The 288,358-nt window shown below is 37.0% G+C and overlaps 9 protein-coding genes and 1 long non-coding RNA gene across 19 annotated transcripts; 5 read left to right on the top strand and 5 right to left on the bottom strand.

Moving 5' to 3' along the window:
• Positions 1–90,987: 90,987 nt before the first annotated feature.
• Positions 90,988–99,799, bottom strand: LOC114152632 (uncharacterized). The gene is made up of 3 exons (XR_003597190.1): positions 96,954–99,799; positions 92,612–92,717; positions 90,988–92,470 (listed from the first exon to the last, which is right to left on the bottom strand). It is a non-coding gene; the product is annotated as an uncharacterized LOC114152632 (long non-coding RNA).
• A 37,467-nt stretch (positions 99,800–137,266) lies between these two features.
• Positions 137,267–142,114, top strand: ccni2 (cyclin I family, member 2). The gene is made up of 5 exons (XM_028030757.1): positions 137,267–137,622; positions 138,613–138,769; positions 139,408–139,542; positions 139,649–139,723; positions 139,813–142,114. The coding sequence occupies exons 2-5, from the start codon at positions 138,656–138,658 to the stop codon at positions 140,140–140,142; spliced, it is 654 nt and encodes a 217-aa protein (XP_027886558.1). The 5' UTR covers positions 137,267–137,622; positions 138,613–138,655; the 3' UTR covers positions 140,143–142,114.
• Positions 142,115–142,423: 309 nt separating this feature from the next.
• Positions 142,424–180,100, bottom strand: septin8a (septin 8a). Of its 3 annotated transcripts, none has more exons than XM_028030753.1 (10): positions 179,946–180,100; positions 169,387–169,501; positions 167,984–168,179; positions 165,003–165,189; positions 159,861–160,022; positions 158,528–158,624; positions 152,594–152,762; positions 152,305–152,437; positions 150,355–150,521; positions 142,424–143,081 (listed from the first exon to the last, which is right to left on the bottom strand). In XM_028030753.1, the coding sequence occupies exons 1-10, from the start codon at positions 179,973–179,975 to the stop codon at positions 142,910–142,912; spliced, it is 1,428 nt and encodes a 475-aa protein (XP_027886554.1). In that variant the 5' UTR covers positions 179,976–180,100; the 3' UTR covers positions 142,424–142,909. The 3 variants fall into 3 exon arrangements, with proteins under 3 accessions (XP_027886554.1, XP_027886555.1, XP_027886556.1); XM_028030754.1 differs by having other exon boundaries at positions 142,424–143,078; XM_028030755.1 differs by lacking the exon at positions 142,424–143,081 and adding an exon at positions 147,470–148,520.
• Positions 180,101–183,432: 3,332 nt separating this feature from the next.
• Positions 183,433–187,022, top strand: sowahaa (sosondowah ankyrin repeat domain family member Aa). The gene has a single exon (XM_028032395.1). It carries the CDS (start codon positions 183,566–183,568, stop codon positions 184,913–184,915), a length of 1,350 nt encoding a protein of 449 aa, XP_027888196.1. The 5' UTR covers positions 183,433–183,565; the 3' UTR covers positions 184,916–187,022.
• Positions 187,023–191,235: 4,213 nt separating this feature from the next.
• Positions 191,236–221,177, bottom strand: shroom1 (shroom family member 1). Of its 4 annotated transcripts, none has more exons than XM_028031686.1 (9): positions 220,989–221,177; positions 201,252–204,089; positions 200,975–201,161; positions 200,783–200,838; positions 199,571–200,113; positions 198,883–199,455; positions 198,324–198,432; positions 196,850–197,122; positions 191,236–194,107 (listed from the first exon to the last, which is right to left on the bottom strand). In XM_028031686.1, exons 2-9 carry the CDS (start codon positions 203,882–203,884, stop codon positions 193,853–193,855), a joined length of 4,629 nt encoding a protein of 1,542 aa, XP_027887487.1. In that variant the 5' UTR covers positions 203,885–204,089; positions 220,989–221,177; the 3' UTR covers positions 191,236–193,852. The 4 variants fall into 4 exon arrangements, with proteins under 4 accessions (XP_027887487.1, XP_027887489.1, XP_027887490.1 ...); XM_028031688.1 differs by having other exon boundaries at positions 198,883–199,452; XM_028031689.1 differs by having other exon boundaries at positions 200,783–200,835.
• A 3,281-nt stretch (positions 221,178–224,458) lies between these two features.
• On the bottom strand, positions 224,459–256,814 carry aff4 (AF4/FMR2 family, member 4). Of its 3 annotated transcripts, XM_028030469.1 has the most exons (22): positions 247,543–247,779; positions 242,009–242,147; positions 238,933–239,134; positions 238,346–238,860; positions 238,066–238,104; positions 237,814–237,900; positions 237,552–237,579; positions 237,384–237,435; positions 237,118–237,207; positions 236,306–236,450; positions 234,544–235,183; positions 234,276–234,400; positions 232,967–233,052; positions 232,406–232,646; positions 232,205–232,293; positions 231,855–231,918; positions 230,401–230,537; positions 230,131–230,202; positions 229,844–229,937; positions 229,656–229,699; positions 229,060–229,277; positions 224,459–228,221 (listed from the first exon to the last, which is right to left on the bottom strand). In XM_028030469.1, exons 1-22 carry the CDS (start codon positions 247,557–247,559, stop codon positions 228,094–228,096), a joined length of 3,252 nt encoding a protein of 1,083 aa, XP_027886270.1. In that variant the 5' UTR covers positions 247,560–247,779; the 3' UTR covers positions 224,459–228,093. The 3 variants fall into 3 exon arrangements, with proteins under 3 accessions (XP_027886270.1, XP_027886269.1, XP_027886268.1); XM_028030468.1 differs by lacking the exon at positions 247,543–247,779 and adding an exon at positions 256,522–256,814 and having other exon boundaries at positions 238,346–239,134; XM_028030467.1 differs by having other exon boundaries at positions 238,346–239,134.
• Positions 256,815–258,505: 1,691 nt separating this feature from the next.
• zcchc10 (zinc finger, CCHC domain containing 10) lies at positions 258,506–262,175 on the bottom strand. Of its 2 annotated transcripts, none has more exons than XM_028030472.1 (4): positions 262,003–262,175; positions 261,056–261,217; positions 260,713–260,757; positions 258,506–259,159 (listed from the first exon to the last, which is right to left on the bottom strand). In XM_028030472.1, exons 1-4 carry the CDS (start codon positions 262,041–262,043, stop codon positions 258,943–258,945), a joined length of 465 nt encoding a protein of 154 aa, XP_027886273.1. In that variant the 5' UTR covers positions 262,044–262,175; the 3' UTR covers positions 258,506–258,942. The 2 variants fall into 2 exon arrangements, with proteins under 2 accessions (XP_027886273.1, XP_027886274.1); XM_028030473.1 differs by having other exon boundaries at positions 260,713–260,754.
• Positions 262,176–263,237: 1,062 nt separating this feature from the next.
• On the top strand, positions 263,238–276,108 carry hspa4a (heat shock protein 4a). Its single transcript, XM_028030471.1, has 19 exons — positions 263,238–263,545; positions 265,438–265,495; positions 265,621–265,761; positions 266,315–266,437; positions 267,218–267,317; positions 267,538–267,671; positions 267,895–268,139; positions 268,589–268,665; positions 268,952–269,103; positions 270,492–270,598; positions 270,759–270,892; positions 271,001–271,182; positions 271,620–271,703; positions 273,261–273,416; positions 273,631–273,756; positions 274,012–274,119; positions 274,670–274,789; positions 274,907–275,068; positions 275,165–276,108. The coding sequence occupies exons 1-19, from the start codon at positions 263,439–263,441 to the stop codon at positions 275,363–275,365; spliced, it is 2,517 nt and encodes an 838-aa protein (XP_027886272.1). The 5' UTR covers positions 263,238–263,438; the 3' UTR covers positions 275,366–276,108.
• A 953-nt stretch (positions 276,109–277,061) lies between these two features.
• On the top strand, positions 277,062–282,807 carry rnf14 (ring finger protein 14). 2 transcript variants are annotated; one of them, XM_028031215.1, is made up of 9 exons: positions 277,062–277,182; positions 277,763–277,921; positions 278,004–278,134; positions 278,298–278,487; positions 279,521–279,906; positions 279,981–280,209; positions 280,409–280,581; positions 280,697–280,827; positions 281,586–281,643. In XM_028031215.1, exons 2-9 carry the CDS (start codon positions 277,771–277,773, stop codon positions 281,641–281,643), a joined length of 1,449 nt encoding a protein of 482 aa, XP_027887016.1. In that variant the 5' UTR covers positions 277,062–277,182; positions 277,763–277,770. The 2 variants fall into 2 exon arrangements, with proteins under 2 accessions (XP_027887016.1, XP_027887015.1); XM_028031214.1 differs by lacking the exon at positions 277,062–277,182 and having other exon boundaries at positions 277,771–277,921; positions 281,586–282,807.
• A 1,122-nt stretch (positions 282,808–283,929) lies between these two features.
• On the top strand, positions 283,930–288,150 carry endou2 (endonuclease, polyU-specific 2). Its single transcript, XM_028031221.1, has 7 exons — positions 283,930–284,078; positions 285,216–285,435; positions 285,646–285,751; positions 286,496–286,617; positions 287,129–287,241; positions 287,530–287,683; positions 287,792–288,150. Exons 2-7 carry the CDS (start codon positions 285,331–285,333, stop codon positions 288,044–288,046), a joined length of 855 nt encoding a protein of 284 aa, XP_027887022.1. The 5' UTR covers positions 283,930–284,078; positions 285,216–285,330; the 3' UTR covers positions 288,047–288,150.
• The last annotated feature ends 208 nt before the right edge of the window (positions 288,151–288,358 follow it).

Genomic DNA, 288,358 nt, shown 5'->3' with positions numbered 1-288,358 from the left:
CGTGTCGGACACAAATGCTTTGTCAGATATATTACTGGCGATTACTATTTTGTATTGCCTATTTTTCGTAATTCTATCTAACTATGTAAATGGCAAATTTATTCCTTATTTTTAAACCAAAAAGGGGAATGTTTGTGTTACAACAGTGTGCTCTATGCCTTGAGTGTTCATTGTTATAGGACTTTTTCATTTATTATGTTACAACTACAAACTGCAATATATTTTACTACTAGATAGATAGATAGATAGATAGATAGATAGATAGATAGCATTTATTGTCATTGAACAGAATTCAACGAAATTTCCATTGCAGCTCCCGTGCAAAAGGTCAAATATATACAGTATAAATAAGCAAACACACAATAATAATAATAACAATATATACAACTAAATTAACTAAAGGAACTAAAGGCACTCAACCACACCAAAGAAGTAGCAGCAGGTCCAATTATGGCAAAGTACAGATAATGTGACAGTGCAAAGTGCAGAACAATATGGCTGTGTGGGGGTGGGGGATATGTATGTGTGACTGCGAGGTTAAGATATGTGTGGGAGGGGGGGGCGGCAGGGAGTAATGGCTCTGACAGCTGTGGGGAAGAAACTGTTTCTCAGTCTATTTGTTGTAGTCCGTATATTCCTGTACCGCTTGCCTGATGGCAGCGGCACAAACAGTCTGTGGCCCGGGTGGCTGGAATCCATCGCTATGGATCCAGCTCTCTTCTTGACCCGGTCTGTGTAAATGGAGTCCAGGTCTGGGAGGGGGCATCCCACAATGCCTTGTGCTGTTCTCACCACCCGTGTCAGTTGTTTCCTCTCCAGTGCTGTGCAGCTACCATACCACACAGTCATGTTGAGGCAGAGGATGCTCTCGATCATCGCCCTGTAAAAGTTCACGAGCAGCCGTGAGGAAAGTCCAGCCCGTCTCAGTTTCCTGAGGAAGAAGAGCCTTTGTTGTGCTTTCTTCACCAGGTGGGGGGTGTTTGTGTTCCAGGAGAGGTCAGACGTGATGTGGAGGCCCAGGAACTTGATGTTGTCCACACGTTCCACCACTTCTCCATCTATGAGAAGGGGAGTGTGAGCCGACCTCCTGGACCTTCTGTAATCCACAATGACCTCCTTGGTCTTCCCTGTGTTCAGCACCAAGTTGTTGGCTGAACACCACTGAGTGAGCTGCAGAATCTCCTCTCTGTAGTGGGTCTCGTTGTTGTCTGAAATGAGACCCACTACTGTTGTGTCGTCCGCGTACTTCACGACTGTGTTGGTAGGGTGGATGGCCACGCAGTCGTGTGTAAACAGGGTGAAGAGAGCTGGGCTGAGCACACAGCCCTGCTATTATATATGCATGACACACAAAGTACTGCATAGCTGAAGTTGAAGGAAAAATATACATGGTTTTCAAATTTTTCTACAGATGATAATGTGGCACAGTTGCAGACCAACCAAGATGTGGCTATCAATGACAACTGAGAGGCAAGGCAAGGAGAACAATCAAAGAAACTGCCAAGAAGCATATGCCAAGTAGCTGAAGAGAAAAGGTTTTGGTGGGAGCTGGAGCAGAGGTTCACTTTCCAAAAGTACGACAACCTTAAACAGTCAGATCTATGTTGAAATGGCATAAGTTAAAGAATATTTATGCATTACGATGGTTCAGTCCAAGTCTAAAACTGAATCAAATTAAGATTCTATAACAAAACTTAAAAGTGCTGTTTTCAAAAACTCACTATCACATGTTTTTATCCTCTATTTCCCCCCAACCTACCATCACATTCAGTCAGAGAGTTCAAGCTACTTTTTAAAGAAGAAAGTTCAGACAAAAGCTTGTTCGTTTTTTGAGTATAAATGCATGCCGCACTTTGAAGATTATTTCTAAAGAAAAAATCCTACGGTTAAAAACAATCTAGTTTTTTTGTTTTTCAATGATTTTACATAACAGCAGAAATCTTAAAGAGAAACAAAACCTGCTATGATGAAAACTGCATCATCATCAACATCAGAGGCTTCCTAAGACCATAAATGCCCATTAATTCTTAGTGATCTGATTAATGAATAATACGGTTCAGACTACTAAGAGTCAAACAGTGAATCAGATCATATGAGCTGTGGTCAGCCCTCTTGTATCCTTCCATTTTTAGTTCTGTTATGATTGTGTCATCAGGCTAAAACCAAGCATCAGTGTTAAAAAGAGACAATCTGAAGCTAATTAGGACCCCATTACTTATTTAAAGGAAGCTTGTTTGTGCTAGAGTTGAGGTATAAATTATCCATGAGACAATGTCTTTGGGGTATTTTGTTCAGCTGAGCTTTATTAACAGCAGCTGACGAGGGCAATTTAATGGCCTCCCAATTATTTTGAGAGTCCCAAGAAGTAATTTGGATGAGCCTCTGCTGTCGCCAGTGCCAGCTAGAGCACCCATTTAGGGACGCAGGAGAGCTGTAGGATTTAATGACACTGTTAAAATGATTCTCTGCGGAAGGGTGGGCATTTTATTGTAACCAGGAGACAGTTTTATTGTAAAATAAAAACAACTTAACTGTGCCAGTGGAATTTTTGTTTGGAGCGCAGCTAAACAAAGCATAAAGATCTTTTATTCCATTATGAGAGCCACATATCTGTGCCTCTCCAAGAAATATCATTGCCTTTGGCTTAAGGATGAAATTTAATTAGAAGACCTAAATGAGCCCTCATTGTGAATAAAGAAATAATCATGAGAGATAAACTTCTAGGTTTTCAAGGTTTCAAATATTATTATTGGTTCTAATAGAATGCTAATAGAAACTATGACGTAAAGTAATTCAGCTCTCTTATGAATTCATATTATTTTCAGATTGGTTGTTCAGGAGATTGCCTTGTGGAAACAAAACCGGGGGCAGCATCACACTAACAACCTGTTTAATTAAGTGTTTCCTTTCATAATTTACTTTACTGCTGGTCTTGTAGAATGCATTGTATTGAACAGTTGATTTTAGTGTGTCATCTTTAGAAATAACATCAGTTTAGACAAAGAACATATGTTGATATATTCAGAGGTTAGTTATAAGTATTTTTTTGGTCTCTTTAATTTAATTTGATTCTGCACAGTCCTACAAGGAAGTCGTTCCTCTTTTCATCTTTTTTCTCTCTCCCTACGGGTCACCAGCTCTGTTTCCTCCTTCCAACACCTGCTCTGTCAGTACTCTTGACTTCCCCTGTTGTTTTTTTCACTTCATCTGAAAACTTTAAAGGTCCTCCAAACAGCTGCTGCCACTTCTGCCCTGAAGAAAAATAAATTTCAAAGCAAAATAATGTAAATGATCCACTCCAAAGTAGTACTGCTCAAAAGATTAGTAGACATTCACCTTTCCATTCATCTTGTCAGTTAATACCGCCAACAGTTTTGATATTTCATTTATTTATTTTTTTACTAATAGTGTAAAAATTTTTAAATATTTGACTGCATTAATAACAAAAAAAATATTATTTAGAAATTGAAAGCAGACATTCAGGTGTGATGAAAGGACATTCAGATCTGTTTTGCATCTAAAGAAGCTCTTTGTGATCATTTTCTTACCCTGAGAGCTGAAAGATAATACTAAAGAAATTACTGTCATGAACCTTTATGAAACATTTCTTTATTTATGAATTCACAGAGTTAAAATGAATGGCATATCTTTCAAATGGAAGTTTATGTGTACTACCACAGGCAGGGAGGAGCTGCGACATTTTAATGTTTAAGCACATTAATACAACAACACAGAGCCTGCAGAACCCAACCTTTCGGTGGTTGCTATCCTTCATTTATTGATCAGAGTGCCTGAGAAAAATAGTGGTAGACTATACAATAATAATGAAACCAACCAAAATGAGAAAGTGATAGGTAGAAGGAAAGAGATCAGATGTTGCCCGACTTAGGAGAGATTTTGATTATTCAGCTGGTTGCACCTGAATAATACCTTCTTAATGTTTTTCAAACTTGGTGGAGGCTGGAGAGAAGTGAAGAGAAGTGAAAGAAACGAAAATCAAAATAAACGTGAATGTTCAGAGCCTTTCTTTGATTGGTTTGCCATGATTGGTGCACAAACAGCTTTTGAATTTTAGTTGGGGACTAACTTAAACTTAGATTTGTTATCAGAGTTATTTTAATTATTCTACTTTAACTTTGGTGTGTGCTGTGTCATGCAGGCCCATGCATGGTGCTTCAAGGTTAGTTTTAATGTGACATTAAAGGTCCTTCGTGAATCTGTTCAGGGCCCATAGAGAGGAAAATCCATCCACAGTAAAGACATGCTGAGAGGGTAATTTGGCAATTCAAATTGATTTGAGCAAAGACACGGCATGGAGGACACCAGTGGCAAACTGGAATTATACACTATAGCCTGATAAACTGAAGCAGAAAAGCAATATGTAAAATACAAAATCTGCCAAAATTCACATGTATTTAATAGTGGTGGGACTCGAATAACATTTTTAAAAAGCCGGATTTCAGTCATGTGATTTCAGATGGAGAGCACGAAGTAAATAAGTCAATGAAGGCAAACATTTCAGAGATTCTGCATGGTAGAGCTTTACATGCAGTTTTAAGACAGATATAAAAAATCTAATTAACAAGTATGTTGGATGTGACATGTACAGTACAGACCAAAAGTTTGGACACACCTTTCTAATTCAATGGGTTTTCTTTATTTTCATGACTATTTATAAGGCAAGAAATCCCACTTATTAACCTGACAGGGCAAGTTGACCTATGAAGTGAAAACCATTTCAGGTGACGACCTCTTGAAGCTCATCAAGAAAATGCAGAGTGTGTGCAAAGCAGTAATCACAGCAAAAGGTTGCTACTTTGAAGAAACTAGAATATAAGGGGTATTTTCAGCTGTTTTACACTCTTTTGTTTAGTGCATATTTCCACATGAGTTATTCATAGTTTTGATGCCTTCAGTGTGATTCTATAATGTCAATAATCATGAAAATAAAGGAAACTCATTGAATTAAAAGGTGTGTCCAAACTTTTGGTCTGTACTGTATCTCAAAAGGAGTTTGAAAGAATCTAAAAATTTGCCAAAAATTGAGGCTGTTTATATCACAAACTATCTGGTCCTTTAAACACCAAACAGCAAATGAAATATTAGAAAGTCCAGAGGTGAATAACTTTTGTCAGTGGATGGGTCCACAACCTTCATACCAAACAACTCCATTATAAACATTGTTTGGTCTAAGTGTTAATTCATATAACTCAATGTATATATAAACTGATGTTCATCTATTTAGTCTAACTACTCTAACTTTTTAGCAAAGTAGAAAATCTCAGTTTCTAAATTTGCGGCCCTATAGACACACTAAAAGAAGTTTTTTACTTTCAAAGGGTCACCTTTTCAATCAAACTATGCTGTCCACTAAATCTTTTGAATTTATGCATCCATTTTAAAACATGTACTTTTAACTTAAACACTGTTAGGTTGACACTCCTCCTAATGTAAATGGTAACTAAACCCCAAATCAACTTTGTTTTTGCAGATGAACTGTACAAATTGGGGTTTAAAGGTACTATGTTACTTTATGCTACTGTGCAAATTATGACACTTGAGTGTGAACTTGCTTAATTTTTCAATATTTGACCCAAAATTGTCTCAGTGTTGGCAGGTTGGAAGGTTGCTACTGCAGTTGAATTTTACTGTTGGTTACAAAAAATGCAGCTTGATCAATGTGTACACCTCAGCCCTGAATTCGGGTATAAAACCATCTCACTCATTCATGCCCCACATGAAATTTTAGTCATCTACTGACACTTTGCCCAGTAATGTCCAACCCAGTACGATCTTTCAATTTTCACTCAGTCGATGCACTGCCAGATCTCAAAAAAGAATAACTGCACAAAAATGTCATTGATCATTCTTTTTAACATCTTGGTATGGTGGAAGAGAATGACTTGGAAAATCCTTTCAGGCAGACTGTGCTTCTTGCTATCTATGTTGAAAGTAGAGGGTGTAATAGTGTATTTTCTTCTCTTAACTGGAAACATGAAAAAAGAAAAAAGGTTTCAACAGATATGGAAACTGATCCATAATTAATAGGAAAAGGGAAATCCCATATATTCTTCCCTTCAGTCAAAATATCTGCAAGCAGTTGTATATATTTCTGAAAAAGTAGATTTACAAAATCAGGATAACAAGCTTTAAATGACTGCTGGGACAACAGTGTGGAAACCCGATGTATCTGAGATCCTTAAATCACATGCAGTAGTTACAGTATTGAGTTTTCAAAAGATACTGAAACCTGAAGAACCAATGCTGAGGGGAGAATTGGACTGTGGGACTACAAAACCATAACAGAACCAGTGTTTAAGTTCTGCCTCGTAATGCGCGAGTTTCTGGAACTTATTGGTAAACCAGATAATTTACTCCGAGATATAGACAGTGACATCAGTGCTGCTCAGCTCATCAAAATCAAATAGATTATCTTTTATCCATTGAGGAATTACGAAAACTTTGGAACAACAGTACAGATAACAGTGTTCCTTTTTTTTAAAGACAGTCATAAAACTGTCACTTTTCGCTACATGGTAGAGACATTTGGTCACCAATATCAGGATAATAAATAGGAAAAAGGCTTTTCTTCTATCCTTGACACATGGGATGTGTATTTCAAAGAAAGGAATCAGTAAGTAAACGCTTTAAAAATTTCTCTCATCTTTTCTAAAGATGGGGTTTTTGGAACAGTTAAAATAAAATCATAATTGGATTTAAACAAAACTAAAATGACTCTGGGTTTATTGTTGCTAATGAATTTTTCAGCAGCCGGTTTGGAGTACTCATCTAGACATAATGCAGGTCTTTGGACAGTGAGAGAAGGTCAGAGTACCAAGACCAAACCAAACGCAGCAGCTGCTTTTACAAAATTGTTTGCTTTCATTAAAACACACGTATTATATTTGAGTTCTCTCTGTCTCTGCTAAACTGTTTCAGAAATAATTAAGCACACACTGTCATACACACCAGATAGCACGAACATGCCATCCTCCCTTTAGAGAATGCATACTGTGTTGATGGAGCCAGTCAGACACATTTCTCTCTTAACTAAAATCAAACAGCAATTAGCACAGCCTGACTTCTATGCAAATTAAGCTTAGTCACTGTCTCTTCTGTTTAACTGCTTCATTTTGAGACAATCAAATCTAGCAACTGGTGAAAATGTCAAAAACCTTTGCTTAAGAAAAGATGAGTTGTCCAAAAAAAAAACAAGGAAGGATGAGGGGAACTAAAGCCCCTCTGGATCAGTAGCTGTCAATACTCTACATACACTGTGACTTTTTCAAAAATGAGTTTTCAAACTACAAATACATCTTTAAATAAATCAAACAATCATATGCTGTGCTTTATGAGCACACCTAGTTGAATGGTACACTGACACAGCCATATTTTACTGTCATGATGTGTTCTTTACTTTTCCAAATTAAAGCAAAATCAAATCTTTTGGAAGCGAAAACAGAAGCAGCACCATACTTCACTTTAAAAGATTTTGGGTGGTTGTAAAGTGAAATAGGGTGAGCTTCAGTTCTAACTCTCTGTAAGGCTGCAAGAGGAGGGGGAGGAAAAGGGTCTAAGAAGTCTTAGTCTGAAATTACTTACTGCTCTGTCAGTCATGGCTCTGAAAGTTTGCACAAAAAATCTAAACATACTGACAAAAAAAGAGCATTTTCTTAAAACAGTCAACATGTGGTTGACAAATCCACTATCGTGTTATGGTACACTTGAGTTTGTTGATCTGGGCAGTGGTCATTATTTTGGACTAACATCTTAAAATTAATTTATTACAGCTGGAGAACTCATATGAAAATCTTGCAACGAATTTTGTGCTAAAATGTGTATGAAAAAACTTTATGAAAACCTGCATTAACCTGGATCAAGATGTCAAAGGTCTTCTGTGAAAAAACCTGAGAATGTTCTTGAACCAACAAAAACAACATGTTATTTCTTGTGCCATTACCCTCTGTATCCGTTTCACTATACATGTTTCGTCATCAGAAAACTCACGGAAGAAAAACAGAAGTCAAGTCACCACCAAGAAGAATAGAATAGAATTACTTTATTCATCCCAGCAGGGAAATTATTTTACATTACATAATAACATTGTGAATAACATTGTGAAAACATAAAAAAATGTAACAAAGTTTAAATGAAGTCTAAGGAATAAATCTAATGAACCTTTAAAAGCACAAATGAACAATGAGTTTTCAAAAATATTGTCCTTATTTTGAAAGGTCTTTTGAACGATGTTTCATATTTACCCAATTTGTGCGATAAATATATCTATTTCAGTTGTGTATAAATAATCTGGTTTTGAAAAAAGCATATACACTCGATAAAAATGTAATTTGTAGTCAATATAACTAGAAAATATTTTGAAGCAAAGAAGTTGCAATGGGAGCTTTGGGCTGATGAAGAAATTTCAATCTGGAGAGACTCAGACGGAGATGAGAAGACAATTAGAAGAGTTTATTGACAAACAGAATTTAAAGTCTTTGGCGCTCGGGCCCCGGCTGGGGATAACGGTTATCGCAGCGTTAGCGATAGGCTTCAGATGAGCATCCCCGATGCTGTTAGGAACGTCTTCAATTAACGGGTCCCGGTGGGGATAAAAGAGTCTTCCAGTTTGAATTTGCGCCTAGGCTTCATGAGACAAAACAAAACAAAGTTATCTCTAATTCTAATAAAACATTCTTAATAGAAATGTTCCATGCTGCTGCTTGGTGATTTAAACAGGTATCTGAGGACAGACAAAGTCTATGGATAAGACTTTTCTAATTAAAGGTTATAGCAAAGACCCAGTTAAAAATAGTCCTTGATCTATTTTGGAGACACAGCTGCTCAGTGTGTCCTCTCCTCAGTGCACAAAACCTGCATGGACAGGACGGTTCATTCATAGAACTTAACTCGTAAATTCTATGAAGTATGAATTCATCACATTTATTAGTACTAATGATAAAAGTGATGGAGGAAAAATCATGTAAGTTTTTTTTTCTGATTAGGTTTTATGACATATGACAAGTAGACCAACCTATTGCACGTGTTTTACTATATTTAGCCGGAAAACAAGGAAGTTGCTTGTTTGTAATGGTCCAACAATAAGTTGTAATTTATATCACCTAACAAAGGTTCATTTCAGAAGCAAATACGACCATCACCTCAGTAAACCAAAATGAGCAAATACCTACAACTTATCTAGCCGCAGCTCTGATATGATGGCCGTCAAATGAAATGGCCATATGTGTGGGTCACCTCTTTATGAAATCCTTGGGGTGATGGAGTCTGGCAGGGAAGGGTTTATTGGTAAAAACAGATGGGCAGGAAGAGAAAGAAGGAGCCGTCAAGCTGAGAAAGCCCTGCTGGGCATCTCCAGCAGAGCTGGAATGAATTCCACACGAATGTCTGTTGATGCTTGGTATCAAAAGGCAGCACATTATTTTAATGTCATTATTTCATGTTGACAAGATTGAATTAGTGGTGGGACTCGATTAAAAATTTTAATCGAGTACATTGCTGGGTCTGTAATTAATCATAATTAATTGCTTTTTAATCGAAAACTATACATCAACAAGAAGAGCAACTTTTTCAGTTCAAAAACTGAAAGCACTCTTTTTGCTGCTAAAGAATTACATAGACATGAGCTCAACAGCAAAGATATGTTTTATTTTTTATCTGTTATTTAGGTTATTCAACCATCAGGTTGGTGTAAATTGTTATTATTCCTATTCAGCTTTTAAGTTTTCAGGAGTCTCTGATCACTCATGTAACTTTTCTGAAAGAAATATTTCTTTAGAAAAGTGGACAGTGGCTTCTGACGTTAGCTTTAGGGACATTTGTGCTGCTGCAACATGGTTTGCATCGAGATGGAATTTTGGCTTGAATAGCTCTGATAATAAGCCAACTTATTTTTGAACAACTTGCACACGACTGTCTTTTCCAAGGTCCCATTAGATCATTTTTTTGTAACAAAAATGAAACCCCAGTGGGCAAAGAGAAGTGGCTTTGTCGTCCATTGCTGTTGCTTGTAAGTCAGATTTGTTTTCATATCAGAAATGTGTGAATATAAAAAAAGCGAGTTTAACTTTTCAGCACATTAAAATATATACATTTAATTAAATGAAATAATAGATTGAAGTCTAACACAGGCTTAAATCAAAGTATGCAAAAAAATCTATGATGAAAAATTGCAAGGTTGATGATTTTACACCTCAGTCTAATTGAGTACTGATTGGAAATTTATTTTCTAAGAACTTTAGACCTTTGATTTTTGCTTCTTGTCAAAGATGGATAGGACTTTATTAAAAATTTTACCTGTAACTGAAAGCCCTGTGAGCTGGCATGATCAAAATGTGTTATGCGCAAGAAAAACGAAATCCAATTTGTGCATATTTGTTTTCCATATCAGCCAAGTTGTCCATTCATTTCATGAAATGAACACCCACAACAATAAGAAAGAAAAGAGAAGCCAATCATAAGTTAATGAGCAAAACAGACTGAGAAAATTTCATTTGTTTTTTTTATGTTCATTAATGAATATTGAATTGTTTTTCTTCTACCACTAAATCTCTTATAGCCTTTTTCTTAATTAGTGAATACTCACTTAAAGTTAATATTTGCTGTATGTTAATCTAACTTTTGGGGGATGACAGTAATGAAAACTCTTATTTTCAATTATAAGGCAGCTTGATTTCATTAACTTTTATTTTTATGTGTTTTCTCATCAGGACCTCAAACAAAATTGGAATTTGAAGAAAATAACAGAGGCTGGTCTGAAAAATGAATAGAAGTGGAATGTGCATACCATATTCAGCCATGAGCTGATAAAGTTACTTGTATGTAAACAAATAAAATGACAGCTAAAGCTGGCTCAGATTAGAGAACTAAAATTAAGTCCTGAAAATGAAATTTAAAATTTATCACATTATCTATATAGCCTGTAGATAGGAACATACGGGGTCTAATTTGTTTTAATTTATGCTCAATATAAGTTTTAAGTCATATCTTAAGTACTGTGAAAAATGTTAAATTAAAGTTTAGACTTTGTCTAGGCACCTCCAAAGTGTGGATTTCTCTTTTTTGAATGGTTGTCCTTTTCATGCCACACTTGACCTTGAAGACTCAAGCTTTCAGGTGGACATTTGGGTTCAGGATTTCCCAGAGGGGAGCTGAATTTATTATTCCATCAATTATTGCAAGTCATCTCTGTTTTGAAGAAGCAGAGCAACACAAGTTTATCACAATTTGATCACAAGTCTAGATAAAGTTAGCTTCACTTTGGATAGTAAAACAACTTGTTTTGAATAAAATTTTACAGACAACAAACCTGTGATCTACTGTCATGCACATCATACACGACAATGGCATGCTCTATTGAGACTCTTCATAATAGTATCCCAACTTTAGCCACATTTGTTTACCAGCAATGAGTAAATATTTGCTGTTAAAGAGACCTTTTCCACAGTTGTGGTGGCAGCCAGAGGTTTCTACAGCACCTGCAGATCCCTGAAACAATGAGCATAATGACCTGGCAGAGTATGACCATGTTAGCATTTAGTCAGCTGTTTCTGCATTGTTGAATGATAAATAGTCATCAGCTTGCCTGCACACTGCCTCCTAAATACTTATCTATTTTCAGTGAAAAGGCTGCCCACTCCTTCAGGGATAAACAGGAAGGAAATGCTGCTTTGGCATTTTCAGTGCAGAGCTGGATAATTTTGCTTCCTGTTTATGAATTATGTGTAGCCCTCTGGGTTTTACATCACAGAGTATGTAGTTTTTTGTTGCATGTTAGAGATTATAAATAATCATGAAGCAACTGTTTGACAATGACTGTCAATTACTAACATTGCTTTTGATTGGTATATGAGAGTGTAAATCAGCTTCAATACACAGTTTCTCTCTCCTGTAGTTTTCTGGAATACACATACTGCATAGCAACTGTAAAAGTGCAAACTGTAGTTCAAATTCAACTTTAAATTATCTGACATGTAACTGAATTGTTAATGCCCTGCTTTGAGTCATATTAAGAGTATGTAAAATATTGTAAGATTAAGAGAGTAAATCTGTCATTTTATGAAAAAAAGATAAAAAGTAGTAACTATAGAAACATTAATTTAATAGTAGCATTTTTTTGGCAAGCTGTTTTCCTGCTGTCAGCACAACCTGCTTCTCTCAGCTCTAACAGCAGCCCAATTATTAATGTTATTATATTACTTAATGAGAGAAACTACCCTGTGCTGGGCCTGGGAGACTAAAAACTATAAAAGCAAAGACAGAAGGAGAAGACATGAAACAGGTGCTGAAAATTATCTCCCATTTTCTTCCTGCCAGTCCACTGAGAAATGTATAGTACTGAAACATGCTTTCACATCAACATCAGAGCTGCTATTGTTAGCATCTGATGTCAAGTTCTCCTCCAGCTCACCTTCTGGGTTTAGGGAAAATATGGACTTTTCTATTGTTCACTGTGCAGAAGGGTGAAAAAGCAGTATGTGTCATTATGTAGTAATCACTTTTACAGACTATTGCAAAGTATTTGTATCCCTTTTTAAAATCTAATTCACATTACAATGCAAACATACTTTTGAGATATTTGTGAAATCCTTTAAATCCTAAATCTCAAAAAACAACATGAATGACATTTTCAAAATAAGAAATAATAAAATTAAGTCATGTGGAGTCAGTCAGTTTATTTTAGGCTTGTTGCCTTGGATCTGACAGAAAGTGAGTAAAATAAAATGGCACAAAGTTTTTACTGAAAGTGCAAAGGAACGGTTATTCTTTGCTTCAAGAAATGCAGCGACCAAATTAATATCTAAAAGCCATCATCAACATTAAATATCATAAACATTAGCTTAAATTTGGGTACAAGAATGGAAGGAAAGACATACAATGGAGACCATGAACATACAAAATAGCCAGTGGTAAATAATACAAGGGCTCAGTACAGCTTGAAGTTCCTATCTTAAAATAAGCTGCAGGCAAAATGACCTCAAAAAGACTTTTAACACGCTACAAATCGCCTCTGGAGCAGAAGCAGTTCAGTCTGCTGTGAACGTTTCCTCCGGTGGATATTCATCTGACTTCCGGACAGATTCTCCTGCCAGCTACGAGACAAAAGAGATCTATCTTTGAAATGTGCTTTAATCTCATCATGCATAGAAGTGAGACTGTTATCAAGGAATCTATATTTTTCAATTGATTTGTTTATCTGTTTGCTTATTGTGATGCATGTATTAAGAACACATCTATTTTAGGATATTCATTTAATTAATGCTAATGCTTCATGTCTAACTACCTTTTTCTTTGGTATTGCAACATAGTTAACTCTTTAAATTTCACCAGCAGCATTTTTCATCCAACATACTGCAATTACAAAACACTTTTGTGTTCACAATATGTGGATAAGCATCAGACTCCCCAGAGACTCTCTTACTTAGAGATGAGTCAGCAAAGGATAATTTCATTAATCTTTATGGGTAAAAACATAAAGAGTCAATATAGCTCATTACATTGTAGACATGCAGAGGACACAAACATGCAGATAATGTACACTTCTGTTTGTAATCGAATCTAATCTAATGCTAATCCATCACAATTATCTACTCAGAGAGCAGGATTCCATTACAAGTACATTGTCTCCATTACCACATGCAGCCTCTCTGTGTCTGTAGGCATGTGAGAATGCCTAACCTCATATATGTGGATGTCTGTTTGAAAAGTGAGGTCCTCTCAATCTCTCTACAGACTGTTTGAAATTCAATTATATTTTCAATACATTACTGAGGGTTGCTTTGTGTATGCTAGGTCAATAATGTTCCAAATCACTTATGGGGTAAAGAAAAGCAGTAATGATATGCTGGCTGTAAGCACCATCAGTCTAAAGTGCATGAACAAAAAGCTTGATTTAAAAGGGCAAAAAGAAAGACCATGGAGTGTGGAGGCAAATTGAACATTACAAAAACAGCAGTGCATAAATTGAATTTAAAATAAGTTACATCTCGGATATTTAATCAGCAGATGAAGGACAAAAGCTGTTAAAGGTTGTCAGCATTTTCAGACTGAATTGAAATTCCATCCATTCATTATTGATATCAGCGGGGGGTGAGGGAGTGGGATGGGGCTAATTAACCTAAGATCATGTGTTTGGGCTGTGGGACAAAACATACAAACTTCATACAGAAAATCCTCATTTGAACCCACAATTTTCCTTCTGCACGGCAACACCAACTGTGCCCTTTTTTGTAAACAAAGAATATTAGATATTATTTTCATAACTGGTTAGGTTTTGTTGTACAAAACTCAAATGAACAGATGACGTACAGTAAATGGTATTTAAATAAACAAAAACGAAAAAGCACAAAGTCATAAGAATTCTTTGAACAAAGTGCAGTTTATAGGTAAAACATGAGTTTCTTTCAAATTAAGCTGAAGAATCTTGACAAAATAAACTCGGTAAGCTGAAGAATAGGAAATTAATAAATGACATAAAGATAGAGTCAAAAACTAATACAGAAAAACATTTGCTGCCTTTCTGCAGCTCATTTTGAAAAAAAATGACATGACATAGTTATCAGCAGCACAACTTTGATCTTCAAATCAAGTAGACAAAAAAGTTGAAATCATTCAGTGTTTAGAAAACAGTTAAATGAGAATGCTTTTGAACATAATGAGCTTTTATAACTGGCTGAGTGACAGGAAGCACGGCGCCATCAAAACAAATGCCACTTTAAACAAAGGAAAGTAATAAAAACTTCCAAAACTGCAAATAAAAAAAAAAAGCAAATTAATATGGAGTGTGACAAAAGATGTTTTTGAAGTCCCAATCTTCTATGTCTAATAACATACAGTATAAATAAAATGGAAATGGGCAACATAAAGGTAGACTAAGGAACAAATCAAACTCATCATCTTGCCTCCAAAAGGTGTTTGAGGAAAAGAAATGAAATGCAAATGTGCAGAAATAACAGATGAAAAATCAAACAAGGTTCCTGTGAGTGAAGGAGAGGTAGTCATAGACTGATGATATCAGATCAAAGCAGAATCCAATGATGAATTGAAAATGATGCAGTAATGTATCTTTTATGTTATTATGAAATATCTAAAGATTAGCACTGTATGATATTAGAAATTCATGCCATAATATTATAGTTGTTAAACAGCAAAGTCAATAAGATTTTCTTGCCGTCATTTCAATGTCTGACTGTGAACCCTCCAATTCTCTCTTTGACCTTCTCCATATTGAACACTTTCTATTTAAGCTGTTCAATAAGAATCCACACAATGCATGCCAACCTTTTGGCATGCATTGTGTGAATTTATGGAACATAGATTAAAATTGCCCACAACATCAGTATATAGACTGTAGTACCTCCAACCCACAGAGTTACACCTATGCCTGGCAGCTTCTTATTGTCTGTGTCATCATGTAATGGTGAAGAAAATGACACAAATGCCAGGAAGAACCAGACAGATGAAAATAAACAATTTTACTTAGTTTACAAAACCTTAAAAAAATTTAACAATATATTGCAAGAAGATCACAAAAAACATGTTAGTGGGAATAACAAGATTATCTGGCTGAAAGAAGTGACAGATATTTAAACTGGGGAATTGATTACTGAACAAGGAGCAGATTGTTGATTAGAAACAGGATGCAGCTGGGAGGGAAGGTAAGCAGAACTGAGAAAATGGGGGGAAATGGCTGATGGAACATACAAGGAGCAAAGGAGGAGAATATCAGTACAATGATATACAAATGTAAAGTGTAACACAAGTTCCACAAATCGTGACAGTTTTTTCTTGTGGACAGTAGCCTGCATTGCTCTTGGGCTACTATGATTAGTGCCTCTTAGCTGTAGCTCAGTCCTTTAGCCAGTCATCGGTAGTGCTTACTAATACAAGTCAAAGAAACATTTCTTTTCCTGAACTTTTTTTCTGTAGTTCCTGAGACGCTCATTTCATAGTTCATATGTTTTTGATATGTTGCAGGATCTTTGATCCACCCCATGTCTTACTAGTCTTTAGCCTTCCAAGGACTTGTCGCTGTCTGGGGTCTGGAATGTTGGCTTCTAGTAGTTCAACACTTTGGTTGTGGTCTCCTTCCCTCTTCCATATGGCCACAGTTGGCTAATTTCCATGACATTGTGGCGTGCTTGTAAATCCAAGTTAAGTGGATCAGAGAGAGAATATCTCTCTAATTCTTGACATACAGTTCAATGTCCTCCATGCAGATGAGCTGACTGATAGAGACTTAATTTTAAAATCCATATTCGTACTGTTTTTATGATCTGGGTGATGGATTTTAGACCTATGGAGAAAAGTGACATATGCAACCTTGCTTTCTTGCGTTCAATCTGAAGATCAATCTGAAGATCTCAAAAGCCTCATATTAATTGGATTATTTTATTATTGTTGCTGCTTTCCTAGTAAACAACAATAAAAAAAAGTTATAATATACTTATTTTTATCTAATTTAATGTCAGAGGTCTTGTAATCACACATAGTTCTACTTCCATGTTCATTGTACTTGGGAACAGCAGACTTGATTATAATTTTGTTTTTCTTGACAACTCATGAACTTTGAATTCATTAATTGGATGCAAGTGGTATCAAATCTAACAGCTTGTTTGACAACACATTGTAGAGGATATGTGACATTGCCTTCCCGTTTTGCTTTTCAAGTCGGTTTAACTGATGGGATTAGCATAACACAGACATTTTTACTAAACTGCGATGGAGTGGCTACTTGCCCATAGTGTACCTGGTCTCTCGCCCAATGCGTCACAGGGATGCTGAAGTGGGAATCAGCACCCCTGTGGCACTCCAAGGAAGAGTAGGAAGATGGATGGATGGATGGATGGATGGATTTCTACTAAGCAGCAAAGATGCTTGTAACACTTTTATAAAATCATTACAAACTTTCTGTATTGATTTTCAAATTGATTTTTGTTTATGTCTGTGGGTTTTGAGTGTTGTGTTTTTCTACGATGGTACTTTACCCACTCGTGTGTCACCATTTGCTGGATAGGCAGGAAACTACACATCAACTATAACAGTGATAGATAAAGCAAGTAAAGCTGCTCCCACAAAGCATGTTATGAGTACTGCTGTCGGTTTCCAAAATTATCCATGTGTATAGTTTGTGCAAAAGCAGAGTGGATCTGTGCTGCCCATAACATTCTCTATCCCCTCAAGGTTGTGTTGGAGTGATTGGAAGCCTGAAGTTACTTCTTATTTTTTGTGAGTCTCAGTGTCACACAACATGCCAAAAAACTGTCAAAATTCTCTCTACACAGTCTGAAGTAGTCCTGCAGCTGCCGAACAGACCTAAACTCTCCACAATTCTGGGGAGATGATGAACCCACACCTTCAATTCTGTGGCTCATCTCTAGCTTCTTTTCATTATAATGCCAGGAATTTCCCGTGACAGTTTGACACATACAGTATGCAGCTTGTAAAACTCTCCATTTCCTGGATATTAAAAAGAGATTAAAATATAGAATATACATTACATACAAAATTGCAAAATATATCTAACTTAAAATACTTCTGAAAATAAATTTTTTCTTGTCATATATTTTTTATAACTATGTATAATTTTGCTTTCTGTGGTATTTCCAGAGATTAACAAAATTTTACAATTGCTTAAATATTGAACTTAAATTTTCCATCAGGTTTTAATATGCTCATGTAAAACTCTAGAAACTGCTCTGTAACCTGCAGGTGTAGCTTCAAAAACACTACTTACTCACCCTGTTGGAAAAGTGCTGATCTAATAGTATCTCCCTCAAAACGAAGCATACTTGAATATTTATTTTGACCCATATTCTAAAATAAGTTACCTGTCCGAAGGGAGGACAGACTTGCTAAGGAGAACTCTTATGCAAGGTCCATTGGACCAGCAAACTCTGCAAAACTTTTTTGCCTTACTTTGCAAATAAGAAGGAAGAAGGCAAGCAACCCACTATCACATACTCACTAAGGGTGCATGGTAGCTCTTGGGCTGGACTTGGGCACCATGACCGTAGGCAATAATCTGTTAGGGGCAAAAGTGATAATTTCAAGTTTCACCCATGCTTTAAGGAATCTGTGCACCTGAGCAAGATATTCTGCTCAGAAATTTATTCAGGGCTCCCGAGATATAGAACTAAATATAATCTGCGTAGCACTAATGAAGAATATACTTAAATATAATACTGGACCAAAAATAAATGTATTAGGGACATTACCTGCTAGTGACTGTGTTTTGCATCTTTTCATTCGGATAGATTTTTATCATAGAAAATGCCACCTCTTTTACGTTAGTCTCCCTCTAACAACTGATTAAAGACTAAAAAAAGACTAAAAAAGATTCCATAATTCCAGTCAAATTCATAAAAGCAAACACAAAAACTTTGTCACAGAACAGAGCTGTGATAAACTCAATGCTTACTAATTGCATAACTAACACAATTTCTGTAGATTGGTGTTTCCAGTTTTGCAGGAGATGAAAGTTTACAATTGGCAGCTTCATCTAAATGACTCCCTGCAGTTTCTTGATTGATCAAACTTCTACCTGCTGACTTGATCAATTCACAGTTGATGTTCTATGAAGTGGAAAATCAAAGGATTTGACAAATCCACTCTCACAGTCTGAATCTTGAAACAGAGCACAGGTTTTAGGCAAGTAAAACTTTCTCTCACTGAGCCTTCTTGTAAATGTCTCTGAATTGAGTGAAGTACAGCAGTTAAATCTTTTAAAGTCTACTTAAGACTCAAGTTCCGTTCAATAGCCTACAGTACTCTTTGGGGGAATATTATTGGTCATTTGTGTTAGTTATATCAAACGTCTTAGGCTAAAGCCATTTGCTAAGAAGCACAACTAGACCTTTTGTAAAATTACAAACTTGAATACAATCATGAAATCCAACCTCTTCAAGAGTTAAATCTCTTGAAGAGGCTGTGAGTACAAGTAGAAAAAGGTTCAGAGTGCAGAGTAAGAGTAAATTAACCGTGTTAATGGTTTACAGGTGTTAAGGAGAGGAGGCACTTACAGACCTGATGAGGCTTCAAAAGGCTGTTGAAAATAAGAGGATGGGCTTTTCTCTCTGTTATCATCTGTTGCTTAGACTTAACCTGTTGTTAACTTGTCGTTAACCTGTTGTTAACTTAATCTGTTGCTTAGACTTAACTTAACTCTGGTGTTTTTTTGTTTTTTTCATGAATGTGGAAGAAAATCCACACATCAGATTAACTGAGAGATCAACTAAATTGATGTCTCAACTAACCTGAGACATATTCATAACAAAAAGTTTTATTGTTCAATGTTGTGTCTGCCATCTTGATAAATTGCAATGAGCCATATCTGGATTAATAGTTGACAGGGAAAATTCTACACAAAAACCTTGGTAGTCAATCTAAACACTATTCTGGAATTAAACTGAGCAGTTTTGAATAATGTGTCAGATGTACTTTGGGTTCAGGCCTCTAATTAGTTAATTAGTTGGGTTGCATCATTGTTGGACACAGTGTCTATTCCGACCTGATTCAGTGGCAGGAAAGCCAGTCCTCCTTGGCTCTGACTCTCTCATTCCTCATTCTAAGAAGTTAGGTTATTCCCAGCCATCTTTGTAATTATACTGCTATAAACAAGAGCTGCTGGAAAACAAACTGATCACCTTACCTCATTTTCTTCTTCTCCTACTCTCTAACTTCCATTAATTGCTGTTATTTCAACTGTTGATGCGTCTCACCACTGATTCAAGGTCACCACCTGAGATTTTTTTTTCCCCACAGCGAATAAGTGAGTGTAGAACCAGCATTCTGGTGACTCAGCATGCCATTTCTACTGTCTGTCTGAAGCTTAGCTCATGATCTGCTGCCCACTGGAGGCTGAAGCTTAATTTTTTTTCAGGGATTTGGACAAAGGACCCGAGGGAAATCAAATGCAGGCATTTTCCAGTTTTCTCCTCCGAGTACCCTGGTGTGTTCCTGGTGGTCAACATTCTCTAAGGCCTTCATCTAGTAGCTCTCCAGTGTTGCTAAGATTGCACAGATGGTTCATCACATAAAAGGAAAAGCAAACTACCAATCCAAGGATTCTTTTTATTATTGTTTTGCTCTATTTCTGCATTACCATTTCACTATGACATGCGTGTTTCCTGGTAGTGTCTTCCATCTGCCCTTCTCTGTCTCCCTCTTTTGCCTCACGCTGACTTGACTTATCCTGTCTCACCTAGTTACATCTTGTCTCTGTTGCGGTTTCATCTGATTGTACAGCTGCTTCCCTGCAGCCTCCAAGTATCACTTTAAATTTAACTGTATCCAAAAAATGGCACAACCCAAAGCAGCTTATTAGCATAGTCTAAGGGAAATGGCAGCAACCTCAATTTCTTCACTTACAACTAAGTTACAGATGGCACTTTCTTTTTATTGTTCCATACAGAAAATATTAAGCAGCTATTATGACAAAGGAGTTTTGAAATAAACCTTCAGGCTTTCAGATATTAGGTGGAAATAAATGCTAAGCCTGATAGGTCTGTATAATGTGTTTCTCCTTGGGCTACAGGTACTTTCATAAATATTAATTTCAAGCCTCAGGTTGCCATGAGCTGTAATTTTTTTTATTCTGCCAAGTATTTGTCACACCAATCATGCCGATGAATTAAGTAGCCCAGGAAACATCTGCATACTGGATAAATATTTTTAGGTCTTGCAGCTTGTCTTTTCTGCTTGATTTAGTTGCATTTAAACTAGCTAAAATATATATAAAAAACATTGTTTTCTGTAATACTTCAATTACCTTCAAAAACTTTAATTTAACATTGAGTAGACAATGGGTTCAGATATTTGCTGAAGTCTAGCAAATGTGGCTCGGTGGCAGAGTAGCTGCCTTGCTATTATTCTAGCTTAGTTCTGTGTCAGACATAGATCAACAGTATGGTTCAAAAAGGCAGTCTGTGAGAGAAAAAATCAAAGTAAGGGAAAGCCTTTGACATGATGCTTGATTCAAACTACCCAAGCTCAGTTCAAACAACAGCAAAGAAGAATTTTGGTTAAAGAAACACAAAACAGAAGTTTAGAAAGCGTAAGACGTTTAGGACCAAGAATTTGTTCTTGACACTTTGAAAGTTATAAACCTTAACTCTTCCTAGATCTTCACTCCAGGGGATGAATTTCTACTGCAGAGCACTTTGCCAAGTCAGATCCAAATACTCTAGAGCCCAAACTCTTTCTTTATCATTTCATTTGCTCTTCCTTTCTAGCTTTGGTCCCGCTGCTGTCCTTAACTTGTTTTCTCACCTACGAAGTTACTTTGTGTAAAATAGTGTTGAAAGCATAAAGGTTAAAAGGTGAATGAATGCTCCTCTTGGTAAATTATCCGTGAAGGACAGGATGAAGAGATATAGAGAGAAAATGGGAGATTGAGTGAGAGTAAGTGGAGACTAAAGAAATCCTGAGTAGAAAGTAAAAAGTGCAGTGAAACAGTTAGACACAAGAACAGAGGCAGAAAAGTCTTGAGAATTTATTATATAGAGATTGAAAGATTAAGCATATTTAGAAGAAAAAAAACTGAAGAAGATGAGCGAGGAGAGAATGATGTGTCAGTCATTTCTACCGTCTTGGATCGTTGCTGCCTTCAAGGCCCAGGCATAAAATAGTTTAAATCAGAAGGAAATAGAGAATTGAGAGCTCTAGGGACATTGAAGAGTAATGTGAAAATGCTGCGCAAAACTCTTACTCAGGTAGTTGAACTAAAAGTCAGAGAACCTGACGAATACAACTCTGGAGCCTAATAGGACACTGAAATATTTATAAAGCTGGGTTTGCCCAAAGCATAAAATAAGAATGAGAACAAGCATTTGGGAATTCTATATTGAAAAATAATACTGATGGCAAACAATATTTTTAGACTGGAAAAAAAGTCCCTTATTTGGATATTTATCTTACATGTGATCATTCGATTCTGTACCATCTACGGAAAAAAGAAAACCGATCAAAGATTATATATTTTTTATTATGCAGACTACATTTTTTACAAAAATGTAAATTAATTTTTTAATATTTCTATGTTCAGATCAATCATTTAACTTTACAAAATCTCTTTAATCATGTAAGTCTAGCCTGAAAATAATAACTTTTCTAATAATCAGGCTCTCAATTACCAGATCTTTTCCAGTAGATTTCAATGTACATAGTGGATAAGAAACAAATGAAAAACAGATTTTTTCCATGCAAACAATTTGAAGACATTGTTGTATTTGCAAATGTAAAATCCTTGATTAAAAAAATCCTTGATACACAGTGAAATTCAAGAAAATGTGTCTGTACTATTTTGAAAAGAGAAAGGGTTTTGAAGCAATATCTGAAATGTTTATTTACTTCAGCTGCTGAAGGGCCTGTCAGCATGCATTTCTGATTACCATCTGACGTGGCAGGCATAGCCCCGCAGAAAAAAACATAAAGTAAACAAACTTGGGGGCCAGCTTTCAATCTGTTTGCCATGGTGACCAAGTTGGTAATTAAATAGGCACAAAATACTTTAAAGCGTCAGCAGGCTGGTTAATTAGCTGAAGGACTGCTCATAATTACCGACTGTTATGGGATGTCACAGGGTAACACTATGCCTACAGATTTCAATTTTTATTTCATCTGGCTGGCTTACAGTGTTCTTTAGCTCAGTTGTGTTATGTTGCACTATAAGTGTAACTATTCTAACATTCAGTTATAGTAGCTTCTAAAGCTACTTGTACTTTAGTAACTAGATTACAGTACATGAATTTAAAACTACCTGTGCTTTACACACAATAATCTGTATGAAAACTGTTACTGTGGGACACAAAGCTAGCTATTTTCAGTATCATGATGGGTCTTAAATTCGAAGTTAGACAAAGCACAAAAGATGCAAACAAGAGCATAAAAAAATTAGTTTTGTAACAGAAGCATTTGTTTATTCAAAGTGATGAGGAAATTATGGGAAAAACAGGAAGATAATTTTATTACAGTTAAGATATTTTCTCCTTTAAATTGGATATTCTGGATTGATAACTGATAATTAATTACTCCTTTGTTGCCTTAACACAGCCTTACATTGTCAAATGCAAGGTAAATACATTTCTTATAATTAGAAATTGATAGCCGTTGATAAAGATGATTTAGTATAGTCCTGTGTCACCTTTAATTCTTTAAAAGGTTTCTCTTTTCCTTCAGCAGCTCTTGTTTCAAAATCTGAAGCCACACTGTCCCTGTTAATAAAATAAAGTTTGCATATACACTCACCAGACACTTTATAAGGTTCACCTATTACTGGGTCCGATTCATTTTTGCCGTCAGAACTTCCTTAATTATTCATAGCATAGACTCAACAAGGTGTTGGAAATATGAATTGGAGATGTTGGTCCATACTGAAATGACAGCATCACACAGCAGCTGTAGATTTGTCAGTTGCACATCCATGATATGAATCTTTCCTCCTCCTACAAAACCAAACAAACCAGTTTTTAATGATCTGAGCTTTGTAACATGATGATATTCTACTGGAGGTAGCCATCAGGACACTACAGTCATAAAAGGACGGACATAATCAGCAGAAATACTCAGGTCTGGCATTTAAACAATGTCTAATTGTAGCCCAGCATGTGCATATTTTCCCATTACCATTATACCACAAGCACTAAGCTAAACCATAATAAGGTAGGTTGGATTCATGTTTTCACAGAAAATTACCAATTACACTACATTAACTTCTGAATATTGACTGACGAGATCAGGTCATATTTTGCACTTTTACTGTCTAATTTTGGTTCAGCTTAGTGTTGTTCATTTAAAGATGATGCACTTCACACATTGACTGTAACAAGTGGCTATTTGAGCAGCTGCTGCCTTTCTGTCATCTTCAGCCGGTCTGCCAATTCTCCTCTGACCTTTGACATCAACAATACATGTTTGTCCACATCACTGTCACTCACTGAATATTTTCTCTATTGGACAGTTTTCTGTGAATCTCAGAGATTGTGAATATCCTGAAACATCAGCAGTCATCACCAATGCAAAGAGGTATACAATTGTGAAGTAGAAAGAAAACTGTACATGACTCAAATATTTTTACAAATAAAAAGCTGGAAATGTGCATTGTGCAAAAATATTCAGCCCCCTTTTCTCTGAGTTCAACCAATTGCCTTCAGAAATTGCCTGATGACTGAATTTATCCTCTTATCGCAACATCCCAGCAGATGTCTGTTTCTTATCCAATAAAAATAAGTTAGAAGTGACAAAAAGGCATTCTAAATATTAAGTAATTTCTTTAAGCAATGCCAAGATGTTACAGTAGGACAGTAGTGGAACAGCAAAGGTTCTTTTTAATTATCGCCCATTCCTCCCAGATAATGTAAGATTTTTCAGACACCCAGCGTGTAATATGATTTACAGTTTAAAGTACGAAAGCCGATGTGAGGAATGATGAAAGATAACAGAGGTGAGCAAAAAGCTGTTCAGCCCTGGCAATACTGATATAATCTCCTCTTCTCTTGTCTCTACCATATATCTTCTGAGTCTGCTTTTGTTCCCAGGTGCTATATTTGTAACACTGCCAAATCTTCAGAATGTAGTCATACCTACATAAAAATTTTGCTAAATCCAAAGGTCACAATACACTGTTCTCACTTTTAAGACCTTGTCCTTTATATGTCTTGACGTACTGTAAAGGTTACATGCAACATAACAAGGGTTTCACATTTAAATCGTTATGTACACCCTTTAGAACATACATAATGCACTGAAGTTGCATTACTTTTACTTGCCCATTTATTTATTAGTGATTCTAAATATCACTTTGCTTAGGCACAATGCCATTTTTACAACCTTTGAAACACCTGACTGTTTTAAGAGGTGTGTTTGTGAGGCAGGGGGGAACAATGAGTAGTTTCTCACTCTATCTCATGTTTCACCTCCTGTCCTTTAGGGTGTGCAGCTCTTTCCACTATCGGCACGTCTTCACTCCAGCATGGCAACTGCTGAGTGTGAACCCTGGGGGAATGTCTGCTGAACTAGACCTAGCTGACTCAGACACAGCAGTGGGACGAGTCTGAATCAGAAACAACAAAGAACCTGAACAAGCTAGCAGTGGTGCCCAAAGTCAGTCCTCGAGGGCCGGCATCCTGCATGTTTTAATTCTCTCCCTGGTGGTAATAACAACCTTTTCAGCATGTCAGTGTTCTCCTAAGGCCTCTAATGAGCCATCATTAGATCCAGGAGCGTTATACCAGGGAGAGAACTAAAACATGCAGGATGCCAGTCGAGGATCAACTGTGGACACCCCTGAGCTAAAGGATTGCTTCTTCGAGGTAAAATTAGGTTGTATTACATTTTGTTTTTTTGGATAGACCTGTATTTTTCTATACAAGTGTTGTGGGCTGAAGTGCTTCAGTTCAGTTGCTATTCAAATGTCCTTCACTAATATAATAATATATATACATGTAATTGACTTTGTTAAAGCAAAAGAATGACCACAAACGCATCTTTGTCTTTCAGCTTAATTATCTGCACATGACTTCACTGTTGTTCAATGAATGAACACAAGGTAAACTGGTAATAAAAGAAGACCTAATAAAAGTTTGGACTTGCATTCATCTAAAAGTCTGTGGGAAGATAGAAAATTGATGTTTAATGTTTACAACACTCTTCCCATTCTGACTAAGCTTGTATGATTTATTTCCTAGAAGAATGGGCAAAAGTTTCAAACTACAGATGTGCAAAGCTGAAATAGCCCCAAATATCTACAGGATTAATTGCAACAAAAATGATTGTACAAAGTGCAGATATACAGTACATGCCTCAATTTTTTTTTTTTATTTGCAAAAAACTGAAAAACCATGCTTAGTTTTTTTATTTTTTTTAATTTCTGAATTATTTTTGTTGGTCTAAATACAGTATGTTGTAGGTTGAGTTTGCAACAGGAAAGACATTAAAAAAATATTTGGGTGTATTATTACTTGTGGAAGACACTGTGTACTGGCATTTAAAAAAAACATTTAAAAAAATGCATGTTTTTAGGCGTCACGTTAGATTTACAAGCAGGATGGGGAACAGTTTCTACCTTGCAGAAATGCTTGCCACACACAAACTTCATTGTCTGTTTTGTATGAAAAACACCAATACAGCTACCATACCCATATCCTCTCGCCAAAAAAAACATAAAAACTGTCTCATGGGTGAGTAAGTTTTGATGGAAAGCCAGGTCACGGTTACTTGAAAGGGCTGGGCACAGATTAAAGGATAAGGTGACATCTCACCAGAAGTGGATAAGAAGCAGCTTCCAGTTGCCAGATAGACACACCAGTGTGTCCTTTAGTATCTCCATTAAAATCCACCCATATATTCAATGAAAAAGCCTCATTGTTTCAATCGATATTTACAAATGAGAAAAACATATATTGTAACATATTGTTGCTGACATTGTTGGGTCTTTTTATTTTATATAAACAATATTGACAAAGTTTTAAAAAGATCAGATACTTATATTCTGACACCCAAAGCAAAATTCCCTCTGAACACTAAGCGCTGTGAGTGAATCTGTACATGTCTTAAAAAATAAAGTACCATTTTATATGGATTATTAAAGAATCAACAGAAATCATCTGAACTATCATCACAGGAAAAAACTTTGACTTGTATTTCATCTTTTTTCCCCTCACTTTCATCACACAGCTGACCAACTATCAGGCTGACAAAGGGTTACCATCTATTACAGTGAACTTTAGGATTTACTTAATAGAGAATCAGAATGACAGAGGCTGTTTGAAAGATAAGCTATTTGAGTGATCTGTTGAGCATGAAGGAGCTTAGTTAACTTTCATGACTTCCATCATCACTTTTTAAAGGTCCACATTAATCTTTCACGTCTACCTATAAGAAGATTCAACAGGACTTATCATAATCCCAGAGATTTTTAAAATACTTCTCCTCCGCCAGCTGACTTATCTGATGCCAGAGGCTGCGAGATGTGTCAAATGTACCGAGACGCATCAGCCATTCCCTGTGCACCTCTTATCCTCACATATACAGACTCCTTCCAAAATAACATCGTACTGCATCCACATTTATCTGAGCTTTATTCTTTTTGCTCTCATTTCTTTTACCTTGCTCTGACCCAGTTATCAAGCCTGTCAGTCACGCTGAATTTAAACAATCACCTCTTATAGCACAAGAGAAACATTGCTGTTGTTATGCCAGGATTTATTCACATGAATTATTTTTTTCACACAAATCTCAATCTGTAAGTAAAACAGGTGCATCATTTTTGCAAGTAATACTTCAAATGAATTGTGTATATTTCATTGCATATCAATTTCATTTAAAAGTGGAGATCCAGTAAATGCAGGTGATTTACTGGTGCATTGTTACTGGTGCATTAGCACCAATAGCACAAACAGCTGTTTCAAATGAAAGGTTTTTATACAATCAACCGCACCATTACCTTTGTCTAATGGTTCATAATTTCCTGACCTGTTTTTTGGGGGGTTTAAAAGATTTTTTGTTTATTGTGACTCTTGGGATTTTGACTACATTCCCTACCCTTACACTAACTAACTTCATGTCTTCTTTCCCACATCAATAAATCTACGATTCACTCTTCCTGGCTTCTTCCTGACTCCAACCTCAGCATCCTTCTAACAATATAATTATTGTCTGCTCTCTGAACCTCATCCAACCATCTCAGTCTGGTCTCTCTGACTTTGCCTCCAAAACAAAAAGGGGCTTATAGCCAATCCTTAATGCTGCCCCACCTCCAACTTGAACTATTTTGTCACTCCTCCATCACACCTCACTGCTGTCTCACAGATCTCAGACATGTCCTGCACCACTCTAAGATAGTTCTCATGCAATGTCATGACTCCTCTTTTAGCACTGTCATATGTTTTCTCTAAATGTCAAAAGATGCAATGCAAAACAAAATCATCAAGTTCATCTGAGAGAAATTGTTCAATTTGGGAGATATTTTCTAGTAAGGATGATAAAAAAAATGCATAAAATTTGACAGATTTTGAGAACTAGTTCAACATTTGTTTGTGATGAATCAAGCAATGAAATGAGGACGATTAGTTTAAGAGAGAATGACTATTCAGCACTCATTACAGTGGTTCATGACAAACATGGCAAAGCAAATGTTATAAAAGAATAGAGTGTTGTATGAAAGCAATTGATGCAGGTCTTAATGATTTTCAATTTGTTAGAAAGAATGAGAAACTGCTATTATGATGAGCACAAAGGGTTAGATGTGGTGGAGGTTGAACTGACAGTTATGAGACTTTTTATTAGATCAGAGAAATGCTCCAAAGAAATGAGAAAAAACTGCATCAAATAAAGGGAAATCCACTCACAAATTTCAGAATATTATACATTTCCAGTTCAGCATTTGTGCTTACGGATCCAAAAGACTAGCAATAGCCTAGTACAATGAAAAACAGTCCTAATTATATCAAGGTTATTTGTTCTTAATTGATGTTGACTGACAAGCAGGAGTAAAGGACACAATGGTTCATTACTTATAGGTACAGACATCCGATAGCCAGAAACAAATATGCATGTTGGTGGACACTTCATACTTCCTGTTGCATCAGTCTGCACTGAGAATCTAGTGAGATTCATTTTTAAGTCAGCAGTTAGGAGAATTGTTTTTACAGCTTGAGATAGAACAGTCACGGAGCCAGAAAGGCTTTATTTTAAGAAACAGCAATGAAGTGAAGGGCTTGGTGCCGACATCCAAATCTGCTTGTGTAGCAGCAGAACGGCCATCTTATCCAGAGCCTCCATAATACATTACCAGAGAGCTTTAGTGACCAAGTCCACCTCCTCGTCTGGGAATTAGAGAGGGAAGAATGATTTTGGCAGGTTTTGAATTATTGTCTTTTCCCAACTGGCTCTTTTTTCTCTTTTCTCCCCCACTTCTGTTGGCCGTGAACAGAAATCCCACTTGCTTTGTCTTGCTGGCTGATATATTTCAGCCATGTAGAAAAAGCTCCATAGAGCTTAAACGGATGACTTTGTCTGACTCAGAAATTAGGCATATGGCTCATGCCAGGCGAAAAAGATGTGATCATGATGACAGTAACAACAAAATGTGCCAGTAAATAAAAATCCATCTCGGCATCTGCTTGTTTCTTTCTCAGTTAACATATGAAGGAGTACTTAGTGAATTAAAGTTTACAAAAGAGGAATCAGCAGATGGAAAAATAATGAGGTTTGTGCACAACATTGTGTGGTTTTGTGATCTTTTATTTTCAGTGGCATTTAAAACCTCAGTACAGCTTAGATCCCATTAGACCAAATGAAGCTTCAACAGTTCTTACAAAACTTTTTTTCATATCCCATTAAAGTTTTACATTTTTTCTTTTGTCATTTGTTATGTAATTTTCCCAAACATTGTCCAGAAAAGATTTTGTGAGCATCCCAACTGTGGAACAGGACAGTTAGATCAGCAAACACTGCAACAGTGTCCAGTCGACTGAGATCTCACTCAGTGACAGAGATTTTCTCATCATAAAATAAAAAGCTGTGATTTTCAGCATTAAAACTGTAACCAATCACAAAAAGTATTTTCTCGTAGATCTTGTTAAGATCATTATGTCATGCTTTGTGATCTGAATGGTGGATCAAAATATAGACACGAGTGTGGAAATCACATGGTGGTTTAATTAAAAGTCAAACACACCCCAGACAAATTACAGAAGATCCTGAATACGTATATATTTATATTTAACATGTAACTAAAAAGTTAAAAACAAATAAATATATTTTAAAATGGGGCAATGGTAGCTCATGCAGTAGGAGTTCACCCTGTAACCGGTAGGTTGCCGGTTCGACCCTCTGCTTTATATGTCTGTCATTGTGGGCAAGACGCTTCATCTGGTGAGGTAAATTATTGTTCAGTTTATTCATAAACCACCAATTTACAACAAATATAATTTCACGTCCCGTCACAAGATGGACAGGTAGAGTTAAAATAGTATTTGCTAATTGCGTCATTTATGAAAGCAACTGAAGCTTTTTCATGTGTATCAAACGGGTTACATCAAATGCTGTCCACACTTTTCAGATTTGTATTAGTGAAAGAGTTCAGATGGAGTGAATACTTTTGCAAGGCACTTTATTCTAAAATCGTTACATAAAGAGTATTGATTTGCAATGCACCTAAGAGAGAAGAATTATTTATTTCACCTCAAGCTCACTGCTGCTACTTTACAGTAATCACTTTCCAAGATAAACTTTTTAATTTGCACATTTGTCCAAGCACTATAGACACATCTAGAAAGGCTCTTTTGGTGTTTTATTTTTTTTGGCTGTGAAAATGACACTGAGGTTTCATATTCAAATAGCCTTGGATGGTAGCTAAAAGTGAAGAGGGAAGCTGGGCTTCTACGGTTGTGCATGCGCGTGTGTTAAAGTGTGTTTGTGGCATCACTGCTTGAGTGCCTGAAAGTGTGAGAATTTGCATGCTGTCAGTGACTATGTCCTGAGCATGCGTGCATATTCACCCCTTTTTATATTCAGCGCAGTGCCTCAACATGAAAAGAGAAATCCTAATTGGATACTGCTTTTTATGCAGGTTCTGTTCCATGCTGCCACATTAGGAATTGGAGGGGAAAATAAAAGCACAGAACAGTAAAGGAGAAGAGTGATAGTGTTTGCATGCTTATGATGGAGAAAACTAAACAGAATGAGAAGTAGAGAAAAGGAGGCAGAGAGCGAAAAACTGAAACAGCAGATGTGATTATGGCTAAACTGTCCTCTTCCATTTTCAATCTGAACGATTCCATTATCTTCATCTGCTTATTCTCTATTCCAACTCTGAAAAATTTCACAGTGAAAGAACCCATTTCAGCCACTGCATCTCAATCAGGTCATTGTCTTACTTTTCAAGGGCAAGCATGTTTAGCCATCGTCAATAAGAAGCAACTATTGGCCCTCATACTGCTTGAATGCTACTTGGAAATGCTGATTGTATAATTCAATTTACATGTATATGAATACTGTGTATGATTATTCTTTTAATTATTTTTGCACAAAAACAATGTGACACCTTTGAGAAGTTGCATTGTTGTATGTCAGTGGGATTGCTTGGACTCTTCTGATCCTCTGAAAAGCACTTCAGTTTGAAGGCCAGCTAAGGTAACGGATTGGTCTCTGCAGCTTAACGCCTGCCAGGTGCTTGGTCAGATATTGGAAGATGCGGTTTGCATGCATGAGAACAGCAAACCATCCACCCAGAGAAAAGGAGGAAAGGGAAAGAAAACAACAAAGGGGGTTGGTAGGCAGAATAGTTGAGAATGGGAGCATAAAAGACTGAAAGAGAATTTGCAAATGACTGGAGAGAAATATGAAGAAAGCAGGGAGAATGGGATAGTTGAAAATGAAACCAAGAGACAGGGGCATAACAGGGAGAGGGCCTGAAAGAAAAAAAGTGGAATGAGGCATGTAGGGAATGGAGGCGAATGTGAATAGAGCAACAGAAAAGGAGGAAAAAACAAGAAAGGAAAAAATGTGGAAGCCTCTAGTTTAAAACAGAAACACAAAGGAAGAATGTCACCAGAGGCATGGATTGTCTATCCAGAACATTTTCTCTTTAACACCATCAAAGACAGCAGAACTTGCGAATGCTGCGCTTTTTATCTCTCCATTCTCCAATTTTCCTTCTCTCTTTCAGATTTGTTTCTGTCCAAAAAACCTCCTTAATGGCTGACTTTCAATGGTGACCTCACTGTGAAATCCGTACAATATTATTTTCTTTGTGTAAACCAAATTTGCAGCACCATCCAGCAAGACCCGTTGTAAAACTTCACTGATCTGGTACAAAGATTAATGTCCTTATCACTTCTAACAAGCCCAGGCCTCGGGGTTTGCATATTATTAGCTTTTAGACATTTACAGTTTAATATAATTTCAGCAGATATGACTTATCATTCGAGACAATGATATGCAATGTCTTTAGTTCTATGTGACAAAGAGATGATAGTCTCGTCTGTGAAACCCATCAATCAGACATGAGCAATTAGGCAGTAGATACAGGACAGGTTAAAAGTAGATAACAGGCTTTGCTTTTGAATATGGTAGGGGTGTGTTTAATAAATCACACCATTTTTTATGTGGCTGCAATTTGTGTGTGTCAAATATGTTTGAGTACAGAAAAACATCTGTGATTTGTGTAACTCGCTCTCTCCTCAAGCTAGTCCATCATTACAAATGTGACACATTCAATCTGAAGACAGTTTTCTTGACAGTGTGTGAAAGCACAGATGACTGGATTGATAAACGTCAGCAATCATTCTTTCTGACAGATGGTGTTGTGTGGATATTATTCTGTCTCAAAACACTAGTCTCAAGAGAAATTGGTGAACTGAAATTGTGTCTAGGAAAAATATTGTTTAACAATTAGAATCAGTGATTGACTTTTGATTGCATTTTGAAATTTGGCTATTGTGTAGATTATTGCAGTTGTTTGTGAAGTATCTGATAAAGTTCCTACAAAGTCCAGTAGTTAAAAACTGTGAGGGTCATTATTTAAAATGGACTATTTTAAATTTATGTCATATTATAATGTTATTCTGTCATCAAAAAACATACCTGGTTTGTTGTTTTGACTCTTTCATGCATGTTTGAGGTATCTTTGAATCTCCCTTGGCAACCATCTTTTGTTGCCTAAACATTTTCTCATACACATTTTTTTTGTACTAATCTTAAAGTTTTTGTGTAGTAGGACACCTGTGGTAATAAATTAGAAGTTCAACTTTTTATTTCTTAACCTTTATGCCATACAAACTAAATGCAACAAAAATGGCTTTTTCATAACAAATCAGCAGATGTCTGAAGAAGTTTAAGTAAAATGATATAGTAAAAAAGTGCAATTCTAAATAGTTCAGCTAAATAACTAAAACAAAACTAGGCTGACCAACTTAAATTACATTAGTCCTTTGAAAAAGCATTTTCCATTCTGACAGAAAAGAAAGTATATTTGTAAAAATGGGTAACGGAAATAAATCGACAAACAATTACAACCATTTTCTTGGAGCAGTTGAGCACCAATCATGAGCATCTCTGGGGCAATGAAGCAGAAGTAAGATTACTCTGCCTGTCTTTACTGTCATTACCATTATCGAATATGTGACAGCTCAAACTGCACAGAACCTTTTCAAACTACTGCTATGGAAGGAAAAGAGTTGAGAGAGAAACACATGAAAAAGCAGAGTGTTAGGGATGAAAAAGAAAACTGAATTTGAGTATGAGCAGCATCTGTTTTTCTTTGCCTTTCATTGCTACAAGTAGTTTAAAAAGTGCAGAACAATTGCTAAGGAATTAGGTAAGCAGAAGACACAACAGCTTCCCTAAATTATGCACCTGCATCTTTTTAAGTATATGAAGGAAGTGACTCAGTGTATTGTGTTTACAGTGAATTCATGCATTTTTAGAGTAAAGATGCAAAGCAGCCTCCATTATAATGATTGCTCATGGGTTGTGCAATTCAAAACCCAAGAACATGATTACTTTTAGATGTATTCTGCCAAACCTTGACTTCCAGCAAGGCAGACAAGCAGATAGTCTGACAAAACCTGCGGGAAAAGAAAAACTGTCTCTGACAGGAGCTCCATTCCTTCTGTCTTTTCTCACAGAGACATTTAAGAGTTTGATCAGACTCAAAAAATTCTCTGCAAGGCCTTTGTCCAGGCCAAGTGTTCGAGGTTAGGCTTCTCTTGTCCTGAATTCTGTTAAGATTTTTATTCCTTTTTTCTTATAGATTTCTTTGAGGCTGGAGAAAGTTGGAGTTAAATAACTAAAATGTAACAATAGTGTTTGTTGGCAATTCTGAGCTCATTTCTGTTAGACTACAATTTGTTGCATAGATTTAGATAAATAAATAGTTTTACCCAAAATCTAAATATATTCTGTTTCATGACCATTTGGCTCCTGAACTCTTGTGTGAGGTTTGATCCTCCAACAGTCCAATATCCCATGAGAAAAGTTTAACAGACAATATACTATATTTCAATTTACATTATGTACATTTATATTCTTTCCAAACTAAAAGTAAGTCGGTTATGCATTTACTGGCATATAATACCATCTGTAATCCGATTGGTAAGGTGGTTTGTGTGTGTGTGGATGTGTTTTGTCTCTCCTCTTTCTCTGTTCTTTTTTCTTTATTTGTTCATTTTCTTCTTGAGGGTTGGACTGTTCCTGCTACCACCCGCGAGCCGTCAACTCCTTGAGCCATACTATAGGAGAATCAGCCAGGTTCTCTGCCTTCATAGCAATAACATGCCTGGAGGTTACTTTGTACCACTATATGATTTTCTTCTCAATTTTCTTGGTTCAATCCACTACTGCAACACTCACCTGGGAAGCTTTCTCACCTCTGCAAAAGTTTAGTTAGTAAAGTATGTACCTACTCTACTTACCAAACCTGAACTGGGTATCTACACCATCTGCTGACATAGATGAAGATACCATGACCAATCACTCACTGCTGTTTTATAGTTTTATAGTACTGAAACAGTACATTTCCTGTGTCAGTAATTGTCTTCCTAACTTTTGATAACAGTTCTCAGATTAATGAGTTCTATGAAACAGAGCATCATTCAAACTTTACTTTACACATCTGTCTTGGTGTTACAATTGATAATCACAAGTTTAAACAGTCCAACGTAAGTGGTCAAAGTGTTATGTAGAATCTGTTGGTAAATGTATGAGCTAGTGGCATGGAAGGGGTAATTGCATGTCACAAATGTGGAGGGTCTCACACAGCATTTGAATGCAACACGCATCTGTTTTGTTTGCACATATGCAACCCAAATCCAACTTTTTCATGGTTGTCTAAACCACACAATTCTGATCTTTTCACCCCCAAAATATCCAATTTGTGCCACTTCCATCTGTGGTTCTACTTCGGAAATGTATCCGACTGTTTTCAAAGCGTTTCCAGTTTGAACGGTCATGTTGCATTTTATGCAACTTTTATTTTATTGATGTGAGACATTCATCATAATTCTGCACCAGCAGAAGCCAGAAGCAGTGAATTCAGACAAACACAAAGGCTAAAAATTATAATTGGGAAAATTGTGAACTTATAGCGCTTCACTTCTCTTCACATCACATCACAATCCTACCACTCCTGGCTCTGAATACACATCCAAAAAGACTTCAATACAGATGTCGCAGTCAATGCTCCACAAAAGGCCGTCTCTATTAGCTGTACTTTCTTTTATTAGCTTCCTTGGTGGTGTTATAATCTTGTGACAATACTGTTGGCTCCCATTGCTGAATAACTTTCAATTGATCTATTTAAGCTGGCATCCATTATTACTTTTGTAAGTCGTATGCTGCTGTGTGATGTCAACATACTTCTTCTGCACATGCATTGCAGTCACATTTAATTAGTAGCACAAATGACTAACCAGTCATGTCTGTCTCAAAGTGCTAACTCATTATTGTCTGCATGAGGTTACCTGGTGCAGTAAGTTCAAAGAAATATGACTACAGGATATAAAAGAGAGGGACTTTACCTTGAAACACTGATATGCTCATGTGAAGTTAAAATGGAAATACTTCCTACTTTGCTTTCTTGTATTGACAGTTTGCTCTTGTTGCTCCTTAAGCTGGTTATTACTGCTTTTCAGAAGTACTGAATAGCACCCACCAGTTATGTCTGGCAACATTTTAGGTACTTAGGTGAACTAAGAAACAATGATAGAATGACAGACAAGTTATGAAGCACAATGAGAAGAGCTGCCTGAACAGGATACTGAAGAGATAGTCCTTAAAACACTATTTTTGATAAATGTTTTTCCATTTTAAAGAAATGGTATTAGAGCCACTTTAAAATTGGACAAGAGAATCTCATATCAAAACTAATATGTTTTAAAAAATGTTTTGCAATTCATGCGAACAAAATAGTTTTGTATCTAAATATACAATCAGCCCTGTTATATTATTTTGGGCAGAGCTCTGTGTGTGTAAAATACATCAGAAAATGGAATTGCTTCCTTTGTCCAAAGACCACAAAAGACTTTTATTTACAGGCTTTTTTATTTTGCCATGAAGGTGTCATTAAAAGCATATGCATAATTTAAAAAGAATCATTTATATTACCAAGACTTGTTTACTTGTAATATTTTTTTAGGAAATATGTCAAGAATATTGACATATTCAGTAATGAACATCATCTCCTTCAACATAACTTCTGACCTTGTCCTCTATTGGGGAAAAAATCAGCTGCCATGTACTGTAAGATTCATTACTTTTCAGTCTTCACTCTTCCTCTCTTTGTGACAGGGTGCCCTTTTCCCACTTAGCCACTGAGCCTGGGCCCTCTTAGGAGCACCTTTTCATATTTCTGTTCACTCTTTGAAGTTATTTCCATTGACAGGTCCCTGTAACAGAGAAATCCAATCAGTCCGCTCGCCTGCACAATGAGAGATATGGACCTTTCTTTTTTTTACAAAGAGACAGAAAGAAACTTTGGAGTATATTTTACACATTCATACAGAAAAGAAAGGAGGCAGAGTGAAACTGAAGCTTCATATTTTGCTGATATCCAAATAGCTTAATGTAGAAATTTTCATTGGTAGATGTTGAGGCTCTCTATCTGCTTGTATTCTTCCTTACAACATAGGATCATTAATAAGTGAAATATTTTCAGAGAGTTCAGGCAGGAAAGGAAATACCTTTATGTTTTCATAAGGTAAGAAGAGATCATAGCTTTCTCAATAACATGACAATAGCAACCTTCTCCAAAAACGTTTTCTAGCAAACCATTTTTTTAAAGGCAGCCTCAGGATATATGCGTTATTACAAATCGTAGTACTTCTTACCTATAAATTGTTTTTTATAAATGGATGTGTGTCGTTTCTTGGCTTTTCCCTTTTGCCACGTAGGATATAAATATTGCAAAAAGTTGTAGAGCAAGTGTAAGACTGTGAACTGTTGTGAAGAGCTGCAGGCAACAGCCTCTTATTGTTGTTTGCGTAATCACCAAGAAGTTCAACACAAATAAATAATAAGTTAATGGGAATAATGCCATTAGATGAGAGAATATATTTTTAGAAGTCTAAAACTAATACAAGTGTGAATTATTTCATACATGTCAAACTAGTAATATAACAACTTTATACTATATATAAAAAACAAATTCAACTTGAGGTTAATGCAGGTTAATTCATAAAAACAGGGTTGCTCTGTGGCTTTAGACAAAAATACTCTGTGAATTGGAGAAATATTCACCAAGAGATTATTAAACAATTCAGTTGGCATTCAAGTCTTCGTTCACTGGGAGATGATGTGTCTGTTCTTCCAGTGAACATCAATTAAATTGTCTAATTTAACTAGACACAATTGAATTTACATGCAAATTCAATTGTGTCTAAAAAAATGATGTTACTGTATATTAAGTCACCAAACTCTGGGGGACATTTATTACTGTAACTCATTGACATTAATGTTTCTGTATACCATAATTTATTAATCATATTTAATAACATGGTAATGATTCAGGGAAGTCTGACCACGTAATTGCAAAGTTTGAAATGGTTTTCTTTAAAGAATGATGTTTCTCCTCTCAGCCAATTGACTATGACATAGTTTTACCACAAATGGTAATGAAATTATTTTGTTCCATCAGTATAAAACCAAGGATCAGGGGAAAAATGTAACTCAGCAGTTTTGAGAGTGTAGAAATTAGTTTCTGCCAGGGATTGGAGGGAGCCAACTTTTGTCACCAAAGTCTTCATGTGAAAGAGAGGTGCAACTAGGTCTATATTTTTCTGAGCAGGAATCTTGACAAATTGGGTTCCCATTTTTTGGATATCTTGACAAGTCTTCATGATGATTTGGTAAAACTGTAAGAAAATGATGCAACAAAATGGGGCTATTTGCTATCTTTTCTTTTGTAATTATCTTTTTCTAAAAGGAAATTAGTTCTGTTCCTGAGAATCACTGAGCTTTTTGAGATGTAATTCAGACATTTTCTATGAACATCCAGCTGCATTAGAGAAAGTCCCTGTGATCATTTATTCACTCTGGCTTTCCTATTTTTGATTATCATTCTCTGAGAGTCTCATCATAATTTGAACCCCTTACTTCTCTCAAGCTAATTAAACCTTGTTCCACAGTTTCAGGTTAATGCTCACAAAGGACTCTGGCACACGTCTCTACACAACACCCGCTTCACCTGTCTGCACTAAAATCTGTGCTCATCTCAATTTCACTCTTCATAAGTCAGCACTTTGCCTTATCTTTTTAAAGTTTCAAACTTTTTTTGCTCTCATCCTATTTTTCCTCTTTCTTCATAGATGAATAATAAATGGAGCATCATGCAGTTGGGCTTTCAGATGAGCAGCTGTGTTTTGTGAGTCAAATGGAATAAATATATCAGATATGTACAGTTAGAGGCAAAGGTTTTTAAGAAGATTAGTTCTGAATGGCTAGTTAAATCTTCAACATGTGGTGCCACAGGAATTTCTTTCAGGGTAAAATTTGTATTTACCAAGAGTTAAGAAATGAATGGTGATTTAAAGAATTGTACATGCGGCATGCAGGGGTCACGTTAACGGAATATTTTCTGTATTTGACCGGTTATTTTTTTTAAATGACCGAAAAATTTAAGGCCCGTCCGTCATTTGACAGGTTATAATTAACACCCCTGACTGGTGCAGTTGGGTAGACATTATAGACTTTACGCAAAGATTTCATCGCAGAGACAATTAAAATCAATTAATTTTAAAAAATCCTTTCTGAGTATCATCTCATGGACACTGAACTAAATGCGTCTTTCTGACCGGGAGCTGACAGCGAGTTGAAGAGTTATGGACCGGACGCTTTGGACCAGACCTCTGGTGGCATATAGGATTTAGATAATATTAAATTTAATTTGAGGTCAACTATTAAACACCTGCTACTGGAGTAGCAGGTGTTTCCACACCTGCTACTCCAGTAGACATGGTTTGAACGGGGGACAAAATTTCCAACATTTGTTACTTTTTCAGCTGGTGCTCACATGATCTAACCTTTCAAAAACTTATTCATCCCCTTGCTTGTAGTGGCATTGCACCAACAGCTATTGAAGGAAGTCATTTGAAGACCTCTGAGGAAGACATGAGAGCAACTTCCTTTTTCACAAAATGTAAACAAAAATGAAATGACCTCATAATTTAGTGGTTATAGGATTTCTCTTCTGTCTTTGGCTAAAAAAAAAAGTTATCTCTCCAACTAGCATTAGATTCACGCGTTTCTTTGGGTTGCATGATACTGTCGCCCTTTTTAATCAATTCATGATGGCCGACGTCCTGTTTGGAGTAAAACATATGTAGGTTTTGGGAAGTATCATCTGCTGTATTCTGCTGTGTTTGTTTTCGCCTTCAACTGTCTTGTTCAAACATAGAAATTCCCATATGAGTATTTTGATCCATTCGAAATTGTCATGGAAATATTCACTTTGATTTTCTGGAGCTTCCAGTGCAGCCATCAGCATCCAAGTTCTTCTTTAGACTGATCACAGGTTGATCCTGTGGAGAAGTGGTTGGAGCTGAAAGAACAGATTGGAGTCTGTCAGCCGTTATGGAAATAGCCAGAAGATCTTTGATATACCATGAAGTGTTTTGTTCACTCTGGTGAAGCACTTGACAAACCATTGTGTATTTGTATTTTTTTCCATCAAACTGCTTGAATTAAAGCCCAAAGTCAATTTCCATCTTGACAACCATGCAGGGATGATGTAACTCCTTTGCCCTTCATCCGTATCTGTCTCAAACTCTTCTACTTTCTGAAGGAACAGATAATGCTACAATGATGAAGTAGACTCGCTGTGCTCAGAGCCATGTCGGTTTGATGGGTCTGAAATCACTAAATAGATCTGGTCATTACAGCCAAGGATTATGGATATATGTTGGGCCTTGTTCTCTCTGTAATTAGTCGGGAAAAAGCCATAGAGTCTGGCTTGAACTGGAGGCTTTTGTAAGATCAGATTTATCTTTGTCACTGAAGTTAATTTGGATTTGACAGTGTTTGAGTTATTCAGGTCACTGTTACCACATGACTAGATTGTTCAAATAGTCATATACAGGGTTTGAGACAGACTGAAATACTGATTCTGTTGCTAACTCCTAATTTTTGTAGCCTATTGTCTCTTTGTTTTTTTAATGATGATTCATTGAAATCTTTTTCGAAAAGTTGATTCAACCTGACCTTACGTGTTTGTAGAGAAAGTTTATTTCAATGTAAACTTTTTCACAATTGCCTTTAATTCTTATTTTATGCAGAAGAACTGAAGACAATTTAGAGTTATTACAAAGCAGTGATAATGTGATTTAAGCTTACTCTGAGTTTGTGTGCCATTTTTTCTTTTATGTAATGTTTTATATCTGTCCTTGTACTGTATGCAGTAAGTTGTCAGTGGGCGAGAGGTGATGTACACCCTGGATAGATCACCCGTTTACTGGAGCGCCAGCACAGAGAAGCACAAGAAAGCTGTTCAGCTCACAATTACTGTAGAATCATCAATTGACTAAACATGGACGTTTTTTAGATTTCAGAAAGAACCCAAAGAACACTTTTCCTATTCTCTGCAGATTTTCTCTAAGAGTGATGCAAAGCACACCAGCAAATTTGTTTTGTTAAATAAGATTGATGTGTGTGATATAAGCTTAAACAGGCTCTTCATTCATTGAAACAATCCAGTCAATTAAAGTGATTCTTTGCAGAAAAGTGGGACAATATTCCTATACAGCAACGTAAAAGACTCACTGTCAGTCATTCTGAACCCTTTAAGATAGTTGTCTATGCCAAATATGGCTCAATCTGTTATCAGGGTTAGGGGGCAATTGTTTCTCTAAAATAAATTGAATCTAGCATTTTTGTTTGTTTGTCCATTAGAAGTTATTTAATGGTCTACAACATTTACGTATGACCAAAAAAAAAAAAAAAAAAACTAAAACAGAAGAAATCTGTAAAGAGCTTTTCACAGCATTGTACAATAAAACAAAAATGTAATTTCTGATGTTAAAAACATTTAAATTTTATATCAAACATCATCAGAACCTTTGCTATGGTGCTTGTCTAAACAAAAGTACAACAATCTGTTAGTTGTATGTGTACATGCAGCATGTGTTCTTCCTGCTGCAAATAATCCATCCTGTTGTCCAAGCAAGACCACCAACAAAAAAGGCTAACAGTGTAGTTTTATGCAGCTAAATTCCAAACTGTGCTTGACTAACACTTCAGGGGTCCAGACTTTGTCTGAAAGCACATCACATTGAACGCAGCATTACCCTGTCAGCTATTAGTGACCCTGCAGTTTCCCCCCCCACTGCAAACCATTTTTTAAAGTTAAAATATTTTTAAGCATTTTTGTTATCTTCATCAAAAACTGGGGAAAAAATTCTTCTTTGTAGTATAAGCAGACAAAATGGCTTTGATTAACCAGCTATTATTAACCAAGAGCAGATGATGATCAAAAGCAAAAACATGGTTAAAAGTAAATAGATTCAAAAGGCAATCCTCTGATTTCAGACGTTACATGAAGGCGCAGTGAATATTTTAAGAATGTTGCATGGTATCTTGTTTACCTTTAAGCAGATGTAAGCATATAAAAAGTAAAACAATTTTTTTAAAGACTGCAAGACTTCCATTTAATTATTAAATTATGAGCTAATTTAAATATTCATTGACTGATCTTTGAAAGTGTGAACTTACGCAGCATTGCACAGCATTGTGGGTGTTAATTCAACAGTCATCTTTTATGAGATCACAGTACACCTTGTTTGTTTGTGAAATAACTTTTAGTGCAACTCAGAATGTCCAGTCACACCTTTTTAGTTTGTGTGTTGAATATTTTATTAAAAAGTGGAGATGCTGGGTTACAGTTTATGCCACCAGTACAAACCCTGAAAGTAAATATGAGCAGGGGGTGTGTTTGTGTGTGTATATTCAGAAAATGAATCATACTCCTCTCTGGTGTCTGAGTGATGTGAACCATTCATAAATTTTGTATGGCAGTGCCACTGTGGACAAATTGACTTGTTACTTTGTTACTGCAGGCCTTACATGAAGTCAGTGTGAATAAGGAGTAATTCAAATGTCACTGTTTGGCCTGCAAAATCTCACACCACAGTCCAGTAGACAGGCAGACTGAAACCTAAACACACTCCATTACCTGGACTTTAAAGATGAATGACCCTCTGAAACACCTCAACAGCTGTAATCTCTACACAAATGAGTACATTCCAGAAATAGATGCTACATTTTTTATGTTTCATATTTTTCTTCCAGGCTTATACCACTTTTCCCCTCATCATTACTCCAGATTAGTCAGGATGTCTTGCCATACTGATCATTACACAGATGCCTGTCTCGGGATGAGGAATCTTTCATCTTCAAAATTAACAATTGTTGAATGACATAAAATCCAAAGGAACACCTTAACCTCATCATTCCACATCTTAAACTTTAGATCCTGGGATTACAGTTCAGTTTGGATGCTTAATAAACTGGTTTGCAGGAAGCTAAGATGTGAATATACTTAGAAGAAATATTCTTTGTTTTAGCTTTTAAAATAAAAGATAATTCCAATTAAATGTTTTTTTGTTGTTGTTTGTGTTTTTGAATTGTGCATCAATGCATATCTGACAAAACTAGATAATATTTCATGTTTAGAAGTCATGCTTAGAGAATATTACCACATTCTGCTGGTTTCCAAAATAACTGATGACAATCTATAGTTTTATTCTTTCACTAATCAATCTTTGTAAAGGAAAAATTTAATTATTTAATTGCATTTTGTTTGACTTTACTCAGAAACACTTGAAATATCAAACCAACTTGTAAAATCTGAACTTCTTTCTTAACTGTAGAACATTATGAGCTATCAATATAACTTTTTAGCAGCAAAATACATTCTGTGGGAGCATGTATATTCACACAAACATTTATAAAACATATATTTACAAAAACAACAAGAACAAGAGGTTCTGGATTGAGGACAGAGGAAGAGGATGCAAAAGATTGACATTAAGCAAAAACTCACTCTGCAGCACCACCAACCTGAAATATCCTGGTAAACAGTTTAGATTAAGGCACATATTTTTAATTAGTCATATCAAATTCCAGACCTAAATCAAATTTAGAATCTTGAGCAAGACTTGGAAAAGTGATGTTTAGAGAAGCTTTTGATCCAGTTTGACTGAGCTTAAGATATTTTGCAAAGAAGAATGTGCAAAAGTGTAAGTCTTTATATCTCCAGCCTGCACAGGGGACTTCTGTTACAAACCTCCACCACATAACTCTGATAAAGCTGGGCTTTTTTCTCAAATGCTTTCAAAGATGAGCAAGACATCTTTGACTATTAAGAAGCCGTCTATTTCCAAGGAAAAGGCTTTCTGGAGAATGAGCACAGTAAAAGGTGTGCATCCCATTTACAGTTCACAGCATGTTCATCTCAATGTGAACTTTGTACACATGTATCTGCTTCTGTTTGGGTCAGCACCCTTCCACAAGTAAAGATTTGTATGTGCATCATCTTGCAAGCCACGACAGGCTATGCAGGCTATGTGTAATATGAAGCCAAAGTGAGTCTACCAGTGCATACAGCCTTGAAAATACCTATATCGTAATGATATATTCACTGAAGTGAAAATTCATATCCAAGATAAGCCTCAGCTCTTGTGTAGCCTATCTACCTTTTCAGAGTTTTCAAGGCATGACAGGGGAGAGCCAATGAGTGAGGGGGAGTGTGACTTTCTGATATCTCTGAGCTAAAAGACCAATCTGTTGAAACTAAACCTTTAAGATCAGTCCTTATTTTTTTAACTTCAAAAAAGAAAAAATATGTCACCACGTTGTGTCTGATCTCACCAAACCCACAAGTCTTAGTCACATTACTCCACAGTCCACCTACAATCTTGTATGTAGGTGCAAAATATAAATAAGGATTTGACCTCAGATGTTGTGGTTAATCACATACTTATTTCAGGCTAAAAAAAACCTTTGTATAGACACAATTTATTTTAGGTTTGAACTGTATTGTGTTTTTTGATAAATTTTTCAAGTTTTAACAACTAAGTTTCAAAATTATTACGTTGTGTTTATGATTTAAAATGTCATGTTTTTCATCTTCAGTCTTCAAACTTTGCATAAACAAATTTTATAGATCTGCAAACTCTTAACCTACATATGCCCTGCTTCATACTGAATTAAGGACTGCTTATGTTTAAACTTTGCTGGACCACAGTAAATGTGTCGAACCTCGTTTCAGTGTGAAAGGAAGTGTAATACTGCTGTGCTCTTATCGTCACACAAAGGTTTATTCCCTCCTGCTTCCCCAGCCATCAAACAACAGTGATGCTCCTTCTGTTAAACACATTTGCACTCGGATGTTTTCCTGACAATCTGGGAAATGTTTCTTTTTATACGGGAGGTTTCTGCACCTTCACCATCAGTTTCAGCCTTACAACTTTATACTTGTTGTGTCTGTCCTTAGTTCTCTGAAAGATATTTTCAAACAGTATATTCTGTTGTATTTATTGATTCCACATTCCACATTCCTATTTTTGTAACTTTGTGCGTGGTGTGAGTGTATGCTCTGCAAAACAGGAAGATCAGCATGCTGGAGGCTGAAAGCAACTTAAAACGGTTTTTGAATATAAACACAAAATAACTATTATAAAGTGCTATAGACACTGAAATACTTAAAAGTAGTTTTTTTAAGATTGGACCTTTTCATTAGAGTAGGCAAGCAATTTTCTTTGGTTAGCATTTTTTCAATAGAGTTGCATTTTATCTACTCCAAACTATTTATTTAAGAATTGCTGTGAATATTGTGTGACAGAAGACAAGGTATAAAATTTCATTAGAAATATTTCTGATATCTGGAGAGTGAAGTTAGACTCTGAAGATTACTCTGGAGGAGGAAGCACCACCCAGAGTTCATGCAGATAAGATGATGGAGCTGAATGCAGTTTTTCATAGCATTAGAAATACCAAACTCATGTCTTTGAACTTATTATGAATGTGCAGCGGTCAGAGTCTCCCTCGTCAGGAGTCTTCTATAAAAAAAACTACTGGATCTCTAATAAAAATGCCCTCATTAACTTTGCCTTTACGCTTATTTTCCGGTGGTGATTCTCGACATTTCTTATGAACCATGAAGGGAGTCGCTCTGTCAGACAGCCTGTATAAACTGCTGCAGAAAGTGTATTCGCATCTCAGACAGATTAGGAATTTTAAGAATTATTAGAGGTGGAGTGAAGAAACAGAAATTATGATTATCCCTGCAGGACTCCTCCTGTTTTTCTAATGCACATCAATAGTGTTAATAATGTAATCAAAATGCTCCTCAATTACAATAAAACAAAATATTACCCTGAATATATACTTCTTTTTTTTGCTCCTTACATGTTAACATAGCATTTTGTGGCTTTTTATTTATTTTATTTCAGATTCGGACATGATTTTAAAACTTTTTACAAGACTTCAAAATGAGATGCTTGTAAGTTCAGATGAGTAACAGCACATGACTTATTACAGCATGTCATTTAACACAAGGTGATCCAAAATACAAATGCAGAGCGTAAAAGAAAGTGAGGCTCATAATTACTTTTTCCCTTTATGGTCTGTAGCTATCTCCAAGGTTAAAGGCTAGTTTATTTAGAGTGAATGATGTATCGCTGTGCACCGTCATGAGAAAATACATGGACTCTAAAACTGTCAAGAGTCCCACTGGGATCCTCATCAAGATGAATTATGCTAAGCGAATATTTTGAGCCTCCAGGGCAGAGAAACACAACTACTCACTGACACCTACATGCTGGCTAGACGTGTTTTGACCAGCTGACACCCAGCACAGGCTACAATGCAAAGCTAATGGGTTTATAAGAGTTGTTTTTTCTTTCTCTTGGTCCCTTTAGGTCTAACTTTGTGACATGCTGCTCCAGTTCATAACACAGAGGCTGAGATAACAGCAGCCGCCACATCTGTAACTAGCCATGTTTCCTTGTCTTTCAATAATGAGGCCTGGGAAAATGTAAGGCATGCTGACAAAGCTCCGACATGGACAGCAACACACACCCCTGCAGATAGCTGTCTGTTAGTCTTGTTAAAGCAACACTCCGTAGCTACCAAAACATTTCTGTAACATTTTATTGCCGTTTTCACAGTTTATCGTGTCCCAGCTACCAAACTAAATGTATTGTATTGTAAGAAAATGTCAAAAGTTTAAACATCTCAAAGATTGCTGTTAAATCCATCACCTAAAAATAATAGGAATGACAGTTGAAAGTCTGCGAAGACATGGCAGTTCAGCTAAGCAGACAATCTAAGCAAAGACGGCACTAATTAGAGATGAAGCCAACAGATTGATCATAACTGTGGGGGAGCTGCAGAAAACCACAGCTCAAGTGGGAGAATCCTTGGACTTGTGCATTTCACCAATAAACCTCTTAGGTAAGATCTTTAAGAAGAAAGTGATTGTTGAACGTTATAAGAGGTTCAAATATACTATCATTCATTCAAAATGTTATATATGGGTGAAACAAAAAGTGCACATCACTCTGATTCAAGTGTCATTGGCTTTCATGTGTCGTATATTCTTATCATGTCCTCCACTTGACTGTTTTCATCCCTTCTCGACAATCTCTCCTGAAGTATCTAAATTCATTCTCCCGATTTCCTCCCTTTTCTCTTATCACTCCACTAGATAGTTGTTTCCCCTTCTCTCCAAACACCCACCTTCTCCTCTGTCGTAGCTGTCTCTGAGCAGATTATCAGTCTCAGAGCTTCCTATACAGGTGTAAACACAACATAGACTTTAATAGACTCAATTTGCCACAGCAAGCGAGCGGCCCTCTCCTGATTCATGAACACAGAAAAATTTGGCATGTGCAGTTGAACAAAACACACAAAAATGGCTAGATTACCAAAGCCCACATGATCAAATTTTCACAGCTATTTCAACTGACTAACATTAAAATATATAGCTTAAGAATTTGGATAATTAATGCACCACATATTCCAAAAGAAAAAAAGCAAGCAGGGACATATAATGTCAGCTCCTTTTTCCAATTTTCTGTTCCTACTCCATGAAGACATGTAACCTTCAGGGTGCTTACCAGCAAGGAAATCAAGTTTTCTTTTTCCTTAAACTGTAATTTCCGGGCTGGACTGGCCCATGGCGCTCAGAAATAAAGAAAACATGCTGCATGTGCTTTGCAGAACTTCAGCAAACAGTTTACAATTTCCATTATGCCTTAGAATGTTTTTAAAGAAAAACTGTACTGGTTTCAAGATTAAATTAAGAAAAAAACGGGTCATGAAATTGAATTTTGGGTCCAGTAGATGTTTGACTTTTTTACTCTAACAGAAGTTTTTGCCTATTTTTCTTTGAAATAGCTCACATTTGGCTAATTTTTCAAGTTTTTTCAAGTCAATTTTTTTACATTAGATTTACGTATATTTGAGCTCTTACCCGGCCACACTCGTATGAATATGCTTTGATCCATATTCATATTCTGAGCTAATTTATTGTAACTCTGGTTTTTGGTTTTAGACTGTTATTCACCCCATTCTCAAACATTTCTCTTCCTCTAACAGATTTTCTGTTGGTTCTGTACTTTATTCCATCTATCTTCTAATTAACTTTGGTCAGCTTGCCTTTCTCTGCTGAAAAAAGGATCTTCATGGCATTATGCTGCCATCACCATGTTCTAAAATGGGGTCTGGTGACGTGACATTCACAAATGATCCAACTCTTTGCCTTGAACAAAAGGACTCAAATCTCAGTTGGGAGCTGTTCTTAGTTTTATGACTTTGCTTGCTTATAGTGTGCTACCTCCACTACTACAGCTATTATTTTTATTTAATATAAATTAATATTTATCTAACCAGCAAATAAATATAATACAAAAAAGGGTGGACATATGAGCACATGCTCGTTGCTCACTGTTTGTTTTTGTCACTTGTTGTGGTGACAGACACGTATATTAATGGTGCAGAAGAGTTATTTTGTATAATATGTATAATCAGCTAAAGTCCATTAATTGATCAAATGTTACACAAGTGCTTTACCAAACTAAGCAAACAAGAGGAAACAAGGCCATAAATGGGGAAATGGAAATTACATCTGAATAGTATGCTATAGAAACATTAAAAACAAATTTAACCATAATACAAATTGAGACAAAATATGCAATAATATGTGAAATCTAATTAATCAAAACATTGCTCAAATAAAGCTAAAAATTACCCAGAACAACACAAAGGTAAACTTTCCAAAACAGTTTGTTGTACAGCTTGACAAAATATGAAATGCTCAAGATGTAAAACTACTTAGTCTTAATACACATGATCGTTTTCCATTGTTAAACTTTGAATATTTCATTACTGAAGGTTCATTATTTGAAACTTATATTTGTAGTAGTTTACATTGATCACCACACCCTTCTGCAAACAGCAACCACATTTATTTACTACTCATGTTTTTATCTTGCAATTAGCACACTTCTTTTATTTAATTTGATCTCTGGAGTCTTTTCTTATGATCCCACTCTGAACTATTATCTGAATATGTATAACCAAAAACTGTTAAATAAATTGTAATACTTCACCAAACAAACCTTTTAACTCAAAATGTCCTCCAAGGTAATAGAGTGAAAGAGTGTTTATGCTGTTTAACTTATTTCAATGTTTAAAAAACCTCTGCACTCTTTTCAAAATGATGTGGCATATTGGATGTACCACATTGTGCAGAGGAGCTTATAGGATCGCTGTAAGTTTTCGGTAAGTTTAAATGTGAGTCATGACTCCAAACTAACTTTTCTGCCTCCCCAGCAAGGACCCAGTGATCATGAACTGATTCCCAGCAGCCTGTGCAGCTGAATTACTCCGAGTTGTTTTTGATGTCCCGAGAGTGGAGATTTTGATTGGCCTCTGATTGGCTGCTTTCTGCTGCAGAGTCAGAATGATGACTGATTGCTCTCTTCCTCTAGGTTCCTTTCTGTCTCTCACTAGGCATTTTTGCAGAAAGTTTGTCCGTCACCACTGCAGCTCCGTAGCTCTCAGAGCTTCAAAGCAAAATTCCACAGTCTTCTTCTGGAGTTCACACTGTAGCCTCAGAGTACAGGCGGTCCCCGAGCAGCAGCAGCTTCCCTCCGTATCGAAAGCAGGTTGCTGTCACTGCGCTTAATGAAGGCCTTGCATTCCATTTCATCAACCTCTTTCTTCCTCCTGTACCAGTCCTCTGCTACAGATTGCATATGGTGTTTTCATTATTAATATGTGCTCATCCTTTTCACTAATGAGTACACTCATTCCAGTGTTGCTTCATTTGGAGTGTCATGTTCCTGTGACATGAAAAGGAGAAATTAGAGCTTTGATTTTATTTCATGTGTTGTTGAATGTTAAAATTTAATAACAGTCAAAAAACTGAAAAAACCCAGAAGAGAGCTGGTAGTCAAGATGTGATGGTTTAGTATTGCCACTGGATTGCTTGGTGACCTTTTAAGTGAAAACATTTGCATTCATTCATGTGTACCATTTAAAGCTAATTGCAGTGACAAGAGTAAGTTTCTTTTCTCATATGTCCTCTCTTGCCCTTTTCTCTCTTTAGTCTTGTTTCATCTAAATCCCCCTCTGCTCTGTTCATCAATCTTACGCAGTTTTATTTCTCTCTCCTCTTGTTTTCTCTACCTTTACCTTATCTCCTTACCAGATCCGGCACATCATAGCTGTCAGCACACTGACACTATTTATCCCCTCTCCTCGTGTTTGCAACAGCTCTTAGCCCTTCATCCTCCTGCAAGACACTGATAGAAGTGCTGTGTTTTCCTGCTAGTGTTAATTATGTAACCCAATTATACCATCACAGAGCTGACGCAGGGAGGCTAAATTAAAAGTGATTGGCTTCATTACAGTCGCCCGAATGCAGCACTGGGTGCTGTCGGGAGGCCCCATGCAAAGTTACTTCCTTTGCTGGAAAACATGTTTGATGTTACAGAGGATCTTCTGAGCTATCTTAGGAAATATGATGCATATGTTCAGCTGAACTTTTTTTTGTTAATCTCCATAAGGATTTATAGTGAGTGACTTAGACCACCTTGTAAATAACCTGATTTTTTTCCTTTTATTCTTCTCTTGTCTGTGTTATTTTACAACCAGAGGAATGAATAATTTCTGCAGGGATGAGCTAAAGGTTCTTAATTTCTCTCACTTATGAAAACAGTGGAAAAACTCAAAACAGAATGCTTATTTTCTACATAAAATTTCTACATCCAAAAAATCCCAAAAGGCATGATTCTCAATACACATTAGTCAGAGTGCTAAATATTTAAACGATTCCTAACAGCGTCATTATGTTGTTATGTAAAAAATATGTTTATCAATACAACATTAATTATTAATCTCAGTATGACTAAAGTTGTTCTGTGAAGGCCTCAGAGGTTTCTCAGAAAACATTAGTGAACATGAAAACAGTACACTGTATGGTCAGGGATAATGTTTAGGAGAAATTGAACCATTTGGAAAAAATATACATTTCAAACGGCTTATTTGTGTTGGCAAGTTCTATCTGATGTCAGTGGAGTGTTTTCTATTGAACATAGCACAAAAAGAACTGATAAATTTAGATATTTAGTATGAAAATAATGGGCATTACTATGCTCTGTTATGCATAATAATGGCCAATTGTAGTCTGTGGCAGATTATTGAGATGGTGACAATATGATCCTTATTATGTCTACAATATGCATCAATAGAAAATCAGTGGTGCAGTAAGCCATTTTTGCTGGGTGGTGGTTAGGTTCAATCATGGTTAGGTTATAAAATAATGTCTCACACAAATCCTTCACCAAACAATAAACCTTCTAGCCTTCATCGACCACTGCATTTCACCCTGAACACATTATCCCTACTGTAAAACAAGGAGGTCGCAGCATTGTGCTTTGTCAATGCTTTTCTTTAGCAGGGACAGGGAAAGTAGGAAAAGTTGATAAGGAGATGGATGGAGCTAATGGCAGAGCATATACTTGGAAGAAAACCTGTTAGAGACAGCAAAAATAAATCTCACAGGCAAACCTACGTAGGTATGGTTTTGTATCAAAGTATATTCATGTTAATAAACGGATTGATCAAAGTCCAGACTGAAATCCAAAGGAGAATCTGTGACAAGTATTTATATTTGACATCTATATATACAGTATATATACACTCTCCATTCAATCTGACTGAGTTTGAGCTGTTATTGCTTAAGAAAATTGAGAAATATTTCTCTTATTCAAAACCGGACATCCCTCAAAAGACTTGCAGCAAAAGGAATGTTTTCAATGTATTGTCTCAGTGGGGCTGAGTACAAATGCATGCCCCTCTTTTCAAACTAATGTTTTTAAGTATTTTGAAAATTAATCATAATCTTTCTTCTACTACACTATTAGTAATGTGTTTTGTTCCACAGGATAAAATCCTAATAAAATACATCAAAGTTTCAAATTGTTATGTGATAAAATATGAAAATGAGCTCATGAGGACTTTTGCAAGAAAATAGGGGATTAAGACAACATAAAAATGTGAATCAGTTCTTCATATCCTCAAAACATGTTTATGAATATCATGATGTACTAGCTAACAGCAACAGTCTTAAAGATTAACTACAACACCATGACAATGTGGTGTGGTTGCTTAACTACTTTTCTATTTTCTTACCTTTCGCTCTTCTCCTTTTTAACTTCACTTACCCAATTATTACCTCCTCCCCATAAATGCGATGTTGATTAGTCACCCTATAATTATTTTTTATGTATTCCCCTTGACCTACTTCTCAAGACAAGGCTTCCTGACTTTTAATTTTTTTTTTCCTGAGAAAATTAATTTTGCTTAATTCAACATCAACTTCACAGCTTGACACTGACGCAAATGCCTTCACTTGATCAATGACCTTATCTACCTGGAGAGACAGCAGAGAGGAGAGTGTATCAAGGGAGACGGGCGCAGAGGGATGAGGAAGGAAGCAACGGATGAGAAAAGGGACGGCTAAGCCGCGCAAAGAGATTGTGTTCTTTTCAGGAAGTTTGACTGCCACACTCCACTGCATATTCAGCCTTCATTCAGAGAAGGAGGCATTTTTTGAATGGCAAAAACTGGACTTTCATTTGGAGTTTTCTACAAATAATCTTGTGTGCTTTACATTTTTGCAATCGGGAAGAGATGTATGTGCAGCAATGTTCAACAGTGGGAGAAAAAAAACGAAATATTTCTAATTAACTTTCTAACTGGTTGTGTTAAGAAGTATAATAGAGTAATGGTAATAATTGTGGAGCCTTTTCAAACTCAGCTTTCCTCCCATGTTCTCCGCCCACCTTTTTGTACGCATCTGCTTCTTTCTTTTTTATTTTCTTCTAGATTTCCTTCTTTTTCCAAACTCCTACACTTCCCTGCCTCCTCATCTTCAGCTGTGCTCACTCTTTCCCTCCTACATGCAGCAGTTGTACGCTCTTCCAATGGCTATGAAATACAAGGTGAGATATGAATCAACACTGCCCCCTAAAGGCTGTAGAATTTGGACAAAGAGGAGTCTTTGCAAATGGTTAAATCAGAGGCTTTACGTAATTTTTTAAAGCTTTTTATTGCAGTGAACTGAAAATAACATCCATGGGCTCTGTTGGTCATAAATAGTTGAAATTCTTACTGCCACAGTCACAAAATCTTATTTGATGAATACATAGCTGATTTATTTAATCAGTCCTTTATGTTCCTTCAGAAAAAGAAAATTTTGACAACTTGGGAATTGATACATTACTTGGATCACTTGTGAATTTCTTTCAATAACTGTGCTCTAATTTATGCACTTTTTACATTAAGGATCTCTCTGTAGTCTTCCCTCACGCTTCACTGATATGCATGTTCCAACTCTTACTTAAAATATGCTTAAGGCAGATTCTCTGTCAGGATTTCAATCAATAAGACTCATAAATTGGAAGTGGAGGCATCACTTTTTACTGCCTATAAAGACTGCTTTAATAAAAAAAAATGCTGATTCTCTGAATGACTTGCCAGGCATGGAAACAGCTGCAGCTGTGTGCCAACATCAGTGACAGCAGGAAAAAGCAAGTGCAATTAAAGATTGCGATATCAACATATCTTGTCTTCTGAAAGAGAAAGAAAACAAAAATCTGAAAACATCAACTTGTTCACCCAGTGTGATCAAAGAGGAGTCCAGATTAAAGGGCCGGCATTATGTAAGATCAACTTTTTTGAGCTTTACATCATATTATAAGGTTATTCCCTCATCAAAAGCATACCTGGACTGTTGCCTTTATTATTTTATGTATGTTTGATAAATCCCTTAATCTCCATGGCAACCATTCAGCTGTGCAAAACGCCTTGAGGAACCTGGCACCGCTTTCGAGTTTCCAAACTTCTGAGCTCCTGCCTCACAGAATAACCCCTCCCCCCAGCCCCCTCCCTCAGCTCCTTCAGACTAGCCAGCAGCAATTAGCAAACATCTGGTGGAACTGCTAGCTGCTGAGCTCATTATACCAGTTACTTCTCAGCATAACTCTGCTAAAAATGATGTTAAAAGGCTAATAGAAGAGCGATGTTATGTCTCCTGAATGTGGAGTTACATAAAGAGCAAGACTTTTTATAGTGTTAGAGTCCCAATTTAAAGTAAAATTTTCTTTGTCATATTTGATATATACAGTATTTTTATAACAAATAAAGGTAACACAGTTACTTGATTGTGCTTTAAAATGGCAGTCTGTGCCTGGAAAGCATGTAATTCTGCCACCTTTAATTCAAAATCAAACGTTTTTTGTTTTTTTAAGTCTACATAAGATACTGTATTTCTGATTCAATGAGTGTTTACAGTGTATTTTTTACATTTTGCCAAGTTACAACCACTATAAAAAATATAACATGAATAAAATTCAGTGCAAACCAATTCTCAAGTCAACATAAGAAAACATATTGGCAACAAATAGTAAAATAAATAAAAAAATCCGCCTGTGTGCAATTTATTCTGAATGTAAATACAGCTGTTCTGTCTTCTGTTCAAGCCTCAGGCATTTGTTAGAGAACATTAGTGAACAAACGGCATCATGAAGGGATAATAATGGGGAGAAGCTTAAAAGTGTCAAACTCTGAATGTCCCAATGGTCTCTGTACTGTAAATGAGTTACTTTAACAGACATGTGAAAGAAGGCATTTCCATCAGATGACACTGAAATGGAACTTTTCGGCTTCATACAAAACATCACTGTAGTGGCAAACTTTGTGGTGGCAGCGTCATGCTGTGTTGTGTCTCCATAGTAAAGCATGGTGGGGGTAGTATTATGCTTGGCCCATGCTTTTCTTCAGCAGTGACAGAGAAGTAGTTCAGAGAGGGTGAGGAGATGAAGGGAACTAAGCAGGGTACTGCTTAAAGAAGATCCGCTAGAGGCTGCAAGTAACTTGAAACTTGGGTAAATTTTCATCTTTCAGGAGGACAATGACACTAAAGATGCAGCCTGACTTGAATAAATATAAGCTTATTCATGCCTATAAGAATGACTCATTCAGATGTCAAACCTAAATCTATTACTGTTCAGACATTCTCCATTCAGTCTTTACCACTTTGTAAAGAAGACTGGATGAAACGTTTGCTCTGGATACGTGCCACCTGAAGATGTGTGCAAAATATTTGCAGCACTGAGTGCTGTTAAATGTTTTTGCATCAAGTCTTGACTCAGGGCAGCTGATTACAAATGCTTGCTGCACATTTCAGATTTTTATTTGTAAACAGTTGTAAAAAACATATATCAATTTTCTTTGATTTAAATATTATTGACTATTTTGTGGTTCCATACCACATAAAATTGTAATAAAATCCTTTAAAGGTTGTAGGAATACCTTTGTAATTCATTGTATTGGTGGTGAAAGTGAATAGATTTGTTAGTGAAGTCGTTCGATATATGATTGTGGATCCACTTTTAAATCTACATTTAACAAGATAAATCAGGTCTAATGGATGTGCAGTTAAATAACAACCGCTTGTTTTTACTTTTCCACTATAATTTAATAATCATGGTTGAATCGATCTATTGTGGTGTAATGTCTGGGTGCCACAAGTGCAGCAGCAAAGGGTGGCCGCTGACGGGCAAAGAAACTGGACGTCACATCTAATAAGGATGCAAAACAAGAGATGGGTGTCCTTCCTTATGATGTGAAGAAGTCTCATCTTTAGTTGTTCATGTTGTGAGGGAACACATACCTCTGAGAGTTTCATGAAAGCACCATTGTGACAAGATATTTATTTGCAAGCATTTATTTTTGTAGTGCTGCAGTGCAATCAAAACCACCAGCTTTTCTATTACCACTGCATGGAAATTAGCATATGCCCCTCTGCGCAACGCACTGCTGTATACTTTACACTGAACCTTGGCCACCTACAAGTCATTAAAATTCTGACTTCAGGCAAATGTCTGAGCTGCATGCAGAGTTAGCAAACTCCTTCACTCTCAGTAGCACCCGGGAGTCTATCAGCCATTTGACGTTAGTGGGATGTGCCATTATGCTCTATAGCAACTCATACAGAATAGATGTCGTCATATTTTTATAGATTTTTAAGTATGAAGCACAAATAAAAATATCTAGTGCATGGCTATATTTTGAAGCAGAGAAGTGATTATAAAGCATACTTTTCTAAAAAGAAATGAGTGTTTGGTGTCATTCATCTAAGCAATACATTAAGGATGACCTTGTGGATGGAATAGTAGAGCATCACAAACAATTTATTTCATTGAAATGTATTTATTTTGTAGTCCATAAAAGACCTTCAAAATAGTTGTATATACTTGTAGAGAGAACTTACAATATAAGACATAATATGAGAAAAATATTTGTTTTATATTATGTTTTCATCCTTCAAGGTGGTATGTCTGCAATTCTTCATTTTTGTTTCTCACAATATCAGTTTGTTAATGAAGGTAAAGGTTTAGAATAAGATAAAGGTTTAGAATAAGATTAATACACTGCATGAAACTTTTTTGCGTTACTTCTTGAGTCGGGTTTAAAAGTTTGACCAGTTTAGTTATCTTTCCTGCTATTCACTGCAGTGGTTTATTCTCTGTTGTGATCTTAATGACTCTGACTGATGGTGTGAGCAGAGACAAGAATGTCAGATGACTCATCATGAAGATGCAATATTATGTGCATCATGTAACACTGAGTAAGCCTACCAATTAGTAAATCCACATGAATCTTGCTGGTGGCAGCGGGTATCAAGCATCCCAGATCAAGTTCTGTGAATAAGCAATTTGCATTTGTACTCGCACTCATTAGCAAATCACAAGAACATCTGAATTTTACAACCGAGTGAGTTTTGTGGCATTTTGTTTTGTGAGGAGACAGTTAAGCCAAACAGTGATGCTGATTCCTGATTGGATGCGCTAATTAAAACCCGGTGTAACAACCATGAACCAGTGATTGTTCATAAAAAAGCACTGAAACATATAGGATGATGAAGAATGCATAAATCTAAATGACCTGTCAGCACCTCCAGTGGCCTTTTGACGCACATTCTTAGTGGAACTGAAAATGTGAACTTTTAAAGATGTACTTATATAACGTAGAAATATTAATAAACAGCAATAGGCTGGTTGCATAAACGTTCATATTAATATGAACGCATTATGCTGCCACCACAATATTTTAGAATGAGCTTGGTGTTCTTTATGAAGATGTACAGAGCTTTTCTGTTGGAAACATACAGTATGTCTGTGATTGTAGATCACAGAAAAGGTATTTCAACAAGAAGATGGAGGACCTTTCCCAACAAAAACAGTCTCTTTGTTCATTTAAAAATTATTATTTTTACCTATTAATTATAAAGTTTTATTGGAAGGAATAACCCAAGGCTGTGCAGTTAATGCCACTCATATGACAGAGAGTCTACAAACTCCTGACTGGTTTCTGTAAGTCAGAACACTTTCTTCTAGGTTTTGTTTGACAGAAAGGCTTCTGTCAATCCTACTTTTTAGTCCAGAAATATGGAAAATGTAGAAGACTGTTGTCACATGGACAATACAACCAGTACTTATTGGAAAGTGGTGGAGCTCCTTCACCATTTTCCATCTTGTGAGTGTATTGCTTTTAGAGAAGCAGCTTTTGCAATGTCACTATTGTTTCTTTTTGTGTTTTTATGTTTGAAAAGAGTTTCAGTCCCTTTTCTTGCTTTAACTCAAACACACAGAAGAACAAATGTCAAGACAATTCTACAAGGACAGCTGAACCTTATCTCTGGTTTATTCCTTTATTCCAGATCAAATATTTTTGCTCTGTGATGTGTACCGAAGATAACTGAATGGCAGCACTGAAAAAGGTGCTTTGACAAAGTTTTAGTTTAAGGTTGTGAACAACCACCAAAAAGTTGCAGCTTTATTTTCCCAGTTAGATTCTAAGGGGTGAATGCCACATGAAAGGAGGAAAAACTTTGCCAATGATTTAAAAACAAAGTAAATGGCAAAATCCTGGAATTTAAGATCAACTGCAAAGTGACACCTGCAAGGTGAACACAAACATAATTCACATAAATTTTGATAGATGTTAACAGAATTGTAATATTCTGGTAAATCATTTGGTTTCTCACCCTGCAGATGTAGATGCAGTCCATATCCTTTTTTCTTTTAATAGGGTAGATGTCAGGGAATCCAGAAGCTTAGTGTTAGTCTGCTTTAACCATTCCAAAATCAGCATTAATGTGTCTTTGGGATCATTGACTTATTGGAGCCGTCAAATGTGCTTGCACCCTAATTGTTTTTGTACCGTTCTTGGTGATTCAAATTAATCTATTTCCCCCCTGAGGGTGACAAATTAAGCCAGGTGGTTGAAACTCAGATTTGGGTTTTCCCACAGTTGGTGTTAGAATACATGTTTAAAGGATCCTAACATTTTCGACTAAATGACTACATTTAAAAGTCGGGTCTGTGGCAAGAAAGCAAAACAATTTAAATGAGCTTTACCAGTTCTACAAAGAAAGGTGTTGTGGATATGTGATTGAAATGCAAGAAGCTAAAAAGTACATATATGTATATATTATTGTGCAACATGGCCCAATAAATACATTTATTTATGTATTTATTCCTACAATCTATACATGTACATTTGAGCCTACGTTTGTAGCTTTTTTCCATGTTTATAAACAAAATCTAACTTGTGCATTTAATTCTACTCATTAAAACTCAAAACTGTAGTTATCTAACCATTTCATTGTAAAGAGAACATTTCAGTCAGCATAAAATTGCTGACCTTTTACATTTGTAAAAAGGTCTACAATTGTCTATGCTTATAATAAGTATGTAATATTGTCACTGACTCATATGAAGCTGACTTGTTGATGACTTGTTAGAATCAAGACTGTAGTTGAGTCGAGCTACTTTACAGCTTAAGAGTTAAACAACCTAGCTTGGTTGAGTTAGGTCACAACATACCTGGATTCTTTCCTTTTGTTTCCACATGTATCACTGCACATTTCCTGTAATGCTGTAAAGTTTGGCTGTTTAACACTAATAGTAACCCTAATTATCAACTCCCTACAGAAAACAGGGACCTGTGTGCTGTGTCATCTGTTCTCTTTGTAGCTATACGCAATCCCTAGAGGATTAATAGGTGACCTCTTCCACAACAATGTCACTGAAACACAGCCTAATGAGACAGACTCAAACACAGAGAGAGATACACACACACACCCACACACACGCACACCAATATAGAATACTCTGATACAGTCAAGACATTGGAAGTTATGAATACCATACCAGATATAATATATTCTCAATTACGTTACAAGAGGTGAAGCTCTGTGATGTAAACAATGTTAACACAAATGTCTTCTTAATTTTCCATATTCTTTCCTAACCCAACTCATAAACTGATCAAATGAGACGGTATATCAGAACCAACCATTTGTTTCAATTCAGCCTGATTCTAATATGATTTACAACGAGTTTTAGCCTTCAGTCTGTTGAGCATGACTGTCTGCATGAGTTTTTGCAGGAGTTTAATAAATTGACATTTAACCCATGCAGATATGGAAAACAGCTGAGAGTAAGACAACATTGTTTGTCATTCATTTGAGGAAATGTTTAGGAAAGTAAGATGAATGAATCTACACAGACTGTAACTGCAGCTTGGCATAAAGAAAGTAGCTTACACTAACAGGCAGCAATTCTTTTCCTCTATGGAACCGTGATAGAGGGGCATGGAAGCAAAATGTTTAGTGTATTAAAAATGTATTACTTATGCGACCCATATTCCACTATCGTTTTTTTTTTTTCAGTTTTTCTTTTCAGAGTTTGTAAGACTCTGCAGCATGAGTTGCATTGAACACCCAACTGAAACATCTGTATAAAGGAGACAGAGCACCATGACCTCTGGCAGAAAAAAAGTAACAACCCATTTGCAGCGCAGAGCAAAGCTTAGTCTGTAGTCCTTGGATCATTGCCAACACCACAAAACCATGGAAACAAGTTAGTCACAGGACAGAGAAATTTAAAGGAAAAAAGGACACTGCTGGTGAAGCGATTCTTTTTTTATATAATATCACAAATGAAATATCTGTTTGGAATTTGTCACAAAAGCACCAGGGAGAGGCTGTAAATGTTGAACTATAATGTAAGGATTACAACATGACAAAATGAAGTAGATAAAAAAAGATGTTACATTTCTGAATGAATGGAACAAAAGTTGCTTCTATTGTGATGTTTTCAGTTGATTGTCGCAGCTAGCTTAACGGTGAGATAATATCTGAGGTAATTTATTTTCATCTTGTTTCCCTGAAGATCCAAATTCTTATTTGGGGGGAAATTTGCATGGTCATTATTGTGAAGCTGCATCTAACATGAACAGATTGCAATAAGCCATTAGCAGAGCATATTCTTCCAACATCACCGGCCAAAATTCAAACTCATCCTTTCACAATAAAGCAGCAGCTGCAGGCTGTAACTTTCATACCAGCTTCCTGTCCCTCTTTAGATTAAAACTGCTCATAAGATTTGAGTCTCAGACCTGGAGTCCAAGTAAAATTCAAGTCTCAAACTCAAGTTTCTATCTCTGATGGACAGACATGAAAGACCATATTAGACACACCATAAACAGCACTAGGATTTCTCAAAAACTCTTTTTATAGACTCACCTTTTCATCAAACCATTATCCTCCATCTCTGCAGAGGAACAGGGCTTTTGCAGTAGATCTGGTTTCCATTTGTTCAGTTATGTTCAGATTTAATATAGTATTTGGAAAATTAAAATATTGTTTGTTTAACATCAGATATTTTTGAAGAAAGTCTTGATTAATGAAAACATCAAAACTTAACAACAAATCAGTTGCAGGAGTATTTAACCTTTCTTGAGGGTACATTTTTTTTCCAACACTGTCGTCTTATGAGATTGTTGATTTTGAGTAATAATCCACCACAGTTTTAAGCTGTTAATGAAGCTCCTCTGCCCTGGGAACCCAGCTCCACGACGTCCATGCCTGTTGTAGCCTTTTTTCTGTTGTTTTAGAGCACATATGGTGTTATCAAAAGGTCTCCTCTCTTTTATTTTTACTGCCTGAACTTAAGCGGATTTTCACCGCCTGCATTTTGCAACTGCTATAGAGAGTGTCCTTGTTTTTAAGTTCAAGTATTTTACCTCTCAAACCAAGGACAATCTTCCAGAAGGGCATCTCTGACACATTACTTGTTTAGAATAAATCAAATAAAAAAATTCTAAAATGACTTTAAAGCTATCTACTTGATGCAGTTGGGGCATGTGACAAATGCCTCGGGCGAAGTTCGCTTGCGTTTCTGAAACTTTAGAAAAGCAACCTCTATGAGCAAGTGAAAAATAATGAAGGATTGACCAATAAATGGGTGTATATGGAAGAAGTAGATCTCAGTTTTTATCCTATATATAGTATGGGACAAGATGCCAAGGAAGATCAGAGATGATAATAAATGAAGCAATAAGGAAGAGGACTAAACTAAAACAATCGGGGTGATAATTATTTAATAAATAGACCTTCTGAAAAGAAAGTTTACTTACCTTATATTACTGATAAGTGAATCAATTTCAGTAACTTAGTTCAAAGTGAAACATATAGATTTGGTTCAGTTATCAATTTAGTGCTTTTTTTAGTTCATTTTGATTAGAACTAATAAAGGTTATAGAAAAATAGCTTCTCATAGAATGAGAATGTGCAGTGTGATATGGAGGCAGTGGCTCTGTTAAGGTGGTAAGAAGATCGTAAGGAAGACTTGAACTTCACAGATTTGCTGTGACTGTCATTTTTTGTGTCTAGATCCAAAAGCAGTAAGAATAAGCAGAGTCCAAAAAAAAATATTTAAGGCAAAACAAAATCCAAAACCTGCCACAAACAGAAAAGAAAGTTGAAAACCAGCAACTAAGAGAGAGAATCTAATGATTCTGCAATGATTGGAACTAGACTTAAAAAGCTGAGGAGTGTTACCAGTGGCAGAGGAAGTAGGTGAGTCCAGTTAACTGAACATCCTAACAGAGAAATAGGCTTAATAAAAACTATGTTCAATGCCAGCTCAAAGCATGTTATTTTCAAAAAGTACATTTATTACATCAAATGAGTCTTATCACAATGTGTTTTCTAATATATATGTTGTTACAAACAAACATGTTTTGTAAGAAAATCAAATCAAAAGTAAACCAAAACATGAAAGTTTTACAAAACAAATATCCTGAAGAGTATTCTGAAAATGTATGAATGTGTTCTGGATTAAACAAAGTGGTTGATAGGTCATTCATCCTTTTAATCATCATCTCAGCATTCTGGTCACCTCGACAACAAAGGGCATCAGCCGATAATAAGAATGAGATGTGACATCGCTATAATGGGAAAGATCAGTTGTTCCAGCTTATTAAAGTAACATTCATCTCGCAAGGGGAAAAAATAGAAAGCAAATTAATGAATGAAAAAACAGGAGGAGAAAGTGAATTAAAATGTCTAACAGTAAACAGTGTAAATGATAAAAACAATCTGGAATGACTTACTTAACATTTATTGATAAATATGATGACTGGATAATAAAATCATTGAATATAGATCACCCGTTGAGCAGTACTGTAGGTCAAATCTTGATGTGAGTGCAAAACAAGTAAATATGCTAAGTTAAAATGGAACCGGAGATTTGGTGGAGTTAAATTTAAAGATGACAAAGAATTGACATGCACAAAATTGCACGTGAACCATATTTGACCATGTCCTGGGAAACTCTTTCTGTCTGATATCTGAGTTTCCTTATTTCTAGACAAGACTGTGACATCTGATATCTGACACAATTGTCTGCAGTGTCAAAGTGACCCTAATAGCTAAAACACTAAAGACCTCTTCAGAATCGTTATTACAGAGATATCAACCACAGCACTGGTTGCCAGGAAACAGTCTAAGGAAAGATCCTCTGCAGTGATGTGTGCAGCTGTGCATCATGTCAGAAATACATTAAATCAATGTCAGTGGCTCATCCTTCTGAACCAGAAATAATTTTAAAAACATAACAAAACATTGGGATTCAATGAGGGCTATATAACACCCATGGAAGGACTGTTATTTATATTTTAATAATATACTTAGATCTGTTTACTGAGCTTAGTTTATTAATACATTGGTTTACTTCTTTAATTGTCAACTGCAAGTTGTAAAAACAGTCGAAGCCTGGAGCGCTAATGCTATATTAGTTATTGTCTGATTTTCTTTACAGTGACTCTGGAGAGAACCTGTATGGCATCTTGAAGCCCAATCAGTGGTGCCTGGGTAAGGCTCCTCTTTCTGACACCGTCAATCACTCCAAATACAGGAAATTGCCAGAAAATCTTGGCCAAAATAAAATGCAGCTCAGTCCTACACAGAGCCTGTAACCCAATCTCCTGATGCTGCAGAGCAAAAGGTTTCCTACTCAACACTCAGGGGCGGCAACTTCCCATTGACGGTAAATTCATAAAAGCAGAAAACTTGTTTAAGGCACAACTCCCCTCTAATGGTGCCCTGGGCAATTGCCCATGTGGCTCCTATAAAAAAAAGTAGTTATGCTTAACTTTCAAAAGAATGTAATGTGTATAATGGTAAAAGCTGTTCACAAACGTATTAGGAAAGACTCAACACAAAGCAGGCATGGTTTCTTGTAAGCAGATTGTCAACCTTTTTTTTAAAATCAATTGCAGAAGCAGCCCAGCATGTTGCAATTTTTTCTCACTTTTGTTAAGCAATAAAAAAAAAATTATGTAGCTAGTTAATAATTTGTCTGACATCTAAAACAACAAGCAAAAATGTCTATGAAATGTGTACCAGTGTCTCATGGTGAGATTTCTTTGAGTAGAATCAGTATTTCTATTTAGAATTTTTATTTAAAACTCACTGAAACTAGTTTACTGTTTTTGGAAAGTGTAACATTTTCATAATACAAGCCCTAAATACCTGCACTGAAGTAGCTGAACACTTAATAGTCAGTAATTTCCTGTAATTTTGCTGGTGGGAGAAGAGGAAGTCAGAAAGAGGTTCTTCACAAAGTAGGTCGACTTCAATTGAATCACAGAAGTAGAAAAAATGGGTTTTATTTGTTCATCTAGAGGGAACACATGAATGCTGCAAATTATTCCACTAGGGATGGCTGTCCTGTTGAAGACTGCCTGTGACTTGTTTAATAATTTTGATATACCTCAACTGTAATCCTGCAGTGAGCGCTGATGAGCATCCCAGTTTAGATTTCCTGTCTCCTCGGAAAAAAGAAAGCAGGCAGAGATAATTCATTAGTGACTAGTTCCATGTGAGATTCCGAAGTAATATAGATGAGGTGTGGCATTTACTCAAGTCGATAAGATGCCAAGCGATGATGCTTTTGTTTCTTCTTCAGCTTAATATATTTTTATGAAAATATTGACTTTACAGCATATAGCTAGCAATGTACTTTATTTTAGTGAACACAACACAGTGCAATCGTAAAAAAAAACACAACTGGAAAATAAATGACAATTTATTTCTACACAATGTTACAAAAACAAGTATTTAAAAAGCAAATCTTATTTTTGGACATTAAGTCAATAATGTCAGGGTTGGTCATGAAAACTCAAAGTGAACAGATGGTAGTAGTATATAAACACTACTTTCACAGTGTTGGTTTTCACACAATGATGAACAGCTGACTTTATTCAGAATCTGATGCAGAATTTTCAGATTTTCTCTAAGACAGATGTTTATATTTCACATGATTCATGACATGTCACTAAGTCAAACAGAAGTAGTAAAGATTTGAAGTCAGAATCATCCAGTTAACAGAAGAAAAATAGCTACAAAGTGCATCAAAGGCTCTGATCCAGCACAATTGGAGCCTAAGAGAAGCTATGATGTTAAAATAATCTATATTTTGCAATTAGGTGCATGGAGACCTTCAGTAGAAGACCAAGTTCTAACCAACGTACACAAGTTTTTGCTTGAGTCCAAGTCACCATTCCCCCTTAATTTATGGTGATGAACTTTATTTCACAACTCTGACTTAACCTGGCGAACAGTGGATTGTGCCTCACACCGCTCTTGCTCTGCATTAGCATGGGTGATATGACAGCCAGGGAAGTTACCTGAGCCAGTGAAGGATGAGGGTGTCATTATTGACTTCCAAAAAGTAGCCTCTGCACTATTAGTGGTAATGTTTCCAATCTGTATTCGCCAGCACATTATCACTCTCAGCTCATATTTCTCACAGTTATTCCCCAGGCGAAAGGAGATCAAATCCTGCCGTGGCAGTGATGGATTGCAAGGAAGATGCTTACATATTTCCTCACTAATAACAAAATAGATCTCAACAAAGATATGAATTATTAACTCATAACAGGATAAGTGTTATACTGGTGCCAATTTCTAGCATCATTTAAAATATTATCATTTTGTTTATTTTGTAATTTCAGTCCAGTGCTGTCACAAACTGCGCTTGGCTTCATGATAGTCAGCATATTCCTTTGGTTTCTGAGCTGTGCAAGCAAGCAGGATGAGGAAATTTGGGCATTTTGCAAGAAAACCAAACTGTGCTAATATTAGCTGAGCTTCATGCTGAAAGTACTACTTTCCTAAACAAATTAGGAATCAAATACTGCTGATTCAAACAAGGTTTTCAAGAAAACTAAAGGTTTGCCAAGAAAGCTGCTGAGAAACACTTTGATGCAGGATTTTCTCTCTTCTCTTGTAAGTCTCTGACAGGACGAACAACTTTAACTAAATCTGGTGGAAGGGGAAAAAATCCCACGAGAGACTTAAGAGCAGAATTTCACCAAAATTAAATAATGAAGCTGACGACAAGTTTAAATGTCAAGGCAAATCCCAGACTGCCCTTTATAGCTGCTGACTTTACCCTCAGCTGCTGCATTGTCTGGGCTTAGTGACCAATAAAATGAATAATGGTATTTGTAAATCTGCTCTTATCCTGTACTTTAAATGCAATGTCTCATTGATCAAAGGTGCTAAAAGTCTACCACTTGTGTTAGTTGCCATTAGGCCCATTATAATATTTGACAGGCTAATTACAGTGTTGCAGTGGCCAGTGACCGATGGCCATTGAAAAGGAGTTACATCTTAATGGGACCCATACGAGAATCGAGCTATTTAGTGTTGTGCTGTGAGAATTTCTCACTTTACTGTTTATCTGTCCTGACAAAGATTAACCACCAGGATCACAATTTAAAAACAAAATTGATTTATTTTTTTATATATATTTCTTACAATTTGTACATAATATTGCAAACATCAAGCAAGACGTTTGTTCTGCCCCTTGCAATGGCACAGCTTTTATTCTCATAGTTTTATATATTGTGCACTTTTGCTATTTTGTTTCAGAGTTGAATACCTGTAGGAACTTCTCTGTCATGTTTAAGGTAAATAATTTCAGAATTTCACTGGAACTTCATTCTTTTGTCTTGAAGATTAATTAAAAAAAATATTAATTAATCAATTATTCCCTTGTATTTATTTATGGTTATTAATTTTATAATCATATTTATTTATTTACTGATGTTCTTTCTTTCACTTATTATGATTTTTCTCTAATAGTCACTGTTTAAGACAACACATGGACACACACGTGCCTTATTTATAGAGACCAATTAAGGAAGCCAGAATACCCAGACAGAATCCAGGACCTTCTTGCTGCATGGCAACAATGCTGCCAACTGCACCAACATGCAGCCCTTAATTGCAATTTATTAATGACGAATAATCTAATTAATTTGATTACTTCAACTCATCCCACTCTTGATTTCTTTTCTGTAAACATAATGAAAATTAACAAGTCTTGCATTCAGCTGCCTGGTAATGTACAGCAACAGGTGGGGAATGGGCAGCTCTGGTCAACCCAGCTTTCCCTCCTGCACTTTCTCTGGCATCTTTAAAGCGTATAGGAATTGTAAAATGTAGAACGTTTGTTGACTATAAATTTTTCAAACTATAGTAAAACTGCTCAATGGCAATCCCATAGGATTTAAGATCAGAGGATGCTGTGGGTGAAAATGTCAGCCCAACTACAACAGTGAAACGTTTGTTACAACTCATTCAGGATGCCCTTCTGTTTCTCTCCAGATTTCAACAAACAAAAGCACTGCAATAACTCTACTGACTTGAATAAAAGGATTTAGTCCCAGTAACCAAAGACTATTTGATGTTTTCAGGCTTGAAGAATAAGATTTTGCAGGATGACACGTGTCACACTCGCTTTCTTATCATTTTACTTTTAGAATCCGCTGTGAAGGCGAACAGTTTCCTCACTGTTTCAGATGAATTTGAATCAAGCAGGAGTTTTTCATACCAAAGAACTGGGAACGAAAGGTGTTTGGTTCTTTCATAAGAGGCAGAATTTACTGGATGATTTTTTCCAACAACCCTCCAGGATAACCTGCAGGCAAAAAAGCTATCTGAAAATGTATTCACTGTTTAGATTTTTCCTAACTTGGAGTTATTTGCCATCCAACACATAGCTGTAAAATGAACTGAGAAATTTTGACAACTCAGATTTAAAAGCTGTCTTGGCCTAAACACACATCACACAAATAAAATTCCTTACCTTCATATGCAAGGCGAAGGATTGTAGCAGCACGCTGTTGGTTTTCAGCTACCATGGGCAATACCAGAGGCACATCTGTGCCACTTTAATACAGTATTAGCAATGCAAAGCATTTCTGCCATGTTTAAGAAAAAAATGGGATGCTTACTGGAGGTTTCTGTTTGAGTTGGTCACTGCAGGGACAGGAATGTTCAGCACTGAGCTTTTGATGACTGTGGTGAAGCTGTGAGTGTTTTTCATCTTCAAGAAGACGTTAAGCTTTAGGAGCCTCAGCCATGATGCCTCAAAGGAGCCCCAGATTTTGTCAACAAAGTAGCAAGAATAACAGGCTTTCCTGTCAAATCCGTTCTTACCCTTCAGGTATCCCCTGGTTTATGGTTGGTACTTGACAGAAGAATGAGTAATAATAGCCCTAAAGAATATTTTAAAATTTTAGAAGAATTTGAGGAAGTTATAAATAAAGAATGTAAGTTCTGTGAAAGACATGAGACTCTGGTCTGAGTTTCAAGGTCTCCACGTACAGTTCCTTATAAAAGTTTCATACTTCTGACATTGTCATGTCACGTCTACAAAATTCAATGTATTTTTCTTGACTTCATGTTACTTGTATTTTGTTCTGTATACCTGGTTTAACTACATAAAGGCTACTTTCCACTCAGGATAAATCTATTCTCAACCAGGGAAATATTTTCCAACCTGTGAAGCTGAGCATTAAGCAAACAGGAGCTGCTCCTCAAAGCATGGAAGTTAGATCTGATAGCGCCGCTTCATTTTAAGCAAACTATGGTGATTAATGCAAAACCTTTTACACACATTAAATATTTTGGCAATTAGATTTGAGCAAATAGAGCTTTAAAATCGAATTTTGAAGCTATGCATGCTGTTCTAACAAAATGTTCCGTTTTGTCAGAGATGTAGAAACATTTACATAGAAACATTGAACAAAACTTTATTTATGCGTCTGATTGACATTTAGAAACAGATAAGGCACACACTGCACAAGGTTCTGAGCTTAAAAAAAATGTTTGAGCATCATTTCTACTGTTCTGCTAAAAAACAAAAATATGTAAAGTCCTTCCTGTTCACAATATTCAAATACAGGGTCATTCAAAAAAGAAAGAGATAGTACTTTTCATTTTAAATGCAGACAGAATATCCAGACAATCTACATATTGTGAATCTTCCTTTCACCTTTCAAAGCTGAATAAATAATAACTTGCCTCAATCCAGAGTTTTAAAAGAAAATCATCCATCTTGACATGTGACGTCTTCCACTGACATGCTCTGATCTCCACAACAAACACCGAGCACGCTGCCTGTTCTTTTAGATGTGCCTGGCAGGGAAATTACTAACAACGCAGTCAGTCAGAAAATCATCTCTGTGCCAAATAAGACACTTGTGGATGAAAGTAACCTCACAGACAGATAAGAAACCTCCCCTTGATAGAATTACACACACTGACAAACACAAATTTTCTCCATTTGACACAGCCTGTCTGTGCCCATTCTTACATACACACATATGTTAAAGCATACAGTGGCTGAGCCAGAGAAACACAAGAGAGATTTTTCCAAATGAGCCGCAGTGAAAGATGAGTGCTGAATGTAATCCCTGCAGAAGGTAAATAGACCCGAGGAGGTTTTATAAAGCAGAGCTGCAAGTGTCACCTTCTGCCATGGCTTTGAAGACTGTGGCCGGAGAGGACAGAGCTAAATAGAACAGAGAGAAAGCATGTTCTCTTTTCAATGGTTCGGTTCGCTGGGCTTTTTTATCTGTCTATCAGCTGGGCTTGCACCATCTTTTCACTTTTTTTGTCTTGTCCCATTTTCCACATATCTTTGTCTGCATTGTTCCCTGTCAGCATGACGTTTTCTCTGTGAAGATAAGATAAATCTTTAATGATTCACGGTGGAAACTTTTGCTAGATGCAAAAGTCGTAAAATAAAGCTGAAGGGAAATATAAACATGAAAACAAGAGTGTAAGAAATGATGGTTCTGTGAAGCTATCTGAGCTCCTAAGTGCGAAGTCAAAATGTTTGTGTACTTTTAGAAACTTGTCATAAGCCAGGAAAAGTTTCTATCTCATCAAATATTGGTTTACAATGTCACACAGTTACAAACTAAGAAGGAATTATTCAGCTCCACAGAACATAATCTTCTCTAAGACCTAAAAAGTCTCTCTGAAGAACATAACATTTGTAAAGTGCACAAGCCAAATCTATGAAAACATAAAGCATCTTGCTGGTTTTATTGCTTTTTCCACTTCATTCTGTGAGGTTAAAGCAATAAAAATGTATGTATTAAAATCTCCATGTAAGTAAAGAAAATATACACAAAATCATTACATTTTGTTAATGTAATGGAGTGATAAGTTAACATGGAAAAATACTTATAATGAATGCCATCAAATAATTGGTATAAGGTTTATATGTTAATGTATAGAGCCCATTGTCAAGCACTTTACATGCAGCCACAATATCAAGCTTAACTTTTCTTGATGAAGTATGTCTAAATGATTTAGTGTCTAAATCATTTAGATATAAATAATTTAGACATATTCATAAAAACATACAATTGTTTTCATGACTCGTATGTTCTCCTTATAGTTTTATGGACTGGAAGATAAAACAGGTCACTGGCTAAAGTGTTAACATCTAAAATCATTTTTTATCAGTTTGTTGTTGCAGTTTGTTATCAAAATGCATCTTTTCTGTGTTATCCCTCTCTCTCTCCTGGCCTCTTTTCTTTTACCCGCAGTGCTACACTTTAACCCCATTTCCCTATGCTTCAAACACAGCCTCTTGGATCTTTTCCTCTGATCACCTCTTCCCCCTTCATCTCCCACGTTGTCAGCCTCCACCCCACACCGCCATCTCTCACTTTGTCAGCACTGAGATCAAAGCATCAAGACATTGGGTATTTAACCCATCAGTGGTCCTGCTGATCAGCACCTTTTAAAGTCCTGCTGGCTGACTGACAGCAGCTGATATTAATCCAGACACACACGCGTCCACACGGTTTTCAGGAAGAAGTGGAGCGATGACTGTAAAGTAAGTGATAGAACACACAAAGCGATATATGTTTTTATGGCTGAACAGCAATTTATCTTTGCCAAACAGATGTTCATATCCGGCATTTCTTTTCAGTTCATAACACTCCGAGACATTAAAAAGACATGCATACACAAGCAGAAACAGAGGGCAGGTCACTGGCCTTTAAAACTTAAAAAGTGCTGATGCATGCCATTGATTGATATCTTGCATCTGCTGAATGGAGAGAATGCATGCATAATCATGATCACAAAAGGCTCCAATCTTTAATCTAAGGCAGATCCATTTTTGTCAAAAGCCCTTCATCTATATTCATCAGTTCTTTAAATCTGAAAAGTTTGATTTCTTTTGCACTAGTAAGGTCAAATGCTGCTTGCTGTCATAAAACCCTTTTTAACAGACTGTTACACTCTGACCACTGTTCTGTATCTGTGTTTGTTGATGTTGTCCTTCAATTCAATCTTTCCACAGATTGAACAGGTCTGTGAGATGTTACAATGTTTTATAACCTAAACCTGCTTTATACTTTTACTCAGTGACTCCAGAAAGAAATCTATGGGTATGAGAGAAATGAGGATTAAATACAAATGTGTGGCACAATTTTGAGGTTTTTGCTTTTCCTAAAATCTTAAATGATTTTCTCTTAATTTCACAACATACACATAAAATCTCATGAAATAAATTAATGTATGTCATTGCAGACAAACAGGGAAAAGGGCCAAGAGGTATGAATACTTTTGCAAGATGCAGTGTATCATAGTTTTACTAAGTATATCGTTTTTAAAGTAGAATCTATGCTTTGCAGGTAAAAATAGCTACATCATCACATTTCTCCTGCAGTAACATTAATGCAATTTCAGAGTAGTTTCATCATAAATTGAGTGCCTTTGTAACTCCTAAAAGACCTGCCAATGGGCCACAATTTAGCACATTTTAACTCTTTCAACAGAGGTTCTAAAGTAAGCTGATGTTTGATAGTGACAGGAGAACTGGCAAGAAAGACACCATCTTCCCAGGAGGGACAGAAGTAAAGTAAATGAGAACCCTTGAGGTCCAACTAATTGACCTCAGCTTTTGAAATGTAATGTTTAAAGATAGCTTTTGTTCTTGTAAGATTAAAACACAAAAACAGAATGTCTTTGCTTCTTTTGAATGAATTAAAATTTAAATGCAAAGTGATGGATTCAAACTTTAAAAACTTGGACAAGCTTTCTTAAAGATCTAAGCACCAGTTATCAACTCAGACCTTTTCTGTCTTTTTAAGTCTTTCAAGTCAACCTCAACTCTGACGGATTTAATTTTTAAAAGCCTAAAACATGAAACTGTACTTGAAAAACTGCCTTTGTACTCTGAGGTTTGCAGGACGGGTGTTTGTGTGTAAATACTACTGTATTTTGCACAAGACCTCAAACATATTTCAAAGATTTCAACAGATAGACTACAATGCCTAGAAAATATCGACAAATCCATTTGGCTGTGATGATTGAGCTATTGATGAGACAGTAAGGAGGTGAACAACTTGGAAAATCTTTTAACAGATCTCCTTGCTTACCTTTAACCGTTACTGTTAACTCAGTTTTCAGATACCCAAACACAGACATGATGCATATAATATTTCACAGCTGAGTTTAGTAAACTGCCAATAGGGATAGCATCGTTTTTAGATCCCTGAAAACAACAACACCCATACTCCCCCATGGGGTTTTTTCTGGCAAGAAGAAATGTAACATCAAAATTTTAAAGTTTCTAAAATAAGGATTCTTGATTCCTTCAGGCATCCTAACAACTAAAACTATTTATCTCACTTTTAAAATATGTCCTTTGTGGAAAAAAGAATGGATGTCCAAACTCAAGTGGTCACTAAAACCATTATCAGCTTGACAGCTAGAAAAATAATCTTTGAGGGATCAGGCATTGCAAAAGGCACCAGAGAGTTGATTAGGAGTGAGAAACACATGACAGAGAAACATACCGAAAGACACCGAACGAGGCATTTATAATTCTGTCTGTTTAAACTGCATTCATCAATGTTTATCCACTCATCATTTTCTTTTTTTATCCCCTGTTTTTACTCAACACTTATGACTCAAAGAAAAAACGGGAAAAATAGGCAGGACCTTATTAACTGCGTGCAAGAATTTGTTAGCATCAGGTTCATGAGTTGTCAGATCCTTTGTTAGCAGATGTGAGAACAGACTCAGCACATCACCAATTAGGCATTGTCAGCAGGGGGCTGGACACAACTTGTTGTTGCAGGAGAAATTAATTACAATGTCTAACCAAGCTTAACAATGACTCATAATTTTTATAATCACTGTTCATGTTGTCATGGTCCATTCAGAAGTCTTCTGTTGTAAATGACTTGTCAAGATCTGTATCCAAATTTCCTTTTTCCAGTAACTTGACAGCACAGATGCACTTTATGACGTTTTGATTGCAAAAGTAATTACTGTTTTTCACAATAATTCGTCAGTAAATTAGCCCCGACTACACGACAAAAACATGGGCTGATTTTAATCATTTCACAACATTAACCTTTTGGTTGTTAACAATTATGAATTGTTCAGGCTGAGTGACATTAAGAAGCAAAGCTTGCTGCTAAATTTTAATGCGTATCAAAGTCATGTTTGCTAATGTTTGGCCTGAAAAAATGAGATCACACATAAGACGAAAAACACATTTTTCTGCGTAACTTTGATCATACACTTTGTTTTCTAAACCAGAAATATTTTAAAGCGTAAAAAGCCCAACATATTCATGAAATATATAAGACAGACTGTGGAGTGTCAGCATGTGTATCACACGTAATAAAACATGTATATTTAGAAAGTTTCATTCACTGTGTATGTCTGAGATACTCCATAAAATATTTTTAAATGTCCCACAGTCGTGTACAATTTTTCATCTACATATAATTGCCTCAGTAATGAAAATATAAAAAACTTAATATTATAATTTGTAAAAATTATGGTGGATTGAAAACCGTTCTTAAATTTTCAGATTCAATAATGACAATTAACTTAAATACAATTAAAATACATGACCATCATTCAACGTTAAGAAAACAGAAAGATAGCTGCTTAGTGTGGTTTATTATTACATTTATATATTTTTTTTACTTGTACTCTTTTTTTTAACATAACTTTTAGTTATTTTCCTCAAGAAATCTCTAAAGTACTATTTCTTTGCTTAAAATGATCCTGCACACAGAAAGTGGGGCTTCTGAAACGACAGAAAAAGATATTTGAGTTTCTTCACAGTAAAAGCACTCTATGTACCAGAAAGTCAGTTGTGTAACAATTACCTTCAAGTCCATGAACATCTTCGAGATAATGGCCTTTTTGTCACAGAAACAAAGGTCTGCTTGTGTGGGATGACAGCTGTGCTTAGATACACAAAACACACAAAAAAGCTCTTCATCTCCACATACAGTTTATGTGGGGACAGGGATAGAAAAAAATATCCAAAAATAATGACAAAAAATGGCACTGGAAGGAGAAAAGAAACTAAAAAGAGAGCGGGGAAAGAATGCGTGCTAAGTACACGATGAAGAAGAATTAGGAGTGGATGTATCTGGAGGATAAAAAGACATCCTAGGGGAACTGAAAAAAAGTTGAAAAGGGAATGAGAAGCAGCATGCAGCAGGAGAAACTGAACTTAAGATGAAAGAAAAAAATAGAAAAAAGATAGAACGGCGACAAAAAGACTGTCAAAATGATGATGTGAAGAAAGGACAATTAACACGTCCAGTGGATTCAGTGTCATCCCTAGGGAGACGGCAAGAACAGAAGAATAGAGAGAACTGGGATGCCAGAAAGAAATAAGAGTAAAAAGGGGCTGAAGATAACGTTACTACACCAATCGTTGAATGTTGTCCTTAAGGGTCCTGCAGTGAAAGTACTCGTTGATTAAGTCAGAAAACCAAACATGCAGCAGGGAACGTTGAAAGGACAAAAACAACAGAACAACAGATGGAGGGAAAAACAGCAAAGTTTCACTGAAAGACTTAAAGGAACCCTGGGGGGTGGAGGGGCACCCAGAGAAAAGACGCTTGATCAGAGAGATATACTGACAGTTGGTGGAGTTTTATATCCTCATAACTATGACATGAAATGTCAAGCATACATAAAGTAACAGGGAGTTACTTTAACCTGCAATTGAATTTGAAAGAGATTAGAAAAAAAGCAATCTCCATCTTCTATACTGAGGAAAAGTTTTTTTTTCATTTTAAAAATATACATCGCCTGTCATCTCAATAGCAAAGCAAATTCATGTTTATTCCTCTCATACTTTCTCCTAGTTGTTATGTGAAATAGGGAGACAATGAATAATAAATTTGCGCTGGTTTGACCAGCTGTGGCAAACCAACAACTCACTCCTGTAAAAAGGTTTTTTTTGTGAAATCCCTCAAAATTATTTAAGATTAAAAATTTATCAGATAAAACATTTTTGAGTTACTCTGGGTACAATATGTGTTGCTGCCTTCATGTCTGTCCTGAACCGAACACAGCACAAATGTTTTATCAGCCTTGTAATGTTTCACTTCACACTCGGCAGAGAAGCATTTTCCTTTAACGTTCTTTTAATGGAACATGCTCAGTACCTCAGTCATTGGCCCACAGTGCATGTAGGACACAGGGAACGACAAAATGCTGTGCAGCACATCAGTTGCTGAACTATCCACTCGGGAATAAAGATTTGACAGAGAAGGTAAAAACTAGACTGTATTTCTGTCCTGTTGATCAGGTAGTTTTAGATTTTACAATGATATAAGTATAACTCTAAATATAATATCATGTAAAATATCTACATGTTATTCATACAGAAAATCAAACTTGTACGTTACGTAGATTCATTACACATGGAATATTTCAAGCCTTCATTGCCTGTAATTTAGATATTTTTTTTACTGAAATTATGGCTCCATATTACTGCCTCAGAAAATTAGGACATTCTAAGAGATCAATGAAAACAATATATTTTAAATAGACATGTCTGACATCTGAAAAGTATATTTAATTGTGTGCATTCAATACTTGGTTGGGCCTTATTTTGTTTGAATTACTGCATCAATGAGGTGCAGCATGAAGGTAATCAGGCTGTGGTTCTGCTGAGAAGGTAGAAGCACAGGTTGTTTTGATAGTGGCATTTAGATGATCAGTCTTGTTGGATAGATTCTCTTTTGGGTTCTGGTCATGGCCGTATGGTCACAGAACCGGTTTTTGGTACCTTTGGCTGGTGCCAAATGCTCTAAAATGGCTGCATTGCTTGTGGGTTTCAGTGAACCACCAGCAGATGATATAGCACACGCAATCAGATCAGAATATGGAAACTACACATTGGACTTGAAGCAACATGAATTCTGTAATTCTGTTCTCTCCACTCTTCCTCCAGAATCTTTTCAAATGAAATGCAAATTTTACTTTCTTCCAAAAAGATGAACCACTGAGCAACAGCTTAGTTTTTTTTATTTTTTATTTATTCTTTGTTTATCTGATTAGCCCAGGTAAGACTCTTCTGACTGTGGTATCTCTTAGTGGTTTGACATGAGGAACGTAACACCTACATGCAAAATCATGCTGACTTTGATATATTATTTTTTTACGTCTTTCTTTAACAAGCAAGTCAAAGTGATGTCAGAAATCTGGCCAAGACACCGGCCATACAAATCAGGATTATATAACCCGCTAAATAATACATAAAAATATATTCCTATTTACATACTATCATTTCTCAAAAAAACATTGACATAATATTTTTTTTCACTTACTAGAAAAATAGATCAACAGAAAAACAGCCACCCATTCAATGTGACATGAGGTGCAAAAATAAGAATAGAACAATGAATAAATACACCAAGGAGTGTAAAGAAGGGGATTAGGGACAAGTAATTCTGCCTTAAAGACCTGTAAAGATTTTTTGTCAACCTTGTGGCGAAGATTTCATCTCCCCAAAATGGTGCTTGAAATAAAGAAAGAAAGAAAGAGGAAGTTATTGATAGAACAATGTTACGCAAGATGAATAAGATTCTATTTTATGTTTTCTTGAGCTGAAATGCAAACAAAAATGTGGTTTGAGATCAACACTAAAAAGCTACTATAGCTAAAGTTTTCTCCACTGTAAACAGAAGTTAGTATTGACACTATGACTCAGTCACTACAACGTGAAAAAAACTAGTATAAGATTCACATTGGTCCTTTCTTCAGCCCATTTCTAAATGTATTATCAAAAATAATTTAAGAACAAAAAATATAATATAATTTTGTAAGAATATACATATTGCACATGGGTCTTGAAAGAACTGTGAAGAAAGCGGAAAGTTCCATCTCAGAATGCTTTGGGATCTCTTTGCCTTTGACAGTTTACCTCAAATGAAAGGAAAGCGAAGTTCCATTTCCACAAGACAGATTAATGTCTTATGGCTTTCTGCAAGGAGTACAAATCAGATTATATTGTAATTCATAAATAAATCTATGTACTTTCTACAAAGTCCGTTCGATAAAGTGGTAAAAATCAAAGCACAGTGGAGATCTGTTGAATCTAACATATATTCTATGAATGCAGCCGAGATTGAGAAACCTGAAGGGGAACATGGCCTGAGGCTGTAAGAAACACCAGGGCAAGGTTATTTTTGCTAAAACACGATAAATCATCGGGTTAAAAAAAACAAACTAAAAAAAGTTTAACAGGTACATTCAATAACAATATCGCTCTATAAATATGTGATATGCATTTATATATGTATATAAAATACATTTGATGATTGCTTGAAGCAAAAAAAAAATGTTGATTTAAATCATTTATATTTAAATATAAATGATTTATATTTAAAAGAAAAAAAGCTCTCTAAGCTTTTTTTCTTTTATGTCATTTGGTTCTCTCAGTCTAGTTTTTTTTATTTCTTTTCAATAAATCAAATTTTTCCCCCTCACTCGGTCTTGTCTTTGAGTTGATTAAAGTTCAGCTATAGCTGTCCTTTGGTCCTACTTCCAACCCTTTGCAGAAACCACAATGGAGACATTACTGGGAGGAGCCACACAGTGGGAAAATTAGTGTGATAGGTTCAAGTGAAAACAAATTTAATGAACCTTCTCCTGAATGATTGTCTCTATAATTTTTTAATTTTCTGTTGAAGATTGATGACATGCGCCTACAGTGACACACTTGAACAAAGTGAAGACTGGTAGCTCAAGAAAGAAAATCAGGCATGCAAAATTAACTTCAGTGGACTTCAGTAAACTCAGGGCTGGTTTTGGTTTTCTTGATGGCTGCAGTTAAAATGCCGTTAAGGTTTACTAAGGTTTGAAAGGATGGAAAAACAGGAACAAGAATAAAGCTTAAAAAATTAATAGTTCATTTAGATCTTTAAATTCAACATAATCAAATGTACCTTCTACAAACAGCAACAAAATGTACAGGAGTACCAAAATGCAGATATCACTGCAAGAGCACAGTGGCTGTAATCTGCATGAATGTGAGGCAGCTCATGTATTACTCCAAATCAGTTTACCCACACATCCTAACATGGCCAGAGAAAAATTACCCCGTCAATAAGAGCTCATAATAAAAACCACGAGAGAAGGAACCATCAATCAGAGTCGGATGACAGCTGTGTAATATAACTGCTGCATGGTGCAGGCTTGAGCATCAGTGTCTGCAGCTGTGTGCATGTCAATGTATACGTTGTGTGAGAACATGTTCCTCCTCTCTACAGTGTGTTTGTTTGTGAAAGAGAGAGAGAGTGCGTACAGGTCTACTAGCGTTGCACTCCACTGCCATTGGCACGTAATGAGAACTTTATGTGTTTTCATTACTTTGTGCAAGACAACAGAATCACGCTGAGGGCAGTTGGCAGCTACAGGAGCTGGAGGAATGCAGTCAAATCACATTAAGGAGCTGAGATGTATGGTACCACAGGTGAGTAGGTAGGCTGACTGCTCAGCTGAGCAACACACACAGATATTCACACTGGGACAAGGCACACACACTCACTAACATTATGATTCAGAAACAAGCAGGAAAAATATGATGAGAGCACAAGACTTAGATGGCATGGAGGGGTTTAAGACACAACTTTCCAAAGACTATGACCTTTATTGAGAAAAAACAACAACATGATAAAGGTTGTCATTTTCAAATGACATTTGTGTTGTTTGAAAGAATACAGTCGGTAGGTAATGACTTGCAGAAGAGATTTTAAAGACTTAATGTCAAAGTTGTACTAGATCACAGTAAGAAGGAAAGAACTGAAAAGATAATTTCAACAAACATTTCAAAACAAAGAAGCTATGCTGCTTCGGTTGTCTATTGATCCCTTTTTAATTATGTCACCTAATCACGCCGTGACAGACTATCTGGTAGCCTGGTAAAAACCAGCCCCTCTTCTAAGCTTTGGTTCGTACAGAGAGAAACAGGAAAACTTTAGCAACTGGGTAAAATCAAATCCAATCATTCAAAACACATTATGCACCAGCTTGATGAAGTTTTATGGAAAGTGGGGGCCCCTGTAAACAGCCCCATGGGAAGTAGGGCTAGAAATAAAATGTGCTATACATTTTCCCTGCTCCGACTTTAATTGCTCAACATTTGGAGTTCACTTCCCCTGCAGCCGTTGTCAAGCTACAGCCGTAGGCAGATTACAATTCTAAAACAGTCAGAAATCGATGTAAATCAATTGAAATTCAACTGGAAAAATTGAGCTCAATGGGAGAAACCCCAGGAGAAGAACAGTCTAGAGATGAAAATGAAGTTCAACTGCATAGAACGACAATGGTCCTTAAAAAAAAAGGAAGGTGACACTTTTTAGATACTACTATAATGAAAAAAGGAAAAGTAGCTTACTTTTTCCTACCACTACTACCACCACAGGAAAAAACCTGCAGAAGTGGAAAAGAGGAGCAAAAATGCAATGTGGGTTTTAGATTGAAAAAGTGAACAAATCTTGAGAAAACTGGCAGGTTAATAGGAGGTGAGCACCTTGAGACTGAACAATTTTTAATCTTGGTGGCACAAATATGTCCCTGATGAATTTGGCCTGAAACTAAACACATTCTTTTAATTTTTGCCACAAGCCTAAGACTGCTCAGTGTTCTTCTTACTAAGAAATGCAATGACTAGCTTGGGGAGAAGTGGAGTACGGGGAGCCACACAAATTATTGCTTGTAAATTATGAATGTGGAACTGTATGAGACAGGAAATGAGTCAAAATGAAGAAACGAACAAGCTGCAGTGTGATTGCACAGAATAAAAACAAAGTACTTGTAATGATTCTCATAAAGCTGCTGTATTAAAACTTAACATCATGAGCGAATGTTATAGTGCTAAGCTACAACATTTTTTTAAGAGTTGTGCATATACAGACATATCCCTTATCCCTAAAGGAACTGTGCTAATTGGTTCTGCTCCTGTGGAAATGCATCTCTGTTCCAATAAACATAAATATAAAAATATTCTTCTCTTCTGTAGAGGTATTTATTAGGATATAAAACAAGGAACACATTGAAATCCAGTAGAATACACTTCACAAGAAAACCAGGCACATTTATTTGATGCATTCTCCTTAATGGTTGACAAAAAAGAAATAGATTTATACTTTAACCCAAACTACAGTTTGGTTGAAATCAATAAACAGCTTTTTAAGCATCAGAATCAGCTTTATTGGCCAAATTTGAGTAAGTAAGCAATTCTACTGGAATTTCTTTCTAAATTTAATTTACTAATTAATTTTTTATGTATTATACCTTTGTTATTATTCAGTAAAAAAATAAATAATATAGACTAACATGTCTAAAATCAGTCTTGTCCCTATATTTATCTCTGCATCTCCCAGACTCGTGTCTTCTTCTAGCAATCAGGTCAGTCACAGTGTCTCACCAGCTTGCGTGTGCTTACAGAAATCCTGCATTCACACGATTGGCAACCTGACAGTCCAGGAAAAAGCACGATGGGAGTTGGAGGGATAAGGCAGGGTAAAGTGAGAATTGAGAGCAAAGAAACCAGGGGTATGGATTGCCGTCATCGAGAATAACACGTGAAAGGCATGTTATACTGGGTGAAAAGAAATAGACCAAAAGAAGAATAAATAAAATAAAATGAGACTTTGTGGCAACGCTGCGTCCTCCTGAGACCGTGTGATGCATTTTCGCTGCCTGACAAGCGTGCTTTTTCACAGCAATGAACGTTAAGGCGAAGGGGGGACACAGTGAATCAGTGGCATCTCGCTCTCTTCTTCAATATGTCCCCCTTTCTCTCACACACATTCATCTCCCAATGGATGCCATGCCGCTGACTTGAAAAGATTAGCATTTGCATTTCTCTACCCCAGTGTCTCCAAACTCACGTGCAGACTCACGTGACAGTGAGTGTGCACGGCTGCCTGAGTGCACGTGTGTGGGGGTCTGCCTTTGTTTATATGTGTGTGAGGGAGTGATCCTGCACAGAGACACAGAACATTTTCCCATTTGCATGTTTGGGCTTTTTTATCACACCCAAAGCAGAGTGCATGTGAGCATGTATTTGTATTTTTGACACGTGTTGTATCTGGTTGAGACAGGATTCTCTGTCCCCAAAACATTTTTATGCACTTAGACATGGAGCTTAGAGCAGACATAAACAAGAGTTTCTCTTCTCACTGTAGCATATTCCATCAGAAATCCTTGTTCTGAATGGTAACACATTTGAAATGATAAAAATTAACAAGCTTTTACAAAATGATCTCCAGCAAAAAATAACCAATTTATCGTGATGAGTAAGTACAACATTAAGGAGATTTATTATCCTTCCTTGAACAAGTTAGACTAGGTCTATGGGCTATAAAAAACATGTTAACTACATTTTTATTTTTTTGCAAAACTCTTCCTCAGATTATGACATTTCACATGGTTAGTTCAGCATATTTTAAGAAGAAGCAAAAAGCACTTAATTATTGATGAAAAAATAGCTGGATGGTTTCTTTAGTGTTTGGACTGTTTCTAGACACACTAAAGACCCAGAGGAAAGTACACAAATGTGAAAAAAGTAAATTTAGGTCCACTTTAAAATTCTTAAACATCAAGACATGCAGACATGGCACCAGTCCATCTATCTTTTTTCTGCTCCATTTTGTCCCCATTTGGTGAACAAGACTGAGACCAGAATTAGCTGGAAGCCGTACAAAAATCATTTTCTATGGCCTGACTGAACTCGTCCCACACCATGTTTCCAGTGCAAGGTTATTCTACTGCTATAAAAGCATATTTTAGATATTAAAATGGCCAGCAAAGGACAGTCCAATACTCTTTCTATCATTTCAGCACTCTCTGTTGCGTCACTTTATGCTTCACACCTGGAGATCCCATTCATTTGTATTAATTCATAAAGGCATAGGGAATGAATGTCACTGGCACCAGCCATTGTTCAGGTTCCTGGCCAACAGGAACATCATGAGCTATAAATCACTGACACATTGTACATCAGAGTGCACGTCTCAGGCTCTCACACTAGTGCCCATCCTACCACTAATCTAGACATACAAAACAACATCCTCACTCTGGGAGAGCAGATGGATGGCCCAGAGCAGACCATGGATATCGTCACTTGGGACAAGTTTCCAACAGTCTGCTGTGGCCTGTAGCTGGTTCATCAACTACACCTGCTACTCTTGCCTCCTTTTGTCACCTCATTCAACAATTTCGTAATGCTGTCAAGTCATTTTTTACCTTTTCTCTTCAGTCAAAATGGTTCTGATTGCTTTTAATAAATGAAGGTTTGAAAAATTTAATGATGCTTTCACAAAAAAAGACAAAGGATCTGGATTAGTGCTTTGGTATCTAATAGAAATGTTTTTTTAAATAAATGTGCCATTCTTTTCACCAGGATAGATAGAAAATCTGATTTAGTCAATTACAGAGCTCAGAGCTAACCTCTAACCCTGTCTTCAAAATTGTTCATAATTTTCTTATAACCTTCATGTACCAAATACCCTTCAATAAAATGGTAAGATGATGCAGCAAGGTTAGAAACAGGCCAAACTTTGTGGATCTAGTCGCTCCTCTCTTCCTATCACACTTGGTTCATCTTCACCATGTCTAACACTAAGCATTCATCAAATTCAGACAATAAATCAGCCATATCAGCAGCCCGTCAACGGTGACTGATAATTTGCACTTCCTCAAACAATGCATATATAAATATCCCTTAAAAAAACAGAAACATGCCTTCCCTACCTTATAGATAGAAGGAAAACTTGACATTCTTAAAGCAGTTCATGGCTATTAATGCCATGAACTGCTTTATCACTCATAGTTACACCATTCTTTAAGTCCACTGCTCTAAATTCAAACAACTGCTTTAGACCAGTGTTAAAATTCAATAAAAAACTGGTCTAGAACTGTAGTAAACATGGAGATTTTCTACTTTTATACTGACATAGTTTTTCACATTTTATTACATGGGAACCACAAAAACTGAGGTTTAAAAAGTAGGGTCAAGTTATTGAACAATGTCCCTTACTCTGATTCTATCATTTTGCACATTTCAATTCATCATGCAACAACCCCTTCACATAAATGCACCAAGACATGCCCACTTAAACTGACGAGCTGGGCAAAAATAAACACTAGACATCCACAGCTCAGCTAGAAGAATCTGTTGGCATGACAACTGTTGGTACTGCAGTCCACAAATTTGTTCTTTTTATAAGAGTGGCAAAAAATACACAATAGAAAGAACACACATAAGAATCTAGTATGTTTGCTTTATCCAGCTGGGGACACAGCAAAGTCTGATAACAGCTAAACTGAACTTTTTCCAGGAAAATGCCAACGCTAAGTGTAGCGGAAAACCAAAGCTGGAATGGACACCAAACATAATGGCATATGAATGGTACATCCTATAAAAATGTACTTATGTACAGCTTCAAAAGCATTATTACTTTAGGCACAAACTAGTTTACACATTTTTAGTGCCCAAACTGAAGCAATGCAATATGCTGAAAACTGTGAATATTTCACCTATGACATGGAAATTGAAGCTTTAGCAAAGTGTCTGTAAAAAGGTAATTCATTCAGATGGGATTTCACAGTTGAGTATTGTTCACATTGTATCTATGTATTCATTAATAAATTGATAGACTTATACGTATTCAACAAAAAAATGAAAAGACAATTTCATGGTATGAAGTTTTCTAATGAGACAAGTATCAGCAATGTTTCAATGTCAGTGTGCAAGTGTACAGCACTTACACACTCGTCAACGTTTGATGTAAACACAGTTACATGCAAGGAACATTGTGAAAACCCCAAAGCTGCTTGCAGCATTTGATTAAACTGTCATGAGCAGCTGCAGTTGTCAGGGTCTGTTCGGCGCTGAAGTCTAATGGCCATTAGATTTCCGGAGTAAGAGACGGTTGTCGAGTGAGCGGCCCCGATGTGGCCTTAATGGAGATTTCATTACCACTACGAGGAACATTGTTGAGGTCTGCTGGCCTCAAACGGTGGTGGCGTCTGATCACTTGGCAGTTTTTACAAGTCCAGTTAATAAAGAAGGCCTTCCGACTTCGAATGAGGAGTATCTTTTTTTGAAGCAGTACAGAGAAAAATACTACAAGATTAATGTATTTATTTGTTGTAACTGCAGAAAATATTTACATTTCTGCTTTACAGGTTCATCTAAAATATGATTATCTTTAAAATATGTTAATTTCATTGATTCAAGAAGAGAAAGTCAAATAGAGTTATGGCATACAGAGTAGTATCCAGTATTTCAAGCTCCTATTTTATTAATTTCGATGATTATGACTGTTCAATAGCAAAAAACTGAAATTCTGTTTCCCAGAATACCTCCATGTACATTTGTTTGGTTAGAGTCTGCTTATGCATAACTTACTGCATCAATGCAGCATGGCATGGTGATCAACCAGAGGTGTTGATGTTGTCAATGTTGCTTTAATAACGACCTTCAGCTCATCTGCATTGTTGGGTTTGGTGTCTCTAATCTTCCTCTTTATAAAGGTTTTGGTGAGGCGAGTGAAGCAGTGATTTCATGATCACTGAACCAGGATTTAGTACTTTTGACAGGGTTGGTAAAATCTAATTAACATCTCCAATAAGCTTTTTAGCAGACGGAAGCTTGAAGTACTTTCTGGTAGACAGCTGTGCTGACTCTGGACTTAATAAAACACAGTGGACCACCACCAGCAGATGACAGGACTCCCAAATCATCACTGACTGTAATAACATTAAAGAACTTGGATTGTGTCCCTCTCCACCCTTGTCTCCACTCAAGTCTGTATCCATTCCTGTTTCTTGTGAACTTTTTCTGCTACACTTTTGCTTTCATTAATGTGATTACTACTTTATAAAGACAGCAGCCAGCTACTCGAGCAGTTCTATTTAGTAACAATAATTGTTCGTTGAACAAATATAAAGTCTATAGTATTCTCAATGATTGCACAATATTTCTATATTTCTTGGTTGGTTTTGTGTAATAGTCTGGTGTTCTGGGAAACATAACTTTTATTCACTATGAGCTATAATTATTAAAATGAACAGGAGTAAATGCTTTGAAACATATCAGTATGTATAATACATCTTTATGATATAAGAGTTGTACTTTTTGAACTGAATTACCTAAATAGTTTTATGACAATTTACTCATTAATGTAGATATACCTGCAAAGCAATTTTATTCATTCTTATCTTTAGATCAGTTCCTACATTTCATACCTAACTTAGAGTGAGGCTGTTGTTTTCTATGTCTATATATATATATATATATATATATATATATACATATATAAATTCACAGAAAAGTGTAGGCTATTCCTAAGCCTGAATACTTTCTAATGTCCCCTAAGGTGGGAGTCACTGTTATGTTATTAAAGCTAAAGTTTAATCAGTGATACTTTTATAACGAATTTATGTCAGATCATGATTTCTAGGTTAATGTCAGGTTATCATAACAAAGACATTTTGAATAATGTCAACTTTGTATTAAAAGTGTCATGATTTACCGAATGACACTTTATGACACCAGTCAAAAATATTCATGAAGACTCACTCCTGTTCATGACAGGTGTTGTCATGTTTGTGACTGTGTTATGACAGTCTTATTCACAATCCGTCAAATAAAGTGTTACCATACTTTCTAACCTCCCCTAAGGTGGGAGTCACTGTTAATAGCTCTTGCTATTATCTTTCCATCTAATGGAGTAAACATTGCTTAATTAGCAATGTTTACTCCATTATCCTCCAAAGTGAACTATATTTAGCTAATCAACTTGCTGCATGTAACGCTGAGCTCTCTCAATCTTCTGCTTCAGTTAAGCTAGCTAGAAATACAACTTTAAGTATTAACTTCCAACAACCACCTGAATTATCTGTGTGTTTTTCCTGTTTTGCCTCCTCTTGTCTTTCTTCCTGAGCACCTGACAGCTTTGGCATTTTGACATGATGTCACATTAACTTTTTTTACTGTAAAAATGCTGTAGATTGATGACTGAGGCCGGCTGCTTGGTGTGTTCTTAAAGCCAGAGCTGTCACTGTCTGTTGGGCTGGCTGCCTCCGCTCGCTCGTTAAACTGAGCTGTGTTCTCTGTATGCTGTCTGGCCAGCAGAAGACTGCACACTGCTGAAGGGTGTTCCTTTTGAATGATGCTTCATATATGCTCTAGTGGGTTTTGGTAATATCACAAAATAATAGTACAAAGGGCAGTGTTAGTTGTAGGCTGTGAGTATGAAAAAAAACTTACCTTTAGTGCACCCCTATAAATTCACTGCGCCCAGCCTTTGCCTATACTGCATATAGTTGTGGCCGGCTCTGCTCTGGACCTTCTGCTTATGTTTGGCTTAATGTTAACATGTTAACAGTATTTTCTCATTGACCTGTTTGTCACCAGGTTCTGCTGGAGGTTTCTTCTTGTTAAAGGGGAGTGTCCTGTCTGCTGTCACTACATGCATGCTTAGAGTGATGGATTGCTATAAAATGAACAATTTGATGCAACCTACTGTCCAGTATTGCTACTTTCTCATCCAGGAGGCACATTTGCTACAGGTCAGTGAATTGATGCAATCTACTGGGATTCCTTGGAAAAAAACTTAACATTATTGTATTGTTTGATACAAAATTGGAATGTACCTGATTGTGAATTTGTTTGTTTTGATGTATTGGATTTTTGTCTTTTTTCTGTAAAGTGACTTTAGACAATATTTTCTGGGAAATTACTAAGTAAAACACTGAAATGAATTGAATTAGGCAGTTAGATTCACTGCCCTCTTTGAATGGCACAGTTTTTTAGATGTGCTACCCAACTCTCTGAGCAGTGACCCTAAAATAATAATGAAGATGCTTTCATTCATCTGGACATGCTGAATAGTTGATTTTCCTACAAATGATGACAGCCCACTTATTTTTTTGATTAATATAGCTAATAAATTAATCAGAAAAGAATGAGGGACATCGATGTTTATCAGCAGATCTTGATCAATTGATCTCTAAATTTAGAAAAAAATACATGAAACAAGACAGTGATGTTATGGAAAAAAAATGTACACCATTCTGACACAATTGATAACTGTGGATTCTGCACTAATTGTCCCAAGACACTTGCAATAAGGGGAAATATTAAAAGTAGAACAAATACTTCAAATACATGACAGGCCTTACTGTCTAAAAAATGAAAAACCAATAAATGTTCAAAGATAAGAAGCAGTGTGTCAATATCTTTAGAAATTTAAACAGGAATTTAAAATAAAAACGTCACACTAATAAAGCTTTGTGCTAGTTAGCTCCAGAGAAGATGAAATACCTTCTCTGCATTAAATCTCCTCCCAGCCCATCATCAAGCTCTAAACCTGAGGTGGTTCTTCTCTTATTTATTCCTCTTGCTCTGTGCTCACCACATTTCTTCCCCATCAGCATACAGCATATCTCCAGCTAATCTCCTGCACTTCTTCATCCTCTCCCTGCATTATCAAACATCGCTTTCTTCGTTTGCCTGGTTTTTATTTATTTAAATGCTGTGAATCTCGGGCTCTGCAGTGGGTTTGTGGTCTCCGGGGCTGTCGATGTGATTGCTCAGACTATTTAAAGCATCAGAGGAGGGAAGCAGAGTAAAGCTGCAAAACAAATGCTTGCCACTCTGCAGTAAAGTTTATTATATCTGGTTGAGTCTCTTGTCAAACGAAGGCATAAAGTCAGAAGGCCATTAAGTTGGGTAAAATCATTTACCCTTTTAAACCTTATTTTTGTCCTGCTGTCTTCATATCACCAGACCTCATAAGGCTTAAGAGATGAATGAAAACCTTTTCACACAAAATTAGTCCCAATAGAGGTCATCTATAGACCAATAGATAAATACCCCAATGAAAATCAGAGCTGTTAATTAAACTGTAGCGCTGCTTAAACAGCAGCAGCACCTATTGATTGACGGTCGGCTAAAGGTGTTAAGAGATGTCAGACTGTAACATAGTGCTGACTTACAAGGAGATTGAGGGGATTTTTTGTTGGCCACATCACACAGATGATCCTGTGGGCCAAACAAATGGGCCACAAATAATCATAAGCAAATCTAATTACACCTGGAGCAATATTTTTCTTATAAACCAATATACGTGAAGAAAATTATTTCATTAACTTAAATGAATTACAGTTATTATCAGAAAAATGCCAGAAGTGGTGTGTAGAATGGCTGCTTACTGGAAGTTTGCCATGATAGCAAACTAGACTGAAAATCTAACACAGGAGGGTTTTGCTCCCCTTTTTTTTGCCAAAACAACCCAGACCTGTCAAATTGGAATAGACTAGGCGGATTGTGGTATCTAGCTCCTTTATGTAGAGTTAGATGGCCCTCCATGAATCTATAAACTCAAGATCTGGGATCTGTGAACAATGATGTTGATTTTCCGCATTGTTTTAAAGCTGTAGTCTGCCTATGGTTGTAGTTCAGCAATGGCAGTGGAGGAAGTGGACAAAGACATTCAGTCCATGTTGGCTAAATATTGATTTAACATTAACAACCATCTTGTTTGATTTGGTACTTCTCTCTTTGGAGTGGGGGACGGTAGCTTACACCCATTTTTTGGAAAATTCATTGAACAAGCATAGCAATTACATTCATTGTAGTCAAATGTGAGTAATATGGTAAAATGTAAAATTTCAACCGGGTCCTCATCTCCTGCAAGCAATCATTCTAAATAGCCAAGGGTCCAGACCCTCTGAGCGCAGCAAAGTGTAGAACCCGGGGCTGGTTCATACCAAGCCAAAACTTCAAATTTGTTGCAGGACCCTCAAACTAATCCGAAACTATTTCTCCTTATGGCAGAGTACTCTGTGCTTCTGAATGCATTGTGCACCATCAGGGAATACCGTTTTTAGAAGGGTGTGCATGATCTGCTAAACACAGGGGATATGAGTAAATGTAACATCCAAATAGATGACAGCACCCAAAATTTCCCAACAAAGCAGCAGCCAAAGCATCACATCGACTCCACTGACCTGCCTTTGTCTTATAGTGCAGCCTGGTGCCTCGTGTTCCCCAGGTGAGTGACATATATCCATGTAAAAGAAAAAATGCTTCATCAGATCAGGGCACCTCATTTGTTGCTCTTGTGCCTATTACTTGTTCTACTTGGAGTAGAAAGGCATCACCCTGTGTATTCTGTTCCCTTTTTTGGACTGTTTTTGATAGATACTGACCACAGCAGATTCGGTACATGCCAAAAGTTTCATCTTTGGGAATGCTTTGACCCATGGTTTCATCATCAGCTCGTTCAAATCCTTCTGATTAACCATTTCTTCTGCTTCCAGCACATCAACTTTCAGAATAAAATGCTCACTTGCTGCTTAATATTATTCCACATACTAAAAAATTTAATGATGAAGATATAATCAGTGTATTTCCCTTTACCTGTAAGTGATTATAAAGTAATACCTAAGTGGAATAGTAATTTACTAAGTTAGAGGTTTCTTTAGTGCTGCTAAAGGAACCAACTGGTTTCTGTTGAAGGTCATTCCTGCCACAGTTGGCTCTCTGTGTGATGAATTATTTGCTCCTTATTAAATTGCAGGCTGAGTTTGGACTGTATTCCTCCTTTTTAGTTATTAGACTTTCTAAACATCTTGCATTGATTGATTCCTTTTAAGATTAAGTAATTAAAACACCATTCAATTTGAACGGTGAGTTAAATCGCTTTAATTATTCATTCATCATTATTCATAATTCTCTAGTTTTACTTTTATTTTAATTTTGTCTTTACTATTATTTGTTAACATAAGGAAATCTTGTTTTGTGAGACTATGTGAAGATGAGCTCAGATTTTATATTTACCTTTATTTCTCAAGAGAGTATGTTTGTCAGCCATTACATGTACGTGTTTTTATGTATGTCTAGCATCAACCCTCTATTTTCACCTTTCACTACGTCTTAAAATATTTGATTGACATAACAGCATAACATTGATTATGTATAGCTGTATAAACAGCTATGTATTCATTGATCACATTTTGAAATGTCAGAAAATGTCTGCTACTTCTTCAAAGTCAGCTATAAGATGGATGCACCAAACAAAAAACAGATTTATGTTTATTAAATGATATGGATATGTTTTATTGTCATTAACATCAAAACGCTTCTTATGCATATAATAATTATAAATAACTGGAGAACATCTATGGGAGCTAAACAATGTGTATTCCCTCCTTCTATAAATAGTAAGAATAAAACATACTACAGACTCACCATGTGTGTCAGATTTCTTCGTTGTGTATTTCTGACAAAGAGAGAATTGATGGCAGCTTGGCATGAGATGCAGAAGGAGGTGAGTCTCCGGCCGATTACGATAGTGCTGATTCAGCAGAGACTCAGAAGGATAAGGTGACTCATTTTTAATACTCTAAATGAGGGTTTTATTAGTTTAGTTTCACAGACCATAAAAATAATGGATGCACTGAGATGCACTTCAGTATATGGATGTTGGAGAATCTCGCTTAATAGCATGGCTGGCTGAAATCAGACAACCTCTACTGAGCAGGTAAGAAAGAAAAGAAAATGGCAGCCTCATTTTCTAATCATTGCATCAAGTTTACACTACACAGGGGAGCAGTTTTTTTTGGAGGTTAATATGTGATCCTTTTTATAGCTTTGACCTTTGAGACTCTACTTGATATATGCAGTGAAACATCTGCAGAAATGGCTATAATTAACACGCTCCAACAATTTTACACATTCTAATCACACACAAAGCTTAAATTAAACCTGCAGTCATTGTGAGACCTCTGCTCCAAGAACTATATCTTTTTTGTTTTGTACAGGCATGCTAGACCTCCAAAATAATTGGAGACTTTATGTACGTGTTTGTAAGACGACTATTAAAAAGTTCTTCAAAGAAAACATTAGCAATACTTTTATCCACACAACTGAACCTTAAAGCTTGAGTTTGCCGTACCAATTTAAAGCAGCCTTTCTTATGAGTTGTCTGTGTAAAATACAAAGCTTCATGTCAGCAAAAATATATATAAGGTCAGACTAATTAGAAACAAAACAACTGGTCAAGCAGCCATAAGCTTGTAAAGCCTTTTTTTCAGGATAAAGAAATGAATACTCTACCCTCAAGTGATAAAGGGCTGCAATAAAGTTCACATGTTGGCTGGATTTATTGAAGGTGCTAGTGCTCTGGAGTATTATATTCAAAAAATTATTTTGAAAAATCATGGCAACAAAATCATCTTGCCATTGTATCATAATATTCAACCTGACGCACATCTCAAACGCTATGTAATACTTCGACAGATAATGAGAAGTAGATGAAGAGCTTGGGTGGGTGTAAATGAACATGTGAACAGATTTAAGAAGCACTAAGAGAAATGCAAATCAACATAAATGATGCTTTACGAACATTCATTTTATTTGAAAAGTGTCATCCTTCACTTTCTTACCAGAGGCCCCTCTCATAGCAACACGTCTTTATTAAATAGCTCAAGGAAATGTGAGGACAGATTTATTCCCAGAGAACATGTCTGTCACTTTAAGATGAGTTTTGTGAGTCAGTCATCATGTTTGTTTTGATCTGTAAATTTGCTGACCATATCACACAGCTTTACTTCATGTTCAGTTATTTCTTTAGTTCTCTAAACAGTCTATCTCACGTCTCAGCCAAGTTTTCACACTCTTCATCTCATCTCATGCTCCACTGGTGCTTCTCTCCAATATTAGATTTTTTTTGTTGTTGTTGTCAGCTTAACTCCCCTTTACCCCCCACTCTTCTTGTCTTACTCCCTCTTTTCAATACTTATCTTTATGCCTTAACTTCCTCTGTCATTTGTCTCCAAATGGCATTTAAAATGCATTTAATGTCTTTTAAAAGACTTTTTCCATTACATTTAAAATACCTTATCCATTAACTTCAGCCTTGCTAACAAATGTGGACATTTATTAGCAAAGCTATGTAAATATCTGTATTGGTTTGACTAATTACTGTGACAAAAACGAGAGAACTTAAAGGTTGCAAACTCTGCATGTGACTGTTTTAAATATATCCCCATATTTACCAATATAACTAAGATTTTGAGAAGATGTCATCAGTCTTTTGGGAATCATTTAAAAATGCTAATTCATTTTCCTATAAGTGCGGTGTGATTGTTTTATATTGACTCTGCACTTGTTTTGGCATCCAGCAAAAATAGACTCGGTACTAATTTTGCCAGATGGTGGTACGGAGATGCAGCACAGCAATGTGGAGGCAGTGTCGATGCTCTTATTGACTTTAATAGGTTCATAACTTTTGTGGAGTGTAATTTGGGGTTTTGGGTCTGTTAGTTTTACCAACAATAACCAGGAAACTGGTTATTTTGATCAGAAGCAAAACTCATCAGAGTGGTCCACATCTGGTTGTCAACTCTCAGTAAACCTATCTGGGTTTCCAGACAGATTTTAAAAAATGATGCTTTTTCTTAGTTAATGCTAAGGTCATAGAAGTCACTTTATGGAAGTAGCTGCTGGTATATCTAGCCTGACTTTGTCCTAACTTGATTGGGTAATGAATTGAAGTGTTGGAAACTTTAAGAGTGAGATGAAGTTAGATTCAGTCACACAGGTGGATGGTAATGAAGGTAGGGGGGATGGAGCTGACTTTATCAGAGGGGATTGTTTGGAGGACTCTGTAGATCCTGAAGGTGAGTGTTCTGAAGGGATCCAGGTTATATGAGCCAGAAGCTGGAAGCATTTAGCAGGTGGGCGTGGAGAGTTGGGGAGCGGGCGGGCAAGCCGTGACAGAGAGCGAGAAACTGCAGTCAGCGTTCGTGACAGATAGTGCAAGGAGATTCTCTGAGGGCAGATGGAGGTGGAACCTCTAAGTGATCAGTCACCTGAGTAATCAAATTAGAAGGAACAAAGTCAGCAGAGCAAAAGGGGTTTTTGCAAAAATGGCCAAAGCATTTTCAGAAAAAGCACTAGAGGTGTGAAGGTAACTCTGGTAGAATCTAACAGAAATGCTGGCAAAACTTTACCGGGTATAATCAGTCGAAGAGAAGACATTCTGTAGCTTTTAGTGGCTCTGCCAAATGAGGGAATCTCCTGCAGGTGTGCAGGAGGCAGCAGTCCAGACACACCCAGCTGTCAAACAGGAACAGAGTCAGAGGCTTGCAATCACGCAACATACACACACTTACACAGCAGAACCTGACAATTCTTTTCTATGAGATATATAGTAATGCACATTGTTGTGACAGTACGAGTCTAGTCTCGACTATGGATAACAAAATATTTCCTGTGATGTAGATTAGTAATGTAGATTAAAATTACAAAGTTGAGACGCCACCTGATGATCAGGAAAATAATGGTCAAATAGCTCAGTCTCTGTCTCTAAAACCTACCTGATACGTCTTAGGTTTAAAAATAATAGATGAAGTTTTAAGAGCATCACTGGCATTCTTTTGACAGACAACGTCTCTATAATATATAAGAGTTTAATAAGAATTCAACTGTACATTTAAATACTTTATCCAACATCTCACTAATCTAGTAACACTCAACTACTGATAAAAAAATAAATAAAAGGATGAAACTAATAAATGACTGAAAATTTAAAAACAATCTTAAAAATATTAAAATGGACCAATAAAATTCTATAAGAATGTCACAGTTTAGTGTGAATTTTGGATATTGAGACAGACATTATGACATAGACAGCTTAGAGCATAGAACATGAACTCCCTTTTTTATGTTTACCACATTTGTTGAATACTCTAGTGCCACCCATGTTACAGTTTGTGTCTGTACGCATATTTTTACTCCACTTTCTAATGCATTAAACAGAAGTCCCAGACCAAAAGATGGTTCTGTTCAGCAGGCAAAGAAAATGACTCAAATTCAGCCAAATACCAAAATTGCCTTACTGCACATATGACAAACCCTCCTAATCCTTTATGTACTAACTGTAGCACTCCAAATAATTAAACCAAATCAGAAAAAAGGACTACATCTAAAAAACAGTGTATTGTTCAATGTTGGGCCATAATTAGAATGAAGCATGTCAGAAGAATATGTAGGACCAATTTACCCCCACTGATACTTTTAGGGGAAACCTATTTTTAAATCTCAGTTCTCTGCTACTGTTGCTCAGCCAAGATTATCTGTTCTTACTGGGAAAAAGAGAGAGAAACAGTTGTGCAACATGTGTCCTCTAATAACTTTTTCATCTCATTTGACCTTTTGATTTTGTTTTTTCTTCTTAGCAGAAGGAAGTATGTTGCAGCAAATTTTCTTTCAGCAGTTGTTATGGACTTGATTTTTCCCAGATTAATAATCATCAGAGTATGCTTCTACAGAAACTCTCAAAAGTGTTCTCACCCCCGGTAAAAGGGCTATTTTTTGTTATGTAGAAAAAGATTCTGTGCTGAAAAGTTTCAAAATATTTCTTCCAAATAATAAGTATCCTGTACAATATAAATAAAATCTAAACAATTATTTCAGTTGAGAAAATATAGTCCAATTAGTCAGTTACTGATACTTTAATTTTTCCTGTAATTGAGATTATTCTTTGATCTGGATATATTTTTGAACCCAAATTTTCTTTTGCCAAAACTAAATCATCCACTATGTGGATGGTCTTTTAGTGATGCACAAAGTTGCACTGGTGCCAAGATATTACCAAAATGGCAACTTTATGTTTGACCTCACCACAATTTAACATTTTCTTCTACTAGGTCATATCTAGTAGATCCATATTTTTTCCTGGCTCTGATTAAGGTTCTGGATAGCTAAATTGTATTTCACATTTGTGACTGTATTTCAGAGGAAGTTTATATAGTAGCAACCGTTACCTTAATAAGACTTAACCAACAAGTAATTGCAGCTTTTTGCTTTTTCATATTTTTCCCTCCATTGAATAAGTTACTTATTGCATAAGATTTAACATTACATGCCTCAAACACAGTTTTAAATCTTTACACGTCAAGCTCTCTATGTGATCAAGTCTGAACCGGGCAAAGATGGATTTTTTTATTCATGGGAATGTATGAATCCTGAGTTGTCTCATTTCTGTGTATTATCATTCAGCTCAGACACACACATGTTCCAAGACTGACCATCTTAAACATGCTAGTGAACTTTACCGGTAAGACTGCCAGGGACTTGTGTATATTCACTTCATAGAACTATGAGCTCAAAGCAGTATCTTTTCCCAGTAGACATGTAATATATTTTAATATTTCAAAAAATATGAAAATTCATTTTCAGGTGAGTACTACTCTCCATTCAATCTTATTGTTTAATTTTAGTCTCAATTCTATATGCAAATTCCAATTTATATTCCCTCTTCATTTATTATCACACCTGACCTTTTCCCATTTCCCCTTCTTGTCTTCCTCTCTGATCCATTAGCTATGCACATCCTCCAACATCTGTCCGGTCAAAGCTTGTTGTATTTGGGGCAGATGGTACCTTCAGGTCCACTGATAGCAAGTTCTGATTAGTCTCAAATCGTTGGATAAAGGCCTGCTGGGCTGTTTATTTCAATAAAATACTGCAGAATCGTGCCTCTAACAGTCACATTCAGTGAAGTGGAAACCAATGAAGGGAATCTGAGCTCTCTTGTTCTGATTTTTTCTTCAGGAGCACTGGAAAAACAAAACACTCAGAAGTACTGAGAAAAACCCATTCCATCCTGCCTCTGTCTGTGTTTTGTCCCTTGGACTTATGAGACGGGGTGAGGGCTGTGTGTGTGTTTTGTGACCAGTTTTTTTCAGTTTAAAAACAGTAATCCATTTCCAGCTCAGATTTGCATCATCAGAGATGATGTACACATAGTGTGTACATTTTTTAAAACATAAACTCAAACTAAGCTAGAACAATACTAGGACTCTATGAAGGTTTAAGGTTGTCCTCAAGGGCCTTGCTACATTTATTGGCTGGCATTAAATCACACAATAAGTGATTGGACATTACTGCTAATTGTAAAGGCAGTTGCTTCTCTCAGAGGTATTCTCTTGAAAAGTTGGTGCTGGCAGTATGAGGCCGAGGACATTAAGTCAAATGCAGGAGCAAACACAACTTGGAAAATATTTTTCTTGAAAGCAAAGTAATGCCAAACTTATTATTTACAACCATCTTCATTGATGGTGAAGAGTATAAAATCCCTGGTTTTTGTGTTGACTGGAAAGGTTTGTTTTTTAGTTTTTGTGTTCCACTTTAAATTATTTTTAGGTGAATATTTATGTTGGGGTTTTTTTCCATTTTGTTTTAATAGTTTTATTTTTCCTTATTTTTAGTCCTGCCATTTTCTTTCATTAGCTTCCCTCAGTTTCCCTCTTCCCAGAATATCCATCACTCCTTACATCAGCCTCCCTTCTTGATTTAACTCGCCACCTCTTTGTAGTTTGAATTTAGGTTTCAAATTGCTACCTGTTTGAATTTCCTAGTTCCCTGTTAGTGACCCTTATTTTATCATAATAATGTCTCAGCTAATTCAAGATTCAACATTCAACTTAGTCTCATAGTCTGACTCACACTCACTATGCAGATTGTAAGCCACTGTATTTTTCTCTTTTCAGTCTCAAATGTAGGAGTTTGAATGTTTGCTTTTTTTACCATTTGTTTTGGTTTACCATCATAACTTTGACACATAGCAACCGCAAATTTAATTGACTTTTGTCGTGATTTTATTTGATAACCCAATTCTAAGTAGTGCAGAGCTTTTAAGTGAAAGGGAAATGATGCATCATTTTCAAACTCTATGACCTTGTTTGTTCACTAATCCACTAAACTAATGCTCTGTAAAAAATACCTCATTCCTTCTGCAGGCAAGTATTTAAACTGAGAATAAATTACACAATGTTGAACCCTGGCTTTTTTAAGCAGTTGGTTGTGTTAGACTTTTATTTAGGGGAATCAGAGTAACAGAGGCAGCATTCAAACGGATGCCACAGTTATCAGAATTTTATTTGTAAAATATTTTGAAAATAATGTACCATTGTCTTTCCTCTTCACATTTATGAATTATTTTGTATTGCTTTATGACACAAAATTGCAGCACATAAGATCAGACTATGCAACATTCAAGTCTGAATATGAAAATATGAAAAAGTTTAAGGGGTATACATACTTTTGCAAAACATAGTCACTCTCAGGAACTTTCATAAGAACTTATAGTTCATAGCATTGGACTTTGATATCATTCAGCTTTACAACATTCTGAGTTAAGGTAAAACACTGGAACACTGGAAAACGACCTTATGAAGAAAAATGAGGGGTCTCTCAAACATATTCAATGTTTTTCTTCATACAGTTTTGCAACAACAGTTAATAAATCAAAAAAGGAAGCTGCTGTCCTAGATTCATATATTCTTGTACCTTTCATTCCCACGACTACTGGTGCTGAGGTCACACTCCTGCTTAGCCACCACAGCCATGAGCGCCTCCAAGACTTTCAGGGATCAGCTGGATTAGTGGGAACTTCAGGGTCCAAACTCTCCCACAGACAACGTCCCTAAAAGCCCGCTTACATGTGTGGACACAAATAAGCATTGACGTGACACACTTAGAGTAACTATCACCCCTCTCCTGTCCATACCCACCCTGATTAAAACGTGACAGCATGCCTATGGCTCCCCTCATCTTCTTTTGTGTGCTGCCAGGCATTGATTTCCCTGGCCTGATCTAATCCTGGGTTCACATAGCTAAGCATTAATTAGAGAGGGAGATGAAGCAATGGAGAGAACAAGAAAGAGCCGGACTCGCATGCACCTAAGGCATTAAACTCCAAGTTCACAGTTTGATCAAGGAGTCCAGGAGGGGAAAAGTTGCACAGAAAACCTGAGTCAACCATCTGCTTTTATTTCATTTGTGTTTTCAAGACCTTAGGGTTTCTGGTAAACTGCATTTGCTAATCAAATCTGTAGCCTCTCAGTACCAGTGCCCTCCTTCTCATTTTCCTTCTCTCCAAGGCTATTTTCTCCTCTACTCCTGCTCTCCCTGTCAGGCTTGTGGTCGATTGGATCTGAAACTGCGATATCTGTCACTTCAGAATGATGCTCATGCGACGCCCCCCCCCCATCGTAAGGAGAACTGGGTCACTTTCTGCCTTTATGGAAACTTGATTGAAGAGAGTTTAAAAGACCTGTCTGCCAGCAGAGAAGCTTCGAGTGTGCCACTCATCGTGTGGAAAAACTTACATCAACCCAAATTTCTCTCTCTGTCCATGGGACTTTGCTTCCATCTACAGGACATAGATGATATGTAAGTGAGAGAAATGAGAAAAGGAATAGGGAGGGGCATCTGTTAATTTACTTAAATAACAGCAAAAGGAAAAAGCAGCTATGCATATGACTTGTGACAACTATTGTTCCACTTTGTTAACAATCAAACCATTTGTTTCCTCTACTCAAATGTAACCCTTTCATACACACCCTAAATGGCTCCCCTAATGCATAAATATTGCCTCAGCTATAACTGATGCCTTCTCTCTTCAATAGCTGGCCATAAATACTCCTACAATTCATTCACTGTGATAATTCTGGCTAACCAGATCAAAAAATGACAAAAGTAAATGTGAATCTTAGGCCCATTGTGGGATGTGAGCTGCTCAGCCACTTCACATCCATTCAGATAGATGCCCTCTATCATCTCTACAACAAAGGCCAACAAGGGCACAAAGATCCAGATTATTATGTTAATTCTAACTACAGATGCAGCGGTCAGTGATGTGTCAGCTTTCCTAATATAGATTGTATAAAGCTCTGACCTTCACAGATTTTGTCAATTTTATGTTTAAGCTTTAAATGACAACAAAATACTTTCTTCTACTTTCCCAATGAATTGAAAATTTTACCATATTCTGTCAAATTATAATGTATCTTCTTTTTTATTTTGATGGTATAGGAATACATGATACCGTTGGATAATAATGTTCCCACACATCTACATAATAAACCATCCACAGTTTGATCACCTCATAAGCCAGGTTGCCAAAGATTCTTTTGGAATACCAAAAAGCATTGATCAGCTCTCAAAGGTATGTATTCTGTACATGTGCACTGCTGCTACAGAAACGGCAGCCAAATATCACTGCAATGAGAAAATGACACAATGTCATTTACTTGCCTTGGGATTCAGGATGTATGAAGCCCATACGAATGTCTGGCTCTACTTTCTGCTTGATTCAGTTATTTTATTTATTTCTCATTCATATAGTTGGATATTTGTAAAAATGCAGAAGAGCACACCCTTGATCCAAATACACATGTACATGCTCCATTCAGAAAGAGAGGGCACCAAAGGCAACACATGTACTTCAAACATAGTCAACCTTCCCCTCATTTAACACTTTATTTATTTATATTTAACACTGGTTAAATGAGGAGACATGGCACGATGGGAAACAGTGTGACTGCAGCTTAATGGAAAAATGGTCATAGTAAAACTAAATAAAATTTCTCAAGAAACCCAAAGTTTAAAACCTGTATCTCTCTCTCTGCATCACAGAAAATCTTCCCGTACATGAAAATCCTCTGGGTTATATGACAGTACAAATAAAACCCAATAAAAAAAAAAAACTAATTACAGCGTAATCACTGTTTCACAAATGGGACTGTAGCTGAGTAACATTTCTTTCCTTTTTTGGAACATTAAAATCTGGAGGTGGGCCATAGCTTTAACAGAGGAAGGAAGTAAACAGCTGGGTTGGCATGAGTAGTGACCAAGAAATTTTTTATCCTTATATTTTAAGAAAATAGTAATGCAAAATCCCATCATTATTTATGTATCTTCAGAGAATATATATATGCATTTCTATTTTACATTCAGCCAATCCCATACTGTCACAACTATCTGCTTCTCTACTACATGCCATATATCTTAATATAACTGAATTCTTGAGCTTACATTCATTCCCTGCTGGTCAGTCAACAGAAAGAGACCATGAGACCTATTAGGCAGTCAGACTGCTCTGTGAGAGGAAACGAGAGCTTTTAATCTTACAGGTCTGCTTTGCTCTTCTGCTTTACTTCAACAGCAAGAAGAGAAGCAGAAGTCTGAAATACAGGAGGAAAAGGCATGTTAATTATACATTTATTGACCTGCTGTATTTATATATTGCCGGATTTTTAATCCAGTTCGTAACCTACTAAATAGAAAAAGTAGACATTTCAGTTAGTCAGATAATGATATGCTGGTAGATTGAGTTTGATGCATTATAGAATCCCTTGTGTTATCTATTTGTAACCTTTATCTATTTGTAACCTTTATCTATTTGTAACCTTTATCTATTTGTAAGCTTTACAAACCCGGAGCGTTAAGTCTAGCATAGATGACAGAAAGTGCTACATATTATTTTTACACATTCAGCTGAGTAGAGATCTTGCTGAAGTGCATAACACAGTCAGCATAGTAACTACAAATAGCAAAAGAGAGTCGTATCCATACAGACAGACTCCTTCAATAAATTATATTTATTTTGGAAACTTTACAAATAAGTGCAACACATATAGATTATTTACACAGGATATTTGAAGGCCTTTATTTGTGTTATTTCTGCGTATGGTTAGTAAAAGCATAACATTCAGTATTATAATATTACATCAGACCAATAAAAAACATTTTTAATACAAATGATGAAAACTATGTTTAATACTTGCTTAAAGGTTGACCATTTTCAAACAGTATTTTTATTCTGATGAATGAGCCTCACTGGAATGCATATTCTAATTTATTAAATATGAGTTTGGTATACTGTATGCTAAATTTATTCTCCTTCAGATGAAGAAGTTTTGATTTCAGATGGTGAGGAACCCCATCACACTTTATCACCCTCCATCGACTCAAAAAGATTCTGTTGATATCTCAGCATATGTGCAGACATCTGTAGTTAAAGATCATCCAGACATGTCACACTGGGAAGTATCTGGTTCTCTGGCATACTGGACTTTGGCAGACCTAAAAAATCTCTCCTGCCCTTGGAATGTCTATGAATCCTTCCAGAAACAGCTGATCAGTGCTGCTAGAGAGAAAGATATCAGCACTTCTTTCCTGGAGCTTCTTACCATTTATTCAACCCAACCTTGAATAAGAGGAAGAAAACATATCTCAAGTTTTCAATCCAAGTCAAATTTTCAACACATTACATGCATCATCAATCAAGCTCAATCAATCAAGTCTATTTGTATGGCATATTTCAGCAACAAGGTAGTTTAAACTGCTTTACATCATAAAAACATACAAAAACACGGTCAACAATTGTGTGACCAGTAAGGACATTACATTTTGTAGTGAATTAAAAAAATCAATACATGTCAAATATATTGATTAAGGTTCCATTTATTATGGTTCAAAAGTAACTCTAAACCGTTGGGTTTTTAGTGTCATTCTGCAAGACATTAGCAGTAATGGTGAAATCTTCCTTCAAAAAGATCACTTTAAATAAAAGTAGACATCTGCATCAAAGAAAACAGCAAACCAAAACCCAAATGAAGGACTTAGGTAGTGAATTTATCAGATAAATATATACATGGATTTCTTAAAGCATGCATTTCTATAATAAATACACTTATATAAGCAACTTCAACTGGTTGTATTGTTGTTTTCCTTATCTATACTTTATTTTATCTAACTATGAAGAGCCTGCATTTTCAGTATGGCAAAGTAAAATCTCAGTTTCTTTTAGCGTCAGATATTTTGCGAGGAGAGCGCACATATGCGTACAACTATGCTATAAACTTTAATGGAACACAATAAAACTATAAACTGTTTAAAAACGAGACGCATCAAATTAATGCTGCTCTAATGAATTGTTGAGTTATAGTCCAGGTGTTATTTTGCATCTATGTTGAGAAGATTATGACAATCAAAGGTTGTTAGCCTTTGCGCTGCCACATGATGTGTAAATAAAACACTTTGGACAGGAAATTAATTCGCTGCACATTTGTGCTCATTACAAGAGGGAGGAAATTGTTAAGTGTGGCGTGGCTGCCCACGGGCCAGAGAGTGATGAGTATACTTTCACATGCGTTTTCTGGTCGGCAGCAGCTGTCTTCTGCCAATTAGATGCATTGTGTGCATCTGCCTGTATTTGAATGTGTGTATGTGTGTGCATACTCCAATTCATCCCCTAACCAATCCAGCCTTGGTCCACCAAGCCTGCGGGAACATGCTGTCTGGGCTTTGGCAACCCTTCTGACAGTGTTTATATCCTCACAGGCATGACACCGTCATTGCACGCATATTAAATTGTCAAATTTCCTTGTGTCCAATCCACATTAAATCCTGAGTTCCTTTCAGCTAGGAAAACAGACACAAACTTCTTTCCTCATCAGCTTAGATAACATATGATGTAAGTTAAGTATAAACTCTGGAGACAAAAACAAAGGCGGGGAAAATTGTGCACAGGAGTTATAAGATATATTTGAGAAAAACTAAAGAAAACAAATGAATATTTGGTAGATTTAGTGAAGTGGTGCAGTATTTAACAAAATATATTTGTACTTTTGTGGTATCTCAACCATTTTTTTTACAACATAGAATTTTTGCCCATTCTTCTTTAAATAGCTCAGGCTTAGTCATGCAAATTATCTGAACATCAGTTTCCTTATCTTGTCATAGATGTCTAGTTGGATTTCAGGTTTGACAGGAACTTTAGAACATTTTAACATGATCTTTATATGATCTGAACCATTTCCGTTTTGCTGTGAAAGTATGTTTATTTTTCTTTCATGTTACACTTATGCCCTTTTTCTGTTGTTTTGCATACAAACCAAATAAAAAGTATTTCTGACAGAGCATTGTGAAAATTGCTTAAGTGATTACTAAAGGTTTCATTTTTTGTAGCAGGGGAGAAAAGTTCAATGTGCTGCTTACGGTTTGAATAATATAAAGAAACTCGCATTAAAAGAAGAATTTAAATATAATCCTACAAACTTTTATGCAGGTAGATATAGTGAAAGGTTCAAGGTAGCAAAGGCTAATCCTCCATAGTAAATACATGAAAAGTAAATTTGAAACAGACAACATAAAACAGGAGAGAAATACAACTTAGATTTCTCTAAGTCGTATTTCTTAGAGACTTAAGAAATACGATTTAGCATTGGAAAATTGCTCGGGTTGGAGAATAATTGACTAGTGAACAAGTTTTTAACCTTTATCTGTGCGCCTAACCGAATAATAACTTTAGGATTATCTATTAAACAGCTAAGACTGACCAATTCTTTTGTGATAAATGTTTTTGTCTCACATAGAGAGAGAATTTCTTTCTATCCAAGCACAGCTCACAATGATTTGACACATTCAGTGACTGATAGACCCAACAAGGCACCATGTGGGTGTCTGCATAACTGTTTCTGAAAAAAGACAGATTTTCCCCTCTCTGCATGTCAGCATGGCAACCAGAGTTTATAAATATCTTGATTCAAGATGGAAGATCTTTTTTACAGTGTTCTAAAAATTGTTTGCATTTGAAGCCAAATTATATGGAGAACTTTGCATTTTGTAACACTGATGCAAATAGTTTAGGAGTGTTCTACAGACAACAAAAGCTACCTTTATTTTTTAATAATTCATGTTACCATAATGTAACAACTTTCAGATAGTCTGAAACTAAATTCATTAGAAATTGTAGCATAAGTTTCCTTAAGCCTGTCCTTTGAATTGTTTGTGGCTGATAAAAATAGGATTTTTATGGAGAAGCCATGAAGTGAAGCAGCATAGGAAATTGTGGCGTACTTGTTATTGTTATTTTGTCAGTTTTGGGGGGAAAAAAAGAGCAAACATTAGTTTTAAACCTAAGAACAAAATAATTGATGTCTGGAGAAAGGCTGGAGCACTCCATGGTACTTTAGTTAGGTCGCCCTCTTAATCCCACAGCGACTCAAGTGCTGAACAAAACTCACTAACACACCAGCAAACAATATAATAAGAGTTGAATTCCATTTTTGGCAGCTGTGTTTGTATGAAATGTTTGGCTGTCTATACCTTAACTAGACTCCATCACAATCTTTGCAGCTGGCCTGGCTAAAGTAGATGCCACAGACATCAAAACACCAACTAAAGGTGAACAGGGTTATGAAAAGATGCAAAACATCCTTAAATACAAAAACGTCAAATGTAAAATAACTGAATTTATCATTCAACAAAGTTTTAGATTAAATTTTTTTCTGTCTGCTATTTTAAATTATGATCTATTACATTCTACACTTCAAAATAAACCAGTTTTATTATCACATATTTATTTTACTTTAATTCTCAAAAAACCTGCTATGAAAACAGCCCTGTGCATTTATTTATTTATTCCACTTATTAAGTTATGTTTATTAAGTTCTATTTACATATTGTTAAATGATAAACAGCACAAAATTAAATTGGATTTCAAAGATAAAACTAATTTCCATACACGGTTATTTAGCATGGGACTTCACATAAGGAGAGACAAGTTTACATGCATTTTTGTCTCTTAATCTTGTCCCTGTGGTATTTTCACTGTCATGTTCAATAAACACACATAATCACTCATAGGTGTGAATGGAGTGTAAATGTGTTGACCTCCACAGCCTGGCCCTGATAAAACCCCGATTTTCACTTAGTTTATGCAAAAATATGCTCAAACTCAAGACTGAGAAGCGATTAGGCTGGTAACCACATGAGAAAAAGGTTTACATGTTTTTAATAAATAAACTAACACTGGCCTGCAAGATTATTCCCCAGTACTCTGGATTTCATCAGTGAGTGTAAATTAGTTTTTATAGAGTTTCCCTCGTGCTTTTATAAGCCTGAAGATGTGAATGAGCCAATGACTGACAACCTCTTTTCTGTTTACTCAGGAGTAAGGTACATGTGGGCAAAGGTAAAGCTGTAATCCAATTTTTTTTTCAAGCAGCAGTTATTAACTGCACCATATTAAGCTCAAATATTATTGAAAAGTTAATTCATTTCAGAAGTTAAATTAAGTAAAATGAAGCTCATCAAATTATATCACACACACAGCGAAATATGTCAATTGCTTATTTGTGCTAATTTTAATATTTTCTCCTTACAATTATTAAAAATCCAATGGAGAAATATTTTATTACAGAAATATAATGAAAACCCCAATATTCTGTCAAGATTTGTTACAACTGCTTCAATTTGACCTGGCTTAGAGGTCATCAGTCTAGGTAGGTTTTAATGAAGTTCTTGAGATGAAATTAACTTTTCAATAATATTCTAATTCATCAAGATGCACCTGTATGAGTATGGTTAACATTTTCTTATCGTCTCCTTTGAAAAAAGGCATTACTCACAGTAAAGATGAAATTCTAACATATTTCAATATCGCAACCACATTAATTCCATATTTCTTTGGGTGACGGTTTTGAATTTTTTAAAACTCTGTAAATGCATGTGTAAACCAAAATAATATCTGAGTATCTCTCTTTGATAAACAATCTTGCAGGAAAGGGCTGGATGTTTTGTCATACAAGAGTACATCTTGATTAAAAACTTTTATTTAACTTTCTAAATTAGCAGAAATGTTTCTTACAAATACTGGATTGAGCCAAACTGACAAAAAGCACAGAAGCAGCACCTTCAACCCACCCATGGTTTTCCCTGAGGAAATCAAGGCCATCCCTGTAAACAGTCAACAGAAACACAGACATTCATTAAAAGTCTAAACACTTTCACAGACACTGCTCATAATCCCTGACTTGTGTAAAATAAATTTCTCGTAGGTCATGGTATGTGACAGGCTGCTACTCAGTTAAACTGTTTGGCTTTTTGCTCATCCAAGTTATCAGTCACTTTTTTCAGAATCAGTCAGACTTTTGATTTAAAAAAGTACCCTTTTATCCATTCTGCACTCCACTTCCTCATTTTTTAATGAAATAGCCTTCAGCCAAATAAGGCAAGATGGCATCTGCATGGCTGTAATTTGGTCCCAGTAGAAGACTTGACATGTCTTTCCAGGACATTCAGAGGCCAGGTAGGTTTAAAATAGATTAGTAGATATATTTACTTCTTCATGAGTATACGGTTGGATTATGAGTTTGTTTATGTAGCTAATTTCTTCCCATATTCTTTGCTACATTTCAACAGAAACACAGACATTAAAATATCCTCACAAGGATTATAATTTCTTGTCTTGTGTTGTCCTGATTCTTTATAAATAAAGATATTCAGTTATTTAGTCAAGAGTCATTCACCAACAAACTGATTTCAATAGATCAGACAAAGGAATCATGAAGCTCGTGCCTTTTAGCTTCTTAAACAAATGAATTTAAGATGAATATTTCTGCTGCACTGTCCCTATCTGTTTAATCATTTTAGCAACGTGAAGCAGCTCTTACAAAGAAAGAATTAGAGTTGGTACAAAAAAAACTAAAGATTGACATTCTACTTCTAACAGGCTCCACATGGAAGAGTGGCTCCAATAATTACTGTCAACTTTCTGACAAATATCAACCCTATCTCAAATCTCTCTGCAGCCACTAAACACTCGTCTTTTATCCAACTCTGCCATGAGAGTTCACAAACTCCCCTTCTCATCTTTCTCTTCCCAGCGGTTTTGCTTCCTGCTATGTGCCAAGCCAGTGGGGAGTCTCGTCAGTCACCTGGACCTAGGACACCTCCTGACAAGGTCATAGAGGTTTGCTTTTCTGAGATTAAAAAAGCTCCATCCATCCAGGCACTTCCCCTCTGGGTGGCCATTGTAATAGCAGATCGCCAAGCCAAAAAGCTCAAATGGATTTGTAGTGCACAGGTTGTGACCTTCCAACAGACGGCTGTCATTTTTAGGTCTCTCTATCTCAAGAGATGACAATTGTTGGTGCATGTGATGCACCTAATTTTTAAAGGAGGAAACATCTTTGATTTTATTTTACTCACAATTTGGTGCACCGCTTAGGATGTAAAAATCAAACGCAATAGTAATATTCTTTTCTAAATTATTTGTATGCATTTTAGGTACCACCATTGCAATACTGGCAAGTTTTATTATAAAATGTTACCACAATGTTTTAGAAATTCCTCTAGTGTAAACGCAATGAAACAATTCAGGCCAGGACTCTGACTGATCTTATATACTGTCAATAGATACAGATTTCCAATATGTTCAGATTCTGTTAACAGTTATTGGCAACAAATCTTTAAACCTTATAAATAACTACAAATCTTGATATAAAGTGAATTTATAAAGCAATGTAGATGCAAAATGATCACCTACCTTTCCTAGAAAGACTGCTATTGCTTTTTTGAGACTAGTTTTAATATCTAAGCAAACAAAATGCTTTTCAAACCCAAAGTTATAATTCAGGTGCTTTGGGGTATTGCTGATTGTTGTTCAATTGGTTGTGGTTGGATGATTGTTTTTTTATAGTTGAGTGACTGGGTGGAATAGTTTTAGTCTGTTCTTTGGTTGGTTGGCTTGATGGTTAACCTTCAGGTTGGTTTTCCTGTGTGATTTGTTGAAACAAAACATTGAAAACAATAATGGTTTTTTATAGTATAGCTCCATATCTGTACATTCTGGGTCTGTCACTGAGCAGCAGGAACTGCCTACTTAGCATTCACTTTTCAATCCTTTGCCTCCAAAATCCATTCGCTCTCCTCAAGGTTAATTATTTTCTTGGGCAAATACAACAGGCTTGTGAGTAGGCTGTTCATGGAGCATTTGTTACATGTTTGAGTATGTCTGCGATTATATGTTTACTTATGTCAGATGGATACGCATCAACAATAATTGTCGTGCTGTAAATAAATGGGGCTGCATATGTTTTCCATCTCATTAACATTTTCAGCTATGTTCAGTCTTAGATACTATCACAGCAGTTTTGTGAGTATGCAGGTGCATGGTCATGATTGGAAAACTTTCATTTAAACAAACTGGAAGAAAACATAGGAGAAAATATTCCCCCAGGAAATGCATTTAAACATTTAGTGTAAAGAGAAAATCATAAATATACAGTATTTGTTTAAATCACTGCTGTCTTTGCTTTACATTCCACCCTTTAAATTTGATGTACAGATTGAGGTTGTGTGCCACCGATAATTTTCCTGGATAAAATGTAGACAGAGTCTAATGCTAACTGCTAGTGTTTGGACCAGCAGTTAGCATTAGACTCCAGAATCAACTAATTTGGATTCATATACAATAAGGATGATGATAGTGTCATCTGATCCTGTTATTATTTACCATCAATAACTTCTCTTGAAGCATCTTGAGCTAGACGCTTAGACATTTACTTGTAAACTTCAAAAGTTCAATATGGTAACAGGCCATATGTTGAAGTACACTGTATTTATTTTATGTTAAAGGAATTGAGTAGGCACCAAAATTGTTAGAGACCAAAAGTATGTGCGAACAAATATTTGAATATATTTTGTTTTAGTCAAAAATTACCCATCTTTATTAATGTGATGGTTGAAAGAGCAAAATGTCTTGACTTTTAAAATCATCGACTTGATGGTAAAATCTTCTAATTTCTGCAGGTGCATCACCGTTTCCTTCTACATTAGGTTTACGGGAATGAATGGTAATTGCAATTCACGGCAGTCAACTGGTTTGGAACAGTAAATATATTTTTCAGGTAGTTGGTGTATATTTGTTGGGGTGCATGCTTGTCGTGCTAAATCAACATCACAATTAATATCCAATTTAGAATAGAAGTGACATCTAAAAACCAATTATTAAGGTTATTATGGCCCAGTTGTGGCTGCCATGGCAAAGCTAATGTTTAAAGACCTTATCGACATGTGAACTCAATTATTTTGCCTGCTGGGTGCCTGAGTCAAACAAATAAACACACAAGGCACTCGCTGGCCAGCAAGCACACTCAAACAAGCCCAAAATGCCAGGCTCTACTTGACAGCCACCTACCCTCTGGTTCCCTGCCAGGTCAGGCTCGTTAACTATATTTCACCAACATTTGGAGCCCCTTAGTACAGCAAGCAGCTCTCTCGCTCAATCCACACTGACTTTTCTGTCTTTTTACTGATGCTGTGTCGACTGTTTTGTGCAGAAACCCCTTGTTTCTCCTCCACTGCCTAGGATCTGGCCATTTAGTGAGGCCCATTAGGAGTCATTTTCATTGAAGAGCAACAGACAGTCAATTCAGTACAGCCTAATCGGTGCACAGGGAATTTTAAAGGAAGGGAGGTATAAACACAACAGCTCAACAGGGACAGAGAACCAACAGCAAGTTTTCAGTTTTCAAACCATTAAAATCCTACAGTCATATAAACATACAGCTGTGTTACACTTAGACACCTATCAATGAATCCCATCTAACCTGTTAGAGATTTATAATTACAAACTTTTGGCAATTTTGAAGCAGGAGAACGAAAGGGGACAGTTGTCACACTGCTAGTTTAAAAAAAAGAATGGGTGAGCAATGTCACTGAATGCAGAATTTATCCTCTCTTCCCACTAAGGTGTTTGTGATGTTTTTAAAAATTTTTTAAAATAAAATAGTTTAATTTTTTTTTTTAATTATATGTTTAGGTGTCACACATCAGGTTTCTGTTACTGTCAGTGATTTTAATCTCCAGATGAAGCAGTTGAAATGCATCAAAAGCCTCCATATCACTTTTAGATGTAAATATGCATTGAAAGATGATCCATCCAATCATATGTTAAGAGAAGATTCCTCAGATGAAGACCAAAAATTTTCTGAAATATATAATACAAAACAGAAAAACATAATTTTTTTCCACCCCACTTTCTTTGATCACTACAGCTCCTTAATTTGTGGCTGGTGACAGAATAACTGCAGTTCAGCACAAAATAGGAGCAAATTGTTTCTATCCTCTGGACTTGATGGTCATCTTTTTTATGAATAGAGTGCAAAATAAAACTAATTGTAGGCATAAAGCAGTAAGTTTGTCTTGCTTTGTAAACTCTTGTTGTCAGAGGTTTTTAGTGCTTTTACATATTTGGAACTGTAGATTGGATATCAGTGTTTGAGAAATGGGGGAATTAAAAGCTGAATAAGGGAAAATGCTGAGTAGAAGTGGAGGTGACAGGCCCGTTTGTCTTTCTTTCATTTACAGGATGCCCAATTACTTTTCATTACTCATGTAATTTGTCCTCTAATTTGGTTAAATTGGCTTGGGGAATTAAACCTTTTATTTAATTGTCTAAAGAGAGAAACTTTTAGATTTTATAGAGGTCTCGCACAGTTTGAAGACACAAAGAAGCTGTCATCATATTAAAATGGACTTCAAGCTATTTCTTAAAATTGTTTTGATCACCTGCACAGTTAAGCTGTGAAGCATTATCTCAATGTCTTTAATAGACCGAATACAATACAGACAGCATGTTCTGCTGCTTCCAGGTTGAGAGGAACAATTTTCATAAAATGTAATCTACCTCAACGTTCTGAGGTTAGATTCTGAGCAGAAAATATATCAGGACAGAGCAGTAAACTCAGCAGAGTTTCGATTATGTCTTTTGGGGATAATCCAAAAACCGACTCAGGTGTGTTTTAGAGAGATCTAAAACATGTAGGACAATGGAACTACTTAACTTTGAAATAAACAATATAATAGTTTCAAAGCCTTAATATGAGAAAAATAGAAGACCATATTACACAATGTCATGAGCCAATGTAAACTACAGAACAGTACATTTTCCAATTTCCAATAGAATTATGAGCATTAAGATGCAGATTAAGGTGTTGATGAACAAATAATCTGGATTAATGCCTGCTTTCATTGAGAAGACAGCTTTTCATGTTTGCATGTCTGGTCACTTCTAGGAAAGCAGGCATTATTGCAGATAACTTTCCATGTGTCAATGTGACGTTTGTTAACACAATCCGAAACAAAAAATGTTAGGACAGTGTCGTGAACAGATATTGTATTGTTGTCTATCATCTAAGTGTTGGACATCCAACACGTTTACCCAGATTTTGAGTCAGTCATCTCAGTGTACCTGCACACTGTGAACATTAATTCTAAAAAATGAGAAACTTCCTTTATTAAATAACTTTTTCATAAACATACTGTTTCAGTTTTATTGGCTCAATAGACTTAAAGAGGCCAAGGCTTAAAACCAGCTGGGGATAATGGGGCTAGCTGTAGAAAGTGAGCATTAGTTACAGTCCTTTGCCATGTAGACTGGCAAGTTAAATATGTTGAACTAACACAATGTCTGCCCTCCTTAAGTCACATCAGTTATGCAGAAGATGCTAATAAACTGGAACACATCAAATTAATACCCATGTCATGATTTATGGCTTGGAGCAGACAATTTCATGTCGATACATGTCATACAACAGTGACATGTTGCAGAGCCCTGTTAATACATGAATACAACTTCAAATAGGGATGGGAATGCTAGGTTCAATACAGCTGGAGTATTAATCACAGTAGAGAAATCTGTCACAGCTGGTACGCATAGATATCTGTAGCACTGAATCCAAAGTTTCAAAGTATTGCAGACAATCCTTTGCTTTATTTTTTCTGCATAGTGGAGCAGCCTGGAGTTAAGAAGCTGCATGCTTGGATTCTCTGAGTACTTCAGCTTCCTCCCACATGTCAAAACCATGATTTTCAGGTTAATTGGTCTAATCAGGTGTTTTTGTGTTTGTGTTGCCCACCTATCACACACTGACCACCAGAGACAGGAACCAGCCCTGCCTGATCCTACAAGGACATGAATCTGTAACAATGGATTGATGTGTTAGTTCTATACCAGGTGATCAATGTAACATGATGCACACCATCAAAAAAAAAAAGTTTCACTTGTATCTTAGTGCAAAGAATATTATCTCAAAAGTCTTTCTCTAGACCAGGGGTGTCAAACTCCAGTCCTCAAGGGCCGCTGTCCTGCAGTTTTTAGATGTCCCACAGGTACAAAATCTGCAATGAAATGGCTTAATTACCTCCTTCTTGTGTAGATCAGTTCTCCAGAGCCTTGCTAATGAACTAATTATTCTATTCAGGTGTGGTGCAGAAGAGGCACATCAAAAAGTTGCAGGGCAGTGGCCCTCTGGGACTGGAGTTTGACACCTGTGCTTTAGAACAAGGGTGTCAAACTCCAGTCCTGAAGGGCCGATGTCCTGCAACTTTTAGATGTGACTCTGCGGCACCACACCTGAATAGAATAATTAGGTCATTAGCAAGGCTCTGGAGAACTAATCTACACAAGGAGGAGGTAATTAAGCCATTTCATTCTAGTGTTTTGTTCCTGTGGCACATCTAAAAACTGCAGGACAGCGGCCCTTGAGGACTGGAGTTTGACACCTGTGCTCTAGACCTTTTTGGTAGAAGTGAAATTGGTCTTTGTTTTGTTTTTGGGAAGCAATAATCTTTGAATAACGACTCACTATGGTTCATAAACCAAGTGAGCTTGAGCTTAAGGTCACAAACTGATGGAAGAAATCGGTAAAGGGAAAAATGCTTTTTCAGCACACTGTAAATAATTCAACGCCAAACATTACTATGTCTTTTGTACGAACGGGAGTATATATACACTTTTGTTCAGAACTGCATGTGCCTTTTAAAAAAAGAGACTCCCTGCCATAAAGATTCTCCGTCCAATAAGTTTAAATGTGAATCAAAATACTTCAATACTGCATTACAGGAAGTAGCGGAAGAATCCATATTGAATGTGGAAAACTTTGCAGTAACTCTCTAAAGAGCACCAAGAGCATAGAATCCCACAAGGCAATGCTTAATGCACTGCAACTGCAACCAGATCAATAGGGCCAAACATTGAAGGTTAGAAAGGCCTGAGGGAACATGAAAAGTTCTTTTGTATACTTTTTACAGTATGTGTAGGTGCAAGCGTATCTTCAACACTCTTGACTTCACATAATGTGTGTCTAGGTGTGCACATTTTGGCTTCATTCAAAACTAAATTGTGTTTCTGCAGTGTGTATAGCAATTAACATATTTTTCATTTGCTCAGTAACCATGACCCTCAGGCAGCTTTCTCAATCTCCCCCTTATTTCACACACGAGACCACAATATATTACGCTGATTTATGGAAAATTGTGCAGATTTAGAAGCAGGAAAGCTCCAAAGAGCGTTGTAACAGAAACGCATACATGAAAGACCTAGGTGGGATGTAGGTGTGTTAACTGTGTCAGTGAAGTTGTATCTCATATGTTTTTAAAATCATTTTAAAATCTGGACAGAAGTCCAGCAATGCTCGCCATGGATTGTCCATAACGAACACCATGTTCAAGCATAAGGGTGTCCATATGTGCACTTGGCACCAGGACACCCTAGGCCGCAGTTCGATGATCGACTTTGTCATCGTTTCATCGGATCTGCGGCCGTATGTCTTGGACACTCGGGTGAAGAGAGGTGCGGAGCTGTCCACTGACCACTACCTGGTGGTGAGTTGGCTCCGGTGGCGGGGGCGAAAGCCGGTCAGACCTGGCAGGCCCAAACGTGTTGTGAGGGTCTGCTGGGAACGTCTGGCGGAATCCCCTGTGAGACGGAGCTTTAACTCCCATTTCCGGCAAAACTTCGAACACGTCCCGGGGGAGGTGGGGGACATGGAGTCTGAGTGGACCGTGTTCCGTGCCTCCATTGTCGAGGCGGCCGATCGGAGCTGTGGCCGCAAGGTTGTCGGTGCCTGTCGCGGCGGCAACCCTCGAACCCGTTGGTGGACACCTTCGGTGAGGGATGCCGTCAGGCTGAAGAAGGAGTCCTATCGAGCCTTTTTGGCCTGTGGGACTCCGAAAGCAGCTGATGGGTACCGGCGGGCGAAGCGGCATGCGGCTCGGGCGGTTGCTGAGGCAAAAACTCGGGTGTGGGAGGAGTTTGGAGAGGCCATGGAGAAAGACTTCCGCACGGCTTCGAGGCGATTCTGGTCCACCATCCGGAGTCTCAGGGGGGGGAAGCGGTGCAGCACCAACACTGTTTATAGTGGGGATGGTGTGCTGCTGACCTCTACTCGGGACGTTGTGGGCCGGTGGGCAGAGTACTTCGAAGACCTCCTCAATCCCACCAACATGCCTTCCACTGAGGAAGCGGAGCCTGGGGACTCTGGGTTGGGCTCTCCAATCTCTGGGGGCGAGGTCACCGAGGTGGTTAAAAAGCTCCTCGGTGGCAAGGCCCCGGGGGTGGATGAGATCCGCCCGGAGTTCCTTAAGGCTCTGGATGTTGTAGGGTTGTGTTGGTTGACGCGACTCTGCAATATTGCATGGACATCGGGGGCAGTTCCCCTGGATTGGCAGACTGGGGTGGTGGTCCCCCTGTTCAAAAAGGGGGACCGGAGGGTGTGCTCCAATTATAGAGGGGTCACACTCTTAAGCCTCCCTGGCAAGGTCTATTCAGGGGTCCTGGAGAGGAGGGTCCGTCGGATAGTCGAACCTCGGATTCAGGAAGAGCAGTGTGGTTTTCGTCCTGGTCGTGGAACACTGGACCAGCTCTACACCCTCAGCAGGGTCCTGGAGGGTGCATGGGAGTTCGCCCAACCAGTCTACATGTGTTTTGTGGACTTGGAGAAGGCGTTCGACCGTGTCCCTCGGGGAGCCCTGTGGGGGGTTCTCCGGGAGTATGGGGTACCGGGCCCTTTGATACGGGCTGTCAGGTCCCTGTATGACCGGTGTCAGAGTCTGGTCCGCATTGCCGGCAGTAAGTCGGGCTCGTTTCCGGTGAGAGTTGGACTCCGCCAGGGCTGCCCTTTGTCACCGATTCTGTTCATCACTTTCATGGACAGAATTTCTAGGCGCAGCCAAGGTGTTGAGGGGATCCGATTTGGTGGCCTCAGGATCTCATCTCTGCTTTTCGCAGACGATGTGGTCCTTTTGGCTTCATCAGATCGTGATCTGCAGCTCTCGCTGGATCGGTTCGCAGCCGAGTGTGAAGCGGCCGGGATGGGGATCAGTGCCTCCAAATCCGAGGCCATGGTCTTGAGCCGGAAAAGGGTAGAGTGCCTTCTCCGGGTCAGGGGGGGTGTCCTGCCCCAAGTGGAGGAGTTTAAGTATCTCGGGATCTTGTTCACGAATGGGGGAAGAAGGGAGCGGGAGATCGACAGGCGGATTGGCGCAGCGTCTGCTGTCAAGCGGGCGCTGTACCGGTCCGTCGTGGTGAAGAGAGAGCTGAGCCAAAAAGCGAAGCTCTCGATTTACCGGTCGATCTACGTTCCCACCCTCATCTATGGTCATGAGCTTTGGGTCATGACCGAAAGAACGAGATCGCGGATACAAGCGGCCGAAATGGGTTTTCTCCGTAGGGTGGCTGGGCTCTCCCTTAGAGATAGGGTGAGAAGCTCAGTCATCCGGGAGGGACTCAGAGTAGAGCCGCTGCTCCTTCACATCGAGAGGAGCCAGTTGAGGTGGCTTGGGCATCTGGTCAGGATGCCTCCTGGACGCCTCCCTGGTGAGGTGTTCCGGGCACGTCCCACCGGGAGGAGGCCCCGGGGAAGACCCAGGACACGCTGGAGGGACTATGTCTCTCGGCTGGCCTGGGAACGCCTCGGGATTCCCCCGGAGGAGCTGGAAGAAGTGGCTGGGGAGAGGGAAGTCTGGGCCTCCCTTCTGAAGCTGCTACCCCCGCGACCCGACCTCGGATAAGCGGAAGAAGATGGATGGATGGATGGATGGAAATCTGGACATTTAAAGACAACAATATAGCAGCAAACATGCATAGACAGTTTTGTTGCTGCATGCCTAATTAGATGCAATTTACTCCTGCAGCTCACCTTGGGTGCCAACCTTTTTTGAATAGAGCAAAGAATAGGAAAAATCTACCTGTTTTTACATCAGGTCTGCCATAAAATGCTTCACATTTATGTTAGGTATTTACTGGGAAGCAATGCAACTTCCCAGTGGACAGACCTACCTTCCTGACGATTTTCCTCCAAAACCTCAGATGTCAGACATAATAGTAAACTCTCGGATAACCGGTACTGTACGATGCACCGGCAGGGATGTGGGTCTGTTGCTCAGTGAGGGCTGAACAACCTGCAGCTCAATGTCACAAAGAAAAGAAGAGGCTGGCAGGGAAGAATTCAAGAGAGAAAAGAATCCTGCTGTCACTTGCCCTCATCAAAGGGATGGATTTAGCAGTGGTAGCTGAGGACTACAAGTACCAGACAGTCACTAGGGAGATCACTGCTTCATACCCACTCAACACATTTCTAAATGAGCACAGGAGCAACTACTAACATTCTGCTGTCATAAATGAAAACAACGAACACCACAGGAGATCCTCTCTCCCAGTAACCATCAGACTACACAGCCATTATTAACTGACAAGCAGTTATTTACCTTCAATTCAGCCTGGTGTTGTTATGCCTTCATTTTGCTGTGCTATGCATATCTGCCCTGTAAAACTGTGGCATTTAATTCATAGTCTTCAGGATTCAGTGGTTAACTTGGCCCTGTGGTTTCCAGGTTCAAATGTTACTTAAGGGAGAGAACTTTACCATAGTTGATTTTTGAAACAATGCTTACTTCTTAGCCGTGTCTCAGGTGTGTCACAGTGCAGCTAACTGTAGAGATATTTCAGCAGCAATGAAACAATCCTGTGGTTCACAACATCCATCTGACAAACTTTTATCCACAGAGCTGTGTGCATCTTTGTTTCTCCAAGTTTCCTTCTCTGCAAGGTACGGCAATCACCAGCCACAATTAAGAAGCGGTATTTAGCAACTCAGGTCTCCTGAGGCAGATGTCAGATGATTATCTCTGTGCTTGTGGTGAAACTGTCTCTCTGTTACCTAGTGTTAAGGAAAATTATTTTCCTTAACATATTTTCTCTGTTCCTCCATCAAAAGGTCACTCCTGGCTCCCTGGCTTCCCTCTCACATTGTTTCCTTTGTTCTGTGGTACAACTCACCCTCCAGTTTCCTTGACACTCTTCTGACTGCTCCAACAAACCCCCTACTTGGATCCTTTACTGCTCACCAGTCAATCCACCCTTCAAAGCTTCATCTCCACCTGTTGGAAAGCAAACGGATGACATAAAACACCTGCTGAACCACACCCCTTCTCCCAGCCAAACTCAATCTCTGGGAAAACGTTCACCATCCCTTCTGATCAGTTCCTCCTACAAAAACAATGAGGACTCTCCATGCACTCCCTTTGTACAGTATCTCATTCACCTTCAGCCAGCAATCAGGAATCACTCACCTTTCTTTCAGAGTGAACTCAGGTCAAACCTCATTCACCTCCATCAAGTCTCTAGATTGTTTATATTCCTGTTCAAAATGAACCATTACTTATCATTTCAGATTGTTTATAATTAATACTCACACACTAGATTCAATTTCCTGCAACACAATAGAAACACCTTCTTTCAGGAGAATTCGTCCTTCTTTTGGACCGTCTCATGTGTTCCATAATCTCAATCGCATTGAAAACATTTGGGATGGATGGCAAGCATGTAACCTCAGCCCATTGATGGCATTCATGAAGTCATCTTCACCACAAGGAGCAACAATCCCACCTGCTGAGTAAAAATACTTACATCAAAAGTGGCTAAACATATTTTTGGAGTCATCTAAAACTGAGCTACCCAGCACTGAGTCTCTTTTTTTTTTACCCGTTTTGTTTCAGTCTCCCCCTCCTTCCCCCCCACATGTTTAGCAAGTAATCTCAAACTTTTGATCAGCTGATTGTTTTCATTAATGTGCCCACTGTAATTTTCCTCTTGCTTCTGTTTCTACCTTTTGCATTCTTAAATTCAACTTACAACCTTGTTATGATCCAGGCATGTGAAATGCTGTTGTGTTCCGCTCTCAGCATGTTACTGTCTTTATTGGACTCTGCTGAACATATTTCTTAGATAAGATGGACACTGAGGGATCATAAAGTAGCTCTGCTCTCTTTGCACCATCAGGCTGCTTCTGGCAGCCTGCAAAGATCTGCCAGAAGCAGAAGATCTCATCCCTCCTTTCTTTCAGTTCCAGTTCTTTATCGCTGTAGCTCTGTTGCCACCTCCCAAGGTGGATCAAAGATAGGACAGGAGTTCAACAACTTCCAGCCCCCATTCTGTGCCATTACCTTTTGATTTTTCAGATGATTTTTAAGAACGTGGACAGATCACAGACCCAAAGACTGTGGAGATTAAGCTTGTGTTCAGTGCTGCTTTGTCCAACCTCTCCTGTCTGAGTTACTAAGCATCAGTACTTTACATCTCCCCTATTTCCATACATGTAGGGTCATAAATAAAGGCAGATCAATTTAGCACTCAGTAAGAAATATTACTAAACTGTAGTGTAGTCAGGCCAGAAGGGGTTTTTTGGGGGGTATTTTTAATCTTGCAGAATAAATGATTTCTTGTATTTATGGTATATTTTGCTCCAAAAGCTTTTTTATACTATTCACATTTATTAGGACTTTCAGTAAAAGGCATTACCATCATGAATGCTCACTTTGAAATTGCCCCCCCAAAGAAGCCAGATGATTCATCTTCTCTTGGCCCAGAGGAGACGAGGTTTCCAAACAAAAGATAAAAAGAAACAAATTAGATTTGTCTGTCTGCTGTACAGCTTTCTACTTTGTCTTAGTCCAGCTTGATTGAGTCACTTTTGACTTTCATTTGCCTATGTAGCACCAAACTGAGTTCGAAGACAATAGTTTTCAGTTTTTAGCAACCAAACTGACTTCTACAACACAATCTTAATGCAGCAATGGCTCAAATCTTCAAATTTTGTGCAACAAGACTGATTTCTGAAAATACTTAAATAGTAAAAATGAACTCTTGAAGGAAGGCTTTTTTTACTAACTTCTCTGTAATGTTAAATTCAGCACTGTCAGATTACTGAAACAACAGGTCTGGTTTGAGTCTTGGTTGGAATTTGAAAAGTTTCTTCCACAAACTGTGTATTCCAGTTTTCTAACAGGTTTAAAAATATATACTGTATATGCATGATATTTTGGTACACAGTTTTGTTGTTTTGTGTTTTGTTTTTTTCTAGTCCTGTCACAGGTAGAGGACCAGTGGCAGATGCTGTGCCTTGCTTCAGCTGAAACAGGTTGAATCATTGTTGGAAAATGAATGGATTATGATTTTGACATCTTTGCAATCTTATTTTGTGTTTGACACAACCATGCAAACCTTTTTGAGACAACTGAGAGAATATAATATTGGTTTCATTGTCAGTCGGCTTCCCCATAGCAGTGAACAGAATGCCTTAACCCTGCTGCGTTCCTCATATTCAGTATACACTCTGGGTCCTCCAGGTCATAATGACCTGGCTTAACTAAACCCTCAATATAAACAGCTTAACTGAATCCTAAGCATGATTTTTGAAATATATTTTGCCTGAAGGAACAACTTGCCACTCACCACGAATTGAGTGAATTTTTCTTCTTGACATGGCAGAAAGACTGCATTTATTCTGGAGATGCCACTTGTTTCTATGACACAGTTTATTGTATTATTTTTTTGTATAGGTGGCAATATTGTTACATTTCAATCACGAGAACCTGTACTTTCCCACACTGCTTTCCCGCTCTTTTTGCCCTGTGGCACACATACTGAGCAGGTGGCAATATTGTTCAATTTCAATCATGAGATTCTATATGTTCCCGCATTTCTAAACACCCTCATCTATAGTTCCACCTTCTTAGCTGCCAAATCCAGGCAGAGTGAGGCAGAGCACTCTGCTGGAGAAGATCACGTGTCTTTTCATATTTTTTTCTGCTCCTAATAAATCTCAGATAGTTGGAAAACAGGTTAATGTTTCAATAAGACAACAAGCCAAAACACAAACCTGGAGCTACAATAAAATTGCTTAGATTAATGTTTTCAGGTGTTTCAGTCTTCCAGTCAATGTCAGAAATAAATATTTGAATCTGTGGCAAAACTTGAAAATTGCTGATCAAGACACTTCAACCAGTCTGAGAGATCTTGAGCAAATTTGCAAAGAAAAATGAGCGAAAGCTGGGAGTAACTCGCTCGAAAAGCCGTTTCAGTTTGTAGGTAGTTTTACAAAATGTTGACAAACAGATGGGCTGAGTACAAATGGACACCATGGTTTTCAGGCTTTCATTTGTAAAAGCTATTTTAAAATGATTTATCTTTTCCTTCTGCTGAAGATTGTGCTCTCCTTTTTGTTTGAGTTCACATGAAATACCCAAATAACACACTGAAGCTTCTGGTTGTAATGTGACAGAGTATAGAGGGTTCTCAATACTTTTTGCAAAGTCCAATAATAACTGGTTGATGGCAAACTTCAGTAATTATTGCCCTGCACAGAAATCACAATGTCCTGACACATTTGTGTGCCATGTAATACAGATATTCACAATGTTCTAAGGGCATGTTTTCCCTTATGCCTTATTAATTCTTGACTGTCAGCCAGGAAGCTACTTTCTTTTTTTTTGCGTTCAAACAGATCTTCAGTGTGGTGTAAACTCATTTTTATCAGAGGGAGCACAGAATCAAATTAGAAAATTCACTATCGATCATGGCGAATGAGGCAGTGCAACCACCCCTACTCACAGTGGTAACAGCCTCAAAGCTATGCAAAAGAAATCCATGCATTTTAGCAGCCTGCGCATGCTTCATTTCATCTCTTTGAATTATTCATTCAAATGGGCTCATGTGCAGTTTAATATTCTGAGAGATGGCAGATCTTACCGAGCTTTTCTTTCCTCTTTTTATGGTGAGTTTAATAGTGGTGCCAGATAATGGCATCAAAAACACATTGTTATTTCATTTTTTGCACTGTGCATCTATCCCACAGAGTATCATTTTGCCATATTTTATTTTTTCCATTTGTTATGCAAGTAAAAGAAATTCTGTAAGAGTGATAAGTTAAATAAGATGATGTGTTCATCAAAAAAGCTCACAGAAACCGTTATTTCAATACTGACTGAAAGCAAAACACAAATACAATCTAAAAATATAAACACACTGTCTGAAACCAAGTTATACAAGCCCACACTAGAGACTCCGTGCTCAAACTAAATGAGTGCAGTTCATCTTGAAACCTCGTCATGTAAGCCTTAATTAAATGGCAGCAGAGCGTTCCGTCAAACACAAATACTCCCTGGATGCTTCTTTTAGAACAGCACAGCATTTCTTCTGCTACTTTTCTGGGGCCTTGGACGGGTGAAGTAGTTAAAGTTATGGACTATTTAGAATGCAAGCACATAGACTGGGAGCTGAAACCTGCTTGCCAGATAGTTGGCAGATATTTTTAAGTTCTGGTAGGAAAACAAACAGGGAGAAAATAATGATGAGACATTCTCAAAAAATCAATCTTAGGAATGGTTTTGTCAAGAAACCAAACATGGAGATATTTGCTCATGATGAGAAAATGTAATGTAATTTTCCACAGTACAAGTGGATTTTAAACCAGTCCTCGTATCCAATTGCTCGCAATTACAGCAAACATAAAAAAATATTTGAGGTTTAGTGATGATCTCTAAATTGTGTCTTGTCTTGTATGGCTCAGAAAATGAAAAATCACACATTTTTTCTTTCTTAGTCTTAATTTAATCTTTTAAGTCTTAAAAAGGGTTTCGCTGATTTGACAGTTATCGTTATATATATACTGTATCTTCATGATTTGTTTTAAAAACTGGTCTGGTTTAAGTTTATAGTTCTCCAACTATAATAATAATGTCAAACTGTGGCATGCTGACACAGGGTCATTACAATACAATACTGCATTACTGAGGACATCACTATTTCTGCCAGTGGGCAACATGGAATCCTCACTCATAAACATGTAACTTTTTGCCTCAAGGAAGAAAAAAAATGAGTCATTAGTCTTCACTTTCTCAGCTCTTTTGGTCAAGTTTACACCCACACACTTGTCATTCTACCATGATGAGTAGCCCATTTTGCCTACACCTCCCTGGGCTGCCACAAATGCTGAAGAATTTTGAAGATGAAAAATAATCCGGCCTATTCACCATTACCTTATCACAGGGATCAGAGCTCCTGAGGGCACAGACAATGATGACAATTCTGTGGATGGAGGAAAAAATACATTCTAAACTAGCTATATTTATGAATGATCCACGCGGTTTGATGTGGGTTCACACGCGGTGTTCCTGACTCAGTTGTCATATTCATCCCAGCTTATAATTTTTGATGTTAAACATTTTTCCGGTTCAGATATTCAAACAAAGCTATTTCCGGATTAAAGCACACTGGAAAAGTGTCACGTGATGGCACAAAGACTTTAGTTTTTCTTTGGATCTTCTGAACATCCTTTTCACACTTAATTCCTAAAGTTGCAACCAGAACAACTTGCAAAAAATGTGTACTGATTTATACAACAACCTCTTTGTGTAGTTGCCTAGACAAGCAGTGAGAGTTTGAACATTTTTAAGTAAAAATCTAGTTTCCTGTGAGATCAAATGAAATCCAGACAAAGACATAGTTTTAGCATATTTATTGTTTTATATAAAATGTTTGCTTTATCAAACTACACAGACTGTAAGTCACCAATCAGATGCTTACAAACTACCGTATTATTCTGCAGGAATTAGAAATGGGCTCTTTTGGTAGCATTTAAAAAAGTTTTAGTGTTATGAAGTTCTCCAGTTTGACTCACAGGAAATAAATATAAATTTGTAATTTCAGTGCTAATATTAAAATATCTAATCGTTGTTCTAAAATATGATCAATTAAAATTTCACTTCCAAAAGTTTGGGATTTTTTTTTTCCAACATACATACAAATGTTTTTATGATCTAGTACTTGCAATAATCTCAGCATCAGAGGTAAACAGAGGCTGTTTATTGTATTTGCCTCACAGCAGAACCCATACATTGGTTTACATGCAGTCACATGAAAAATGTGATCCTTTAACACACTACTGTGAGAATTCCTCCTTAAATGGGCCCTTTTTAATTTCTCCAGCTTCTAGCTCTTTGAACCAAGTGATGGTTCATTCATTAATATTTATTTCCCTTTACATCACTTTGATGGTGGAGCCTTTTAAATGTTTAATTTGGTTCAGGGCCATTAAACAGTAATGCAAGAGACTTTTAATTCTATACAAATTATGCTGCAGCTTGAACGAAGGCAAAATATGGGAACAATCTGGGTATTCTGTATAATGGTAATCTGGTTAGATAAACACCTTGTTTTATAGTACACTCAAAATCTTATTTTGAAATTGTTAATATTTCTTGTTTTATTTTTGCTGCAATTATCTCACATGTAAAAGATACACTGCAGCTAAGGGTGTGCATTTAAGTCACAACATTCATGAGACAACTCATGAATGTATTTTTCTGCAGCATTGCTCATCAAACAAAGAATATAGCCAACATTGTTATAGCACAACTAACTGTCAATAACTATTTTTTATAAAATCAAAATGAGTTTGCTGGGTTGTTTCAGCTGCATGAAACTTGCAAGTAACCAAATTCACATTGTCTGAAATCATATTGAGATCTTTCACAGTATTGGATGAACTGTACAGACAATAAGAACAGGTATGTACCTTATGCTTCGGGTGCATTGGAGCCCAAAGATGGTCTCAGTTCTGTGCCATTGAGCAAAACATTGAATGTTTAATTTAAAAGTGTTTCTATGGGTTAGTAGTTATTTACAGCTTCACATCATCAGCCTCATGATTTAAGATATTTGAGAGTTCTTCACAACCTGAATTATTTATGTCATGGAGTTATCTGCATAAATAACAGCCGTTGAATTTTTTAATCAAAGTAGAAAATAATTTGTAAAAATTGAAACAGTAATGGACCTGACCTTAAGAAACTCCACAAGAAACAGATTTTATTTACAAGAAGGTTCCCTAAGAGAACTCTGTTTCCTGCTTGTTTATTTTTGCTTGACAATATATTTTCAACAGAACTCACAGTAACTTTATCAAAAAGAAATCTACACTTTCACTATTATAACAAGACTGATCAATGTTTGTATCATTTTGTCAGCTTTGTTAAGATGCTGAAAGAAAATAGAGGTGTTCCAACAACAGACTACTGAAGTACTCCCCAGATTGTCTTAAAAGAAAATGGCTGACAAATAGCAAGCACACTAATAAATATATGTGTGATTTGTGTGGGTGTGTCTATGTGTGGGGGCTTTCCCTTTGAGAGGTGCAGCCCAGCTGCATGTCATGTGACTTCGGCCAGGAAGTCAGGCTGAGAGTTAGATCCCATCTGTTTAAATCTTTGCTCTGTCGAAGCATTGTGGGTGGGTTATGTTTAATATATTATTGTACATCATTATTTTTTACAGAATTTCTAGTTTGTTGAGATTGATGTTAAATATTTTTGAATGTTTATTCTAAGTTTGCACTATTTCGCTAATTCATTTGGGACAGTATTTATTTAGTTACACTAAACTTATATGTACATGTTTATGAAAAGAATGTAAAGTGATGTATCCTCTTTTGTGTGTTTTAGTTTCACATTTCCTTGGACAAAAGGTCAACTTTCCTCAGAGTCTTGGTATTCAGGAAGAGTTTAGCTGTGTTGTTTAGTTGCATTTCATATGGCGAAGGCAGTATAATATAAAGTAATGTAAAACCTCCTTAACGTTGTACCAGAAAAGGCAATGCAATAAACCGATCAGCAACAATCTTTAATAAAACATTAAAAAGAAGAAAGGGAAGTTTGGCTCAAAACTATCCACAAAATTAAAGCCGAGAAAAGTACTTTCCTGCAGAGGTCAAAGGGTTTTAAATTAACCAGAAACCAGAAAGGAATAAAGAATCGATTTGAGACAAAGTGTCATCAGTGATCAAAATGTTCTGGCTGATCATGAGGGAAGGACAGGACATAACATATGATTATGTTATATGATTACATAGCTATTTAACAAATGCTTACGATAAAGTTATGCTTTATGATTCATTGTAATTTGTAGATCACATAATGCAGGTATGAAATATCCCAATGAAAAATCCACTGCTGGAAGCACTAGCTATTGTTCTGTTGATGTGTAGTGCATTATTATAAAGGGCTCAGCTGGTGTATGAGCTGGAAATCCATGTTTGCTGATTATACAGTGGTGATGATGAGATGAGATTCTTAAAGGATGCTTACAAACTATGAGAATTTAATGCATTGATAATAAAAACACTTCAAAAGATCACCAGTAAGAGTGTGTGTATAAAATAAGTTTACAGATCTAAATTATTTGGTTGTTAATCATAAAGTCATAAGAGCTTATTTTTACATGTAGTTTTATTGGCCACTGCTTTAGAAGATGTTTATACAGCTTCTTTATTTTGGATACTGCAAATGCACATACAATTACAGGTTAAGAGGCCATTAAGCACGTTATACATTATAAATGCTTCCTATCATTGGCTCAGTCATTCTTGAATTTTACTACAAATGCACAAAACAGGCTACTACTTAAGTATTGAGTATTTCACAAACAAACAGTGGGCTTTATTTTCACACAGTAGTATTTATGTTGTCACTGCTGGAAGCAAGTGATTTAAAAGAGATGGATAAAATGGGACTTGAGAAGAATCCCAACATATATGTCCTGAAGCAATGCAGCTGAGAAAAACGAGAGGCAAAAAATCACATTAGCAGGAATCACATTCTGCCAGAGGAAAGCAGCGGTGGCCAGCGCTGTCCCTTCATACTATGTGCAGGAATGTTTACATTATATTACTCATTACACTCATTTACATTATTAAAATAATTTTCTAATCCAAAGGTTTGACTTCAATTCTCTCACATATGCGTTTACAAATCCCATACACAAAAGAGGGAAATATTTAGACAATCAGAAAGCAACAGAAGACAACGTGGTTTTTTAAAAACCATTATAATTTGTTCATTTCAAAGAAAAAGATGGAAGGTTTTTTTATTGGCCTGGAAAATCCAGCATTATCTGTCACTAACAGAAGCATTCGCCACCTCCTGAAAAAAGAGCCATTTTTGTCTTCTGCATTCTTTAGATAAACTTGCTCCAGGACCACCAACAGATTTTTGCACCAGAAGGAGGATCATAATAGAGACATTTTCACATCAAGGTCAACCGACAGAAATCGCACTGCCCAGTCAGTGTCCAACTTCAATTTCAGGGTTTTTGCTCATTTATCCCCATCTCTTGGGTTTACACAATAATAATTTATCACAGTTTCCCCTAGTTTCACTTGTAGCTGTGGGAAATAATGTTTGTATATGTATTAGATTTTTTTCCCTGGCATCAAACACATTTTTAGACAAATCCATGGCAGAAATACCAGACATATTTCAACAGATGACTTTAATGTCATTTATTTTTGCTATACTCATGCTTGTAAACATGACCTGAAACAATTTTTACCCCAAAATTATATTTGATATCGAAATCTGTTAATCGAGAAAGCTTTTTATAGCCTGTAGCCGCATGTAGCTTTCTGGCATTGGCGTTTAAGAAAACCGGACATTTAGAAAGTTATGAGGAAATTTTATGTAACCTACTGGCATAAAACAAAGTAAAATACTCATAAATGAAATCAGCTAAACCATATAGGACTATCGGTGAATTAAAACATTCCCTGACAAACTGTCCGACCTCTGTTGCTTGGACATATACAGTATATTAATCAACATGAATGCATCACGTAAATGTACCAGATTTAGCCAAAGAGGTTAATTGTCATCTGCAGTCCCCTAGCAGGTTGATGGAAGAGATTAAAAAAACCCATTAATAACAACATACATGACAAATTTCAATGCGTAGCCAATAGTGGGGAAAAATAGTACAAGCAGTCAATTTTGAAGGTGTGACGATCCCCTCCTATCCAGTAGGTGTCTCTAGTCCATTATTTGTTTTCTTTGTTCTTTTCAGGAAGCAGGTAGATGGTCTGTTAATTGAACGCACCGGGTGGCTGATAAATACTGACGTCCTGTCAGTCACTGGGGCTGCTTGGTTGGCCTCCGGATCAGACCGGGACAAGCAGCATTGGTCCGCGCCTCTCTCGGAATGGCTGAGCAGTTCTCCCAGCGCATATTTTGGATAAAATAAATTATTGTGTCTATGGATCCGCTCGTCTGTCTCCCATCTTTGTCATCGCCTATGAATGGGGCGTGACAAAGGTAATTATCCAAATTATTCCTGTTCATTTTTAACTCTTTAGCTTTACCATTGCCTGCTTCTTGTTCTGCAGGCTTGGTTCTGCAGACTGGATCCCCAGGCCCGGTACTGGGTCCGGCAGTGCAACAGGCATCCTGCTGCAGGCTGGGTCCAACCCAAACAGAGCAGCTTCATGCAGAAGGTGACAGATTCTGCTGCTGCTCTGTTTGCTCAGCATGTTAACATTTCAGAGATCCGGCTGGCTGGATCTCTTCATCACTGTCTTCTGCAGATGTAACTTTTCTTCTTCTTCTTCCCCTCAGATGGAGGCAGAGGCAGCACTGTGTGTGTGTGTGGGTGTGTGTGTGTGTGTGTGCCACTTTGTTAATGAGCATATTTTAGACAGGTTGATGTGATGAGGACTGGTGCTTTCCTTTCCTCAGAGATGGGAAATGATGGTGACAACCAAAAATTTCTAATTAGAAAATAAACAAACCAGTAACTCACATGTCTCTTTTAGTTTATCACCTTTAAGATAAAAAGCCAAACTTTTCTGAATTTGTTTTGTATTTCAAAATAGAGGTGTTTTCCTCCATTGATAGGTTTGTATGCTGTGCACCTCCTCTTGCACCTACACAACAGTCACTTTCTCTGATGCATATCCCCCCCACTATTGGCTACGCATTTCGTTGGGGTCTCTTTTCCACCCCAACGAAAAGAGACATCGCCACTGGGTTTTTGATCGTTTTTAGATTCCAGCAGCAAGGCTTTAGCGTGCCGTTCCATCTGTACTGCAGGGGGAAGATATTTGGACATTGTTTTCATAGAAGAATTGAAAACTCTTTTCAACATTTTAGTGATTTATTGTTCTCAACCTGAAGGGCAAACCTCCTCCGGGTGGAAATGATGACTTTTTGAGGTCACAATAAGATTAAAGGGATAATGATGGGACAAAACTAACAATAAAACTATTTTCTTTCTCTCTGCTGGCAATTATAAAACCTGTATCAAAATAATCTTTCTCAATCATGTCTCATAACATAGTAGGAATGAATGCTGGTATTTTTGATCCTCATTGTCGTGCCTTTTTGTCTGTATTTCACTTGTGTTTTTCTTTTTCTGTGTTGTATGTGGGGAGGGTGTTCTTGGCTGGAGCAAATGGGCAGAGATAATGGAGACTCCAGCCAATGACAGTGTAGAATGTGGCTAAAAAATGAAGCAGTTAATTAAATCTGTCACAGAAATACTCAGAAAATCTTTGGCAGGAACCTCAGATGAAATCTTCTAAACCATAATCTCTGCAAAGAAGTGTGGATGTTTGTGTGTTTTAAACAATAGCTCCTGTGAAGCAATCAGTAATTATGTTTAACTGCTCTGAATTAGTTTTGTTTTGTTGTTTTTTTCAGAGACAGGCAGCAGTCAGCCATTGCAGGGTTTGATGCCAAATGGGAACGCTGAGATTCTTTAAAGGAAACAAGAAGTGACTAGAAGGTACATTTTCTTTTTAAAAATGTCCAGTTTCCTAAGTAGTTTTGATTTAAATTTACCATAACAATCAAAATGAATTCAGACTTCCTAGAATGTTTGCAGCATGAAGGCAACCCTGATCCTCTTTGAAAATTTTACTTAAGTACAGCCTATGAGAGTCCAAGTTGTAAAATATTTCTTAGCTGAATACATAAAATAACACGTACAAGTCTGCCGCCGCTTTTGCCACTCCAGTCTTCTTCAATGCAAACAGAGCTTTTGCACTGTGTAGCATGAGATTAAGTAATTTAAAGACATGCATCAACTATCCAGTAGGGGGCTCAGTTTTGTTTTTTTGTTTTTTTTTTCAGGCAGCGTTTCTTCTTATTCCAGTTTAACAAAAGTTAGCCACTCCATGGTGTGTCATCATTTTATTTAACTTTTGTTCAATTCCTAATGGTTCAGTGTTTGTAATAGTTCTCAAGCTCTTTTGCATGTTCTTTTCTTCTGATGTCAGTCCAGTTGTATTTAGAAAGCATTTGTATTTTCCTCCCGTAAGTCAACGCTTTGTTCTGTTACATAAAATACATTCAAGTTTGTGGTTGTAATGTCATAAAATGTGACAAACTAGTCTCACAAATAACTCTAGCTGTCATTTTTATTTTTGATACTCTTGTCATCTATATTCAGGTTTTGCCTGCCAAATTATACTGGTGAAATGAAGGTATAACTCCAATGAGCAAGTCAATACATTCTAGCCAACGCTGGAAGTAAAAAGGATGATTTATTTTTTAGAATGAATACCTTCACAAAATATAATTTGTACTGTCAGAGGCAAAATGGTGAGCTGACCCACTGATTAGTGCAACTCAGGACGTTTCTACTCACTTAGCCGAAACTTGTGCAATCCCACCTCAAAAAGAGCAGTGTCTTAGACTCCCAGACTTCCAAAGGACTGCAGTTCGCTTCTTATATAACATAATTAGAAAAAAGCAAGCCGAGGAGAAACAGTTGGAGGAGTTGGGTGTGCAGTCTGAAAAATCAGCAGCTGCATCTCCTCCTTCACCCAGGTTAAATTAGATCAGAAGACACTTTGATATTTCAGCGTGGTAACAGAGCTGCTTTCTGAAAGGGGAGCTTGCAAAATAAAGCAAGCATGCTGGATTTTATATGTTGTGTTCATTTTTACCGCAGTTGCATTGTCCTGTGTGGATTATAAAACTGCTAATTGTTCCCATAAATGCAGAATTTCCCCTTTCAATCTGAGCCTTGCAGGTACTTCTGCTATAATATGTACAGCAGTGGAAGACTAGCGGTGCAGTAATGATTATTATACAGTGGGTGGTTCCAGCAAAGCAATCTTATAGCATAAATTTTAATTTGTTTAATGCCTGAAGTAAACCCACACTCAGTACCGATTAGTCTTAAATACAATTCACCACCAGAGGTGCTATATATGAGAAAAGTGATTTAAATGGAAATTTGCTTATTCCAGTTTATGCATGAGACTGATGATTAGAATTTAATTTCAAAGTTAACAGGTATTTTAAAAAGGGCTTCACCGGGAGCTTAGTCAATCAGAAAGGGAACTGAGAACAAATCCATTTCCACTTGAGCTGTGAAAAAAGAAGAGACTGTGACATTGGATATATGTGATTAGATTAATAAACTGTTTCGACACAGTAAATTATCGATTCTGCTTTCAAATTGAGCGGCGCACACGCTCAGGAAGGGAGAGGATAAAAATGCAAGTCTGATTACTGAGTCAAATAGCAGGAGAAAGACAGCAAACACAAAACTAAACAGTAATAAAATGAAAAGGTTTTCACAGCATCACAATGGCTCTAATATGAGTTTGAAAGGTGGAAGGCGACACAAGAATCAGAGGTTGGAACTCTAACTCTGACAATAAAAGTTATTGAGTTTCCAGAAATTTTTCAGTGACTGCTGCTCTGCTCCCAGGATGATTTCATTATATAATATTTTCCTGCCTTTGTACTTAGAGTCTTTGCTCACTGAGAAATGACTCTGCTCCTATGAGAGCACACTGCCCCCTATTGATCTAGGATGGGAACAGCAAAACACTTTGTGGTCTTCTGAATTTAGAGCGAATTGGCCTAAGGTGGGATATATTTCATCAATCTCTACATGTGTAAAAAAAAATATATCAAACTCCCATAAAGATAAATTGCAAAGTTACATAAATCAATGGAAAGTAATGCACAGACTCTGATGCTGTCAATCGCAGCATTTTAAGACTGGATTCAAACATTTTTAAAGCTGCTGTGGGAGAAACTAGTCATGAATCACAAAAGCTGTTGCATTATTTGGCATATGACAGAAATGACAAATATGGAATTTTTGAACTTTTTCCACATTTTTTGCAATATACTGCAAACTTTAAAATATTTTACAGAGATTACATATGATAAACTAAAATATCACAGAGCATAATATTAATGTAGAATTAAAAACATGCACAATGCATTATTTTTAAATAAAAATGAAGAGTGTGTTGTGCTATTAATGTGATTCTCCTAAATAAAATCCACTGACACTTTTTTCAGAAGTCAACCAGAAAGAGTCCGCCTGTGTATATTTTTATATTACAGTATAAGTGCAGCTTTTCAGTGAAAACTTCAGAGGATTGTTGGAGAACATTAGTGAACATTATAGAACAACATCAAAGGCTTTCAGCTTCTCACAGAGCTGTTCAATTAATTATATAAAATAGAAAAGCATATGGCACAATGGCCCCCGAGTTAGCAAAAGTCTTGAGACTTGAGTTCATTGTTCAGTAAACTAGAGCTACCGTGGCTTAGATTGTTTTTTAACTGACAAGGTCAAAGTTCAAATGAAAATATAGTTGACAATTTGCGGTAAGACTCCTTCAGTTATTTTGGTCAAAAATAAAAATCTTAATGCACACCACACTTTTAAGATTTTTAGTTGCAGATAAATATAGGTCTTTCTCTTTCCACATCACAATTATGCACCAATTTGTGTTGGGAGTGTTAACGTTTGGGTTGCAAAGTGATAAAATGTGCAAACGCTTAAAAGGTTTTCACGAAGCACTCTGTAGTAACCTTCAGAAGAGGTTTATAAATACCACATCCTATGAGATTTGGTTTTAATTTAAAGCCTCTGCTTGGGGTTTAATAAGACACGGACTTATGTAACCTCCCACTGTCACATCTCCTTCCAGACATTTTGTCTCTGCAAAATATAGTCACCTCTAAATTAAAACGCACTGTGACGTTGATTGAGTTGGCCTTGTTCCTGTTATCTTGATGTTTTTCACCTTCAGTGTGCAAACGATGAGAAAAGAACATCATGTTTTTGAGCTATTCACGCCGGCTTAGCAATGATGGTCAAGCTCGGGGCACTTCCCTGTTCCCACCTCTTCTTCAGCACTTTCTTTCATCTCCAATAACGTGAAGTCTCTCCCTCTGGAAATGATGCACTGGTGCTTTTCAAGGCAGGCAAGGGTGAAATCTGTCATCTGTGGGGCTCAAAATAGGAAAAGCTTGCCTTGGGAGGAGGAAAAAAACAAAAAGAAACATGTATTTTTAAAACGACTAAATAATGGATGTACAGTCCACCTTTTCAGCTATTTTAAATCACGGAGGTAATAAAAATGATGAAGAAAATCCCCTGAAGTTAATGAAGCCTTAGATACGTTCATTTGCATGAGCTGGCCTTTGTCTCCCTCCAGTGGCTGGCAGCAGATACAACGAGATCGTCATGTTCATTTAATGTAAGCTGGGCAGGAAATGAACCCATCAGTCTGGATAGTGATTCCAGCAGCAATTTGATGGCCAGTTTTCCAGTCACTCCTCTCTTATATGCATTATAGGAGGTCGATGGATAAGTGCAACAATTACAGGAAGCATCTGCTGATCTGTTTATGTTTCCTTACTTTGCATAGGCAGTAAATGCTTGTAGTTGGGCAGGAATAATGAATTTTTAAAACATACCATTACTGCAGTGTCATCATTTGCAAATAGAAACATTATGTCAGATTTAAATAGACTTACTTAGTTTGATTGAATTCATAATGCATATGTCTTTACAATTTTTGTGTTATGTTATGTAAAGCAGAAATTGGTGGCATTGGTAAGACAATTAAATGCATTTGTATGATTAAATTATAATAACATTTTGGAACAAGCAAGTTTATAAATCTTGTAACATGAACGTCCTCAGAGTGTTAGCTATGACCCGATAAGAAAGTTAAGGGATCAAAGATGTGATGCTTTCTGAAGCATTTTTACTCAAAGTCGGAGTAAAAAGCCAGAGTTGGCTGGAATCAATCCAATGTTTTTCTGGGTAACATGCCAATTCCAGTCCATCCTAGTTATTATGCTTGACAGGACAAAGATTGAGCAATTTGACAAAGGTTTTAGAAAAATTATTTAGAGTCAAGATGAGGTTCTCAAATGTATGAATAAACAAGTATCAGTCTGTTTCAATACATTGTGAATTTTCTCTAACTGGGTCAAATGTTTACTTATAGCCTAATATGTGAATAACTTTCTGAGGACACAGAGACAAACAGCTTGCTGCCATATCCATTACTGGATTTATTATTAAAAATGGTTGGTTTTCTGAAATGGAACTGGTGTTTAAGTGCAGTCTATACATTTTTTAAATGTGGTTGTACCTATGGCCCTTCCAGAAACTTAATGTAGCTTGTTTTATCTATTCTAAAATCTACAATGTTTTCATGTGTGTCTGGGATCAAAGTCCTCCAGGAACATTCATCTAGGCGTTAATGTGTTACGAAGTTAAAATATGTAGATGTAATCCTCTACCTTCATTATTCTACCAAAGCACCTGGACCGCTAGGAGTGTAAAAAACACCTCAGCATGATGCTATCAGCACCATGCTTAGTGCAGTGTCTTTAGGTTAAAAACCCATTTAGGCTCCTCCAGACATTCTTTTTGCGGACAAATTGCTCTGTCTTTGTCTCCAGAAGATCTAACTAATTCAAAACTGGCTTAACTGTTTTTTTTCTGTAACTTCCAGTTTATTATCAGCTTGGGTTGTTGTAGTTCTTGTGTTGTTCTTGAACATCCTGACTAGGCTCCTTTCATCGAACAACATGAAGATAAATGGGTGCTAAGGGAACTCTCCAAAACTCACATTAAAAGTGATTGTGGAATAGATAAACCACACTAACCAAGTGTGATTAGCTTCTGGAAAGCTTCACTTGGTTAGCTTCTGGAAAGCTCTTTTGAAGGATTAACAGGAGTTTGAAACTCCAACGTGTACACTGAATTATTTTAAAACATGATTAAAGTTGCAGGTTCTTTAAACATCACACTATAAAAAAGAGCAGTTCATATAAATAATTAAAATCCTAAATATAAAATTACTTTCACTCCCATAATGACTGAAAATGTAGATTACATTAGCCATGGTCTTGTCAAATGTAATTACAGAACATGCATTTACAGTTTTATAAGCAGATACCAATGGAGCCTAATTCTGTCTAAACACTGAGCCCCTAAAATATCAGTGGAAGATTGCGAGGGGCCTCTGAAGATACAAAGGGAAAGAAAATCCATTTCAGTTTGGCCCAACAGGCAATTATCAAAGTCAGAGATTAGATGTGACTTTGGGAACATAATGTGCTCGGCCAAGTGCACAAAGCACTCCTGACAGGACAAAGTTGGTTAAGGGCTGACATTAATTTACAATGTGATGGAGAGCGGACACATGAAGAGACGGAGGGAGCCAGGGGAACCGCAGATGCTGTGTATGGTCCTGTTAAACTGATCGGAGCAGACTGATCCTCCAACCTTCACTGAGAAAAGCTCAACATGTAGATTCTCTCTCAGAGCTTCACACCAAGAAAGCAGAGGGACCCTCAGGCTATGTGAGTGTTCTCATCTCAGACTTAGCTGCTTCGCGGATATTCCGACCTCACTGCACACAAGACACGGGTCTTGTGGGAAAATTGACATTTTGATAATGAGTTAGACATGTTACCACATTTTGTCATTGATTTCTGACATTTCAAACAAAGTGTGAATAGAGTGTTAACAAGAATACATTAAGTTTGGATTTTGTCCTTTTGCAATTTTATTTTAGCTTCAGCAGATAAGTTTTACTCATTTTTCTATTCACATTTTCAATAAATTAGTGTTAAACTCAACTCTCTTCTGTAGGATATAAAGAAAAATAATTATTTGGAATTGGACACAATTTCATCCAAATCCAAGATATGGAGAGTCTAAATGAGAACATGATTTTCTTTTTTTAAATCTGTAGAGAATATAATTACAATACAAGGGAAAAAATGACAATAAAGATGAGCTTTGCCACCCGGTTTAATGCCAACAGTTTTCCTTTCAGCTAATTTTCACACAGTGCAGAAAAATACAGACATTTTTAATTACCAGAACCAGTGAGAAAAACCTAATATACAACCTTGTACGGGTCAGAGGTGATGCAGAAAATTGAAAAGTAGAGCGAATATGCACACTGAAGGAGAAAAGTCTCACCATATGTTTATTCAACTTTTTGAGCCTAAATAGTGAACACAAACCTGTCCTATCCCAGTGACTCGGAGCGTAAAGTACAAATAAGTTTTCTTTTAGTCAAACACAACCTGACCTCATGCGGAAACATAATCAGTATGTTCCCACTGCTTTTTGCACTCTGTCAACACGCAGATCTGCTGCTGCCTGCTGCGACCATCGTTTCTTATCAGCATTCCCGCCATGACCTCCGCTCACACACAATGTGTTGCAGCTCTTTTTTCTTTCTTTTTTTTTACTGTGAATTTCAGCTGAGAGTGGAAGCAAATACTTTCTCACGTTAGGTGATATATTTTAACACTATAATTGGAATCTGATCTGAATATTTATCTCGGATGATGTTTGCAGGCACACAGTGAGTAAATGAACATGCTAATGTCTTCCTCTACCACAGTGAGTAGAGATAACAGATGAATTCAACTTATCTGATGAATAACTTGAATTCATCAGATATTAGTTGAACTTTGACACTTTAAGACTGTTTCTCAGTTTGGGTAAAAGCTGTCTGTGGGCATTAACTCCATGACAATTTCAATAACTGGCTATCATCGATGTGGAAGAATTTTGGCTCAATTCTCTTTACAGAGTTATTTTGATTCTGCCACATTGGAGCATGTTCAAACATGAAGAGCTTGCATACGGTCATGACATCTTTAACTAGGCCACTCAAAAAACACAATTTTGCTTTGGCTTATGCAGCCATTCAGAGGTGAACTTGCTAGAATGCTTTGGATCCCTGATCTGCTACATAACCCAACGAAACATTTGCAAATAGTTCTATTTGTCTGTAAATAATGATTGGAAACACTTAATAAAGAAAAAGTCAATACTTTCAATTGCAAATTAGCTTTTCAATGAAATTCTAATTATAGAGATTGATCTATAGTGACATAAATCTGAGATACAGCAATTATGGACATGTTTTTCACTTCATCCAAAGAGCTGCAATCAACCTAAATTACACAATCCGAGTTGTACATTATGAGCGCTAATAACAGCAAATGTCCAAAGCCATTCACAGGATTTAAATGGAACTGAAAAACAAAACATAGTGATTTACTATTTAGCTTTAAATTACTTGCTCACTAACTGCCACTGCAAACTATTATTGCCTGCATGGCTAAGAAATTATACAGCACCAGAAAAAGAGAAAGTTAGGCCACATGAAAGATTTCACTGTGTACAGACAAGCTCCGAGGTACTGTTATTCTGCTTAAAATACGAATACATTTGCTCATTAAAAATGTTCATTTATTCTAAACACAAATTATGCAGGCATCTATAAACATTTTGTGCCAAAGGGCATGTTCATCATCATCTACTTTGGCAGCTTTCATTGCAAAGCTAAAGAAGAGACAAAACACTGAGAAAGTTTGTTGATGGCTGAATAACAAAGGATTTAAAATTATATTTTCCTGCATTAATCAAGCATCCGTTTGTAGTCGTGCTGTTTTCAAAGTCTTTCTTTTGCTTTTTTTTATACGTAAAACATCAAATCAATCATCTGTCGTCTCTTTTCTTAGAGCTGGTGCTAAATTGAATGAAGCCAGAGACATAAGAGCAGCAGGGATGTGATTGGGGTTTAGGATAAGAGCAGGTTTATTACTGACAACAGAACCGATCCAATCTAGCAGCAATCTTTTCTTCTGTTTGTTTGATGTGTTGCGCCAGAAAACTCAGAAAATCTGTTGATGAAAGAAACTTCATGACAAACAAGCCTAATGCAACAAATTGGCTCCAATGCGATTTGTCATTCAATTACACAGACACAACCCTACTTACCATAACCCTTTAAACTTTTACTTTGTTATACCTGAAAACGTCGATGTGTTTTATTTTTGCTTTTATGAACAAGTTTAACACAAAGTAATTTAGAAATTTAAAGTAAAACAGATTTCAAACACTTCTCACCATCAAGAAAACCATTTGTATTCAATTCTCTTTACTCAAATACCACAACGTAAAACCAAGTCCATCCAACTGCCTTGAGAAATTACTAAACTGGCAAACAGTTTATAGCTTATAACAGTGTATAGCCAATGAATGCTCTCCATCTAATCTGACTCAACTTGGAAAACTTTGCAAAAAATGGGCAACAATCTTTTTTTGTGTTCCAAAAATATAATCTAGACAAAAGAAAGTTTGTGCAAACTGGGTCATCAGCAGGATGGTGATCCAAAGCACAGCAGCAAATCTACAGAATGAAGTAATGACTGAGTTCTAGTTACCAAGGAATCCTGTTTCTTCTTCATGGTGCATACATATAGATACATTTAGGTTTTTGACTGCATCGTGAATAAAATATGAAAAGGTTCAAGGAGGATTATTATCATTTTATTAGCGCTGTGTGTTTTCACTGTTTGGCTACATCTTTGTTTAATGAATAATGAGTAAGGAAACTATCCGCCATCTTCATACTCTTAAGATTAAATAATTTCAGAACTTCAAAAGAAACAGATTATGTGTTTTGTATGTTGTGACATGGTGAAATTATTGGCTTCTTTGTTTCCATGGCTGTAAAAAGGTCAAGTCAACTTAAACAATTGCAAATGATTAAGAACAAGTTTTTAGTGTTTGGGTTTTCTGACAGGAAGAACAGCCGCCGCGCGCGGCCTGCGTCACAGCGGCGTTTATCCGTAAAACAGCATCTGAACAAACAGCTTCAAAAGAAGCACAGACTGCTGAGATCTTCCATTTCCAGACAAAGCTCAACCATTTTGTGCGTGAAGCCCCGCACGTCTGACCCACTAACACAGATCTGCTCACGAGACGTCATAAGGGGGCGGAGCCTGCAGCGTTCAAAACACAGCTTGTCCCCAATCCTTCCTGATCTCCGCTTCCTGCTTCTTTTGCGCTCTTTTTTTTTTAATTTTCGCGTTCTTTTTTATTTTTACCATCTGCTTTGTGGAACTTTATTGCGCTTTTACTCGTTGTTTTACTTTTGTTATTACAAAGGTATAATGCGGCTGCTCTCCGAGATACATTTTGTTCCGAGATTGTTTTTCCGAGCAGATCCATCCCTCTGTTGTTGACTGCTGGTTTATTGTCTTCGGTGAATATGGATTGATTAAAAAAAATACCGTATAAATGCAACCGCCGTCCAAGACACTGCCTGCTTCTGAAATCAAAGAGGTAAGATTGTCTGAGTCCAACTAAATAACAGGAAGCTAAATGCGTTTGTTTGCAGGAGTAACTGTGCAGGAAGCTGCAGCAGCTGCACTTTATTATTCCGCCAGAATTCAGTCGTGTTGTGATCATCCGCCGCAGATTTAGGCTAATTTTATCTCTTAAATTTGGGTTTTAACGTTGCTGCATCGCTTCATGTCTGCCTGCAGAGTCTGAAAATGGGGTTGTTTTTTGAACAAAGTAAGTTATTTCCTGCTGCATACTCGGATGTTTTGAAGAGTAAAGAATTTATATTTACACAATTTTTACAGTAATGCAACATATAAATACACAATGATTCTTCCAAAGAGTCAACTCTCAGTTCGTACGTTTGTAAACTGCATTAAAATCAATGTTTGGAAGAAAAGTGCAGCTCAAGCAATGCATGTAGTGATTTACTGAACCAGAAGTACATCAGTTCGATAAATAATTAGGTATTAATAAATCTTTATAATTTAAATAAAATCGGAAATTATTCTAGTAAATAAATGCATTCGTCTATAAAATTAATCATATTAATAAAATTGCATAGTAGTTTATATGGAAAGCTAAAATAATAAATTTAATTAAATGAATGTGAATGTTTCTATTTTTCACAAAATGCAAAGCTCGACTGGTAACTTTACTATTTATTTATTTAATATGCATATCTAAAACTGATGCTGCCTGTCAGTCAGTTGGCTGTGCAGAGCCTTTTGTTTGATTGTACCAGAAGATTTATTAAATTAACATTTTTTAAAAATACATAGGATTTTAGAATATAATTTAATGTAGTAATTCACACATTTGAGTATTTATTTAATAAATTATTAATGTTTATATGAATGCCAACACAATTTGAAAATGAATTTATTGCATTAATTACCGTTGCCATCAAAAATATGACTAATTATTTAGCCGTGGGCAGGGTTGTGTTCAGTGTAAGTAAGTGTGACCTCCGTGGGATGTTCCTGCCAGGTGTGTGAGCGCTGGGTGCAGGCTGGCCTGTGCTGTGGAGGGGATGAAGAACCCAGTGGCTGCAGAGAGCCGCCGGCTGCTCGGCCTGCTGGACGCTGCTCTGCTCAGAGAGGCTCGTCTGTGGAAGGTCCCCCTCTTCAAAAACGGATGCATTCAGGTGAGCTAATAATTATTACAGATTTGGGAAAAATCCCATTGTTTCTGCTTGAGACATGCAAAGAACTGAATTTTAGTTCCAGTCATCAAGGTCAGCCCAAGGATGTTGGGGGCCTTAAGTAAAATGATGGCTGGTGTTTTGCCCATTGAACACCAGCCATCGCTAGCAGTGTGTTGATACAGATTTAGTTCAGTCAGGAAGTGGATTAAAAATTTAACTGGTAGCAATAAATTACAACGTTATCAAACTGACATTTTTTGTTGTACATGTACGGCATGGATTTACCCATTTTTAAAGTTTAAAACAAGCAAAGATTTTAACAATATAGTATTTAAATGAGCAAACATGAAAACCAGAGGTGGGCATGTACAATTTCTGAATAAATGATGAAGTTACAAGTAAAAACCAGCAAAGTCACTACTAATGTAAGAACTCATTGTTTGGGTGATTTGACTTTGTTTTCTTTCTGTCTGCTTTTCAAGAGCATTCCCTCTACTTCTGCTATACTTTTACTTTTTTGTTGTTTTTTCTTTTTACTGCATGTGAAAGAATGCATGAGATCTGGCCATTGTCATGGCGACCAATCTTTCCCTTCCTGTCAGTTAATGATCAACACTTGTCCTTTCTTTATCTGGCAGGGTGCTGACATCTCCTTGTCCCAACACCAGCAAATGATCGTTTGGATTGGAGAAATGAACCGACTGTTTCAGTTCTGTCCAGAAACTTTTGCGCTGGGAGTGTGTGTCCTTAACCGCCTGCTGTCCACTGTCAAGGTAAATGGCTGCAGCCTTGTCTACAGGGCTGTACATTTTGTTTTGTCCAATTATTTTCACATTTGGCAGCAGCTAGAGCCAAATTAACACTTTTCTTTTCCCCAAGGCTCAGAGAAAATACCTAAAATGCATCGCTTTTACCTCCCTGGTCCTGGCAGCCAAAATCAATGAGGAAGACGAGGTAACCTCTTTCATAGACACACAGAAACACTTCACACAGTTTCAAAACAATATTTTTATTTGGCTTCTGTTGGTATCTGTTTGCAACAGGTTATTGGTTCTGTTAAAGACCTGGTGGTGCGGAGTGGATGCAACTTTTCGACAGCGGAGATTCTTCGCATGGAGCGGATCATTCTGGACAAGCTGCACTGGGATCTGTACACGGCGACACCGGTCGACTTCGTTCACATCGTGAGTTTACAGAACAGCAGATTAATAAATAATTCTTTTTTTCCCATTAGACCTCAACATTTCAGTTACTTGTGGTCTTACAGTGAAACACAAGCAGTACAAAAAGCAGACATTGCAAACCATCATGCTTCAAGATTCTCTGTTCCACATTTAAGGGTTGGTCCTAAGTTACATTGTGCATTTATTTAACTGGACTTCATGTGCCTGTGATTAGAATTGCAAACTACATTTCTAGTTCTGATTGATATGCAAACTTCAAGTCAGAAAAACTGATGGGAGATTGTTGGATTTCCCACCTTCTGATAAATTATAACTTCAAGTAAAAACGGGTTCGCAAAAGCAAACATTTGTTGGTATAAAAGGCCAGCAAATCTATTTTCTGACACAATAACAGCTTCTTGCAGAAATAGTGTATTCTTTTAATACCAAATGGATGCAGCAAAACAATTTGTTCCAAATTTCAAGAGTGCATTTGCAAGCTACCAACAAAGCATGCCTGCTGCGCATTGGGCCAAGGCACTTCTGACTTTTCTGCAGCCATATTGTGGAAACATAAACCCTGTCGCCACCAGATGGCGGGTTGGATGAGCTGATGTTGTCTGGGCTTTCAGACCTCAAGCATTACAAATGCTGCAGTTTACAACATAGTGTGGTTTTACTGTGTTAACCAGGTTTATCATGTTTATTTTTTAGGTCTACAGCTTGGATCTGTACACCATCATCTAAAAATCATTGCTGCTGTATTCATAAGGCTTTTAAGGTTAAACAGAATTAATCTGAAGATGGTTAACAGTCAGCATGACTTCTTAATTTGAGTTCAAGATAAAGGCAGCGCCTTGCAAAAGTGTCCTTATTACTTGAACTTTATATTGTTTTTCTGGATTTCATGTATTGATCAACAGAATCAATAACTAAAGAACTAATAAAAATTTGAGAAGTACATTTGACACCTATACTCTCAAACACATTATTTACATGCAAACCACTATCTAACCCTGAACACCAGTCTCAACATACTGTCTGAACTGTGAAACATAGAGGTGGCAGCATCATGCTGAGTGTGAGCTGCTTTTTTTCTTCAGTTTGGGCAGGGAAACTGAGAGAAAGTCAAATACAGGCCAATTCTAGAAGAAAACCAGCTGGAGGCTTCAGCAGACCTGAAACTGTGAATAAAACCTAAACTACAGCCAATTCAGTCCAACATTAATCTGACTGATCATTTGTAGCTAGACACCAAACTGGCAGGTCTTAGACTATTCAGCAAAGAAGCATAAGCAGAAATATCAGATTTGCAAAGTTGGAAGATGCATAATATAGTTACAGCTTTAATTGCAAACCATAATTTTCCTTCATCTTCACAATTAGACTTTACATTGAAAGTAGTCGTTTCCTTATACACAAAGAATCCCAATAACATACGTTGAAGTTCAAGGGATATGAATACTTCTGCAAGGCACCTTAAATCACCCAGAGAGCAACAGCTTTGAGCCCAGTGCTGAATGCATTATGAATACAGGCCAGTTTGTAATATTGACCACACTGTGCTACAATGAGAAGACTCCTTTTGATAAAAATCTTGATTACCATTTTCTGCAAAATCAACCTTTTAGTCATACATCATTCCCAGTTAGTTTCAGTCTCATTCTCCAACAGGGAAAACCTACATTCCTTTAGTACAAGCGCTGGATTTGTCTGCAAACACTTTAGACATATTTTTCTATAAAGCCACAAACCATAAAACCTTTCATCAAGAAGCGGATTCATCTCCCAAACTCCAAACCCCCTCTGTTACCTTTCAAGATCTGAATTTGAGTTATTGTGGATAATACAAAATCCAGGACTTCTAAAATAAAGAGCCATAATATAACAAAACTATAATAAAATAAAGATTTTTTTTTTCTCTTTTACTTTAAATAAATATATTTTAAATAACTTTTACTTTAAATATCTCACATCGATACTGTAAACGTCTGCCCTGAAGAAATTACTTTGCATTCCCTTTTTAAATACTGAACAGTTATTTTCTGTTGCGTACAAAACAGCGATTTGTCACAGACTCTCCACCATGACACGTTGATAGGTTTACAGAGATTCACAGATTTGCCATTAAAATTGATGTGCATCTAAATAAAATCAGAGGTCCGTTCATCTGGATGGTGTCGAAAAACAGCCATCATGTGTGGATGAATCCTTTAAAGCCAAATCTATCGAAAATGTTTATATTTAATCAGAGAAATGGAGGATTTTCAGATAGTTTTAGTTCAACTTCATTTCATTTGGCACAACGATACTGAATTTACCTCCCAGTGCAATTCCACTTTCTTTTAAAAACATGGCTTATTTCTGCTAGAGACAAACTAAAGCACAACATGAATGTAGTAATAAAGGAAAGACAGGATATGAGATAACAAAAACTCCTCTCTTGTAAACCAAATGAGTTCCAAATCCTTTTGCTTGAAAGAAATGTTACCCAAGCTGTTTGTGACTCACTGAGCAAATGGAGATTTTTTTTTTTCACTATGATCAGAACAAGGTTAGGTTTTATACTGTCTGCACACAATCGAGAACACAGAGAAGCACTGCACAGACAACACAAAACAAACAGGATGGCCATGAGACAGAATGGGAGATTTCTAAAGGGGCAAGATGAACAGTTTCTGGACTGACCCTCTACAAACAATTTGGGAGGACTACAAAATCCCCAACTGTAAACTGACAGGAGATTTAAGTTTAGCCTGACTGGATCAAAGGGTTTTTATAGTAATAAACATAATGAGGTGGCAAAAGAAGGACTGAAAATGACATAATGCTAACATTTTGGCCTCGTTTCTCCTCGCTGCTCCCAGTTCCATGCCCTTCTCGTCTCCGGCCATCCCCACCTGGCTCCGTCCTTTAGTCTCGGTTCCAGCATGGACCCCGGGGCGATTGCCGGTGCAATCCCTGTGAAGCCCGGGCATCAGAAGACGCCCCCCTCAGGCTTCCAGGCGGCGTTGTGGACCAGGCAGGTGCAGCACTGTATGGCCTGCCACCAGCTCTGGCAGTTCAAGGGCTCCACGCTGGCCTTGGCCATCATCACTTTGGAGCTGGAGGCGCTCACTCCGGACTGGTTCTCTGTCTTCACCGACCTACTGAAAAAAGCTCAGGTAAGAGAGCAGCTTAGGCCCAGTGGGAGATTAAGGAATGTGTTTAAATATTGAGCTGAGTTTCAGAAAAACTTGATTAAATAATTAATAGTGCAAAATCTAACTTCAATTTGTAGGAAATTCAGTTTTTGCTTTGACTTTTAAAGATGAACACATATTTGCCTCATTAGACGTCATGTTCACCCGTCTTTCCCATTTTAAAGGAAGGATAAGAGAAACTGGCATCATTTACGTCATTCTTACTGTGAATGACTTGATAGAAAATTCAATGTAGTTGCTTTGTTTCCATCATAATAAAATCTAAAGGCTGGATTTTTCTAAAACATTTTTTTGTAAAATTATGCTATTAGAATAAAAGGTATTTTTGCACTTCATTACCACAGGTGCTAATAATAGCAGAGGGTTTGTCCTATTGGGGCTGCACAATAAGTCACAAATGTATTAATCGCAATATCAATATTGCAAAGGATTGTTTGGAGTGAAATGATTGTTTAATGTACTGTAAGTGTTGAGAAGTTGCGTTTTTAATGTCGAGCCAGTTAGTGGATGCTAAAACTGGTTACAAAGTCATTGTCCAAAATGCCAAAGGTCCCAGATTGCAGGAATCACAGGTAATGAAAGGAAAAGAAAAACAGACCCGTAGATCACGCCTTTTATCGCATTGTTTAACAGTATTATTGTCAAATAATGTGCAGGTCTGCTGCTTATCTCTTATAAGGAGGCACAATTTGGTACATCCAGATGGAAGAAATGTGTTCTTTCCTGTTTAAAGAAAAACAAAACAAAATGAAATATTTGGTTAAATCAGCCTCCTCTGCAGCTCCAACCTCTGTAATTAACCCAGAAAAACAATAGTTAAGTTTATTTAAATGGAGGCGTAGAAGCTTTGTATTTTAATTCTTTGAGGCCAATTAAATGATTGAAAAATAAAAACCCACGCATGATGCCGCTTTAGAAATCACCTCCGAGCCGTCATTCAACCTGATCCAGTTGTGTTGCTCCTCCCAGGTTGACAGTGCCGAGTTCATCCACTGCAAAGAGATTGTAGACGAGTTTCTACACAGCATGGAGTTCTCCCTGCCTGCCAACGCTGTGTACATCCTGGACAGCTCCCAGATCCAGGAGAAGCAGCAGCAGGTCTGGAGCCCCTCGCAGCGCCACATGGCGGCCAGAAGGGGGCGTGGCGCCACTGAGCAAGGGGATTTGGATGACTACTATGACGGTTTCAGGCGTTTGTATAATGAGGAGAGCGATATAGAAGAAATGTTTGAATTTGAGCAGAAAGGTGTGTCTCCCTGCCCGCCGCTGCATCCTGCTGGCAACTAGCAGGACGTCAATCACAATCCAGCTTTTAACAGGCTTCATGATTCCAGAGGTTACTGATTTACAAGCTAGTTATTTAGTTTTAGCTCCTCTTATGCTTTTCTCTTCAGCCACATTGAATGTGGATTTGGGTACCAGCTAACTCTTATTTTGCTGACATTGGGGGGAACTGAGGAGAATTTAATAAGCTTAACTGTAAAGAAACATAAATGTTTCTCTTCAGAGAGGTTTGTTTTTGCTTATCAGCCGAACTGATTCAATACGTTAGCTGTAAGGAGTTTTATTTTCAGTTTTGTCTTAATCCTGGTTTAGGTTTTTAATGTGAGGCATCTTGGTGCTCAGGTTTCTCTCCAGAGCCACAAAGCACTTTAAGATAAAGTTAAGCTTTTTGCAAATATATTTTTCCAGCCTTAGTTTTTTTATGTGTATATATATATATATAACTTACTTGTACTTAACATGTTTTATTTACCTTATTTACAAACGCAACCTTTTACACATATAAGCTTTACTTTGTTTTACTAAATTATGCAATTTTTTTTAGGATTTTATGCTGCAACATGTATTTCTTTCATGCAACATTACATATCAAATATGAGCACCTTTTGGGAGATTAGTTCAACACTAGATTGACAAAAGGGGATTAATCTTATGGTATTTTGTTTTCAGTATTTTATAAGTGTATTCAGTGTGAGAGCACAAGTAATGCGAGACTGAAGTTCGGGATCAAGGTGACATGTTTTGATTTAATCAGGCAGAGATCAGCCAGTGCCACGAGCTTTACTTTATCAAAGTATGATGAAAAATGCAGCCATTTGAGAAACATTTTATGTCGTTTCTGAATGCACATTGTGTCTCCACTGCCAAAGCTCTGAAGCTCAGACACTGAATACTCACAGCAATAATGTCTGCAATGTGAACTAATTTCTGTTTTCTAAACCTTAAAGATGTTTCATATTTTTATTTGTGTGCTAAGGCAGCTATATCATACGGTTTTTTTGACCACAAATAAACTACAACTTTAAAAAATTTGAAGGGTCAAATGTTTGGTTTGTCAATCTCAAAGAATGGAAGTGGGTTAAAGAAAGTGCTTACTTGCTAACACCATTGTATAAATCTGAAGAAAATCAAACTCAATTGATTCCTCCCAGCCTTTGTTCAGGAATGGAATGGTCCTATTTAAGGTATTGTAACAAATAGCACAGTTATGGTGTAATTTATGGTTAATATTTAGTCAGTTTAATACTCGAGTTTGGGAATTCCTCAATGGGGGAATTTCATTTCATTTTTCTATAAATATGTTCCCATTCTGAACTGGAGTTTTTGTTTTCATGAACAAATTGAAATAAAAATGTTACCTTCTATGCTGTGAGACAGAAAAAAGTGACACAGTGGATTCCAAATATTAGCTTTTTCCAAGTTCACATTTAAGCTAGCATTATAACTGCAGCACAGCTGGCTGCCACAGGAAGTTAAAGTAGCAGGTTAAGAGTAGTGATTTTTGCATGAATGACCTACAGTGTCTTCAACATTTGCAAATTTATTGACTTTATCTAATGGGATTCTAATGCCAAAGCTTAATGCTCTTCAGAAATTTTAAATAGTTTAGAATTAATTGAAGATATTTAATTTCAGGACTGACCAGTTTAAGTAAATTAAACCTTCAAACTGGAGATGATCAAAATGAGTCCAGATTCCAACAGAAAAACTGTGAAACAGCCCTTTACAGCAGAATAGGAACGTATAAATCAAGTCTGTGTGTACAGCCATATTAAATTACAATACTTAGTAATAACATTAGCGGCTGCACTATTAAATAGACATGCAGCAAGTGATAAAGTATTTAAGGCCACACCTAATTTGTTTTTTTTCCTGCTTCTCATTTTTACAGACTGAATGCTGCTTTAAATGTTGATTATATTGATTATGAACTGGGTTTTTTTAGCCACCACCCCCTGACTCAGTTATATCATAAAATAAAATCAGAAAAAGTTCTTATGATCCCTTTTATAATAAGAAAGTTTTAAAAACTGTTCTTTACAGAGTATTCAGAAAGTTTAAAAAGTTCTATATCTTTTTCTTAAGGTATTTTATCAAGCTAATTGCGGTCTGTAACATTGTGGAATCGCACGTGGATGTGGCTTCACCTGGGATTAACTTTCCATTTTGCAGCGAACCATGAAACGCGTCACGGCAGCAGAAAGCAGCAGCTGCTGTAGAACGTCAGTGATTATCACTCAGCTTTGTTAGCACAGTGTCCTGGTGCTTTAAAGGACACGACGTAGAGCTGTGAACATATTGTGCTGCTGGAAGGGATCCAGTCAGCCCTGCAGGTGGTGCACAGAATAATAATAGACTTGGCAAGGGATTCGCATAAACAGAGAATCTGTATTACTGTGGTGACTTCCTCAGTCTGTTTTAAAGAATTACTGAAGTACTCCAGGTGGAGACGTAGAACAGATCATATATATCCCAGAGTTTCTAAAACTGAAAAAGATTTTCGCACAAAATCAAGCACTTAAAAATTGGTGTTACAGATCATGCAAGTCCAAATGTAATAGTGAATCTGTGGCAAGATCTTAAAATTGAAGTTCACAGAATGAGCTAGAGCTACTTTGCAAAGAATGGGCAAAAATGTAATTCTTTAGATGGGCAACGCTGATAGAAACCTGATACAAATGGTTTTACAAATTGACTGAATATAAATGCATGCCATGTATTTTAGACTTATCTAAAAACCTATTATAAATATAGAACATGCAGTGAAATAAGTGACAAAATGCTTCAGTTTTTCAAGGCACTGTACTTCTCCTTTTCACTACTGCACTCCACCTTTAGCAAACAGAGAAACCGCACAGGGTAACAATGCAGTGTTGAGTTAGAAAAAGCAACACGCTGAGCAAACATCGTGCAGCTGCTTCACCTCCATCTGACAGCTGTTTTGGTTGCAGACACGATGAATGCGTCTTTACCTGCCCGTGTTTCACCACCGTCCTCATCTCCCAGGAGTAAACGCAGACAAACAAATCAGAGCACAGAGAGGCTTCACATTTCGGAGGGAGGGTTTGCATTTATTTGCATCAACAGACAGTAAATACAGCTGCTCTCTTCTCCATGTCTGAGCGTAAACTCTCCTACAGCGAGTTGAGGCTTAAATGTTTACTGGCTTCATAGTCGTGATTCCACGGGCGAAACAAAACAATCACGCAAGGTTTACAATATAGTTAAGTCACTCACAAATAATGTACACCCTCTTATGGGCTTCTTGCATCATATTCATTAATCATATTAAAAACTAGTACATATTTGTATATTACTGGAAGCTTGATAAGCTCGAGAAAATATTCACATACATTAACTGACTTACAGCACTAGAATATTGCATAGGTTTTAAGATGTAGGACTACATGTTAAGTTGTCAGTACCTCTAAATGCAGGTACTCAGTTATTGCTTGACACGCTAAGATTTTAATGTATTATTCACTAATGAGGGACTGATTATACTAAACTAATTCCTCAGGGTTACAAAAAGACAAATTACCTCTGAATATTTTAAATGGGTCATACATTTTTTAAAAAGTTAAGGACCTTTTAATCTTCGATTTGAACGTCAGGCCTATAAAAACTGGGTGTCCCTTATATTTTATATATTTTTTTTAAATACATATTTTGCCCACATTTTCAAAATTGTAGTACCACGAAATGACAATGCTTGACAAGATTTAATCAGTTTGGATGGCTAATGAGGAAAGAAAAAATACAGAAATATTTAAAACAACAAAGAAATTAAAATAAACAGATATATTTATTAAAAAAATGTCCAAAAATCACATAGAAAGATCCTGAATCAATGAGATGGCCACTGATGGATGTGAATATTTCTCTCTCTCACCATCTTTCACTCTTTTTCTCTCCTGTGGCTTCACCATCATCATCATCCTCAGTGTCTTTGGTCCATGTGCACAATGTCAAGATGGAATGTCAAAACAAAACAGAAAAAACAAACAAACAAAAAGAAAACACAGATGTGGTCGTTGCTATGGTGATGGAGGACAAATCCATGGTCGTGTGTGGATGGGTGTGCTGCGCCTCAAAAATTAACTGAAAAACAATGAAACAATAAAGAAAATAAAGTGAATCAATGGCTGACTGGGCTTTTGAAATTTGAAATAAAAACAGTGAAATACAGAAGTTGGAGCAAAATTTTAAAAAATAAAAAAATCAAGCGTTAGTGATGGGGTAAAGTAAATAAAGCTCGCCTGTTCAATCACCTGTTTTATAAAATGATACATTTAATTTGAGAAATTTAATTTGAAAAGCCCAGGAAGAGCTTCAACATTCACAAAATGGAAGACTGGCTTGTTTCATACAGCCATCGACAGTCAGCATGAGCAGCCACAACAAGAGGGAGCCACTTGTCTACTTTTAAACTTTCACAATTCACCACACAGAAATGAATAACCAGCTGAAGAAAAGGTAGAGCTAAAGTCTTATCTTTTAGTTGAAATTTGTTAATTCTCGAAATAATGACCCAAATGTATTTGCAAGACAAACGTTCTACAACTTTCTGTTAATGGAGATATTCACTAAAATTTGCAAAACGGTGAGAAGTCGACAAAAAACCCCACTGATTTTGTGCTTTTGTACCCTTTGCTATTAATTCTGTTTGTGCATGGACACTTTCAAATAAACACTTATGAGCAGGTTTATTGTTTTAAAACTTTGGATTGTTTTTTACGTGTTGAACTGGACCTGCTCTCCACAGCTCTCCCTGAAGTTATTAAACAGAAAGTGAAGGAAAGATGATGTTTGTGGGCACACACACAATTTAAGCTGTAAAGTACAAATGTTACTTTTTCTGCAGCTACCTGCTATTGATAACTGGGCTATTAACATGAAGCTATAATTGGTCCTTGATTTGGGTAAACTTGCAAAAAAAATAGGTGCCTTTTTTCTGACAGCAGACACTTTTAAGAAACAAATTTTGTGCGAACAAGTGGAAAAACTGAACAGAACAGGAAAGGCCTGGATTAAATTTGAACATATGTGTTTAAATTTTCAAGATTCCTTAATTATGATTATGGAAAAAGATAAGTAATACAAAATTCAATAATGGAGCTTCTTCATAGACAGCTCACTGCTGATATATGACATGTTTTGGTGTTCTGAGAGCAACATCTCACAATTTATTGCTAACTATTATATTTTATATATTTATTTAGTGAGTTGTATGCAGCTCTCTGAAAGAAAATCACTTTTTATATTTAGAGAAGTTATGAGACTGATTTACAGTACGTTTACTAGTATAACATAATGTTACTTTAAACCCATTTTACAATAGTTGTTGTGAACGTGAACTTAAAGTAGTTTGAAATAAAAATGTGTGGCACTTGAACTGCACTAGCATATCTGTAATTTGAACAAGTGTAGCCGTTTCTTGGCTAAATGCTACATCAGTTTTCAGAGCTTTTTGCTGCCTGAGAGCGCGCTGACTGCCTCCACCCCAAGTATCCTGAATAATTAGAGCGAAACGAAAGGAAAGAGTGAAAGCACAGGAAACATTCAACTTGGGCTGAAGAAAAAGGGAAGACGTTTCCTTCACACTTGCCAGGTCCTTAAAAAACGCTGAAGTGCTTTAAGTTATGGAGACGATTCCACAACAGCAGAGCACGCTTCTTTACAAAGTCATTAATGAAAGGGTTTGCTGCTGGACATGGCAGAATGTGCACTTCCTGCTTCTAAGTAAAAGAGTTAAACTGCAAAATAAGAAAGAAAAACTGCAGCACATCTACCAGTGGACAGCGTTTCAACTCTGAGGCACACAATGGAAGGAAGGAGAGTTGCTGAAAGAAATTAGGAGGCTTGGAAAACGAAGCGTCCTGTTATTAGAAGAAGAATACAGGAAATGGGTGATTAAGAGGAAGGACTGCCTTACTTTTTCTTGTCCTTGTCTTTCTTGAGGGGTTGAGATGAGAGCGTCTCACATGCCACCTTCTTCCTGTTGAAGGCGTTCATCTCATCCTCCAGCTCCCTCCGCTTCTCCTCCACCTTCCTCTTCTCATCCTGGTGCATCCGCTTCAGCTGCTCAAACTTGTCATGGAGCTGAGCCGAAACAAAAACAAAAGCTCGGATTTTTATGTGTCATTTAGTATTCAAATGTGGATCACAGGTTTATGTGAAATAAAATATTTTTAAATTAAAAGGTGAAAGAAATTGAAACCAAATTTTTTGTGTCTCTAAAAAAAGTCCGTTTCGGATTTCTGTTCTTGTTTTCTTATTATACATTCAGCAACTGCAACTTCTTTTTCACTGTTGTGGAGGAAGTTAATGTGCTAAAAAAAAATATTAAACTAAACTAGACAAAGCTTTACCCCACACAGGTAACTGTTCTGCATTAAACTACAGTTCTGTATTTAACTGATCAACTCTACCTTTGTTCATTCTTCTCCAGCTTTGTATCAAATGTTCCAACTTTTCCAGACTCTGTTCTCTTGTATCCAATTTTATTATTAACAAAAGTGATGAAGCACTGTGAATTCATGCTAAATATTTATGCAGTCGTCAGGCTTTAAAATGGATGCTGCCATAACCAGAGAATGACTGGAAGGAATCACCAAATCATCAAATAACAGATGAATTAACAAATAGACCAGCATATTGAGTGACCAAAAGATGGACGGATCTTCAAAAAATAAATAATAAAATTGGAGCCACTATCCACAAACTACATGCTTTAAATTCATGTCTTCTTTTAGTAATTGACAACCCCCTCACTGTGGTGTGCTAATTATCCCACAAGCATCTGATGAGTTAGGCTCCTCTAAAATAAAATCCAGTCCACCAAACCTGACAGATAACTGTGTGCACACTTTCCTGTTTTTCAGGACACAATATACACTCTTTTCACTCACACATCACACCAAAACTTTAACAAAATGTTGTTTATGACACATACAACATGACCTTAAAAACTCTCTGCAAGTTTCTAAATCAACACTCTGCCAAAAGTAATCCTATTTATACAGAAGTGCAAAAATTTATACGGAATTTTACAAATCATATTCAGAATAGTGCCTTATATAAGCCATCGCACAAGTAAAATTGCAAACAATAATAGCAATAAGTAAAGGTATTTAATTTTGGAGATATTTATCCCAACTCAAACCAACAACATCTATGGCACCTCTAAGTACTTCTAGATTTAAATCCACATCAGAAATGAATGGAATGATCTGATCCTAAAATGTCAATACAGCACTTTTCAACTTTTATTCTAATACAGCCTGCAGTGTTTACCATCCTGGGAAATTTATGTGTTACTATAGAACTTAAGTGTTTGTGAACTCTGAAACTACAACCATGAATGAATGTTCATACACCAGAGAGGACAAGCAGTAAAGACCCACGGCTGATTCTATCAAAAGAAAAACCAGAGAAGAGGTGGAGTGTGGAAAAAGGAAAAACTCAGTTTGTTTTAGATCATTATCTCCAGTTTAAAACAGTAATGCTGTCTTGGTAGAGACAGTCTCAGTTAAGACCTCCTGATGGCAAATGATCACAAAGCCTAAACCCAATCCCAACTTCAAAATCAAACTTATGGATGAGATACAAAATAAAGAATATTTTTATTTCTTAATTGTTAGGAAGTTTGAGCTGAGCTGCCATTAGCCAGATCTGTTGCTGTTCTGTCGGTCAACAAAACCAGCTCTGAGTTTTCTTAGCCGTCTTAACTAAAATTTGCAATCATAATCTACATCATGTGATATATCTTTGCTGCTGGTCGGTGAAAATTGTTAAAACAGGAACTGTCAGATGAACCTGAGCAAAACTGAAGGCCTAGAACATGTAAATCAAGGAGAGAAATAGCAACTTATTTCTCACTTACCTCTCGTTCCTTTTCTTTGAGTTCTGCTTCGGTTTCTTTTACTTTGTTTACGAACATTTGCCTCATTTCTTCTTCTTTACGTTGCAGGTCCCCTAAGAACTCTTTCCTCTTGGCTTCGTATGTTTCTTGAAGACTGCAGGAATGAAACGAGACGGCAAAGAGTTAAAAATAGAGAAAGTTATTGTTGCTAAACAATAGAGATTGTTGTCCGACGTTGGCATTTGAGCAGTTCTGTGGTTTTGCACCCTGTCCATCCCGGTGGACTCTGAGTGAGGTTCTCTCGGTCTACCTGAAGGGCTGGCTGTCTGGGTCTGTGTCTTTAAAGCCCATCTCCTCCAGCTTGCAGCGCCGGTACAGCTCGTAGTGGCGGGCGTGCGTCTGCTCCCTCAGATCCTCCATGTTGACCCGGATCAGCATCTCTCGGAGTTTTACAAAGTCACAGTGGCTCTCGTTCTCAACTAAAAGAGAAAATAGGCCCACATTACTATTAGATCTGAAATATGCAGTGTTGTTCACTTTTCAAATCAAATTCCCTAAATATTCAGACCTAAATCCTCTGAGCTTTCTTTCTTTTAGCTCACTTTTTACCATCAATACAATACAATGAAAATATTTATACTCATTGAACTTGTTCAAACTTTAATAGGCCACAGTTATAGTGACTGCTATGTGGAGGGACGAGGAGAAATGGTTTTCAAACTTTCTGTCAAACACAAATCTAGAAAGTATGGGACGCATCTGAGTTTATAGCTGCAGGCTGCTGTATGTCGCCATCAGCTTTGCACATATAGATGCTGAAATTCATGTCTATTCTTTTTTTTTTTTTAAAAAAGCTCAAGATTAATTTAACAGATTTTCTTCCTACACATCTTTTTGTTTAACTCCAACCACATTCCCATCAACTCTGACCAGATTCCCCTCCATTGTTGAGGAAAAACATCGCCACAGCATGATGCTGCCACCACCAGGTCTCAAAGTGGGGATGGTCTAATAATGTTCTGTATCAATTCTTGGAAGCCTACTCAAAAAACTGTTAAAGGAGATGTTCATAATGTGAAGTGAAACAGATTGATTCTATTCATTATTTCTTAGACTTTTGAAGGCAACAGGCTAATGGCGGCACAAAACATTTATTTATAAAACTTCTTTTCTATTGGGCAGTCCCCTAACATCTCAGAATTTATTCATGTTTATAGCTTTACAAAAAAAAGTGGAAAATTTCAGGGAACATAAAACCTTTTATAAAGTACTAAGTTTTGATTTCAAGTCAAATCTAATAACCGTTTAATTTTTATGTCTTAGCGAGTTGCTCTGGGTTAGATTACTTCAGGAAAAACAGCAGGACGTGTTTCCTGACTGACTGACAGAAGAAGAGGCGTTTATGCTGCTTTAGGAATAATTTCTGTTCTGCTGAAGCCAAACGATATGAACCGTTCTGGAGAAGTCACCTCCCTCTGTTAGTTTGAGCTCAGCTTATGAAAAACATTGATGCTGTGTGTGAACAGAGGAGCTACATACTAAGTGGCAGAAAGCATTTATTTCAAAGAAAAATATTTCAGACATTTCATGGAATAAAATTTAATGTTCTCATTTTTGTAAAGGTCCACAGAAAGAATCCCAACAGACCCACAAGGTGGACAAGGAAAAAATAACTTCTGAGACTTTTGGAACCATCAAATACCCGGTCTTTGCTCCATAAGTAAGAGGAAAATCTACAAAGCTTTGTTGAATTGAAATCAAAGTACAATCCCTTCTTTACCCAAGGGGCATGTGCAGACTGAAAGTACATGGACTACATGGGTCATGACCCCACACATGGCAGCGAGGGGGTGGGAGAAGGCGAGTGTTTAAATGTCACAACAGGCTGCAAGACTTTAAAACGTAAAAAACACCATGTGACTTTCAAAGCAGCCTGACTGGTGAAAAATGACAAACATATCAGCTAAGCAGAATAAAATGTTCATATTAGTCAAGGCAAAAGAGAGCAACTAAACAACTACCAGCACATTCCTGTTGCTGTGAAAACTACAGAAACTCTACATTTATTTTTAAAACATCTTTAAGAACGAGTGCACAAATTTTGCTGGCTAACAACCCATCAGGAAAAGCACAGTAAAAAACAAAACCATTCTGTTCAGTTCAGAAGCTGCCTGCTCATTGGGTTCCTCATCACCTCCCTGCTCTGGCCTCCTGCTGAGAGAAAGAAAGTCCAACCCTGTGACTGACGGCAGATCTCAGCCCTCAGGAGCAGAAGCAAGGAAATCTGCTGACAGCGGAGAGGTTGAATCCTGATGCCAACTGGCATCCTGAGAGGTTGGGCTACGATTTTCACGGTCTGTCATTTCGACTGATGGGGTAAAAAAAAAAAAAAAATCCTGTCCTAATCTATTTTTAACTTTTAATTTTTAAAATGCAAATAATAATATATTTGATTGCATTTTGTTTTCATTTTGTCTAATTAATATTCAATCTGAAAAAGTTGAACAGAGAATCCACACTGCGCCGTCACTAACAAGCTGATAAGTGCATGTGATTTTTTTTCTCCACAGTCACAAAAACCACTGCATGTTGCCCCAGTAACATAGAAACATAGAAACAATAAAATGAAACGACTACACTTAAATTATGAACGATTCGACCGCTGTGAATCTCAGATTCTGGAGTTACAAATACCACTAAAGCCTATTTTTTTTGGATCATGGAACATTTCAACAATTCAAGTAATCAGAAGTTGGGAAAACTCTTAACTGAGGTGTGTCCTGGTCCCACAAGCCCCCTGAGTGGTCTGCTAACACACAGAAACTACGAAATACAGGAAATAATCTAATTCTGGCCTTTTAATGGTGACTTTAAGGCTCATTTAAACTGGTTGGTTTCCTGGCACAGACTCTGATTTTAAACAACACTCTGAGGTTGTAGCTAAAGCTTTATGTTTTCCTGCTGTATCCTTTTTTTTTTTACAAACATAATTGTAATGTGTGTTTGGGAATATTCTGTTGAAACATCCCATTCAGTCCAATTTTTTACCCATCTGACCCAATTTTTTATCCAGAACAGATCCTACTTAGGATGACCAAGAACAACCAAGGAAGGACCAAATTCAAAGCTGCATTGAACTTAAAACTGCTGGAACAGAAACCCCAGACCTCAAACTGAGACGACTTTACATCAACACCAAGACAGAGAGTGGTAACCAAGGAATAAAAAACTTAAAAATCAACATTTTGACATTTGAATAAAGTTTGCTGGATCAGAGGAGATAAAGGTTGAGCTGTTTGGCTTTAATGAAGAATAGTTTGCAGGTATCGAGATATTATTGGAGCACTACCATTTATTATTATAATAAGAAGAAGGTCAACTATCCAGTCAGACATTTGACAAGACCTTCCTGAAAGCTACAAAAGCCTCTGGTCCTTCTGGAACTCATGAACATATTAATGAGGGTCTATCTATGTTTGTAATTTAAACTTTACACCCCAAATCTTGTTGAGTAATCAAGAATAATAATTCCAGTTTAACAATAAGACTGCACTGGAGAAAGAATGATTTAAAATGGTTATTAGAAACCCAAAACTGAATAAGAAATTTATGATCATCAAAAGTAGATGATCATAAAATTAATTTTTAACCTAATACTATAAGAGAGTTTATTGGAGTGTTTATGGATAAATGGGGTTCAGGTGAATCAAAAACATCCAAGCACTCATAATGTTTATGTAATTAAATGCATTTTAAACATCTCTAACCCACATATCAACTATCTGACATTCCTAACCTGACAGCATTGCAACATAATGACTGAGAATAAAATGCATTCTTTGCGTGCATGCATTGCTTCCCCACATTCATTTTCGCACAAAGCACTTGAAAATGTTTTTGCAGCATAACAAACACTCGACCATCAGGCTTCAGAGCAGAAATACCAGAGCTCTGCCCTATGTCACACAAGTCAGGAAGAGCACAGAGATAACAGTCATGAGATCCCGAGGGAAGACAAGAACACACTCACTGAGCTCCCTACAATTACTCTGTTTTTGTCACAGCACAGTTCTTCCTCTGTCTCTCTTCAAGGAGATGGAAATTTCTCATGGCTCTTTTCAAGAGGCTACATAACCAATCTATATGACATCTGGCATGAACTAACGGTTTTCTCTGATGGAGTTCCTCATTTCAGCCAACAGAGCGAAAACTGAAGGCTGCTGTCCTGCACCTCCTGGCTTTATATTCACCTAAAAATGTGTTGAAAGGATAATAATTAAATACATGTGATACATTTTTCAGAAAAAGACAAGTGAACCTTATATCACTTTGAATTCAGCCGTTTCATGCTCGGCAGAAATGGAGGAATAGTGGCAGAAAAACAGAAATCAAATTGCTTTCTACACAGTGTCATTAGCTTCTTAGCTAAACAACTGTTAAAGGCCAAATTAAGGGTAAATAAAGGTTCATTAGTCACCTTTTAACTGAGATTCATAATTTCCAACATAGTAAATGTAGAAAATGTCCAGCTTAATAGTGAAAGTAGGCTGTTTTCAACTGCTGTTAATCTGTTACTGAGCTGTTGCTTTGTTGTGACTCCAGAACAAAAAAAAAAAAAAAAAAATCTGTCCCCCGGGAAACACACAAAAAGCTTCATAAATAACCAGCGAGCATCCTCTGAGGGTTGGAGAATGAGAATGGTCAGAGCATAATGGGAAGAGGGATTCAGCCAGAGAGAGCAGTAAACCGAGGAGAAGAGGAGGGAGCCAGTTCCTGAGAGGAGCTCCCACATGAGCAGCAACATTCTCACTGTGCATCTCTGTCACGTTATTAAATTAAACTGTGTACCAGCACTGACAAACAATGAGGAACGAGGAGGGGGGCGGGGGGGGGAACGCCTAAGAAAGCAGGCAGGCACTAGAGGTGACATCTCTATAAAAACATGTTCCAGGTAAAAAGCCACAGACACACAGAAAGCCATACAGATCAAAAACTAACAGATTCCAGCAAATATTAGCAACTTTATAAAGGAAGCCATTTACCCTTCTGCCCTTTTACTACGTTTTCCTTCACAGGAAATCACACGTGGAACATTAACAGGGTTATGGTTAGAAATAAATCGGCCAACAAAGTGTGCAGTTCACACTTTGCCACAGGCAGTTTATCACCATAGACAAAGATATGTGCTCAAACACTAAAAAAAAACAACAAAAAAAAACACACAGCTAAAGCAGAACTCAATGTTAAAGTTGCTTTGTCTTTAAGTGAAGACAAAGATATGTTGAAAAATAGACAAATAAACAAGGAATAAAAAAGGAAAATGCTAAGATTATTTAAGTTCCAGCAAGAATCTACCGGTTTTACCTTGACCAAATATATATAAAACAGTAAACAAAAAAAAGTCTCAAAAACCAAAAAAGACTCAACAAAAAAGAACAGCTTTTGAGTTTAACTTGAAGTAAACTGTTACTTTTAATGCACTTACTAAATCTTAAATTTTGGTTCTGCTTTTACACTGAACAAACAATAATCCCACAAGAGCAAATTAACATTTCACAAACTTAAAGCAAGTAAATGGTGACACTCATTCTACATATTATTACAAAACGGTTGCAAAATGTCTGAACTTATTTCTTGTCAGGACTCATGTGAGTCACTGTTGTTTTAATATTTTACATCCAGTGTTTCAAAATTTTTACAAGTAGCTACAGCGTCCTGATTCATCTATTCAATAATCATATTCTTATTACAGAATAAATAATAAAAAACCTTTAGTGTGACTTAAGAAAATAAAAACTGGTTAATTGTAATCTTAGAAATTCTTATAAATTGCACATAATGGTGATTCATATCTACTTTGAGGTTGATCAGAATGTTAAACAACATTCCTTTCAAGTAATACATAGTTCATAACTTCATGACTGGAAATAACTACAGGAAAAAATCAGACCTGACCTGAAATGCACAACCCAAAACTAGACAATAAAAATAAATGTTAATGTTGTAAATGTGGTTTAATTCAAGTTTTGTTTAGTTGTTTTGGGTGTTTGCTCGCATCTAGTCAACATTTGCCTCAAGAAACTATGAATAAAATGTTAATTAAACTCATAGGTATTTAGACCAACCCTAGTTTGGTACTCCATATGTGTGTTATCTAACATTCAACACACAGCACACAGTCCTGTTTGCTTGTGTGAAACAAACACACCCTTCTTGTGACTGAGTCTTTGTGAGCAGCTCTTACCTTGCACCACTCCCCAGGGATACTGTCTGGCCCTCACCGTTTTGTTCCCCACTTTGACTTCTTCCACGCTTCCGACCACAGCGAATGGCAGGTGGGCCTGCACAGGCAGAAAGGTCCATAAATGTTAGAAAGATCAAAAGATCCAGCTGTAAATAGAGACATAACCAGGGGGTTCCAACTTGGCCTACATTTTCCATGTTACAATTTTAACTCCTTGCTTTTCCTCATTTATCCCACAAAAATGGTTTTCTGAATGCAATGTCTTTTGCATCAGTTTTACTGGAGGTGATAATTCAAACACAAGCCTCTGATGAAGGTATTTTAATTGCTCCTTTAGACACGGAGTCTCTGTGGGACTGACAGCAGGGGGCCGTGTGGAAACAGACCCAACATGCTTCCTCAACTGTTCGATGGCGAGCTGAAACCAACTGGGATGAAGCTGAGGGGGACAAGATGGTGGGTGTAGGCACTGATGCAACGGACTATAAATAGATCAGGAGAGTGCACAACGATAAAACCGCTGAATTAAATGTACTCTCATTTGTGCATCTGAACATAATTGGGTAAACTGAAAACATCTCATTATATAGAAACAAAAGTAAAAAATGGAAATCTTCCCAGGAAAATCAGTTCCACTAGTTTTATTTCAACGCTTTTGCAATATTTCATTGGAATTATTTGTGACTTTTTTTGTATAAAGTCATAAAATGACGTTTTTTGGAGTAAAATGATTAGTTTTACTTGCATTGCTTTATTATTATAGAAAGAAAACAAAATAGCAGAAATTGTAGTTACTTTTACAAGACAGTACAAAATGCACGGAATGATATTTGCAGCTAAATGTGGAAACTGGTGCTTCAGTATGCACAGCAGCAGTAACATACAGCACGAGCCTCAAATTTTCAACAATTTCAGTTCCAAAATATCAAATTTTATCATGGATTGAAGGCAGACATGGCAACTTGGAAAACAGGTAAATAAATAAATGAAGGAAGGAAAGAAAGAAGGAAAAATTGTTTTATACAATCTGTTTCCTTTTTCTGTATTTATCCTACTACAAATACGCCTACTACTTTTGTGTAAAGAAAAAAATACACTGGAATCATAGTAACACCTAGTAACGATTTGCTGTGTTGGTTTAATTTCGTTGTTCTTGCGACAATGACAATAAAGATTTATCTTATCTTATCTTATCATTCTGCATATAAATAAAAATCTGTTGGCTTGCAAAGTGACGCCACTAAGGTAACATTTCATGCCAATCTTAAAAGAATATATGAATTTGCCAGATGAAACCATCCACTTCTGTAAAGTAAAACAAAATGTGACTTACGTTCATGGAGGCATTGATCTCACTAACAGCTTCATCGTCTGTCGGGAACTGATAGATCTGGACGCCGTTGCTCACGAGTTCACTCATTATCTTGATTTTGAATTTGTGAAGCTCGCTCTTGGAGATTGTGTCCGCTTTGGCAATGATGGGAATAATATTGACCTAAAGAGAGGATGAAACCAACCAAAAGGGTAGACGGTGAAATACGTCTTTATGCAACGAAGAAAAAAAACGTGCAAATTATGTGACACTTATGAGTTTGCCATATGCACAAAAATATGCAAGTGTGGATTCAGTCTGAGTCCATCTGCCTCGGAATTCAACACGTTTTTCACAATAATTAACAGCAGCACTTTTTCTTGTTTTTTGTCAGAGATTCTTCAGTCAGAGGCTTCTTCAGAACTGCTGTAACACAGAGCACTGCAGGAGATTCACAGAGCCATGAGCATCTATATTACTGCTGAAGAAAGTCGTATGATACGAGTTACAGCAACATGTAATTTCCTTCTTGGATTAATAATGTAATTTTGAATAGAATTGAATAAATATTTTTACTTTACTCACACTTTTTTCAGTAATTCATGACTTCCTGTTTCTTTGGGGAAAAAATAAAATGTAACGCATAGTCCTGTAACTCTCAGCTGTCCTACAAAATAACAACATGCAATTTAACTAAGGAATATTAAGATGAAGATAGCAACTCATCTAAACTTTCCACATATACCGTGAGTTAAGTGATTATAAAAGTCTAAAATAATTGTAACAGTGACAATTTTATTTTTCTCATAAATGAGAGAAAAAAAAATATCTCCAAAGCTGAGGGCTACAAAAAGAGCCATGTTGGAGTCATCAAGCCTCCAGCAAAAGTGATTATTTGATTACTCTTACACATATTTACCACAGGTGCCAGGAAAGCAAAACAGTAAATAAGTTCAGCTAGAACTGATGGACATTCATAGAATAAGATGCCATTATGAAAACAAACTGCATTCCTTACAGAATCAGCAACAGATGTGCAGAAATAAATATAATTCGTCTACATTCCTCCATACAGCTGCTTTGCTGAAAATCTATCTGGGATGATGTGAAAACTCCCACAGATCCACTCAAATCAATCCCACAGTGAGCCTCTGAGCAAAAGCTAGCTCTCATTAGGAGTCAAATAACAACCTCATCACACTTTGCTGGATCATTAATCTGCAGCTGGGCACCCCAGCATCATGTTCTAACCCTTATTTAACAAACCGTGTTCACTAATCGCTACCCAGGACTGATAACGGCGTTGTATGTCTCCTGAAGGACATGGAGGGGAACATGGCTGGACATGTAGGCAAAGGAAGGAGCGGACAGTGATGCTTGTTCACTTCCCACAGCCGGGTTTTCCCAGCTGACCAGAAAGCCAAAATAGCTCTGTTTGCTGTGAACAACCAGGACCACCAGCTGTAAATACCTTTCAGTTCACATGTAGAAAACAATCACTAGAAAAACAGCCGTAATGCAGTTTGTGACACTTTGCGTTTTATTTTCCCTAAACCAGCAGAATATTAATGGCAATTCACTCAATTAAGACTGTAATATAATCACAAATATTTATAGAAAAAAATCTTGAATTGAAAACTTTATTAGAAGTCTTGATCCTTTTTAACAGTCTGTCCATCATCATATCAAATTATAATGTTATATATAAAAATCATCCTTTTTTTCTGCTTATATAACAACATTTCGATTCTAGGTTTGACATGAAAATTTAAAGACAAAAAACGTTTGATAAGTTTTTTTTCCCCCACCTGTCACATAAATACATGTCAGACAAAAATACACAGATCAATTCTCTTTTTCAGTTTTCAGACTAAACCTTATCTGACACAGTATGGAAGGTAATTTTACCATCAAGTTATTCTGCACTGTCAAAATACTAAATTATTTTACTGAATCTCCTGTTTTAAGTTAAATGATAAAATAAAAGCAGGTTAGAATCAGTGAAGTATGGATATGGATTAGCAAAGCTAATCCATATCAAGAGCAATGCAAAATTATACAAAATACATGAACATAAAATCAGATAAAAACAACAAAGCTAACTGTTTCATGTTTCATGTCCTCAACTGACATCAACATGTTAATATTACAGCCCGTCACAGTGACAGTTACTTAAACAAAGGTGCTCAGTGTGTTGCATCGCCTGCTAGCAGATAAATCTTGTAAACATGTAGAGGAGAGAGCAGCAGGCTGGATAAGAGTATGGATGGTGTGTGTAATGAGTCTGACCCCTGTGCTCATAAATTTGAAAATATAAGCACAATACATTGAGATATTATGTCTCATTTTAATCAATTTTAGGGCAAAAGCTGATCACAAACATAAGTTGGATCTTTACTTTAAAAAACACTATCAGCCACAAATAAAGCACTGAGGCTTCGAACTGTAAAACATCAACAGCTCACCAGTTTCAACTTGAAAATCTAGAAAACTTTCGCTCAGGTAAATGACATCCTCTTTTCACAACAGCAGGTTAGAGACTTGGCTGTGTGTGCTGTGATTATTTGGATTGTGTCAGTAGACAGCTGGCAAATGTCATGTGCCAGGATTTGATCGTCCTATTGGCTGTTAAACAGCTCTGAAGCTCAGTGGTCAGCTCAACTGACTCACCAGGAGTTCTGATATTTGGATCTCTTCCCTTTATCTGAAGTGTGAACAGGTTTAGTCTTAGCTCAAAATTGTAGCCTGGCTTCCCTTTTCAAGGCTTTAACAACGGCCAAAGTTTTGTGAATTGGGTTAAGTCGTAATAAATAAAAAACCTAAATTAATTCTGAAAAAGTCTTTTGAGCCATTGCACACTCATTTTATATATTTTCCCTAAACACGACCCAGTTTCTGTTCCTTGAGAGTGAGTCTTGGCTAAGCTAGCAGTAAGTGCTATGAATAGTATCGGGAGGTATTTGGCAGACATGAATTGAAGGTTGGCAGAGGTAAAAGCAGCAGGTTCTAGTTACACGATCTCCATCTGTTTATTCAGGATTTATTACTTGTGCACCGGCAAAACCCCCCCCAAAACTAACAGCTCAAAGACTGCCTCAGTCATTTGTGCAGCAGAGCTGTCAGTAGCCATAACAAAGAAACACTGTGTGGGTGGCAAGTAAACTATCTCAGAACAAGACGCTGTTTATCAAATTGATGATGCAACAAATGTTTGATTACTGAAAATGTCTTATGGCTTGATGTTAATTATATAAAACTACAAAAACTTTGTCTTCAAACCATCAAAAAAAAGCTTAATGCATTGAAGTCATTTAATAAACTTTTATTACGATTTTTTAAAAATTGCCTCCGTCTCTCCTATTACTTTTTAAAGATTTTAATGATATACACCCCATTCATTAATTATGGCTATAACAATGTAGCCATAATCTGACTTATTTCAGGTAAAAATATTTCCAACTAAAAATAAAATGCAAAAACCTACAGGTTCAACTTTTCCAATCCCAACAATGTTGTTTAAAATCAAACTGATTTACTTTACGCTCTCTATTTTGAGGAGATTATTTTCATCATATTGTCTGGTTGGAATAATGCCAGGGGTTGCATGTCTAGTCAGCTACACTAAACAGAAATGCAGCAAAACAGATTAGCCGCAAGCCAATAGTGTCAGTAGTAAAACTTGCACGAGAGCAATGAAAATGCCAGAAATCGATACGTTTGAGTGTGACTATTGACTAGAACGCAGTTGATTATTGAAATGCAAGCATGTCAGCTGCAGATATGTCAAAGTCAAACTTAAATTTATTAGACATGCCACCAAGAGGACAATTTCTAAAGGTTTTTATGAAAATGTTTTTGGATTACAGTCAAAACAAAAGCATATAAAAAGGAACGATGAACTGAGAAGACAGCAGTGACTCGAAGCAGATTTATGTTTGAGCAACCTTGACTGGAAGAAAACAGCCTTCTCCATATCAATGAACACTGCATGTAGAAGTTGTCATGAAGTCAAAAAGACTCAGCAGTTTTCAAGGTTAGTCTTGTCAAAGAGGTAATGAAGTCAAAGAAAGGAAAAAAGTGTTAGAAGGTTTAGAAATGGAAACTATAGGGGAAAAAATGCATGCAACGTATTCCAGCTAAGTTGCTGTTTTATCCTTTACAGAATTTCATTTCTGTGTCAAGAAACATGCAGGATTAGCAAATGTTGGAAATCTTTTGGAAATATCAGTTAAGGTTAGGATCTACTAATTCTTGTCCCTGCGATTAGCTAACTGTGCTAGTAGTTATCATAAGATGTAAATAGTTTAAAATCTTTGCAATATTGTCATTTTAATTTTAAATTCATAGTGAAATCCTTTTTAACTGCAGAGCTGAGTAACCCAGACTACTCTTTGTCAACCCACCTGGTTGAACTAAAAAAGAAGAGGATTGATCATTAATGACAGAAAACCTTCTTATGGTTTGTGTAAAGCTATATTAGCAAATCAAAACTCACTCTCTCACGTCTGAGGCAGCTTTCGTTTTTTAATAATTTTGTAGAAATTATCACGAGAAACAGTACATTCAATTTAAAAAAATTGTGAGCTAAACTTGGAGGAACTTATATTTGCATATTTTCAGAGATGTGAATCCTTTGTTTAACTAACAATGGTATATTTGTGAATCTGCATTGTGCCTTTTGGAGACAGCACGCTCTGAAACTAAAATACTTTTTATTATAAACATGGCCTTGTTCAGATAGTTCAATTTGAATGTATCAAGAAAGTAGGAAAATATAATAGTTATTTGTAGTTTTGAAAAAGAAAATAAAACTACATTTGCAGTAAATGTCTTTTACGTTGTCTTTTCAATTTGATGGTATTCACAAAAACAGATTGTTTATAATCCAGGATTTTAAAGTCAATTTTTATAACAAAAAAAGGAACAAAAACAACTCATGTTACCTCAAAATACCTCTTCCTGAAACCCTACCACCAAGTGAAAACTTAAGTCTTTTTTTCTTTCAGAACAAAGAATCCACACCCTGACAGAGACAGATGAGGAATCCCAGCAGTTCATTCAAATCCCCTCCATTCAAAGTGAAGGAGAGGTTTGGATTTCAGGTAAGCAGGAGTTAGTTTCTAGGCCATAGGGTAAAAGAGTGTGCATGTCACTTATGTATACCTTGCTGTCCAGTTTCTTCATTGTGACCAGGTCCAGGGACTTGAGGGAGTGTCCAGTTGGGGCGATGAAGTAAAGGCAGATGTGGATCCTGGTGTCATGGTAGTTAAACAGCGAGCGTTTGATTTTCAGCTCTTCCTGCAGATAGTTTTCAAACTGGGTGTCGATGTAGTCCACGATTGGCTTGTAACTATGGATAGAGCCAAAAACAAGTCGGATTTATGCCTTTTTGCTAAAGCTCAATATTTTTCTTCCCATTCATGTGTTATAATGAATCTGTAAGGAAATATGAACTTGTCGCTGAATAAACAAATCAGGAGAATTATGTTTTCAGTTACTGTGTGTTCTGATTCAATGCCAAGTTCTCAGCTTAGTGTTGTACAGCTTAGTTCAAAAATGATCTTACTGACGTCTGACTGAAACGCTACAATCAGTCTGTTCGTGTGGGATATAAACATGAAAACTGCAGTTTGGTCATGTTTTTCTCATAAGAAATTTAAAGATGTGGATAAAACCCAGAGTTTTTCTAAAAGTAAAACACTATTACAAACAGACAGCAACAGCATAATGTTTCTTAACATCATAGAACAAGTTTCTTTAATTAACCAAAGAAATTTTAAGAAACATAAAAAATGGCACTGGAAAAACTAACAGAATGGCTGAAATACACTTCAACTTGCTCACAGCTGCTTGATTACATGAACAAAAAAAAAAAAATACCCTCCAAAAATGGTAAATCAGTTTTCAGTGCAGCTGCAGAATTTATCTGCAGTCTAATTTCAATTGGCTTGACCTGGAAACAGTAATTTCCTTTAAAGTAAGCATGTGTTCGAATCGTTTGATTTAAATACAGCAGCTTATAATATGTACAGTTTGGTTCATTTTTCATCACGAATATATCCCACAAATAAAAGTTAATTTTTTTTTAAACTAGATGATGTTTTTTTAGCCCCAGGGTTTTCTATGTTTATGTTCTGTTGCTATCTTTGTTTGGGATGTCCGGATCAAGACATTTTGTTCCGTATACAAACCTCACTAAATGCTGTGTTTTCCAAAACCAAGTTTGACTTTAACACTTGTCACAGAGAATTCAGTAGAAATCTACACCCTGTAAATATGTAAAATGTACTTAGTTTAGTACTTTTATGTGTAGCAACAATTTGAAACAAATGTCAAGTTAAATCCCTTTAAAGACCTACAAGTCAAACCGTTCAGTCCAAATTTAATTCAAATAATCTGAACAGCAGACTCTGCAAAAAGTGGCATCTGTCATGAATGGCTAAGAACTGAGAGGAAAAAAAACCAAATGAAGAAAAAGCACAGAAGCCCCGAGCAAGGAGTCTTTTCCACCAAGAAGAAACACAAAGTAGCTAGACTTGAGGGTGCAACAGCTTTGTTAACGGCTTCTTGAAGAAAAGCTAATTAATCATTTCTATGGGTAAGAAAAACAAAAGTACAAACGGTCTTTAAATAAGAATTTTTAAAAAGGCTGCACAAAGTTAGGAACAGCAAAATCTCAGCAAGACATAAACTGATAGCTTCAGTCAGTGAAGAGAAACAGTTAAAGACAGAAGTCCTGAAGGCAGGGGCATGTTCTAAAACAAAGAAAATGTAATGGCAGCCATAGGTTTGTCAAATGACCTGAAAAGAGGCAAAGCTAAATATAAGCCCTGGGATGGGGGTATTTTCTATGAGCAGGGAAAAACTAATTGTACAGAAAGCTAGTGACAGCAACAGCTTAACCAGTGGCTTTATTCATTAAAGCCACTGGTGTGCAGCTGCAGCTATGCAAGTAAGAATTAAGCCAGGAGTACTTTCTAAAAAAAAAAAAAAAAAGACTTAGCTCTGTCTATCCAGGAAAGAGACTCAAATAACACACTGAAACACTGTGGTGAAAAAATAAAGGGAACACAGAGTTCAGGACAGTCAATAACTCAATTCAGCTAAACTTAGAAGCCCAAGACTAGCAGTGCTTTCCATCAAAAATGCATTTTAAAAAAAGTAAATAATGTTAATGGTAGCAATAGCTGCACAAAATCATCTGACAACTCATTAGCTCCTCTGTTAATATCTTATTTCCATGAGTCATTTCTGCTGCCGTCTTATTTCTCCCAGCCTTGAGCACATTTGAAATTCTACCTGTGATGTCTGACATGTTTTTTTTTACATATTTATTTTAGATGAAGCACATTTAGGCTTAGCAGAAATGAGCTCAAAGTGCAGAGCTGCTGCTGTATGAAGTCAGCCTTTAAATGCAACACAGTTCCTTAGTTTGTTCTCAAATAATCATTTTAATCTTACATTGCAAAATATTTTAACAAGACAAGCTTATAATAAAGCAGATGAATGTTGTTAATTGTGTCATGCAGTAGTGACGATTAAACCATCTTGGCTCCTACTCAACTTCAGGATGTCCCACATCACTAACATTTTATTGCTCATAGTGAGACAGAGGTTAACAATCTTTTCCATTTCCTCAGTAAGCACCATGTTTACAGTCATCTGTCCTCTACCTTCACATCTCTCTTCAATCTTCTCTGTGGTATGCACACGCTCTGACCTTTTGAAGCTCCCTGTGTTCATTTCCAGCTCGCTGCAGGGTCCGTCCTTCAGCGTGTTGGTTCATAAGGCCCACAGAGAACACTGCTATCAAAGAGCGTGAGAGTGCAGCTTGCTGGCTGAGCCACAGCGAGTACACGCCATTCCACAGCTAAATGTTTTTAAAAAAAAAATAAACTACTTCCTCTTTATTTTTCCCACCTCCTCCCCTTCTAGTCCCACAAGACACAAGAAATATGTGTGGAATTCCAGAGTGATATACTCCATTTCTCTCATTGGTATCCACATCAACATATTATAAGTGGAAATGTAAAGATGAGGAATGGATTTGAAAAAAAAAAAAACTACATCACTTATGATTTACAGAAAACTTGACATTTACTAAGATCTTTCAGTGCTGTGATCTGTTATTTTATCAAATTTACCTGTCCTCCTTGTTGATCTGGTCACCAAACCCAACGGTATCAACAATCGTTAGTTTGAGGTGGACGTTGCTCTCTTGGAGGTCGTAGGTTCGCGGCCGCAGATACACGCCATTCTGGTAGTGGCTCGCCTCCTCATTTTCAAACATGGTGTTAAACAGTGTGTTCATTAATGTTGATTTGCCAATGCCAGTTTCTCCTGTGAGAGAAAAAAAAGATAAAACAAAGTTAGTTGACTAAATTATTCAGAGATAGCTTGGGTATCTTGTCAACACAATTATGCAGAGACCACTGTGAAAAAGTCTAGTTATCTGTGAAGTCTTGGCACTTTACTTTCAAAGAACCAGAGCTTCTTGTAGCCTGAAATTAAGTCAATAAAAACCAGTAAAAGTGCTGACAAAAAATCTGAGAAAACTTCAGAATGCATGAACAAATGATAGTGAGCACTTGAAAAATTACAAAATTAGTGGAGGTGAAATAACATCAACAACAGATGGTTTTCATAGTCAAACAAAAACTAGATATATGAGCTCACCATGTGCAAGTCTCACCAGACCATGGTAACAATAACACCCTTCAGAGTTGATGTCATTACAGAGTTATTTTTAATATAAATGAGATTTTCATAAATAAAGATTAAGAAAGAAAACACAGTTGATCAAAACCATTTAGAAGAAAGCTATTTTCTGCAACATGTCAACACATGTCTGCAGTTCCTTCACTTTGCAAGAAAGCAGTCCTATCTTGAGGACCGTGAAGGGTGCGTGTGAAAACATACATCCAAGAACCACATGACTATACATCAACAGCTCGACTTCAGCCCAACCATGCTGGGAAATTAACTCTGTTTCATCCTGTCGTCATGGAAATGTGGTCAGCCTTTAATTAGTTAAGGTGAAGATACAATTCTGTAGGAGATACACACAGACTGCTGTGCTATGCCAGCCATGCTATTTCTAAATCAAAATGGTAAAGATAAATCAAAACCAAGTTATTAAATTCAACTCCAATTTGATTTAAATTAATAGTTTTATTTCAACACAACACAAAAAGCTGGGATTGTAAATCAACCAATAAATTCTGATCAGTGCATTCACTACCAAGAATTTATTCACCCTAAAACCTCACTAAATTATGTCCAGTAGACTCTTTTTCAAATGTTGTTTCAGTTTTGGCTAAACGCCTCATTTTATTTCCTTTTCTGTAGTCACTGTTATTTTCATACATTTAACTTTACTTCATCTTAAATAAAGTTAACATGAAAAAGCTCTTGGACGTGATTGTGTCTATGGATTGTTTTTCCAACAGTAGGTTGTTTCCACCACCAGCTCTCCTCTGGTTACCATGTCTGCAGCACATCCAATATTTCACACTTTATCATCACACAAACACATTTTGTTACTCACCTACGCAGAGGATGTTGAAGCAAAAACCCTGTGTGACTGATTTACTGACCAGTTGGTCAGGGAGGCTGTCGAATCCAACATGGCCGCCTAAGCTGAGGTTACGTTTCTCCTCATTCTGGAAGACACGAGACAAAACATTAGACATCTGGTGCATGTCAGGAGGAAAACATATGGTAAATATATTAACTGACAGTAAAAAGACACGTTCACTTTTCTATACAACATCAAAGACGTTCTGCTCAGTGTGCAGATGTAAAAACCATCAGTTATGTGTGCCGAGATTTAGTTAATCAGCGCCTGCAGCAGGGATGAGCGCGAATAATCTCCCACATGAAGGGACAAGAGACTTGTGAACAGAGAATGGATGAAAAGCCTCAAAAATGAAGAGTTTCCTACTTATGGGATCTATTAAAGTTTCTATTACGTTACCCATTCTATTTTTAACAAATGAGAGTCCACAACCAATATACTGTTGTCTATCCCAGAACATAACAGACAAAGATCTCAAATATAGAACAAACTAAACCTGGCAGGAAAAACTGCTGGAAGTGTTTGATCATCTATCTGAACTGAAGCGGTCGAGAGAGAGCAGACTGCACCTTGAGATGAATACAGCCACCCAATCCCGCCTGGCTCAGCCACGACGGGCTGCATACTTGAAGGCTGATGTCACTCAACACGAGCAGCCTAAAGACGAGAGCTCAGCTGAATGCAACCGAAGCATTCAGCTGTGGGGTGGAGACTGGCTTCCAATGCACACCAGATCACTAAATGACCTCACTGAGGCTCACAATGAAGGATGAGCAGAGTGTGGGATAGTAGGGATCTGCAAGTTTTAGGGTGAATAAATAAAAAATGGAGCACAGCAAAAAAATAAAAAATGAGCAGAAGCACAGAATTTATAGCACTACTTTTACACAAGAAAATACCAAAAGAAATAGTTATGCTGCAAGATCTTATCAATAAAACAGCAGATTTTATTGGTTAAAGAGGTTAAATAATTAACCTCTTTTATTAATAAATCCCTGATAATTTCTTCACAGGCATTAAGTTCATAATGCTTTTCCAGTTATTTGTTAAGTGGAAAATGTGTCAGCTGGAAGCTATTGAATTCTCCATAATTGAATTAACTGCAGCCATCAACACAAACAAAAACTCAGGAAATGACTGCAGGAACGAGGAGGAGCCCTTGTTTGTTGTTCACTGTAAACTAAGAACTTGTTTTACAGACTTTATGTTTTCCTGTGGTATTTAGCTAGCTGGCTGAACATTGCAGAGATACTAAGATTCCTGCAGAAGGAGGAGGAGGGAGGAGAGGGAGGCTGCTGGCTCTACTATCATGCCTGGAAGGAAACCAGTGCAATCACACTGAAGCTTCATGAGGGGAACATTTCAAAAAGGAGAAGTTACACAAGTCTTTATTTACAGAGGAAATGATCTACATGAAGGATGTCACGATGCTTCCATCAGCATATCTGTTTAAAAACGCAGTACACGTAAAACTGAATAAAACTTCCGTCTTAATTCATTTCTTCAGCCTGGATGGTTCAAAGTATAAATCTAAGGTAACTGGGACTCACTGCACTTATTCTGTACATGGTATTCAGTCTCCTTTACTCTGACACCCCAAAATAAAACCCAGCTGCTTTCCAAAGTCACTGAATTAGTAAATCCAAACAGATCAGAATAAATCCAGCCATTTTGAAGGTCTTAAAAGTTTATTAGAGAACAAACAACATCATGAAGACCCAGGAACACAGCAGACAGATGAGGAATAAAGATGCGGAAAGCACATAATTATATCTGAAAACACACAAAAGATCTTTCAAGAGATGGCTGTCCACTTTAACCAACAGCTCAGGAAAGGAAACAGTTGATGGGGGAATTACTAAGGATGCCAGTAGTAACTTTGGAAAGGCCGTAGAAAACCGTTGCAGGGTTTTCCCCAGAGTGTTATAAGCCTGGCGGGCCACCAGACTATGTGCCCGCCCATCAGGCTAAATGTTGTTAAATCCTAAATAGGATTTGTTTTACACATCAATAACATTAAAGACAGATTAAGTTAACGCACTGAAGTGGGCACAAGGGGGTATGTAACAATTACGCCATCAATGCACCTGCCATTGACTATTATTTCAAAACTATGGTGCGTGTTTGTACAGTTTAGAATTTTTGTAACTTTTAACATTTTCTAACACAAAAAAATTATAAGTTACAACATTGTTCAAAATCCAGACTTAAACTTAACTGAGAATATGAGGCAAGATTTGATAACTGATGTTCATAAATACGCTACCGAGCTTCAACTTTTTTGGAGAGAAATTGTGTCTGAAATTCGGTGTGTTGGTCTATCACATAAAATCCAAACAAAATACACTGAAGTATGTGGTTGTAACATAACATGTAAAGCTCAAGGGGTATGGAAACTTTTTAAAGGAGCCATGATCAGCCATGAGCAGATAAGCCACCATTTAAATCTTGCTTCTGCTCCAAACTCAAAGTGCGACAGTGAAACTGCACAATTGAAAAGAACAACAAGGATTATGACTCAGGTGATAATTTAGGGTAAACCTCCTACACTGAATCACATTGAGCTTGTCTGTGTAGTGTATGTAGTGGTGACACACACACACACGCCTACACACACACACACGCAGATGGGTTTGTGACTGAATGCTGCAAACTGAGCCTGCTGACCAAAACCAAAAGTGTTATCTTTTGGGCTCAGACTGAACAGAAGTGCAGACGTGGACACAAAGCCCTCCAGCTGGGACTCAACCACGTCAGTCAAGACTGGACTAAATCATAACGGTCCCAGATCCTTCACTTTTTCACATCAATAGCAATAAAACATTGAATTACTTCCTCCAGTATTTCTATATACCATATTATTTACTATTCTAGTGCAAAACCCTTCCCCTCAGTTGGAACCAGCTGCACCCACAAAATGTACACAAAGTTCAAACAAACACCGAGCCTGTCAGCTCTGCATATATAAAGCATAAATTTAACTTAAACACCACAAGAAGAATCACCAGAAACACAGGATGTTCACCCAACAGTTACAATTAGACCAACTATGAAGAAACTGAACCAGAGCTCATACAGACAAAGGAAAAGCAGAGAGACAGCATGGAGCATGAGAGGAATGAAAAGCTTCTGGTTTAAGGTCCCAGAGTGAAAGGACAACAACGCTCCCAGGCCACCGTATCACCAGGCCAACAGGAAATGGATGCACAGAGGCCCCAAAGCGCTTTAAAGCGAAATGAAGTACAAACATTATCTGCTAGTTAGTACAATGTTATTACAGCACAGTAGGCTTGTAACATGCAGAGTTTAAAAAGATCTTTTTTGGTCACAGAAAAGATCTCATTTTGTCACACAGACAAAAGAAGACTGTGTGAATAATCTCAAAAACTTTGAGTGAGAAGTACCCTGTTCAATTCAGCAGCAAAAAACAAATAACTGTTAAAAAGGGAAAATAAAACATATTTAAAAGATACTAGTTTGAAGCACATTTTGATTCAGTTTTGATATTCAGTCCTCTGGTGGGATTCTTTTAGCATAGCTTTTCTTCTCGACTTTGATCAGGCCATTCCAAAAAGTAATTTTTTAAAGTTTGGATGTATGCATGGATTCACTTTGAGCCATAAAATCCCTCTGCTAAACCCACATCACGATACGGCCACCGCCTTGTTTCACTGTGGATATCATACACTGATGCTTACTGATGGTTTTGGGTCAAACACGCCATGTAGCATTACATCCCAAAAGTTGAGGTTTAGTGAGATTTTAGTCAGGTGTTTAATTTTTATTTATTTATTATTTTGGAAGAAAGGGGCTCTGTCGCACATCTGTCATTAGTCCACACTTATGGACATATAGATGTCACTTCTTTCGTGTTGCTGTTGGCCTCCCTGACCAGTTAAGTTTGTCTTTTTTTGACCAGTTAAGTTTGTGTTAGTATTGAATAAACTGTCAGTTCTTGTGCTGTTTTTCTGAGTGGTATTTGATGAAGAGTGAATAATAACCATTAAAGCAATGATTTAGCTTCACATTGTGGCTGCTGGTGTAACGGCTATTTTGGACAACCTATGTTCATGAGAGTCACCGTTAAATATGTCTGAATTGAAATCAAGATATAAGGGATTTATATAAATAATAGATTATTATTGATTTGTTTTTGTTTTAAATATCTGGTAAACTGGTAAAGCGGTGGTTAGACCTTTTCTGTTTTATCCACAGTTTCACTTTATGCTGTTTTTTATTTTTAAGCAGTTATGAGGAAAAGTGGTGAAAAGTAAAACTGCTACTGCGCAAGTTACTCAACAAGTTGTTGCCAGGTAACCAAAGAGTGACTAAGTGAGTTGATGTCACCAACAGACTGAGCACCTAAAGTCTTTCCTCTGCCTACATCACCCAGAATGCTGTGGGACTCTGGATCAGAGTTCAGTGAAATTATTGAACAGTCTATCAGACATATTATCTATTGATTTTGATCACGTCTATCGCTATATGATGATTTATTACCCATCCCTATCCCACACTCATTCAGCCTTTGTAGAGTAGCAAAGAGAAATGTGACAAACATTGCAATAATGACTGACATGGTGATGTAAACCAACAGTAGTGAATCAATCAGATGCCATTTGTTTTTGTTTTAGTCACTACTTTTTTTGGTCATCTTTTACACCTCCATGCCTCTGTTCCACACCTGCCTCAACTGTCTTGTTTTTGATAAGACAGAGTCTCTGAGTCATCTGACAGACCACCACGCTTCACTGCAGCTGATGCTCATCGAGTATGCCGGTTGTTCTTTGCACAATTTGAACTCGACCGTCATGTTTTCTTACTAAATTTTCAAAAACTTATATCAATAGTTGCTGAAGTGCAAGTTTGTTTCAGGGATTTTTCACCCTTTCAGTCTCTATGAATATAAGTTTGAATAAGTCTGGTGTTTGACTTTCAGTCTGACAGAAAATGCTACCAGCAGAAATCATGATTTCACACAGTCACTGCATTAACCACCAGAAACCGACTGTTGACCTGATAGTGAAAATAGACTAACAGTGGTCTCAGGTATGAAAATCTAACCTTTCTATAACTATAAATACTTGTGTTGCACATTCTTTAAGAGTTTCTGAAGACTGAATCATGTCTACAAAGTTGAGAATGTGCAAATGTCAGTTTGAGGGTTTTTGAACCAAGTGCTGGGTTTATAAATCAACGTAGGTTTTGTGAGGGGATCTGACCACATGGTAACCTCAACAACAAACCAACACTTACAGGCTATACTCCTTACATGAAGTGGCTGCTGACTGGTTTTTCCTGTCTGATGGCTGCTGGGTAGTTTCAGTCAGTAAGAGAAAGGTTTTTTTATCATGAATTCAGTGAGCAACACTTTTTATTTGCCCTGACGTTCCTCTCAAGCTACCAGCTCCAACCACACCTACCCATCTCAGAGTCGCATGCCGTCAATCTCCTGTACCTACTCGGGCCGGCAGTGATGTTGCAATGGCAAAAAATGTTGACGGTTGAGATTTCCACGTCATGCTTCCTGTCAGGAATTCAACTACAACAAAGGAATGAAAACTAGTTTCTTTATGGCATTTATCACTCACGCACAGCAACTGTATCGCCACAGAATCGCTTTATTCATGCCAACAGGAAGAGAGGAAAAAATACACAGATGTGATGAGACAGAAAGGAAAGATTTCATGAGGTAGATATACTTTGCTTTTGGAAAATATGATGCTGTGTTCCTACTTTCACCTAAAAGTTCCTCCTTTTCCAGACTACAGAGTTCCCATAATGTTTTATAGTGAATAATAAAAGACTTAATAAGGAACCTGGAAAAGTCAGAAACAGAGAAGAAGGAATGAAGAAAGGAAAAAAATACAAGCGGTTTGACGGAGTTAGGAAGGGAAGAAGAAAAGACAAGACAGAAATGAAGAAAGCAGTGAAGGAAGGAAGGAAGGAAGGAACCAGAGACAGAAGCAAGCTTTTCTCCATCTTCATTCACCACACTGGGAGTTTTAGCATCTCAAGTTTGAGAGTCCATCCAACAAATATATGCACCACTATACAAAATTATATGCTTGTAAATCAAAAATTGTAATGTTTTTTTTTTAAGATTCAAAAATCTGTCACCAATGTGATAGAATTCCTTGTACTTCCTCAAAAACAAACAATTATTACACATTTTAACAACAAATGTATTTCTCAGAGTTACGATTCGGTTTTGATCCAAAGTATCAACATTCCAATCAGCAAAATTTCCATGAGCTGCTAATTCAGTGAAAATAAATGTATTATTAATTAAATGAAAATCATTATACACACATTTATAGCAATCAATATATTCTTACAATCATGTTTTCCTAATATCACACAGTTTACACACCCTGCAATGCTTACAGTTTAAAACACACTGCAAGGCCTCATAAAGAACATCTTTGGTGCAAATACACACAATGCTAGACTTCAAGAGGAAGAGCATTACAAATAATCTATAGGTTACATTATTTACAATCTAAGCAATCAACCTGAAGATTACTTTTTTCATAATTAAAAACACACTAATGAAAGCAGCATTGAAATAATTCATATAACCAAGAAAAGGGATTTTATTCCTACTTAAAGGCAGGTACAAACAATAAAAGCATCAATAATGCAAACAGCTGAGTGATGATGGGTCAGATGGGAGCAGATAGAATCTCACTTCTGAGTTGAAGAAACAACATGAAACACTAAATGTTTCCTAACATCATATTAAGACGTATGTAGGCCTTATTTCCTGAGTTTTCTTCAGATTTGTAAGTACAAATAAGTACAAATTAAATTTCGTTGTCCTTGTGACAATGACAATAAAGATTTATCTTATCTATCTTACTCATCATCACTGAAGACTCTACATCTGAGCCGTCACTCTCCATCAATGTTATGGTGGCTGATGAATTTGCCTCAGGAAACCTCTGGATTTTATATTTCCTATGCAGCCGAGAACACAAACAACCCACCAACATCAGCATCTGTTGTACAATCAGACCTGAAATATACAGGAAATTTCTTCCCACTTGTCTTGGTGCATAAAACTAGTGCGTTTTCAGAATGGACCTCAAACTAGAGCACACATGAACACTTCCTTGTTCCTTGTCTCTTTGCTTTAAGCGCTCGATGTAGCTAATTTCATTTTATGCATGCAAGACTCCAGGGCAAGGCTCTTCATGGTCAGCAAACACTGTACATGCTGGATACATAGTGGGGCATTTTATTACATAACCATTTATACGATGCACAATCAGATGCCGCTACTAAATGAAAACAATAAAAGTTACTGGTCAGTCGGGCTCAATCGATCACCTCCCGTGCATCCTGCTCAGAAATTCATCCCAAAGCTACCATTTCCATCAGACAGGGTCGATGTGGACCTACAGTCTGACAAGCCGCATGTCTCTATCAATAGCTGCACATAATTAACAGCCCTGGTTTTACGCAGTCAGGCAGGAGGGCATGACAGTTTGTTCAATGTGGTCTCACTTCGTTCACAAAGTCAGACAGGAAGTCAGTCAGGCAGCTGCAAACTCTGGCCTGTTCCCCTGCTTTCTCAGCATTTCCCTCCAATCAATCCTCCGGTTTTGTATTCCAAGAGACATTAAAATATATATACAAAAATCACCAGTGTGCAAGATCTCTTGGGACGAGTGCTGGACCTAAATTAAAAAGCACTAACTGAGCAATATCGGGTTCTCTTTTTTTGGGGATCAGCTCGTTTCTTCTTTGACGGCGTGTTGCACCACTAAACAGTAGGAGTGGCCCGGAGTGTGAACTTAATCTCTTTATCCCTGGATCTCTATGCTGCTTACTGTCCAATTCAAGAACCTTTTCAAGCATCTGCCAAAAAAGTTAATCCCCGCTCTTTAAATCCCGGTCGTTTGCGCCAGCCACTCTTCTATGAAATTCTCTCTGCTACTATTATTATACAATGTTACTCGTGTTTTCTATAAACTGTCCCACCCTGCTGCTATTTCCATTGGGTTGCACCTGACTGGTAACGCTCATCATTACAATCCGCGTAATAGAAAACAAGCTCCAACCCAATCTGAAAATATGTCCATCCTACTGCTGCTAGAGAAAGGCTGAGTGATTCAGCATCTGACTAGAATATCTATGCACTGTAAACATACATAAAATTACTAATCATAATCATTTAAACTAAAGAATGAAATCTATTTTTTCTCTCTCTTTTGTGTCACTGAAGACAATTTTCAATAACATCCACTATAAGCCAATGGGAGACCCTATACATATTCTATAGTCTATTACTGGAGAATTGTGTTAAGTCCCAATGGTTACACTGGCAGCCGTTGTGTTAGTGCGCATGGAAAAATTATACAGTAAACACTTTTATGTCTACTACAGTATCTTTTATTCAACTACATTGAAATGCAAATTACATTTAGCTGCATTAATAAGTACAAATTACTCTGTAAGATACTGACAGGTCATGTGAGTTTGTCGTACTGTTTATAAAAATTTAGAATTTGTATAACGTATAACTTCTATTTAGATTAACAAAATTATCGTCACCAATCAGATTGAAAACTGCACTAGATACAACATATAAGTCACTAAATGTAAATATATACCGACAAATACTTCTAGTTATTTTATTCAGTATTTGCTTGGATTTTGATAAGATGACTTAGAATATAGAGTAAACCCTAGCTATTTTTTGTGCATCGAACAAGTTTATTTGTATAGCACATTTCAGCAACAAGGCAGTTCAAAGTGCTTTACATCATAAAAACATCGTGCACTTATCAATCATAAACCATGCAATGAACATTACATTTTGTCAAATGCCATCATCAAAATTGTCAAGCTAATACGCATTAAAAATATTGATCAATGTTCCAGTTGCTCCTAATCAAAGGCAACTAAACAGGTGGGTTTTTGTAATTGTCTTTATGCAATTCTGAAGGTTCAGGTCTGAGCATGTTTTTGCTGTTGCGCTACTTGTACAGTAACTCAGCCATAACATGATGGATTAGCTGGTTAATAAGCACTACTTTACTTTTCAAACCAGAATATTTTGTAAGAGCTGAATTTGTCTTTAAGCAAAAAAAAAGCACAAAAAACCAACATTCTTGTAGTCTTCTTTAAGCCAGCTGACCAGAAGTGCACAACAAACAGTAGAGGAGGGGCAGTGCTGTGCTGCTCTACTTCCATACAGTTCAAGATAGATCCAGTGCAGAAGGAGATTTTTAGCAGTTTTGAAACCATAGTTCTTTAAAACGTTGGTGTGCCTATGTATTGGAAAGCAAACATTGCAAAATAGAAACAGAAAATTGCTTTAAATAAACAAACTGAAACAAAGTCTGTACTAAAAGTACCACAGCAGACAGATCTCACAACAAAAAAGTTCATACACACACATCTTAACTTTACACACACATCTTAGCTTTACACACTTCTTCCTATAATAGCTTTTTTGTATTATTCAAATGGTGTTCATATTTTCAGACACATATGAACACCATACGATTTTTATTTTAAAAATAAAATCAAGTGACTTGATTGACTACATACTTCCCCAGCAGCAAACAATGTGTATTAATTTTAAAAAAAACAACAATTAACTTAATTTTAAACTTTATCTAAAGTTGTTTAAAATAATTTAATTTCACATTCTACAGCAGTGTTTCCCAACCCTGGTTCTCAAGTCACATTTAAGCCATAAATGTCATGGCATCAGCCAATTAATGGCTGATTAAGAGGTTTGGCTGAACTGTAATATCTGAGTCAGGTGTGTTAAAGCAGGGAAACATCTAAAACATTCAGGACAGAGTGCCTGGAGGACCAGGGTTGGGAAACAATGTTCTAGAGAAAGGAACATGACCTTTTGGCTTAAAATATGGGACTATTAAGGTCAGTAACAGGCGTTTAATCTGACCATTATGAGATCAATGCCAGTACTTTAAATAAAAATATGAAGTCTTTTTTTAAGTTGCATACATGATCTATGTTTAAGTTATGTGCATATGTATTTTCCCAGGTGAAACTGAATCTTTTGACAGTATTTTAAGCATACCTGGTTCCAATGAGTTTACAATTCAAAGCAGCAAATAAATTCCTATTTAAAACAGGGAGGACTTTCATCTGCAACTATCCACAATGACAGTGTTGGTTGTTCTCTTTCCTTGCTGTTATGTTTGGAGGCACTTCATTTAAAGCCAACCATTAATGTTAGCATGATACTAACAAACAAACAACCAAACATGCATGGGTAGGAAATGAACATATTACTATAAGCAAGTTAGAAATTGCAGCCACATTGATTAGACTTAACAGCGACAAAACCCACTGAGTCACCGTCGCAGAAATCACTTCCACCATCTCGTCAGGCGCTGATGAACAGGCTCCATAAGCGGGGGAGGCTTAGCTACACACCCGCATATTTACGACAACCAACCAAGTGCTCCTCCTAAACGCTGCACTTTTACTGTTTTCTGCTCCGCTGACGGAGCTAAACACGAAGCGTAGTGACATTTGCTTACCGAAAATACGTCCACGTCCGTGGCAGCCATGGTGTGGAATGTGTGTTGACGGCGTGCTGAGTAGCAGACTGAGCAGAGGCGAAAGGGAACAGCCCTCCTCTCTCCGTACTTAGCCTGCTAAACTAACTGAAGGCGAGCTGACAGGGATGGGAACAGAGGGACGCAAGGAGGCGAACCGTGACAAGATGGTTCCCTGCTGCCTTGTTTGATCGTCGGTCATTTTATTCATCTTTACCCGGTAGGCGGTCTTAAAACTTTTTTTTTTTTAAATCAGATAAGTAAAGGTAGAATTGAACCGTTTGCAAATTGTTGAAACCATCCTCTTTGCACTTGAGTAATATTCTGGTCACAAATATTACAGCTTATTGTATGTTACATTCGCTTTCAGGTTTACCTGTTTTTTTATGTAACAACTAGACCAATTCCCCCCACTCGTCCAAAATAGAGTACTGTATCGGTAATTTTGCATTAAAACGTTTACGAAGACAAGCGCCTAACTTAAAGAAAGGGTGTGATCTATCTTGACATGGTTTACATCTTTGTAAGTGACGACCTCGTTTCAATTAGTGATGGGAATTTCAGTTCCGTTCAGAGATCCGAATCATTTGGCTTAGCTCCTGAAAAAGAGACGACTTCAGTTCCCAAAACCATTTTTGTGGTTTATACATTATATAGATTAATTACACACAGCTGGATATTTTTAAAGTCTTCTATTAATTATGATAATTTTACAGCTGAGGAAATATTTTAAAATTAGAATATTACACCTGACTAATAAAAAAAAAAATTTTTTTTATTAGTCAGAAATGTAGGCTAGATGAAAAGTATGTTTAAAATCTGCTTAGAGGCTGTAAATTTCAAAATGTACTTTTAATCTGACATACAATGAGACATGTATGTATAGTCTAATTTGCTGAAATTACTGTATATTTAATTCTTGTAACTTTCGATATTTGTGTGGAAGCCATCTTTGGTAAACTAATTTGAACGCAGTAATTCTGTAGTAATTCTGTAATATGTTTGATATAGTTAGAAATGAAACTGACCACTTATAACAAATGAGTTTCTTAAACCAATGGCAACAAGTCAATCTGTGTTTGTTGACATGTTCCTTAGTTTAGAGTCTGAATGCCGGAGAGAAATAGATTGTTGAGTTCCTACAACAAATATTACTTTGAACCAGGATTTGACTTTTGAATGGTCTAAGCCAAAAAAGTATAAATCCATGTCCTCATAAGGCACCCTGTGAATTCCGCACTATTTAATAATCTGTAAGAGATATTTTAAATCCATTAAAAGTCAAAGTTTTGGCTTGGTTGAAACATTGCTTAATCTCATGTTTTGCCTTGTAAATTCTGTGCTGGTAAAGATTTATACACCTTTTGCAAAATGCTTGGAACTGAAAGAGAAACTCACTGCATGACCTTCAATGTGATTACTTCAGCTAATGATTGTCTGACCTCCTAGAGACAGAGCACAACCTTTCACCTACTCTCTACCTCCAACATATCAGTGATGTTTAATTGCAGTTACACCTTTTTACACCATTTCAAGTTTAATGTCAAAATCACATTTATATCACATTTATTTTCTTTAGCTTCTCTGATTTAGCATTCATTTATAATTTTATAACCATAACTTATATCACATTTATTTTCTTCAGCTTCTCTGATCTATCATTCATTTATGATTTTATAACCATAACTTATTAATTATTCTTATTATAATCTTAATGTGAGTTATTACAGATGTTTTTCTGAAAAGAAACCAAGAATAATACATGATTCTAATTATTTACTACTAAAGTTACAGTTACTTGTTTTTCTTGTAGTTCCCACAAATATAAGTGTATTATTACAAGTAAACCAATATTCATATAAGTATTTTACTTTGAATCTTATCCAATTACTAATAATGTTTAGATTTAATTTTTTAAAACTTTCATGCTTTAAAATAGTCTCAGCTATTTTTATAAATCTGCAGGCTGGAAACTTCCTCTTTTTCCAGGAAACCTGCTTTTCCTGTTTAATGACTCTCTCTGACTGACTATGATTTCTTATGATTAGATAGAAAAAAGTAGAATTAAAGCAAAGTTTGCATGAGACAAAAACAACACACACAACCAGATTTATTTTACTGACACTTAAGTCTACTGTTGGGCCTTGATGTCACTTGAGTGATTCATTTTAAAGATAACTTTATTTATTATTACTGTTAAACTAACTTTATTGACACTTAAGTCTACTGCTGGGCCTTGATGTCACTTGAGTGATTCATTTTAAAGATAACTTTATTTATTAGTACTGTTAAACTAAAATCTCCAGCATGGGGAAGTGGGATGAGCTCGGATTTTCTTGACACAGGGTATGTTAGTATATTTATAGTAATTTTTAGAGACAAGAAGTTTTGTAAATGTTCCTTTTTGGAAGACAAGGACTAAAACTGTTGAAGTTGATAGACATCACCCAACCGTAATTTGCAAGTGTAAAATAAATATAGGTCACCAAAATTGTCTATTTAAATCTGGCACTCTTTGAACTATATAATTTAGTTTATATAAAAACATTAATAAAAGATACTCTGCACCAGATTTAGCTTAAACTAGTTTCTGTCTGTAGCCTCTGTGCAAATTAAAACAAACATTTCCACAAAGTGAATTTGAAAGTAAAATTGAGTGGAAGGAAATGGTTGGCAGACATCAGTGCAAAAGATAAAAGGGCAGCCAGAGGACTGTGAGGGGAGAAAAGCATAGCAACAATAAAGTTGAATTGCACAGTTTATGTGTGGGCTGTTTTGTTAAGCCAACATAGCTATGTGAGAATTTATTATTATTATTATTATTATTGGCCTTGAATATTGAAATTTTCTGTAAAACTAAATTTACAACTTAAGTTTGTGTTGAAGAAAACACAAGAGTTCTTTCTCATTTCGTTAAATGAATCAGCACAAAGACTCGACTCGGGTACGGGCGGCACTGCATTGGTTTCAATATGGCCACTTCTTATCAGATCCTCCCTTTCAGTTCAGGAATGTCATTATAGTGCAAGCCAGGGCAGGAGCTGATATATGATATGACAGCACAAAAATGTGAGGTTAATCAAATGTTTTAGGCTACTTTATGTACAATAATTCTTTTTAAAAATACATTGTTACGTTTAAATGAACAAATGCGGTCAAAGATTGAGCTTACAACTGTCTGCCGCCAATCAGTGGATAATTAAGCCATCATGTGACATATTCTACTTTTATTGTAGGGTGATTTTTACAGAAGGGGGAAAAAAGACTTCAATCCATGCGGAAAAGTTTAATCGATTCTTTTCTTTCTTATGTAGGAGGAATTCCACCTTTTACAATTATTCGCATGAAATTACTTAATGTTTTACGCTTCTGTAAAAGTTTCTCATTTTTCATGAAGCATTAAACGTCTTACCAGTTCACTTTCTTTTGAAAACACGTGGGTATATTATTCAAATCATTTCCACGTCCACACCTTGCCCGGGACAAAAATAGAGCAACTCCCCCAGGTAGAGAGGGAGGAGAGCAGAGCAGCCAGGTGTCTGGACGGCGCGGCTGCGAAACACAAGTTTCTTCTTTTTGTTCTGGCTTTAACAGTTTTATTCATGGATTTAACAAAGGAATCCATCATTTCTTTGCTAGTGGCTGAGGGGGGGAAAGTGAAGAAATCTGATCTGGAGGCACACTTTAAATCCTCAGTGGACTGTGTCGACCCGGCGGAGAAGGATCGGAGCAGAGAGCTCTTCAAGACTTTAGTGAACAATGTCGCCTACGTCAAAGCGATCGACGGGACCCGGTTCGTTATTCTCAGAAAACCGTACCTGCATTTTCTCGGAGGGAGCCAAACGACTGAAAACGGTAATGATGATAGAAATACGGATGTGTCAGGCGAGCAGGAGCAGGCTCCAGATGAGCAAGATGAACAGCCTGACAACTCAGAAGAGTTAGCTGCTTCTGGGGGAAATCCTGCATCTTTATCTCCCATAGAGCTGGCTCTGCAGAGGAGCAAATGTGAGGAGGTCAAGGTTAGAAAGATGCTGAATTTTGATGTTAACAGGAAGGAGAACGATGAAATCAGGGCACAGAGCAAACCTTATGGTCTTCCTCTGAGGATACCTGTTTCTAGCAGGGTGGAGATCCAAAAACTGAGGGTGAACCCAGAAGAACCTCCCCACAGTCGAAAAGCAGACGCCTCCAAGACTAAGAGGAAGCCGTCCTCGGTGGAGAGTTGTTCACCCCAGCTGAGGAGGGCAGCAAGGAACTCCAAGGTGACGGAGGAACCCAAAGACTCAAGGATTTCCTCCATGTTCCCCCTGGAGCAGACGGAGCACGAGTGGCTGGTGAAGTGTGCTGCAGGCCAATGGACCCAAGTTCACGGCCTGCTGCTCGCCGACTGCCATCTTGCCCAGAAGAAGGACTTCATCTCGGGGTTCACCGTCCTGCACTGGGCAGCCAAGTGTGGGAACAGTAAAATGCTCTCTGTGGTCATGGACATGGTCTGGGAGGGAAAGGTCAACATCGACATCAATTCAAAATCTCACGGGGGTTACACTCCTCTACACATAGCTGCTCAGCATGACCAGGAGTACATCATGGCCATGCTGGTGGGCGAGTTCGGGGCCAACATCAGGATCAGGGACAACTGTGGCAACAGGCCCTGCCACTACCTGCACAAGGGCATTTCTAAAACTGTCAGGGAGATGTTGACAGAGCCCAAAGCGCCGACCCAACCTCAGGCGACGGACCCTCTGTCCCAGAGAGAGGAGCAGGACGTGCTGCCAGACCTCTCCAGGGGTTTGCACTCCTTTAGCCGTCTCTTCCAGCCAACGGCGATCATCCACAAAAAGAAACCCAGTCAGAGGTCTGGACTTTACTCTCTGAGCGAGGACAACAGTGAGGAGCAAGAAGCCTCTGACTTCAGACACAGAGTGATGTCTAACGCTTCTGTGTGCTGATGAATGATGGAAACATCACTTTATTTAAATTTTCATCAGCCTGCTGCTGCTAAAACTATCAAACATATTGATAATTACAATTGTAATAAAGCAATCAATAGCATATTATTGAAATGAAATCAAGAAATTTTGAAATCTGGAAAAACGGATGTCCTGTTCAAAAGACAACTGAATAAGAAACCTTATAAGGTGATGTTTACAGACTCTTTACATTATTTTTGTGGATATTTTAACCGGTTTTCAATCATTTCAGTTCCAGAAAGAATCTGGCGAATCTATTTTCACGAGAAACATTTACGAAACAAGACTTGACATGTTTCGCCTCTTGAATTGTTTAGTCAGAGATGAACAAAAAGGGGCGACTACAAAAGGAGAGAATCAAAATGTGGGACTTATGTGTGAATCCAACTCTTTATCAGCAAGAAAATTCATTCATAAATCAAAATGTCAGTGAAATGCATGAAAATATTTACTCCCTCTGTAACAAAAAAATACATAATTATAATGTTTTTAGATATTCTAAGTCACTGAGTTAAGTATTTTGATGTAAGTAAAGTATATTAAATCTGACTATAAGCTTTAAAACAGGTCATTTATTAAAAGCCATCCAGGTTTTCCTGAAATCTGTTAAGCGTCTCTGTGCCAGAGATTTCTCTGAAATATTGCTCGGCTTGTTGGGACAGCTGTGATTCAGGCTGATAAGCAGCTGACTGGGGCTCGGTGTGTTCATGTGCAGCTGGAAGCTATAGAGCTAACTGTTTCGTCATACTTTATGATCAGCAGCCTGAAGCTACGGAGAGGTCTGCAGGGGGGAAAAACCCTCTCCCTCCCTGCTGCTTCTTCTGTGACTTATGATGTCACTTCCCCGGCAGCCTTCATTGTTCCTGCATCAAGATGACGGGTCATCTCCTTGCCCGAAGGCTTTGTTATGCACATGTCTTTTTCTAGGGCAGCTATGGGGAAAAATAGGCTGGGATGAGCAGAATGAGAGATGGCAGGTATACCATTTTTGCATTTGAGAGTAAAGATTTTAAATTTTAATAGAACCAATCCATAACAAATATCATATCAAGGCACCTAACAAGATGGTGGCACTGAGCTAGAGACACTTTCTACAAGAACGCAAAATCTTTTAGTGGCTTTAATCAGGAAAGGGGCACAGCTAAACCGAAACACTGAGCCCAGAATACTTCCTAACGAATAGAAAGGATGTGTATGGCTTCATTGAGGAAATTAATACAGTTAAGCACAGAAACACTGAGCCAGAAGTACTTTCTATTGATCTCAAAGAGTTCATATTAATTGTAAAATCAAAATGGCTTTTCCAGAAAAGAGATGATGTTAAACACAGACTCACTGAGTCTGGAGTACTATCAACATTTCACATCGTAGAAAAGTGAATGTTGCATTTTTAATGTCTATTTGGATTTTGTTCATATTTATTTTATTTTACTGTCAATGTTTCAGAAAGCTCACATTTTCTGGCTCCAAAACATAAACTAAACAACAAAATAAAGCGCATACAGATTTTTATATTGGACATGTATAGATATTCATGACATGCTAACAGGAAGGAGTATGAAAAACATTTAGCAGTCCTTCTAAATGTTTTTCATACTCTTCCTTAAAAATCAAGACATGCTTTATAGTTGTTTTGCTTTTTTCCTGCTTGAATTTAGTTTTATTTGCAATTTTGAGGTATAGAGAGTTTTAAATAAGAGTCAATTTCCTGGTCAAACTTTCATTGGAGATGCATACAAAAGAACATGTAAGTGGAGTTAAAATATTGCCTTAGTCTTTTTTTCAGGTCAAATTTAGAGAGGACACATTGTTCTAAAATGTGTTCCCTAAATTTTACCAGAATGGACCAGAACATTAAGTTTCCCAAAATAGCCTTAGGCAGGGAATTTTGTGGATAAATATATTAACTGTACTTGCTCAAAGCAGCTGCCCTCATGTGATGCCATAATAAAAAACAATGTAACCCCTATGCTTGCAGTTTTTCCATTATCCCAGCATCCAGACTCTGAAGGTTTCCTCTTAACAATAAATATCAAGTGGCTCCAGCAGTGTGAAGTAAAATAAAACTGTATAAGATCTAAAGTAACCATCATGGCTGGCTCAATGTGTGATTTCTCAAAAAGAACAAAATGATTTCATAAATAGCAATTCGCTCTTCTCTACCAACTTTACACTGAAATGTTGTACTCTAATTGATCTTTCAAATAAATCTGTCAGAAAAATAACCTGCTCTGAGCAATTTATAAAGAATTTTTTTAATATATATAGATAAGGTAATCTAGAATTGGAGCCCAAAATCAAATTCTGCCTAAGCCCCGGTTAAATCTTGAGCCGGCCCTGATAACCAGAAACAACCAAGATCACCAAAAAAATCATTTAAAATTGTCAGCCAGCAAGCATGAGAAAACACAATTACTTCCAGACAGACAAACAATAGAAAAAGATTGATGCAAAGTTTAACAACAAAGCAAAAGATGTGACCAAAGTTAAACAAAAGCTAAATATAAAGAAACATTTTCAGTCTGTTTTGTTCTGCTGATCCACATCTTTACATGTGTTTAGTCTGAGTACAATCTTTGGTTAATCTTCCTGGGTGTGGCGACTTATGACTGACTATTAGGGATCGGAGGCTGGCTCAAGGTGTGCTGACATTCCTGTGGGTGGAGAGTTCAGAGTTCAGACTGAAACCTGAGCCTTGAAGCAGATCTGAGTACCTGAATCATCTGTTGTGTATATTTTGTCTATTTTAACAGCTGATGTAAAAAAGAAAACATAAAAACAACCATGTTATGTGCAATTTTTTCACCAATTTCTCACACTCTGATTCCTGCTGCAGCTTTAGGGTTTCATCCTAAAGCTGTTTTCAAGGCTGTAACTCTGTGCTGTTATTTTCCAACAAATATCTTGTTTTTGAAAAATCCCCTTCAGTTAAGCTCCTTGTCTTGCCTCTTCTGCTACTGTTATTACAGGTTTTGTCGCTTTTGCGGTTCATCCTCCTTCTTCTTCCTTTTCATTACCAGTTTGGTGAGGCCAGAAAAAGTAGCAGCAGGAAAGACAGAAATTTTACATGGAACCTGCAGACTGAACTCTCAGGTCGGGCTTGGAGATAATTAGCTCTGTTTACAGACCACAGGAAGCTGCTGCCATGACTCTGTTCAAAGTTCAATGATATACTTGTCAACACACCTCACATATTAACAAGAGCTGAGCATGTTTAACTTGCAGGCACGGCTCTTTGTATTAAAGTCAGGTAGCTATTTATGGAGGCGTTCATAGGCTTGTTTTTTATGGTTTGTTTTCACCTTTGAGGATTTCAAATATTGTTTCCTCAACTTGACTCACTAAATCATTAAATCTTTAATCATTTTACCTCCTGATACAAAAGTGACCTTTTACTTTCATGGAAACCACTTGCATCACGTGTGATTGGCGTTATAGAAATACATTTACTTTCCATGCCTTTTGAAGAAAATAACTGCAACAAAACAGATTTGAGAGGTGACCGACTGCATCCATTTTTCCAGCTATCCCAGTTTTTGCTGAAAACAAACATCCCACAGCATGATGTTGCCACCACTATGCCTCACCTTAAAATCATGTTCAGGGTGATGTGGAGTATCCATTTTCAACACATTGAGTTTGAAATGTTGACCAAACTTTTTTCCATGTATTTGCTTTTTTCCATGTATTTGGCACAAAGAACATAAGTTCTTTGGCTTGAATGAAATCACACAGAAATCTATTGGATTCACTTCTGAAAGTGGCTGCAGTTGATTTTATTTAGTGGAACGAGGGTAAAGGAAACTGAATCAAAAAGCCTGCTACATAATTCAGATTATATTTGTGAAACATTTTAAAATCGTAAGTTATTCCCCTTCCACTTTGCAATTATGTACTACTTTGTGTTGATCTATCACCTTGAGTTTGAGTTGAGTAAATTGCATTGAAGTTCATGGTTTATTGTGAAAAAATGGAACAATTATAAATATGTTCATATATTGAAAGCAGCTGTGTCGCAGTCTTCTGTGTTCCAAAATAAAAAATTTCAACAAAGGCCGTGGGTTTTAACAGGGGGCTTGATTTGCACGCACTTCTGACTTGATTGTTTTGAAAAAATATACAGTATATGCTTTTATTGAAAAAATAACAACAAAATAATTACTACAAATGTCTTACAACTTTCAACTTAGTTGAAAACCAAATTAATCTTACTTTAATGTTTCAAGCTCAAAAAAGTGGTAAAAAAAAAAAAACATTTACAAAACCTCCCATCAAAGCACCAGACATTTGACAAACAATAGACCTCCACTAAGCACCCAGTGTGTTCTTAATTACTCAAATTAATGCGAGGGTCTAACAATTACCAATGTAATCTAAACAATTCCAAATAGAAAAATTAATTACAAATTTTGGTTCTAAACTAATTTCAATATATTCTAACTGCCCAGAGGAGAAAACTAAATTGGTAGAAATTACAATCCATAAAATATAGCATAAATGGCCACAACAAGCTGGAACTTCTTTGTTACTTTTTAAAGTTTTATGCTCTTTTTTTTATTTTGTTGTGTTTAATTCCTCTTGTTATTGTATAAAATATGACTTAAATGTACATGAGACACTTTATTTCCTGTCTCTGTTAAAAATCCGTGTGTTGATTTGCCAGCAGAGGGCATAAGCGAGCTCTGATTTAAGTCATCAGTTCAGTTTAATGCAAACAACTTTTTCTTATACATGAATGCACAGTTTCATGTAAACACACATACTCAACACATCACACAATTACAAGCACACATGAAGCAGGTAGAACAAATCTCTCTTTGCTGGTCATGTGATTTTGGGTGCAGTGAACACATTTGGTGTCTTTCTATTTATGTAGTTTATGTTTTTATTATTATTATTAACCCTCGTGCGATTCTAACATTCTGTTTACTCCCCTTGTCCTATGCGTCAAAAATGACCCGCCCTAACAAAAGCCCCAAAATAAAGCAAATTAATTGAATTTTAAATCCAAAATCTATTTTGTATGATGAAATAATCTGTTATTTATCAATTCCACTCAATGTAAGTCATTTTTTATCATATATTTTTGTACTTCTGAATTAATTACAGTTTAAGGGAACAAAATGTCAACAATTTGGATTTTTTTTGTCAATAGTTCATTGCTTTATATATTTTTTTCTTAGGAATTGAATTATAAAAATACTTCTTGTAACAACAAAACAAAATGTGGCTTGATTTTGTGAACAATTTAACATCAGCTCTTATGTTGTGTCTCATAATTATATGAGATTTTCAACACAAGATGAACATTTTCTGCTCAACATAAGGTGTTGAACATAAGATGAAGAACATCTTCACCAGATGATGTTCATCTGGTGAAGATGTTCTTATGCTGAACATCCTCAACACAAGATGAAGAACATCTTCTGCTCAACATAAGGTGTTGAACTTATAAGATGTTCTTATGTTGAACATCTTATGTTGAACATATGGTGAGCTGCAGATTGAGAGTGCAGGTCAAATGCAAGTTAAATTCAGTCCAGTTTCTATGATATGTGTGTGCACGTGGGGTGCAGGTGTGTGTGTGTGAGGTGGTGTGCTGTATGGCAGTGTGTGTGTGTGTGTGGGGGGGGGTTGTGTATTCGTGAGAGTTTGTGTGAGGCCTTTGAACTCTTTTTCTGGTGTTTAAATTCTTTTACATTCGCGGGTCAGAAATGACCCATAAGACAATCCTTGCACCCTAGTGGTGTACATCCCACATGAAAATGGGCTGTACACCCATTACCTTTTCTAATGACGGGGTCAATTTAGGAAAAGTCATAAAATTTTAAGTCAGAAAAAGATAGTTTAGAGTATTTTTTCTACAGGTAAACATGGTAATGGGTCACTTTTGACCCACAAGACAACGCAAGGGTTAAGTAAACACCATTAGTTTTTGTTGTTTGCCTCTCTGTCTCTTTTCTACGTCCTATCCAGCAGACTGACTGAACCATGTATCCCCTGCCGTGCCATTAATTTAATAAAGTCATTTGTGTAACAGGAAGAGTGTCTCATTTCCCCTTGCTATGGTGCAAATCTGCCTGCTACACAAAAGGCAACCAGACTAACCACATAACTTACCTGTGGTTAGTTAATTTATCTGCACGTCTTGTACTGTACAAAAAGGCTTATCTACAGTGTTTGGAGCAAAATTAATTATCTCAAAGGTTTGGGAAATAATTGGAATACATATTTTCTCTGTTTGGATGTCAAAGCACATATATAAATTGAAGGGAATATAAAATGAAAACCCACAGATGAACAGTGAAAGCTTAATTTATTCACAATATTACAAACATCATGGATTTTTTTTTAAACCCCAAACAAGCACAAACAAAACTCAAGAGAAAATGGGAGTGAAACAAAGCAGAGAAAACAGATTTTGAATTGTTTGCTATGATCAATCTCACCATGGATTAAAATGTTTTTCTGACTTGGCTTTTATATAGTTTTGTTTCATTCTGACAGCAGAGATCTGTAGTTATTAAACTATATTCCCAACAAATATTATTTTTGATTCAATTGGACAAGCCTGGAAGCTGGAAAATATAGAAAAAAGTGCTCTTCCTTTCCCATCTTTCCTCAAGTCTTTTTATTTGGTTGTTCAAAATGTTGGAGGTTTGCATAATTTAGGAATTCCAGCCAGCTACAGAAAACAGCATGAAGGGTCTTTTCAGCCTCCAGCTGTCAGAAAAAAAGACCAAAACAAACTTGTTTGTTTAGAAGGCAAGGTTTTTAAACAAGTCCGGTAGTGACAGACGGAGGTAAAAATCTCCAGAGAAGATTTTCTCTGCTGGTGGCAAAAAGTGAGTCAGTCAGTGCAGAAGAACTTTAGCTTTTTCCTCCTACATTGAAATATTGGAGACGGTGCAGACAGCAGGTATACTACCTGAGGGGAAAATAACATGGGGTCATTTTCTGAACACACTCATGATCTCTCACAGACAACAACAAAAAAAGAGTTCAGAAAATTATCTAACAGCTCTCTGATGTCACGGAAAGACACAAATATAAATGCAGTACGATTGCATGTAGGTGGGTTATTTGATTCAAGTACCAAAAGACAGCCGGGAATAAAGACACCCGAAGTAAATCAAACCTACTAAAGAAAAGTGTTTCAAGTATAAGATGTCGCTTCTGCAAAAGGACATAAGAGGAAATACTCCGTGATAACTGCTTTCGTGAATTTAGTATCTATTGATTTAGGTAAGGAAATATTCAAGACTCTTCATGTTGTGTAGTCAGGACACCTAAAAATGATTAAATTACTGAACAGCAGTGAAAAGCAGGTAGTCAGTCTCTAAGAAACTGTTATGGGTAACAGGAAGGTGCTACCACATATGGATATGATATTTAAATTATACATAGGATTATTTCCTTGACACAAAAAGGCCATTTTAATTGAAATATGTCAAATGCATGTGTGGTCACTTATTGGCAACACACAAAAAATAAGAACTTTTGATACAAAAATCATGTAGTGAACACAGATATGAAGGGTGGATTTTACCTGACCCATCTGTGTATTGGTAACCTTAATATCCCTGGGATTATATGCAATTAAAATCTTGGAATTATGGGTAAAATAAATCACAGAGCTGAGAAAAAGGGACATAATACAGTCAATAATACAGCTGGAACCAATAGCCAACAGCCATACACCGAGGTGTTGGTGAGAGATGTGTGAGATTCTGTTCTTGAACGCTCACAAGTAAAACATGTATGATTATATGAAAAAAGTGAGACTTGAACAATAACTAAGCAGGTCATTAACATACATTTTACTGGTGACACAGTTGGGAGAAATTGGAATCCTGATCGATAACAATGCTGGTCAGAAGTGGAGCAGAAATTACATAAACTGTGACAAATTACAGTCAGACTGGGCTCACCACAGAATGTTTTTAATGGGTGCCGGTATATTAAGTCTCCAAGCTACCCAACAGAGACAAGATTTCCTTCCTCCTCACTGGATTAATTATCGCATAAATCTCCATTTTATAAACATATTTACTGTGGAGACGTTGCAGTCATTAATTTTGCCTTTGGTGAAGATTGTACTATGCATTTCATGTACTTTGTTGTGAACATGAAAATGAATGCAACTATCATGTAATACAAGCCTGAACAACGTTAAAAAGGAAAAGTTGTAAAAGTGATGATAAATGCCCTTTAAACTGAAGAGGAAAAAAAACATTTTAACGGATGGAGTAAGGCTTATTTTAACGGATGGAGTAAGGCTTTCACTTGAAATTATTTAGACTCCAGTTTGATGTAATGTGCATACATGTATCTTTACAAAGTGCTTTTTTTCCATTGAACTTATTTCATTTGGTTTTTAGAGTCTTAATTTGAAATGCATTTAGAAATGCAGACAACCAAAAAGAAGAATGTTAAATCTTCTACATCTACAGTACATTTTTCCAGACATGGAACAGCACACCGCCCTCAGTCAGGCTACTGAAGCCTCATCGCTGCTCAGAGACGATCTTAAAGCTTATCGTAGGTTTCCACAGGTGCAGGTACAGGGCTGCAGGGCTATTATCTCAATGGACAACAAAAGGACAGTATCTGAATTACTACAAGTTTCTGCACACCAGCTCTAAGATAAAAAGTTCCAACAGCTACAATAATATATATAAAGGCACACTGACATAGTTCAATTCTTTTCAAAGTGAAAACAAATGTACAACATTAAGACATGTTTTAATGCACACTGCTGCTTGTGCAAACGGAGATGGGCGAAAAAAGTCCACTTGACTTCTCAGCAGATATTTCTGTCCTCCATAAATTCTTGAAAGGAGGGAGAGAAAAAAATGAGTCATGATTGGATTACATCCAAATAGCCTGAAAACCAGAGCCACAGTGTCTGTTCCTTCACATGTTCAGACTGTTAAAAAGCTCTTCCAGCTGCTCCTCTCCCAGCCTCTGCTTCTCCTCCAGGTCCTTCTGGCGGATGAGGAGTGAGGCCTTGGTCTGGACGAAGCGCCGGTAGTCCTGTAGCTGCTCGGCGGACAGCTGGCGCGACAGGAAGGTGGAGACCAGGTTCTCTCTGCGGTCCAGGTTATCCTTCAGATCTTTGGCATCCTCCCTCTGTTTGCACAGCAGGCGGTGGCGACTGTCCAGAGACTCCTGCATGGAGCACAGCAGACTCATTAGACTACATGCTGTCAAAGGTCCATCTCTAGATTTATATTTTGCTTTGCAAAGGTGTTCATATAATGTAATGTTTTTAAATCTTGTCACCTTAGTGGAGTTTAATATTTTAGACTATTACAGTATAACTAGGGTTTTACAATATGTTGCAAATACATTATTGCAATATCAAGGTGTGCAAAATTAATCCCACAAAGGACTGTGCAGAATGCTGTAACTAGCCATAAGCTCACACTTTGTATGGAAATAATAATATTCCACCTGTTGGATGGAGTCTCACTGCAGTAGAAACCCACACCTGTCGCAGATTAATGTCAAACACGCCAAAGGTCACAGGGATTATTAGAATGTTTGTATCTTTTTTGCTTTTAATGCCTGTATCTCAATGTATAATTTTTGCAATGCTTTTATGTTTCTTTATATTAATGTATCAATGGCACTACATAAATAAATGTCCCTTGCTGTTTCTTACTCAAAACAAATGGAAAAGTTAGGAGTGAGGTAAATGTGGAATTATTCTATGTTGCATTGTGTTTCTGTGTTTGTAATGATGTAAAGCACTTTGAAATGTCTTGCTGCTGAAATGTGCTATACAAATAAAATTTGATTGATTGATTGATTATTGCAACTAATATATCACCATTGCAGGATTTTCTAAAAAGGTGCAGCAAGAATGACATGCATTTATATTCAGGACATTTTACTCTGAAACCTCTGAAGCCTCCAGAAGTCATCTTATCAGTAAGGAAAGTCCAACTTCATGTAATTTAATCTCATAAATTCAGCGGTTCTGAGGAACACGCTGTGGTGGCTTTTTTGACAAGACAAAAGAGCAAAATGTTCAGATCCTATACGTTCACAAACCAAAGCCTTGCAGCTGTAATTGCAGCACAGAATAGTTTTACAAACTAATAACTCAGAGCTTGAATTCAATTGCATGCAAGACTTTTATGATTTTTATGTATTTAAGAAAATGAAAACTTGGTTGTTTTTCTTTTATTTAAAAACTTTGTACCAATTATTGCTGGTTTACCACATAAAACTAGAAAAATACATTAAGCTGAAGTTTTAGTTCAGCATATAAAAATTTACTTTGGAGGTAGTTTTCTCATTGGAACTAGATGATGTGGAAGTTGCAGCATCACGTCAGATGCTGCAGTGTGTCCTTATGTCAACAGAGGGCAGGGTAGATACAAATGTCATCGAAACTGGAGCAGAGTTTCGGTGAGTCAGTGTAAATAGCACTGTTGCTGATAACAGCAAGAGAGCAAATGAGGCTCTAACAAGCTCTGTGTGTGCAGCACGTTCTGCAGTCATGTCCAGCTTATGGGCACATGAACAATGAATGCTATCAAAAATAAATCAAATGCATCCGTGCAAACATGAGCTGAAGCTGAAATAAACAGGCGAGGGGTTGTGGGTTGCATTACATCACAAGAAACAATAAGGGAGAGGAAGTTTCATGTTTCTCAACAAGGCTGACAATTTAATAAAAAGCAATATGTCTTTGTTCGTTTTAAAAATCGTCCTAAATGTTTAGAAAAACTTTGCATATAATATTTGTTTATCAGTCCTCCAAAGTCTATTAAAGTGTTTGTTCTGGAAACAGATAAGGTAGAAAATTTGGTCATTAAATAGAGATAAACTCAGGAGCATTTTATACATTCCACACAGTTAGAAACCTTGACTTCATCAGAGCTGCCCTTCAACTTCTCCCTGCTGCTCTGTTTGCTTTGGCAAAAATAAACCCAACCAGCGTAAAGCTGAAGGCATCAGAGCCGCTTGTGCTTGTTGTTTATCCAGGAGCTCTAAATGAGCTGCAGTAAATCCAGAAATCTGCTTGGTTACATAAATTAACGTGTCCTTAGAAGCACCTGCTGATGGTCTTCTTTTACTCACACGCACTAGTGTGTATGTGTAAACAGCGTTAGGAGGGACAGGCAGAAGCGTAACTGGAAACATAATATGCAGACCAGATGGTAGGGCTTTAGAGGACATTAGCTGATTATTATCAAACCTTTAACTCATTGATAATCTTTTAACTTTATTGTATATTATATTTTATGCAGACAGAAAAGAGGAAGTCTACTTAGAGATTAGTAAAAATAAAATAAAACAGATAATTTGGTATTAATGCCAAGCTAAGAAAAATAGCGTGCAAGAATATATTTTTTTAACTCTTGTAATTTTCAAAGTGCTACAAGAATTTTTTGAAATTTACAAGAGAATTAAAAGTACAAAAATAAAGTTGTAATATTACCAGAATAGTCATAATATTACAAATTTATTCTTGTAATAATATGACTTTATTCTAGAAATATGACTTTATTCTCACCACCTTTTTCAATCATTATTTCAATATTATTCTTGAAATATTATGACTTAATTCTTGCAATACTATGACTTTATTCTCATAATTTTCTTTGTTTTTCTTTTTAAAATCTATTTTGAATAATTAATTGAGCATACTGTACTGTTTAATAATTAGGATCAATTGGAAAGTATGTGTGATTGCATTGACATTATTAATTTATACATTTTTTGGCAAAGCACCTTGAGATGACATTTGTTGTGAATTAAAACCATAAATGAACTCAAATGAACTGAACTGAATTAATATAGCCCTAATAATCAATCCTATAACAACAAAGCAGTGCAAAAGTGAAAATCTAAAAACAACAATACTCCAACAGCAACAAGAACAAACGGGCTTCCAACCTTCTCCTCAGCGTCGGTGTGTTGGTCCACGACACTCAGGGCGTTTTGCACCCTGGCCAGCCGGGCAGAAAGGCACAGCAGCAGGTTGACCACTCTCTCCAGGTCCCCGATGAACAGGTTGTACCTCTCCAGCTCCACTGGCAGACAGCGCTCCCCCACCAGCAGCTTCATCGCCTCCCCCAGGGCCGCGTTCTCCTCCACATCTGTCTGCAGGGCTCCACGTGACTCCTCCAGAGAACGCAGATGCTCATGGATATAAGAAACTAGCAAATGCTGCGAACACAACGGAAAAATATGCTTTGAGAAACTATTCACAAGCTCTGAATCTTTTCACTGTTGCCATGGCTACAAGCAAAAAGTTTAATATATTTACAAGAGACTTTATGCGGTAGAAGACCAACAAAAAAATAGTGCATAAATGTGGAACAGAAGGAAAAATATACATGACTTTTAAAGTTGCAATTAAAGTCTGAAAAGTGTGGCAAACATTTGTAGTCGATCTCATTTACTCTGCTGCCCTTAAATAAAATTCACATATTATTATTTACAATACCACAAAAATCTGACAAAAGCGCCAATAAGAAAATCATTGTTGACAGAAAACCAGAAGTTTCATCTGCAGTTTGCCATGAGCAGTTTGGCTCACACAGCGAAGACCTGGATGAAGCTGCTCTGACCAAATCAGACCAAAACTGAACTATTTTGTCTACAAACATACTTTGACTGGGCCATTCCGACAAGACTTGAGCCACAATTCACAGATGCTTTCAATCTCATCTTGTCTAGCCTGGCTGAGCTTGAGGTGTTTTGCAAAAAACTAATGGGCACAAATTTAATGTCAAAACCAGGTAGAGAAAAATCCTAACAGGCTTGCATCTGTATTTGCAAAAGTTTAAATTTGTGCCTCGTTTTTCTTCCATTTCACAACTATGTAATACTTCAGGTTGGTCTATCAAATAAAACAACAATCAAATGGACTGAAGTATGTATGTATGCATGTCACAGCATAAAATGTGGAAAAGTTCAACATGCATGAATAATATTCCAAGGCACAGAAAATGATTAAGGATGAAGATATGAAGTTACAGAAGAGAGTCTGCAGGGCAGCCAGGAAGAAAAAGGAGAGTTAGCCACAAAGCCAGATATTACACAACCTAGAGACTGATAAGAGGCAGACAGAACATAACGTGATAAGGGACATGGCTATCTGTAATGGGTCCGCTTAAGGCCAAATAGCAACCAGATGGTATCAATTTGATTTGGTTAAAAAGTAGAAACCCAAAGGAAGCTGTAGTTGTGCAATTTTCATCCTGTTTACACCAAATTCAGGAAATAGTGAAGTAGTATAAAACATTAGGACATATTTAAACTTGTTTATCTTATTTAAAACCCAGGAAAGACTTTTATGCATGCCAATACTTCATTCTTCATAATGAGCTCATTATTTGAGCTGCTTTTTAAATCTAATAATTACCTTCATCTCAGTGATATCAGCTTGGCTTTGCTCATCCGTACACTGAAATTTCTCGCTGTCTGAGTCAGGCGGACATGGAGACGGTTCAGCTCCTTTACTCGCTTCGTTGCTAAAGACAGAAATACATGTATGTCAATACAACTTCATTCATCCATACGTCCTCTGCTGTTTTTGCAGTTCAGACATGATTTGGCAAAAATGTCATATTTGCAGTGTCAGGCTTGAGGAATGCCGAGGAAGGCCAGGAGGCATTACAAAAAGCAGAAACAGAAGAACACTGTCTCCATGTATCTGATTACCCAGTAGTCTAAGCAAATAACCAGGTGTATCTGCACATGTGGCGTAACAAAAATGTATTGCAACACTGGCAAAGCTCTGTTATGGAGCCAGTATAAAGTTTCATGGAAACATTCATCAAGAGGTCATGATTAACTTGTCTTCTCTGTCCAAATGTGCGAATAAAGTAATTTTTGATACTAGATTCAGTTTTTGTCACTTGGAGGGATGAATGTGTGTGAAACGAATCCACTTTTGAACCAGGTTTTACCACTAAATTCACCTTTCACCAGCTCCTTTCTGCTCCTGTTTCTTCTTGTAGTGCTCTTCCATCAGCAGGGTGTCCTCCGACAGAAGCTGCTCCATCAACATCAGGGCAGTTTTACGACTGGCCAGCGGACAGAGCACCCTGGCCAGTGACCTATCAGCTTTAACCACCGCCTTTACAAGTTCCTCCCACTTAGGTTTCTTGGCAGACTTTTCTGAGCTGTCTGTCTCTCCCTCTGGCATTTCCCCCTTCTCCGTCTCCTCCTTCTGTCCCACCGTCTCAGCTTCCAGATCCAGTTCTTTTTGCTCGTCTGCCTGGTGACTGACTTCTGCTTTGGAGGCAGACATAGAAGGAGACACAGAGGAGTCGCTTGTCTGCTTCGTGGAGATGGAGTTACCACGCTCGTCGGAAACATTGTTTGTCTGAAAGGAGTTCCGGAGATCCTCCTGGAGCTCTTCTTCTGGTGAGAGAATCCACAGTGACGGATCAGTGGTGACGCCGCAGCTCAGCGTCACTTCGTGGTTTGCCTCGCCACTTGATTCGTCGACAGTTTGCTCCCTCTCTAATCTTGGGGAAGTCCCACTTCTACTAGAAATAAAATAATCATAATTAAGAACTGAAAAGGCAGAACCAGGTACATAATAAAATAAATTAGGAACCTCAGTTACCATCCAGAAAACAGAATGACAAAGTCTCCTCTTACCTGGAGACAGGTGTGCTTTCACAAGGACGCTTTGTCTGGGTGGGTGTGGAACAGGTGGATTTGATCTCCCATTCACTGATCTTTTGACCTTTGGGGGAAGGTGGGTTGGAAAATGTCTCGCTGGGTTCTCCGCTGGAGACTGGAGAGACGGATCCACCAGAGCCCGTTTCTCTGGTTGCATCTTCCCTCTGCTCAGAGCTTTGCTTCTGGGGAGGATGTTTCTGGGTTTGGTGTTGGTTCTGTCCCTGAGAGTTATTCTGACCAACAAACTCTTCTTCTTTTCTTGTTTCCTGTCGTCGAGCGTCTCCGTCTTCAGCAAAGTGTGAAATACTCCTGATATTTCTGCTCCTTCCTGCAGGCTCAGCTGAATTCCTCCGCAGCTGATCCAGGTGCTCTGAGCTTTTGCTCAGGGTCGATACTTTAGTTATCTTCGATGCCCCAAGCTCCTCCATGGACTTTCCTCTCTGCCCCACCTTCCAAGAAAGCTGCTGGCCTTCAGCTACTCGCTTCTCCGATGGTTGTTCTGCTTCATTCTTCCGGCAGCTGAAATTGGCAATAAAATTCAGAATAAAATAGAAGGAAAAAACTCAAATCAAGCTCTGGAAAAATGGAGGTTTAAATATGAATGACTAAAAGAAATAAAGTGACTTGCCAATCTACTTTTAATTTTTAAAATTTTGCTCCATAACAATTACAAACTTGAATGTATTTCGATAGAATCTTAAAAACCAACACTAATCAGTAGAAAATTATGAATTTTAAGAAAAATGATACATGGTTTACGGTCAATCAGACTGGATGGAAAGTGTCTGAAAAGCAATTGTCATTAGTTATCAGAGTTTCTCAATAGGATTTACATCTGGGCTTTAACTGGGCCATTATAGAACATGATTATCCTGTGATCTAAATGGTTCCATTGTAGCCGTATTATTATTGATGTCATGCTGAAAGAATAACCACCGTCCCAGTCTCATATCTTTTGCATCCTCTAAATGGTTTTCTTCTGTATACCAGCTCTTTTATTCCTAGTCTATGGCGCTTGTGTAAATCTTTTCAAAAGAATGTTGTTCACTGGAGTGGCTGGGTGTTAACGTTTTAGGTGCCACAATGAATTAAGATGAGATTTATGCTCGGTGAACACATCATTGACCTAATACTCTCCTGACCTAAAAACCAATTAAAATGTCCCTTTTTGTTGCCACTGGTACATACCTCTGGGTTTCCATGGTGCTGACTGGTTCTGGATTCTCTTCTTTGTCTTGTGCCTGCTGTCCCAGTGGAAAATACAACAGAAACATGTGCATTTTACCAGTTTTTACGGTTTTATCTCTTTGAAAAGATACATTTAGTTTAAAAGTAGAAATAAAATAAAGAAAGTAATGAGTAAATCTATTAGTGATGTACCTGAAATGTATGTGGTGTGGATGTGGACCTGTTCCTGAGGAAGCTGGTCGACTCCCTCTGGTCCAACAGACTCTCTGCAGATGCAGATTTTCCCTGAGGTGGACCATGACTCTCCCTCGGTCTGGAAGAGTTTTGGTGGCCAGGATAGTGGCCTGAGCAGGACTGGGCAGAAAAGAACTGGGCATACCTGTTTTGGGAGATTAAAACATAATCTTTAATTTATCTGAGTATCAAGGCAGAAACAGTCAAGCTCTCCTAATGTGTGATTATTTAGTACCTGATGGAGCTACTGGGTGAATCAAGAATACGCCCAGCAGAGTGGGGTCTAAGGTGTTTCTTCTTTGTGTGTTTCTCATGATTCCATGATTGTGGGCGAGGATTCCAGTCAAATGGTTTCTCACCGAGAGAATGTCTTTGTCTGGATGGAGTTGGTAAATGAGATGTCGGGTGCTGCGGCTCAGCCACTTTCTGGCCTGTCTTTCGTTCCATGTATTCCACAAGGGCCTGATGCTGAACATGCTTTAGGTTAGTCTTTGACGCACTGGAGACAGACAGAGCTCGACCTCTTGACTCAAACATCTCCCTCCGTGCTGCAACCAGTCCCTGCTCCGCTTGCTGTGCCGCGTCCTCTCCTTCAAACTCAGCTGCAAACAATCCTTCACTCTCATTCCCAAACGAGCAGCAAACCGAGTGTTTGGGCGTTCTGCCGAGCTCGTTGAGTTTCTCTGGCTCTGAGAAGCACATCTTCTTCTGCTCTGGGGTCAGTCTTTTTCTGCCTCCGATACGCGCCACTTGAGGCTGAGCAACATTTGCCAACCGCAAGTTTTTCTTCTCAAACGATTTTTCAATTTCCTTCTGAATGTCCCCAACCTCTGTTAAGCTGCCTTTCTCTGTGTCCTGGGATGTCAAAGATGGAGTGAGTGTGTCTGTTGATATCTCAGAGTCTTGTGATGAGGAAAATGAGTGAATCACTGCAGGCCTGCACTCAGAGTTTTGTGTCAAACAATGTGGCAAAGGCAGCTGCAGGTCTCGCCTCTTAAATGACGTCTTACTCAAGACTTTGCACTGGGCATCCTTAAGTTTCTCTTTGTAGTACTTTTTAAAAGAATCATCCAGGGTGCCGCAAGCAGCGGACAGAACATCTCCTCTGTGGTTCCTGCTAGTGTCACCTTGTGCAGGTGTCTCATTATTATTTACTGCTACCTCTTCCTGGACGGATTTATTAAGGACACCTTCCTTCCTTCCACTGAATCCAGGATCTGGATTGGGCTGCATTGCTGTTCGACTGGCTCCAGTTAGGTGATACAGCAATGGTGTTGTCTCTTTGTTTATCCTCTCACTAGCAATGTCTTCCAAAGGCTGCCGCTTCCCTCTATTGGTATGATCTTCTCTTCTGTTGTAGTTTGTCGACTTGTTGCCCATCACCAAATTGACGTCATTTTGATGAGTGGCTGACTGTGGTGGGCTCTTTAAATCAGGTCCGCAGTAGAATATTGGGTTGCTTGCTGTGTGGTGGCCAATCTCACGACTTTCGTCCAAGACATTTAAAATGTGGGGTGGGGTGTAATTCTCCTGGTCCAGGCTCTTGGACATCTGGACCATTCCCTGATCCACAGAAGTGAAAACCTCCTCATCTTCTGGAATCATACCACTGGACGTGTGCGAACTCTCATAGAAAGGTCTGAAAAAATTATCCATAGTGCTGTGGGATCGCGGGTTGTCTTGATGGTGGGTTTCTAACACAGCCGAGACCTCCCTTACAAATTCTGTACCACTTATGGGTGCAGAATGTGTCCTCACAGCAGGTTCAGATGGTTTGTACACCCCTGTGACAAAGTAGAACTGGCCCTTATGCTGAATGCTGCTGCTTAGACAACTCTGGCTGCCGTTCCGGGGACGGTCAGCTCGCTGCAGTTCTGAAGAACCATGCACTTCCTGAGCTGAGTAAGCCCTTTTGCGCTCGCTTTGAAAATAACCACCAGATTTAATCTGATGGTCTCCATTACAGCCAATCATGCTGGAAGTCTGTTTGGGTGTCAGATGTTCAGGCTGGTTTCTACCATGAGGTGGTGATTGGCTGTGGAGCTCAAAGGCAGCATTGCTGTCCACAATGGAAGGGTTTTCTAGGTTCACCCTTGTCTGGTTGTGAAGTTGGAGATGCAGCCGGTAGCTTGGTGGATGCTGGACCTGCTGCATCTCGTGAGAGCCTCTCCAAACAGAGTACAGTGGTTCAGAACTCAGGTTTGAGCTGCTCTTATCTAGGATCGCTGTCTCTGACCTTGGGAAATGTTGACTCTGAGAATATGGTTGGCCATGGAGTCGAATCTCTTGTTGAGGTTGTTGGGGCAGGGGTTTAAATTCAGTACCATGGAGGTGAGCCCTGCTGTTCTCCAAGTTTTTAGTGGCTATAAAACTATCAAGGCGTAATGGTACCGGTGGGGCCTGACCACTTTGGGACGGAGTGCTCGACTGTACCTCTTTTTTAGGGTGTGCATTGTTGTTGGTGTGCAAACTCTCGCTGCCATTGAGGCTATGGTAGTTCAAATCAGAGTTTTTGTGATACTGCTGTGAGATGGCTTCGACAGAGCGGTAGAGCTGATCCATGGTCTTTGAGTCAGGCTGCAGAAACTGGGTTGGATGGTAAATAGACTTTACATACTTAAGGTCAGCACAGTGGCTGAATGAGCTGGACTGTAGGTCATCAGGGAGGAAGGGAGATGGGTAGTCTGGGGCAGTGGACCCACCAGAGAAGGAGCTGTATGCAGAATCTCCTTTGCCGTGCTGGTGGTGGCTTAGATGGTCAGCAATACTGCTGTTGGACTTGGCTGGCGAAAGCCGGCTTACAGACAGGCTAAGAGGATGCAGGTCCACGTTGCTCATTCTCTCAAAGTGCAAGCTGTAAGAATCCATGAAGGGTTGGGGTAAAAGGCAGGAAGGTAAAGGCTTGTAAATCGTACGTATAAGAACGTACAGTGATGCATCTGTCCGTCTTGTGGGTGGAGGGGGGAACTTGGGGAACTACCACTAACGTGACTGCACCCAGTTGTCTTATTAATCTCAAATTAGGTCATGTTCCTCCCTCTGTTGAGTTAAAGCCTCTTGAAAAAGTCTGCTTCTGGTGGAGAGAACATAAACACAAACAAAACATGTTAGTCTAAAATCTTGACTCAGAAATCAGTTCAGGCATACATATGGTTTAAAAACCACAGATCAGGGGTGGAATAGTTTGGCAAAATATGGGTTCTCAAACTGCAACGGGAAAAAAAGACATTAAATTAACTAATATAAATGTTTGCATTGAATAAAATTACCACAACACATGAGCTAGTCATGGTTATCAAGCTTTACCGATGTTTCTGTTTTTCTTTGTTAAACCACTGGTCTACATTAAAGTTCTTTCAATTAGATTGAAAGATGTTTTTGAGAATTTTTCCAAACATATGCATCTTATATTTGAGTCTCCAATGTAGATCTGAGGATCAGAAGGGTTTAGCCACCTGCAAAAGGAGGCATGTGCTATTTAGCATCATTAAAGCCTCTCATTCTCATTAAAGGCTCTGAGGCTGGTTGAGCATTGCAGAACAAAAATGAAAAAATGTCAGGAATCCCACATGAAATATCTGGGGATTAGTCAGATGACAGATGTAATACAGCAATGTGGCATGAAAAACACTTCCGAACTGAAAAACTTTCATTTTTCAAGAAATGCTACATTGTTAAAACTTCTATGTCTAATAGTTTGATCAAAATATATTTGTGACAATAATTACAAATACAATGTTAATATTTCTGACCACATGATGCTAACCCCCTGTTTCAGTCACTAGCTGAACTTTGTAAGTAACACTAACCCTAACCTTATTAGGGAATCCTCGCACAAAGTTTTTCTCTGATTTACATGAAGCCCTAACACAATTTCAATGAAAAACTTCAAACAAAACTTTACAAAGTCAAATTTCTGAAGTTTTTCTTCCTTAAGGAGTCAATTTAAAAAGTGTAGTTCATATTTCAACAACAGACTTCAAATATGGAAACCTCAAAAACAAAAGTGGAAAGGATGGATGTAAGAATTAGTCATAGTGTAAAACCATGCAACAGCTGGGAATCATACACATATATACATCTTTCTTAAAGTATTGCAACAGTGGTACAAAATTAATCTTTAATTTTCTAAACTAAAACCCAAAGTTGTCTAAGCAGCAGTTTGTTGACTAACGTGGCATGACTTAAGGAGCTCAGGTTGCTACTGAATCCTTTCAGTGGCTCTACTGCAACACGACATTCATTTAATCTGGAACAAGTCATAAGAGCTACAAAAGGCAACCCTACTTTTTTGTGTATAAAATCTATACTAAGTTTATATTTTTACAAATAAAAACACAATTTAGTTAAAACGTTGCCAGTATTTAAGTAATTTTGCACCACATGGAAGCCTTCTGTCATTACCAGATATCCAAAGAACTCATTGTTGGTACTGAGATGAGCTCCAGCAAGCTAATGATGGGTTTAAGACTCTAATAACAGGACTCTCTCATGACCCAAATGACTTTCCATGACTTTGCTGTTTAAACGTTTGAAGCTTGATGCTTGTCAACCATGTACAAAAGTAAATGTTGCTGGTAAAACAAAGAGACACCAACTAGTTATCATACAGTGACCTAGCAGAATCAATATTATTATATTAGTGATGGGAACAAAACATCTTGTTCACATCCTGAATCAGTTGAATTAGTTTGTTTTCTGGTTTATGATAAATAAATGTTTTCCCGGTTATGCTTTAACTAAACTGATGACTGAAAACTCTTGCGATGCATTTCAAAATCAGTATTTCCTTTAAGATCTGCCAAGTCTGTGGGGGAGGCTGCAAACCTGCACTAAACATGATGCAAGGTAGTCAATTTGCTTACACACAAAACTTACATAATGAGAGTCTTCCAAGAAAAGTGTTAAAGGGAACTGGAAAAATTTATGAAGAAGCTTCTGATCTGCGGTGTCTGATTGAGTGTTTCCAGCCTTTCTCTCTCCTCTCTGAGAATAGAGAGAGGTGACCAAACAGAGGAGCGCTCAAGTGGAAGTGATGGAGGGGACAGGCACTGACAAAATGTACAGAGGGGAGCAAAGTGGGGGAGGAAGGGTGGCAAAGGGTGATCAGGCCAGACAAATGCTCTCACACGCAAACCACAACAAGAGACAGGAGAAGTGAACAATGACAGCCAGAGAGCAGAGATAAGTCGGGAGACTGGACAGACGGACGCAAACTGCTAAACGTACTGGGAACTGCTTCTATTTCAACAGTTTGCAAAATGAACTTAATAAAAAGTTTGTGTACAACAGGCTGCAATTAAAGATGGAAACAAGAAACAAAAACTCACCAAAACTTTAAGGCTAAGTCACTGACTTCCCTCATTCCCGTCTGAAAAGGAAAGATTTCTTTTGTCGTGTTCCTGCATGCAGATGAGCCAAATTATTTCCGCCTTCTTCCAAAGTACGACCGGAGCAAGTTACCAGGAGAGGCAAGTGTGAGAGGGAAGACTTCTAAGTGGGTCCCTTCTCCCCCCACAGAGACCTGAGGCTGCCTAGTGGGAGCCACTGATTGGCCAGCCGATGACGTCCGGCTCTCAGACGCACAATGAGCGCAGCAGAGGGAATATTTCACTGCTGCCGATAGCTGCTAGTGCTGCCGGCAGCCCGAACAACAGAGAGAGAGAGAGAGAGAAAGGGGTGAAAAAAAAGAGAGGCCTCGCATTCCTGGCTGGCTTCAAAGACGGAGCAGAGCCGCAGCACCATTCATTCCCAAGGCCTTGAGCCTGGCGCATGGAGACTAGCCAAGGCAGGAGGGAGGACTGAGAAAGGGAGGAGGGGGATAACTGCAAGTGGGTGTATGGGTGACCTTCCAGACTCCACCCCACATAGGGAAAAAAAGTCATAAAACTAGCTATTCCTCAAAATGATCCTGATTTTTTCTGTTCCTCAAGGTTAGTTTTTCTCCTGTACAATTCATATTAGTGTCTCGAAAGTTCTAAAAACTGCTGGATTTTTACATATCCTAATAATCTAAACTAAACATTTGTAAATGCAATGTGTTCACAAAAAAGAGAGCAAGGAGAGTCAGATGACAGATATAATACAGCAATGTGGCATGAAAAACACTTCTGAACTGAAAAACTTGAAAAACTTCAATTTTTCAAGAAGTGCTACATTGTTGCTTTTTAAAACTTCTATGTCTAATAGAACCTATCAGCCAAACTCAAGAGCTGCCGTTTTTCATACTTCAAAATAAAAGTGTCGACATACAGTACAACATAGTGCCAAGCAAAAATCACTCACCTTAACATCCTCCAATATCAATTTAGATTTAGTTCACCAAATAAAGTAAGACTGACATAAATTACACAGCTCTTCCCAAGACAATTTTCAATTTGACAAGAAATATTGTGCTCATTACATCCCGAATGTATAATATTTAAAGGCACTTGTTGCACTAAAAAAACCCTTTAAATTAATAAGACGATAATGCCAATATTCCTAGCCTCCTTCTGACTTGAGATACATTTGAAACAAACACTTGCTAGTCTTTTAAATGTCATGAATTACTTACACTCAGAGCTAAACCATCCCGTAAACCACTGACTTCAAACAGGACACTGATCAGTCTGTTATGTGGTTCAAACCCACTCTCAATAACAATATGAGCTTTCTGAACTCCCGTGTGTCCGTTCAGCATTCAACAAAGACCCTTGTTGCCTTCCCTATTGTTTGCTATTGAAGCTGGTGCTCAGCTACGCAGAGGTTTTGTTACTGTCAGGACAGTGTCAACAACCAGCTGCATTCACGTCCTGCTTGTGGCTCTGGCTCGCTCCAGCACAATGCTTATTTATGAAAGCCGAATGTGTTTGGAAGACACGAGAAGAGCAGAAACTACATCACCAAGATAAGTAATGCATCATGGTGCATGGAGGAGAGAGAAACTTAAAGATAAAGATAACACATTCAGCTCATGATGCAAGACTGAATGTGACATGGTTCATGAAAATGAGATGAGATTTTAACAATATTTATAAAACACTATCAGACATACTTAATGATTGTGCTTTTTAAACACCGCTGGTGCCACAACTAGCATCCAGTGCCCCAAACAATTTCAATAAAACTGAATTTTTTTTTGTATTTATGCTTTAAGGAATAGGAATGAACAGGAAATGAATTAAGAATAATTGTTAATTAGTAATCCATGACTTTCTGTTTCCCAAGGCAATAAATATGATGCAACATACTGTAGGTCAACTATGATTTTACATTTACCACAGATACGAGGCTGGAAGGAATCAGATGCAAACATTTAACATTGTTAAGTCATCCTCTATAGTATTCTTCTCTCTCAGTGTAAGCCACACTTTTTTTGCCACCATATGCTTTTCTAAAAGGTACAAAATAAATGCTGTCACGAAAAAATAAAAGTATTAGGGAATCTTCAAACTGTATGTAGTTGAATAAATTAATACTAGCAGCAACTAGATAGGGTTTTGTGAAACAGAGTTCCTCTGTATAAAAAATACTTAAATTTTAAAATCTCCAGCTATGTTTTAATGTCATTAGCGCTACATAATGCAAAGAAATGTTTCCAGTAAAAGAGTAATTTACCTAAATGAATCCATGAAAATAGATAAAAAGACAAAGTTGGTGTAAGGAAGGAGGAACAAAATAATAGACAGAATGAAATTATTAGTTAAAGCATTAACATTATCCCCATCAAGAAGGGGATAAAGAAAAAGTCATATTTGCTGTTGGAAACGTTTACCTCTTTTTCACTGATAAATCTCATCAGTTGAGTGGATTGGAGTTTCTTTCCTTAATTGCACAACATGAAGGAAAATAGGAGCCAGGCGTAACAGAGGAAACAAACTAAAGAAACAAGTGTAAACCTGAACTCACGCTCCTCATCATGTCATCGTGACTCATAAGTTTCTGGAGATGACAACCATAGCAGGAAGAGTAACAAAGAAGAACTTTAAAGAACTTTATATGACTGTTTGCAGATAAGTGGCTGATCTCACACAAACTTTTACCTACTAAAAAACTGTTAGAACAGCCAGTTTAAATTTCAAAATGTCCAGTTATCAGACTTTACTTCTGACATCAAGTTTCCAATAAGTCCATGAAGAGATAATTCCTTTTCCTAATCCAACAGAAACAGAGGAAGCTGGTTAAGCAAAGCAGGAAGTTGTGGGACGTCGAGCGCTCTCAGAGCAAAGTCTCTGGCAGCATGGAAAGGGAAAGGCACCAACACCTGCAACAGTTTTCCCTCCAAAGTCAGTGTCAACACAAAAAAAATTTATTTAATTATGTCTGCATCATGTATGCTTCAGAGGGAAACCATGGCTGCCAGTTGCTGGGCAGTGCTCACATCAGTGTCTAAAATCTCTAGCTGACCAAGACAAGCTGTCACAGTCTAATAAGCTCTGCATTCCTGGCCTGATCTGGCCCAAATAGCAGCTGAGACCTTTACTCTACTTTATTTAGTCGCTGCAGGTTGCTGGACAAAGTGATATGTACAAAACTTTACAGAATGCATGAACTTTTAACTGTGACAATATGGCTTTTTTCTGTCTTTGTAGCTATGCAAAGTGCCATCAGCATGGTTACATAACAATCACGATACAACGGGGTAATCAAAAGTGTATCAATAGCATTTTTCTGTATCATCTTTGGTCAACCATTAACCAGGAACTACAGTACATTATCCCTTGCTGAGAAATGAGCACAAGACTCGGTGAATGACAAACTTATTACATTCATCCGGCCTCTGCGAACACAATTACTTTTGTATTAAGAACCCCCAGGGGTTTGCAACCTGATCCGACCACAGCAAGTTTAACTGGATACTGCAGAAATTCCTCAGTACTGGAATAGCTCAAGCCTGGTTGGTGTATGTATATGGAAAATATATTAGTTATATTAGAGTGAGAGCAAAGAGAAGCCAGCCCCAGAGGGAAGCCCAGGAAACAGCAAGCTTAGTAACAACTAACCCACTTCCTGTTTAGAAAACGGGCAAGTCTCCATCATTGGGAAAAAAGTTTATCCTTCTGGAGAAACCCTGTTGACTCAAAGTTTCAACTGCTTTCTTTAGTTAGCCTTAACCTATCGGCTGTCCCTGAATACTTTTGGTTGATATGCTTCCTTCATCCTTCAACATTGGGGGTGAAGATTCATTTATTTCCATTTTTGATGAGTCTAATCCTTTTTAAACATATAAATTCTTTGAGTGAATAATTATGAGCAAAAATACATCTAAATTACATTTAAAAAATTTCATTCAGACATCTGATGTTAAAACTATAATCTTTACCATTAAACCATATTTATTAAGAAATAAAAAGTGATGAGGTTAGAACATACTAAAAATATGAAAGCCATTTTTTACACTTTAAACTTTTCTGGTTAATTAATTCATTAATTTGCCTGTTCAAAGTTTAAAAGCTAATCAACTGAGACGTCTACTGAGGATTCTGCATATCAGAGAGCTGCAGCAGTTAGCTCAGGCTCCAGTAGCCATCTCTGTCCTGCTGCATAATGAACTGCCCTCACACCAGCTGACCACAGACACAAAGGAACTCACCCACAGAGGCCCCTGCGCTCCCTCTATGACAGCAGTGACTCTGTGACTCTGCAGGATCCATGCAAGGCTTTTCATACAAGAAAAGTTCCAACTCTTTTAAAAGATGATTCAAACACAGATTAATCCAACTGTAAATTTAAGTCATAAACAGATAATTCTCCATTTTTATAAAGCAGAAAAAATTACTTTTATATATCAAAAACCATGCTAGTGACAAAACAAAACTGATGTCAAAACAATTTTAATTTCCTGACTGAGTAACACTTTATTTGAAGGGGTGTGCTTAAGACTGACATTTAGGAGCCCTCATGAATGCTTATGATTATTGCCAGAAAGTGTATTTAGGTAAATAATAACACTTTAAATACAAATATTAATACAACTTTGCATTTATTATTTACGGAATTACACTTCATGACATCAGTCAAACATTTATGAAGACTCCATCATGTTCCTGACAGATGTTATGTCATGTTTATGACAGTTTCATGTCAGCCTCATCTACACCTCCCTCAAAGTGTTACCTCGGACGGTTATGAATCAGGACATAAAACTAAATCCCTGATCTGATTCTAAAATTATTTTTACTGGAGGTTTAGCAGGTTTGTGATGTATAACTTATAAAAACTAAACTCAAAACTGAACTTTTTATTACTTTTAATAAGTAATAAAAAGTAGCAAACACTCTTTAAAATTACAAACAAAAAGTTACAATGAAATAAAACTAAACTAGAATGAAAACCCCAAAACTATTAAAACCTTGGTATTCTATTCTGTACTTACTTCTGTACTTAAGATTTTCGGTGATAAATCATCATATTGTAAGATGGACATGTTATGCAGCTCTTGAAAGAGAAAGAAATACTTTAACAAATCTAGAAAAACATGGCTGTCCACCTAACGTGGCAAGCCTGACGAGGGGAGCTGTGTTAAGAAAAGCAAACAAGAGAGACAAAGTAACTCTGGAGGAGCTGCAGAGATCCACATGTTACTGGGGACATGGTCAACATTCAGAAGAAGTTACTTTATTTAGAAAAAGCAAGCAAAAAAAAGCTTTTGCTTAAATGCAAAACACTTAAACATACAGTCAGAGCTACAAGATAATGATTTAGATCAGAGAATAGACAGGAGCTGGATACACATGCTGGGCACGCTTTTCTACAAAATCCCAACTAAATACATGAGTGTATGGTTTTATTGTAACAAATTATGAACTACATCAGGGTTTATGAAAACCATTGTAGGGCACTGTATGTGAGAACACGTTGTCCAACTGAGTGGGGCCATTGTGTAACTGCTAACTGCCCAAAGCTCGACTGAGTTGGGTAAACAGCAAACACAAGTATGCGAATGGGGGGTGGGAGGTTAATCTTTGAATAATATTTGCATATTTGGTTTTTACCAGTCAAATGGAGGCCTGTGTCCTGATTATGAAAACCTGTTTGCGTTGCCTGCCTTACCTGCTCCACCTGCTTATCCAGCACATTCTTTTTCAATGTGCTTCTGCCAAGCCCCCAAACTTTCAGAGATAACACACTAGTCACCATGTTGCCATAAAGTGTTATGTGTTTGGCCTGCTGATAGATTTTGTTACTCTGTTTGCTTAGCTAGCAAAGATAGTACATTGTTTGGCTGTATATTGCTTATTGTGTCAGATTTTGAAATTGTCTAACAAGCTTATCACAGTTTTTGTCATGGACACTTGTGGAAATGAAGGTTTTGTAATGGACATACCTATTTGGGAAACAAGGTGTGTATGTAGAAGTGGTTTTAGTTTTTCATACTTTGAGTAATTTTTAGGTGTAGAATTCAAAAAGGTCAAAGCATAGTATTGTGATTATGTATACACCGATTGAGTGATGATACCATTTTCAAAAAATGTATTCAATTATTGTTGAACAATAACTGACTGGCGTTTTCTCCCAACTTTTTGCTGTTGCCATTTTGCAGACCAATGCAAGCACCGCCAGGAGAATTATGGAGTGCCTTAATTTGCATACACTGTATGTAATTTACATAAACTGCTTGATGGGAGAAAGATTTTTATTTCAGTTTACATCAATTTGAAAGACTAATTAATATATTCATAAATGTGCATGTTTTATAAATGCAAAATATAGTTCCAGTTAGTTATAGTTTTCCCCATTAATTACCATTTTTATTTATTTCACTTAACAAAAATATTTTCTCACCATCAGTTTTCATTAGTTTTAGTTAACTATAATTACTTTTTTAGTGTACACCACTGTTCTCATACAGATACCTGTGCAATGCTCTCACCACTCACCTGATGTAGGTCTACATTGATAACTGATGAAAGAACAATGAGTGGGACTCTTCCAAATGTAACAAAAATTTGCCTGCAACGCAAACCCAACTAAATGAAGTCACAGCATTAAATATCAGTGAATAATTCCCACTCAGCTCTAATGCTACCTGAGAGTGCTGTTGGTCTAACCCACCATTTCCCCAGACATATTTGAACATAGCTCAGTTTTGTTTTGTCATCAAATAGTTCTCCTCCCATAACCAGACTGGAAAAATAAGCCCATCTTGAAGTTGTTATATCATAAGGACAAAGATTTAGAGTCAATACCTCTTACATAATGACATTACATATTTAATCCCAAAGCGCGAAGAATATGCAAGGGAAGAGGTGCCAACCTAATGACGTGCCACAGGCGATTTTTGCAGATGCCTAAGCACCAATTCTGAGCGCATGACTTGCAACTGTAAGCAACCGCCCTTAATTTCCTGAAGGAAAACAATTTCACTGTAAGGCTTGAGTTAATCAGAACGCCAACATGAAACCTTACTCTTTTTATTTCTAGAGAAACAATTTTAAAATCTCGACATCAACACTCAATCCAATTCCTCTTAGAGACTCTACATTATTGAAAGTAGGTGTTTTCCCCTCTCGGAATTGTTGGATAAACTGGGGGAGTTGTTTTGTTCTTGTTTGCGGAAGAAAACAAGATGTAGAAGTGGGGTCCAATCACAGTCCTCGCATGGCCCGACCGGTCTAATATCGGGCAATTATGGTTTAAAATAAAAGTATTGTTGTGGAGTACAGATCCCAACATCTTTACTATAAACACAGCATGCATTTATTGTCTGTAAATGCAGATATATTTGGAAAGTTTCCCTTTTTTTCGCTATCTGTCAGACATTGAAGCATTCAAAACCAAGTATTTTGCAGACAGAAGCCCAAATAGGAGAAGTACCAAAAAATGAAAAGAACATAAGCTCTGAAAATCACAGTTCTCCATGATATGGTGTGATATAAGTATCAGACATTTCTGCAATATGCATTCTTACTTTAGGAAGCAGGAAGTGGAGAGCCCAGGTATACAATGAGCTTCCCTTTAGAGCTGCACCTTTAGGACAACAAGGAAATGTTTGCTCAGTGTTTCATGGGAGATTTGAATTGCAAACCAATCCACCAGGCAGACACAGAGATAGTGTAAGAGCTAACAATTAGCACTCACATTTCCCACACCCCATTGACATGGCTGACCGAGAAGTCAGCAGCAGACTGGAGTACAGGAGTGTCATATGTGTGTCTGATTTGATCAGAGATTGCTTAGCTTCTGAGATGTTCCCAGGAAGTTTGAAAAATTCCAAATGTGAGCAACAAATAAGCAAATTTTCCCTTTAGTTTTGTATTAATTCAGATCAACTTGTCAGGATTCCTACACATTGCTAAAATCAAGACTCCATACTTTTCAGACTCAAATTTCTGGAACCTTATGTTCTTTTTAAACCCATTTGTGGAAGAAGAGATACAAAAGATCCAAATGAATTTGTGGTGACAATTTCTAGTGCTCTAAGAATATGACTGAAGGATCGATAGATCATGAAAAAAAAATGTAATTGCTAGAAGTAAGCAATTACTCCCAGAGTAGATCTACAGCAAATAAAGTGCTGTCCACCTATTATTCTTCCAAATCCAATCATCTAACTTTTCTGAGCCTATTTCCTCCTTATCTCCACCGTCTCCCACTCATTCCTCTGAGGAGGATCAGTTACCTCCAGTCAGAGGAGTACCGAGTGTTTTCTTAAAGTTTCTCCAGTAAAAAAGATGTTGCAGCACATCTGCTTCTGCAGTTTCTAAAAAGTTGTGAAACGTCACAGCAATCAAAGTAAACAGTGACGACTGTCTAAGTAGAGTTTATCCTACAAGGCAGCAGCTGTTAAAGGAGTCACATATGGTCTTTTACTCGTCAAAGTGTAATATGAGATGAGAAAAATGCAGACCAATTAAAATAAAATGTGGCCTGATAAAATCTCTATGTATCTCATTTCACTACTTTTTCTAAGGCCTGAGCTTTTAGTTTTGTGTGAAAAGATTTAGAAAATCCTCCCTTAAGTGGGTATATTTTACCTTAAGGTTAGCATCAGAATCTGAAATTAATTATAGAGTACAACCCAAGGATTACCTCATACCTAAGTGTTTTCCATTTTCAATCATGTAATGCCTCTGCCAAAAAGATATGTGCTGGCTTTCACTCTACGTTTCACATCTAAATTATGAATTATTTAGCTTTAGCAAAAACAGAGCAGAGATTTTAGCTCTCAGCGGGTATGAAAGTAGACTTTAATACTCACATACTGACGATGAATTAAAAAAATAACCTTGATCCTATGGCCTACTTTCTTCAACTTTGTCACAAGTGAAGGGAATCATTAACATTCTTGGCACCACGGCAGAAATGATTTTATTACTTAGGAAAACAAAAGTCACAGCAGTTCCATATAGTGTTCTCCGAACTGGCTCAAAAACCTGGTCAAAATTTTATCCTTTATTCTGCACAAAGTTTAAAGTAAAAATAGCAAAGATTTTTTTTTTTATTCAGAATACTTGCATTCTTTCATATTTGCAGTATGGACTTTTTCCTATTCAGCCCACCTCTTTCTAGTTCATCTTATAAAACAGACATTGGAGAGAAAGAACAAATGTGTGTCTAAAGGGCCAATAATTGCTATATCCACCCACACCCTTTGTTACAAATCTGTTGGGTCTGATGAAATGACACCTAAATTACCTGGTGCTCAGTCTTAACAGTCTTGCTTTTGAAACTAATACAGCAACCTAATAGCACCGATAATCACACTCAGGAGTCAAGTGATTTCTAATCTTCATTGTGCAGCACCTCATCTGCCACTGTGGTTAATTTTGGGAGACCGGATCACAATGGAGTCATTTTACTGCTGCCAATGAAGGTTTCCCACCTCTGTGGAGAGACGAAGGCAGAGGAGGAGGAGGAGGAAAGGCAATGTTGGTGAAGAGGGGGCCTAAGATTGTAAAACAATTAATCAAAAGATTAAACATCACTAGAAAGCAAAACCTGGACTTTGCAACCTGGGAAGGAACAAAACTTTTACTTTCTGGTGTTTAAACTGACCTTTTGCTTTGTATTCTATTCAGTAGTATTTTTTATTTAGTTAATTTCTTTATAGTTACAGAAACAAACTACTATAAGACTATTCAAGGGCTGGAGCCAGAAATGTCACATGAACTTTGGTTGGAAAACAACAAAAATGCATATTATATTTAATGTGCCATTACAACATAACAAAATAAGCAACCAAACCTTATTTTGGTGACTCAAAATAAGTCAGCAAAGAAGCTGAGCGACTATAGGGTATGCTCAGCTTCTACTTGCACATTCAGACCTGCAGCTGGTACGTCCAGCCATGTCAAACGGCTGTAAATGCCTTTTTATTACCCTGATATAACTATATTAATGAGTCTGCTGCTGGTTCAGGTTTCAGTGATAACTCCTCACATACATCTTTTCATCTGTGAAACCTGAGAGGAACCTTTAACAGACCCTGCTGGCATGAAGGACCAGTGTGCAAACAATGTTGAACTCCATATACTGCTGGTCTTTTTCCATGTAGTGCGTTCAATACAAGAAAACCATGTGATTAATAGAAAAGTTATACGAATGGAAAAAAACTGTTATGGTTTCAAAACGACTGGAGAGTTGGGTATGAATAAAGGAGTATTACCCATCACTCTTATTAATGTAGCACTGACTTAAAGCTATATGCATGCTCTAAGCATGTCTGATAAGCAGCAGACTATTTGTGTTAACCTAAAAAAAATATATATATTTTTTTGTCTGTGTAATAAGGAATTAAAATTATGGTTATATCACCATCTTGAAAACAGGTGCAGCAAAAAACATTGCCTAGCTAATAAGCTGGCATATAAAAAATGCTAATATGAAAAATAATGTGTTTTGTTTGCTACCGTTGGCCAGGATTTTAAAAAAAAACTCTTCCTTCTGCAGTGGAGCTTTTTAAAATGTTTATATTAAAAATGTTTTTTGTATCTCAGATTGCTGCAGCAGCAAAAAATCAGAATCGAGAGTATTCAAATCTAAAACAGCACTCTGATAAGATACTGGCTTTTTTCTCCTTCTCATCAGTCAGCACCTTGATGTAATGTGACACTACAACAACGTGGTGTCAAAGCTCCAACCTGTCAGCCAGTCACTGCAATGTTTTTCAGGCAGTAGTGTTTTTGTTTACCCCACATGATCAAAAACTAACATTAATCTATGTCCATACCTGTTGTCACTACTTTAAATACACAATTCTAAAATAACTGTTCTTGAGTTTTGAATGTTTAAGAATTTCTGCTGAAAATGTCCATAAATATATCAACCATTACTTATAAAGCATTTTCACACAATCTTTTGTCTGCATGTTAAAACTAACAGAAATAAAAGACATAATGGAAATTGGCACGCAAAGTAATTTTGAATAAATTGTAATTAGACTAATAAAAACAGAACAAAAGTTCTAATATAAACTCAATGTCCTGAGCAGTTTTTGTATCATCCAAAAATAACCTCTGGCGGCCATTTTTCTTCTTTATGTTTCTCTTGTGCTGCATATGGTTTAAGGAGCCTATCTGTTCACTTGACAAAAGAGGGAGGGTCTCATAATAGATCACAACTACAGGCTGCAAGTGAACAAACTCAGGCTTCACGGATTCTGAAATGCAGAAAAAAGATAAAAAATAGACCGTATAGAAGAGAGAGTTCATATTTTAGTGATGTGAATGGGCAGAAGAAGGAAATGAGAGGAATCTTAAACCTACTCAGAACAGGGTGGGCAAAGTGCACAACAATAAACTCTTTGAAAATTAAAAAGGCGACAGTTTCTATTCGCCCAGCTGGTTAACCTTTTCCGTGGCATTTTAATCATTTATTCATTCTGCAGAGAAATTGCACCCTGAATATGCCAGCCGACAGTAGATTCTGGTCTCACTCAACAGAGTTAAATAAGCTGCTCTTATTCTTCTCGTCAGTGTTTGACATGGCCTTTCCAGTAGTTACTGCAGTGATGTCACCTTACATTGTAGCAATGGCACGTATGCACTCATTAACGTCTACAACAAGCATCAATCTTTTTATCCGCCTTTTCCAAGGACGTTATCGTCAAACAATCAGCTGATGAACGGCTATCAAAGCTGAAGACTAACCTCCATGCTCTCCTCTGTTTAATTATTAGGTGACAGTATCACTATGGCGTCACTAAGCTCTAAACGAGTAACTTCTGCATGACATAATCTCCCAGAATGAGCAGGTAAAACTTCTTGTATGTTTCATGCAACTAATAATGTGTTTGGAGGATTTTGACCAGCCAAGAGCTCTTTACTTTTAACGGTATCAAACAAGTACTAACTAAATCTTATTTTATCATTTCAGTATATCCTGTTTCCAGGTTCTAGCAATAACAGCATCAGAATATAATCCCACTGAAGTGGTTTACACTTAATATGATCAATGATTCATTTATTCTGAATGACTGCAGGCAGTTTGAGTCATCCACTGCTTCTGCTCCTTCCTTAGCACCTTGAAAACATGTTTATTTCCTGAAAACTTCATGCAGGTACAAAAGAAGAGGAATCCATTACAGGAAGGTATGAACAACATAAGGGTTGGAATAACAAAAACTAACGAATTGTTAGCTGATTTAAAGTTACGACACCTTCCTGCTACATCCTACTCAGCTCAGAGTAACGCAGAGGTCATAGGTGTCATTGGAATGAGCTCCTAACAAATATCAGGGAACATTTCAGCACATCTGATCCCTCATTACCAAACCAGGCCATCCCTGCAGAGGTGGGCTGAGTAAAAGGTCACATAAAGAATGTAAACATCTGAGTCTCTACCACATACTCAAACGTACAGAGTAATTTTCCACTGCATGAAAAACACACCACACAGTCCCCCTTCCTCTCAGCCTAAATCTAGCACCATGGCTACACAGAACAAATACTTTTTCTATTTTTTTGTCTTTTTCTTTCCTTAAAAAAAGAGAAAAGGTTAAAAACAAGGCTGACGAAAGAGGTCGGGTTTCACCCCACTGGCTACGTTTACAAAACTTCTGTTATTTTACTATAGCCTTTGCCTTCTATTTACTTCCACCTTTTGTTTCCGCCTCTTCCTTCTATAATCTTAAAGCAAACACAACAAAACCCATCAACTTAGACATGGATTAATCACTTCCACCAACTATAGGACATTACGAAACATGTGCATACACTTCCACAAACTGGATTTGCATTACTGGGCAATCAGTTGTTTTAACTGTGGAACAGACTTGGATCAATAGGTGCTTCTGTGGCAACCATTGGCAGGAATCCTGTTGAATATGAAGTGTCTTGTATAAATAAATAAATACCCCAGAAATCTGAAAAGAAACATGAATCCAGCTCAATAAGCTGTCTTCAGAAGTAATTTAATTAGTTAATAAAGCTAAAATCTGCTTAATTTAATCACAGAATAAGCTGATTTTAGCCTCAAAAAAGCCTTAAAGGTGTTAGAGAACATTAGTGAGCATACTGCATCATGAAGACCAAGTTATAATTAGTTGTGTACTCCACAAATTTTACTTTTTTTGAACAGTTGCAAGTATATGTTATGTTTCAAAGGAAGTCATAAATAGTTCTGTTTGCAGCTGGCTGTGTAAGAGGTACAGCAAACATGTAAAAAGAGGTGGACTGTCCGCATTAAAACCAAAATTAAACCTTTTGACCCACATGCAAGATGTTATGTGTGCCAAATAAGAAAACCCTGTTGCGAGCTGCCAAAGATGAAATAGCTTAGAATATTTCAGGTAAAGTTCAGACAAAAATCCAACTGAGAATCTTCTGCAATACCAAAATGTTCTTCAACAAGTGCGACTCAGTTTGAGCCATTTTGCAAGGAAGATCTTGTGAAACAATCAGCCTCTAGATGTGCAAGACTTGCAGTTCTAACTCCAACAAAGCATTGTCTGAAGGAGGTTGAATACAAACGCACTGCACACTTTTCAGTTTTCCCTTCCACTTCTTAATTATGCATTGCTTTATATTGGTCTATCACATTAAATCCAAATAAATTATATAGAAATCTACTGTTCTATCTCCACAACATGCTACAAAAGTTCAAGATGTATGTATACTTTTGCAAGACACTGTGCATACATGCATTACACATCCAAGATGCAATAAACCCACATCCAAGGGTCTTTGTGCAGGCCAGGTATCACAGCATGTAAGGGTACACAGCCAGCGGTCTGAGCATCACATCCGAGCAGCAGCACACAGAGCTCAGTGTGCTCCTCCTTCACACACCATCTGACCAACGCACCGTCAGCATGAGTGCATCAATTTCTGCCGCTGCACAAAACCCTAGTGTCTGGTTTCCTCTCAGCAACCCTGGCCAAAGCACTGCTGCCCTTTGTTCCCACTTTAAATAAAACATAGCCCACTCATTTGGTAAAAAAGGATCCCCTTGTGCATAATTCAAGAGACAGGTATCAGTTTAAGGGAAGGTTTTTTTTCTTTCTTGTAAAGTAGCCTCCTCTGCTACACAGACTGTACAGCAATTATAAATATATCAGTATTTACAGCTGTCCCCGGGGTTTTACGCCAGCCATCGCATCAGACTGGTGTATATTCTGAGTTATCTACAGTACACGTTGTTTAAAAACAGTGAATCACAAAAGGTGGAGATGTTTTTGCCTGCCTCTTATCTGTTTTCTAATCAGTTAATCAACGCAGCCCAACTAGTCATCACAGCAGGTTTCGAGAGAAAAGGCAACAAAAGCTGACACTGTAAAGCAGGAGTAATAACAGTCTTTGACAAATACATATTGATTTGTTTTGCTGCATTGGATAAAGCAACTGAGAGCAACTTCAAGGACACGCGATTTTCCAAAAGTACAACTTTAATAACTAAAACTGACAAATGTTTTAAAGTAAATAATATTTATTCACATGGATATCCCGTTAATAAGTGAATTATTAAACAAAAAGCCAACTGTTGACAACCGAAACTGAGACGTAAGGGCGATACCGATATGCACCTGATGCTGCCGAGTCATTTCACCTACCTGACAACATTCGCGCTCACTTTGGGCTGTTGTAACTTTTCTTGTTTTCGTCGATTTTGCCGCCTGTCCTAGAGATAGAAACAGCGAAAATATAAGCGCATGACCTCACAGGAACACGTCCTTTCACTGCGCCATGAGTGGTGCGGCTGGTAAGGAGCTTTCCTTTTCCTCTACTGGCAGTGAGCTTACCTTATTCCCTTCCCTGGGGAGAGAATAGGCTGAAAGGTAACGGAGAAACGATCAGACCAATCAGATGCCGTGGTGGGCGGGTCTTTGGAAAGCAGGAAAGGGCATTGGCCAGTTGATAATTCATGGAAGACCACTGAAAAAAATGTCTCCTGTTGTAATGAGGGCAGGACAGGATCATCGTTAAGGATCAACAAGACCAACAAAATTAATTTCTTTAACGAGTCAAACTAACAATATACCGATGGGAAAGAAAACTCTTAATGCATGCATTGTCTAACATTAAAAGACATGATTAAGTATCTAGTGACAAAAAACATCAAATTATCTTTAAATGGATAACCATACATATTTCAGAAACTATTGTTTCTGGTTTAGTATATATTGCACTGCATTGGTTAAAAGTAGCACTGCTTTCTTTTTATCATTGATTATCTGACAAAAATTGTAGTAAAGTTAGTCTTGAATCTTTAAACAAATGACTGATAGGGTGAACAAAACAACTATAAGTCAACAAAAAAGATTACCAAATTTATGCAACAAAAGAAAATGTTTCAAATAGACGGTATTATATATTTTCCAGGTACATAAAGTGCCGTTTTATAGCACAATCAAGTAACTATGTTACCTTCAGTTGTCATAAGAATGCCATATATATCAAAAGAAAGAAAAAAAAACCCAGATATCTCTTTTCAGTACTCATGCAATAGGAAATGCTGAAAACCAAATCATTGGTTTCAAGGTTAGTGGTAAAAGATGTTACCACTCTTTTATAGAAACATAAAGGAGTGCTATGGTTGTTCAGAAAGGTGAGATGAGTATGACTAAAGCATAAAAATGTAACCAATGGTCTATGGCTCTTAAAAGAAAATCTGCATAAATAAATAAAATAAAATCCAAACAGAAGAACAAAACTGAGAAAAAAGTAAAAGTTATAAACAATTAGAGTTCATATTAAGAGTTAAAGTTTTGAGGTCAGCACACTGTGAACTGAGATAAGCTAATCATTCATAAGAAGCTCTGCAATGCAAAACTATATAAACTACTTTAAATAGTTTTGTGGTTACATGCACAGGAAGATTAAGTGAGCACAAATTTTTATTTGGAAATAGACTAAACAAGAAAGGCTGAAATATTTGGATTGTTTTCAAAATTAGGAACTGAACAATTTGTACATTTGCAAAAGAACAGTCTATTAAATATTTAACATGGACTTTTAAACCACATTAAATATGACTATGATAAAATAGCTAAAAATTCTTTAGTCATTTGCTCTCATTTCTATGGAAGCTTGTTTCTGCCACTATGTTAAAAATTTTTTTTTAATTATTTCATTATAATGAGATTATTTTATTTTAGTTTTACAGTGGCGGAAACGAGCTTCCATAGGAAACGGGCTTCCATACATTTCAAGTCTAAAACCTACTTAATAAACCTGACAAGGTCTTAAAGGGCCAGAAAGAGAATTTGATTCAGACATTTTCAACTCCTGCTGTACACCAAAGTTCAACTAATATCTACGTTTGAATGTTGTGCGTTATTTACTTCCCATTAGGAATTTTATAGTGTAAAACAAGGCACAAAGTTATCAAACTATATAATGCATTAACTGACTGTACAACTGCATGTTTTATGTTAAATATTTATTTGTTGAGAAAAGGTCCCAACAGGAATTTATAGAGCACATAAGTCAGTACTGGGTAAGCAGAAAATGAAAGTTAGTCCACAGTCACACAATAATCATTTCCAGAAAATGTATCAGTACACATTGTGTGTATGTATTACTGATGCATACAGAGGTCACACAGACCTCTGTGACAGTCCTGGAGCCCTTGGAGGACTCCTGCAGGTGTGGTGGTTGCAAGCAGCCACTTCATTCATTTGTGCCTTGGACCGTTTCAATCCAAGCTGTGATTATTGCAATGCAATGCTGCTCAACTCCCCTCCCATTAATAATCCTGCTAATTAAAGCAAGAATGAAATCATAATAAAGTGGATTCATTCCTACTTTGAATCCATTCATTCAAAGTGGGTGTTTTATGCCAGCTGATGAAATGGCTGGGAAAAAGACGGATTTTTGCTCCTGAAACCTGTCTTTCCACAGCAGCAGTCCAAGCAGTGAACATCAGACATTTAGAAAAGTTTTGAATGTTTGATGGACAGTGGAGATGTATTTTTAGTAATGTGAAGTGTTTAACATCTTCAAAAAGCTTCATATTATTCTCAGTCTAAAGATCTTTCTTCAAATTGACCACTGAGTCTCCCACAAACCTTTTAGCAAACTTGATATACATTTTCTTCAACAGTAGCGTTCTTACTGCCACTCTTCTATTGTGTGTTTGAATGTAATTTATTGTCCAAGGCCACTACCATTTGTAGAGTTATTTGATTTTCAGTTTTCAGATATCCCACAGACTGAACCCTTTAATTTCAGTCAGCAACAAAACCTTTAAGAGCAAAACTCTTACAAAACTCAACATGTAAAAACAATAGCAAGTTATGTCCCTTAAAATTATTTTTTGGCAACACTCCTAGTAAATACATTTTACTTAAAGTGGCAAAAACTATTATCATGAGAAAAAGGGACAACTTATGCAGTTCTACAAATTCTTTTGTTGTGTGAAACACAAATCATAATTTTATGTTGGGGTTTTATAACAAAGAAAAAATATGTCTATTCCAATAAGAGCATTTATTTTCTTTGTTTTTGTTTGTTTTTTTATTTCCTTTGCATTTATTTTTTAAAGCTAATCTTCAACCCAACGATTAAAAAGACTTGGATAAAAAAAGGAAAATGCCTTGTACAATTTTTCTATTCTTTTGTTAATATTTTTATGCAGATACTGCATGAACATTTATTAAAACAGCTAAAACGTTTCTATTTGTTCTCCATCTTTATTAATTACCACCATTTAAATTGAACATTGCTCAGCTGACTAACTACTGAAATGCTGCTCAGGAGTTGTATCCTGTGTAGACAAAAAATCTTTATCTTCCGTTGTTCTTGGTGATTAGAAGTTTTCAGGTGAGTGGTTCCCAAAGTTTCAACTTCTGAATCAGAAAAACGACAGCGGTAAAGACTTGTATATCCTCAATTATGAGCTGAAAGTGGAAGGGAAAAACGTTTCTGCAGCCCTGAGAGGATTTGTCTTTTGAGTCAGTACTAAAGGTGCACCAAAGCACTCGACTGTTTTCTAGTAAGAGATACAGGATTTCATTGCTTTTGAGTTAATTCACAGCATTTGTCACTTGCACATAAAGCAATCAACATTCGCTTAAACATATCCATATATATATATTTTATTCTCAATACGGCAAAATACAAAGAATATTTAGGACAGACTCCCATTAGTCACAATTAATACTCACTTCACAAGAATGCTTTTAAATTACATAACCTAAGTTTGAAGATCAAACTCAACAGGTACCTTTAAAACATATTGCATCCATCATATATAGTATCTCTATCAGTTCTCTTAAAAGTAGCCAAATTCGGATTATTGTACATTGTGTATGCTGCTGGTCTCACTACGGAGACGGCTTTTATTTTTTTTCTTTTTTAGAAAAGTTCTTCTACAACATATTGTAGAAACTGCTACAACTGCTCTGAGGTGAGGCGAAATCCCTCAGTTTCAAAAGACATGTTGGACACGGTAAATTCATGTCTCTCTTTCTCAGGAGGAAGCAGACAACAGACTGTACATGTCATCCATCCAACACGTGAGCTCAACAATATACACGTAATGAAATACACAGCTCCATATCAAATACAGAGAAGACAAAAAATATCCGCATTTGGATTTAAGAGACGTTACCGATTATGTGGTGACCGTGATACTATGAGACAGTGAAGAAGAAGACAAAGTATACAAGCACGTTAGAAGAAAGATGGAGAAATCAATTTGATTTACAGTGTTAACACACTGGGATTTCATCTGTAACAACTTGGGGGAAGAGAAGGAAAAAAAATATGTGCATAAAGTCTCTCACAATATATTTACAACATTTTTTTTCCTTTCAATTTAATTAAAAAATGCCAACCTGGAGTAAAAAGTTACCCTTAAAGACATGTTATATTTACAATTTATACAACTGTATTTAAATAGAAACATGCAAGTGTTAACATCTTCCTAACGAACGTCCAAAAAGAAGAAAAAAAAATAAAAGCAATAACTTCATCTTACCCTGGATTCGTTCAAGTTAGATTAATTACTACTTACAAAGAAATCTCATCAACAGGTCAAAAACATTTACATCTTCCTATTTCATAAAATAATTGTTAAGAAGGTGAAACAGAAAAAATAAACAGGCAAAAAAATAAATAAGCGTGAGTAGCAAAACTCCTAAAGATCATTCTAATGCTATTTTCTGTTTTTAAATTTCACTACGAGATAGTGTAAGAAGCACAAGGCGCAATTCTTAACTTACAAAGTGTACCAGTGTATGAAGACAGTGATCGGGTCTGCGAAACCCACTGAAGAAAAGACAACTCCAGCTTTTGTGTTTGGTTATAAAAAAAAAATAATTATTATATACACAAATATTATACAACATTACAGAAAATTGCAAAAGCTAAAGGCATTGGCCGCTTGAGTTGAACAGGTTTCTCACTGAGGTGGAAAAAAGGAAGAAAAATTCGAAGCATATAAATGATTTCTATCCCTTTAAAGATTTTTTTTGTTTGTTTTTGTAAAAATCCTGCATAGATCAAAAATAATACCTCCTCTGACTTTTTCCTCTTTAAGTATAAGAGAAAATAACAGTATTCCCTCTAGCAATAGAAGTCCAGGGAGCCAGTGGAAAAATCTAAAATATACAAGCAACAAGAAAAATGGTCCAAGCTGGGCCATACAGTAAGCAGTATTTAGGTTTAAAAAAGAGAGAGAATTAAAAAAAAGAAGCTAAATAAATCTCCTAAACTTTGTGGCACTTTCTCATTTTATCAAGAAAAATCAACCAATAATTTTAGCACAAGCACTATTTGACCCAAGCTTGAGATTTCCAGCATGTTGTCTTAGGAATCAAAAATAAAAGTTTCTCCAAGTGACAATGGCATCTAAAAACCCATAAGCATTATAACTACAGATGCACCAATCAGTCAGAGATCAGAATCAGACAATTTTCACCTCAATCTGCAGCTCAAATAGAGAAATGCTGAATTTTTCCCCCCTAGTTCACTAAATGCCATCTATTTTCAGTATATAAAAGTGTCAATCAATTGAATTTAAACTTTTTTTGAGATTAACAGATGAATGATCGAAACATATGATTCATGGATTTGTCAAAGAACCTGCAGAACACGTTTCCCATTTTCCATGTTATGTTCTCTAAGGGAAAAAAAATATCAAATTGGTCAAAATCGTAACATGTGGGTGTGATTTTAAAGAAAATAGGAAGCCTGACTGATGCATCTTTAACTATAAGCTTTATTAGCATTAGTAATTTAACATATATGGAGAACAACCAGCTGTAGTTACTCAATGCATCTCCAATTTCCTTGTAAGAAAAGTATAATTTCAATTTTAAAAATGTAATTGCTTAGGAACAACAACAGTACAAACACGTGTTCATTTACTTCCCCCCAATGAGTCTTGCATTTTGCTCTAGCTAAAAGACAAATGATCTGCTTGGCATATAAATAGAATCTATAGTGGTTGTTATATTTCTTTTCTGAGATATACAAAATCTTTATCACATAAATACAACACTGCTAATCTCTGTCAATGATAAGATTTGTCCCTCTTATTAGAAAAAAAAATCTCATCTTTACTTTTAATTTGTCTTAGCCCTGACGAATCTGAAAAACCTTGGTTTGTTTTAAAAACTACAGAATAAATAACTGCATTTGCATTGTGTGTGGACACAATCTGCAATACTTTTGACAATCCCTGCAGTTCCTTAGAAAAATACACTGTTAACAAAGGGATCAAAAACAAGGGAATAACACCATGTGGGAGTGGCCCTTGCTTGAGGAAATTTCTAAAACAATGTAGTGATAAAAGTGTCTCTCAGGAGCTGTTGATAGAATAAGTTTAAATTACTAAGCTAGCTATCTCCAGTTTGATAAGAATCTAAATTACTGACCGACTGTCTCTGACAAATAAAATTACACCTTTTTAAAAAATAACTTCTGAATGAGACTGTATCACCTGAAGCCCATTCTGGTATTTTTAAAATTTGGTCGGAATCCTCCCTAGACTTTCCTCCAGAAAGCTGAAACTGACTATCTCTGTAATCCTCTTAAAAAGATTTAAAATTGTTTAAAAAAAGAAAAAAAGTATAACTGCCAGCCCTAATTTGCTACTAAAAGATGATTAAAATGCCATCAAGTGAGGAAAAACATATTAAAAAAGAAATCAGATCTTATTGGTGACTTTTCCTGTAGCTCATTTACAAGGCACAAAAATGATAAAGAGAAACCTTCATTTTAAAGCACCTTTGGTGTTTCTGGGAGGTACTTTGGTGAAATAAAGTTTAAAAACAATGTTAAAAGCCAAAGTAACCTAAAAAGCAAAAGAAAAAAATCACAGGTTTAGTGTATTCATAAGAAATAATCCCCACAGCACTTTTAGCAGAAGAGATAAAAAAAGACCTTGAAGATTTTAATAGAGACGTCGAAATGTGAAGCAAGGCCAGAAGCTCTTGGGATATTTGATGCAGTGCTGCTGAAGGTGTGAAATTTTCTAAATTGCTCAGTGTTGTTTTGGCAAGCTGGTGCAGAAAAATGGACACAGTGTTGGAGATATGTCTCAGAGGTTAACACCATGTAAGAATACATGGAGGACCAGAGGTGGGCTGTGTTTGCAGAGTATGTATCCGTGTTGTGTCTTTGAGCACGGGCTGCTAGGTATGAAAGGCTGAGGTGTGAGTGTGTGCGTGTGTGTGTTGGAGGAAGCAGCTTGCAACGATCAAGTCCTCGCTAGTGGCTAAGATTAGCGTCCAGTCGCAGCCAGTGGAGACCCTGCCGAGTGTAACGCACCAGTTCTGTCATACTGCTGGTGTTGAAGATCAGAGGACCCATCACTTTGTCCAGCTCAGAGAAAAAGTCTGGGAAAGCAAGAGAAAACAAACAAAAGCTAAACACCAGGTAACAGCTAAGCATAAAGTAAACGCCAGAAGATTGTGGCATTAAAAGTCACACAGCAACTACTCAAAATTCATATATGTCTCAAGTGTTTTCCAGTCTCTAACAGGTTTTCTTCCATTTCTTCCCTGTTGAAGAAATGAATCCCCACAGCATGATGCTGCCATCACTATGTACCATAGTGGAGATGGTCTTTACAGAACATCTGTACTGGGATTCAATCAGATACAGGAGGACTATTTCCTAATTAGGAAACTTCTGAAAAGTAAATTGGTAATTATTTTTAGGACTTGTACAGAAAATAAGATTGAATAAATATACACATCAGACTGTTCAGGTTTTCATTTGGAAAACATTTTAAAAACTATGTATCTTATTCTTTCCACTTCACAAGTGTGTTTATTTTGGTCAATGATACATTTTAATTAAAGCACTTCAAAGTTTGTGGTTGAAAAGGTTCAAGGGATGTTAATACTATAAATTAAGTTATTTGAATGATTCTGAATCCAGTTTACCGATATGTGAACTGGTCATTTTAATAACGGGTCCACTGTTTTCTAAAAACTTAGAAACCCAATTTCTATCCCTTGCTTTTGGAGTTTTGACATTTCTTTGGGAATTTTGCCTTTTATAAAACCTTGTCTAATAAATTCTGTCTGCATTTCTTATTCAGCACTGATTTTATTTTATTTTTTAAATAATAAAATGTGAATGAAAGGGTCAATGACATCTGGAGAGAACTTAAGTACATCTTACAACAGATAAGTTTGGAATAACAAACTATAAAACCTGCCCTTTTACCTTTCTGTTCCTTGGAAACCTGCTCCGCCTGGTCCCAGATCTCTGTGGCGTATAGGAAGTTGGAGGTGACCTGGACGTAGCTGGCAGCCATCTGGTGGATACGCTGAGGTATGGTCACAGATGAGCTGGCACTGCTGTTGCTGCTGACTGACGAGTAGCTTCCTGCTGTGCCTGGTGAGAGTTTGGGCGACACTGGAGAGGGCATTCCTGCTGCCTTACTGCGGACAGAAACAGAAAAAAACAAGCTTAATGGCTGTTTTTTAGGGTATTCATGCACTGCCTCACAAAACTTCTCATAAATTCAGATTTGGAAATTGTGGCAAGCATGAGAAATCGTGAAGCAGTTGTGAATGCTTTTGCATGGCATTACATATGAAATGCATGTAGCAGAATATTTAAATTAACATACAATAATAAAGTTAACGTCTATAAGAAATGACAAGGTATGAAAAGTAAATATTTAATTGCAAAGATAAAGGGGATCACGTTTTTTCTGAAAATCTATCAGCCACGTTTGTACAAAATCTGCAAGAAAAATTTCTCCTCTCCTACACAACAACATCAAATTTCCAAACAAACAGAAGCAGATTACTTACTTTCCCATTCCAGGAGAGGGAGCCTGGGTGTTACTAAGAGAATTCTGTCAAAAGAAAAAAAAGTGAAAGAACATTCAGTGTAAAGAAAAATGCATATTTACAGCTGGAAACATCATGCATGGAATATTTTACGACATTTGAAAGCTTTCCAAAGAAAACTGGATTGGAGCTTATAAAAGCTGGAATACCTTCAAATGTTCTGTGAGAGTTTTGGAGTATTTTAGAGCGCTGTCTTTCCTCAGCTTGAACAACCGCAGATAGAGAAGAGACTGGCATTTGAGACTGCAGAGAAAAATGTGGACAAAGACTTTTAGAACTCAAAAATAAAGTGACCATTTATTTGGAAAGAGTCTATTTACAAATACATTTTCATAAACTAACAGCCACGTCTAAGTAGTTTTGAGGGTTCAGGACACTTCATTTCACTTCAACGTGAAATGAAGCATCATCGTGTGGTGTCAGTAAATGCACTTACCAAAGGACAGCTAGCCTCTTGTCTGCTGAAGTGGCATCTGGGGCCATGTAGCTTTTTAATTTCATAGTGTATCTGAGTGCACAGGCAGGATGGAGTTGCAGGTTAATAACACAGACATTTTAGTTAAAAAGGACTGCAAGAGATTTGCATAAAACATAAAAAAACATTTTCATTAAATTTTAGAGCCACTAAAAGTTTTATACAAAACACGTGCAAGCTGTGTTTAGTAATTCCTCAATGTTTTTGTGTGTTTGTTGTGTTTTTGCTAACCTGATGAGTTCCACTGTTTCAGCGTACATCGGGAAGGGCGACTTGGCTTCTTGCGCGCTCTTCTCCAGAGCGTTACCGCATTCGATGAACGAGACCACGGCATCCAGGTAGTAAACTGCCTTTTCAAAACGGTTTGTCTGTAAGAGTGTGATCAAAACACTAATAAATTGTGGGGCAAATACTTTTATTGTGTCTCAAAATGCAGAACTAAATTTTAACATTTCATTCATTTGACAAACTGCAGTTTTCCCACTAACAGCATACACTTGTTGATTTTGCACTGGAAGTTTTTGTGTTGCCCTTTGACTCCAGCAACAGGGTACAAATAATAACTTTATAAAACTGAAACATTTTTAAATTTGTAAATATGTATGTTAGAGTACGCAGCTAAAAGACGTTGGTTCTGTAGAAGCAAGATTATGACTCATGAATTTGAAAAAGAACAGTAAAACAAAATCATATTTTAAAGTAGACCTGCATAAAGCAGGTAACGTTACAATCTATTCCGCTATTAAACTTTTTGTTGGAGAGCAGAATGTGAATGAATGAAGAGATGTAATATCTAACCAAATAGAGCATCCAGGCAATCCTTTGCAAATCAAATGTAACAAACATAGAAACTGCAATAAGGATTGAGATTTAACATCTTGAGTAGGACTAATTTTGTGTAAATAATATTAATTTGGACCTTTGAAGTACACAGATTCATTGCTCATTTACCCAATGCAGCTGGACTCAATTCACTTTATGATTTAGGTAAGATGAACCATTAGTTTAGCTGCTGAAACCGAACATATTAGAAATACACTGGAAATACACAGTACAAATGAAATGTTTACATTTTTTATTGTACTGTTTTATGAATTTAAAAACCACTATTACTGAGTCGAAACTGGGTTTTGTTAACTTTTAGGTTCATAATCAACTTACTTTTGTGGTTAAGTTGCATTTAAAAGCAGTCTATAGATTACGTTGTTTTCCTTTTCTCTCATTGTAGTTAATCATTACCAGGAGAGACGGTTGTTTTTATTGGTTCATGTTATGCTTGATTGTTAGACCAAACACTAGTCTACCATATTGATTTCTCTCTCCTCTCTTTGTGTAAATGAAATTGTGAACTATCTAGAGTATAACTAATATTGCAGATTAGTTTTAGATAATTCATGTACTTTATAAAGTTTAGCATAGCCTTTTAATGTTACAGTGAAAAACATGAAACTAAACAAATGTTTTGTTTTTTCCCCCCCAAAATTAAGAGGCGGAAAAAAAAATAAAACTACACTCCAAAACTGACAAAGTCAAATAGAATAATTTTCCCGCCATAATAGGAAACTGGTCAAATACTCCTTAGAGAGTGATAGTACGTTGTTTCAAGCTGGATTCAAAAGACCTCTCAAATACACAACAACCTGCATAAAAACACCACAGATTCTAGCAGTAAACATTGTTCTTACCAGTGCATCTGCATTGTGCTTGAGTGTCTTAGCCTCTTGCAAGTAGTGATCAGCTGAATGAACCCTGAAACAAAATTAGCAGGTCAAACAAATTTACTAATAATTGACTAAAAACCTAATCATTTCCAAAAAAAAAAACAACAAATTTTTAAAGCTGCATCTCTTCAATAAACAGGCTAAGAATAACAGAGTTCTATCAGCTGGTCTTTCACAATGGATTTATCCAGATTTTTTCAGTCATCCAGGCAGATCTATAAGCAACCTCCCTGACCTCCAGCAGCTTCACACAAAGGCAAGGCAAAAGACCCACAGCAATCTCTATGTCCCACAGAGGAAACAGATCCTCCTACCTGTCCTCAAACACCATCTTGGATCTCTGAGACCTAGAGCCATCCGTGGAAAGAGGAGGCACAGCCAGCTGGTTAGTAGATATTTTCTCCTGCAGAAAAACAAGACAATTGTTTTGTTACATTAGAAAAACAAAGTAATGGACAAAAAATATTGTGATTCTGTAAATTTGGACATATGAAAACAGAAAACTTCTTCCTCACATCAACTTTGCCTTCACGCGTGCTGCGTCCCTTGTCGTCTCCTTTTTTGTGTTTGGAAGTGGAGCTACCCTTGCTGCCATGGCTACCCGCTTTTTTACTCGTGCTGCCGCTCGATAGCAACGTGGATGGTTGGTTTACCGTCCCCTTTCGACTTGGATGCTCCGACTTGGGTGTCCGCTGAGGACCTGATATGGAGGGAGAGGGTACCGGCTCCTCTTTCTTCTCCAAAGGTCTCTTTGACCTGGTGGAATACAAAGCATTGCTCTGATAAAGCTGTAATAACAGATGTATTTTGCAGCTATAAAGTTCTTAGAGTGAAAACAAGGGACGATGGCATGTTAACATTACAGGTACTTCATGACCAAGATGTAATCAACAAGCACATAACATGTGAATTTCTGGTTTACTCTTAATGTTTATGGGTTTATTTTCTGAATTGTAAGAGAAGTGAAAAAGCTTGTGGATACATTTGCTTTTCCTTACAAAATGAGCTAGAGCTGCTGCACCAAGTGGGCCAGAGTGGAGTGAATCATTATAAGGACAAAGAGACAGAATACTCACTCTTTACTGCTGGTTTTATGAGGAGACTGAGTTTTATCATCTGGCTTGAATCGCTTACTCTCTGGCTTCGTGCCTTCGTCATCGGTCTGAAAAAAAAAAAAACATCAAAAAATCTCAGGAAAACTTTGATTTATAAGTGGGTTGTGTCTTTTTTTTATTATTTAACAACCTATAAACTTGCACTATGTATTGCGTATTCCCGATTTTTGCAATAGTGAAAGATAAATCTCTTTTTTTATTTGAATTCATTTTATTTTTGTGGCATTTTTAAAGCCCTGTGGACATTTTTCAGCTTCTTTTTCCCCCTCTGATCCACATTCAAAGCCTTGGGAGACACTTGTTTTGGTAAAAATTCAATTTGTGGAGTATCCAAATGGCCATAAAATCCAGAAATTATTCCTCTTGCATTGAATGATATTAGAAAAAATATTTGAACAACTGGAATATATTAGCTAACTTGGAGTGATTTTATTGCTGTGTACTCTGTTGCCAGTGGACCGTATAGTCAGAATACATTGTGGAGCTCGAGCTGACAGCAACAGAAACAAAAAACTGTTTCTTTTTTTCCAGAAATTTGGAATATTAAATAAAAACAATGCACTTTTTAAATAAAGGAGTGCTGGTCTACTGTAAAGTATGTCTATGCCAGTATTAGAAAGCCCAAGTTGTTTAGTGTAGACCTTTAAATTATCTGCCTTGTTCAGTTTGGTTGGATCACCTTGATTCTTGTTTTTACCTCCTTTTCTAACAGACTTTTTCCTTGCACTTAACTTTCTAAATACATATGCTTGGATACTGGACTCTAAACAGTCTTTTTTATTGCCTGTATGTAATATTCTAATGTAATGACACAATGAAATTTGAGTTAGTAGTTGTAAGCAACAAAATTAAAATATTTGACATCACTCTGTGTGTAGTAAATGTAAATAATGAGTTTCAATGAAAAAATAACTGAAATGAACTTTCTGATGATATTCTAGCTTATTGAGATGCACCTGTATGTGTATGTAGTCTTACATATTAGTATGTGTATTTAATTACAAATGTGAGGATATATTTATGGTCCATATATGTACAAGTAAATTATGATGAAACAGAAACAAAAACGGTTAAGCTCGGATAAAATATGAAATGGAAAAAAATGGACGACAACTGATGATTGTGATTATCAAAGAGAGAAGGGGAATGATATTTTTTTTAAAACGCTTCCATCTTCTCTTTTTAAACATTTTAAGATGTTAAAAATGTCTATACCTATATTTATTTCCAGCGTTAAGACATTAAAAACCTTTGTAATAAAAAACCCTACCTTGTGTTTCCTCTTGGACTTGCTCTGCTTACTGCTTTCTCGATCTTGAGAATCTTCCCTCTCCACTTTAATCTCTGCAGGCTCCTTGTAGGGCCGCCCTGGGATCCTCGACAGCAAGCTGAGATCTATGGGAAATAGGAAGGAAAGGGAAGGGGTTCATTTTGTCCAAAATAAAATGAACGCTTCGGTTAAAAAAAAGCATACACCACGCCAAACAGAAGAAATTTTTTCCATGTTATTGTAAGGAGTATAAGAAGTTTTGACTAACCAATCTTGACGAGTAAAACTTGCTGCTGAGGTTGTCTTGTGGGATAGCGCTCCTCTGGGTCGCTGAGCGGAGACAACACGGGAGAGAAAACGCACACGGGGGTCCGGATGCTCTCCGTATACTTGGGAGTCTGCGACGAGGACGGAATGCTGTCGTTTCCCTCGGAATCAGACGAAGAAGAGTCTGTAGAAAGAATTTCACGAGACTTGGTGGGCGCTTTGGCCTTCCGCTTGTCTGTGGTTGTGGTGACAGAAGCTGCCGATGGCCGTGGAGAAGACTTGGGTTCTTTTTTAATGCTTGGTTTGCGTGAGCCTTTTGTGGCAGCAATGGGCCGGAGAGGAGGAATCTCTGGAGCCGGTTCAGTCTCCACTTTCAGACCTCCCTTAGGTTCCTCCACCACTGGGGGCTTCTCAGACTTCTTAGGTTGCTTTTTACCGACTCGTATTCTGGGATTTGTTCCACCTTCGCTCTGGGCGGGGGACTTCTGTCGCCCCCGGCCACCCTCTGTACCTTTGTCCCTGCTAGGTGGTGGTGGAGCCGAGTCTTTGGAGCTGTAGTCTCGGCCTTCTTTTTTACATTTGGGTGGAACGTTCTTAAACCAGTTGTCCAGCTGCCACTTGTTGGTCACAGGCTGTTCTGGCTGAAGCGGAAACAGCAGAATGCAGAATTAAGAGAGGTACTCAGAAAGTCAAATACAATGTTCAAAATTACTCTGGATACAAGAAAGACCAAACACTATTCCACATTCTATTGATGCTCCACTTAATTTTCCCAGTGTGATTAGATAAAGCATCCTGTGAGGCTTTTGATACATATTCACCTTCTTTCAGGTAGAAATGAGAAATTACCTTGTTTTTTGTTTGCTGTTTAAAACCCATTTTACAACGACTAAGTTTTAGTTCAGCAATAGATTAACAAAATAAAATTAAAATAAAACAAAAAAGAAAAACTTATGCCAGTTTAAGAGGCTGTAAGAAAAAAAAAATCTTTGGTACAGCTGAGAAACTTAACACGATATAAGCGCTTCATAACAGTTGATACCAATAACTATCAATATCAATAATTATTGATCAGTTTATTTTTTTAACATGTAAAATATTGCCAACTAGTGGCGTGACCTTTCCTGTTTTATCCACCATTTTCTCTCCATGCTGTTGTTTTTTATTTTTAAACAATTTAGAAGCAAAACCTAAAACTGCTACTGTGCAAGTTACTCAACAGGTTGTTGCTAGGTAACCAAAGAGTGAATGAGTTGCTAGGTAACCAAAGAGTGAATGAGTTAGTTGATGCCACCAGCCTTACTAAGCTGGCAGTGAGAGGTTGTACAGCAAAGGCTTTCCACTCCCAGAATGCTCTGTGTTTCTGGATAACAGTTTAATGAATATTTGACATATTGAATATTCTATGAGATATATTATCTATTGATATCGATCATATATCTACCACAATATATATTGTTATTGAACTATTGTTCCGCCCTATTTTAAGTAAAATTCAGTTTCCAAAATTTATGGACCAAATGTTGGGTCCATAATGGTTGTGTAAAATGGTTAACAGATTTTATTTTTGTTTGTTTGTTTTTCTTAGCCATAATTATCCAAGTAAAAGAAAAACAAAACTTCAAATATTTGACTAGGTGTAAATCGATATATGGGTTTCATTTTGTTGCTCTTGTAACTTATTGAGACACACCTAATTAGTCTAAATGTTGTTTTTTCTTTTGCGGCCCCACAGTTTAGTACGATGTTGAGTGAGTGATTACTTCAGGAGAGGCGGTCCGTGGGCGCTCGTTGGCCTCGCTGTCCGTCGTGCTGCTCTCACTCTCGCTGTCGGAACCCGAGCTGCTCTCGGAGCCGCTGTGGCTGCTCGAGTCGTCCCTGGACGGCTCGGCAGCTTCACTGTTATTGCTGTCAGTGAACAAAAACAGGAAGTGCTTAAATCTTACAAACAGCAACAGGTAAATATAATTCTCTCACTCTCCATGAGGACATAAAACATTTACATTCACATTTGGCTTTAGGTAACATTTATGTTTTTTTTTAAGATTTAAAACAAAATTTGAAATATTTTTTTACATCTACCATCTTGATCTTTGTTAAATTTAGATTGTATTTATTTTTACAATGCTCAGTAAGTTAGCATTATAATGCTAAACGTAGCAGCTGTTGTTTCACTGTATAAGATTATTGCTGAGATTTATGTCAACCATAAAATACTAAGTAAATGGCTCTACATCTTATCTTTTCTGTTTCAAACAAAAGCAATTTAATAATAGTGAAAGGTTTGGTTGTGATATCTTAAATTAAAAAGCACAAAGACGAGCTTCGTAGTGCCGAAAAGTGAAATATGTTTAAAGGATGGATTCATACTGCTAACCAGATATGACGCTGGCTCTAAGTAGGCATTTTATAAAAAAGAAAATAGACAATAACCCTACAGGGCCAGTTTTAGAAAACGTAGTATCACAAAATATGCATACTGCAATAATCCGCTTTTAATAAAATGTAAAACACCATTTGAGTCACAACCTGGTGCACTCTAACAACACTGGCTTCTTCATGCTGCCAACCTCACCTTGCTGATGTGTTCCTTGAGGCATTCTTGGATTCTTGTTCTCCATCGCTGTCCTCGCTGCTACTTACTATCAGATCTTCCTTCAGCATGCTGAGCAAACAAAATTTCAACTCAATGAAAGCTTTAAGTGCTACAACTGCTGCTTCCAGGGCTTGAGCTTTGTCTAGTTTTTATTAAGTCCAAGATAACAAATGTAGTTATTTAAATTTTAATGTGAATCAATGAAGAAAAAAACAACATGCACTTCTGACAAGCCACACACTTACGTGCTATCTTTAGGCTGATGGCTGCTGGAGCTCTTTGATGAATTACCACGCTCTAAGACAAGGAAAATTAAAAAGAAACTTTACAGAAATACATAGTATGTACACAATTAATTGTCAACATGAACACAAAAACAAAGTGCAAATATAAATTTGAATTGCAAAACTTACTATGTCCGCTTGGAAAAAGGTGTGCATCCTAAGGTAAACAAGATAAAACAAAAATTTGTTTATTTCTTTTTCTTTCGCTTTGAAGTTTGTCTGATTGGCATATTTAAATCCACAATTTAAAATAGTAACTATCATCATCATCGTTTTACAAAATAAGGTTTGGTTGTTTCCTCCTCATAAAAGCAAAGAAAAAGGCCTGACTGCCCTTATGGAACAATCAGAGAATCACTTAAATGAGTTAAACTGCTGGCACAATGCTGACCTTGGTGGGGAATGGAAACTTGGAGGGTTCTGTTTTACAGGGAGTGTGGATGGCTGTAAGTGGAGGAGGCCATGACTGAGTCATTTCCTGAAAGAAAAAAAGAATTCAGAAAACACACACACGCATAGAGGCATATAAACACAAGGAGTAAAAAAACTAGGATTACCCTGAATTATTTCAGTCAATATTGTTTCCCTCTGTATTTTGATGATTGATGAACTATTTAAAAGAAAAAGACCAGTTTTTACATACCTTTAGGATTTCATCGACACAGTTGGCATCACCGGATCCCTGTTGAAAAAAAAAAAATTAATTTAATGATTAGCTGATGTTTTCATAAGCATGACTTCAATAGAAGAGGTGAGGAGGCTTCCACATAGAGCACCATGAGTCATCCTTCAGACATTTTGTTTTTATGCATCTCTACAAGTTAAAATGGTGTTGAGAAAGCAGAAATACGTTCTGTTTATTCTCTTAATAGTCATGAAGAAATCCTTTTCTAGCTTGATAAGTTTTATAGACGAAGTCTTACCTCAACAGGCTGTGACGGGATCTTGAGTTTTGTAAGCGAAGCTTTGCCCATGGTCTTCACCTCTCCCATGGTGCTGCTGTGTGACTGGCCGCCGTAGCTTTCGGCCTGTGAGCTCTTGGGTTCGGCCGTTTCCTGGCCGTCCATAGGCCGCACGTAAGCCGTGGGCTTTTGCAGCATGGAGCTGGGCTTGGAGACGAGCGACGGGGGGAAGGCTTGATTTGAGTGCTGCCCGCTGGGGAAAGACGTGTGAACCCGTGAGGGGGAATCCCAGTTAGCCTCTCTGTCTCTGGGCGACTTGTTGCGGTACTTGGGGTGATGCTGTTCAGCAGACAAGGAGCTCCGCGAGTGGCTGCTGGAAGAACTCAATGAACCTTTCGCCGGACTTGAAGTGTGAGACTTCGAGTGCTCCGAGCCTCCGCTGTGCTTACTAGATTTCTTTTCCCGCACTTCCCCTCTTTGACTACTGCTGCTGCCGCCGCTACTACTGCCGCTGTTCCTCTGGCTGCCGTGTCCACCTGAGAGTCCAGAACGCTTCTGTGACTGAGAGGAAGATCCACCAGGTGGTGCGCCTACAGGAGTCCACTTACTGCTCTGGCTACCACCTCCACTACCCACACCTCGCTGGTCTCCGCCAAACAAAGGCGGGCCGGACTTCTCCTCGGAGGAAGACGAGCTGTTCGAAGGTTTACCAGGAAGCTTTGGAAGAGTGTCACCAATCGGTTCTTTCATCTCGTCGTAATTGCCCAACATGCTCTGGATACGGTTGGACAGTAAATCTGCCTTGCTGGCCTGAGAAAAGAAGCAGATGATGGAGTGATGATTAACAAAGAGCAAAGAATGAGTGATGCAGATATCAGAAATAAGTAAAAACAGGAAGCTAAGGTATCAATGAACGAGAAAGAGAAAATAAAAAATGTATTTGTGTAGTTTTTGCTTCTGAGGTCATACACTGAAACATAATCAGAAGGTTTTAAGCCTGATCAGCCCTGACCATTAACTGCCTGGTCTGAAACGTAAAAATCTAATCTGTTTTGGACCATTTCTAAGCATGGTGTGTTTATAACACCACTCTGGTGGTTACTGCATGAAGCACATTCAAATAGAACTATGGAGCTTTTTCATTTTTGTAAAATATGCCAGACTTGAAAATTCTAACAGCCTTTTAAAAAAATCCTCAGAATTTGGTATAAATTCAAATATTTACAGTGACTAATGCTAACAATATAAATTATTAATAAGATGCTTTAAAACACCTGTTCAATACTTTTGTCATTATTTTAAAGTCACCATGAAAACCCCGTTTACAGAAACTCCTCACACCGTCACCTCTGCTTCAACACCAGAGGAACTAGAAAGAAATATTTGCAATGCTGGTTTTAAATGAGAAATTATTTTTCTTTAAGAGAAATCAGAATCTGGTAAGATTGTTACGAGCAGATCACAGCTTTTAAGCCATGAAATCAGCCACAAAATGATACTGGATGAGTCTCTAAATTTACCCTAAAGAATAACAACATTTCACACCAAGAGTTATACCACTAGTGATGGATTATAAAAACATTTCCAGAACATAACTAGCCCAAGAGCCTCACCAATTCCGTTTGTTTATTCTGAACAGCCCTTCTGAACCGAGATAAGGGTCGGCGTCGGCACGGAGGTTAATCAATCACTCTGAGGGCCACGGGTTCCAGTTGATTTGTTTGCAGACTGTGCAAAGTCTCCAGTTTCACATGCAGTCCCACACCTCTGTTTTGTTTGACAGATTCACACCAAGGGTGAGGAAACACAAGCCGTTATCTGCAGCAGGAAATGTTAGTGGCTTGGTCATAACGTGCACTCCTGCACCTCCTGCTAGCATGGGGCCTGGGTCTCATTAGCACAGCTGGAGGAAGAGTAGTAGCTCCTCTTTGGCTTCTAGCTTGTTGGTTTCAGTCGATGTTGCAAATAGCAATGAAAAACGTCAAATTAAACTATGACCGATAAGTAAAATGTTGGGTAAATTGGAGAAAAGTTCACACAAAAGATTATAGTTTAAAACTGTAAACATTACAGCTTCATTATTGTCTTAGTTTATAAAGATGTTTGATTGCACCACTTCTCATTGCGTTTGCAGAGTACTAGGGCTGTGCAGCAATATAAATATTGTGCGAGCATATTAAACAATGAGTCCATTGTGCAAAACTGATTGTATTGCACTTTTGTAACAAACCATAACCGTTCAGGGGTCATAGCAGAGTCAAAACGTACTGAAAAAAACTTTTCAAACTGCAAGAAAAAAAACCTTTAAAATGAACTCTGTTTTAAATTGACCCCACAAAATTCATTGTTTAGTCCCAGATATCAAGCATCATACAAAAGTAAATTCAAATATTTTTTTTAAGCTAATGTCTACTTGTGCTTACCTGTATGGAACTTTTTTAGAGTAGATGCAGTGTAAACAGAAAGAACACTCAACATGCTTTTTGTCCTCTTCAGGTCTCATTAAATTGAGGCACAATTTGGTAAAGAGACTGACTTGAGTGGTGTTGCTTATAGGCCGTCTGCTTTAAATTAGAATAAAATGTGCTACATACAACAGCGTTTATAGAAAGTTAAATACTACTCACTCTGCGCGAATGAGCAAGCATATAAACTCTGCCCCATAAAAAGGTTCCTGCTGCACTGGTCTAGATCCGGGAGGCCGCAGCTGCAGCTGTGTGTGCACACGGCCTTTTAAGCATAATGCTGTAAACTTCCACTTAGTGAAGCATGACAGTCAGAAAGTCAAACTAAAGCTTATATAAGGGTCGCACAAGCAGTTGGCAAGATACGCAAAGTACGAAAAAATTTAGACTTTAAGAGTTTCTTTTGTCATTCATAGTCTGCACAACTTTACCATTAAAGCCAACTTCATTTTAAAAGCAACTTTCTAAGAAAACTTGAGAAAATCTGCACAGTAAAAACTGTATTTTATTGATAAAGGTCAAGGAGTCTTCCGTCTTTAATGTCAGCTTTCATCTTTCACTTTGTTGTGGTCCAAAACACACACACACATACACCCTAACACTCACCTCTGGTGGCTTTCCCATCAGAACAACCTGTCAGAACACGTTCCTTCCTGCTTGTTTGATGGCTAGCTCCAGCTAAGAGAGAGGAGCCACTTACATCTGCTCAAATCTGGTTAGTGGCAAAGATTAGAACTGGTTCAGAGAACTTAAAATCCTCTTTACAATTAAACTGGCAGACAGGAGCTGGCTGGCCTACATTTCCGCATGTAGGTATAATGCGGAAGACATGGGAGGAAGTGCAACACCGACGTAGTGAGCTGCTTTGTTTACTTTTAACAGCTGACGGACTTGAACTGTCAGCAGACTGTTTTCTGATTTGAAAGTTTTCTACATTAATCACCTAATATTCTTTTAAACAAATCATTATGATAACACACTTTAATCTCTGAGATTATCTGGATTAAAACAAGGTGAAGCATCACTATGAGACTTTTCAGACATGTTGGAACACAACAATGTATCTTGTATTTGCAGATGACGCAACAATGACAACTGCACCGCTGTGAAAGCTCTTGATAATGAAGTTTTCACTTCCTGCCTATGTTGCAAATACCTGTTAACTGATCAGATACATACCAGCTGTGAGGGAAAGAAAAAAGAAAAAAGAAAAACTTACCACTTTGTAGGGTTCAGGGAAGAGGGGGGAATTTGCTGGAAAGGCCTCTCCTCCTCCTCCTCCTCCCTGTTGGATTTCTTGATTTCTCCTTTCTCTTTCTTTCATTCGGAGCACATTCCGGTCCTCACGGTTCATGTTGCTGTCAACACAAAGCAGAGCATCTAGTCAACATAAAAACATGCCACACCAGCTCACATGATCTTAAATGAACAATTTTAGGTCACACAGGAAACAGAAGTATGCCGAAAGCTCCCTGGTTGTTTTTTCCCCACAACATTTCATAAAATATTACCACATTTGTCAAGCTGCCATCATATACAGTATAACATCAAGAGAACACACTGAGACAATAACAGAGATGACCGGCAGAGAAAGTAGCCTCTAATAAGCTTAGGCTCATCACACAATTCAGTTTCCGACTTCTACTGTAAATAATCCTCTTGAGCAGATGGTCAATGTCATTTCACACAACAACCAACAGCACTGATATAATATTGTAAGAACAATGTTTATTCTTCTCAAAAAATAGGCAAAGATTATTTTCACAATATTTGTCTTACTGTTTTTTTCTATCCTTCTGGCACAAAAAGTATTAAAACTATTGACATGATGAACAAAACTGAAAAAAAACAAACAAAAAAGTGCAATCAAAGATCAGTTTTCACTAAAGACAGTTTAAAAATATTTCTCTGCTCCTTGTTCTCTATTTGAAAATCAATGTTGATCCAACTAAGAAGCAAAAAAAAAAAATCAGGTTTTCAAGGCGTGGTGCAAATACCAAACGTCATACTTCAGCTGCCTTTGGTAGTTCTCAGAGAGAATTTTGACAAAACTATTTGCAAAGTAAACATAAGTAAAGAGATCTACAAAGAATCAAAAGGTAGAAAGGTGTGTTGGTCAAAACAAATTGATTTTGGCTTCACCAGTGACATTTTAAAACAAAATCCTGTACCAGAACAAGTGCTAGTCACTACTTAGACCACGTTCATTCATGAAATTGGATCCTGGATCTGGGAATGCCACTAAATCAAGTTTAGGTACATTCTTGTTCCACAATTTCATTTTCTTTTTTTTATTAAAATTTGAACACTCCAACCCTCAGAAACCATGCAATCTAATAATAACCTTATCTGCAGTTTGTACTTTAAGACACAAGCAACATTAAAACAACAATGAAAATATAAAACTACCAAAGTCTCATTAAACAGTTTCCTTTTACTGTAGCTTTTATGTTTTCAGTGAACACACATCCATAATGCACCACATTCGAGCCAGTTTTACAGCATGACAGTACAAACAGTTTATATTTACATATATGAAAACCTCTCATCTGATATTATGATCAATTCGATGAAAACATGTTTTTAGAGAAAACATAAGCATTCCTTAATTCCAATCTGACATAGGACCAATGAGTATTTTCCCTTCTGTGCTCAATGTTTACCAGAAAGCAGCAGCAGAATTTTAAAAATGGGAACAAGCTCATTTCAGTTCAGCTGGTTACCTTCCACTTTAAACACACAGCCTCTAAATCCATCAGTGAAAACAATAACTTTACGCCTGGTGACGAAGTCTGACTGTACAGCAACCGCCCAGACTCCTCCTAGATTACTAATCACACTTCATACAGGTGCAACTACAAAGCATGATGTATAATCCAGCATTAAAATACAAGACTGGGGGAAGTGTCCATCTGAAATCATGAGCTTCCTGTAGGAAATGAGTCGTAGATGAAATGTGTCATCAGAACCAGCAACTAAAACCGAATCAGAACAGAGTTTAATGGCTCTGAACCACTTGTTCAAAGGCATTTCTAAAATTAACATGTTTTAATCAGTAAACATGTACAACATGCATCATCTCTGGACTTCATTTGATTTACAGCACAGCGATGAATTAGGACAGCACGAAAAAAGTAACAAAATAGTTTTCATGACAAACTTACTACAACTGGCCCGACCACTGATTACCACCTTCAGACATTGAGTGTCTACAACAGCTCACTGTGCGGATGATTTACTAAAGCCACATTTGAGTAAACTGTGCTTAATGATAGTTATTTGGTCTCCTTTACCTCACAACTCACAGAAACTAGCTTTCATTTGAGGGTCTTTCAAGCTATAAATGTTGCCTGTGGTTTAAGAAAAAGCATTGGAGAAATAATGCTCCAAACTTTTTGACTGCTCAGACGGAAACTGATACCAAGCTATGGTGTCTTTCGTGTACCAAAGTGATAGGGATTGAAAATGCAAATGAGCTCGTTGATGTTAGCAGGGAGTGGGTTTGCATGTGTGAATGATCCGCCATTGCCACAATGTTAATCAAAGGCCCTCGGCAACCGGATCTTTTGTAAACAAAGCTAGCGTCCATTCAGACCACGAACTGACCTGATCTGTTGATGTTTGTGAGAAGGGGTGAAAGACTGTCCCACTGTGGTAGACCTCTACAGGAAATCGTCACACGCAAGGCTCAACTGACTGTTGCTGGTTTTAGCAAGCTGAAGCAGAGATGTGGAGAAACGCATGAAGCAGCAGTCGGTTTTAGTTTTGAGCACTTTCCAAACCAGAAAACAAAAATAGTGGAAAAAGAGAGAAGTCATCAGTGGAGAAAAATGAGTTTTAATGAAACTTAGGCTGAACAACAATGAGCAGCAAAGCGTACATTTTGGATAGATTCACGCTTAGTCAAGGATTTGCGCTGAGGACAAAGCAAGCAGAGCATTCCACCCTTTCACCACTTTGAAACTTTGTAGTTTTGGCCGCTACATGTCGGACTTTTTGGGGTACAAGATGGAGTCATTTGTCTCGGGACATTTTGTACAGACTAAGCCTCAACTCATAAAAAGTGGAGTCCGTTCCCTCTGGCAAATTCAACAGATGATAAAAAAAAAACAAAAAAAAACTTTTTTGGTGTATCGTGGTTTTATGGATTAAATGAAAATGATCTATAAGCAGGAGGTAGTCCAGACGTTTTCTGGATTGATCTGGTGTCAAATGAATAACAGTCAACTGGCCCAAATGGGGATCAGAACTCAAATAACCAGATAAAGGGTGTGATACTAAGTCTTCAGAAAATATATAATTAAAACAGATATGTGAAATTTACGCACTTTAATTCTCATTCAACATGGCAATAAACGGAATGGGAAGAAAGCTGTTTCAATCTACAAAAAGGCAACGATGGGGCGTGCTGTGGTGGCGCAGGGGGTTAGCACGCCCCACGTTTGGAGGCCTTAGTCCTCGACGCGGACGTCGCGGGTTCGACTCCCGGTCCCGACGACCTTTACCGCATGTCTTCCCCCCTCTCCTCACCCTCCTTCCTGTCTGCCTACTGTACAAAAAAATACGAGCCACTAGCGCCGCAAAAAGCTCTTCGGAGGAAAAAACAAAAAAAAAAAAAAAAAAAAGGCAACGATAACATAGTACCTAAATGATAGCGTTTCAGATTAGTTTCTATCGTAAACAAGTATTTGTTCATGACAATATAAAAAATTGTCATGAATAGACTATTATGCTAACCAGCTAAATTTTAAAAGAGGATATTATATAAAATCAACTTTTTGGAGCTCTTTATATCATGTTCTGTCATTCCCTTGTCAAAAATACACCTGGAGTGTTGCTTTGATTTTTTTAATGCATGTTTTAAAAAAAATCTCTAATGGCAATCATTCAGGGTGCCTACACGTTTGCTCACAAAATGCCACCTATTTACCTTGAGGTCTGCTTTGAAGCTTCAGTCTCCAGCCCAGCTTACCCCTCCTCCACTCAACTCTACAGACTAGTGGCAGCATCAATTAGCAAACACCTGGAGGAACTGCGTGTCTACTGAGCATATCATACAAAATGGTATTATGGAGGAGCACTGTTGCTATTATGTGCTGAAGGGGGAGTCTCAGAAAAAGTATGTGCTTTGACACACACACAATTGCAAAGTCAAATTTCTTTCAAATTGTTTTTGATATATACAGCATTTTTATTACAGAAAGTATCAGTTACTTGATTGTGCTATCAAATGGCACTATGTGCCTAGAAAATACATAATAAAATCATTGATCAAACCATTGATAAAATCATTGATTATCAAAGCAAATATAAAATGTCTTCCTGCCAGGTAAAAACTAATGTATGGTTGGTATGAAATGCTGCGAAAACAGCACCAGTTAGTGGCCTTAATAGGCTGGCTATGAAACAAGCAATATGTGAAAAGGTATCCCAAGACTAAAGGGGTGAAATGATCAGCATCCAAGTGCTACATATGGCTTCAAAACAGCATGAATTGGTGAATTAACCTGGAGCCCTACAGAAAAAAGCCTGTAATTTTGACATGATGAAACCTCAAATATATAAAAAATACTTATAAAAACAAAACAAAAAAAACTCATAACCACTTTGAGGATTGGAGGATGTTGATGCTAAACATAAAAGGTTAGAGGGGGCATTTTGAACTGACCTGGAGAAAAACAATTCTTGTAAGTGAAAGGTCATTTCTGATGTGTTTGTTTGCACTACACAATTTTTTACAACTTTCAACCTAGTAAAATTACTACCTAACGGACCACAATATACAAAAGCAACTATGTACAAAGGTAACCAGAGTGGTAAGTTGAACAATCTACACACTATAAAAAAAAAGCTTATTAATAAAATGGACATCTGTTTAATGTGCTTCAGTCAACACTACATGAATGTAGAAGTTGTTTCCTGTCTTACTCATAATTCCTCAGAATTCACCATAGCATTTGCACATCCTTAATTTACTTTAATTTAGAGTAATTGACAGATTAAAACTGTTCCTGTAAGTTGTGGTTAATCCACACAACCTTACTATTTGTCATAAACCTCCAAAATGTACAATCTATGACTTGAATCACATGTTAGACACCATTTACCTCAATTCTACAAAGTTCCCCTCCAGAATATCTTTATAAGGTCTAACTTGTTTTGGAAACATCAATATCAAACAGATGGTAATTCTGATGTCACATAATTGCTCAAAGTTACAGTCTGGTCAACTTTGACTTGCATATTTGGCCAAGCCCACATCTGAAGTCCAAGCCTTTCTACACTAAACTAACAAAAAAAAAAAGTTAGGGTTTCTAGACTGCTGAAAAGTTTATTAAAATGCTCTCGTTGCTTTCTAACTCTCAGTTAAGTTTAAATACTATTATTATCCATGTGTAACTGTAGTGAAATCAACAGTCTGCCAAACTTAAAAGGTCAAAGTCTCCAGAGTTGAAAACTCCAGTTACGTTGTACCTAAATTAATCAGCTCAACTGTCTCTCTGCAACTCACAACATAACAGCCAGGCCTTGTGTTATATTCAAGAAAAAGGGAGAGCCGATGGTTATCTGATCACCATGAATACAGGACAGGGCCTATGTCACACAGTCATTATGCAAGCTCAAGCAAACAGAGAAAAGAAATCCAAGTTGGGCATTAAACATTGGAGGATTTTATTCTCGATGGACACGAGACAAAAAAAAAAGAAGAAAAAGAAAAAAAAGAGCAACAAAGCAAGAACTTCTGTGTCTTACCCTGACTGAGAGGCCATGGCCTCAACCACTGAAACATTGGAAGAAGAAGGGTTCAAAGGATCTCCTAGGGATTCAGAAGTTCTCTCAACCTTGACCTGAGCACAGACCGCCTCCTCTGAAGCCCCTTTTCCAGTAAATGTTATCTTTTAGCGTCCAGCCGTAAGACTGCAACTCCAGTTTCTTTACTCGACTCGAAGGTACAGTGCATTTCCTTGGAGTGGAGACAAATCTGACTCAGAGAGGGGAGGGGACTGCCTGCTCTTGGTAGATACCAAGTCTGCAAACAGCGGGGGAGTCACATGCAAGGTAAAGTCTAGAGGCTGAGGCTGCTTTTGTTTCCGTTCTGTTGTTCTGATGTAAAAGCATGAATGGGGACCTGGAGAGCTGAATAGAGCCTGGGGGTGCAAATGTATGTGGAAGGCTGTTCTGAATAATCAGAATCAGCTTTATTGGCAAAGTTTGTGCACACAAACAAGGAATTTGACTTTGGTGCCACTTTGTCCAGACATTTTAATTGTAAATATATAAAATTAGTAGGAAGTTGAAGCTTTAAAAAAAAAAAAAAAAAAAAAAAACAATTAAAAAAAAAGTACATGAGAACAAACAGTGGAAATGACTAACTGTCATTTCCACAGTTTAATTATCTGATAGATTCAGATAATTAAGAATATGCAATATCAGGAATGCTGGATGAACTGTTATTAAATATTAAATATCAGTCTGTTTTTAACTGGATGCGATTAAGTTATTAAAGAAAATGGTGAAAATATGCTGGAGTAAAATACATATTACAAAATAAAAATTAAGAAGGGTAAATCAAAGTATGAAAACATAACAATACAAGTCTGACAATAAATAATATTTCAAAAAAAGCTAAAGGGGATCAATAAGAGAGAAATAAATCTCACCTCTCTCAGAGAGTGGCACTGTCCACCTCCTCCCATAAAAGGAGATGTTATTTTACACCACAGACCCTGTGTCTGCGTGATGTCACAGAACAGCCAATCAGAATCCATCTTTCAGTCTACAAACTCCCTCCCTCCTCCCCACTATGCCCCAGGCACAAGGCAAAGCACCCATGGAGTCTGTTAAAGAGACAGTGAACAGGTTTCTACCCTGCCGCTGTTCACTAACAAACATGACACATTTTCATCAGCTACGCACGATGATGAAACAAGCGGACACATGTGGCATCACAGCATGTTGCAAGAATTTCCATCGAATACATGTTGTGAAAATATAAAACTACTTAATCTTGCGTTATCTACATACAAGCTGGTTTTAAGATAAATCCTCTGTGAGGGGCATTTTTTGATTCTCTAAAGCCTTAAGTTCATTGATCAAGCTAGTACTTTTAAATCCAGTAGAAAATTAGTAGGAGAAACTCTAAATGACCCCATCAAAGTACCAGCAGTAAAAATTTAAAATGATCAGAGCTTTTACTTAGGGAATTGGGGAAAACTATTTTTCAGTACTTGATTTGCAGAACAATGAGAAACTTTTTTTTTATAGCAAAGACTTATTATTAACCAATTAAAAACTAATCCTCAGTAATAGTCCTGCAACATGGAGAGAACAACCATGTTTGGAGTCTGTTAGCCAGGATTTCTGAAATGATCAGCTGGTGGCTGACAGCTTAAAAGATGGCAAACATTAATGGCTAGTTACAACCTGTTTCAACATGGTGAGTCAGAATTGGAGTAGTCTCATTTAAAAACTATCACCTGCAGTACGTAGGGGTTCTTGAAACCTAAAAGAAATCCCACAGTTTAGACCAAAGACCAGATGAAGGAATATCACTGCAGGTTTGGATGAAATTATTGAGCCCTCAGATTTTCCTCTCTGGTGATATCTGAACGTCATCATTTCTGCCATCACACTGGAAAGCCCCATCACTTATTAGTATTGCTTAATAAGTCTAAGAGAAATAATGAATCATGACAGGCCAATAAACACAGGATTCACAAAAGTTGTAACAATCCTACCTAACACACTACAAAACTTCTTCAAAACTAGGGGTGCACTGATTGTAGTGTTTTGGCCAATCACAGACCTATAAAGAGCTTGATCTGCCAATTCCAATTTGGCCGATGCCAATTTGCTTTGTCTCAAAAGTTGCTAAATATAGAGACAAAGATGATGGATTGGCAACAGAGAGGTGACCATTATTAACCGCACACATGACCTGGTGGGGGATCCATCGGTCAGTCCTGCGTCACAGCAAAGCAACCTTTGCTTGATTTTCAGACCTTTGCAGACGTAAATAAGATCAGAGAATAAGACTAGTTTCAAATTTAAGTATGGGCTGATTGCGCATTAACCAAAATTAAGGACATCGGCACCAATTTATCAGCACACATCTATTCAAAACAAATAATCCCCTTAAGTAAAGCACATCCAAATTTCTACTTATCGTTGAAGGTACCAATTCAAATCATCTGTCCTCATTGATCCCAGCAATATGCAAATCACTAAAAGCAACATAAGCCCAACTAAGAAGATCCTATTACAACAAGCAACAATTGCTCAGGTTTCACAGTATTCCACTCTTGAAAGCAAGATTTCCTCAGAAAACAATGCTTATTAACCGAAAGCTTTTTACCCTCAGCAGATCCAATCTATCTCTGGTACGCTTTACAGAATGAAAAAAGCTGACTCCAGAAATACTGTGGTGTAACACATTGAATGATGTATTGCACAAGTTACAAGTGTCTTTGAAACAGAGTCCACATGAATATTTATTAAAAGCATAATAAATGTTTACAAGGCTGTATTGTACCACTAAAAGTTTTACAGGTGGTTAAAAAAAGGAAAAATAAATGTTTTCACAGCTATGTTGACATAGCTACCAAAGAAACATCCAATGCACCTCAGTTGAAAAGTACGGGTAAGTAATGGGTACAGAGCTGCCCCCGGCGCTTTTGAAGTGAACCTGCTGACGGCAGGAATTCCAGAGAGGGCATCAATTCAGCTAAACCTTTCCTCTGTAAGCAGCTGTTTAGGAAGGAATCATGAGAGCTGTTGTTATAATCAAAGCAAAGTACAAAAAAATTAGAAACTGTCCTGAAATAATGGTTTTCATGATGTGAAAATCTCAGTTGCAAATTGAAGAATTTTCATTTCTAGATAAACTACAACTACCTTTAACTCATAGTTTGTGATCAATAATAGCCAGGGTTTACAAAATTCCTAGCAATAATTTTGATGCTCGGTTTGGCATTTGAACTGAACCTAGCTCAAGAATCTTTGGTCCGATTTAAAACCTACAAGTAAAAGGATTTAAAGGTAAAAGGAAGAAAAAAGAAATGTGTTTTGACTGATTCTTCTTTACTGCTAGAAAGTCTAGAACCTATATGATCAACTAATTGGGGAAAAAAAGCTAAAGATGTGATAAGCATGCAAAGATCTAGCACTATATTTTTTTCATAAATTAAAATTTGTATCTATTAGTTAATGGAGCAAAATCAAAAGGTTGACAACCTTTTTCTCAAACTAAGTTTTAGTTTTTTATACTTGTACAATGATCAAATCAAATTCAGTTCTTTTTAAGACTCAGAATCTCTGAACTGTTTGAATCTTTTTCTTTCTTTTTAAAAGAAAAAAAAGCTTTGTAAAACGTTCTCCACCTACAATGTCTTCCCTGACCAGTTAAATGCCTTCAGCAGACCCAAATCCTAAAAAAAAGTTTACATACAGATTATTCTTTAATAGAGTCTTTGGAGCTTTTTTAATTTGATTAGGTAAGAGGATTATCCCAAATGTAAAAAGTGAAAACTAGGACTGAAACTGAATAAATAAATAGTCCATTTCCAGCAGCCTCTTACCCCGTCTTTTAGTTAGATAATGAATTGTTTATAGGGGAAAGGGAATTTTGATATTACCCTGGATTATGTTTGCTTTTAGCCCATCTCAATCACCCAATGTTCCAACTCTGAACTCCAACACAGATAACACACTGTTCTGAGTATTTTCTGCCAAACTGCAACTGGAACATGACACACATCTTCCTGTTACCTTGCTGAAAGAATGCATCATTCAAACCAATCGTACTTTTCAGAAACTTTTCAACATTTGTCCGAACCCTTGATTAAGTTTGGTCAGTTTTTAAAAGAAATTCCAAGATTCATTTTACTCCAAGAAAATAGGAATTCAAAACATCACGTTTGGATTGAATAGGTGTGAAAACAGCAGTTTTAAGGAAATTATACTATTATATTGTCATGCTGAGCACAAGACATGTTGAGAAAGGACTACAAAGGACTCAAAGTTAGTAATTTTCAGTATCTGAAAGGCATTTTAAACTGAAGTCAGAGAAGATCTGACAAATGAAAAAAAATCTGTATTTTCCATGTGTTGCTACATGTCTGCACTTCATTCAGAGCGTGGGAGAAAAAAATCAGAGCAAATAAGAAGACGGCTGATCTGAGTTCAGCTTCTGTCTCTCTGAGAGTGCTGGGTTAGAAAGCAAAATCTCAGTTAAATCAACAGTTTATAGGGATTACGCATGAAAACAAGTGTCACTATCTACAGTTAGTACTCCTAACTACAAAAACCAGACATTACTGCTACAACTACAGTTTTCTAATATATGGAGACTTCAAGAAACAATATAAGCCTGGAAGACTGGCAATAGACGTATAATTCTAAGTCACAGTATTTTGTTGACTTTATTAAAATGGTGAGAAAGGCTATTGAAAAGTTCCTCACGATCTGCCTAACTAGAAATCTGCCAATGCATACATTTAGTCAAAATACAAATACGATGTTAATAGAGAAGCTACAATATCAAAACCGAAATAGCACTGCCATATTTTAACACATGAACACAGCATTTGTTTCCAACAGTGAAAACAGTTTAAAACAGCAAAAAGAGGAATCTTAATCTTAACACAATGAGGTTTGCAAAAACCAATGTCACATTGACAGCATAGAAACTTTTTTTTAATTTATTTTGTCCCATTTTAGCAATCCAGGTCTTTAAAAAGATTTTTTTTCTTTGGCTTGTTGAGAAATTGTATTTTCTACTTACACAGTTTTGTTTTTGTTTTTTTTAAGGTAACACCTGTTCAGGAACAGCATAAAGTAGCTTTTAGATAACTCTTGCCGTTTACTTAATTGCTTATTACAGTGGTTCCCAAAGTGTGGGACGCGTCCCCTAAAGGGGCCACAGTGCCATTGAAGGGGCGAAGCGGGAAGCAGTATGAATGAATGGAGAAAAAAACAAAACAGTTTCACAAAAGTGTTTCACTGTAAAGATGGTTTGTATTATGTTTTGTTGCAACCTGAAGTGTGAAAAACACTTCAGTGGAGTTTGAAAACAAAATATGTGTATAAGTTTATGTTTCGTTGAACGATGTGTGTGCCCAGTTGATTTTTTTTTTTTTTTTTTCATTTTTGGGGGGCATTTTATTGTAATCCATAGGGGGACCCAGAAAATCTTTGGGAACCACTGGCTTATTAAGACATTCTGACCATGTGAAATGGACCTCACTATCACAGGAGAACTTTGTTACTAAGAAAGACATTTTCTTTTTCTCAGTAACAACAGGGTACTCGTCTATGCCTAATCAGCAGCTGCAGAAAGAATGACATGATAAAAATCAAACCCCAAAATGTAAATATATAACTTTGCAAAATAGCAACATAGCGCACATAAATTGTATCCATGAATTTGATCATTTCAGGCAAACGACTCTTTGTAGAACATCCTACTCTGACACTTTTACAGTTTGTTACACTGATCCATCTTTTTTTTCTATTTCCCGCAAAGCACTTAACCTGCTTACAAAGGACATTGTGCTCAATGCATTCCATTAGTGTTTATGAGACATCTGACTCCCCCAAAGCAACACAAAGGCTGGTATTGTAATATTTTTGAGGCAAGAACAAAGTATTTCACAGTCCATGTCTGCGCCAGATCACAGAAAGCAGAACGGCCTTAATGAGTTTCACCTTCACAGCACTGCGTAGCCACATGAGAGCTAAACTCTCATCCTACAGAACAAAAGCAGAAGAACAGATGCACGAGGTCAGGACACAGAGAGCTGCAGATTTTTCTGCTGTGTGAGCAAGAGCTCTGAGACTGAAAAAAAATACACCTACTGATGCTGATAAGATTTGGACTAATTGAGTTGGCAGACTCTGGAAGAGCAACTCAAGCAACTTACCCATGTCAAGCTAAAGAAATAGTATCTGATTATAGACCTAAATACATAACCTTACCAACATTTAATTAAATTCTGACAGCCGATGCTTAAAAGTATCAGCTGTCTTTGCATTATGAAAACAATATGATTTTAACCTCTAAACTGAATCCAACTTTTAACAAAAAGGTAATCTATCCTGTCTTTTAGAAATCTGGCCTGAACCTGGCATCTCTTATTTCCAAAACATTCAGTCAGGAAAACTGCATTATAGTGTACACTAACTGCTTCAAAGCCAAGGAAAACATACACTCTGTGCGCCGTCTGGACTGCACGAACAAATCACTGAAACATCTTCACAGAGCATGTGCCCTTTGCCGTGGCAACAGGGGAAACAGCTTGACAGAAGCCCCCAGGCAAAATTTAAACAGGATGCGAATTCAGTGCGAGCCGTGTCACAGGGAGCACAGTTACACATTACTAATGTGTTGTTTGCTTTAGCTGCTTGTTTTTGTTAGTATCATTCAAATCATTTGGCGAAGTTAACATCTGGCATTAATCTTACTTTGCTTTTGCATCATTTGTCTTCAGTGCAAGCGCGAATATAAACTGTTACACCCAGGCTTCATAGAACTGCATGGAAAACTAACCTCTGTTAAACAATTGGCTATTTTTATTCAACAGCTTATCTGACTTTAAATTATATGCTAAATATTGTTGACATAGTTGTCAAAGATCCCATTTACAAATATTTTAACATGGCTCAATTAATCAGTGAATGAGCTTCAATTTAGTTTTCCAGTAGTATAAAACAAAGCAAACCTTCAAAGTTTGGCAAGAACATGTTGCTGCTCAACAAGTGTAATAAAATGTCATTGACCCGACAGGTGGATAGCTTTCTTTGCAAAATCATGGTGTTGAAAAACATGAAAGTGAAAGGAGAACTGTTGCTAATTTTTGCCTTTGTACAAATATGCAATAATAGGAAGTTTGAACACTGACAACAAGGAACATTTCTACCATCATAAACTGGGAATATAATAATTTCAGGTGGTATAAAATGGATTTAGAGAAAAACTGATCATACAGATTTAATTTCCCTCCACCAAAGATCTCACCTGCTGATTTTGAGAACTTTAATGTGTAAAATAGTAAATAATGTGCTTAATATTCTTTGATAGAGGTAGTAGTTTTAAATCTAGAAGAAAGTGAAAAAACCCCCAATATTTTCCCTTTCAAGCATGTGCCCCTTAAATGACTGTTTTTTAAAGTTCAGATTTTTTTTTCTTTAGTACTTGACCTACAGATTACAGATTAGATCAAATAAAAATATTGGCCCATTTTAATCTCTGGTTGATTATTCTTATTTTTAACAGTCAAATTTCTGAACAGGGTAATGTTTAATCCTCTTAATAAGGCACCAGACTTAGACACAGGACTGTTTATCATCCAAACGGTTTATGTCTAAGCTCTGTCTTGATTAAATCTGTAAGGGTTCAAATCTACCTGCCATAACAGTCCCTGACCTTAAAATGACCCAACCAGGGAGGTGTCAACCAAAATCAACAGGTAAGGAACTTTTGCTCATGTGGCCTGTTCTTTTTAATATCCACCTATAAATGGTTATGTATTGAAGTCAATTGTGCTTGTTTTAAACATCTACATCATTACCTTTCTTATTAACGTCATTTCAAAACTTTACATCTTAAAAGCACTTTACAAGTCAAATTCGTATCCAATTATACAGAAATATATAATTACACTAATCAAACTTATGTCAATGTAATCCAGTTATATAGAGACACAAAGTCTAAATCCACTGGAATTATATTATATTACAGTGAAACTCAGCTGATTACATAATCTCAATTCTGGAGACTCTTTTCTCAGTCAATACAGATTTGCAGTGAAATTGACAAAATCCAGCTTTTGGTGAACATTCAAAAAAAATGTCTGATTTCAATCTTTGGGTGATTGATTAAGGAAACTGTAGCCAAATGACAAAGGTTGCTTTGTCTAAGGAAACTCGGATGACTGCATCAAGTTACTGACTTATGTATTTAACTGGCAAAAGGGAACTTTAGATTTGTAGTGCATGCTTTGGCCCTTCCCCCAGTGCGTGGCTTAAAAAGGCTTCCTAGAAACTGAAGTCAGCTTTCCTTCCAAAAACAACTTATACTTTTGCATGAGTATGAATTTTAATTGGCTGCACAAAGAACAACTGGTGAAACAAAACAAATCTGTGTAAAATAAACAACTTGCAAATTCCTCTTACCGACTTTGGGAGTATCCAGAGTACGGCTCTTATGTAATCTTGTACATTATACATACATCAACAGCGGATTCTGAGCTTAACTGTTAACAAAGTGACTTTCCCTCAAAGTGTACATTTATTTTATCAAGTAGTAAAAGGCATTGTTAATACAGAAAACATAAATGTGAGGCTTTTAGACTTAGATTATAGAAGCAAAAACAACATAGCTTCCACCTTAATGTTTGACTCAGTTTGCCTCAACAAAATCTCCAAAACACGTACAAAAGTACTCTCTACAGTTTGGCTGTAAAATAAAGAAAGTTTCCCACGAACAGAAGTCAATAGAAGACCCAACTTCTAATCTAATTTAAGTTTAAAAAGAGGCTAACCTGCAGGACTACCTGCGTCTTTAAGCAGAACGTTTGCTAGCTAGCGGCGTTTAGCTGCTAAGCTAGCGGCTAGCCTGTTTAAAACATTTTATTTTTTACGGAAATTGAAGTTAACAATCGCTTCAAACGTAACACAATTACATAGCAGGGTTACTTGAGAAACGATAGCTTTCCCGACATTGACAATCCTTACCTCTAGTCTTCCTTTTAGGCCCAAACCATTCTAGCTGTTGGAAAGCTGTTTTCTCTTTGTCTTTTTCCACTTCCAGTTAGACGCAAAATGGACTCAGCTAAACAGCTAAATTATTGAAACCGAACGGACGGTTCCCATGGTTTTCTCAAACCGCAGCTGCACGTCAAATGGGAAACAAAACGGGATCATTTTTTCTGTCGTTCATGTTCTTATATCTAAATAAAAGTGACTGATAGCTAAGCAGCCAAGCAGGTACAACAGACAGGAGTGGATGGCAGCAGCCAGTGTTGCATTCACTATCCGTCAGAAATATGTCAAACACAACCATCCTTTGAAAAATATTGAATTGAGCTTAAACACCGTTGTTATTTAAATAAAATAATTTTAAAAAAACAGGCACCTCAAGGGCAAAATTATAATAACAAATAAATAAATCCAATCTTCAGAAGACAAAAAGTATTTAAAAGGCACGAAATCAAAAAATAAGAAAAATTGTCAAAAGATGAGAAAATGTATATAAGCTATAATATCGTACATGTGAAAAGGCTATTAAATTAATTTTTAAAGTATTTCCAAATAACGCTTTTAATATCTAAGGATTATGGAGTAGAGGTTTTTTTGTAATTTGTTTCCTTTAATTTACAATTATTTCTGCGCATTTTAATAAATCGTTGCCCGTTTTCCCTGTTTTTATGCCTAATACTGTGTTCAATGGCTACATTGAGTAAAAATTGCCTTATCTAATTGAGAGAATCAAATTAACCTGTTTTGTTTACACTGAGATCAAGGCCAGCTACTAGGGATAATTCCACTTGTACTTGAACGCAGCATTTTAGTGACGTAAAGGTTGCCCATGTTTTGACGTACAGAAGGGAATCACGCACGTCTCATTATTCCCTGCTGGTCTTTTGAGAGCTTAAGGTGAATGACCTATTCCGATTGTTACGCACTTTTGTGAAATAAATAAATAAATAAATAAAAAAAAATGCGCTTCTATATGCATCATTCCGCTCTTCTTATAGTTATGTAATATGGATGTTGATTTTGCAAGAACCTGGTTAGTGTATGTTAGCTTTGTGGATAATTCTTAAGTATTTGAAAGCAGCAAAGCAACACCTATAAATACTTTTCACAAACCTGTAAATATCTCTTCCTCTGATTACGTAATTAGTACATTTTGATGACAAGAAATAAAACTACAGTCATATCAGTAGTTTTTGTTCATTCAAATCAGATTTGAGTTAATATAAAAATAACCATTCACATGGGAGTTTTATCTTTTAATCAGTGAACATTCCCCCAGGGTGGTGAGCAACCAAGAGGTTTTGTACTTTGCTAAGGGGTCTCTCAGCTCTGAATAGGGGACCAGTTCACTGGAGGTCATTCACTGCTGTTGACCTGTTGGCCCCAAAATGATTCTATAGCCTCAAAGGCTGACCTCCTCCATACCAAACACACTTTAAAGATTTCCCTGCAACATGAGACATAGCTTGTGACCAGACCAAATCAAGACAAAAAGGAATATATTTATATGCTTCATTTACATACCCAAAGGGCTTTCTGATTCAGTTGAAAGAAAATATTTTAACATAAAAAAGAGCGGTCAATTACAGGTCCATGCTATATTCTTTGAACCTTTTCTCATTTTGCCTGGTCACAATCACAAGCTTCCATTGATTTTGTAGACATTTTATAAGATAGAATAATACAAAGTAGAGCATGATAATTGTCAATGCTATTGTTTTTTCTTAAGAAAAAATCTTACTTTAGATCTCTGGAGTATTTGGACTTGATAAAGCGCCATACAAGTATAAGCCAGTTTCTATTTTCAGAGTCTTATTTATAATAAATCATGTTATTTTCCCTCCAGTTCACAGTTAGACTGCATTTTGTTGGAGAAACCTGATACAATTTGTTGACTTTTGTGGTTATGTGAAAAAAATTGAGAAGGTTAAAGGGGTAGGAGTACTTCTGCAAGACACCATTTGTAAGCACAAACAATAAGCCAAGTTTAATTATTAGTAAGAAAAAATATTTTTACAGTAGGAATACTTATTTTGTTCAGAGTACTTTATAATCTTAAAGTTTATTCAAACAGGTTGACAAGTTATACAGAACCTGCTCATCTGGAAACACTAAGAACAAAAATTCAAAAAATTAACTTGAATAATTGTGTGTTCCTCTTAACAGGTTTTGAAGTTTATTTTCTCGCTAGAAATACAAACATTAGAAAATGTCTCAGCTGCAGAAGTAACAGCAGAAAAGTGTTTAAAACTCAAGAGGAAACAAAGCTCAAGACTAGCCCACGATCCTTAGCACACCGCTATAATTTCCAACCAGCTGTGATTTGCTTTTAGAAAAAGAACATTTATTTGAAACACTGAGTATTGTCAAGAAATCTCTCCTTAATTCCCAACATGTTTATTTCTTCTTTTTCTTCTTTTTTGGAGGTCCCTCATCTGAATCACTGCTGCTTTCTGAGTCTGAGCTCTCTGATGAAGGGGATGAGGAGGAGGAGGAAGAGGAGGAGGAAGAACTGTCGCTGTCTGAAGAGGAGCTGGAAGAGTTGCTGCTGTCTGATGAGTCACTGGACGAGTCGTCTGAGTCGTTGCTGCTGTCGTCGCTCAAGTCTTTTGCCCTAAGAGCAAGAAGCAGAGCGCAGCGTGAGAAGGAAATGTAACTGTACCTGTTACATTTGCCGGAATGTTCCATGCACTCTTATCACTCTGGTATTAAATTAAAAAGGGCTGGACAGAGGTGACAAAGTTTAACCTTTCTAAATGTTACAGTTCTTCTTACAAATTTGTAGTTGGCAACCAGTACTCTACAATCACTTTAAAAATATAAAACAAAAACAGTTATATATGTTCTGTCTTTAGTAAATAATCTAATATGCAACTCTGATTTATTTCAGCTATTTTGATGGTCATATGTGTGTTTTGATGATGAACAGACTGCTGACAACAGTCTATGTCAGAGAAATAAAAGCAGAACCAGTCGTTCTACACAGAAATGTGTTGCTTCTTTCCAGTAACCACATAAGAAAATTATTTTACAGCTTTCTCAAACTATATGTTATGACTCTTGTGTTTGGAGACACAATGAACAGCAAGAGCAAAGAAAAAACAAAATAGATCACTGAGGAAAAACTTTCAAAGACATAATCAATAAAGTGAAGAAAGCGGTATTTGCTCTGCATTTAGAAATGTTGAGCAGTGTGATATTCTGCAAATGTTGAATAGGTATTTTTAAGCAGTTGTTTTGGGCTGTAGGTCTGCATAAAGCATAACATGTTCAAAATACAGAATGCACAAATGTTGGAGAGGAAATTACAGCATGTTTCATTTAAGTAGCCCAGTTTAATTGTTCTACTTCTTAATATGCAATAATAGCATAACAATTTTCAACTAATTTGCAATTATGTGTAAATGAGCTAAAGAAAAAAAACAGAACATAGAAATAATGTAAACCCTTAAAAAAATTATATATATATCATTGTTTGCTTTATCCATCTATTAAATAGCAAGATTGCAAACACTGGAGGGCGCTGTTGAGTCATAATTTTTTAAACAGTTAATTTGATTTCAATTTAAGGTTATAAGCAAGGGTACATATTTCAATAGAATAAAGCAAGTGTAAATTTTAAATTAGTTTAAGATTTGTTTGTTTTATTTGCTCAAATTATCCTGTCAGCTGATGAACATGAGCATTCACATATTTTATCATAGAAAGATGAAGCAATAATTACAAATGGGACATCGCTGATGTACGTAGAGGTGCAGTGGGTTTCTCCATATACGAAGGCTTTAGTGCTCTACACAGCAGTCCTGGGGTTCAATCCCTGACCTTTAAACCTTTGATGCATGCCTCTCCCCCCTTCTTTCTCTGCTCATTTCCTGTATGATTACTGTACATAAATGACACAAGAGCCACTAAAATATCTCACCATAAAAAAAAAAAAAAAAAAACAGTTACAAATTTACTCCTCCCTCTTTTTTAGACCTGGCCATTTGGACCTGAAGTATTTCTTTTGCATGCAAATTGAGGTGTCTGCATCTGCCTTATGTTTGTCTGCAACAAAAATTATTTAAGGAAATAAATAAAAATGAAATCCATGAGTATATATGCTTTTTCAAACACCTAAGAGGCTTAAATTTAATTAAGTTAAAATAAAGAAAAAAATAGACTTACTTCTTTTTGATTTTCTTTTCAATTGAGCTTTCTCCTCCTGGTCTGCTAACAGGAAAAATGACAATGACAATGAATGCATTAAAATTATATTGGTTTGCACCTGTATCATTTTATAAAACATTTGAATTGGAATTTAAACAGAAACAATGAATGGCAATCAAATCCAAATATTAAAAGCTTACACTGGTCTAAAATAAACACTGACATTTGCTGGATAGTATATACTTTTATTGAATTATCACAGGGAATGATCACTGCAAAGTTCTGCAGTCAGGCGTTTAGTGCACAAGTGGATGCACAAAGGAAGAATATCTCATAGCATAAAGGGATGAAGAGCCCTTACCCTGTGACACTGAGAGGTTTGTTTTCATTTTCCTTCAGCTTCTTCTTCATCTCAACTGTTCTTGATGGTCTGTGCAAATATTTTCGTTTCCCGGTGCACTCATATGTCCAATGTCCCATCTCCAAGCACTTCTGGCATCGCACATGTTGTTTGTTTGCCTCCCTGTAGACAGAGGGGGAAAAAAAGACAAATATTATTTAAATAAGACAGTAAGTGACTAGAACATTTGCATTCTTTTAATCTAAGTTAGTAATTTTTATGATATATATTTTTTTATTTTTATAGAAACATTTATTTATGTTTTAGAAACTGTTTTTATCCAAGAGCAATCATGGCTAAATTCATAATAAAATCTTGCAACCTTCCCCCGTGTGCATCATCTTATTTGCATCAGTGGCCTTTTTGTATAATCTGTACCATTTATATTTTTATTCAGGTCTTTTTAACTTCTATACCACACACTGACTAAACTGCACCCTAGTAATTTAATTGTTCTTTTGTAAAACAGGACTAAAGATTTTTACCTGATTGTCTGACTGATATTGGAAAGAGGAATGAAGTCTGTAGATCTTCATGTTTTAAATACATTTTTTTCCCCCACATAAATGTACTGGTTTGGAAAACTATAAAATAAAATTCCATGAAAAATAATTCTTCGTCACAGTTACTACATGCTACTCCCGATACAACTTCCACATCTGACCTATTAGACTAAGTAAACGCCTCAGCACAAACAATAGACCAATGGAAAATAAAAAAAGATCTTGTAAAAAGAAGCAGCGAAGGATCTGAGCTCCCCGTTTTCCCTGCTCCAGTCAGTATTGACTTTCTGCGTGTAAGATGGCGTCTAACGGCCTAAATTTTGTTGGTGTTAAAAAACATAAAGCTAAGCTCACAAACTGTACAACAATTTCATTATCACTTCCAAATATACAGGATATACTTACGCTTGTCTCCTCGCAATTATTCTGTGCATGGGAGTCGCCATGTTGCCAGGTTTAGCTTCTTCTTCGTTTCTACCGTTAAAGTCTAGAACAGCAACAGCGCCTACTGGAGCCGCACCATCACCATGACGTCTTCTTCTTCGTCTTCTTCTTCTTCTTCTTCTTGTTCTTGTATTTTTTATTAGCAGTTGCCAAAAAAAATGTTAAAGGCGGTATTACTGCCACCTACTGATATGGAACATGGCTCAAAATGTCTTCATATACGTATATTGAAGTCATCTATTTTCCAAAAAAATGTTTTTAAAATACAAGTGCTTTTTGTGTCTGAATTTCTCTGTAATATACTTAACAAATGAAATATTTATTTATTTTTTCTAAATTTGTCCAATCTTAATATCCTTCTTATTTCATATATTCTAAATTTGCTACAATGTCTAATTTCCTCCACAAAGTTGACATTTTCCTATGTTATGTTGCTGTATTTTGAATAATGAGCTGTTAGTCCTGTTGTTGCCGTTTTTGCTTCTCTGTCTGCTGTTTTGTTTGCCTTAATCCAAATATGTGTTGGAACTTAAATTAATATCACATCATTTGTAACCTAAATAATGATTATTATATTTCTAATAAAATATCTAGTTTATTATTTGAATGACTATATTTTACACTGGCTAGTGCTGAATTGGACTCTGAACAAATGATTGTTTTTAAGATCTTATTTCTTCTATTGTAAAGCCAAGTCCAATAATTTCAACTTTTTAGATCATGGCCCACATAGACTAACACTTAATATTCTAACAAGAATGAAAACAACCTTACTGTACTGTTTCCGTATGATGTAAGTGGATCTTATGTTTGATTTGTTGTGGAATGAAATCAATTGATTTCTGATTACAATATTGAGTTCAAATTGTAACAAGAATTGAATTATGCGTGTTTTTTTTTTTTTAGAAATTGCCTGGAGATATTTGATTGTATAAAAAACTTAATTTACACTAAATGTAAAATAATAATATTTTTTTTTACATCTCGTAATTCTGTTGCTGTAATTTAAGGCATATACTACATTTAGAAATTATGTAAAAACTGCGCAAAAGTCTCAGAATCTATCTCAAAAAAGCTAGAGAGTTGGAGAAACGTCTCTCACCTCACATGGTTATAGAAAAATCCAGAGACGTCTGGATAACGCAAATCTCGCGAGAATTACCGGCGAGAGCGCGAGAAGGCTGTTAAACCACCTTGCTGCTAAGGGTTGCCAGTGCATATCAGGGACACCGGTAACAGCGGCGTGGATTAAGAAGAGTACTATCTCTTTTTAACAGAGAGCAACACAACAACTCTATTAGGATTATTGTACTCTTTAAGGTTTAAATAAACATTAACCTTACTTTAAGTTCCGCTGCAGGCAACCTTACAACCAAGAGACAAGCATATTGTAGAAGATGTCAGTGGTGGGATTTGACTTGGGGTTTCAGAGCTGCTATGTAGCTGTAGCCCGAGCTGGAGGAATCGAGACAGTTGCTAACGAATACAGCGACAGATGTACGCCGTAAGTATTAAACAGCACATTTTATACGTTAAAATTCTGAAATAGTAGCCTTGTTGGATATCTTATCATTTTCTGTGTGTTGTCTTCACAATGAAGTCGGATTTTAAACCCATTTGCCTAACTTTCATACACGTCCGTGTGTGATCAGTCAAACTTAATTTCACTGTGTTACTCTAAGATATATTTGTTTGTGCACTTGAGTCTTAGCTGCAAAAAGGGCTGTTTTGATTTTATATTCAACGCTTATATATTAAAAACCTTTACCACCGGAGCTACAATTGTAAGCTAGACGGCTAAACACCTCAGTTTTATTAACGGTACTGACTGTTGGAAAACGTGTTTTAGTTGCCTGATGACCCCGCGCAGGCGGTGCTTCCTTCTGTAGTTCTAATTGTCTTACATGCACTGAAGGCCTAAGCTCCGGTGTGTCCCGTGTGACAAAACGTGCGTCTTGCGTTCGATGACGACATCAGTCGAGCTTTTGGTGGAATATTCTAGCAATTATTATGTCCACCGAAAATGTAATGATTAAAAATGAAGGCTATATTTGTTGCACATTCGTTAACTTTTCTTAAGTATTTTTTCCAAGAGTTTACTTTTTAGACCGTTTAAACGGTTCGTGTTGTAGTACTTCTGGTTATTTTTGTCATGTGTAATAATTATTACAATTATTTTGTATGTTTTGAAATATTAAAGAGGTTGTTTTGCCTGAATTTGTGTATTTGCTGCCAAAAAAGCTATATGTGACTCATAATTAATAATACATGAAGATCTTAAATCATAAAAGTCATAATTGGTGAATTTGACTTTGGGGGCGAAGTCAAAAGGCTGAAGATAATCGATATATTATTCTTGAATATTAAAAACATGTATTTTTTTACTCGAGATTCTTACACGTAGAGTAAAAATATTTATTACTTGTAAACAAAAAACAATACTAAGATATATTTGATGCAATTCAATGCATTTATTTGAAACAGGAGAAACAATATATAATCTTGATTAATTAATAGTTCATAGTTACATTAAAATTAAATGACACATTATTACTGTTATAATAATGCTCTTATTTTCTATTATTTGGGAATTTATATTGTATCTTGTTCAAAATATACATTTAGCTGATTTTGTGTTTATTGAGTAACACAAATATACAAATCTGACATTAGTTGATTTATTAGTCTTTCCAAACATAGCCTTTAAAGTGCAGTACCTGATTAAGGGTGAGGAGTCCTTCAGCAGCATGGCAGCAGCAGCCTCCTTTCATTCAGTTGAATGGCTGAGAGCAGAGAAGATGGTGTTAAGGCAGCACTGCTTTAACTGCTTTATGCACTGCCTCCTCAGGAGAATTAAAAAGAAACCTTAGACTATATGATTGGTATGATTTAACATTTAAGTTACCCTTTTGTGACTGTTATGATTTAAAATCATAACAGTCACATAAACCATTAAGTGTCTTTGTGAAACACATGGCACATGTGCCTAAAACCAAACGTTTTATCTCTTTTGATAACACATTGTGAATATCAACATGTTTATCCCAAATAAACCTATTTGTATACTATGTCAGTTCTTAGCGCCACTTTTTAAAATTTGGCAGGCAGTACTATATATGAAAAATGTCTGTAAATGTAGCCTAAAAAGAATAAAAGTAGGCTTAAACTAAAAGAAAGTTTGGTGTTATTACATTATGAAAATGATTGTTGTAGTTGTGTTTGTGTGTGGGTTGAGCCTTGGCTCATGTGTAGGCATGTCAGGATATTGTGTAGTAACTTCTGGCAACAAACCTTACCTTTGTTTTACTTGTGGTACCAAACTGAATGTCTACTTAGATATCCTCCAATTGCTTGATTATAATAATCAAATTGACATTTTATTCATTTTCCCCCCAGGTCATTTATATCATTTGGTCCAAGAAATCGATCGATCGGAGCAGCTGCAAAAAGCCAGGTATATATCAATTCTTCCAAATTGCATGCATTAGATTTTTAATCTTTCGCTTAAAAATCCAAAACTGTATTTTAAAGAGTGAACATTTTCAAACGTTTTTTTTCCTGCTCAATCATCATCTCCAGGTGGTGACCAACTGTAAGAACACAGTGCAAGGCTTCAAGCGTTTCCATGGCAGGGCATTCTCTGACCCAGTTGTTCAGGCAGCCAAGTCCAACCTGGTGTACGACTTGGCACAGATGCCTTCAGGAGTCACTGGTATAAAGGTGAGGTTAGCCCCTATTTTGTTGTTCTAATAGTGAGGGTTAAAGGTCAAGTGATGGTGGATTTTATTTGTGGTGTATGCCAATATTTAACAACCCAGAAAGCTGATTTGTTTATGTTTTTATTTTTTCCTCTGGGATCTATTTTTGTAAACTGTCCTTTTTTGTCATTGGTCAGTGTTTGATTTATAAAAATGCAGGCATAACAATTGCCCGTTAAATATGTTTTACATATAGTCTGTTCCTATTATGAATTTATTCAAAGTATGAGGGGTTTTTCTGTAAAATAAATTTACATCTTATTGTTAGATAAAGTATTTGTTCTGATTCTGTTTTACTTAACAGTTTTAATAATTGTTGAACTATTCAAGTTCCTGTGAGTTCATAAATGATAGTCCAGAAGGACGTCACCCCTAAAAAGTGCATGGCCCTATTTTTTCCTTAAAATCACATTTTTATATATATATATATATATATAAAAAATTACACCTCATGTGTAAGTTTGCTGACTTTTCTGTTTAGAAAAGGGTAATTCATTGAGAATATCCTGTCTCAGGTGCTGTACATGGAGGAAGAGAGAGTATTCAGCGTGGAGCAGATAACCGGGATGCTGCTGACCAAGCTGAAGGAGACGGCTGAAAGTGCACTGAAGAAGCCAGTTGTCGACTGCGTCATCTCGGTATCAAGATCTCTGAATTACTGGAGATTTTAGGATTCTATATTACAGTCTTTTCTGATGATTTGTTAATCAGTTCTAATGTGACATCTTTAAAGAAAAAGTTTTTATCTTCAGTGCTTGAAATTGCTTATTAAACCTGAACTCATCATTTATGGCTGTTGCCATCATGTCTCTTGCATTGACATGTGGTATGGGTTCATTTATGGATGTGTACATATATATAAAAAGTGTCTGGTGTATATGTGGGTTGTCACCTGTTCATGTGACATTAGAGCGTCAGCCTCCTCACCAGATGTCTGTGTCTGAAAGCTGCATTTCCTCTCTTGCACCCAGTCGGTAAAGAGTGGGAAGTGTTTGTTGAGCTCAGCATGAGAGAGCACAAATGGCAGCCATTATGTAATGTTACAGATCTAGCACAGAGGGGCTCTGACTTGTACCAAAGCTAAATTTATAGGTGACATCAGGCCCTGGTGATAGAGAACATGTTACTCGTGTTGTGGCCTGTCTCTAAATTTAGATCTTGAACCTTTCAACATTGGGACGTTTTGTTTTGGCATTCCAACTTGCTAAAATAGTGACATATCCGGACATCTTTTTGAGAAAAGCAGTCTCTATCTGAGCTCATCCCAGATGATACTGGGATCATCTTTTAATCCCAGTATCAAAAGATGAATAAAAGTATTTTTTTGGTTTTTAATTTATAAACGTCCATGCATCATTTTTCACATTCCTTGATGTGAATATATGTGTAAACTAAATATTTTCTGTTCCTCATCTCAGGTACCAAGCTATTACACTGATGCGGAGAGGAGGTCGGTCATGGATGCAGCTCAGATTGCAGGCCTCAACTGTCTACGATTAATGAATGAGACCACAGCAGGTACACCTGGCATCTGAAACTGTTTGACACTCCATTTTAGCTGCTAATACAGCAACATGAGACAATATCTGTGAAATTTGATGCAAGACAAATTTTTTTCGGCAGGGTGTCAGTCAAACTTATTTTACCTTTTCTGCTCAGAAAAATGTCTTTAACAACCTCATAAAATTCCAATGTTTTTTTTTCAGCATATTTATTCCATTTGTTTGTTCTGTTTCAGTGTCTCTGGCTTATGGAATCTATAAGCAGGATCTTCCAGCTCCGGAGGAGAAACCCAGGATAGTGGTGTTTGTGGATCTGGGCCACTCTGGTTACCAGGTATCCGTTTGTGCCTTTAACAAAGGAAAGCTCAAGGTAAATTATTAAGAACCTTTGAGTGGTTTTGTATAGATACTAATGTTAGTAGTTGTGCTACCATGTGCTGTTGCTTCAGCTTTTGTACCACTAACTCAGTATAACTTCACACCTTGATAAGACGCAGACAAATTAAGTAGATTAGATAAATAAATAATAAACTCCTACTAGTTATTTTACTGTTGATTACTTTCGATATTTACCTTTTTTTTCTTTCTGTAAGATTCTGGCTACAGCTTTTGATTCTGACCTCGGTGGGAAGGACTTTGATGACATCCTGGTGAACCACTTCTGCGAAGAGTTTGCCAAGAAATATAAGCTGAATGTCAGGTCCAAACCTCGAGCTTTAGTGCGTCTTTACCAGGAGTGTGAGAAGCTGAAGAAGCTGATGAGTGCCAACTCCTCTGACCTGCCTCTCAACATTGAATGCTTCATGAACGACATTGATGTTTCCAGTAAACTGAGCAGGTGAGATTTATGTTTATACATAATTAATAAAACCTGACCAAAGATTTGTTAATAAACTTTAATGTGTTTTATTTGATTTTATTTATTCATTTATTTATTTTTTTTGTGATAAATTAACCCAGAAAAGGATTCACGATTTTTAACATTTTCTGTGAATAAAAATCAGCAAAATTTTTACGCCATTTATATTCAGCCCCTACTAGACTGGTAAACCTAAAAATGCATTCAAAAGTCAGCTTATTGTTATTGTTCAGGTATTTTTTATGCCCTACAAATGAAATACAATGAAGTCCGCAGGTCTAACATTACAAAATATATTTTAAAAAAATCTATACTTTTAAAAACTTGCATCAGTGTGCCAGTGCTGTGCCTTTTTTCCTTTTATTTTAGAGTGCGTATGTTTGTGTTGCTAAGCTGTATCTATTAATAATTTATGACCATGTTCACAGAGGTCAGTTTGAAGAAATGTGTGCTGGGCTGCTGGCCAAAGTTGAGGGTCCCCTGCGCAGCGTCATGGAACAGATCAGTGAGTACATATGACTTTAATAACTACTGGTCTATCCTCACCACCATGTGTAAACACATAAAGTCATTATGAGCGTGTAATTTGAGGCAAAGGATTCTTCTAGTAATTTCCTCATATCTATTAATATCTTATTCCTCCTGCCTCACCTGACTGAATCATGAACAGTTTACACAAAGCGAAGAGCAACACATGTGGCTGTTTTAAATCCGACAGCATTTGATAGTGAAGTTGTGACTTTGTAACCCTAACAAGTCGGGATTAATTGATCGTCTCGCTCTGCTTCCAGAGCTGAAAAAGGAAGACTTCTACGCCGTGGAGATTGTGGGCGGAGCCACCAGAATTCCAGCTATCAAGGAGCGGATCTGCAAATTCTTTGGCAAAGAGCTGAGCACCACCCTCAATGCAGATGAGGCGGTGGCCCGGGGTTGTGCTCTGCAGGTACGGCTCAGACATTTACGTTCTCCACAGGTTAGTTAGTTTCACACACAGCAGATTAACTGGCAGGTGGTTCTGGGGACTTTGATGCTTTATTATTCTTTAATAGCCAGAAATAAAAGGATTTGGTGTGAATAAAGTCTTATCATTTCAGTTTGCTATTTACAATGAGTATCCTATGCACTGAAGCCTGCTTTAGTTGTAGCATACCCTCCCGATTGAAGGTTGAGGCTTTACTGATGAACATTCAGGTTTAGTAGGAACACACCCTGGGTTTTACTGTAAAGAGCTGGAAATATATCCACAGAGAAAACGGTGTCAGCTAAAAGACCACACTCTTACAACCGTTAACATTCACATCTTAAATATAACGATTACAGCTTAAAATACTGCCTGTGATCTAAAGACAACTCCAGACTTAGTATACAATAAAACATATGCACAGATTCAGTTACTCAATATTGAAAACATACTTATTTACAAAATAAACATACCTTATGCCTCTAGGGGGTTACTTAATAACAAGATACATTGTATAAACAACTGTCTTGTGTCTTTTGTTATTAAGTTGCAGTTCGTTAACATACAAACTGGAAGTGGTCACTTCAAAATAAAAGCATTACAGTGAACCCTCGCTATAATGCGGTTCACCTTTCACGGCCTCGCTGCTTCGTGGAGTTTTTTTGTGCAGTTTTTTTTCACAGTGTATTGTATTCTGCGTCCTGATTGGCTGAACAGTCTCCGCGCTTCTTCTCTACCTGTGTGCCAATAACGTTACAGTATTTAAATATATGCAATACAGCTTGGCAAATTTTGGTAAATGTTTTTGCGCAGAAGAAAGAAAGAGCGACAACTACTACCGATAACTATGTTCTTCTTTCGAAAAAACACACCTGAAAAAACAGGTGTGTTTTTTCCTTTGAAAAAACACACCTGCGCTAAAAAGACACTAGAGAGCGGAGTCAGGCCGCAGCGTCACAGTCAGAGGCACAGTGAAATACGGGAGTCACAATTTGTCCTACTGTACTTCGTATTGATGATTAAAATTATTATTTTACTGTAGTTATTTGTAAGAAAGCGTTATATTAGTTTAAAAAATGCTTGGGCCTGAAAACAGGTTTTGTTCTTTGGTTTCAATGTAGAGTATTTAATTATGCTGTATAATTGTAAAAAATAAAGGTAACTATTTCATGGATTTCGCCTATCACAAACGCAACGAACGCACAAACCTTTTCGGAACGCAACCCCCACGAAAAACGAGGGTTTACTGTATACATAAACCAGAAGTCAAGTGAAGGTGATGAGCACAAAAACGGTATACAAACAAATAAAGAACTGAATTCAGGGTTATTGACATAAATTAGTAACTATTGATTTCTTTTTTTTTTCAGTGTGCCATTTTGTCGCCTGCTTTCAAAGTCAGAGAGTTCTCCATCACGGATGTTGTCCCATACTCCATTTCCCTAAAGTGGAGTTCAGCTGCAGAGGACGGACTGAGGTAAGAAAACATTCATGGTCATAAGATAATACAGTGTTCTGAGCTAAGCTTCTGCTAATAGTTAAGCTTAAGTTTGGATGAAGATGAATACACTTCATCCAAACTTTAATTGCTAAGCAAATACTTGCATTTCACTTGTATCTCTCTACCTTTTTTCTAGTGACTGTGAGGTTTTTCCAAAGAACCATGCAGCTCCCTTCTCCAAAGTGCTGACTTTTTACCGGAAAGAGCCATTCATGCTGGAAGCCTATTACAATAATCTGAAGGAGCTAAACTACCCTAACGCAACAATAGGTACTATAGGATGCCCATTAGACCAACTTTCATGCGATTTTATTTTGAGTTTTTTGTTTTGTTTTTTACCATATTTGGGAATTGTGACATCATCCCTCTGTCTTTCAGGTCAGTTTCTGATCCAGAAGGTGGTTCCTCGGGCATCAGGCGAGAGCTCCAAGGTGAAAGTGAAAGTGCGCGTCAACGTTCACGGTGTGTTCAGTGTCTCGAGCGCGGCTCTTGTAGAAGTCATAAAAGACACAGAAGGAGAGGAGCCGATGGAGACGGACCAAGCGGTGAAGGAAGAGGAGGTATGTATCTGCTTTGGATGCAAGAAACAAAACGTAGCAGTCAGGCAGAGGTGAGTAAGGGAGAAGGAGAAGCTTTTTGCTTTTTTGCCAAGAGATGGACAAAACTAAGGTTAGAAATAAAACAATTTTGAGATATTTTCTCAGTTTTTACTAAAATGTGTTTGTATTCTTTCACTTCCACTTCAGTTCTTACTCCCTCTAAAAACTGTTGTGAATTAAAAAGAAAGGTGATTTAGAATATTTCTGTTTTTTATCTTTGGAAAAGCAACCTTTGCTGACAAATCTCAAACTTGACACAAAGTAAAAACCTGCACAAACTGGTCTAAATTACTAAAGCTGAAACAAATTAATTTGTTGAGATGTTCTGAAAAAAACATCTACAAGGTGTTGTCTTAATACATTTTCTGTATATGCTTTCTTTTGCTACCCTGCAATAGAGCAAAATGCAAGTGGACCATGAAGATCAGAAACCCCAGGCTGGAGACAACGAAGACAAGAAATCAGAGGCGGAAGAAATGGAGGTAACCTTGTGCTGGGCGATAGGACAGTATTCATGCTGCTTTGTTGTATATGAAGCAGAAACACACTTGCAGATTCGTCCTCTGTAAGTGTAGTTGCTCCTGATGTTTTATTGTCGTAATGAATGCAAATTACAAAAGATGGACAAATTCAAGTGTGCATTACATCAAATCCTTTTATATAAAGGAAAAATATCTTTTTGCCAAGATATCAATAATAAACTAAAAACATGCTTGTACAGTACTAAACCAAAGGTCCTATGTTGCTAGAGTATATGAAACACATCAGTTCTAGTTTTTAAAAGAAATGTAGAAACTCATAATAAACAAAAATAAACGATCTGATCCTAAATGTCAGGACCCATTCAAGGCATTTCTAAATGATCTGCATCAGAGCCTCTAACTAAACTAAACTCTCAATGCCTGTTGCTGGTGTAAAGTCTGTAGTTTTATGTCCGCTGCAGCACCAGTGTTCATGATCAACATTTGCTAAATGTAATTACAGCTTATGCACATTATTTTGTTGCTTAAATAAATCTGGGTCGCAGTCTAAGTGTTTTTATCCTTTATGATGAGATGTAAAGTAATAGAGAAACTGGATTGGCTGCTTCAGTTCTGTCTGTCAGTGACGGGCTCAGATAAACATCGACTCCACATGAAAATATTGCTTGGCCGGAGTTTATAGCTGTATGAATTAAGTCACACACAAGCTTAGAAACCTATTGTAAATAGAATATTACAGTGTTCAAAACAACACTGTAATACTGCAAGTCAAGTGGGAACACAATCACAATATTACATGAAGCTAATAAAATGTCCTATTGTTTTTATTTCATCACACTTCCAGAGCCTAATCCTAAATGACACAAAATCTAAAACTTTTTGTTTGTTTGAAACTTTCCATCCATATCGCCCAGCACAAGGTACCTAGTGGAGGAGGTGCATTAGTTTTATTTATTTATTCTTTTCTAATTTTCTAGCTACAATTTTGTACTTGATGGTTAGCATGGGGTTTATGGAAATGCTTAAAAAATTAAAGCTGCATATTTAGGACTTACAATATTGAAATGTGTTCCCTTAGCCACTTTACTTTTAATATATTTATTGTTTCTTTACAGTTAAAATGTTCAAGTATCACATTGTTTCATAAAATGACAGCTGATCCATTTGTTCTGGAAACCGTTTCCTCAAGTTGTATGACTCAAGTTGTTCCTCGCAAAGATATGTTTTTTACGTTTAGTTAGTTTTATAAGCTCTATAATTAAGGTAAATTGACAAAAAGATTTTAATTTCTACATAAAATTGATGCATTCACTTGGAAAAGGACAAAAATCAGATTAAATCAACAGAAATGTGATGTTATGAAGGTTTTGGGATTGTTTAAATTACAGGTCACACTTGGACCTTTCACTAAGCGATGTGGAAAGTTTGCTGAAACAAGCTTTTAAGTTTCCACATAACATTAATAATGATGAGGTTACTCACTTCAGTTTGTATGTAATTGTTTAAACATTAAGAATCAGATTTTCTAAATATATTTAACAGTTTTTATTTTTCCAGACATCACCGGAGGATGTCAAGGGGGAGAAGAAGAACGACCAACCTCCCCAAGCCAAGAAAGCCAAAGTAAAAACAAAGTCTGTGGATCTGCCCATAGAGGGCAAACTGCAGTGGCAGCTGCCTGTTGAAGAACTTAATACATTTATGGAGAATGAGGTAATGTCCTAAAAAATCACCAGGAATGTTCGGTATGCACACATAAAAGAAAGAGTCTCAGATGTGTTTTCTGTTACTGTATTTGATTAAGATTTAAAATCCATGATTACTTGATGGCTATGAATTACAGTAGAGCTCTATATCATCTGATGTGGTTCTTAACCGTTTACTGGTTTTAAGTAAAGTAATCTGACCTTCGCTCTGCCTTGTCTAGGGGAAGATGATCATGCAGGACAAGCTTGAGAAGGAGAGAAATGATGCAAAAAACAACGTTGAAGAATACGTGTATGAAATGAGGGACAAACTCCACGGGTCACTGGAGAAGTTTGTGAATGAAGCTGTAAGTACAAACGAGATTCATCATTGGACTCAATTAGCCTCTCAGCTGTATGTTTATTTTTGACATCTATTATAATATTTATAATATTGTAAATATATGTAATTATATATGTTTAATTATATATATGTATAATTAAATATTATAATTAATTAATTATATATATATAATTAAGTATATATATAATATGTTCATATATATAATAATATTCTGTCTTACGCTCATGTTTTTCTGTTTTGTTTTGTTTTGAAATTTTAGGATCGTGACGCGTTCTCAATAAAACTGGAGGACACGGAAACTTGGTTGTATGAAGATGGAGAAGACCAACAGAAACAAGTTTACATTGACAAACTAGCAGAACTGAAGGTGAGTCTTTTGAAAAGCTATAATTTAAAAAGGTACTGAATGGGTTAATCACATACAGAGTGAAGTCTGACCTCTGGGTAATGGGGACTAGTGACTGTAACAATTACTTTTCCTTACTAGCTGGTTTAGATGAAACACTGTTTGTCTCACACTTTGCAGTTTATGCTAACAATAATTTGCTACCAGAATTACTTGTGGATGTTCTTCTGAATGTTTAATGTTTATTTGCATTAAAGTTATGAGAAATGAAGTAGATTCTACATTACGGCATATCAATCACACCTGTTCATAAAATATGTTGAGATGACATTTGGAGCAATTTTTCTTTATATAAATAAACTAAATTAAATTACATAAAATGAATGCATTGGATGGCAAAGTGTGTACAAAATTTTCCACCTGCCTGTTTGACTTCACCTATGGTCAGGATGAAATGTCTTGCAGCAAGCGACCCATCATACCTGAAGAAGTTGAAAGAATCAAAACTTAGAAAAGTACAAAATTGAATTGGAAAGGGGGAATATTTTTTGATCTGCCTTTTTTTCTGCAGAAAATCGGTCAGCCCATTCATGATAGATACCTGGAAGCTGAAGAGAGACCAAAAGCATTTGAGGAGCTTGGTAGACAGATACAGATGTACATGAAGATCGTCGAATCTTACAAGGCAAAGGTAATAATATCTGTACGTTAAAAATAGAATTGCTATTAACAAATGTAATAAACAAATGTATCTGGAAGTTTTGTTGAAATAGTGTACACAACTGTTAAATGTTTCTGTATTTTACAGGATGAGCAGTATGACCACCTGGATGAGCTGGAGGTGACTCGGGTGGATAAGCAGGTCAATGAGGCCATGGCCTGGATGAATACCAAAATGAACCAACAGAACAGCCAGAACCTCTCAGTGGACCCAGTGGTCAAAGTAGGAGAAATCAAGGTCAAGACAAAGGTACTTGGAGACAGCTACACAAATCTTTTTCGACGTGTTTTCATAGAAAACTAGACTTAAGATCCACTTGCTTACTTTGATCTTTTCATCCCCTAGGAGCTTTACGCATCCTGCAATCCAGTGGTAACTAAATCCAAGCCCAAAGTGGAGCCTCCTAAGGAGGAGGAAACGGAGAACGGTCCAGTCAATGGACAGGCTGAACCAGAAAGCCAGCCTGGAAACCCAGATAAAACAAAACCAACAGCCACACAGCAGCAAACTGCAGAAAACAAGCTCCCTGAAATGGACATTGACTAAACTTTTGCTGCTGCCAACTTTTGAGTTTCCCATCTGTTTGTACTGCTTCTCACCTTGTTCAGCCCTTTTCTTCTGAGTTAATTCTTAATGACATGGTAGCCTCTTTTGGAGATGCAGACATCGTCCTTTATCAGTGCTATTCATCAGACTGCCTTCACGGCATGTGCGTTCTTATATTCTTTGAATATAGAAATATTGCATAATAATAATATTGAATTGACTTCCTGAGGGCGGGGAAGTTGTGAGTGTGGGTTGCTAGCTTAGTTCGTGCTGCTTTGATGATTGTTTAGCTTTTCCTGAAGACCTTTAAGCTAAAGATGTCAGCAAAGTGGAAATTGTAAAATATTGTTTAAATAAGGCATCAAATGCGTTGATGAAGGGGGCATCAATAGTTTAAAGTTGTAAATGTCATCTTGTGGGGTGGGGTTTTGTTTAGTTTTGGGGGGTTTTCACCACAAACACTTGTAACTCGTGGGTTATGATGAATTTAGTTCAAATAAATTTTCTTCTCTTGTACTGTATGTTGGATTTAGATACCAAGAGTTACTGTCATGCAGTATTTCACTGTTCTGCTTTTCTCATTCAAAAGCAAATGATCTGTTTGCTCTCTGGTAGCCTTGTTGTTTTATTTTTTTTTTCTACTTGACAGTGAGATTGCTGGTGCAACAAATCTCCTTTTTGGGTGCTGCTGTTGTTGCCACATCACTGAAAAATGCAAAAATAAACCTTAGAACAAAAACTGAGCTGAGTTATAATCATTACTGAAAACTGGTAAATAAAGCCCCTTTCCAATCCTGCACAAGAAGATGGGATGAAATGTCGCTAACAATTTGTCCTGTCTTGTCTCATAGCTAGTCTCCAGGTAAACATGATAATGTACTAGAAATGCACAACATAGTGCTAGACACTGCAATGGCAGGAATTAAAGGTTATAAATAAAATACTAAAACTGGGATATGTAACTTATAAAAAAATTATTTTTACATGCCATTCTTGGGAATCTGTTTATCTGCTGTGATTGGTGGCCATATTAACTAACCTGAGTATTCACCACATGCTCTGGTGACTGGGAGAGGCTGTAGAGTAGTAGAGAACAATCTGGAGGCTGTGGGCAGCGCTTACATGATCATAACTGACAGCACTAAGACTTGCTTCCTGGGTGTGATTGGTTGTTTCTGACTGAACTGTTTATTTCTGTCGTTAGCAGAGGAGCTCGATTTTTTCACAGATTTTGTTTCATGCCATGTTGTCACAATATAGTGACAGTTGTAACAAATATGTCAACTCTCTTAACTTAACCAGCAAACAAGACAGAGCAAAATTGCAAATGGCAATAAACTTACAATGAAAAACAATCTAACATATAGAGAAATTAAAAGCTATACACAATGTATAAAAAAATATATTTTTTAAAAAACCGTGCACCCAGTAAAAAAGTAAGTATGTCTGAATATTTGTCTATTTGGAAAAACTTTATGGTTGATCGTAGGCTATAATAGTTTATCAAAATTATAAATGCACAAAGTAAATTTAAGTAGATATATTTTTCACTAAGTTAAATTTATTATATTATGTTGATCCTCCCCTAAAATGTACATACATTATGAAAAAAAAGGAGTTCGGTGAAATCGTTCTTCGCCGCTCATCATCCTGGCCGGTCAGCCGGATTGCTTGCCGGCGGACTGATAAGGAACAGGTCCAGCCAATATTGCGCTAACTGAGATCTCCTGGAGGTGGCGCTGTAAGTACCTACAGTGACTCGTCATGACGAGAACTAGTCAAAGGGGCAGAAGTCACTTGCACTTGGGACATATAAGGTAGTTAACGTCTTCATTTTAATTGCAGTGTACTTTTCAGTGAAATAATTGTAATATTTTTGATCTGTATAACAGTGGTTATGACACAGGGCCTAGCTTTGCTACTTAGCTGCAGTAACAAAGCCGCAGTTAACTAGCAGAGCTTGCTAGCCTCATGCAGTGACTATCTCAAGTTTGTTAGCTAAGTCGGAAACTAAACGACAGCTTGAATAATGTCATCAGAGTTTCTAAAACACTTTATGTTTACCGGTGTTGCATTATTAGCACACATATTAAGGTGTTATAAATGCATCCTCCAACTTTTGTATAACAACGTAGCTTTGCTAAAGCTAAGTTATATGAAAAGTCGTGTTGCCTGTAGTAATTTATTAATTTTTAAAAATATTTTTCACTTTCTTTTTGGTTTGTAGTTTAAGACACAATGCTTAACCGTTTAAGCCAGTTGGTAAATTAACAGTTTATTGTCAGATTCATGAGATGATTAGGTGCAGTTCATTTTGACAGTGTTTATGTTATGACAGGCGCTGCTACGGCCACTACATCTCGTAATGCTATTGATCGTGTACTGTTGTTCTTGTAGGTATGTAAATGTCTGAGGATAAAGAAGCCCAGGAGAATGAACTGCTTGCTTTAGCAAGTATCTATGATGAAGAGGAGTTCCGCCGCGCAGAGTCTGCTCAGGGCGGAGAGATACAGCTGTGTCTGGAGCTCCCTCCCAATTTCAAGCTGCTGGTGAAAGGTACATGCGTCAGTAAAGGTGTGGTGTGCAGTTTATTCATATAACAACAAGAAATGCTAATTACCTCCTTTCTCTGTTGTAGGAGACAAGACAGCTGAATATAATGTCTGCTTTTTACCTCCCTTGGTGCTCAATTTCGAGCTTCCTGCAGACTATCCGTCTACATCTCCACCGGTTTTTTCACTCAGCTCCAAATGGATGACCAAAGCTCAGGTAGGACTCATCATGCCAACTCTTATATGTCTTTATATGACAAAAACAAGTTCTCTCTGGGTACTTTGGCTTCCTCCCATATTCCAGAAATATGACTGGTAGTTTTATTCAAATCTACAAATACAGGTTATGGTGCGTAATATTTGATATTTGATCATTTCAGCTGAGTTCTCTGTGCCAGCGCTTGGATGAGTTGTGGGACGAAAATCAGGGTTTTGAGGTCCTTTTCATGTGGATCCAGTTCCTGAAAGAGGAGACTCTGAACTTTCTGAGCATCCAGTCTCCTCTTGAACTCTACAGGAGCAGCATTAAGGGCGGTGGTGAACGGAGGAAAACAGACCCTGAAGCAAAAGGTATTTATGTTTTTCTGTGTCGTTAGATTCTCCTGGGAGTCTGCATATCTGCAATATAACTTTGGGTAAAAATGATAAAGAACTAAGTAATTTTAACAGCAAGCTTGAGTAAAATACCATAAGAAATTCAGGTTTTTGCCGTTTTTTCATGAATCAATAAGTTCCACAACCAGATGACCCAAAAGTACTAGTAATATTTGTTTATCTATTTTTCTTGTTGAGCACTATTTACTTAAAAAACACAAAATCATAACATCTCATTGAAGGCAATGCATACATCCTCTTTTGGAAAAGTTTTATAAATAGAATGGTGTTTGTTTTTTTTCTTTCAAAAATAACATCAATTATTTACGGTAATAAGTTGTCTTTTCTGAAAAGGTCATGAAACAGTTGTGGCTCTAAACAACTTTTGTTTAGCTGGTCTGAGGACAAAAATGGCTCTTTGGGTTGTAAAAGGTGCAGGCTCCCAGACTATACCCATGAATTTTTGTCATTTGACATTTAGGTGACAGAATCAGCTCATTTTTTAAATATAAAATTCATTTTGGAGTGGCTATTTTTAAATTGAGAGTGCTCTGCATGATGAGTTTAAGTGTCAACCACCTGAGGCTCCCAGTTTGGGTCAGATGGTTGAAGCTTGAACACAGTCAGTTTTCCAACAGTAAACTCACATCAAACTGGTTTGGGATAGATAAAGTTAGTTTTGTGCTCTAGATCCTTAACCTGTTTGAAAATTATGGATGATGTGTAAAAGATGACTCGATGAAATAAATCAGTTTAAGTTACTTTTCTGACACAATGACTCTGTCTGTTGTAGGCTTTGGCTTAGTAACTTTTTTCAAATGCAAATTACACCTTCAGCTTTATTAGAAGCATCTTCTTAGATTTACTGGTGACTTGGCTTTATATCAGATGTAAACATGTTTTTATCTCCTTTGAATTAGAAAATTCTTGCTCAGCCATCTGTATGTTTATGCTAAAGTTTTTTATAAATTAATGGCATTTGGAAAAACATATTTTTTTCTCTGTCCAGCTGGGACACAGTGCATGAGCCAGTCTGAAAAACCAGAGGAGAAAAAAGCAGACGTGCAGAAAGAGAACTCTGACCAGCACTTTTCACCGTCCTCTCAGTCGGACCCACGCGCCGTGGTTCTGATGGACCCCCACTCAGACCCCTTACCTCAGCTCCTGGACTTTGATGAGGCGCAGCGGCAGAGGGCATTCGATGGAAAGGTGTTCTGCTGCGGCATCTGTTTTTCAGACAAACTGGGTGCCAGTTGTCTCTGCTTTAAGGGGTGCCAACATGTTTACTGTAAGGTGTGCATGACAGAGTACTTTCAGATTCAAATACGGGACGGCAACGTCCAGTGCCTTAACTGCCCTGAACCCGAATGTACCTCACTAGCCACTCCATCACAGGTAAGAGCGGCAGATTAACTGTGAGTTTTCATTTCACATAATCAGTTCTCTCACATCATGGCTTTTTCATTCAGGTGAAACAGCTTGTGGACGAGGAGTTGTTTGCCCGGTATGACCGTTTGCTCCTTCAGTCAAGCTTGGACCTCATGGCTGACGTCGTCTACTGTCCACGTCACTCGTGTGGGACGGCTGTTATGGTGGAGCCAGACACAACCATGGGCATTTGCTCGGCTTGTCAGTATGCTTTCTGCACGCTGTGCAAGCTGGGATACCACGGCGTCTCTCATTGTAAAATAACAGCAGGTAACCACACAGTAGCACATTACAAATAAGAGGCAAGTGGGAGACAAGTAGTTGGGTTGGAGCTGTGGAAAGACTGAAATGAGTTGCATTGAAAAGATGTGCCAGAGCTGAAATAAAATGTACACAGATGCAAATAAACCCCCACTGGAAATCAGAAAATGTATTTTCTAACTGTCTCAGCTTCTGGTTTGTTCCTCAGATGATCTGCGTAGCCTGAGAGATGAGTACCTGTCAGCCACGCCTGAGGGCCAGAAGTTCATGGAGCAACGCTTCGGGAAGAGGGTGGTCCAGAAAGCGGTGGAGGAATCCTTCAGCAGAGACTGGCTCAAGGAGAACTGCAAATGCTGCCCCCGCTGTGGAACCAATATACAGGTGGCCTTTACCTCCCCCTAGTGGTTACAATGCTTTAAGACATCAGAACCTTTAAAAATGGTGCCATCCAAATCATGTCTGTTCACATAATGTTGCGGCACTTTGTATCTTTCAGAAAGTGGATGGCTGTAACAAGATGACGTGCACATCTTGTAAGCAGTACTTCTGCTGGCTGTGCCTCGGTGCCCTCAGCAAAGTCAACCCATACAGCCACTTTAACAACCCTCACTCACCCTGCTTTAACCAGTAAGAAACTCTTATCAGGTTTATCCACATTTATAGGCACTTTCAGTATGGATGGGTAAAAAGGCTCTAATAAATGCTGCTTTTGTTGTGGTAATATAATAGCTTGGTCTCTGCCAAGGTACCTAGAGTATTTTAAAGAGAAAACACCCACATCATCATAATTGGCTTCTAATCCTTAACATTGAGCAAACAGTACATTTTCACATATTCATCTTGTTTCCTGAGGAATAACTCAATTTTAGTGTAATTATGCTGCAGGCCTTTTTTTTTTTTTAAACATTTCCTTAAATCCTATGCGATGTTTGAAAACAAGACAAACTGAAATTGTTCTAAAATTTTTAAAGGAAATGAAAAAACAAAATTTAAGCCTTAAATATGCCAGTATATACTACTTTTATACACTAGATTATATTTCATTTAATTATATTTATATTCCTCAATTTACAGCATTTTTTTTAAATCTAGCCACTTTTTAAATAATAAACCAGTTTCTCAAGCAGATTTTTAGAAAATTGCAGTGGCAACATTATTGTATGTTATCCATGTCCAGTTCTTGTGAAAATGAAGTTCAACCATGTCTGACCAGAGGAGCTGCCTAAAACTTGTCATACATAAACCTTTTGAAGTTCACTGTACCATAAGAAAATGTTAAAGCTCTAGACTTGCATATGAGCAAGTCTAGAGTGTGTCGAGATCGATGGCCAGTGTGTTTGTGCAGTACTTAAGCTGTCTGACTGTTTTGTCCTTGGCCCCTGCAGACTCTTCCATGGTGTTGATGTGGATGATGATGAATTCTGGAGCGATGAGGAGGACTGACGCCAGCGCCGCCTCTCAGCTCTACATCTAAATGCACTTTATCCTTCATCACATGGCCATGGATTCATCTACGCTGGAACTGAAACGCCACCACAGCCACATACTTTTTACACAGTCATCGAGTGTTTTGAACATTGTCATGCCATAGAGAGGACAGGAAGACAATCAGCTATGTAAAGTGTTTATAGTCACAGTCATTGTGTTTAAATTATACAGGTCTCAACAATATAGGCCTGCTGAACAGATGGCAAACAACTGCAGGGATTTTAGAAAAGTTTAGCATCTTTTCTGTTTGCCTTTACCTTTCACTAATAAGCTATATTGGTTAGTGGTTGGTTAATGGTCTAACAAGGGTTCTGATTATGAAACTGTTATAAACATGAAATCTCAAGTCAGTGAAAGATTTGCAAAGGAAGGAATAAGTTGTACTGTCATATAGATAATTAATCAAATAGACTATGTCCTGTCTTGTCTCATAGCAAATCATTTCTTTATGTCATAGGCCTTATAGCAACCAGCTAAATATGGAGAATCTACTGAATGTTTTCATTAAAAAATTGAAGGAGTCTATCCTTATAGCCTGCCTCAACATGTCAAAAGTAAAACACAGCATCTTTCTTTTCAAATTCAAGATTGATATTAATGATATTTCAGTCATATGAGGATTGTGTCCAAAACAGAAATTTCTCTCTCTATAATGACAAAGTCAGAGCACAATGAAATCATGAACAGTTTGAGTGTGTAGTGAAGTTCAGTGCATTGGCTTCTTTGGTTTGCAGCTTGAACTATGACTATAGTTTGTGTTCATGAAAAAACAGGTGCTTTATGCAGAGTTTGTGGTTGGCTACATTAGATTTACTGTTTTTTTTAAATTATTTAATAATGCCAAATAATTATACAGAAAAAGAGGCAAAAACTTAGAAAGACATACCAAATGTTTACTTTACATTTCTGTTATAGATTAACCCAACACAACAGTTTCAGCACCTTGTGTGACAGTTTGAAGTTGGTTCAGATTAGAAGAAACACATTGGGATGCTTAGCCTTAAAAAGCATATGATGGATTTTTGTCCCAAGTTCACATCAACACTGTTCATTTCTCTTGTAAGAACACAGAATGACGTTCAATGCACTAAAAAATAATAAATATTCCAATAAACAGTTTGTGACCTTTTTCTTTTCTGCATAACACAGTTACTCTTCTTATTGTTTAATGCTCTGAAAGCATTCTAACGATCTTTGAGTTCACCTCCACATATATACAGAAATTACAGAGTTGGAAATCTACCATTTGCTTTCTAAGCGTAACGTGTCAGGTGTCACCACTTTAACTACATAACACTTCAGTGTCTTACATTCAGGCTGATATTGCACATTTTCATCAGATTTGTTTTGTTTTTAATTTACCTCAGCTTCTTAAGATATTGCATTCATCTTAAAATACACAATTTTCCCAGAAAATGTTCTGAATTGGTTGATAGATACCCAAAAAAGTTAGATTGCATTAAGATTTCAAGTTAAAGTAATTCGGCACAGCTTTTTCATTAATTTAAAGCAAAGTAGTAAGGAAAAAAATGTATTACAAGCATCTGGCTGTTAAACTGCAACAATGTGCTGAATTTAAAACCAGCATGTCTTTTTCTAGACCCCATCTGTCCAATAATCATTTGCTGCAGATTCAGTTTTAAAGAAAATAGCTGATTTCTTAATTCCACATGGCATGACACATATTTGCATATCATTTTCCACAAGAACAAAATATAGTTAATTAATGTGGATGTATTATTTGCTTTGTATTGCACTGTTTAACCAAATTTTATAATAAAATATATAAACCACCTTGATGCTGAAATGTGCTTTATAAATAAACATGATTGACTGATTGATAGTAGAACATGACTATCAGAGATAGTAGCAAAGCAGAATAAGGAATTTTTGCCTTTGCGTTTGCATTTTCTGGTAACATAGTTGGTATTTTGTCCCTCTTTGAGTGATTAGATTAACCCCAAGTTCCCAGCAGCACCTTGTTACCTGAAACATGACCCGTATTTACCCTGTAATCCAGAGGTGATGCTGTGGCAGAGAGGGAAACAATGAAACGTCAAAAGAACAAATAGCCTCAGTTTTAGCTGAACCTGAAAAGAGACATCATTGTGTAATCTCTTTGGCCAGAGTTGCTGACTGTAGAAAATGCTTTTTTAACGGCCCCTCTCTCCTGTCCTGTCCCCATCCCCTGACTCGTCCCCCCTCGTGGTTTTTTACATAGTCAATGAATGACTGATTGACTGGCTGGGCCTTTACCATGAAAGACTCCTGCAGTCAGAAACTCAAAGAACCAGTACTGGGAACAGCAGGCCTACACAGAAACTTCCACACATCAGTTACCAGTTGTTCCTTGTTGGTTCAGAGAAGCAGATCAGGACTGAAAGAAGCAGGTCAGTGAGTTTTGATGCTTACAGCGCTGCCATCTTATGCTGAATTCTTAGAGCTCAACATTCAGCCATGATTTGGGCTTTCTTTACCTGTAAAATACATGAAATTCTTTTTGAATATATTTTGTTCCTAGTAGATTTTCATGTTTGATTAGATTTCCATCCATCAATACTGAAGTATTAATTATGATAAACTAGTTAAAATAGGAAATAATGAGACATAACCTTTTCTTTCTGCTTGTAAAACATTAAATTAAGACAATTTCTTTAAAAAAAATTTTTTTTAAAAAATGTAATTAGGATTACCAAAAATAATGACTTACCTTTTCAAATCTATGACTTCTTGGCTCAACCCTTTTGTGTATCCTTCCACAAGCTTTTTACAATAGATTGTTTGAATTTTGAATTCATAATTTCAGAGTTAAAATTAAGGCTTTCTGATGCCCCCCCCCCCAAAACATTGTTTTTGTTTTTCCTACCCAGCTTTACAGCAAAGCTGGTTTGGATCATTGTTCACTCAGGAGATTGGTGCTCAAACTTTAACTTCCTAATATATAGCTGGTGAATGGGGGGTGGGAGGTATAAATATACTGCTCAAAAAAATAAAGGGAACACTTTAAGTGTTAAACACCTGTTTAAGTGTTCCCTTTATTTTTTTGAGCAGTGTATTTCTTTATAATGGTCCTTCCTCGTGATGGCATTTATCTAGTAAAGTGTACCCATCCCTCCAGCAAATATCAGCAAATAAATCAGTACAATTCTGCGTCAAATTAGGATTTGAGGCACTCAAAGAAAGGGAAAGGTTTCCTCTGTGATGCAAACCAATGCATCACAGAGCATGCATAGGTTTGCAGAAAAATACTTACATAAAATCATGTAGGGGATTTTAGAGTATATAAGCATTTAAAGAGAAAGTAATTGAAAATTCTCAAAAAATATATCTTCTATTGTTCTGGTATTTAGCAAGTATAAATGATTTTGATAATTCTAACTGACCTAAACCAAAACAGGGAAGTGAGATTTAATATCTGACAGTGAGATAAAAAAGGTTTTGCCTTTGTATTTAGTGTGTGTAAATATCTTGTTTTGATTATACATGATCTGTTTGAGACTAATGCATTTTTTATTTTACTAATTTAGAATATCTAGATTTTGCGTACCTCTGGAGTTTGGCTGAGACATTAAACGCTGTACCACTGCGATCAGAAGGAGACTGAGACTGAACAGTGGGACAAGGAGCACAAAGAGTGGCCGTATGATGATTGAGAGTGACAGAGAGCTGTCGGCTATAGTTCAGGAGATTTGGGATAATGACGTCAACCGACTCAAACCTGGAAAAGACTACAGGATTTCTCTGCAGGTGCTCTGCACTCATGGACATCCAGATTAAGATAAAACAGTTATATATGCACTTGTACCATTCTCACATTGTATTTTCTAAACTGAAATACTCTCAGTTTAAAATGTACATTAACAATGAACATTGGTTAAAAGCAGTAGTTAAGGATCTTCATAGGTTTTTGAAGTGAAACATAAAGTGTGACCATTTGATAATTTCTCTCTGCTGCAGGGCAAAGCTGGAGACAGCATGGGTGACAATGAGAGCAATGACAGGGCAGGACTTCCTTTGTTTACATTTGTTGATGAGAATATTTTCAAAAAGGAGACATTTTTAGGTCAGTGCTCAAGTTTTTACTGCTTCAAGCTTTCTGTTATCAAAACGTATGGCAGCTCTTTCACATATGCCTTGTAATTACATACAGGAGGACCCTTTTTAATTAGGTGTTTTTTTAAAGTTTCACTGGGTTTTATCTATGGGTATAGAATAAAATAGGTTAAATACTCTAAACTCTCCAGATAGTCATAAAAACTATTCATAATTCATCTTCACAAATATGTTGTAATCTGCTGGTCTTCCACACAACATCCTGGTAAAATACATGAACCTTTGAGGTTGTAAAAAAAACTTTAATATAAACATTTCCACCGCTTAAACAACAGTCCAATTAACAGACATCTCAATTGCTGCAATCATGTCATGCATTCCTGGTGGCAGGTTTGCAACAATCGCCTCCTCTTAAAGGGAAACTACACCACAGTTACTGCATAATCACACAGCATGCATAGGTCTGCAGAAAAATGCTTATCTTCTTTCATATCTGATAACATTTTTATTTAAGAAGAGAGAGGTATTTCCAGAGCGAAATAGAGTCAGAAAAAGGCCAATTTATTTTTCTTGCTTATTTTATTTTCTGAAACTATTCAGCACTCAAAGGATTGCTCAGAGGATTTCTGCTTGGCTGACTTGTTCTGTATAATCTTCGTGTTTCTGGGACTGGACAGCTTTAAACATTACATAATTTCCTGTAGCACATGTGGACCTAAAAATAATGGGAAAAAAACTTTATTTGATTCTGCAGCCTTTATCTCTCTTTTGGATAACTATGAAAGTGACACCGGTGAGCCAGAGATTGTAACTCCTGAGGAAGTGGCCGAGAACCACAGGTTCCTGGATGCCATCATTCAGACTCCCGCTATGAAGGTACTGGAAATGGACCTACTACAGCTGCAGTATGTAACTTTTATAAAAAAAATAGGCTTTTTACATATTTATTAAAATTATGATTATGTCGTGACAGTATAGTATGAGACAGATAATCTCCACTTCCTGGCCAATCGTGACTGGCTATTTGGTGATGGACCAGCTCTCAGCATAGCTGAGAGAAAGTGGGGGAGGGTGAGAATGAGAGTGATTGACAGCTCTAAGACCCTCCTCCTGGCTTTGATTGGTTGTTTCTGACTGAATGGCATATAACTCCAGTTGTTACTGGGAGCACTGGGAGAAGGCAGAGGAGCTTGTTTTTTTAAATATTTTTTTTAATAGAAATTACCTACTGCAGCTTTAAATGTAAACTGACAAAGCAATTTTTTTATCAAGTTTTTGCTTGATAAGTTCTTTAAATCAATTAATATAATTTTCATCAATCAGTATGGTTCCATGTGAATGAAATATGACAGAACACTGAAAATAAACTTGTGCGTAATGCTTTTAGATAGCTCATAAACACCTGGTGGAGAAGCAGCTCTCTCCTCAAGATGACACAGAATTCAAGGAGCAGCTCTACAGAATCTGGTTTGAACTCTATGCAAGAAGAGGATCCAGCAGGTGGGTGGTAACTGCCACAGCATCTAAATATAACTCCATACATGATGGCTACCACTTCACTCAGAGAATACGCCTCAGAAACGTTGATGCTACCATAAAATACAAATATAGCCCATCATGTTCATAAGCAGTGGTTCCACAGGCGTTTTAGCTACAGCTTAAAAATAATTTAGGTGATTCCATATGGTGTTTAGTTTTTTTTCTTTGCTGTTTAACAAAAAAAGTAATCATTATAATAACATGAAGGCAAACGTGTTACTGGTCTTATGTTTTTGTTTCTGCCCACAGGCCAGACTCTTCAGGATTTGAACATGTGTTTGTTGGGGAGACAAGAGGAGGGCGGACTGTCATTGGTTTTCACAACTGGATCCAGCTGTACATACAAGAAAAGCTGGGTCACATTGATTACAAAGGCTACAGTGTCACAGCAAATTCTCCTCAGGTATAACATCCCCTTCTGTATTGGTGATAATTTGACTCCTATCTATATGGATTTGTACACATAACTTGCTTAATCCCACCTGTTCCCCTTTTTTAATCTTCAACGTAGCCTGACGAGAACAAACACATCCTGGCATTACAGTTCAGCTGGAAGAACGGCATAAAGCCCAAAGGCAGCATCTTCATCGGCGTCAGTCCTGAGTTTGAGTTTGCCCTCTACACTCTCAGTTTCCTCACTTCACCAAATGAGCGCGTCAAAGTGCAGTTCAGTTTCTATGACGTAGAGATTGTCTGTCACCATTACAACCAAAAGCACATAGGCACCACCTTCCCTGTGCTACTTAGATACAGGAATCCTCAATAAGACTTGACTGGAAAGCACTCCGAGATATAACCACTCCAACACTCGCGCTTACCAAGTGTCAGGTACTGTTGTTGTCTTTCTCTTTTACACAAAGATACAATAAAAGTTTCAAGACCCATCCACATTTGTTTTTTTCTTTCTGTCCCAATGTTTACAGGCCTGCAAAAGTATTCATATCCTTTCAACTTCTCCTTTTCTATATTTTTAAGCTATAACCATAAATATTAGTGTATGTTTTGATTTTATGGTTGACAAGTTAAAAGAAAATAAGGCAATAAAAACAGCAAAGTGAGGCAAATATTTAGTCTTTAT

This window comes from Xiphophorus couchianus, chromosome 11 (assembly GCF_001444195.1).
Source record: "Xiphophorus couchianus chromosome 11, X_couchianus-1.0, whole genome shotgun sequence".
Taxonomy (NCBI): Eukaryota; Metazoa; Chordata; class Actinopteri; order Cyprinodontiformes; family Poeciliidae; genus Xiphophorus; species Xiphophorus couchianus.
Note: the sequence above shows the minus strand (reverse complement) of the source record. Positions and strands in the feature narration are given on the sequence as shown.

What these genes read in the sequence shown, in the direction of transcription:
- ccni2 (XM_028030757.1), top strand. Translation starts at nt 138,656, where the DNA reads ATGAAGAACCCAGTGGCTGCAGAGAGCCGCCGGCTGCTCGGCCTGCTG. An exon ending in TCAAAAACGGATGCATTCAG is followed by an intron (nt 138,770 to 139,407) that starts GTGAGCTAATAA and finishes TTTATCTGGCAG; the next exon opens with GGTGCTGACATCTCCTTGTC. An exon ending in GCCTGCTGTCCACTGTCAAG is followed by an intron (nt 139,543 to 139,648) that starts GTAAATGGCTGC and finishes CTTTTCCCCAAG; the next exon opens with GCTCAGAGAAAATACCTAAA.
- septin8a (XM_028030753.1), bottom strand. Translation starts at nt 179,975, where the DNA reads ATGGCTGCCACGGACGTGGACGTATTTTCG. An exon ending in CGGACGTGGACGTATTTTCG is followed by an intron (nt 169,502 to 179,945) that starts GTAAGCAAATGT and finishes CGTGTCTTCCAG; the next exon opens with AATGAGGAGAAACGTAACCT. An exon ending in CCAGACAGCCAGCCCTTCAG is followed by an intron (nt 152,438 to 152,593) that starts GTAGACCGAGAG and finishes TCATTCCTGCAG; the next exon opens with TCTTCAAGAAACATACGAAG.
- sowahaa (XM_028032395.1), top strand. Translation starts at nt 183,566, where the DNA reads ATGGATTTAACAAAGGAATCCATCATTTCTTTGCTAGTGGCTGAGGGG.
- shroom1 (XM_028031686.1), bottom strand. Translation starts at nt 203,884, where the DNA reads ATGGATTCTTACAGCTTGCACTTTGAGAGAATGAGCAACGTGGACCTG. An exon ending in CCACACCACATACATTTCAG is followed by an intron (nt 200,839 to 200,974) that starts GTACATCACTAA and finishes CCACTGGGACAG; the next exon opens with CAGGCACAAGACAAAGAAGA. An exon ending in GAAAGCACACCTGTCTCCAG is followed by an intron (nt 199,456 to 199,570) that starts GTAAGAGGAGAC and finishes TTTTATTTCTAG; the next exon opens with TAGAAGTGGGACTTCCCCAA.
- aff4 (XM_028030467.1), bottom strand. An exon ending in AGTCCAAGAGGAAACACAAG is followed by an intron (nt 233,053 to 234,275) that starts GTAGGGTTTTTT and finishes TTTTTTTTTCAG; the next exon opens with ACCGATGACGAAGGCACGAA. An exon ending in GAAACAGTGGAACTCATCAG is followed by an intron (nt 230,203 to 230,400) that starts GTTAGCAAAAAC and finishes CTGTGCACTCAG; the next exon opens with ATACACTATGAAATTAAAAA.
- zcchc10 (XM_028030472.1), bottom strand. Translation starts at nt 262,043, where the DNA reads ATGGCGACTCCCATGCACAGAATAATTGCGAGGAGACAAGC. An exon ending in ATAATTGCGAGGAGACAAGC is followed by an intron (nt 261,218 to 262,002) that starts GTAAGTATATCC and finishes CTCTGTCTACAG; the next exon opens with GGAGGCAAACAAACAACATG. An exon ending in AAACCTCTCAGTGTCACAGG is followed by an intron (nt 260,758 to 261,055) that starts GTAAGGGCTCTT and finishes TTTTCCTGTTAG; the next exon opens with CAGACCAGGAGGAGAAAGCT.
- hspa4a (XM_028030471.1), top strand. Translation starts at nt 263,439, where the DNA reads ATGTCAGTGGTGGGATTTGACTTGGGGTTTCAGAGCTGCTATGTAGCT. An exon ending in TACAGCGACAGATGTACGCC is followed by an intron (nt 263,546 to 265,437) that starts GTAAGTATTAAA and finishes TTTTCCCCCCAG; the next exon opens with GTCATTTATATCATTTGGTC. An exon ending in ACAAACTAGCAGAACTGAAG is followed by an intron (nt 274,120 to 274,669) that starts GTGAGTCTTTTG and finishes TTTTTTCTGCAG; the next exon opens with AAAATCGGTCAGCCCATTCA.
- rnf14 (XM_028031214.1), top strand. Translation starts at nt 277,771, where the DNA reads ATGTCTGAGGATAAAGAAGCCCAGGAGAATGAACTGCTTGCTTTAGCA. An exon ending in AACAGACCCTGAAGCAAAAG is followed by an intron (nt 278,488 to 279,520) that starts GTATTTATGTTT and finishes TTCTCTGTCCAG; the next exon opens with CTGGGACACAGTGCATGAGC. An exon ending in CACTCACCCTGCTTTAACCA is followed by an intron (nt 280,828 to 281,585) that starts GTAAGAAACTCT and finishes TGGCCCCTGCAG; the next exon opens with ACTCTTCCATGGTGTTGATG.
- endou2 (XM_028031221.1), top strand. Translation starts at nt 285,331, where the DNA reads ATGATGATTGAGAGTGACAGAGAGCTGTCGGCTATAGTTCAGGAGATT. An exon ending in TTCAGACTCCCGCTATGAAG is followed by an intron (nt 286,618 to 287,128) that starts GTACTGGAAATG and finishes TAATGCTTTTAG; the next exon opens with ATAGCTCATAAACACCTGGT. An exon ending in GCAAGAAGAGGATCCAGCAG is followed by an intron (nt 287,242 to 287,529) that starts GTGGGTGGTAAC and finishes TTCTGCCCACAG; the next exon opens with GCCAGACTCTTCAGGATTTG.